Genomic DNA, 285,616 nt, shown 5'->3' on the forward strand with positions numbered 1-285,616 from the left:
TTGTGTATAACGGTTTTGCCGTCCCAGAGACCACAGCCTGGGTGCACGGATGGAGAATGGATGGAAGGGTGTGTCCTTCTTTTCTTCTTTGAAAGGGAGATGAAGTGACTGGGTAGAGGAGGCCGGCCACTGCTCCTGTGGCTACTGACGTCTACCATCTCCTGGAGGGTGGCTGAGGACCGGCCTGCCTCAGGACAGGAGGACCTGGCTGGCTGGAGCCATGGCAAGAGAGTAGCCCTCAGGGAAGGGTGAAGGCCACCCACTTCCTGACTCCAGAAGCACCAAAGGCCGACTGAAGAACAGCATCCGAGCTTCTGGTGACGGGAAAGGCCAGCTGGCCACCAGGCGGAGGCCGGGAAATTGAGACAGGGACACATTTCCCTCCATCTCCTGACTGGCCTGTGACAATGGCCCACCTGTCTCTTTTTATGAGCAAGCAGGGCTCGGATACAGTTGTACAGGTTGTGCACCAACACTCCAGGATGCAATAGGATACTGGTGGTCCACAGCACCCATAGGATGAGTAGCTCTGGTGATAGCAAAGTGACACTGGAATTTGTCTTAATTGAGCTATCAAGCGAATGAAATTAACGCTACTTTGACAAAACCGAGTCACTAGTGGTCCCTGAGCCCATCTCTTGCATTTCTAAGATGAAGCCAATTTGAAGTGGCTCTGTTTGCCTCCGGTAGTTGTTTTAAGAACGGAATAAAAGGCGTCAGGTGCCGATCTAGACAAGACCTCAGTTTCAGCACTTCTGTCGGCTGGTGGTGCCTCCTGTGTTTAAACTCCCCAAGTTTTCCAGATGGGCCCTGTCCCTGCAGTCACAGGGGCCAGCCTCCTTCACACCATGCTATCCACGGGCCCCCGGCCTGCACCCAGGCCCCACTGGGTGCCCAGCACAGTGAGCCGGGGACCCTGTATTCAGCAGACCTGAGCCACGCTCAGCTCCCAGGCTCTGGTCCAGCTGACAAGGGCAGCTCCTCTGCACCTGCCTCCCTGGAGGTCTGACTTCCAGACCAGAAGAGGGGGCTGGCTCCAAGAGCAAACATGAACCACCACCTCCAGGAGGCCCGGGGCGGGCTGCCACTGTGGTTTGCTAAAATGCCCACTAATCCGATCTGGGCTGGGTGGTTTTTTTTGGGTGCTGGGTATTGAGCCCAGGGATGCTTGAACAGCAAGCCACGCCCCCAGCCCTTTCAGTGTTTTATTTAGAGACAGGGTCTGGCTAAGTTGCTCAGGAGCTTGCTAAGTTGCTGAGGCTGGCTTTGAACTCACACTCAGCCTCTCTGGCTGCTGGGATCACGGGTGTGCAACCCCACACCCTTCTCCAATCTGTTGTTTAAAAAGCCCAGAGACATCACCAGGACGCTGCAAAGCTAGCCAGCTGGAACACCCCACTGCACACAGCCATGCCAGCCCTCCCTCTCACTGACCCCCGGGTGCCCAGGAGATAGGTCTCTGAACCCCGACTTTGAGCACCTGCAGAAGCCCTGCCCACTCCACTGCAGAGTGATATTCGCAAGCAGAGGACGAGTACTCCATGACTATTCCATTTCTTCTTTTAAAAAGAGAACAGCACAAAGAGCCGGGGCCAAGGAGAACATGTCCCCCGACGCCAGGCAGGGGGTCTCTGGGAACTGAGGGCAGTGTCCTGGGGTATGACTAAACAATCTGCTGTCCTCATCAACTCTGTTTTTATGGGCTGCCCCCTAAAATCAATAACATTGAAGACCTTTGAGCTATCTTGAGGATGCTGTCAATTAAAATAAATGAGACTTATTTCTAATAATTCCCAGAACCACGTGACCTCTCCTTCCACCCTTCTGGCCTGCTCTGTGAGTCGGCCTTAGGTCAGGGGAGGAGACCGCCACGTTTGGCCCCCAAGTCCACCCGTGTGGAGCAGCTGTGGGGTCCTGCTTGGTGGTAGCTCAGGAAGAGCGGGGACTGCCTGCTCCCGGGGTCTTGCCGCCCTCCCAGGCCAGGGATAGATGCTGATGCAGCCCGTCCCTGTGTCCTTCCAGGTGCCGCTGGCGCTCCAGCTGGTCTCCACCATCAACTTAGAGGAGGCAAGGATCCTGGCACTGGAAACCACATCTCACCACGGACAGTCACCTGGGGACCTTCAGCGCGATCTCAGACACACTTTCCCAGGCCATTTGTAGAGAGGCTCTGGAAACTTGGAGAGAGGGGACCTTCAGGAAGGAACCCAAGAGGTGGCAGTTTCAAGCCACTGTCTCTGGGGGAAACGCAGCGTGATTCTGGGGACACTGAGGCAGGCACAGGACACACATCCGAGGCATCCTGCTGGGCAGTCCCTGAGGAGCCCTTTCCTAGCGCTGCAGAGCCAGTGTGGCCCCTTCAGCACCCTGAAGGAGCCGCGGGCAGGGGACAGGGTCTGGCCAGGGAAGTCGCTGGAGCTCAGGGAAGGGAGCCGCCCACCTCATGTCCACAGGGTGCCTGGGGCTCCGCAGGGATGAGGGCCCAGGGGAGGTGGGTCTGGCCATACTCGGCTCCTTTGAGACTACCAGTGCCATCCGGTCACTTTGCAGAGTGTTTTTGGCAAACTTGGAAAGTTATTTTCACTTGATCATGTCAAAGTGGAGCACCGGAAAGACCACAGCCAGCAAAGGAGCTGGTGGCCCATTTTCTTCAAGTAAATTAAAACCACTTTGGGGTTAAACACCCCGAGAAAGTTCAGGCCTCCTAAGTGTGGGGTCCTGGGTCAAGTTACCCAAGAACACAGTCCAAGAGCGCTGAGGAGGGGACGGGAAGGTTGGCACTGTCCTGATCCCACCAGCCTACTCTCCCACGGCACTGGCAACACACCCACCCTGGGCTGTGCATGTTCTCATCAGTGGGACGGGAAAGGTAACCTCATCATCAGGATCGCCATCACTCAAAGGCCGTGGTGCGGGGGCTCCCAGCAGGACCACACAGCTCGCTCCCAGCCCCCAGCTGCAGGCGCCCCCTCTCCCGAGCACCTGTGCTTGTGTCCTTCCCTCTCCCAGGTCGCCCCAGTGCCCTTCACCCTCCGGAGAGAGGCCCCTTTCTCTTGGTCCATTGTACTGACAACAGGCCAGACGGCCTCCTGACCTGGCAGGTCACCAGAACACACAGACTCGCTCACCCCAAGTCACGCTGGCATCCACACACACACTCACACACACCCCCACACACCCCCACACACACTCACACATGCTCACACACACACCCACACACACTCACACATGCTCACACACACACATGCTCACACACACACACTCACACACACACCCACACACACATGCTCACACACACTCACACTCACACACATGCTCACACATGCTCACACACGTGCTCACATACACTCACACACACACTCATACACACACGCTCACACACACGCTCACACATGCTCACACACATGCTCACATACACTCACACACACATACACACACGCTCACACACACATGCTCACACACGCTCACACACACATGCTCACACACATACATGCTCATACACACATGCTCACACACACATGCTCACATACACTCACACACCCACTCTCACACACACACTCACACACACGCTCACACACATGCTCACATACACTCACACACACACTCTCACAACATGCTCACACACATGCTCACACACACTCACACACACACACACATGCTCACACACACACATGCACACACACTCACACACCTTTCCTGGCTATGCTGGATGGTGGAAGCCAGCTGAAGCTGGTGCCAAGGACATGTCCCACACTTGGGTGGCCTCGTAGGACCTTGGGTCTCCTGAATGCGGGAGTCAGACCTGTGAGGGGGCTGCCAGGGATCTGTCCAAGGTCCTGCTGACAACCCTCAGAGGTGCCTCTCCAGCTCTGTCCTCCTTAGGGGAGGCAATGGACCCCAGGAGGACCCCTGCACCCCAGCCCCGTGGGGGCACGGATCTGAGGGTGAATCCTCCCCTTCATAACTCACACAAACTAAACACACAGAGCAAGGAATCCCTGTCTCCACCGCTATTCAACCCTCCGCAGCCCCGCGGATCTTCTCCACCCCTCTCCTGTCCTCTCTGGACAGGGACACCTTCCAGGAAAGTGGAAACGCGTGCACACATGCACGCACACGCACACACACGCACAGCTCCCTTCTGCTTGCTCTGAGGCAGCTGTGTGAGCCAGGCTGGACAGGACACACTTCAGGAGCCTGACCCCATCCATTCAGCTTCGTGGGGCATTGTAGAAGGACCCGTTGAATGCTGCTTCTCTCTGATGGCTCTGAGATGGGCAGTGTGTGCTGGACACTTCTCACCTTGCAGAGGGGTTGGTATCTCCCAAGACACGCTGGAGCCCAGAGACCCTGTCTGCAGGCCCCTGCTGACCCCTGCAACTCCCCTGTGGCAGCCCTCCCACCACATTGGACCCTCGGGTGAGCCCCCCTTGAGGTGTTTTGGAGCAGAAACGGTTCTTCTTTCGTGTTGGCCAAGGATCCGCGTCTGTCCCGGGGGGTGGGACTTGCATCCTGCACCCCCAACTAGAAACTTGCAGATCTCGGAGGGAGGAGGAGGTGCCCTCCACCTTCCTCGGCCCCCTGCTGGCCTTGCCCAAGAACCATGGCAGCATTTTGTTTGATTCTGATGAACAACAGTGCCGCGATGCCTTCCAACTCGACAAGACACAAAATTTAGGTGCTGAGAGAGATACTTCAATTTCAAGCTTAAAGATTACTTTGGGTCCCTCAGGACTCAGAAGCAATTTAGAGCTGATACCCTGAACAAGAGAAAGGTTAGGAGATTAAGACCAACTGCTGTTTGGATAAATGGTTGGTAATTGCCCATATCCGCAATTATACACTGGCATATAATTTCTTTTCCGCTACCTTTCTCCTCTCCTGCGTCCCGTCAGGGTTGATTCGGAAGGAGCCCACCTTGGTCTTCTTCTGCCGAGCTTTGGTGATGTCATACTCCACCTCGTCCATCAGGGCCCTGCATGCTAAACAAGACACAGACAGCTGTGACCACGGAGTGGCCTCGGAAGGGCAGTGGAAGCCCCCTCTGCTCGGACCCAGCAACGGGGACTGTGCTAGGAATGGGGGGCTTCCCGCCTCACAGCCTCAGACCATCAGACACAGACTTGGAGAGCGTTTTCTTTGTATTCCCTTCTGTGCTCTTTGTGTTTTGAAAACCATGTTTTACTCTTGCATCTGCCACCAGAACTGTGCTCACAGTCCCTACTTTGCGTTCACAGTAGAACCATCTTTACAGAGTGAAGGTGCTTGCACCCCCAGCCTTTTGGACACCCCAAAGCCCTCTGGCTGCATCTGTCAGACTCAATCTCCCTCTGCATCTCTCAGTCCAAAATGCATCCTGTTTCTGTAGACTGACTCTTGCTGGAATTGAAGTCGCAGGGGACCCTCTGAAACTTTTTTATTCTAGGCCGCGTAGCACTTTGTCCTCCTAAAATTCCTTTTCCCCTTCCAGGGCAAAACTGCCCAACTGGAGACCCCCCAGGCGCAGCACTGGGACTGAGTCCTTGCAAGTGAAAAGCAGACCAAGTGCCCCTGCCCTACCTGTGGCCAGGAGCTAGCACAGCACGCCAGCCGAGGGGCGCTGGAGAAACAACCGGTGGGTCAGCGCCCAAAGCAGCAGGGAGCCGTGGTCCTGCACCAACAGCCCGTCTGGCGCTGCATGTCTTATTGGAGCCCTATATTTGGAGTCTCCTTGTTAGAAAGGGTTGGTTACTTTGCATGCCGTTGATCTGACCCTGCATTTGGTGCTCTTCAGATCGTGGCTGCTGGTGGCATGGCCTGTGCTGATTGTGACAAGGCCAACTGTGGCCAGGGAGGCTGGCTGCCCTCCAGGTCCTTCCAGTGGCCCAGCCCTGCATAGTGCCTTGCCGTAGCACTGTGATGGAGGCCCTGGGCTGCCCATCTTGCAGACATGGCTGGGACGGAGGGAGAGGCACACCCAGGTCTGAAGCTCCGAGCTACCCTCTGAGCACCCGGACCCGAAGCTCAGACGCAGGCTGCACAGGCCGGGGCCATCATCCTGAGCCTGCTGCCCTGACAGCCAGGTGCCCCCTGACCAGTGTGAACTGCCATCTCTGGTAAACCCAGGAGCTCCCTGGGTAGGTGCAGCCCTGGGGACTTCTGGGACTCCGTCCTTCTGGCACTTGAGGACTCTCCCAGGTCCTGGTCAGCAGGGGATGGCAGCCCTGCTCGGCCCATGGTCAGAGGCGTTGAAGACTGACTGAGCTGGCCTCTACCCTCTGCTGGCCACAGCAGGCAGAGGTGGAATTCTGCCACCCATGCCCCTCTCATGTTCCCCAGGCCCGAGAGCAAGCACCCCCTTCACAGCTAGGCAAGGCCCTGCCCAGTCCAGACCTCCCTGTAGAGCAGCTGGCCCTTGGCCCCTCCATTCCCCTCCTGAATTGTGGACACTGGCTGGGGCTCACGGGAGCAGGGCACTCTGGGGTACATCAGGTGAAGAACTTCAGGGCAGGTGACTTTCAGGGAGCTGCTGTGCCTTCCTCCAGGTAGTAGAGGTGAGAGTGGTGGGTCAGAAGGACCATGGCCTTGCCCTGAGCTGGCCCTGACTTTGGATTTAGTGTGGGACAGGCCACTTCCCACAGGAGAGGGGGCAAGGCTCTCTAAGCTCCTGGCACACACAGCGGCTTGGTCACTGCTGTCCTTTCCTGCCCCTCTGGATTCTGGTTGGAGACCCTGACTGGGCGAGGTGACAAGCGTGGGACCCCATGCCCTGCCATCTCTCTCTGACTGCGTCTGCGAGCCAGGCCCCTGCTCAGGCCTGACTGCTGCCCTCCAAGCTGCACGTTTGCTTCACGGGGTTTGTTTGAGGGTCCCTGGTGCTGGGAAGCCTGTGGGGCCCTCCCTGGCTGCTGAAGCCCCTGGCTGCTCCCTGGGGAGGTGCAGCCCTGGGGACTTCTGGGCTTGTGTCCCAACACCCTCCCCCCCCCCAGCCCCATTTCAGGGGCAACAGGACTGGTGTGAAGCACAGGCCTCCTGGGGTGATGACTCTGTTACTGAGCACCCCCACATGGGAGATGGGGCAGGACTGGGACACAGGCACCCTCAGAGGAGAGGGGACTGTGTCCCCAGGAGGCAGGAGAGAGGAGGGCAGAGCAGTGAGGAGTGGTTTGCATGGCCCGTGTCCCTCCTGGAAAGGGTCTGTCCCCGTGCCCAGGGGTCCTTCCAGATGTAGGCCCTGGGGTCATGATCACCCTCTCTGGTGCAGTCTACACCCAGAACTGGGCAAGGCAGGACGGGAAACCTGCTGTCTGGGGCCAGTGGGGGCCGCTCTGGCGGGCCACGGTGGGGCCCACAGGACTGTCCCTAGGTCTTCGCCACATCTCCTGACTGACCCTGTGCCCTTCCCCTCCTTTCCACAGGAATTGACCCGTAAGGTCTTCCACAGCGGCCTGGACAGGCCTCGGGAGGGAGCCCAGGGCTTGGCCACTGGCCTGGCGCAGCACAGGACTTCCAAGTCAAGCCATGGTGCCCGCCTTTCTTTGCGTCCAATGCCAGCTGCTGGAATCTCAGCCCCAGGGTGAGGACCACACTCACGATCAGGTGCAGATTCTCAGGGTCAAGGCGACCCCATCATCCCTGAAGGCGCCAACTTCCGGACGGGTGGGTGGGGGCTCCAGCTCTGCCATCCCTGACCTCCCCACGGAGGGGCAGCTCTATAGAAATGATCATTTTAAATTTTCGCCCCAGGTCACAGAACAAGTTAACCGAGAGTCACATCAGCGACCTGGGCTCCAGATTTCTAGTCCGGCATTAATTTAAATGTTAATCTGAAATCTTCACTTAAATCACTGGAGTTTAGAGTTTATTACAGCAGGCGGCGGCTGCAGCCTCAGGGGGGCGTGGGCAGGTCACGCTGCCTGCCAGAGGGCACGCCCCTCCCAGCTGGGCCGTCAGCTCCTCCATCCCCCAGCCTCCTCCTCCCTCCCTCCCGTTCTCCCTTTCTCCCTTTGAGAAGGATTCAGAAATGGGGAAGAGAGGCTGGGAGATGTGGAAGCCGACGCTGATCCCTGAGGGCGCAGGTGCGGGGCAGCAGTGGCCCTGGTTCCCTGCTCTGCAGCAGACATCTCTGCCCGGTGAAAGCACTGGCACAGCAGGAATGGGCAGCGCCACAGACCCGGCCTGCTGGGAGCTGCCCTCCCGCCCAGTGGGACTGCACCCTGCCGGAGGTTGAGGAATCCACAAAAGCTTGGGCACCTGCTGTCTCCAAGGTTCCCAGGAAGGTACGAGAGTCCTGGAGTGGGGTCACAGCCTGAGCCTTCCAGGAGCTGGCGCTCAGGAGAGATGGTCCAGCTCACTCCAGTGCCCAGGCCCATGAGGAAGAGGCATCTAGGGTACCTCAAGGGGACTTAGGTTCCTGCCGCCTCTGGGCATAGGCTCTGGGAAGGGTCTCCTAGGGTTCTCTGGGCCACAAGTGCAGCTGACAGCCAGCACTACATGGAGCTGTATTTTTACAGCTCTGCACCAGGGCACAGGGCTGGCCCCTTCCAATGGCAAAGAGGTCACCCTATCCCAGGACTGCCTCACCCTGCGATAGCCACCACCAGAGCTGTCTTCCCCTCTCCGACCTCTCTGGAAAAGATGCCACTAAGTAGGAAGATAGGGTTCCTTTTCTGGTGCCTCAGAGAGCATGTCTTAGTTCTAAAACTAATCACTTTCTAGAACTTTCTATGTTAGGGACGGGGAGGGGTAGCCCTACAGTGATAGCAGCTAAAGGCTCCACTGTCCAGCATGTGTCTCCTGGTTAGTTGTGCCCAAGTCCTTGGCAGGAACACAGAGGAGGCCCTGGACCCACGGGGAGGCGGGAGGCCAGCCACATGGGCGTCCTGAGGGGTCATCCCGCCTTCCACTTCGTTAGTAGACACTTTTTCTTGTAAGTGGAACGGCTGGTTCCGGAGTCCTTCTTCAGAGTTCTGGTCACTAGACACCCCAGGCGTGGCAGCCTCCAACAGAGCGCAGGGGTAGGTGGGTATCAAGCTGAGGGGCAGGAAGACACGCGTCTGTTCTGAGACCCGAGGGGCTTGGTGGTGGCCATGTGCAGTTGACTGGTCCTCTCAGGAGTTGACCCAGGGAGACCTCCCACAGGAAAGTCTGGGCCCGCAGTGCTGGGCAGGGAGCTGACGCAGCGTCCAGCCTCAGCAGGGGCAGGAAGGGGCTGGTCTTTGGAATGGGATCTGGTCCGCACTGTGCCAGATGGAGCAGCTCTGTCCTTCTCTCCTCCCTCCTCCCTCCCTCTATCATGGCTGACCGTGTCCCCCAAAGACATGTAAGGCCCCGACCCCAAGCTTCTGGGACTATGGCCTTATTTGGAAATAGGGTCTTGGCAGGTATGCTCGGGCCTCAAGTCCAGTGCTGGGTGTTCCTGTGAGAAGACAGGAGCCAGGCCAACAGGGGCACGGGGGGGGGGGGAAGCATGTGGGAGACCCAGGATGCTCTGACCACAGAAGCAGAGAGCCAAGCAGCCCCACTGCAAGCCAGGACCCGAAGCAGACTCCCCACAGGACAGTCCTCTCTGCAGCCCGGAAGGGCCTCCAGGCAGGCCCCGCAGGCCAGGGTAAGACCTGAAGGATGGGTCCACCTGGGCAGGTGAAGAAGAGAGGGAGCTGCAGGTGTAAGAGCACAAGGAAGAGCCAGGGGAACCTGGGTCAAGAGAAGCAGGAGCCCTGCCTGGAGACAGGAGAGGGACCTGTGTACCTGCTGAGGCTGCTGTGGCGGGGCCCCAGGCCAGGCAGGCCGAGTGGGGCCCAGCAGGGTCTCAGTAAGTGCGGTTGACAGGAGCTCATCTCCAGGATGGTCAGACCGCAGTCAGGACAGGAGATGAGGGAGGACGGCAAGTGCGGGGTCCAGCGCCTGGTGGGCTGCTGCTCGGGGCCAGGGACCGGGAGGCAGAAGACTGTGGTTTGATTACAGTGGTGGTGGAGGGGGAGACCAGGAAGGTCGAGCACCCGAGAGCTCTCAGGAGGACGGGGTGCGCAGGGTGGGCCGGACCCCCTGTCCCACGGCTGCTTCTCTGTTAATAAGTCACCTCTCACACCCGGTTCCTGGCATCTGTGGTCAGAGAGACTGGCCTCTCCCCAGTGCGCCACAGCGATTCTGTGCATCCTGCCATCGCGGGTCTGGGACAGGCATGCCTCGTCACCATGGTGACCGTGGGCAGCCCGCTGGATGGCTTTCCCTCTTCTGCCAAACTGACGTGTGGGAGCACCTCAACAGCTTATTCCTGCCTCTGGGCTTGCCCTCTGCAGGCGAGAGTCGGAAGCATGGCAGCCCTTGGTCTAAGACTCGGAGCAACAAGCCGAGCAGGGCAGGTAGGGCAGACGGAAGAAGCTTTCACTTCCTGAATCCGTGTACTCGAGTTTACTCATCTCCTCCTCACTATGGAAGCCGTTTTGATCAGGGATTATGTTATTTGCTTCTGAAGCCTGGATCTGCTTTGTAATGTATTAGTTTCCCAGGGCTGCTGTAACAAGTACCACAGACCAGGCTTAAACCACAGGTTCCTTTCTCACATGGGTGGACATGTGAGGTCGGGGTGTCCCAGAGCTGGCTCCTCCGTGGCCCCTCTCCTTGGCTTGTGGACACCATCTGCTCCTCTGTGTCTGTGTCCCAGTGAGATGACATCAGGCTCTCCTCTGAGACTGCGTTTTACTTCAGTGAAGTTGCCCCATCTCCAAATCAACCTCATGGCTTCAGCCCGTGGATTTGGGGGATGCAGTCCCACCATAACAAGCAAGAGGGGAAAGTGTGTCCCACCTGGGGGGGAGTGTGCAGCTTGGCCTTGGGAGGCCCACCCCTGCTGGCTCTGCATGTCCCCTGTGCCGTTGGGCCTTCCCCGCAGGTTGCAGACGTCACCCAGGGTTCTGGCCTCGGGCCTCATACCCCTCATCTGGAGACTCTAGCGGGTCTTTCCTCACCTGTCAACTTCCACTTGTAGGGAAAGTGCTCCCAAATTCATTTTCTGGGAGTGTCCCTGGGCAGGATTGTCCTATGACCTGGCCCAGCCCTGTCACTGGCACATAGGTTCAACTGAGGCAGGCAAACCTTGGGCTAGGAAGGACCATCCCCTGCAGCAGGCGGCCACGCCTCAGCTGAACAAAGTCAGGGCTGCCCTTACAAGGACATGCCTGGCCGAGACCAGGACCCGTCTTCCCCTGTGAGAGTCAAGCACTGGGCAGCGATTCAGGGAGCAGCAGGTGGGAGGGGGGGCTGCAAAGAGGAGGCTCCGCCAGCTGGTGCAGACAAAACCAGGCCCGGAGGCTCCTGCCGAAGCGGCAGGCCGTGCGTCCCCCCAACACATCTCCACGGCAACCCGTGCGCGGGAGGGACTCCCCATCGAGTTTTAACCCAAATTATATTTTCCAGGTCTAAAATCAGAGCTACTGTGAAAAGAAGAACTGTTTTCACAACTTTAGGATGCTCTGGCTGTGAGTCAAAGAGCGGGGCTGGTGACAGAGAGGGAGACATCTTATAAACACCGTTTTAAAAGGAACAGGTGTACCTGGTACCCAGAACCCAGCAGGAAGGAGAAGCAAGATCAGGATCTGGGGATGGCAGTCTGTTTTCCAGGGGATGTTTTCGCGTCACACAGTTCTGTTTACCTCCAGCCCTGATCGTGTTTAACTTCAGGACAACGGCTGTGCATTGTTAAGGGGAGAGACGGTTCTGAGAAAACCCTGATTACTTGGTCAGAAACATGGAAAAGTGTTGTGAGGGTTCTTTTTTTCTTTCTTTCTTCTTCTTTTTTTTTTTCTGATCCTAACAGGTTAAAAAAAGGGTGTCTGACCAGCCGTAGGGTACCCAGAGTGCAATCTGCCAAGCATCCCGTTTACGTCTCATTCTTTAATGTCTTTTGAATAGATACTTCTCATTTGATGATTTTTTTAAAAGTACTTATTCTTCGGCTCTTGAGGACTGAGCTTCTCTTCTGCGCAGACTGTTTATCAGTGGCTATCTCACGTTGGCTCCCGTCCCTCCGCCCGGGTCAGTTAAACCACCCACCACGTGATTAAAGGCACTCGCAGATCACTAGTGCCACGGAGGCCTGGGAGCTGGGGTTCCACCGGTACAACAGGGGTGCGGCGGATCCGGTGGACCCCACAGACCCTCTAAGCGAGTCCTCGCACCAACACCCTGGGAAGATTGCCCCGCAGCCATTGTTATGCCCATCTCACGGAGGGGAAACTGAGGCTTGGAGCAGGGGGGCTGTCGCTGGCCCCAGACCTGGCTGCAGACCCCAGATCTACACCAGGCGCCCCAGAACCTGCCCGCTCTCCACCCAGGCCCCTTCTGTGCAGGCAGAAAGGTGTCCAGGCTGCCAGTGGGGTCGGCTTCTCGGGGCTCCTCCAAGTCTGTGGGAGAGCATGCTCCTAAAACCAAATCCTGTTACACTGGGTCACGTGGAGACTCAGGCCAGCAGAAGAGCCTGGTCAGCAGCAGTCCTGCAGCGTGCCTCGGCTGGGAAAGCCAGCGGGGACAGCACCAGGCGCCTCGTCCAGCGGATCAGCAACAGTCCCCCGCAGGTGGGACGCCTTCCGACCCGGCCAGAGGTAGCTCACCTCCTCCAGGGACTCCCAGACCTGCCCTGCCCTGAGGAGGAAAATGATGTCCTGGTTCCAAGTCAGTCCAACTGAGATTGTGGCCCCCCTGCCTGAGGGAGGCGCTGGCTAGGACCGCTGGGCCCAGCGTTTGGCGAGGTAACCCCACGCCGTGGTGAGGTGGCCCAGTGTTGCTGGCTCTGGGAGAGCAGCTTGGTTGTCCCTGTGGAGAGAGACCACTGCAAAGGCCATCCCTCCCTGGGGCCTCTAGCAAGGCGACCGTTCTGGTGTGCACACACAGGAGGCGCCCACAAGCACCTGCTGCCTCCGTGGATGAACCCCTCCATTCCCAGTCACCTCCTGACCCGACTTGCTGAGGATGCTCAGGACCCGTAGACCATGCCCACGGAGGCTGAGGCTGGGAAAAACGTGATTCTGATCAAAACTTACAGTGGCAGTCAACACCCCAGGCATTCCAAAGCCTGCCTTTGGAATGGAAAAATTGGTCACTTCAGATCACTCGGAACCGAGGGAGGGACGCAGGGAGGACAGGGCAGCGCAAAAGAGAGGAGCCTGTCAGGCCAGCGCCAATCCTGGCTTCACTAAGCCAGCTCTCCCGCAAGGCTCACTTGGGTCCAGAGCCTCCCCGGACAGCGCCCATCAACAACCACAAACAAAACCAAACAAGGAAGGGGCTAGGCCATCGCCAGGCCTCCGTGGTTAAGATGCCGTTGTTGGGCTTTCGAGTGTGGATCTGAATTCTGGGGAAGCAATGCTGTCCGAGCAGGCCTTGTGCAGGGTTTGCATTTTAAAACGAGACCCACCCCTGTCAGCAGCACCCTTGAGGGCTGCCCGGGATCAGGACTCTCAGCAAAGCATTCCTTGTGAAGTGTGGGGGGGTAGAGCTAGGGGTCCCAGGAAAGGACAGCACCAAGGAAGGGACAACAGGAAGGACTCCATCCTTGTTTGGAGAAGCCCAGGTTCACCTGTCAGGCAGAGAGGCTGAAGGTCTGGCCCAGGAAAGGGATTCCAAACATCATGCAGGGTTGTTTCAGATCCTGGGTGAATAGTGCACCGTGTCACCTTGTTTTATCCAACAGTCGCTCATCCTTAAACCGTCAAAAGAAGTTAGAAGCCGGGCATGGTGGAGCACACCTGTCATGCTAGAGGCTCAGGAGTCTGAGGCAGGAGGATCATGAATTCAAAATCATCCTCAGCAAATTAGCGAGGCCCTAAGCAACTTATCGAGAGCCTAAGACCACAAAGGTCTAGGGATGTGGTTCATTGGTTAAGCACCTCCGGGTTCAATCCCTGGTACCAAAAAAACAAAAAGAGGTTCCAAGCCCTGTGCTATGTAAATCTTCAGTCCTCAGCCCTGGCCTGATGTTGGGCTCAGCCATGTGACTTCAGGGGACACAGTGGCCTTCCTCATCCTTGGGTTCCATGTCCTCAAATTCAGTCAACAGCAGATGGAAGGTACTTGGGGAACCTGCCTGTGTACTGAACATGCACAGCATCCCCCTCACGCTCCTGTTCTCCCAACAGTATAGGACAGCAAATATTTACACAGTGTTCACACGGCTACTCGCATGGTAAGTGATCCAGAGATGACTTATAGTACGCGGGAGGAGGTGGGGGGCTGATGCAAATCCTTCGCCACTCAACAGAGGGACCTGAGCACATGCAGACTTTGGGGCGGAGGTTGGAGTCCTGGATCTGAGCCCCCATGGCACCCAGGGATGCTTCCTAGAGGAAGTGGTGACCCACTGGCTCTGAGCCAGCGCCTCCTCAGAGCCCCAGGTCTCCACTGCTCTCCTGCACCTCTGCTTTTGCCATGAGAAGAACACCCCCACTCTGGCCCACCAGTCAGAGGGGACAAGTCACATGAGGGTCAGCGTAGAGCAGCCCAGATGAGCCAGCTAGACACTGATCCCCAGCCAACTGACAGAATGGGAGGACAGCGCCACTGAGATTTTTGTGCTGCTTGTTATGCAGCATCAGCAGAGGGACACCGTGCTAAGGAAAGAAACGAGTGTGTGAGCAGCGGGGCTGGGGGGTGTCACAGAGGGGACTGGCTGGGGCGCTTACTGCATGGCGGCCCCATGACCTCAGACATGCTACTGGTCCCATTGGGAAACCCTCTTTGGAATCGTGTGACCAAAGCAGCTGAGCATTGGAAACAGGAGGCTGGGGAGAGCTGCCAGATCCTGGTTTGCCTTCATTTTAGCTTTTCAGATCCAGCAGCCTGTGTGACAGGGGGCACCTGTACGTAGACACCAGAATGGACCTCACTCCCTTCAACAGGCAAGGGCGTCCTCACTGACCTCATGGGCCCCGAGGAGGCGGGCCCTACTGCTTACTGAGACGCATGCGTCTGTGGCACCTGCCAATTGACAGGACCTGGTGGGAAGCAGATGGAGCAAGTCCATCAGACCCACCAGGCGCAGAATCCAGGGCTCTGCAGGCCTGGTTGGGAAAATTAAGGGTCCCCAGAAGTAGTGTGCGGCTAGGGCACCTGGGGGGGACACTCCTGGAAGTCCTGCTGTCCACATCCACAGCCAGCTCCTGGGATGCAGGTTTCCATGGAGCTTCCAGACCTGGCAGCGGGAGGAGTGCCCTGTGTTCCCCTTGACATGCTCACTGCTGCCGGGTCGAGAGTTCTCACTGGGTGTTGAACAAGAGCCTTGGGCCCCACAAACCATACAGCCAGTCCGTCACAGGGGTGCTGAGTGACCCACAGCAGACCTCCAGCCAGGACAGGGCCAGAGTTGGTCTACTCAGGCTGCTGCAGCAAAACCCCGAGCTGTGTGGCTTGAAGGCAGTAGACTTCTGGTTCTGGAGGTTGAAAGCCCAAGGCCTGGTATTGGCAGGTTCAGTCTGACAGGCCCACTTCCGGGCTCACAGATAAAGCTTCCTGACATGTCCTCAGATAGTGGGAGGGCTGAGGGCCACATGGGGCCTTTATTGTAAGCACGAATCCTTTTTTTCCTCCAAATATTATTTTTTTAGTTGTCAATGGACCTTTACTTTATTTATATGCAGTGCTGAGACTCGAACCCAGGGCCTCATACATGCTGGGCAGGTTCTCTACCACTGAGCCCCAGCCCCAGCCCAGCATGAATCCCCTCCAGGGCTGGGAGGGGCGGAGAATGGGTGGAGAAGGCCCTACGAGGAGGCTGAGTGGTATAGTGCTCCCTTCACTGGCAGAGAGGGAAGGGCAGGGCCAGGGACGAGGGCTTGGGTCTCAGAAGTGCTGACTGAGGGGAGGCCAGGCAGAGCACCCAGACCTCTGGCCTCTTCAGCTTAGGCTGCACAGCACAGCATCATGGGTGGCTCTTGTCCAGGTCTCCAAAAAGTCACCCTCCTTTAAGGAACACCATCCAAACCAAGCAGATCCTCCCTGCCGCCTAATTCCGAATGAACTTGTTAAAGCTCTTAGTGTAATGAAAACATCAGATCAACTCCTAGCGGGGGCGGTGTCACTGGATCGATAGCCTGTGGAGCCCTCAGGCTGAGGGCTGACGTGCAGGGGCCTGCCAACAGCAGGACCGCAGAAGTGGCCTCCTTGGAGCGACTGCGGAGGGGCAGAGATGGAAACCTGCCCGGGCGGCGGTGTGGAAGGCTGAGAGGGAGAAGCAGGTGGGTCCTCTAAATGTGCGGGTGTCCTCAGTTCCCCAGGACAGGGGTGGGGCTGCCTGGCGGGGGGCGACTGCCTGGCTTCCCGTGGGGTGGAGGCTGCACTTGCAAGGACCCTCACACCATGTGCCCTATTTGCCTTCTCTCCAAATGCGTCCGACAGACCAGAGGAGAGCATGACGGGAAATGGCAGGAACCAGCCCACCGACGTGGGCCGAGGTGAGCACGAGGCCCCCACAGGGCAGGCTCACTGTCCACAGGCAAGGCCTCCTCCAGCAGCAGCCCGACACGCCCACCAGGAAGCAGGGGTTCAGGAACCATCCGGCTGCACCCAGAAGCTGCACCTTTGGGGCTGTCTAAGAAGGGATCTGTTCCCAAGAGGAGGGGACAGCCGGGAGGACAAGCCTGTTGGTTTTCCAGCACACCAGAGCATGCAGGCGAGCGGCCCCACAACCACCCAGTACATGCCCACACAACACCCCACATACATGCACAGACTTGTACATGCTCACACAGGCTCCTGCACATGCCCACGCGCTCTGCGGACAGCACCTGGGATGGCATCAAGTTTGCCATAGGATGAAGACAGAAGCACGGAGAATGTGGAGCCAGAGCTCAGCAGAACAGGCATCTGCGTGAGCCTAGGGACCCCAGTAGTTCTGAGCCCCACAGAGGCTGCCAGATGAGGGGTGAAAGTCCGGAGTCTAAGGCAGAGTGGGGAAAGAGCTGGCTGGGGAGCGGAACAAGCCAGAAGGGCAAAGGTGTCACAAGTGGTGAGCAAACTGACCTGGAAAGGGTGTCGGAACCCTGAGAACTCCACACACCCAGGTAAAACACGATCCTCCTCCAGGCACGTGCTGGCCAGCCGGGAAACACGAGGAAGGAGGCCTCACTGTGCTGGCAAGACTAAACAGCCAGAAGACACTTAGAAACAGCCTGCTCCAAGAGCTGGGCGTGGTGGCACACGCCTGTAATCCCAGAGGCTCAGGAGGCTGAGGCAGGAGGATGGTGGGTTCAAAGCCAGCCTCAGCAAAAGCGAGGCACTAAGCAACTCAGTGATACCCTGTCTCTAAATAAAATACAAAACAGGGCTGGGGATCAGCTCAGTGGCCGAGTGCCCCTGAGTTCAATTCCTGGTTATCTGCTCCCCCCACCAAATAACCCCCACCAGTTCCAGGCAGTGGAGCCACTGTGCTACAGCCCATCTACCTTGTCCAAACCCAAGCAAGGAAAGGTGAGACCCCCTACTGCCAGCTGGGCTCCAGGGCTAGCAATGAGTCAGGCTGTAATGAATGGCACTCTGCTGGGACGTTGACGGTAGGGACTGTGGTATGGGAACTCTCCATTCTCCACTTGATTTTTATATGAGCCTAAAATTGCTCTAAGAATAAAGTCTACATAAAAGAAAAATGTGCAGGACGTATGTCAAGAAAACCTCTAACTTAATGGGAGACAGTGAAAACATTCAGGTAAAGTAATTTGTACTTGGATAGGAAAAATAAGTACTGTGGAAATGTAAATTCTCTGCAAATTAGTCTATATTCATTCAATGAGATCACAATAACAAGGATTTTATGACCTTTGCAAAATAAGTAAAGAGTTACTGGAGGCCTTCGCCCAGTGGTAGAGACCTGCCTAGCATATGCACGGCCCTGGGTTCAATCCCCAGCACCATGCACACAAAGTTAATAGAAAATGTAAGTGTAACATGGGATATTGAAACATAAAGCAGGGCTGGGATGTAGGTCAATGGCAGAGCACTTGCTTAGCATGCATGAGGCCCTGGGCTCTATCCCAATGCCAAACACATGCACACATATCATAAGGCTATGATAAGAAAAATAACATAACAATGAGAAATAACTCTGCAGTTAAAAAGTTAAAAAGCAGTTTAAAAGCAGCAGAGTCCAGCAATAGATCCTAATATATAAGGGGATTAATTATAATATTTTAAATAATAGTAGTGGTAAAAAGCAAACTCTGAGCATAAATTATATGCCAAAGGTCAACTCATTAGCCTCAATTTCTGCTGTAACTCAACACCAAAATTAATGCCAGGTGGAACCAAAATGATTTTAAAAGCAATCTTCAAGTGAGTCAAATCTTTATAAGCATGAGATGAAACAAAAATATCATAAGGAAAAACACTAATAAATTATGTAGATGACAGTATGCTGATTTTATATCTTTTGGGTAAATAGCAAGGGTTGTCATAGTTGGGTCACTAGAGTGCTACATGTATGACAGTGATTATAGCAGTGCAATCTACAACAGCCAAGCTGTGGAACAAGGCCAGCTACGCATCAACAAATGATGGATAGAGACAATGTGGTGCATATACACAATGAGGTCTACTCCATCCCGAAAAAGAATGCAATTATATGGTTTGCTGGTAAATGGATGGAACTGGAGAACACGTTGAGTGAAATAAGCAATTCAGAAAGTCAAGAATTGAATGTTTTCTCTCAGATGTGGAAGCTAGAGGGAAAAAAGAAATAATAAAAGGGGATCTTTGTCAAAATAAGAAGGGAGAGCAGTAAAGTAAAAGCAGGGGAGACTTCATGTTCAAGACTCTAGAAAAACTAGGGTAACAGGAATTTCCCTCAACATCGTAAAAGCTATCTATGCTAAGCCCCAGGCCTACGTCATTCTAAATGGAGAAAAATTGAAGGCATTCCCTCTAGAAACTGGAACAAGACAGGGATGTCCTCTTTCACCACTTGTATTTAGCACAGTTTTTGAAACACTGGCCAGAGCAATTAGACAGATGAAAGAAATTAAAGGTATCCAGATAGGAAAAGAAGAATTCAACTTAGCATTATTTGCTGATGATATGATTCTATACCTAGAAGATCCAAAAAAAAAAAATCCCACCAGAAAACTTCTAGAACTAGTAGATGAATTCAACAAAGTAGCAGGATACAAAAATCAACACCCATAAATCAAAGGCATTCCTGTACATCAGTGACAAATCCTCTGAAAGGGAAACGAGGAAAACTACCCCATTTACAATAGCCTAAAAGAAAAAATACTTTGGAATTAACCTAACAAAAGAGGCGAAAGACCTCTACAACAAAAACTACAGAATGCTAAAGAAAGAAATTGTATAAAACCTTAGAAGATGGAAAGATCTTCCTTGTTCTTGAATAGGCAGAATCAATATTATCAAAATAACTATACTACCAAAAGAATTATATAGATTTAATGAAATTCCAATCAAAATCCCAATGACATTCCTCATAGAAGTAGAAAACTCATTCATGAAATTCATCTGGAAAAATAAGACACCCAGAATAGCTAAAGCAATCCTTAGCAAGAAGGATTGCTAAGAAGAAGGATTGCTAATCCTTAGCAAGAAGAGTGAAGCAGGTGGCATCACAATACCAAGCCTTAAACTACACTACAGAGCAATAATAACAAAAACAGCATGGTATTGGCAGCAAAACAGACTGGTAGACCAATGGTACAGAATAGAGGACACAGACTAACCCACATAATTACCGTTATCTCATACTGAACAAAGGTACCAGAAAATATATATTGGAGAACAAATGGTGCTGGGAAAACTGAAAATCCATATACAATAAAATGAAATTAAACCCCTATCTCCCACCATGCACAAAACTCAACTCAAAGTGTATCAAGGACCTAGGAATTAAACCAGAGACACTGCATCTAATAGAAGAAAAAGTAGGCCCAAATCTCCATCATATCAGATTAGGCCCCTACTTTCTTAATAAGAATCCTATAGTGTAATAATTAAAATCAAGAATTAATAAATGGGATGGATTCAAACTAAAAAGCCTCTTCTTAGCAAAAGAAACAATCAGTGATGTGAATAGAGAGCCTACATCTTGGGAGCAAATTTTTACCCCTCACACATCAGATAGAGCACAATCTCTAGGATATATCAAGAACTCAAAAAGCTAAACACCAAAAAAACAAATAACCCAATCAATAATAGGGCCAAGGTACTGGACAGACACTTCTCAGAAGGTGATATACAAGCAATATGAAATATATGAAAAAATGTTCAACATCTCTAGCAAATCAAAATGACTGTGAGATTTCATCTCACTGCACTCAGAATGGCAGCTAATAAGAATACAAACAACAGTAAGTGTTGGTGAGGATGTGGGGAAAAAGGCACACTCATACATTGCTGGTGGGACTGAAAAATGGTGCAGCCAATATGAAAGCAATATGGAGATTCCTTGGAAAAATTGGGAATGGAACCAGCATTTGACCCAGCTATCTTACTCCTCAGTCTATACTAAAAGGACTTAAAAATAACATACTATAGAGACATAGCCACATCAATGTTTGTAGCAGCATAATTCACAATAGCTAAACCGTGGAATCAACCTAGATGCCCTTCAGTAGGATGAATGGATAAAGAAATCGTGGTATATACGCACAAATGGAATACTGCTCAGCCTTAAAGAATAATAAAATTATGGCATTTTCAGGTAAATGGAGTTGGAGAAGATAATGATAAATTAGCCAATTCCAAAAACCAAATGCTGAATGTTTCCTCTGATATAAGGAGGCTGATTCATAGTTGGGTTGGGAGCGGGAGCAAGGGAGGATTAGACCAACTCTAGAGAGGATAAATGGTGGGAGGGTAAGGGAGGGGGCATGGGGTAGGAATGAAGGTGGAATGAGATGGACATCATTTCCCTAAGTCCATGTATGAAGACACGAGTGGTGTGATATTCTTTGTATACAGCTAGAGATACGAAAAATTGTGCTCTCTATGTACAATATGAACTGTAATGCATTCTACTGTCATATGTGACAAACTAGAATAAAAAATTCTAAAAAAAAAAGCAGGGGAGAAGGGAAGGCAGAGAGGAAGGACTGGGGAACGAAGTTCATCAAATTATGCCATGTGCATGTAAACCTATATCACAGTGCACTCCAATTGGATACACCCAACTAAACACACCAGGTAAAAAGATAAATGGGGCTGGGGCTGTAGCTCAGTGGCAGAGCACTTGCCCAGTATGTATGAGGCACTGGGTTTGAGCCTCAGCGCCAGATAAAAATAAATAAATAAAGGTATTGTGTCCATCTACAGCTAAAAGAATTGAAAATAAATAAAAGGTAAATAGAAGGAAGACCAATAGAGTAGAGGGAAGGGACGAGTGGGAGGGAGGGAGAGGGAAGGGATAGCACAGGGAGCCAAGTGGAGAAACTATGTTACATGCATTTATGAATAGGTCAAAATGAGCCCCACTGTTATGTATGACTACAATGCAATGGATTTTTTTTTTAATTTGTAGAGCAAAATTTGAAAGATAACTGAAAAAGTAAAAGAAAACTTATAATATATATGGAAAAAACTACTTTAAAATTTTCCCAAGACTCCTCTAAATCATTGAGGGAAAAAAATAACAGCCTAATAGAGAAGTGGGCAAAGCCAGGTTGATCTTAGGGAAGAACTAGCACACAGGCCTCCGCAGGGGGATCCTGTCCAACCTTGCTATGACCTAAGAGCGGCAAAGGAGAGCGAGGTGCTAGTTCCACTCAGAGTGCTGACGTTTAAAGTAAAGTAGACAGTAATGTGCAACTAACTGTCTTCCTGAATTTGAGATATGTAAGCTTGTATGAACTTTGAAAGATTCACAAAAACAGTCAAGAAAAAATCTCTAAGACCTAGTTAGTGAAAAGCACAAGTCGAAGACTTCTCTGTAGAGCCCGGCCTGACGGCCCACACCTGTAATCCCAGGGGCTCAGGAGGCTGAGGAAGGAGAGTCACAAGCTTGACTCAGCCACTTAGTGAGGCCCCATCTGAAAATAAAACATAAAAAGTACTGAGGATGTGGCACGCTGGGTTCAATCCCCAGTACCACAAAAAATAAACAACAAAACCCAAAATACCCTGCAAATCACAGCCTACTATTAGGACAATGGCCTCTGCTGAAATAACAGAAAATAATAAACGTTGGTGAGGGCGCGGAGGGGTCAGAATCCTGAACACCGTAGGGAATGCAAAGATCCAGCTCCTGGGAATCAGCTTGGAGTCTGGAGAAGCCACCTGGCCCAGCAGTTCCACGTCAGGGCATGTGCACAAGCTGGGGGCAGGAGCTCAGAGGAACTTCAAGCCCTCGGGCAGCAGGCTGCTGCCTCCCAGGGCCCAGGGACAGGTGGGCATGTGAACAAACGTGGTTTCCGTGCAAGGTCACATGACCCACCCCGGGAAGGGAATCTGACTTTTGTCATGAACCCAGAGGGCGCTGTGCGAAGTGAAATAAACGGATCACAAAGGGACAGACACCGAGTGCTCCCATTCAGGCAAGGCTCTGGAGCAGGCAGATTCAGAGGCAGCAAGTCAAGTGCCGCTGGCAGGGGTGGGGTGGGGTGGGGGCAGGCCCGGGGAGCTGTTCAGGGGCCAGAGCCTCAGTTCACAGGATGGACGGTCCTGGAGGAGGACAGGGGTGACCATGCCCCCTCACATGGCAAGACGCCAGCTTCACGTGTGGGTCAGGAACAGACCTACCCATCACACGCCTGTGCTGTGCCAGGCTCTGCCAAGAGTCAGCCTGCCTTGGGAGGCCGGGCTGGGAGGGGCACGGAGGCGAGGCCTTAGCCTCCACAGCCTTATGTCATTATCCGGGAGGAAAATGTGCCTGGAATCCAAGAGACCAGTGGGAACCAGGCTCTGTGCTCAGCGGAGACGCGTTCTGGGGCAGAGGAGCTGGACAGTGGCAGTCCTACTTCCCATGGCAGCCACCCTCCTGGAGCAGCCACCACCCTTCTGGATGGGTGCAGCTCCTCCCCTCGTCTGCACCTGCTCCCTGGCTCCTTAGTAGCCTGTGGCCTCCTCCTGAAGGCGATGCCCCTTCCCAAGCCTTGGGGGTCCTGAGCTTGTCTTCTCGGCTTCCAGGCAGGGTTTCCCTGAACACTCCTCCTGACCTGGTAATGCCTCCTCCATCCACACCACACACAGGGCCAGGAGGTACGGGGTGCTGCTGCTGCCCAGGACCCCCAGTCTGCAGGGCAGACAGCTGCCTCCTAGCAATCACACAACCCACTCTAACGAGCAGGTTGTGAGGGGAGAGGGCAGCTGCCACTGTGGGCAGTCCTTGAGCGTCGTCCACACCATCCTGAGGTGGGCTGCTGGCTCCCAGAGCCCAGGGCTCCACCCTGTCCCTTCCTGCCAGACCCTGGCAGACTATAAGCTGAAGACAGCCTCAGGCCAATTCACTGCAGAGGGCACTAGCAGCAGGGCCAGGCTTGGGAGGAGGCCTGACCCCAACTGCAGCCTGGCCTCCGGTCCTCCTTCTCACACCCCACAGAGACTTAGGTGAACATCTGGCCCACTCATCCCTTCCGTAAGTGTTCACCTGGGGGCCACCGTTGTTCTGTGTCACAGTGCCCAGAGCATGGCAGTGAGTGTGGCAAGGTTCGTGGTCACCTCGAGCTTCGCATCAAGCCAGGGAAATTACAACTCAGTAGCCATTGCATAAACAAATTAAGGCGACAGTGTGGCGGTTGCTCTAAGGGAACTGGGTTTGAGAGTGAGAGTATCTGGCCGTGTCTCCTGGAGAAGGTCATTGTGGGGGATTTTTACATGAGGAGGCACTGCCAGGCCACAGAGCCTCTGGCTCTCCAAAGAGAAAGACCTGGACGAAGTGGAAGGTGTTCCCGGGGCTCAGAGTTCTGAGGTGAGAGGTCCGGGACTGGGGTATGGCTCTGCAATGTGACAGGTGGCCTCCACCTCCAGGTCCGAGGCGGCTGCTCCAGCCAGGGGAGCAGGAAGCGGAACGGGAGAGTGAGCAGCTCTGGGGGCTGCAGGCGTCATGCTGGACCCCAGACCACATGGTGAGGTAACGGCCGGGGTGAGGAGCTTCAGCCTTAGCAGATGGTCAGATGGGTCTCCATTACCGAAAGGAAATGTGGACTGGCGGCCACCGGGAGCCAAGCAGAAGGCAGAAGCCGAGAAGAGCCTCCCGAGACCACATGAGTTGGGCAGCAGGAAGGTCCAGCCGGCAGCCCTGGCCGATGGAGAGCAGCACGCAGGGTCAGGGCCGAACAGGTCATGTTCTGGGGAGCAGGATCTCCTGCTTCATCTGGACACCTCTTCTCAGGGGAGCCTCCTCGTGGCAGGCATGGGGTGGGTGAGGGCCAATCCCAAAAGGCTACTGGAAAAGGCTCAGCTGACACCCTGGGGCATGGCCCCTGGAAGAGCCCCTGACTGCACACCACAGCTCCTCATCCCACTGGCCCGCTTCTCTTCAGCCCTGGGCCCAAATCCCCTCTCTCTACTTGCTCCCAGGACCTTGGGTTCAGGCAGTGCCCAGGGTTCCCAGCATCCCCCTCCCCCTCCTCAGCCCCTGTGCTCACACTTTGCACCTGTTCCCACTCTGTCCCCTTCTGGCCCCAGAGTTGGGCTGCAAGCCAGCATGGTCAGAAAGCCAGACTCAACCTCCCAGTGCCAGCTGACCTGCCCCAACCCCAAGACCTAATGGCCATCCCCATCCCATGACATGCAGGGCACAAGGCAGACAGGTCCACCAAGACCCAGATTCAACCTCGCCCACTGGCACCTGGAAGCACGCAGATGCTCCTGTCCCAGGGCCCACCCCTTCTCCACCTGCGCCAGGGTCCTCCCACAACGGGGTGACCCCAAGCTCCATCCTTCTTCTTCAGCCCTGTCCTCCCTCCCGATCACCTCATCCTCCCAAGGCTCTTGTACCAGAATAATTCAAGAAGGCCTGTTCTGCCCCAGGTCCTCTCAACAACTGGACCACCTTGAACCCTCCAAGTCCCGGGGCAGCCCAAGCCCAGAAAGCCTGAGGCTCCCCTTCAAATCAACAGTGCGGGAGACCCACCAAGGTCCAGGGGCCACCTTGTGCCTGCCTCTGACCCCACAGCCCACTCGGGCCCAAGCCCACCCCATAACGGCCTAGAGAGGAGAGATGACCCCAGTTTCTGGGAGCCAGGGCAGGCAGAGGCGCGGCTGCAGCCCCACCAGACGCCAGAGGGGCTGCCAACCTCGGGACCCACTGGGCTGGGAGGTTCTGAATGGGAAATGTAAAGGGCTTCTCTGCTGGGTGCCCAGGGGCGGGGACAACGGGGAAGGAGCTTGGGGAGGGGTCGCGCACTCACCTCCGCAGACCACATCTGGCTCCTGAGCGCTGCCCGACAGCACGGGCTCCAGCAGCAGCAGCAGCAGCGGGGGCAGGAACAGCAGGGCCACAGGCAGCGGCGCGAGTCCCATGACCTTCAGGCAGGGAAATGGCTTGCAAAGGTCCCCAAGGCGCCTGGAGACACTCCCGCGTGGCCCGCCCCTGCAGGTGCCGCCCTGAGGCCCCTCCCAGGTGCAGGCTGATACCTCCTCACGCTGCATGGTCCCTGCCCCTGGTCCCCCATCCCTGGGTCTTCAACCACTTCCACGTCTCCACAACTACCTCAGGCTTCCACACCCCAATCCAGGCCTCACCCACCTCCTTCCTAACCTCCACCCTGGGGCCGGTCCCCCCACCCCCGCCCTGCACCCGCCCCCAGTCCTTATCCCATCACCTACCGCTGGACCTAATGCTGGGTGGGGGACTTCCCCGCAGGTGGATCACTGCCCATCTTCACCCCTGCCCCCAGCCCCCCAGATTTTACTTTTGCTACTGTCCCCACACCCAGCCCCATTCACAGCTGGGTCCCCTGGTCCCCATGCCCATTTCTCTGCTCTGAGATACCATCTGCCCTGCTAGTGGCCCTGGTGTCCAGAGCCCCTGACTGGCAGGTAGAGGTGTGAATTCCCAAGTCCCCATGTCCCCAAGACCCCTAGTCCCCAGGCTGCTTTGTGAGGGGTCCTCCTGAGAAGTCTGGCAGTGTTCTCTGCCCAGCCTGCCTCCTGGCACCCTCAGGCCAGAAAGGCCTTTCTCCTCCCAAGACCTGCCCCCTCCCCAAGCAGCCCCTGTCTCCTTCCCTCCCTTGTCCCCTTCCATCAGCCCCCTTCCCTTCCCACCTTGTCCCTCCACTGCCTTAAGAATCAGCAGCCAGCCACCAAACCAGGAGAAACAGCTGACCATCAGGCCCCTCTGCTTAGGGGTCACCACGCCCGCTGCCCTGGGCTCTGGAAACCACTGCTCAGGTGGAAGCCCCTGTGGGTCACCTGCATTGGCCACCAAATACAGCACCTCACTGTGCATTCCCTGTGTCAGAGCTGCTGAAGGGGCAGAGGCGGGTGGAGAGGAGAGGACAAGCATTTGTGCACTGAGGAAAATTCTTTTTAAATCTGAATCATTTCCTCCCGGCTCACCTGATTCTTGTTTTCTGTGAGTGCCTGGAAGACACAAGCTCTGTCTAGCTTGAGTGCCTGGTCCCTTAAGCCATGCTGGCCCAATGAAGGTGACAGTGTGTGGGAGTCCTTTAGAGGGAAATGGGGGGGGGTGAGAGGGAGAGAGAAAAGGACAGGGAAGGAGGGAGGGAGGGGAACTGTCCAGCAGCATCTCGTATCTCCTGTCCCGTCCCAGCTTAGCCATTCTTCCTAGCCTGGTGTCATTTAGGTGCCAACCTGACTCAGGAGCACAGCTGATAAAGCACTGTTTCCGGAAGAGACTGGGATTTGAATCACTAGACAAAAAAAGACCCCCATTCACTGCTGTGGGTGGGCATTGTCCAATCAGCCAGCCATAAGCCCAAACACAGTGGTGAGGCGAGGAAAGGGGAGTCTCTTTCTCTCTCTCTCTCTCTCTCTCTGGATGTCCTGGAGCTGGGACTCACTTCTGCCCTTGGACGTCAGATGCCAGGTCCTCTGACCTTTGAGCACCAGTGGTCCCCAGTTTCTCAGACATTCAGCCTCCGACTGAGAAGGACGCCATCAGCTTCCCTGGTCCTTCAGCTTATGGACAGCTTGATGTGGGACTTCCCGCCTCTGTGATCACATGAGCCAATTCTCCTCGTAACCCCTCTCAGTTCTGTCTCTGTATCTACACCATGGATCGCCCAGTGGTTCTGCTCCCTGGAGAATCCTGACGAATGCACAGGAATAAGAATGCCCTCCCTCTCTCAGGCTTGCTGCTGTGACTGCAGGGCTCCAGTCCCTCGCCCAGAGTCAGCATGCTACCGACACTGCTGAGGATTTTAATGATGGTGTAATGTGTTCAGTCAACGGATGTTGGGAGGTTCGTTTTGGCAGAATAAGAGAGACTTCCCAGAGCTTGCCTGAGGGTCCCTGGGCCTACATTTTACTCAATGGTGAAGGCAAATTGAGGAAACAGTGGTGGTATTTGGAACAACAGCCCACTTGAGAAGAGTTGTTTGAAGCAGGAGGAGGACAGAGGTTGAGGCAGGGCAGGGCCAGAGGTGTTTGGACAGAGGTGGTTCAAGAGCAGAGGTGGCAGCTCTCCGTGGGACCCGCCTGGGCAGCTCTGCAGTTTCTGATGTGCATTTGAGTGGAATTTGTTTTTGTATAGCATTAAATGAAGTGTTGGCTTTCCAAAGAACATGATGTGGGACTAAGTCCAGTAGCAGAAGAGTTATATTGAGAGAAAACAGATGTTTTGATTTACTCCATGTCCTTTCCCCTTTCCAAGTCCTAGGAAGGCAGCCAGGCCTGGGTGCCTCCTCTCCTGAGAGGGTGAGATGCTGCCTGGGAACAGTAGCCTGTGGTGGGGTGTGTTTAGGGGCACCACAGGGAACTGGGGCAGATTTTTTGGTGGGGTTGGAGGCGCTGGGGAAGCTGTGAGCCTTTGGGGATGCAGAGAGGAAGAGCTGAAAGACTGAGTCCCAGGGTTGTGAGGGGTCTGCAGTCTGAGTTTCCATCCCTGGAGGGTTTGGATGCCAGGACTGGCATGAAACGGGCAGCAGGAGGGGGCCGTGAGAGCAATGGTCCCCAAGCATCCTGGGATGGCGCCGTTCATCCCCGGCTCCCTCCATCTTCAGCAAACCTGGATTAAGGCCCTTCTACATACAGGGCTTGCACCTTCTGCTCAAGGCCATCACTGGGACAGCCTGGTCTGTGGCCACCTGAGGAGCCCAACCTGCTGGTGCTGCCCTGCAGGTGTGCACCTGTTTCTGGGAAGGCCACTGGGGAGGAAGGTGGAATTTCCAAGGCAAATACCCTGGTGCCTCTGCTCCTTCCTGCAGCAACAGGTAGTAAGGGCGTGGGGCCTGGACTCACAGGTGGCACCAGGACAGGTCCCACCACTCTGTGTTCTGGGCTTCTGCCCTGGAAACCACAAAGATGGAGAGGCTTTGGGTCTCTCAATGCTAGGTGGCCTTTCCCTCCAGAATCTTGTATCAACATAGCACCTCACATTTAAAGGGTTTCACACAGGTAGCATAGAAAGCTTACCCTCCAGGCAAGAAAGAATGAATAAAAAGAGAAAAAGCCAATAACCTTGCCCTCTGAGTCGAAAGGAGCATCTCATTTACTGGAGATGTATTTTCCTTTTGTTGAGTTGTTTTGTCTCTTTTACTTAGATTGGAAACCCCCTGGGTGGGTTTCCAATGTGACCATGTGACCCTGCAGCCCTGAGCATAACCAATTATAATCACTTGCTTTAAATAAATGCACAAAAGTGTGAGCCCTGTATGTCTAGAGATCCACAAACACCTGGAATGTAGGGACACCAATGTGGGGAAACAGCAGCGCCTCCCTGAGGTCGGGTGTGTTTAGGGGCAGCCCCAGGGAAGCCCTAGGCAGCAGCTCGGATGAGGAAGGAAGGTGAGGCAGCCCCTCCTGAGTGCCCTTCCCCCCTGCCCCCCTCTGTGCTCCACAGTGTACTCCCCCAAGGAAAACTGAGAAGAGGTGCTGTGTTTAGTGGGAGCCTGTCTAGGCCTACACAGGAAGAGCAGGACTGGTGTGGACCAGAGAGGGCGAGAGTGGAGGCTGGGAGCTGCAGGGAGAGGCAGCGCCCAGTGCACCCTGCTGTCTGTGTGAGGGGCTGGACAGGGGCCTGAGCCAGGGACGGGAGGAGCAGAGTCCTGGCAGAAGCAGCTACCTGTGGGACACCAAGTGATTTCAGGGCCTCTAAGCAGGGCTGGTAAGCAGGTCTGGGCAGGAGGTAAGCAGGATGAAGGGCAGCACCCTGAGAGTATCGAAGTCGAAAGCTATTTCCAACCCTGAGTCCCAGAAGGCACCCTGCACCTGTGGAAGACCGTGGTCCAAATGTCTGTGCTTGGGAGGGTGGCCTCATGGGAGGGACTCAGATGGCCAACGCACCTGGCCTGCAGAACAACACCAACCCTGAGTCCCCAGCCTCCAGATCTGCAGCAGCTCACTGGCCACGCCCAACCAAGAACTGGAGGAAGCCAGGTTCAGGCAGATGGCCCATTCCATCCACTCCCAGGACACAGCGAGGGTAAAGTGTCCCATGTGACAGTCCCCGACTGCCTCCCTTTGTGTCACCTCCCAAGCTCCTTGCCTAGCACTTCCTTGATGCATCATGTCTCCAAGCACAAGTTGCCCCTCAGCCCCCAGCCTCCTGCCCAGCAGCTCCTGGTTCCTGGAGACCTGAGTCAAGGCTTTCTGGGGCCACCATCCCACCCATCCATAGAGTCTGAGCCTGCTGTAGGCAGCCCAGGGCACACCTGCTACCTTCTACAGAACCAGGGCCACTCCTGGGGGATGCCTGGGGCTGGGCTTACTTGGTCACAAAGTGTCCAGGCTGGGATGTGGTAGGTGCCCAGCCAGGGGGTGCTGGAGCGTCGTGGTTGGTGCACCTAGAGCAATTCCCAGTGTCTCGGGCCTGGGCTTTTCCTGCTGTGAAGTGAAGGGCGGTTGCCACATGATCGCAGCACCACTTCCAACTCCAGCATTTCCCCAGCCGACCCTGACTGAGCCCTGGGCATGAAAGGTCTTCTTTGGTGTCCTGTTAGCTGCTATCAATTCGCCACCACGACATGATTTGCCATATTCTGCAGGCCCCTACACTGTGCTATTTCTGACCTTGGGAACTGCAATTCTGACAAAACAAATTAACCAGTAAGCAGCTCTAGCTATCATTAAACCTCCCCAGCAGCAGGGCAGTGATCGGATCAGACCTCAATTCCGATCTCGGTTGTAATAGGAGGTTAGAGCCATCTGTGCCTCTTTGCCTGAGGCACTGTGAGGCGTGTTTAACGGTGCTCACACCAGGGAAATAATGTTCCGATGGATCATAAACAATATTGTATTTGCATTTTGCATGTTTTCTCTGTATCTCCTAAAAATAATCGAAGTCGTGTGTATTTGGTTCCTCCTCCCCTAAAGTACATCCTGTGTGCCATCAGGGGTGCTGGTAAGAACAGGGTTCCCGCCTGAGGGCAGTCAGTCACCAGCCCAGCAGGGGACTGTTCTCAAGGCTTCAGTGAAAGCTGAATCAGTAGCCACCTGGCCGCACCCAGGTGGGGACAGGGTGGGGGTTGTGGATCAGCCAGGTCTTTCCCTGCCCCAGGGCCCACTGGCCCGCGCTCTAAGGGGCTCACTTTGCTCTCGGTGGAGTCTGACTTAGAGTATCTGCAGGGTGTGTGAGTGCGTGCGTGCGTGCGTGTGTGCGTGCACAATCACCTGTGTTCAGGTTACAGTTCTTTGGGGGACATCGTGTGCCCTTTGCATGGTACCCCGCTCCTGCCCGTGCTCACTTCCAGAAGCGGTGGCCAGCTTCAGTTTGTTTCCTTTGCTCTTTAGAAGCCTAGTACTATGGCTGGCGCTTGGATATTAGGCCCTCTCCAGACTTCCTGTTTTGCATAAGGACGAAGCCCAGTAACAGCCTCCACCACACTCAGCTGTACACAGGAACTCACAGGGCCCTCCTCATCCATCCAGCGCGGTTCACCCTGTGCTTTGTCCAACTGTGTTTAGCACTTCCCTTGTGATTATGGAGATCTTCTCCTGCTGAGCCTCAGTGTACTGGATCCCTCTCCCTTCTGACATGCACTTTGCATATCCTGAGGTTAATAGTGACTTCTGTTCCACCCACTGAATTCTCTATACCCATCCTGAATTCACACCCAGCTTCCCTGGGGGAGCTCCACACTCCCCCAACAGTAAATTGGCTGGACAGGAACTTCTCCGTAGAGTTTGTGTTGACCTGGATTCTGGTCTCCCCCTCTCCTTAGGGTAAAGCAATCTCCAGGAGAAAAGGCTGCATTGAAGATGTTTCCCAAGATCTTGCAAAATAAAAACACCTCTATTCTGCCCAAACACCTACCTGACAATTTGCCTAGTTTCTTAGTCCATTTGGGCTGCTGTAACAGAATACTGCAGACTTCATAATTTATAATAGAGAGAAATTTATCTGGCCAATGGTTCTGAATGTTGGTCAGAAAAGATCCAAGGGCTGCATCTGTCGAGGGCCCTGGGCTATGACCGTGTGTGGGGAAAGAAGGCTTGCGGATGGGGAGAACGTGAGAAAGTGGAACTCTTTCATCGGTGGACCACAGCGGTCATTCTACTTTCTGACCTGCTTTTTATTTCCTGGAAGTTTTTTGAAGTTTCTTTCTTTCTTCTTCTTCTTTTTAACCCCAGTGTCCTGCAAAGTCATGACAGTGTGCTTTCAAGTGAGTCTTCTCCTTCATAGACCTGTTATCCAAAGAGCCTGTGTGACAGTGTAAACAGAAATCTACCAGCTCTAGGGGCTGAGTTAGAGCTCTGGGTGGGCAGGGCTGGCGCCCACCCATGCTGCATAGCAGGGTTCATGGCAGGCCCTTCTCCTATCTTCAAAGGGAGCAGCAGCTTTGACCTTCTTGGCTTGAAAGAACAGAACTCCAGTCTTCACGTGGCATTATCCCCCATGACGGTGTGTCCACATCTGCCCTTCGTTTGAGGACATCTGTCAGGATTCGGGGCCACCTCAGTGCAGTGTGACCTTACTTCGACTTGACTGCACCTGTAGTGCCCTCTCTCTGATTACAGTCACATCCTGGGGTGCCTGCAAGTGTGGGGAAAGGACCCCAAATGAGCCTGAATGTGGGTGTCTTCTCACCTATGTCCTTGATCCTCCTTTTGGTGAGTCCCATAGTTAGATGTCGGACAGCCTGATGATCTTCTAAGTTTTCTTTTCTTTTAAAATGTGTTTTCTAATTTTTTTTTCTGAGAAAACATTTTTTTCATCTAACCTCTTGGCATTTACGACTTCTGACGCCAGGGCATCCTGGGCATATCGCGGCTCTCGTTCTGTGCATGGGTCTCTTGCCCTGCTGAGGTGCTAGCTTTTCCCCACATCCTGTGCCTCCTTACCCCACTGTGGGCTGTTGTCCTGTGTTTGTCCTGTGTCTGCTTCCATGGACAGGTGTCCTTCAAATGTTAGAGGGACTCGGCCGTCCACTTGCGTTTATCATGAGACAGGAAAAGCAGACGGGAATTTCTAGGGCCTGTGGGGCTTGTGAGACACGGAGGGTGTGGAGGATGGAGGCTAGGGACCCCACAGCAGGGGCTTCTCTCCCAGCATCATCATCTCCCTGGACGGCAGTCCTCCCGTGTGCCCCGAGGGTCTGGACGTGCACAGGGTGGGTTGGGGGCAGGGAGAGGAGACCCTCCTGACTGGGGGGTGGTCATGGGTCCGATTTCCCAGAGGCCTGGTGTCCTGTCCAGCTCCACTGTGGTTCTGCATCCCAGAAGGCAGCCCTCCCTCTGTCTGGGGGGCAGGCACCGGGCAGAGTGGGCCAGGTGGGGTGGGGTGAGACCTGTGCTCTATCTGCTCCAAACACACGTGTGTCAGATCTCTGGATCCCAGCACAGTCCCCCTTCAAACCTTCCCGTGGCATCCCTCCACGTGTGGGCCAGGTGGCCTGTCTCCCTCAGACTCCCCTACTCCCTGTCCACCCGCACTGTCTTTCCGGGCCTCTGGATCTGTGTGTGTTAAATGTCACACTGTGGGAGTGGAATTCTGAGTAGAGTCCACCTGTGCTCCTTCCCAGGTGTCCAGGTATCCTACCCTCTTTCCCAGCTCAAGGCTGACCCCATAACACCACTGGCTTCCTGAGGGGGCATCGAGGCTGCTCTCAGAGGGAAGGGTGCACCAGGAGGAGGCCAGTCAGAAGGATGGTTGAGGGTCCGTCAGGACCTGAGCACTAGCAGCTCCTTTTGTACACACCTGCTCATCCCTCCAGCCACCCCTGAATGCCTGCTGCTGCAAGTCCCGGACCACACTGAGTTCTAACTCACAGGTGAGTCACTCAGATCTTTTAAAACGGAGTGTCTTGCCATCCTCTTCCAGAGTCCACCTGCTAGAGTCTCACCCAGTATGGGAGGCAGAATCGCAGGCAGGTGGGTGGCAGACTGAGACCTCACCCAGGGGTGCATGGGAAGCGCTCTTATCAAGTGGGGGTCACAGTTCCTATTAGCTCCCCACCAGTCACCAGTCCCATGGAGACCAGCCGCCAGCTACCAGCAGATGCCCCCAAATCATAGGACACTCAGAAGTGTTTGGGGGATGCTGGGGCAAGACAAAGGGTCAAAGCCCTAGGGTGCTGCAGACAGAACTGGGGAGGTGGTGAGAGCGTGTGGCAGGCGACTGCTAGGCCTGTGCTCGGGGACAGGGTGGGGGCCACAGTGGGAGTCACAAGGGATGGGCAAATGTGGGCATCTCCACTCCATGTGCTATGCATGAGGTGGGTGCATTTCTACTTCCTGTGTCCTGCCAGAAAAGTGAGGTGGTGCCATTTAGAGCAGTCCTCAGAAGTGCCCGCACAGCCCTCAGCTCTTCCCATGCAAGGACAATTAACTCTCAGCCTCGGTCCGGTCCTCCAACTCCTACTGAGTTTATGATCTCCACACAGCACTTAACGAGTCCCCAGGAGGTCCCAAGTTTGGTGGGTTGGTCTACTTACCGAGAATATTCATCTCCATGAAGAGGAGCCCGCTCCCTTAACTGCAGACTCCCTGCGGCTTGGTCTAGCTCTGTGGGTGCAGAGTGGCTGATGAGCTCTCTGAGCAGCCAGCTTTTGCTTCTCAAGGCCTGGTGGGGGTGGCAGCAGCATCAAGATCCCAGGCCCCGCCTGATGGGGATTTTTCAGACAGGTCCCCAAGGGGTCACGTGTGCATTTCAGTCTGGGAAACACTGCTGCTTCCTGACCCGAGCTTGCCCCACCAGGAGCAAATCTCCTCCCCTCTCTGGAGTTGGGTTTCCCTGGGAGGAGAGGACCCTGGGCCCGATGTTCTCTGAGCTGCTTACTATTGCTAACAGTCCATGTACTTGACAGGGCAAGTACAGCTACAAATGTTTGCTTCCAGGCAGGAATCCACCCAGGTTGTAAACAGACATAGATTTCTGCAAGTTTTTGTTAATATAATTTTAGAAATGGTAACTATCTCAAAGATCATGCATTCTGCACACCTGAATTTACACATGAAAGCAGGGGCCAAGCCAGTCATATAGTTTGTTAAAGGTCAGACAAGTGCTCAGTGGTAAAATCCTGGGCAAACGGCGATGGATGGGCCCAAGATGGACACAGAGCTCTGGCCTGCAGTCCATAGCTGCCAGCTGAAGACACCACCCCTTATCTTCAGTCAAGAGCCCAGGAAGCCAGCACCGCCTCCTCAGGAAACCAGTCCATCAGCCACAGTCACCAGCCCAGGAAACCCACCCTTTCCCTACTCTTACCAGTCCTTGAAACTAACACCAGCCTGGGAACCCAGCCTGCTACCTGTATCACATCAAGTCGGGCCACTGTCTCCAACAGTCAGCTAGATCCAGGCAACCCCCTGGACCTGATTAATAACTGCCAGCTTCCCACTCTGTGTCCCCCATAGCACGCCCCGCCCCAGCCTCCAGGGCTCACCTCCACAGGGCACGCGGGGCTGGCCCACTCCCTGCCTGTCCAGGAGGATCTGCCCAGGGCTGCAATGGTGGCAGCTCCCGTGCTTAGCTGGCCCTGCGTGAGCAGTGTCCACTTGTGTACTACTTGGTCTTCCATCGTGTCCATGCAGTGAGGCAGGGTGTAGGCGCCAGGCCTCCAGGTCCAGACATGCTGTCCAGAAGCAAAGCATGGGTGAAGGTCCCAAGTGAGCCAAGACCACCCATTGCCAGCTAGGACACCTACAGCAGGCGAGGAGGCCTGAGGCTGTGGGGCTCACCCTGCATTCCTGCCGGTTCCTTTGCAGTGTGTGTCCCAAGCTCCAGGCACCTTACGGCTGCACCTTTGAGGGGCCCTCCCTGGCTGTGGAGATCCCACACTCACTCCTGTGCCTGGGGCCCAGCCTTGCTTGTGTGCACAGACCTCACTTCATGATTCTTTTCTGACAGCTCCACTCCCTCCCCAGCCTGCACAGCCTGTGTGCCCGCCGGGTTCCCTAGCAGAGTCTGACATCTATACTGAGAGTTTGTGTCACAGTTGAGTGTCCCCAGGTGTGAGCAGGTGTTCTTGATCTGCAGGTTTAATTGATCAGGGAATCTGTACCTCGTTGGGAAATTTTCTTGTTATGTATTAGTGGTAGTTGGAAACTCAGTTGATGGTATTGGTCACACTTATTTGGAAAGCTGGCACACCTTGTAATGGTAAAGTTTCACTCAAACTTACAATGCATTCCACTGGAAAAAAGGTCTTAAAGAAACAGGAGGGGCTGGGGCTGTGGCTCAGCGGTAGAGTGCTTGTCCATCCTCAGCACCACATAAAAATAAATAAATAAAATAAAGGTATTGTGCCCAACTACTACTAAAAAATAAATGTTTTTTTTAAAGAAACAGGAATATTGATCATCCTAAACCCAAGCTCCCCCTAAAAATAAATAGTTTAGTAAATAAGTTTAGACAAAAACTACCAAGTTCCGATGTCTAACATGATTATTCTGCAGGACACAACCTTTGTGAGTGGAGAGTGCCTGCCACAATTGGCGGGGGGTGGGGATTTGCAGTTCTACTGTTTATGTTGACCAATTACTGCCCTCCCATGAATGATCTTTTCTAGCTTAATCACTCTTCATTACCCCCCTTCCTGGGTACAGCTGGAAACATGCAGGCCTCTCTGCCCAAGATGCAGATTGATGAACACATGTTTGCAAACCACTTTTATTTTTTAGTTGTAGGTGGACGCAATACCTTTATTTTATTTATATGCGGTGCCTCACACATGCTAGGCAAGTGCTCTACCACTGAGTCCCAGCCCCAGCCCCCCACTTTGTAAACTTAAAGAAGAGTATCTCTAGTTGCAGGAAGGCTAGGGCCCCCTGGAGGGACCTGTGCCTAGACCTGAGAATTCAGGCTTTAGATCTTAAAGGCACAGTTTTCTGACTCTGAAATACTTGTGGCTGGAGCCCAGGAGCACTGGGGACATCTGCAGAGCTTTCCTCTGGGAATTTCACAGCTAGAGCTGCTGTTCAGCCCACAGCTACTTTGTGTTTCAACATACTCTGGCCAGATGTGAAGGGTGGTCTGCTGCCTGCAGATGGGAGGAATGCTCGCTAGACTCATTTCTCATAGTTCTGCTCTTCTGTCCAAGCAGACCAATAAGCTACCAGGTGTTCAGGAAAATGACTGCATTTTGTATCTGAGGGAGCTTCAATACACTGCAGCGATGCAAAACTGTTCTAGAATTCCTCAGCCATGTTTTGCATCTAGGAATACATACATGCTCATTGACCCTCAGTGCCTGACTTCTCCTAGCTGTTTGTTCACAGGGCTGAGGACTTGTCTCCAGGAGGTGGGAATGCTCCTCTCCTGCACACAGCAGGCAAGACTCTTGACTTGCCCATCTGTCAGACATAATCCTCAGTTGCAAAGCTAGCCATCTCCTTGGTCTCTCAGGCCCATATATTAGATGTCCTTCACTGCTGTAGAGTCAGGGTGTCCAGGTTGGGGCTTCTCCAGATCCCCGCGGCAGGCCCATAGAACCCGTCCAAAGATGCCCAGAAGCACTGATCAGCCAGCATCTTTGCTGAACATCCTGGGTCTCTGAATGCAGCACAAGTCAGCTGGCTGCCAGAGCCATATAGGAAGGTCTCCTTGTGCATTGAGGACATAAATATGGCAACATGAGGCTGCAAGGTGACTGCCAGGCTTGTGCTAATTCTTTGGCCTCCAAAGCTCATTTCAGTTTTGTTTCATTTTCTTTTTCAACACCCATTTGATGCACTGAGAGCTCCTAATGAGAACAGCAGCCTTAAACTGAATCCACAATTAAGTTGAGAACTTGGGTGTCCAAATGGGCTTGTGTTTCTAAACTGCACATCATCAGCTGGTTTGCAGATGAGCTGTGACTTGCACGGCATTGTTCAAAGTCTTAATGGGTTCACTTTGCTCCCAGGGATCAGCCCTCATGCTCTCCCAGCAGAAAATAATATTGTGAAAAAAATTATTCTGACTGGAAGAAATGAGAAATGGGCATCTGCCAGAGAGTACCGACAGGTACATATCTGAGAGCCGTTTCTCACTTAAAAAGCAAGACGGCGCTGCCAGCCTCCTTGGGCCCTGCTTCCTCCCCACTTAGCCCGTGCAAATCTGCCAGTGAGAATCAGAGAGAACACAGGATGAGTGAGGTTTTGCACCTAGTTTTAAGGTATTCAAGTTGCTGGGTTAGAAAATAGAGATGTTATGAAAAATGTGTCAGCTTGTTTTAATAAATTTAAATTATTGATATCTAAAAGAAAAATGAAGCATATTTTTCTCACACTGAAAAAATTCCCTTGTAATTCTGTTGAGTTCTAATTTAAAATTAGTCATCACATAGATTCAGCTTCTGTAATCCGTTTTTCTGAAACAGAATATGTGGACCCAGGTGGTTTGAACTGCTGCACCTGCTTCTGCATCAGTTTCCCCTTTGAATAAATGGAACAAAGAGAAGGTACGCAGCACTCAGTGCCACCGCTTCCTTAAGGAGTGCGAGGGACCAATGGCTCTCTGAAGGGCTGCAAGAACGCTGCCATCCAAGGACCCTCTCTATGACATCGAGACCACTGGATGTCCCTCAGCATCCTTGTCATCATCAGAGTTGCTGTGATAATTGGAAACAAGGCCAGAGAACCAGGTCGTGGGCCTGGCTTGCCTTCACCTGGTTGCTAGCACAATGGTCAGGCCATCTTTAACCCCTGATTGTAAATGTGAAGCAGCCTTCATCCTCAGACATCCTCCAGGCCCATGTTCCCAAACTGGTCCCTTCTCAGGGAGCCGCTCCCACGCAGTGCCGATGACCGCCAGCAGGTGGCACCACCAAGGCCCCATAATCAGGAGGGAATCCAAGGGGAGCCCATGCTAACAGTGATGTCATCGGGCCACCTGAGAGCAAATTAGCAAATTACCTTCTCTCCTCCTTGTTTTCATCTGAGCACATCTGACAGCCTGTCTTCTATTAACATGTTTGCCTTCTCAGAGACAGTTCTTCTGCGCCACCTCACACTACTTCAGCCCGAGGTATCAATCATGGATTAAGGATAAGATCCTATATAAAAAATAATTATGACTTAATTGTCTCAAAAACTTGGCATGATAATGGACAAATGCAAAGGTCAAAAAAAAAACCACTTTGTCTTTCTTGTTTTTCAAGAAATCAAGAGGCCAACAGCACAAAGATTGATAGAAATACATTTTCCTTGTTTCTTCCACACATACTAAGCAGTAAAGATGTCAAGTTGACAGGGCTACGGGATGCTTTCTATCTAAAGGTGAACATGCCTTAGTATGCCCACTAATAGAGATGCTAACTTATGGGTAAAAGGAATAACCAGAGACATATAAAACAGGTGATTACAAAGGAGAGTGAACGCTGGAAAAAAACATGTAACCTCAATAGCAATCAAATACAAAGGAAAGCCAATACCAAGACATCATGGCTCACCAACCAAATTATCACACACACCACAAGTATTAATAGCAAGTACGGCATGAGAGTACGGCATGAGAGGAGACAAACTGATCCAACCTTTCCAGAGGATATTCAAGCCTGAGGTTCAGGAGCATTAAAAATATTTACAGCCTTGGGCTGATGTGAACCCTCTTGGAATCAAACCTAAAAAAAAAAAATCTGAAATCAAGAGAAACACAGACAAATTGTCCATTCCAGCAGTACGTGTAAAAGAAAGACTTGGGCACATCCTAAATATTGCACCAGAATAGTTAAGCTATAAAATATTCATGTGATTGCATGCATTAAATCAATGAAATAATGTCTCCGTATACATCTGGAGATATTACTTGGAAGTGTATAAACAGACTGTCTCCAAGTAGTAGGACAAAGGTATTTTCAATGCCATTTTTTCTACTTTCTAGTTTCACATAACAAGTGTGCTTATTTAGTAATAAGGAAACCCCAGAGACTTCATTTATGAAATATATTTACTAAGAGTGTGAGGGCAATACTTAAGGTATTAAGTTGATAAAAGGAAGATATGAATTTTACAAACAACTTGAACTCAGACAATATATACAACAAGGATGATGCTTGAAAAATTGAAAGAGGTTATCATTTGGGGCTGGACTATGCGTGTGGTATGAATGTGTCCCCTCCAAAATTCAGATGCTGAGACTGAGTGCCTAAGGTGATAGGATGACCAGGCAGGTCTTTAGGCAATAATGTTCTTCCCCTCCTGGGTGGGATTAAGGTCCCCATAAAAGAGTCTTGGTTTCCTCTGGTCCTTCTGCCCCTGCCTCTGGAGGACATGGCAACAAGGCACCATCTTGGAAGCAGAGAGCAGCCCTCACCAGAGGCCAAGCCTGACGGGCTGTGGCCTTGACCTCCAGCCTCCAGAACGCTGACAGATGAGCTTCTGCTCTCTCTACACTACCTGGTCTACTGTGACTAAAGACAAAGGGTAATTTTATTCTTTTCTCCATTTCAAGCTTCTACAATAAGCCTGAGTCTCTTTCCGTATCAGAAGAGAATAATTTTTAAGTGAAAAAGTGAGCTGTGACTCATAACTAACACAATAATAAAAATCAACTTGAAATGGGATGTAGACGTAAATGTAAAACCTAAAATCACTGTACTTCTAGAAGAAAATCATTGCAACCTCAGGTGAGGTAAGATCACTTAGCACACCAAAACATAACATAAAGGAAAAAATTGATAAATTAGACTTCATCCAAATTAAAATCTTGTGCTCTTCCAAAGATCCTTAAGAATATGAGAAGACAAGTCACCAATTGGGAGAAAATATTCGCAAACACATAAAGACTTGTATCCAATTCTCAAAACTTGATAGTGAGGAAGCAACCCGAGTAAACTGTGGGGGAAAGACTGGAACACGCGGAAGGCAAAGAAGCACATGGAAAGACGCTCAATATCTTCAGCCATCACAAGGGAGATGCAAATTAAAACCACAGTGACGTACCGCTCACGTCTATTTGAATAGCTAACTAAAAACAGAGGTGACAATCCAACGGCTGACCAGGACTTGCAGCAATGTGCCTCCAGACCCAAGTGCTGTTGCAGACGCAGCTCGGAGCAGGCGCCTCGAGGCCAGGCTGGCAGGAGTGACAGGAGGGTGTCAGCATCTACCTCCCACGTGGCCCAGCAGTTTCGCTTCCCGGTGTCTGCCCACGAGAAGTGAGAGCCTATGCCCACCCAGAGCTTACCTGAGGATGGTCACAGCACTTTCTCTCTAGTCACAAAGCTGGAAGAGCTCAGGAGCTGGGTTGGTGGTCCTGATAGAATGCCTCTCAGCAACAGAACAGAGGACGTGGGCACCCTGTGCCACCCGGGTACTGCAGACGCACCGTACTGAGCCAGGAGGCTGCCGTGCGCGACTCCAGGAGAGGCCGAACAGAGGCACACAGCAGACCAGCGGCTCCAAGGGCTGGGCAGGAGTGTGGACCACAGAGGAGACTTGGGACCATGCTGGAACCCAGGGGCAGCTCTGTGTTTGTCGGCACACACACCAACTGCATGCAAAGAACATAGGGTTCCACTCTCAGTGAGAATGTTCTGGAGACAATGGTGTTGCTGGTTGCACAACAAAGTAAACATACTCAAATGACCCCGTGGCGAACTCAGAAATGGTTAAAATGATGTAGTTCGTGTTCAGTGTGCTTTATCATAATAAAATCAAAGTTTTATTGTAGCTGATTATTCACTGAAAACAAAAAATCCCGTTTTATTGAAGTGGCACCCCCTTTCTCCTCAGAAACGCCCTCTTCACCACGGCTGATTTTGGCACTGTCAGCAAGAGTCTCTGTGAAGGAGTCCAGTGTAGATCAACTTCCTATTTTCGTGTCGCCCTGTTTACTTGGCCACTGGCTGAGAAGAGACCAGCACTCCAGGTGCTGGACACCCCCTTACTAGTTTTCACAAACGTATCCAGTAGAGTACTTTGAAGAAATGTGCAAACAAGGCCTCTGGCCTTGAGCTGGGCTTCACAGAGATGTCTACATTTTAAGATAAGTTACAAATGGGCCCATGGTAACAGCTGCAGGGGGAGGAAAGAGAGGGGAGAAGAAGCTCTCCCCCTCTCAGGTGTTGTCCTGGAAGAGTTAACTTGCCCAGAACAGTGAGAGAAAAAGCTGCTTTATGTGAACTTCTGCAGACTGGGAACTTCTGAGCCCCTCCCCTCACAGGCTGGGTATAAAACTCTGAAACTCCCTGAACTCGGGGTTCAGGGGACTGATTGATTACAGCAAAAGCTGTGCCCTCTGAACCTGGCTGCAGCCCAATAAACCTGCTTCCTGCTGTCTTCAGTGCCTTGCCTCGTCTGTCCCTACCACATTATGTGTGTGTAGAGCAGTTCACGTGTGAGGCACCACGTGCCCCTAATCCCAGCGTGCCTGCCTGCCTCCAGGAGGAGGCCCAGGAGACCAAGTGCTGCCCTGTGACTATAGCTGTGCCCAAAGGTAGTGTCCTTCCGCCTTTTCTGCTTTTGCTTTTAAATGGAAGAGACCTTAATTTAGTCACCTGTTGGGGGAAATTCTGCAATTAGGCCAGAAGAAATCAAGTAGGAACCCATCAAGAGGATGTGTTTCTTCTGCTCCCCAGGAGAGAGTCTGGGTGCCCACTGCCTTGCTGTCTGTGCAGGATGCCTCAGCACTCCAGGCCACGGAAAATCGCAGGTGCAACTCCAGGGTCTGAGTCCAGGGTTCTGCCTGGGCTCCCAGAGAGCACCCCCTGCTGCCTGAGTCTTCCTGCTTCCCTGGAGCCAGGGGTCCTTGCTCTGTGCTCCAGAGACCACCTGGTGATACGGATGTCTCCTGGAAACCAGGAGGGTCTATCAAATCCCAGTGACCATCCCTCCAACCGTCCCTGAAGCCTTTCTTCACCCTTTATCTTAGTCTCTAAGCAGGACGCGTGGCCAATGGCGGACGGTGCCACTCGTTCACGGAGGACTTCTCTGTTGTTGGGAGCATTGGTGAGGACTCACATCTGCTTGCTGAGAGAGCTAGCCGGAGCAGCTTGGGAAAGCATGTTGTGACTGAAGGCTCTGAAGACAAAAGGATCCGGGGGTTTCCGAGTGGCCAAATCTGAGACATGATAAATGATGCTAAGATAATGAGTTACAATCCACAGAATAAAACAAGAGGCGGTGCCATACTGACAGAAAGAAAGAACTAAATAAACAAATGGAAGATAATAATGTTTGGGCAAGATGAGAGCCACCCCCCCCCGCCCCCGTCAGTAGCATCACAAGCACTTAATGCAGAATTACGGCCCCAAATGAGCGTCACTTGGCACCACTGCAGCCAGGGGAGAAGGTTTGACTAGGGTGGGATACTCACAAGGTCTCAAAGTATTTCTCCACAAGATACGTGTTACGAGGAGTTTTAGTCAGCTTTTTTTTCCACTGCTATGGCTAAACAACCTGAGCAGTGTAACTGTAGAGAGGAAAAGTTTATTTAGGGTCTCACAGTTTCAGAGGTCTCGATCCATAGCGAGCAGGCTCCATTCTTCGGGGCTCGGGTTGAGACAGGACATCCTGGCGGAAGAGTGTGGCAGAGGGAACCAGTTCACACAATGATCAGATAGCAGAGAGACTCCTCCACTCGCCATATACAAATACATACCCAAAACCACACCCCCGGGAAACACTTCCTCCAGCCACACCCCACTTGCCTCCCATTACCACTCAGTCCCATCATGGATTAATTCACTGAGCAGGTTAAGGCTGTAACCCAATCACTTCTCTGAACTTTCTTGCACTGTCTCACATCGGAGCTTTTTGGGGACACCTCACCAAACCGTAACTCAACGTGCAGTGCAGCCCTTTACTGGGGCCACCGTGTGATACCAGCTGTGGTTGGCAGGAATGGGGCCAGCCGCCCTGTCCCTCCTGATGGTGCTCTGGGGTGCGCGTGTGGTGTTGGGCCAGAAATGCACAACCTGGACCGTGTCACCAGGATCTCCCAGGCATGTTGAGGAACACTGCAAAATCACTGGCTAGTGCTCTTTGAAAGTGACAAGGTCACAGAAATAAAGAGAGAGGGAAGAACTGCTCCAGGTCCAAGGAGAATGGAAACATGACTGCTAAATGCAGCCTGTGACCTGGATCAGATCTTGGACCACAGAGAGCACAGCAGTGGAGGTCAGAAGGAGTTTTTCTCCAGACAGGAGTGTAGCATCGTCAAATCGCCTGATCTTGCTGATGGGACCAGGGCTGGGGAGATATTAATGTTTGGTCAATCTGGGCAAAGAATATATGCAAATCCTTTTGACTATTTTTCAGCTCTTTCATGAGTTCAAAATGATTTCAAGATATCAAGTTTATAACAATGAAAGAGTTGAATGTGCTGTTATATTTTGCTGGAGTAGGCACTTTTTAACTTTTCTTTAAGCTAGCGATTTTGATCAGTGCCTATGAGCACACTGTTGAGGTGGTCATAAGGTGTCTCCTCTTGGTGTGTTTCTTGAGCCTGAGCCACCTCTGTGCTACTGGAATGACCCTTACCTGGTCATTTCACAATAGCAAATAACAATAGAAAGTTTTTGTCCTCCGTGTTAGTCACCCTCTTGTCCCTATGACAAGTGCCTGAGAAAAACAAAGGAAGAAAGAAGCATTCTGCCTCCCAGTGGCAGAGCTTGATTCCATGGTAGACCAGCTCCGTTGCTCTGGGCGGAGGTGAAGGGTGTGGCACAGGAAAGCAGCTCAGCTCACTGCAGGTGGGAAGCAGGGAAAGCGGGGAGGCAGGGTCCAGGGGCAGATGTGGTTCCCACTCCTTCAACGAGGCCCCAGTTCTTCAGCTCCCAATAGCACCTTCAAACCATCACTCTCCTGACTGGTCAGAGAAAGTCCCCTTTCTCCAGCCCGCCTCTCAGCGCGGCTGCACTGGGACGAAGCCCTCTAACGCGAGCTCCAGGGGAAATTCCAGACCCAAAGCATCATAGATTTTAACCCAGAAACCATCAATCCAGGCCTTGTAATAATCACAGATCAAAAGTCCACCACCTTCTATTCTTTAAAAATGACCCGTGTTCTAGGCCTTCTCCATTCCCAAATACCTAGTCCTCCTGCTCAAAAGTGTCCAGTCCACAAGACAGTCTATTGTTCTCCCCTGCCCTGTGGGCTCAGTGCATGCCCATCTTAGAACCACGGTCCGTCACTGCGCTCATCCACGTGTCAAGGGATTCTGTGATTCCACCCACACTGGCTCCTGGCAGGCCGTGGGAGCAGGCGCCAGGAGGCAGTCCTGACCTCTCGGAGGCCGGTGGTCCAGAGGGCTCTCCTGGCCACTTTCAGTTCTGCTTACACTTTAGCACACACATTCCCAGCTCAATCCATGACCTCCTGATCAGAACCTCTGCTTTTGAGGCGGAAAAGTAGAATTTAATTAGCAACATGGACTCAAGAGCACCATGGTTGACAGCCACGTGGTCCCCTGTTGGTCATGACATAAACAACCAAGCAGACACACTCAGGAGGTGTAGGAATGAGAGGCACAGCGGAGGACACAATCTGAGCCACTGCATCCGGCCCCGGTGTGTTTGAAGCTTTTTACTCTCCTCATCCAGGGGACTGACAAAGGAAGGTGCTGGGGCTGCCTTCTAAGGAAGGGGCTGGGCCTCACAGGCCCCCACTGTATGAGGAATGCATACTTGGGGACACTCAAAATGTAGGACAGGCTGAATGATGCTCTTTCACAGCTCTACCCCGCAGGACTCCATTCCTCTGTTAAAGAAATCATTTTTGAGTATTAAAAAAATATATTGGGTCAAAGAGTGAGAGGTACCTTGTCCCTGGTGGCTCACCTGGTGGAGATACTGCTGCCTGTGCTCACCTAGTGTACTAAACTCTCCCAGGACCCGCGGTCTTCGGGGCAGCTCCGGCGGCCGTCGCCTCAGCCCTGCTTTGTGCACAGCCGTGCCTTGCTCTCCCCTCACACCCTGCCCCGCTCTGCCTTCTATTTGTCTGTCTGCATGGGAATCCCGAGTTGCTGGATGGCAGAGAAAAGCACTCTTCTGACTCTGTTTTATACCTGGCCAGGTGCTTGGCATCTAGGTAAGGACATGCAGGTACACTGGCTTTGTGTTTTTGATGGGCAAAATTTTGACCTCAATTTATTTTTATCAATTTTCCCCAGAGAAAAATCTTAATGTCCTATTTTGACTTTGATTCAGAGGAATATTTCATAGGCCTTAAGTTTAGAAAATAAAGTCAACTCAGTCCAAACACTTCTTAGGGACTGACTGAGGGTGTAGCTCATTGGTGGAGTGGTTCCCTAGCATGCACAGCCCTAGGTTCAATTTCCAGTCACACACACACACACACACACACACACACACACACATACACATTCTTAGGCAGTTCTAACTCAACAAAGCATCTCAAATTACCTCTAAGAAACCAGTGTACAGCTGATTTTAAATCAATAGCATGATCACTTGTCTCCATCCTATTTGTTCAAATAAAAAAATTGAATAGAGTGATTTCAGACTAATAAAGCTGTATTAATATTTGTATTAATATTTGTATTAATAAACGTTTACAACTAAAACTGCACAGTGGAAGATAAGATGTTATGACAGGAAGGAATTCGCAGAATCGGGAGGGTTCTGCTTCTACGTGGATATAGAACAGAAGTCTGACTCCTCATGACGTGCAGTAAGTTTTAGAGATGACTATAACGCACGGAGTGGAAAGCACACTGAATCCCTGTGAGTCACAGGTAGCCTTCCTGACGTGCCCTCCGAGGCCTATCTGCCCTGGGTGCCTGCTCTATGCTCTGGCCTCTTGTGAAGTCCCTCACGTGGACACACATTCACTCCTTTTGGAGTCGTTGTTCAGCTCTCTGCTCTCCGGCGATCCCCTTCAGCGTGCAGGGCTCCAGTTCACTACCGTCACCTTGTGAGCTATTATAACTGCTCTCCTCCTTTTCTTCTTCTTTTTCTGCCTGGCAGCTAGACATGGTTTACTTCATGCTTTTATTTGCTTTGGGCTTTGGTTTGTTTTTCTCCTATTAATAACACTGCAAGATCATTCTGGCTCGCATCTCCCTGTCGGGCTGGTGGCTGGCAGTGAAGTGGCTGTGTAAGCCTGCTGCTGGGCTAGTTCATTCAACTTGCCAAGTTACTCTTCAAAGCTTGCTCTAAGGTACACTTCTGTTGCTGAGGACAGACGAAGCTGGATACATGAGGAATTTTCAGGAAGCAGGTTTATTTAAGCTGAGGTGGTCCAGAGGGGCTCTTGCCTAAAAATCTCTGGGTGCGAGGTCTGGAGGAAAGCAGAATAGTATCATTTGCACAGCAATAAGCTTGACGCAGACCTAGGTTTTACAAGAAAGAGAAAGTTACAAATCACATAAAGCTCTGTGCAGAACTCCTGTGAAACCTTGTTGACACTCTTTGTAAAATCTTGCTGACAAGAAGCTTAATTATGGTGGGAGGGGTCACCAAAGAAGCTTAATTGTGGTCAGGTTCTTTTTTGCAGCCACTTCACATCCTCGCCAGCATTTAGTATCTCCCAACTCTTAGATTCTTACCAATTTGACAGATGAGAAATGCTATTGTTTAATTTGCATACATCTTACACAGAGTGAGGTTTAGTAGCTTTTGCCACTGTCATTAGCCACTTGAGGTCCCTCGCCTGTAGTCTGGGGTTCATTACCTTGGCCCACCTATTTCATGGGTAAGAGATGTGCACGTGCACTGGATACTAAGCCTTTATTAGTGGTATGTGCTGCAACTATCTTTTCCTGGTTTGTGGCTTATCTCTTCATATTTTAAATGATGTCTTTAAACACAGAACAGTTTCCAATTTTAATGAGATAAAACTTATCAGTCTCTGCCTTTGTGCTGTTATTTTATATCCCGTTTTATAAAAAAATTCTTCCTCATCCACTGAATTGTTAAGATTCTCCTTCTCCATACTCTTCTCCCCTTTATCCTCTTCCTCCTCCTTCATGTTATGGTATTGGAGATTGAATCCAGGGACCATCTACCACTGAGCCACACCCCAGCCCTTTTTGTTTTCTTTTGAGACAGGGTCTCATTAAGCTGCCTCAGCCTCCTGATTAGCTGGGATTACAGTAGTGTTTCACTGTGCACGGAGACACAATTCTACTTATTAGGCAAATGTTTATCAAAACTTTAGCATTTTTTCCTTCTCAGTTCCAAAGTATGTCAATGAGAGGTTTATTAGTGGCTTTAACAGTTTTTAATTTTGGTGATCTCAGCAAGCGTCATGGTAATTGTCTAAATATTACCACTGACTCTTCTCAGCAGGAAATCATTTTCAGGTGTGGTTTTAGTTCAAAGAAGATAGAGTTGTTCCCTGCTTACTCTAGATTTTGCTTTCTGAGGGTTCAGTAAACCATGGTCGACCTCCAAATGACTGATTTATTAATTTTTTTTGGAGTGCAGGGAATTAAACCCAGAGTCTGCTGGGCAAGCACTCTGCCATTGAGCTACAGCCCCAGCCCCAGCCCCATTGTCTGAAGATATTAAATGTAAAAATCCCAGAAGTAAACAACTCATGTTTTAAATTGCATACCATTCTGAGCAGTGTGATGAAATCTCTTGGGTTGTGAGTCATTTCTGCCCAACATATCCTACCCCTTTATCACTCAGTAGCCCTCTGACTTATCAGATTCACTGCCTCAGCATTGCAGAACCTGTTTTAAGTACTCCTTACTTTACTTAATAACAGCCCCACAGGGCAAATGCAATAAAGTATACTGTTATCAATAGTAATTGTTGTTAATCTTTGTGCCTAATTTATAAATTTAACTTCATCATAGGCATGTACATATAGAAAAACCCCGTATATACAAGGATTTGGTATTATCCACATTTTCAGGCATCCACTGGGGGTCTTGGATGAGGGTTATTACTCCATCCAATATGATGATCCAATTTGATCATTTAAAAAAAAAAAAAAAAAGATGAGCTGGGCATGGTTGTGCATGCATGTAATCCCAGTGGCTCAGGAGGCTGAGGCAGGGGATTGCAAGTTCAAGGCCAGCCTCAGCAATTTGGTGAGACCCTGTCTCAAAAATAAAAAGGGATGGGGACTTGGCTCAGTGGTTAAGTGTCTCTGGGTTCAATCCTTGGTACCATAAATAAATAAATAAATAAATGGAATAAAAAGAGATGACAGCAGATCCTTTAACTGCCTAGTCACAGAGTTCACGACTGAGAACCCCGAAGTTAAACTCTCTGGAGCCACTTCTGCGTTACCCTGACATCCTTCTCCTCCTGCTGTGCCACTGCTGGCTGCCTCCCCTCTAAGGCCTGTTGAATGCTGCTACTGGCATAGGCAGCTTATGCTGCTCTTGCCACGTCCAGCACTTTGTGGAATGCCTTACAAATGGCGGGGAGCCAGGGAACCCCAACAGCTGGCAAATGCCTTTTTGGACAAGTGTGCTCCTGCTTCCTTCAGTTGACAGGTATTTGTCTGCTGCTCAGAAACCCGCAATCCACCTTGTTTTCATTTCCTGCTGGTGAGAGTTGTACACTATATTAACCTTCCCATCCTCTGAGCAGGTCCTCTGGGAAGGGCGTGGGCATGGCCAGTGGCACTTTTGGTAATTTTCTCCCAGCCTCAAGGTCTGTGAGGATGCACCCCAGCTGAGGTGCACAGTGTGTCTGAGGGCTCTCACTGGGGTTAAGGGTCACCCGCTGCAGCCAGGTCCTGAAGAGCTGCCGGTGGGGAGGTGGAGGTGCTGATAAGATTCCTGAATCTTATCACCAGGTGCTTGGCTGCCTGAATCATGACCATTTTTCAACTGTTCTTGAGGCTGGGGATGCAGCACACCAGCAGTTCCTGCTGGCCATAGATTGGGATATGGAGTGGCAGAAAGTACAAGTCCCCCATACAAAGGGTACTTTTCCTTCTCCAGACGGACAAAGTGATGAGTGTCTACCACATAGGATGCTAGTCCTGGCTCAGATCCTTCTAGGTTGTATGGCCTTGGCCAAGTCCTTGATGCTCAGAGACCGAGTTCCTTACACTCTGCAAGGTGTCTTCTAATTCTAAATTTTATTATTCCAGAAGGAATGGGACAAAGGGTTCCTCCCTTTCTTAAAACATTTTCCATGTCATCTCACACCAATCAGAATGGCAGCTATCAATAATACAAACAATAATAAATGCTGGATAAGATGTGGAGAAAAAGGAACACTTATACATTTTTGGTGGGACTATAAATCAGTACAACCACTATGGTAATTAGTATGGAGAGTCCTCAAAACTCTAAGCCTAGAAGCACTCTATGTCCTGGATATACCATTCCTCAGGGTTTACCCTGGAGAAATAAAGTCACCTTACTACATCAATACCTGCCTATCCATGTTTATTACAGCACAATTCATGGTAGTCAAACTATAACCAGACTGCTAGGTGTCCATCAGCAGACGGATGGATGGATAAAGAAAATATGGTATATACATGATGGTTTTATTCAGCTATAAAGAAAAATGAGATTATGTGATTTTTCAGGAAAATGGAAGGAACTAAAGACCTTTATGTTAAGTCAAAAGTCAGAAAGTCAAGGGTCATTTAGTTTCTCTCGTATGTAGAAACTAGAGAGGAGAAAAAGAAAAAGGTGAGAGGTAAATCTCAGGAAAATCAAAGGAGATCAGTAAAGGAAAGGGATGAAAGGGTGGGAAGTGGGGAGGGAGGAAGTGCTGGGAGTGATATTGACCAAACTATATTGTCATACTGTATGCGTGTACAAATATATAACAACAATCCCATCAATATGTGCAGCTATAATGCACCAGTAAACGTGTGTGTGTGTGTGTGTGTGTGTTGGGGGGACCTTTGCCTGAAGTTTTGGAAGCTGCACAAGTGTGGGTGGTCCTGTCTGCATAGCTGAGATGTCCCTATGTACCTTGGGAAACCCTGCCCTCTCTCCTGCATACGTAAGGGAGGGAATGAAGTTCTAGACTTATGAATCGACTGCTGTGAGGTCACTGCACCATAAAAATCACTCAAGAAACATGCAGAGCTGTCATGGAGACATGAGTTTCATGAGATTTGTATTTAGCCAAAATGATTAATTACAGTTTCATTTTTTTCTTGCAGTAATCAACGATGAGATTTCTTGATCCAACCCACAGTCAACATCTGAGGAATTAAAATTATGGTTATTAGCAGTGCCAGCTTTTGAACGTGGCACACTCATTTATTGACTCTGGAATGTTTGACTCCTTTCAGTAAGAACTGTTCTAGTAACTTGATCTTGCAGATTTACCAAGGATCCTGCTACTCTGCTGTCAGCCACACAGAGCAGTTGGCTGGTGCTGGGTTGAGACTCCCTGTGGGGAGGAACAGCATCCCATTCATTTTTGTGTTTCTGCTGCTCAGCCCCAGGCCTGGCACGACTTAGCCCCAGAATGAGAACCAAGGCAGGGAGGGCACACAAGCCAATCCTGTGAGCTGGCACATGGGAGACCAAGTGCTCGAACAAGAATCAGATCACACGAAGAATTCAGACTCAGAGAAGTGAAACCATGCTGGCAAGAAGTGAGGGGAACCTGAACACTCTTTGGAAGTAAATATGTGACCTGGACAAACAGCCAAGGCCTGGTTCAGTTTGGGAAGTTATTTAGCATTGCCACACTCAGAACAATGTTCAACCTGCCTTTATGCCATTCCCAGTTTTACAGGTAATTTCACACAGAGTCCCTGGCTCTCCACAATGTGGGAGGGGAAGCTGCAGTGGGCACCTGGGCCAGTCCTTGTCCTCACGTCCTCCGGGTGGCCATCTCCGCCCCTACTTTCCTTTGGTACGCAGCAGGGGCTGGGGGGATCAGCCAGCACTATCGCGATGCCCGTGAGTACTGTCTCTTATCAACGCTCTACACAGGCACCATCAGAAGCAGATCTTACAGAACACCACCAGCAGTGCCTCGCCCCGGGTTGTCCCGGGCATGGTCCCCCTGGCTTCATCCCCACATTTGAACTTCATCTCCTGTCACAGGGTGGGGGCTCTTTGGTGAGCAGCACTGATGGTGTGCTAGAAATGAGAACCAAAATTGCTGTTTCTCTGTAATCAACTGATGAGCTTTTGTCTTATGGAATTGAAGTTCCAGTGAACAATGAAACTCAAGACCTTGGATTTGCATAATACTGCAGTTGGTTAAATTCAGCAGATGCTTCAGGAGTGTGTCTGACATCTCTGTGTGGACTATTTAAAAAATCTTAAAATACTTAAAATTTATTGAAGGCTAAAATAAATGTGTATATACAATGAAATGCTCTAGCCTAACTGTAGGACACAGTGAGCTTCACGTGTGCCTTTACTGCTGTACCAGGACAGCGTCGCCCTATTCCTTTCAGTGAGCCTGCCTCATCCACCCAGGCAGCCAGCAGTCTGACTTCTGACGCTAGAGAGTAACGTGACCTTTTCAGAATGACACATAAACAGACTTATGCTTCATGGACCCTTTTGTTCGGCTGCTTTTGGTCTCAGCCCAAAATTTATCTGTGTTCTGTTTACCAGTAGTTGATTCTTCTGAATTATTCGTGATATTCCACTGTGCAAATATATTACAGTTTGCTTATTCATATATTATTGACTTTAGCCTGTTGTACTTTCAGGACACCATGAGTGAAGATGTAAACATCTTTTGTGTTTATATGTTTTCATTTCTCTTGGAAAAATTTATCGAAGCGGAATTGCTGAGTTACATGATAAGCATATTTTTACTTGACAAAAATGCCAAAGTTTTCCATAGAGGCTATATTATTTTAAATTCCCACCAACCCAATGCATGAATTACAGTTGCTCCACATGCTCATTAAGTCTGTAGACATGTTAGAATCTAAATTTGACTTTAATTTGCATTATCACAATCATTAATAATGTTTTTTCATGTGCTTATTGGCTGCAGAAATATTCTTTGTACCCAAGAGCCTGAGCTTGGCCCCAAAGCAGCATTGTCTCCTTGGCTGTGGGGACTGCTCCCTGCCCCATACTCCTTTCCTGCCAAAGAGAACCTAGGAGTCCTATGGTCCTCTTGTGATATGGAAAGCAATGTGACAGCTAAAGTTTATCCATTGAGCCACATGAAATTGTCAATAAATGGCTATTCCCCTTTTTTAAAGTATTTGACTTAAGAAAATCGCAGTTTCATGTGGTTCACCCAACACTTTTTTTTTTGCCACTTTTTTTGGAAAATTTTATTAGAGATTTTATTAGAAAATTTTATTAGACCCTGTCTCTAAATAAAATACAAAATAAAAAGTAACTGCCCCCAGATCAGAGGATGAACCACTACTGCGAGAGAACTCCGCCACTTTGCCATGTTTGCTGTCAATCACCATGATATTTGGCAAATGTATAAGAAAGCCGAGGCGTCCTTCTGGACAGTGGAGGAGGTGGATCTTTCCAAGGACAGTCAGCACCGGCAGGCCCTGAAGCCTGAGGAATGATATTTTATATCACATGTTCTAGCTTTCTTTGAAGCACGTGATGGCATAGCAAGTGAAAATCTGGTGCAGCGATTTAGCCAAGAGGTTCAAATTATAGAAGCCGGCTGTTTCTGTGGCTTCCAAGTTGCTATGGAAAACATACATTCTGAAATATATGGTCTCCTTATTGACATTTACATTAAAAATTCCTAAGACAGGGAATTTCTCTCCAGTGCCATTGAAATGATGCCTTGGGTGAAGAAGAAAGCAGACTGTGCCTTGTGTTGGACTGGGGACAAAGAAGCTACCTACAGAAAACGTGTTGTAGTCTTGGCCACTACGGGAGAAATCTTCTTTTCTGGCTCATTTGCATCAATATTTTGGCTCATAAGAACTGATGCCTGGCCTCACATTTTCCAATGAACTTATCAGCAGAGACGAGGGTTTACACTCTGAATTTGCTGCCCGATGTCCGAATACCTGCTACACACACCATCAGAGCAGAGAGTAAAATAAATAATCGTCAATGCTGTCAGGATGGAACAGGAGCTCCTCACTGAGGCCTTGCCCATGAAGCTCATTGGGATGAACTGTACTTGGATGAAGCAGTTCATTGAATTCGTGGCAGACAGGCTCATGCTAGAGTTGGACTTTAAGAAGGTTTTCAGAGTGGAAAATCCATTTGTCTTTATGGGGAATGGTTCATCAGAAGGGAAGACTAATTTCTTTGATAGTAGGCGAGTATCAGAGGATGGGAGTGATGTAGAATACACAGAGAATTCCTTTACCTTGGGTGCTGATTCTAAATGAATAGATGTGCTCTTATTTGGCTGATTTTGATTTTCTCCCTTCTCATTCCCTACCCCCAAAATCCACTAAAATGAAACCAACCAGCTACACATTGTGCATAGCATTCATTAATGACATCCAGTGGCTCCAGAGGCTGAGGCAAGAGGATGGAGAGTTCAAAGCCAGCTTCAGCAATGGCAAGGTGCTAAGCAACTCAGTAAGACCCTCTCTCTAAATAAAATACAAAATAGGGCTGGGGATGTGGCTCAGTGCCTCTGAGTTCAGTCCTTAGTACCAACAACAAAACAACCCCCAACCCTTCAGAAAAACAAAAAAGAACTGTGTAGCTACCTCAGAATCAATCCTATTTATTAATAATGCTAGTGGTGTTATCTAGAAAGAAAAGACATTTGAAACAGGCTCCTTGGATTCTTACAGAGGATCTTGTCCGTGTTGCTCTTGCAAGCAGGCTGCTCCACTTCACCATACCACTAACAATGGCAGTCCTGGCTTCAAAGTGAGGGGACCCTCAAGCAAGCCTGACCAGCAGGATTAAACATCAGGTACAGTCATCAGGCAGCTGAAAGACAGCAGTCTCACTGCTACAATGCAGGCTTTACTTAACTAGCTTGTAGATAAAACTAGCACTTTACACACAAATGAACAGTGTACTGTCAAGGTAAAAGCCTGATACGTTTGGTTTCTACACCAAATACAAAGTGTTGTATTTACCACTAATGGGGGCCAATTCAAAATTCACTAAACAATTAAACTTGTGTTGGCTAAGTATGTAATTTAAAAATTTTGTATTCTTTAATGAATTGAAATATTCTTTAATCGATTTTAAGTCAGTCCTGTGCATACATAGATGGTAGTCTGCTGGTGCCAGTAGAAGACAATTTGTGTGTTTGATTCTGAAACCCCAGGTAGGGTGTCATGGCATCTCATGTTCAGCTGAGGTATAGTGTTTTTCAAGGCAAGGAGCTTCTAACTTAAGTCCTGGGGAATCGAGGTCTGATTTGGGTAACTGCCAGTGACCCAGTGGCATGTGAGGAGCAGTATCATTGTTTCTCAAATTGTACTTTGCTCAATTTCTAGTTGGTATGAAAAGACTTAAAAGGTCTTTGTAGGTGGTATTTAAGATAGCATTATGACTTTTCAGGTCATCCTTAGACAAAGTGACCTGCCTCAGCTCTCCTGTTAATAGTGGTGACACCAGAACTGAAATTGGCTCTCTTAGAAGTTGTGCTTACTCTAACTTTGTAAGTAGATACTGTTTTAAGTAGGTATCAAATTTATAAGTCTCTTAAGTTAGAAATTTTTTTTACTCTGTCCATTTAGGTTTTACTTTTTTGTATTTTGGGGAAAAAATCATACAGTTTTATCTTGAAGTTAATAATTGTAAGACACTTATTCTAACATTTCTCTAAATATGTGTATCACCTGGTGAATTCCTTAACCTGTAGAAAACTAGTGCTGGTATGATCTATTAATATGTGTTCTATTCAAATGTTAATTTCAGGTAGGGGTGGAAACTAATAGCTAACATAGCCAGTTTAGATCCATCCGACTTTGGGAAGATGTTACACAGAAGACGGAGCATGACTTGTCTTGATCTTTGGCCCTGTTTGTTAATTGAGTGGCTTGTATGTTGGCTGTTTGACCATTCATTAGTTTCCTTCCTTCATAATCATCTTTTTCTCAGTGCCTATAATATGGGACTCTTGTATCTTTTAACTTATTGTTGCCTAAAATTAATAAATTCAGGTTATATGGTCATTAAAAAAAGAAGTATTCTTTGAAAGGTGCTGTTCAAATCTTTTGCCCATTTAGAAAGTAGGGTTGTTGTGTTCTTACAATTTAGCTTCATCTCTTCTTGTGACTTACATTCTGGTCAGAATGCTCTGCATGCAAGTCTTTGGACTGATGTCCTCTCCTCTCCTTGATTTACTTTCTCTTTTTTTTTCCTACTGGTGACTTTCTCAGAGCAGTTTTTAATTTTTAGAAAGCCTAACTTTTCAATTTTTCTTTTTTTGAGGGGACTGGGAATTGAATTCAGGGGCACTCAACCACTGAGCCACATTTCCAGCTCTTTTTAATAATTTATTTACAGACAAAGTTTCTAAGCTTAGTGCATCACCATTGCTGAGTTGGCTTTGAACTCAAATCCTCTTGCATCAGCCTCCAGAGATGCTGGGAGTATAGGTGTGTGCCACTGTGCTGGCCTCAATTTTTCTTTTGTACTTTATTTTCTATTCCATTAAAGAAACCTTTGCCAACCCAACTGTTTTTTTTTTAATTCTATAGCATTAGTCTTTATGTGTAGATGAATAATGTGATTAGTTGATTCTTGTGCATGGGTGTGGCAAAGACTGAGGTTCACTTTTATATATGGATGTATGGTTGCTCCAGATCCTTTAGAGATCAGGCTTCCCCTCTCCACTGAGTTACATTTATGTCCTTGAGAATGACACGTATGTGTCCGTCTACTCCTGAAACCTGCCCTTTTCAGCATTAATTTAAATGTTTGCTTGTCTCTACCACAATGTCTTTACTGACATAACAGTCCCCCAATGTTGATTTGAAAATTTGTTTGGTTATTATAGGTCTTTCTTTGCTTTTCTACAGGGTTCAGAATCTGCGTGTTAATTTCTCTAGAAAAGTTTACAAAGTTTAGACTGCATTGTTCATTGGTTGACTGGTAGTTAACTGCAGGAAGTTGGCACCTGAACCCCACTCAGCTTTGTATCAAAAGACTTGGACCAGCTAGGCGCGGTGGCACAAGCCTGTAATACCAGTGACTTGGGAGGCTGAGATAGGAGGATCAAGAGTTCAAAGCCAGCCTTGTGATGGCAAGGAGCTTAGCAACTCAGTGAGACCCTATCTCTAAATAAAATACAAAATAGGGCTGGGGTTGTGGCTCAGTGGTTGAGTGCCCCTGGGTTCAATCCCTAGTACCAAAAAAAGACTTGAACCATCTTTCCATCTCTTTTGGCCAGTCAGTAATATAGTTTTTTTTAAGAATTTTTACAGGCTCTTATACAGTTATATATAACATCAGGATACATTTTGACACAATTATAAAAGCACGGAATATAATTTGCTCTCAGTCCCTAGTACTTCCCTTTCTCTCCCCTTTTCCCTCTTGTTCCATTCCCTCTACTCTGCTAATCTATTTACTTTTAGTTTTTTTAAAGTTTTTTTTTTTTAAAGATGGACACAATATCTTTATTTTGTTTATTTTTATATGGTGCTAAGGATCGAACCCAGTGCCTCCCACATACAAGACAAGCGCTCTACGACTGAGCCATACCCCAGCGCAGGTTTTTCTTTTTAAGTCAGTGTCTTGTGGTTGCACATGACAGCGAGATTCACTGTGGTATGTCCAGATATGGGAAGAGGAAAGCAGGTCAGACTCATTCTACTCCTCTTCCTGGTCCTCATGGTGACTTTCTTTACCCATCCATTCTTTTCCCTTTTTCTAGTCCACTCTTTATTCAAATTTGATGGAATAAAACCCCCTCTAGAATGGAGCCCCCTTTTCTGGTTCTTTTGCCCTGCCTTATTTTGGACTAGCTCCACATATCAGAGAAAAATTCAACCTTTGGCTTTCGGAGTCTGGCTTATTCACTATCACTGAATGATAGTGTCCAGTGTCATCCATGTATCAGCAAACGCCATGATCCATTCTTCTTCATGGCTTTAAGGGAGTAAGGTTTTTCTCATTCGTTTTGTTCTGAGGTATGTGTAAGTCACATTTCCTGTACCTGCTCATTACTGAAGGGCATCCAGGCGGTTCCATTGTAAAAGGTTCCATTTATAAATCTTGCACGTATTGTATCATGTTTGTCTTTAACTATTTTGTTTTTAGATGCTATTCTGCATTACATTTGCAAATGCCTTTTCCAGGCTCCCTGAGAGTTTTCTGTGAAGGTGCACAATCATGCCATATGTGAATACAAACCACTTTACTTCTTCCTTCCGAACCTTTATGTCTTTGTTTCTTCTTCCTGCCTTATGCAGCATGGAAGAGAAGTGGCGATATCCCTACCTCGTTTCCATTTTTAGGTGGACAGAGTCTGTTTCCCATGAAGCATGATATTTACTATTGGTTTTAAATGTTAAGGAAGGTTCCCCCCGCATTTCTGGCTTTATTTATTTTTTTTAAAAAATCATGAATGTTGATGGTTTTTTAAAAATGATTTTTAAAATGTATTTATTTTGCATTACAATTCTTAATACACCATTGTACAATAATTTATCATATCTCTGATTATATATAAGGTATGTTGACACCAAATTCACATCTTCATACATGTATTTTGTATAATGATGAGGGTCTCCTTTCATCATCCATGCTATTCCCCTTCTCCCTCCCTTTCCTCCTACCCCTATTCCCTATCTAGAGGTAATCTTCCTCCCTTGCTCTCCCTCCCTACCCCATTTTGAGTCACCCCCTTATATAAGAGAAAACATTTGGCATTTGTTTTTGGGGATTAGCTAACTTCACTTAGGATAATCTGCTCTAATGCCATCCATTTCCCTGCAAATGCCATGATCTTATTATTTTTTATTGCTGAGTAATATTCCATTGTGTATAAATGCCACATTTTTTTTCCATTCATCTACGTAAGGGCATCTAGATTGGCTCCACAGTTTAGCTATTGTGAATTGTGCTGTATAAATATTGATGTGGCTATGTCCCTGTAGTATGCTGTTTTTAGGTCCTTTGGGTATAGTCCAGGAAGAGGAATAGCTGGGTCAAATGGTGGTTCCATTCCCAGTTTTCCAAGGAATCTCCAAACTGCTTTCCAAATTGGCTGCACCAGTTTGCAGTCCCACCAACAGTGTATGAGTGTGCCTTTTCCCCTGCATCCTTGCCAGCACTTGTTGTTTGTCTTCATCATGGCTGCCACTCTTACTGGAGTGAGACGGTATCTTACAGAAGTTTTAATTTGCTTTTCTCTGATTGCTAGAGATGATGAGCATTTTTTCGTATATTTGTTGATTGATTGTAAATCCTCTTCTGAGAAGTGTCTGTTCAGGTCCTTGGCCCATTTACTGATTGGATTTTTTTTTTGGTGATGAATGTTAAGTTTTGATAGTGTTTTACACCTGTTGAGAGGGTGTAAGGTTTTTCTCATTTAGTTTGTTATGAGGTATTATTTTAATCAATTATTGAATATTAAGCCAAACTTGCATTCCTGGGAAATGCCCTCTTAGTCTTCTGTGGTGTTTATATGCTATAATGTTTGATCTGCTACATTTTATTAAACATCTTGGAATATGCATTAGTGAAGGATGTTGATCTATGCTTTCATTCTATATGAACCTTTTTCTGGTTTTGGCATTAAAGGAATTCTGGTATTAAGGTATTTGGGAAGGATTTTTCTCTCTGCAATTCTGGAAAAGTCTGTGGATTACTACTTCCCTAAATGTCTGACAGGACTGACCACAAAACCCACCTTGTGTGGTACTTGCTCTCCTCCTGACAACGTGCAGTCACCTTCTCTCTCTTCCTTGCATGGTTTTTTTCTCTTGACTGCTTAAAGATTTTCTTTTTATCCTTACCTTATAGGAATTTTAATATAATATACTTTCCTGGCATTTCCTTTGTTTGGAGGTTTTCAAATTTCTTTAAGTTACAGGCCTAGTTCTGATGAGATTGGAAAAAAATCTGGTCATCATCTACTTAGATTTTTTTTCCAGAGTTCCAAAGTTTGCTTGCTACTGTCCTAGAGGTCACAAATGTTCTGTTCCTTTATTCAAACTCTTTGCTTTTATGGGAAAAGTTTCTTTTGCTGTGCCCGCAGGCTCCTTTCTTTCACATTGTCTAATTTTACATTGTGCTTTTAATTTTCATTCTGAAGTAATTCCACACCTGCAGAAGAGCCGCAAGGGAAACACAGGCCGTCTGCCCTCAGCTGAGTCCCTCCTGATGTGCATGTCTGACTGAAGTGTGGCACACTCCCCACACTGAAAAAGTACCAGGGGCTGGTGTAGGACTATAAATTAAAATGAGATTTTACTGGGAATTGTCATATTTCACTAATGTCTTTTGTTCCAAGATCCACTTCATGATATTGTATATTTTTTTTTATGTCTACTTTGTCTCTTCTGATGTGTGGGCATTACTTTGACTTTCATAACTTTGACAATTTTGATGAGTACTGGCCAGGAATTTTGTAGAATGTTCCTCAATTTGGATTCATTTCATGTTTTCTTGTGACTTGACTGAAATAATGGAATGTGAGATATCCAAGGGGAAACGCCCTGCTCACCACACCCCCCGCTGGGGGGCACATGTGTATCAACCTGACTAGTTGGCTAAGATCCAGTCTACCAGGCTTCTCCAATCCAGTGACTAATTTCCTCTTTTTATACCCTACTTATGAGAAATGATATTGAACCTAGACTTTATGCAAGGCAAAGAGAATTAAGCACTCCTGGATGGAGGGTTATCAAATAATTTGTGGACATGAAAAAACCTATATAGGAATTAGTTACTTTGGAAGAGATGCTTTGAAATTATGAAAACATCCTTTATTTCTTTAAAATTTCCTTCACTCATTTCAACATTCACCTGCAGATTTTGCAGTAACTATTATTACTGTGGTATTCTATGACTGTCCATTCCCTCACTCATTTTATACTTTCAATGGAATCCTTTTATGAGGAATAGTTGTCCCTCTTCTCCACTATAATTTATTTGTATTAGAATAAATTCAAGGATTTTTAAAAATCTTTGGATCATACTCCATTTTTGTTACACTTTGGTCACTGGAATGTTTTGGTTTGATTTCTGGGACTTTTTGACATGCCTCTACTTATTTTTTGCACTTTATTTTCTGACACAAGATGTTGCAGGCTCATCTTATGTTTCTTCTGTCCCAACCTAGAACCAGAATTACTCATTTCCCCACAAAGTTCTGGTTCCTCTTATTTAGAAGCCAAGATCTAGGTGCTTAACAATCCTGGGGCCTCTCCTCAGTAGCCAGAGCCATCTAACACATGTATGTTTACGAATCCACTGCTATGGCTGGAATACGGCTCCTGCCCAACCCCTGCCTGAAGTCATGGAGTTTAGTCCTGAAGTCGTATGTTAAGAGAAGAAAATAATCTGGCTATGGTGTGCAGAGCAGGTCTTTGGGAAGTGATTAGGATACTGAATCCAATGGCTTTATAAGAATGGGAAGAGAGACCAGACAGGCATACACACAGGCACTCCACCATAATGTGATGCAGTCCAGAGCCAGCATGATGCTGTGTGGGCCTCCTATCTCCAGAACTATGGGACAGAAATAAAACTCTTTTCTTCATAAAGTGGCTTAACTCAGGATTTCATTAAAGTAACAAAAAGTTAGCACACCTAATGTGTTCATACATGGCCCAACTCCTTTCTATGTATGCCTATATATATACTAAACACAAATCCAAATGCATACTTAATTCTCATACTTAAATTTGGCATTGCAAAGTTCATCTGAGCATTCCCTTTTGAGTTATTTGTAATCATTTCCTTCAACTCTGCTATCTGGCTCTTATTATTTACACTATAATTGCTTTTTAGTTCAACCTTAGTGTACATGTAAGGTGCATTCAGAATTGCTAATCCTTACCCCTGTGAGAAAAAAAAAATCACCAACTAGAGTACAATGCTAATGTGCTGTTCTTTTTGTCCTTAGACTTAATGTATCAATTCCATTTTTTTTTGAAAGACTTTGTTTTCAAAGTCTTTCAGTTCAGCTCCCATCTTCTCCACTCCCTACAGTGTGGCCATGTCATATGTCTGTGATATTTCCATTCCTGTGTCAGTCTCTGCACTCCTCACTACCTCAACACTTGGCAACCACTGACCTGTTTTCCATCTCTATGGCTTTGCCTTTCCCAAAACCCAAATGCAGTCCCACTATATGTAGCCTTTTCTGAGTCTGCAGCAAAATGCATTTAAAATTCATTTGTGTTGCTGTGTGAATCAATAGCCATTCATTATTATTCCTGGGTTGTATTCCATTTTATGAACGTGTCATGGTTTGTTTATTCAGTCACCCTCTGAAGGACATGCATTGTTTTGAGCAATAAATTCAGCTGCTGCAAACATTCATACAGGTTTTTGTGTGGACACAAGCCTTCCGTTCACTGGGGCAGAAACCTATTAGTGGCACTGCTGGACTGCAAGGTAAATGCATTTTAACTTTGTAAGACACTTGCCTCCCGTGTATACATTTGCTGTATACATTTGCGTGCTCATTAGCAACATATAGGAGTTTTGGTAACTCTGTATCCTAGTTAGCACTCTGTCAGATTTTAAAACTCTAGCCATCCCAAGGGTTATGCAGTGGTATGTCACTGTGGTTTTATTTTGCTTCTCCTCCATTCATATTATTTGCCATATGTTTATCTTCCTGGTGAAGTTTCTGCTTAGATATTTCCCCAATTTTAAATGTTAGACTGCTTGTTTTTTTCTATTGTGGAGATGTCAGAGTTCTTTATATATTATATATTCTAGGTACAGGTCCTTTATCAGATATGTTGCAAAGATTTGCACCAAGTCTGAGACCTCTTTCTTTCTCTTAATAGTGTTCTTCATAGAGTAAAAGGTCTCAATTTTGTTGTCAATTGTTGAGAGCAGTGTTAAAAGTCATTACAATTATGGATTTTTCTATTTCTTTGTAAAGTTCTATCAGCTTGTCTCAAGTGTTTCTGTTAGTCGCACACTTATTTATGGTTTTTATGCTGTCTTAGAGAATTGACCCCTTTATTATGTAATATCCCTGCTTGTTCCTTATATCACTTATGTTTTTATAAAAGCACACAATACATTTTCATTACTTTTGCTCATTTGTCTTTTAGGACAATTAAAATATGAAAAAGTGTGTTTTACCTTCATTTAACCAATTTTATCCATGTTCCTTATCAACCGTGGTCCTTACTCGTGTAGAGCCAGGTATAACTGTGGTATTTCTCATGGCTGAAGAATTCTGAATATTCTCTGTGGAGTGTGTCTGCTGGCAATGGCTCCCCCTCCCGTTGTTTACCTCCTTTATATTTTGTCAGGTCTCAAATTTCTGAGCTGGCACATTTTTCCTTCAGTACACAGATGTCATTCCACTATCTTCTTGCTCCCATGGCTCCTGATAAGAAATCTGCTGTATTCCCATGTCTTGTTCCCCTGAAGGTGAGGTTACTTTCTCAGCAGTTGTGATATGTCTAGGTATGGGGCTTTTGTTCATTTGCTTGTTTGGATATGTATCATTGTCTGAGCTTCCTGGATGTACATTTTGGGGTCAGGATGAATTTTGGGAAAACTAGTTCTTCAGATATTTCTGCTCCTTTCTCTCCTCCCTCAACTATCATGTTAGACATTTGAAATTGCCCTACTATTCACAGATGATCTCTTGGTTTCTGCACTCCTTTTTGTCTCTGTTTGGATAACTTCTATCTTCAAAGGCTCATGTGCCAGAAAGTTTGTCTCTAGTTTGGTGGCTAATGTTTAGGTGGTGGAACCTTTAGGAGGTGGGACCTGGTGAAAGGTGTTTAGGACATGCCTCTACTCTCATGAATGGACTGATGCTCTCTCTCAAGAGTGGGTCAGGTCTCCTCTGACAATTAGTTTCTGAGATAGCAAATTGTCATAAAGCAAGATCATCCCATGCCTTGGATACGTCTGCATAAGGAAGTATCCTTTTCCATTCCTCTGTCATACTGGGATTTTCCAGAGGACTCAGTCAGATGCTGGTATCAGGCTGCTTGGATTTTCCAAATACCAGAATCATGATCCAAATACTTCTGGTCGTAGGCATTTTGTTATAGCATCACAAAATGGACTAAAGCCATTGTGGTGACCACTTTTTTAGGATTGAAGATGAGCACACCTTTCTGTCTACCAGGGATTTGTATTTTAATCAGGAATTTGTCTTGGTGTGATATTTGTTGTTCCCAGTACTACCCTCTGTGCAGAAAAAGCTCCAAATTCTGCTACTGATACTCCATACCTAGAATGTAGGTTGGTGGTTAGGGATTTTCCTCTGTCTGCCTTTTCCCTGGACTTGGGTCTTCGCTTGGCACTGCACTCCCAGGAGAATCTGCTCTTGTAGCTCTCCCAGTTGTGTCTCATTGTTACTTCCACTTGATGTCTGTTAGCCTGGCAAGATGAGATGGAGTGGGGGATTCCCTTTGATGTTCTGGTTATCTCTCCTTTTTAGTTAGGCAGAGGCTTCCAAGTTCCAAGGGTTGGATCTCCCAGCATTCCTATTTGACCTTCTGTCCCCTTCCGAGTGGCAATAGTTCCCCACGTTGCCCTAAGGGTTTGGTTTTTGTTGCTTTCCTCCTGGAGATTTGGAGATTCAGGACATTTTCATAGGGAAGATGCGGGAGATGTGTATGGATGGAATTCCTCAAGTGGTTACTGTCCTCTCTCAATATCAGTGAGGGACTTTCCAAGGAGTTCCCTCATGTTTTCTGTTAAGCACCTGGTACAGCGCCTGGAGAAGCTTGTAAGAATTGGCAACTGTCTCTACAGTCACCCCTAAGGGGCTTCATGACACTATCCCATATGTGGCATTTAAAAAGTCCTTTAAATTTTCAGCCAGATTTCATTTCCAGTTTGTATGGCATCATCTGTGCCTTTCCCAGGTAAGTGACTACTCCCAACAAAACTTTATTTTTTTAATCTTTATTTTGTTTATTTATTTTTATGTGGTGCTGAGAATTGAACCCAGGGTCTCACATATGCAAGGCAAGTGCTCTAACGCTGAGCCACAACCTTTAAAACATTTTTTTAGTTGAAGTTGGATGCTAAGGTCTTGGCTTGGCACAGAATCATGAGCCACCACACACTTGTAGATTCAAACAGCAATTCTTTATTCCCGAACTCACACCGCCTCCACACAGGTTCAGGGGCAATCTAAAATCTCTCTGCCCAATTTACCTACTCCAAAGCCCATTTGAATCTCACTAGAACTCAACGGGAACAAGCAGCAGGAACACCCTAATCCCAGCAGCAATAATCTTCAACCTCCAACTTCCCTAAAACCCCTATTGTCTTAAACCGGGAACACCTTAAACTCAAGGAGTGGGAAACTTCCTCAAACCTGATTAGCTCTAAACCCGGATCGGCCCTGGTCTTTGAGCAAGGTTACCTTACTAAAGCATACATGCAATGTCCCATTGAATGTCCTCTAAGCTGCATGGGGTACGCTGGCAAGGAGATTTTGATGCGTCATTCCTTCTTGGCAATGGCCCTCAGCAGTTGGACACAACACCTTTATTTTATTCCAACAAAACTTTAAATCTTTACAGGTGCATCTCCTCCTAGGTTTTCAGGGGTTTCGTAACCCCGATTCTCTAGGATCAAGAAAACTGTAGCTTTTCCTGGTAGTGTCAGAGTGATGCTCTTTCTACCTCTTTATATGAGACAGAACTGGAAATTTCTAATGTGTTTTTATTTCTATCCACTGAATATTTTATTTCAAATATTGTATTTTTCAGCTCTAGAAATTCCACTTCATAACTTATATTCATTTCCACATTGGGTCTCTGTTTTCTTTTAATTTCTTGAACATATTTATAGTATCTGCTTGAAATTCATTTAATTCCATCATCTCTGTCATGTTGTTTTTATTGACTATATTTTTTCTCCTGGTATTGGTCATATACTTCTTCACTGTTTTGCAAAATTTGATTTGTAAAATTTACTTTTTTGAGTTAATTTAGTTCTTTTCCCTTATAGAGTACTGGACTTTGTTCTAGTAGGCAATTACAGCACTTGCTGATTAGCGTGACCCTTCCAGGATTTTCTTAAGGGTGTTAGAGGTCCTAGAATAGTCTTTACTGTGAGGCTAGTTTATTCCTACCAATGATGTATGGCCCTTCTTGGATTTCTACCAACTATCAGTGTTCAACCAGGATCTTTCACTATGTCCCCCTAGGCCTGTAAGGCAATCATGTGCCTTACAGATTCCTCAGTTTCACTTTTTCCATCTTCATTACAATTCAAAGTGATTCCATGCACATTTCTGGAGTTCCTTCTCCTTAGAAGTCCATCATCTTGCGACACTTGACACATGCCCCACCTGTCCCCTCAAGTCACTAAGCCCACTGTGTTTTACTTGAGTTTCATCTCCTGACAGGCAGAAGGATGGATGAGTATCTCAATGTTTTTCTTTCCAGGATCACAGTCCTGTGCTGCCTGGGGTCTAGGTCTGAACAAAGTGTTTTCAACTTCATCATTTTTGAGTTGTTTGTTAAGTGAGGGCTAGGCATGAAAGTTTCTCTCTAGTTGTATTTAATATCTTCTTTTTAGCTTTACCACGCGTCTAGATGTAGATTTAGTTATTTATTTTTTTGCTTAATGTTTATTATGCTTCCTGTATTTTTGAACTTATGTCTCTCACTAGTTCTTAAAAGTCCTCAGAATCATCTTTTCAAATATTGTCTCTTCTCCATTCTTTCAATTCTACCCAGAATTCAAATTTTAAGTGTTGTCTTATTTCATTTAGAGTGCTTTGATAAATATGTCCATATGGCTTATAAGAAACAGAAATTTATTTCTGACAGCTTTGGAGATAAGAAGTCTGAGATCAAGGTGCTAGTAGGTTCCATGTCTGCTGAGAACCACTTTTTCATAGGGGTATCTTTTGAAAGTAGCCTGACATGGTAGAGGGCTGGGGATCTCCCTAGGGCCTCTTTTGTGAGGGTGCTAATCCCATCTATGAGGGCCCAACCCACATGAACTAACCACCTTCTAAAGGCCCCATTTTCCAAATAGCATCACATTGGAGATTAAGTTTCAAATATGAATTTGTGGGGGCACATCCAATCTATAGCTTGTTTGACATTTTTCATCCCATATCTCCAATTTATAAATCTGGACACTCACATTCATTTTCTTTTTGCTATGCTCTAAGTAATTTTTTCCCATTTGTCCCCAATTCCCTCAACTGTGTCTTATCTATTTAACTTTTCCTTTGGATTTTTATATTTTTGAACAATGTCCTATTTCTTTTTTCTTTAGGAATTTCTAGTTGTGAAACAATTAGCTTATAGAAAAGTTTAACACTGAGTAAAATTAAAGCTTTTTTTCCCTCAAACCATCTGAAAATGACTGTCTGGATGCCTCTCAGCACTTCAGTGTGTTATTTCCTGCAAAATTTTCCTACTCATAATAGTCACATTCCTCCCATCTAATTTTCAGACACTACCCAGTTTCACAAATTGTCTCTCAAATCCTTGGAGAGTCCAGTGCAGACATGTGTTTCTCTCGGTTGTCATTACTCTTCTTCAGTCTGGAACTTGGCCTCATGATTATCACGGAAGTAATACTGTTCTTTCCTTATTGCATACTGCTGGGTGGCACACAATTTTGATTTATCCCATTACTGAATATTCACTTTGATCAAATAAGGTGGAGTTATGTAGTTTTTTACACTAGAAATCAATCATTCTCTTTCAGTATGTAATTAATAAGTCCACCTCTGCCCTGGGAGAAGAAATCAATTTTCCTAAGAATTTCAACTTATTCTTTATTCTTTCATTCATTTATATTGATTCCTGGTTTCCTATTCCATCAGTGTGTTTTAATCTATTATTATCTTTATTTAATGTGATGCCCGTTTATCTCTGATATAGCCAGTGGAAGTCCACAAAGTTTCACTTTTGTCCTTCTGACATGTCTTGATCACTTCTTGAGAGCCTTCTTTATTTTTGTAAGTAACAAGACATTCCAGGCTCATTTTGTTGGTCCCATGCCTTTGTCTTGAAACACAAAAGTAAGGGTTCCTGTTAGAAAATGGTATTTAGAAGCCAAGATTAGGTGCAACTTGGGTGCTCACTGCTCTTGAGTCATTACTCTCCAGGCCCTCTTAGTGGAGAGATTCAGGAAACACACATACACACACACACACACACACACACACAAACATTTCACCACCACTCACACCGGGAGGACTCCCCAAGACAAATAACGTGCCAGATGAGGGGAGAGAGCCTCCTTGGCTTACAAGCTCCTGATCCATGGGGAGCAGTATTTTTCATGGTGGTTCCTAGAGTCCATCTTGTAGATCCCACAGTCAGTTAAGAGCAAACTCACTTCAGAGAACCTAAAAGTCTAACTTCCTTCCAGATGCTGAAGCTTTGTTCACTGTTCTCTAGTGGAAGCCACGTACCAGTCAGTGGTTACTTTTACCATAAGCAAAACGGTTTATACCACCGTTGATCTTTCACCTTCATCAGGTGTCTAGGGCAAGTTAGAAAGTTAACTCAAAGTAAAATTTGTTCCGAGACAAGGGGAGTTGTTAAACCTTCATTTACAATAATTGGTAAAGCTCTTCAGACACTAGTGGGCATTTGATTTAAAAAGCCTAGAGTTCTGTCCTGGAGAAGCTCAGTTTCAGGAGGTCTACCATGGTACAAACCACGAGAGGGCTTCATCAGGGTGATTTCGTTTTTGAGGCCTCCTTCTTAAGATCACTCCTGAATTCATTCTGAAAAATAGCTTCTGAGTTCCATCCTCGACAGCTCAAAACACAGAATTCAAGCCGCTTGAATGGAAACGGGTTCCGCGCCTCCTTGGGGAGGCCGCGTCGTTCGACGAGGGGGCTTGCAAGGCTGATTCACTTCATTTTGGGGGAGGGCAGAGGTTTCATGAGATTGAATTAAAAGGATGTTCTTAAAAAACACTGTTTTTATTTGTAATCCAACACGTATTCACCCAGAAATGTTTATTTCCCCCAACATTTTGATAAAAAATCTCAACCACACAAAGCGGGACGAGTCCACGCAGACGTCCTCTCGCCGGCTCGCTCCCCCGCGCGGTCAGCCCGGCCCTGGGGGGCTCCACGCCCCTCCCGCGCCCCGGGGAGGTGGCTGCCCCCGCACCCTGCTCGGCGCGACGCTCACCGGGGACCTCCGCCCGGCCGTCCGCTTCCCCTCCCCGTCCAACACCCACCGCGGCCTCCGCCGGTTCCCTTCCCTAGCCTTCAGCTTCTCCATGGCCCAGAAGCGCCCCGCAGCTAGGCGTCCACCCTCCTCACTCCTACCGTCGGCGCCCACAGTCGAGTGGATGACGGGGTCCGCGGCCCAGCGCCCAGCGGGATGCGGGGACGCGACTGCGCGTGCGCGACCCCGACGTTCCCGCCCGCGCCAACCCACGCCCACTTTCGACGGCAGGCCGGCGTAAAGCGTTGCCGGTCCGGCTGCTGCAAAGCGCTTTACGACAGCAACGGGGTCCGCTGACGGCCAGCGGCCGCCCGCGCCCGAACTTCAAGCTCTGGCGTTCGCGGCCCTGCGGAGGCCGCTGCCGCGCGCCTGCCCTCCTCGCGCACCGCCGAGCACTGGGGCGATCCCGGGCTCCTGCGGCCTTGGGCGCCCGCCCGCGCGCCTTCCTCCCGGCCGGCCCGCCCTTCCTCCCGGCATGCACCGCGGCGCGGCCATGTTGCCGTAGTGTTGTTTTCCTCTTGCGGAGGCGACGGGCCGCTGCGCACCGCGACGCGCCGGCCTCCCGTGCTGCGCTCGCCCCGCGCGGGCCCGCGGCCGCTCCCCTGCCGCCCCGGCCCGCAGCAGCCCCGTTGGCCGGCCCGGGGCGCGGCCGGAGCGGGCCCTCGAGGGCCATGGCGGCCGCTCTGGGCGCGGGCGGCGGAGCCGGCGCCGCAGGTACGTGGGCCGGGCGCAGCCTTTGTGTGGCCCGGCTGTCCGGGGCCGCCGTCGCGCCGAGGGGACGCCGGGGCGAGGGCCAGGCCCGCGCGGACCCGCAGGCCCAACGAGGTCGGGGCCGCGCGCGGCGGCGTTCCTGGGGTGGGAAGGTGCGGGGCGGGCGCAGCCCCGGTTCCGCTCGGGCCCCGAGTCGCGAGTCCGCCCGGGCTGTGCGGGCCGCGCTGGCCCCGGGGTCCGCCGGCCGCGCTCTGGCCCTGCGTGCGCACTGGGGCCGGGGGCTGACCGAGGGGCAGGCCGAGCCGCGCCTGCGGGCGCACAGCTCAGGGCTGTCACCGTGCTCTTCAGACAGGGCCTTTCTGCGGACAGCGCTGGGGCTTTCGGGTTAACCTTCTCTAATGTATGCAGTTTGCTTGTCTCTGCATCTTTGAGGTTGAATTTATGTGTTTAATGTTATTGTTGGTGTCACCTGGGAACTTCTGGATCCAAGCCCCTTTTGTTATAAAGGCTTAAAGTGTCATGTGCACTTTTCACTGGTGTCAGTGGGGTTTCCCAGAGGCGGTAGGACCCGGGAAGGCGTGGAGCGGACAACTAATACATTTTAACTATCAGTGGCTGTAACTGCCATAAACAAAAGCTTTGGGGGTTCTCAACTGTGAGGCTCTCAAGTTTGAGAACTGCCATTTTAGAGGGGTAGTTTTGTGGTTTTCTCTTCCATTTTGTCACAGGTGCCATGTTTTTCTTTGCTGTTAAGACTCACGCCATACTCCTTACCAGTATTTGAGTTCTGTGACACTTGGTCCCTTCTGCCTCACCTACAGGCTTGTCATCTCCCCACCCCCTGAAGTCTGTAGCAGGAGCTGCTGCCTCTGCAGGCACCTCTCCTGGGCTCACTCTTGCAGGGGCTGACTTCTAATCCAGTGGGCTTCTGGCTCCCTCCTGGAAGCCATTGTCTGCAGTGTGACCATCTCCTTCCTAGGTACCTTTTTCCTCTTCATTCACTAGCACCTTTGTTTTCTTCTGAGATTTAATCAGTTGATCACTTTCTTTAGTGATTGTTCTTAGTCTTCTTACTTCAGGAGTCTATAAGACTCCTTGAGGACGGGTCGTCCATTCTACTCTACATTCCAAGTTCCTGGCACACTGCATATGTTCAGCAGATATTTAACAAATAAGATATTAAAAAATAAAATGTTTTCTTTGTGAAACAAACAAAAATAATCTAGAACTATACCCTAACTTTTGTTAGTTTTTTTTAAATCTTGTATTACTAAATCTTGTTTAATTAGAAATACTTGCATTGTCTATTAGTAGTGCCTCAGTTACACGTTACTTAGCACATTGGTTTTGTATTTCACAGTAATATGATTGATGTTGTGACTTGATAAACATGAAAGAAAGAAGTTTCATCATGGACAATACTGGTGCATACTATGTGCCATGCACTCTTTTCTTTTTTATTGTGTTAAAATGCTGGTTATGACTGAAATTAATTTCACAGTCACTAAATGTTCAAGATTGTCAGTTTGAAAGTCACTGACTTCTTGTATAGTAAGTGATCAATGTTACTGAATAAAATGATCTTAATTACTCAGAGTACAGCCAGAAACTAATGGAATCTGGCTAGGCAAAATAGATGTCACAACGTGAAGATATGTAGGAATGTTTGCTTAGGCTCTTACTGGAAAGCAGGTCACTCTTGACTAGATGCAATTCTCAGTTGTTGTTGCAGCCAAATAATGAGGGTAAGGATGGGGTTGCTGGCCTTGCTAATAAAGAAAATAGTATTGGAGACTGAAAACAAAAGCCATGGCATTTGGGGGGCATTTACTTATGAGCAAATAGTTAATAAGTTTCTAGGTTTTCTAGTGCTTCATTTTATTGTATATAAATAAAATAACAAGAAATGAGCATGTAAATCTTAACTCCCCTCCCAATGTTTTTTTAATGATTTATGGTTCATAAGTAAACTACTTTAGGAGTGAGTGCATTATTTTACTTAAAATTCTACAACAGCATTTTTGAGTTTTATATAATCTACTTTTTATAGATTAGACAAAAATGGAAATCAATGTTTGTAATTTTGTTTCCTAGATAAATCTTATAAAGGAAAGCTTTTATTAGAATTTTGCAGGCATACACATTAGTAGAAAGAATAATGAAACTGTATATCCACCACACAGTTTTAACATTTATCAACATATAGTAGATGTTCCTTAACTTACTATAGATTATGTCCTGATTAACTCGTTCTACAGTGAAGATGCCTTGTTGAAAATGCATTTAATACAACTAAAAAACCAAACATTGCAGCTTAGCCTAATTTATCTTAAATGTGCTCAGAACACTTAATTAATCTTTAACTGGGCAGAGAGAGAGAAAATATGAATAAACTGTATTTCTAGCCTGGGAAAAGACCAGAGTTTAAAATATGGTTTCAACACAGTGCACATTTGGGAAGTCAAAAATTGTAAGTTGAACCATCATGAATTAGTCCCATCTGTATTGATCTTTCCATTCCTGTACTTTCCTGTATTTTAAACAAATCCTAGGCTTGCAAAATTTTAGAGCAAGAATAAACAACAGAGCAGTGTAGATGCTAATACAGTTGTCTTAACTTGGTCCAGAGGAAGCCAGTCAAGGAAAGTTCTGTGATCTCCAGGTAAAAAGGTGGGGAAGAAAGCAGCACAGGGCAAAAGGTTTTTCCTTGAAATTGTTAACATGAAATGAATTTTAGTGCTGCATCAGAGAAAATTTACTGGGTAGAAAGTGTGAAGCATGTTAATCTCTAATGGTGCTGATGAAGGAGATAGGTCCATAGTTACTGGTGTGTATATGTATGTACGTGTGTGTGTATGTGTGTGTACGTGTGTACACTAACTCCCTTCACACTGAATTCAACTTAGCTTAAACCAGAGGAACTTGGGGAGTGGAGAAAAGAATAATAGCCTTACTTTCATTTTAGCCATTACTCCTTTTAGCATTTCTTGTGGGACAGGTCTATTAGTGACAGACTTCTTCAGGTTTTATTTATCTGTAAGTAGAATTTTGGAAGGATAGTTGTCAAATATAGAATTCTTGGTTGTCCTTTTTATACTTTTAGTATTTTAAATATTTCATCTCACTACCTTCTGGTCTCCGTGCTTTCTGATGAGATGCTGACTTTTATCTTATTGAAGAACCAATAATTGCTTTTCTCTTTATGCTTTCAATCCTCTTTGGTTTTGGTCATACATTTGATTTTAATGTATGTAAGTGTCTCTTTAAATTTATCCTGCTTGGAGTTGATTGAGATTCTTTGATGTGTAGACTCATATCTTCCATTACATTTGGCCATTATTTTGGCCACTGTTTCTTTGAGTCTTCATTCTACTACTTTGTCTTCTCCTTTTGGCACTCCTGTAATGCATATGTTGGTACTGTTGGGGGTAGCACCCTTCCTTAGGCTCTTTATTTTTTCACTTTTTCTTTCAGCTCCTCAGACTGTATTAGTTCAGTACTTAACATACCTCAATTTTGGGATTGACACTTGGACACTTTGTGTAATGTGATAATTTAAAAAATTTTTAGAATATCCTCTATCCTCTGATTTTGTCATTGTTGTTGTGGATTTCATTTGTCTGGTTTTAAAATAACTTTTCCAAACTAATTTTGTGGAGACTGTGTTCCTTATTCTGTGTGGTCACTGAAGTCCCTCCTTTTGTTATCTCAGTGCTTACTAATAGCAAGTGATCTGACAGATTTCCTTAAGTCCCCGAATCTACAAATATTAAAAAAAAAAAAAAAAAGAAAAGAAAGAAAGAAAAAGCATCCTCCCTCCAAGCGTGTGGATTGACTGTAGCTGAGGTGCTTCTTCATTGCTCATCTAGGCCATCTGTAACTACGTTAACCTTCACCTTCTGCCTACCCAGAGCCAAATAGCAGCCGGATGGACAAATCATGGGTCCTCTCAGGAGTTGTCCAACCCTAAGCATGTGTATGGTGTTCTAAATTCCACATAGTGTATGGGAGCCCTTCAAAGCCCACAGTCCCTAGTGTTTTTTTCCTCCCTACCCTCTTTTTCCCCAGGCTTTTTGGTTAATATGTTGCTTGCCGTGTCCACAATCCTTTGCCCCAGATGACTTTAGGTAATGTCTTAAAATGCTTTTTTTTCTTTTAATATATAGGTTAGCTCCACTTTTAAAAAAATTTTCCTTTGTAGTTGTAGATGGATGCAGTGCCTTCATTTTATTTATTTTTCTTTATGTGGTTCTGAGGATGGAACCCAGGGCCTTACATGTGCTAGGCAAGCGCTCTACCACTGAGTAACAACCCCAACCCCCTTTGAATGTTTTTGACAAACACTTTGGAGGCAGGGAGCTGCTTTAGCCTAAGAGAGTTCAGAGGGTTCAAATCAAAGGCTGGCCTCTTAGTGGACTCCTCAGGGAACTGACAGACAAGTCCCAGATCAGTCACAATTTTGGGAGACAGGTCCTTCCTGCCCTGTTACCATTGCAAAACTGCCCAGAAAGTCTGCCTGTACTCCCTGCTGCTGCCTCTGACCTGGGGGTGGGGATGCTAGGCAGGTGAGGAGACATGCCACAGCCATCCCTTCCTGCAGCTTTGTAGCCACTTCCCTCGCTGACCCCCACGGGCTCTTGCAAATTTCCTATGAGATCCCAAAGTTCCCAAACAGTTGATTCTGAAATTTTTGCCAGTTTATAATGTTGCTTCAGTGAAGGAATGGATTTGGAACAGATTCTCTTTTACCATCTTGGGTCATGTCACATTCTCATAAGAAATTTATAATGAACGTACAGTTTTTCAGAAGTGAAAATATCCACTCTATATTACAGTTTGGAAGGACTGTCCCAACAGTGTGTGTGTAGTTGTACGCATACAGGTACAGTGTGGCCTTTAATACTAGGACGAGAATCATGTTTTATTCTGCCATTCCACTTGTTCACTTGAGAGTGGGTCCTGGGGATCTTCCTATGTTGGGGTTGAGGGATATGTGGACCCACTTGTTGTTGAACCATTTTCTTGTGAGCATTTCAGTTTATTCTACTTTTTCATGGTGGTAGATAGTTCCATAGGAGACATCTGTAGACATATCTTGGGTGTGTCTGTGCAAATATTTGTGGACGATAGATTCTCGGGAATTGAGTTTTGATAGCTGCTTTTGTGTTCTCAAAAAAGTTACCACATTATCCTCCCATCAGCAGTGAAAATACTTCTTTTTCCTTTCCTTTTCTTAGAATCTTTATTTTGCTCATTTACATGGAAACATAGTCTAAATGTTATAATTTATAATTTCCTATCTTCTAGTATAATTATGCATCTTTTTATATTATTTTTCCTTTTCTTTTTCCTGTGAATTGCTGGTACATGCACTTGGTCTGCTTTTTAAACACTGGGCAGTAAGTGTCTTCCTCATTTAAAAAAAATTGTTATATATTATGTTAGGGTTATTAACTTTTTTTGTTCTTGCACTGTGACCTTGTTTTAAACTTTACTGTGTGGATATTTTAAGATTTGTACCTTATAAAATGTATCCGTTGCTTTTATCACTTTTTTTGATAGTCTTCCTATGCCAAGAATTTCTCTATGCTTTTAACATTTTATGCTCCAGTGCTTTTTTGTTTAGTTTTTTTTTAAATTTAATGTATATTTTTTAGTTGTTAATGGACCTTCATTTTATTTATTTTATTTTATAAATGGTGCTGAGAATCAAACCCAGTGCCACACACATGCTAGGCAAGTGCTGTACTAATGAGCCACAACTCCAGCCCTATTTTTAGCTTTTAATCTACATGGAGTTTTATTTTTGGGGTCGTGCTAATTTAGGCCTTCTAACATGATTTATTGTATTCTTTTCTGCTTTCTTAACAATAGATTCCATATATAGTTCTTTAGAAATATTGCTTCCCCCCCCCCGCCGTGTATGTGTGTGTGTGTGTGTGTGTGTGTGTGTGTGTGTGTGTGTGTATCAGAATGCTTTTTCAGAAGTTTTTTTGATTAGCCTGACCTGGCACAGGTCTTTAAAAGGATCTTGAGAAACACCAATCAGAATTTTCTATAAAGGATTGTACTAGAAAAATTTTGGGATTGTATTGTATCTATTAGTGTAATTTGGGAAAAATGGATATTTTTAGTCTGGAATCTTCCATCTAGCAACAAGAATGTATTGTTCAGTCTCTTTTTTTGTCATTTAGTCATTCACTAGATATTCACTGAGGACTTATTGGGGCCAGGCACTGACCTAAGGCATAGGATGGATGCGTTCCTAAACAAGCCAGGCAAGATCCCTGCCCTTGAGATGCAAATTAGTATAAATCGCCTTGTGTAGTTTTTCACACTTCTTCTTTTTTAAAATTTCTAATATTTTGTGGTATAATCATTGTATATGATATGGTTTTTATAATCCTGTTACATAAATTTGTAGAAAAGTTTTCTTCTTACTTTTTGGTAATTGAATCATATATAACTATCTTGTTGGCATCTTGCTTGTTTTTGTGGAATACTGGGGATTGAACCTAGGGAGCTCTAATATTGAGCCAATCTCCAGCTCTTTTTATTTAATTTTTTGAGATAGGGTCTCAGTATGTTGTCCAGGTTGGCCTTGAACTTGTGATCCTCCTGCCTAAGCCTTCAGAATCTCTGGGATTACAGTTGTGTGCGACTGCACCTGACTGGCATCTTGTTTTATGTTTGGTATTTTAAAATTTCTGCAAGCTCTTGGTTCTAATATTTATATCTCATTTCCTTTTCTGTACTTAACCTGGAATGATTCATTGACAAACCCTCCACTGTCATGTTGAACGTAATGGGTTATTACAGACATCCTGTTCTTAGTGTTTATTTTCTGAGTGTAGTAAACGTTCTTTACAGGTTTTATCATTGTATGTGGCTTTTGCTGTAGGCTTATGGTGGTTCTTGTTTTTTAGCTAAGAGTTCTTTTTTTGCATTGCCATTTTAATCAAATGCTTTCTTTGCTTCTATTGAGGTGATAATGTATTCTCCCTTCTTTATCCCTTAATGTAATGTGTTGATAGATTTCTAATGTTGAACCAGCCATTCTTGGGCTCAAAATCTTGATCTGTATGTTTTGTTCTTTTTTAACATATTGTTGCATTTTGTTTTAGGATTTGTCTGTGATTGCAAGAGAGATTGGCTTATAGTTTTCTTCCTTTGCATTCCTGAGCATATCTTGTGCTCTCTGATCTGGGTACCTTTCTTCTTTGCACTTGTAAGTGTGCATGTGTTGTTCTGGTTTGTGTATGTTTCTTCCTTTACAGTTGTGGGCATACCTGTGCCCTCCTTGTTTGTATGTGTTGCTTTCCTGGAGTGGATTATGAAGTTTCCTGGGACAGTGTGATTTTTTTTTTTTCCTTAATGTTGAAAGAACTTGTGTCTGCAAAATCATTTTGGGTCTGGTTCTTTTTAAAGTTTTTAAAATGTCTTTATCATTGTTCGTCTGTTTAGCTTTTTTAAAATCCCAAGGTTAATTTTGAGAATTTAAACTTTCCCAGAAAAATTTTTTTAATACTTTTGAATTAATACAGTTAATGCTATGTTTTCCTAAGAGTGGTGTTTTTTTTGTTGTTGTTGTTTTTGATGTGTGTGTGTGTGTGTGTGTGTGTGTGTTGCTGGGGATTGAACCCAGGGCCTTGTGCTTGAAAGGCCAGCAATTTACTGACTTAGTTATATCCCCAGCCTGAAGGTAAATTTTTTGAGACTCATGTTGGAACAGATTTTTAGCTTTCTACACTTGGGTGGGCTCAGAATTCTAGATTTGAATTCATTTTTCTTACATTTTCAGTGGTGTTGCTGCATTGTTTTTAGATTTCCTGTTCTATTTTTGAGAAGACTGGAGATATTCTGATTCCTCATAGTGTTCATGTGACCTTTTTCTCTTCCTGGGAAGTTTTACAACAATTCCTTTTTCTTGAAATTTCTTCTCTTAAACGTCACCAATTTAGCAGTGATATTTAAATGACAGATCTGGCTATATCAGTATACAAGGTTCTACTTTTAAAAAAGATGGTCTAGGTTCTTGGAAAAAGAAAGAGTGTCAGTTCCTCTGGAGTCTAGGAACATCCCATTGGCTGAGCCACTGTTTTCCTCTGATTTCCCAGGGTGATAGGAGCTTCTGTGACCTCCACAGTGGGAGGCGGAGTCTTGTCTTACATCTGGAAGATAACAATGAGTACATACTAAAGCAATATGATGCAGGAGTTTTCTGAAAAATTTGGTTGCTCAGAAGTTAATTGTTATACTGGAGGGCTAATACATTCAGTTTGAAAGTTACTGAATGTTACTTGACTTTCTGGTTATTGTTTAAATGACAGATCTGGCTATCCTTATCTATAGAATAAGGCATTTTGACTATTAGCTATTCAGAATAGAAGCTTATTATACATGAGTTCTCTTTTGGACAGAGTAGGGAATACAGAGGTTCACCACCTTTTTCTGGAGAGGCCACATAGTAAGTATTTTAAGCTTGCAGGGTACATGGTGTTTGCTATTTAACTTTGCCTTTGTAGCTTGAAAATGGCCATGGACAATATGTGATTGAAGTGCCTTGGTTGTATTCCATTAAGTATTTATTTGTGTAAATGGGCAGTGACTAAATTTGGACAAAAGTATGAGGCAGGCCATATTTAACTCATGAACTGAAGGTTGCCAATCCTTAGACAATTGAGACAATTGCTAGAAGCCTGTTGCAGGCTAACTTGCTGTAACATTTCTAATCCAAGTCTGAGTTTCTGGAAAAGAGGGTGAAATAATGAGAATTATAAGTAAAGGTTTTGTTCACTATAGATAAAAAATGCTGCATGTAAAAAGATTGTATAGGTGCAGCAGATGTTTTAGTCTTGCTGATGAGGAAAACCGACTCCTCTGTTAAAGCAGAATGTTCAGTACAAGCTTTATACTTAGAGATTCTTCAGACTAGAAGGCATTGACCACTTTTGTTTGGCTGAGTTAATCCTTCCTTGACTTCAGGAATGTGTTCTTTTCAAATTCTGGACTAATGCAGAGCATGTTTTCTTCCCTTGGTTCTGCTTTGCATGGCTGGTATAAACTGCGGTGAAGGATATAAACTGAAACTTTAATGAGGATTTGTCTATGCTGTCTCTAAAGAACATAAGGGAAATGACTGGCAAGAATATAAGAATAAAATCTGTCTTACAAGATTCTTGTCTTAGTTTGCTTCTTGGGACTTTGAGACATTATTTCACTGAGTATAATGTCTTCAAGGTCTGAGTGTAGCAGTGTCAGAATTTCCCGTGTGTGTGTGTGTGTGTGTGTGTGTGTGTGTGTGTGTGTGTATGTATGTGTATGTCAGGGATTGAACCTAGGGCTGTGTAACCACTGAGCCACATCCCAGCCCTCTTTATTTTTTATTTTGAGACAGGGTCTTATAAGTTGCTGAGGGCCTCATTAAGTTGCTGAGGCTGGCTTTGAACTTGGAATCCTCCTGTCTTAGCTTCTGGAGCCCTGGGATTACAGGCATCCGCCGCTGCACCCAGCAGAATTTCCTTCCTTTTTGTAGGTTAAGCAATATTCCATTGTATATAGATAGCACTTTTTATTTATCTCTTTTTCTGTTGCTAGACCCTTGAGTTGCTTCCACCTTTGGCCCTTGAAAGTATTCTGCTACTGATATAGAAAGATCTAGCTGAGTGGAACAGAACTCTTTGAGGAACATTAGTGGGATAAAAAGTAAATATTGGGTCTTTGTTCCTAATTCCTGTCATAGATCTCCCAAACCCTTGGAATTTACTTTCTCTTCAGTACTGAAGATTGGACTGGAGGGGAGCCCTAGGTGGCTTCAGGATGAGGGCTAGTTGTCAGAATAACCAGCCTTGTGTTTAAAGGGTTAGAATTTCTACTGTCCCAGCAGGGAAGAGGACTGGAGGACATCATTGTCAGTGGTTTCACAGTCATGCTTTTGTGATAAGACCCCCATGAAACCTCTAAACCAGGGTACTTGTGAGTTGGTGGACACATTCACATTCTGAGATGTTGCTGTACCTTACTCATTCATCTTTTCTTTTTGGGGGGCTGAGGGGCGGTAGTATTAGGCACTGAACCAGGGACGCTTCACCACTGAGCCATATTACCAATCTTTTACTTTTTATTTTAAGACAGGGTCTCACTAAGTTGGTGAGGCTGGCCTTGAACTTGCAATTCTCCTGCTTCAGTAAAATATCAGTTGTCCTCTCTAGTGGCTGGAATGGTAGGCTTGTACCTCTGTGCCTGGCTTCATCTTTTTTAATATCAACAGCAGTTTGGCTTGCTGACTGTATTGGATTAAACGATCGTTCTGCAACACCAACAATTCCCTTAAGTTCTGACACTCCAGGGTTAGGGCAGGTCCCACAGGTTAATGGCTCAGCTCTATCAGACTGCTCCACTAAAGATTCCAATCACTGATGAGGTACCGAGGCTACGCGTGCTTTTCTTGGTGAACTCGGGTTACTTAATTCACTGGAATACACAAAAGCCAGGAAAATGCTGTGTAGTACTTCACAAAGATTGTCTCTTAATCTGGCTTGTTTTCGTTTTCTTAATGGTGTCTTTGGAGAATAGAATTCAAAATTTTGATATCTAGCTTATCATTTTGTTCTTTCATTGATTTTTGTTTCACTGTCACATATATCTTTGCTTATCCCAGGAACTTATCTTCTTTACAAAGTGTGAATTTAGCTTCCTGATTTTTTTTGTTGTTGTATAGAGGGTTCTCCAGTTACTCCTGACCTTTTGCTGTAAAGGCTATCCTTCCCACCTTAGTAAAATATCAGTTGTCCATATATGTGTGGAAGTATTTGTGGAAGGCTATTCTGTTTCATTGATCGATTTGACTATATACACATGAATACTACAGATTTTATTATTATAGCTTTGAATTTCTTAAACAGCAGATAATGTTAGCTTTCCAACATGTCCTTTATTCACAGTTGTGTTAAGTATTCTAGGTGCTTTGCTTTTCTATATGAGTTTTAGAATCATGTTTCTGTTTCTACAAAAAAAGCTGCTGAGATTTTGATTAAGATTGCATTGAACCTGTAGGTCAATTAGGGGTGAAGTAACATTTCAACAGTGTTCAACCCTGGGTCTGCACACATCCCAGATTATTGTTTACTGGTCCCAAAGAAAGAACTTGGAGGAATCAACAGAGAGGGTTTGTACATTTTATTACTCAGGTGCTCCTGGGGAGTGGCAGGCCAGGACAACATTGGAAGTTACGCTGGACCTACCCCAGGGGGAATGCATTGGAGAGGTTGCATGTCCATTGTGCTGCTGGAGCTGGGCTGATGTTTCATGAATACTTCCTTCATAATGAGGGTAAGGATGGGTTGTTCACTTGTCAACGTGTTGTTGCATCAGCTCTTTTTGTTTTCAGACCAACTTTGGAGTGTCAAGTCAGCCTGCAGTGCTGGATAAAGCCCTGTACTCATTATGTAAATTGTACGTGTAATTTATTGTTGGAGTCTAGTTGATAATTTTTCTTTTTTTGGTGGTAGGTGCTAAATTTAAAAGAAGTTTTGCATGTATGTTCATGAGGGATAGTAGTCTAGTTTTGGAAGCATTTTTTCTAGTTTGTTTAATTTGTGTCTGCTCTTTTATTTACTTCTTTCTGTTGGTTTTTGGTTTATTTTGTTCTGCGTTTTGTGTGCCTCAAAGGGTGAAGTAGGGTGTGTAGTTGAGATGTTCTTTGTTGATAGAGGTGATTCAATCTTGAATTACCCTCTGAGTACTACTTTCTCTGCATCTCATATGTTCTCGTGGGTTGTGATTTTGTGTTTGTTCATCTCATTTTCGTTTCCCCAGTAATTTCTTAGATCTGTTGGTTGTGTATATAGTTTAATTTCCATGTGTTAGTGAATTTTCCAGTTTTCCTTTCTATTTATATTGTAGTCAGAGAAGGTATTTTGTGTGATTCTGATCTTTTTTAAACTTCATTGAGAATGCTTTTAGGTCCTCACATATATCCAGCCAGTGATCCATGTGCATTGGAGAAGGTATGTTCTGTGTTGTTTTCAGGTGTTCTGTAGGGAGTGTTAGATCTATGGACTTAAGTATTGCTCAGTTGTCTTCTTGCTTACTGGTTTTCTGTCTAGGTCTTCTATGAGTGTAGAATTCTGTTAGTGAAGAATTATTTCTCTCTTCGTTTTTATCAATGTTTGCTGCATATATTGTGGTGCATGTGTGTTTATAATTTTTGTATCTCTTGGTGAGTCGATGTTTTTGTCAGCACATAATATCTTTTGTTTAATGAGCACTTTTGAATTTAAGATCTATTCCATGTGTTAGTAGTAAAACCACCTTAGCTCTCTTGTTGTTTGCATTGAATATCTTTTTCCATTCTTTATGTTGCAACCTGTTAGTGTTTTGGGGTCTAAAGTGGGTCTCTAGTTGTTATGGTTTGGATGTGAGGTATCCCCCAGAAACTTACGTGTGAGACAGTGCAAGAGGTTCAGAGGAGAAATGATTGGGTTGTGAGAGTCTTAACCCAATCAGTGAATTCATCCCCTGATAAGGATTAACTGAATGGTAACTGAAGTGGTGGGTGTGGCTGGAGGAGGTGGGCATGTTGGTGTGGCTTTGGGGTATACATTTGTATCTGGCAAGTGGAGATCTCTCTGCTTCCTGATCTCATGTGAGCTGGTTCCCTCTGCCATGATGTCCTGCCTCACCTCAAGCCCTGAGCAATAGAGCCTGTCGTCTATAGATTGAGACCTTTGAAACTGTGAGCCCCTAAATAAACCTTTCCTCTTCACAGTTGTTCTGCTTGGGTCCTTTAATTACAATGGGGGGAAAAAAAACCCTGGTTCACAGTGTGTAGTTAGGTCATTGTTGTTGTTGTTTTATTTATTCTGTTAGTCTGTGACAATGCAGAGATAGTAGGGTAGAAATTATGAGGAATTGTCCCTCCAGTGAAATAAATATGAGCTAACAGGAACTGTAACAGGAACTGTTGGAAGTGCCTGTTTGTAATCTAGAGTTGGGCTGAACAGTTGCTGCATCCAAGGGGCACCTGGAGAATGGTAAATGAGGCTGGTAAATGCCTGTGAGTTTTGATGTTTCTTGGGGTGGCTACTCTCCCCCAACATCCACACCTGTGGCCTGCAGCCAGGGGGACAGCAGCCCACAGTCCTGGTATACCTGCTGGTCCCGGGGTGGATAGTAGGAATCTTACCCTTCAAGAATTGGCACTGTGTTCTTTGGGTCATATTTTGGTCCCTGTTGGACTGGCACAGAGGCCCTTGTACTTCAGCCTTCCTCCACTGAAGCACTTTGCCCTGTAGCACTGGTCAGTTTTCCTTTTCTTATTGGATTGAAGCATTTAAGAAAATCTGTCAGATCACTGGGCGATTAGGGAGGTAACAGAACAGAGACTGCAGTGGCAATATTCAAGAAGGAATATAATAGTTTTTGCAAAAATGCTTAGGGAAGTCACTAAAGAAGGGACAACAGTCTTCATTAAGTAATAGAAGCAGTACCTAGAAAGGGGAGGATCTATTTTCCAGAATTATTACACTGCAATAAAATATCCAACTTTAAATTAAAATTTACTTATAGAGAAGCTGAGAAAGTAAAGTATGGCCTCTTCCAGTGTGGGGAGTGGGGGTGGGAGTGGGTAGAAGCCACCCACAAGCCAGCCCAGACATTGAACTTGAAGGCAGGCTTTGAAAAATCTGTTTTAAACATGCTCAGATTGCTTTCTGGATGGCATGTATGAAGAAATAGGGAATATTACAAAAAGGACATAAATAGAACTTATGGTACCAACCACTACAATAGCTGAAGTGAGTTTCCTGCAGGGGTTCAGCAACAGGTTTGAGCAAGCAGAAGAAAGAATGGGCGAACACAGAGGTCCACTGAGATTATCCATTTGGTAGTCAAGAAAGAAAAAATGAAGAGAGTTTGAAGAGCCACCATCAAATGTATTTAAATACGTGGGAGGCCCAGAAGGCCAAAGGGCAAGTGGCAGCAGAATGAGGAAATAATGGCTAAAAATTTCCCCTATTCAGTGAAAGTTATGAAACTACACATTTACATACACCACAAAGGGATTAGCTTAAAACAGGATGAATTTATTTATAGTTCAAGAAGCCAGAGAATATTAACAGGCTCTAGAGGGAATCCTTTGTTTCTTCCAGCTTTTGGTGACTCCTGGCATTGCTTGACTTGTAGGGGCATTACTGTCCTTGGCCTTACATGGCCTTTACCCTTGTGTGCCTATCTCTAATCTTCTCTTTACAAATACGTTAGTCATTGGATTCAGTGTCCTCCTCAGGGTCCTGTCTTAACCTGAGTACATCTGTAGACACCTCATTTCTAAATAGGATGGGTTACATTCACAGGGTGGGGTAAGACTTCTGTATCTTTGGGGGGCATACAGTTCAACAAGTTACAGTGGACTTGTTAGCAACAGATGCCTTCTGTTTTTGTTTTTCTGTGATTGCTATTATTTCATGTTTTGAAAGGTATTGTAGCTGGACCTAAGAGTCTTTCTGTGAGCTATTGGATGGATTATTCCACTGCCCCTGGCCACTGTGGTTCCATAGTTCCAAGGAGAAGTAATTGCTGTGAATTGCAGTCCCCTGTAAGTGGTAGGTCTTTGTTGTCTTTCTGCCTTCAAGACTTTCCTCTCCTGATACTCCTTTTGTGAATATATTGGGATATCTACTGATGGCCTACCCTTCTCTGGAGCTGTGTTCAGTTGTCTTCATTTTTTTTCCCTCTCTCTTTGTTCTGCTTGTTTGAGTCTGCTTGTGTTGCTCTAGTGAATTCTATTATCTGTCAGCTAGGGAATTGTTTTGCTTTTTGTTAGGAATTTCTGTGTCCTTACCATGTTCTTAATATTTGACGTGGGTTTCTACTTGCCTTTAGTGTGATTTCAGTTTTGTTCTTTGAACATGTTTGTAATGGCTACTTACATGTCTTTTTCTATTAAATCTGACATCTGACCCTGACAGGCAGATTCTGTAGCCTGCTTTTTTTTTTGCTGACGGATTATGGGTTATACTTTTTTGTTTCTTTGATGGGTTGTAATTTTCACTTGGAAACTGGACATTTTAGATAATATTTTGGAGCAGCTCTGGGTGCTATTCTCCCTGCTGTTCCACTTGGGGGTGTTGACTGTTACCTGCTTGTTTCCTGTGGAGATGAGATGACTGACTGGATTAAGCTAGACATCTGCTCCACCCCTCTGCAGCGTGAAGTTTCTGCTGTGCCCTCAGCTGCCCAAGCCTTTGGTATAGCATCCTCATCCTTTTTTTTCCTTGACCACATTGTCAATAAAGCCCTGGCGCATAAATTTAGAGAGTCTGTTGAGGCTCCTTTGAATGGATAGATGTCCTCCCATTTCCTTCCTAGCAAAACCCTCATTGGTTTTGAGAGCACCTTTGGCTTGAAGTCAGATTCTTTGGGAGAGTTAGAACTCTATTCTAAACCACCCCTCTCACCTTGCAAACTCTCTGAGCCTCAGCTCTTGGGCTGTGATGGGTAGTGGTGTGCTGGTCTCTTTGAGTGGCACGTCACTGTAGAGGCCGAGTACCTGGAGTTGGGGGAAGCATTCTCAGGGGTCCTTGGCTTGACTCTGGTGTGGAGCATCCATTACATGAGCAAGGTCAGGTGCAATCTGGGCCCAGTAGTGTCTGTCCCACAAGTGGGACCTGGGGAGAAGAAGGAAGTCTTTATCACACTCACCTGGAACTCAGCAGCAGGTAGGTGGGGTCTGGATGAGTAGTGCTAGATAGGGAGCCCTGGTTCTTGGAATTGAGTCAGCCTTGCTGGCCCAGGGGAGGAGGGGTTGGGTCCTGGTCCAAAGACCATTGAATTCTTATGGCTGTTGTAATCTGATTTGAGTAAATTTCTGGAATAAGAATATTTTTATTTCTAGAGACTTTAAGTGGCCTTAAAAAAAAAAAAACTTTGGAGAGGGGCTTGTGGAGCTCCTCACATAGTCATGCTGGAGGTTGAACTCTTGGAATTGCTGGTTGTCATCTGTGTCTTTCATTCTTGGATGCTTTTTAAAGTCTGTGTTCTGTTTGGTAGTATTGGGTAAGAGTTGATAGATTACTTTGTAGGAACCTTAGTTGTTAATTTTTAGCCAAAGCTGGAAAAATGCCAAGATGTTATGGGCATTTGCATCACACGGCTGCCTTACGCCACTCTGCTTCTCTGTAAACCTCCTTGATTGTGTGTGTCTAGGATAAAAACCGTTCCTAGTAATAAAAATAACTACATCAGGTGCCTCTAATTTGTCAGTCCCTGCATTTTAAAATATGTTGTCAAACTTAATCTTCCAGCAAATTCATGGGATTGATGATAGCTCCATTTTATAGAAAAAGAAACTGAGTTGCATGCAGGGCTTTATTACTCTTAATTGCTTTTTCTGCACCATCCATGTCAGTGGTTACTTGTCATATATACAATGACCACGCAGTTGAAATATAGCTTGTCTACATTGAAATGCAAGATGTGTAGTATGTGCAAAATATGGAAAAATGTAAAATATCCTATTTTCTGTATCGATTACATGATATAATATTTTAGATACTATGATATGTAATAGAGATTAAATAAAATATACTGTTAAATTTTTACCTGTTTCTATTTACCTTTTTGAGGCTAGCACTGGGGACTAAACATAGGAATGCTTTCCCTTTGGCCTATCTTCCCAGCAACCCCATCTTTTTTTAAATTTTGAAATGGGGTCTTATCTAGTTGCTGCAGCTGGCCTCCAACTTGTGATCCTCTTGCCTCAGCCTCTCTAGTAGCTGGGATTACAGGCATGTACCACTGCATCAGACTCTTGATATTTCAAAATGTGTCAGCTTAAAAAAATTGTATATGTGACTTGCATTAATTTTCTCTGTTTAGCTCTTTTTCTGTATTATCTCAACATTTCTTAGAGTCTTTGCTTTCCATGATTAATTTAGAAAAATGTGAATGTTACAAAAAGTAATATGCAGCAATAAATATAAACTCAGAGCCCATTTTTTTTTTTAATAAAGGAAACATTAAAGTTTTGGGGTATTTTGTCTACTTTTAGAAAACCCTGTTAGTTGTTTTTCATTCCTAGTGATGTTTTTATTTTGGGGTGGAGGTGGTGCTGGGGATTGAACCCAAAGCCTTTTGCATGCTTGGCAAGCACTCTACCAACTGAATTACAAATTTACCACCCCCCCCAATAGTTTAATAAATTAGGTAGCTTTGTGTTCTTAAGATTTAAAATATTAAAATGCCTAATGCATTTATGAACGTTGTATGTGGAACTTCTTCATATCGAAAGTTATTATAGTGGCTGGTTATTTGTGCTGTGTCTATCTTGACTTACTAAACCTGATTTGGATGGACTCTTCCTCACAGATGATGATTTTGACCAGTTTGATAAGCCTGGTGCAGAGCGGTCCTGGAGAAGAAGAGCAGCTGATGAGGACTGGGACAGGTAGGCGCACACCTGTGCTTCACTGGGGAGTTTCTACAGACTTTATCCTCCTGTACTGGTCTATGTAGAGATTTTACTGAAAATAGGGATACTGGCTCCTTCATGCCCTGGTTCTCCAAGACAAGATCACCTGAGGGCTCCTGTTCTAGGCCTGTACTATATGCAGGGTTATGCAAAATGTGAGCTTTCCTTCTCTACCTGTATTTTTTTGAAAGTATTTTTTAGTTGCCAGTGGGCCTTTATTTTATTCATTTATTTATATGTGATGCTGAGACTAGAACCCAGTGCCTCATACATGCTAGGCAAGCGCTGTATCACTGAGCCACACCCCCAATCCCTCTTCCTGTGTTTTAACACAGCAATGGTATTGACGTTGTGGATGCTCATGACCTTAATTGGACTGGTTGTGTGCCAGAGTTTCTTTTGTACACACTAGCCAATGTTTTGCCAAGCTTGAAAAATTTTGCCCTTCTAAAATATGTTGATTTTCATTTTAATTTACTTTCCCTGATTACCAGTAAGATGAGACTATCTTAGGAATGCACATGTGCACATACAGTATAAAAGAGTCACAGTAATGCCCATGTCAATCTGTGTGGATGGTCACTTCTGGCGATGAGTTCCAGTAGAGGTTCCAGTTGTGCTGGAGGGAGTACACAGTGGGGCCTAATAGTGGTAGAGGTATTGAGAATGACGATTCTTTACAACTTTCTCACCGTCTTAAATGCTGGAGGTGAGAAACTGTAAAATTTACCTTGGAGTTACAATCAGAAGGTTTATCAGTAAATAGAACTGAATAAAGAACAAAAATGTATTGCAATGAAAAGAATACCTGATTCCTGCTTGGAAAGAGCAGTGCTCCAGAAATTTTACAGAATAATCTGTGCAAACTTTGTTATGCTTATAGTCTACAAGGTTGATTGTTTTCATCATCTCAGTGTGTTAGGCAGGATTTTTCAGAGAAACAATAGAATATATAGAAAGAGATTTATAATGAAGGATTGGATCATGCAATCTTGGGCCCAGGAAAGCAGTGGTATAGTTTAGTCCTATCCGGAAGACCTGAGAACCAGGAGCCTGAAGGCGAGAGTACCAAGGGAGTCAGTGGTGTCTTAGTCCCAGCCCAAAGGTTGGAGAACCAGAAACCTGAAGAGGATGGGTATTTCAGCTCAAGGATATGAATTAGCTGGAAAGTAGCTCTTTCACTGTAGTCTACTGATTGAAATGCTAATCTTTTCTGAAAACATCCTTATAGACATTCATGAATATGTTTTGCCAGCTCTCTGGGCAGCCCTTAGACCAGTCAAGTTGGCTATTTTTAGCCTTAATGCTGTTTGTAAAAAAAAAAAAAAAAAGGAAGCTTAGAATAAATCTTTTCTCAAGGTATTGAAGCTGGTTTTGCTTAAAAATATGATGAAACAATAAAATACAAAGTGGGTTTTTTAGTAAAGTTAACTCATTTTGATTTCCTCTGTTATCTTTGTTCATTATATCCTATATGCATCTATAAAAGTAAATCTGTATATTTTAATTAGATATATAATTTGCCTGAAATTGATTAAATTCATTAATTTTTAACTTAGAATTTCAAGCATCAGTGAAAACAGAATAGTGCAGTGAACCACAACTCAGCTTCCCAGGTTGCCAGTTTGTATTGTCTGCATACTGCAGCCCCTCAGTCATAGACACTACTTTATCTGAAAAGATTTTGGAACTTATCTCAGTAAAAAGTAGATTTATAAATGTAGCCATAAGAGTTGTCTAAAAATGAAACTTTTGGGGGGGGGCAGGACCAGGGATTGAACCCAGGGGCACTCAACACTGAGCCACATCCCCAGCCCATTTTCTTTTATTTTATATTTTGAGACAGGGTCTTGCTAAGTTGCTTGGGACCTCGCTAAGTTGCTGAGGCTGGCTTTGAACTTGCAATTTCCTGTCTCAGTCTCCCAAGCCACTGGGATTACAGGGTTGCACCACCATTCCTGGCCTACGAAACGTCTTATTACTGTCTCGTTAGTGTTAATATTTTCCTGATTTTCTCATATTTTGATATGTATATATATATTTGCACAAGTTAAATATATATGTATGCATATTCTATACTCACAGTGTGGATATATGTCTATAATTTTTCATAATTTGAACCGAGTCTAAATAAACTCCAAATTTTGTAATTGATCAGTCTGTTTTTGTTCACAGTTTTGAAGGTTACAGTTGATAATGAACTGTATCAAGTGGTCCTGTTGTTGCTTTGGGCCCTGCCTTTGAGAAGGCAGCATGTCACGGTGGGAGCACATGGTTTTGCACAAACCGCTCATATTCTGAGGCAGAAAAACAGCAAAAGAGACGGTATCCCATAGTCCACAATGAAGGCACATCCTCAGTGATCTAGGGGCCTCACCTAGCACCACCCTGGGGATTAAGCCTTTAACAAGTGGACCTCAGGGACACTTACCTAATGCATAGCACACTCCCATCTTTAGTTACTGCAGTTTTTTGGGAGAAACAAAGTCAGATTTTCTGCCTTTGCTTATTGTACCCCATCTGGTGTTTTAGGGTGTTCCTTTACTCCTTGTATTTCATGTGAATTTAGAATTAGGTCTTGAGATTAGTGTGTTTGGGCTGCAATTTGGGGAGAGGTAGGGGCATGGACATCTTTAATAGTATTTTCCTGAAATATCCTAAATGGATATTGTTGGTTTCTTGATCATTGATGATTTGTCATCCTTTGGGTTTAGGCTGCTGTCTGCTGTGTTACTGTCTCATCAGTCATGAGAACAAGTCCTGTGTTCCCTTTTTTATATACTCCACTCATTTATAAGTGATACAGGTTTATGTCAAGTATCTCTTTTGAAAGATGTTTATGTCTAAAGAGTATACATAGTCGTTATGCGTTTGAAAATAAGATACCAATTTTTATCAGTAAGTCAAAATACTTTTTAGTTCTTTATTTGTATAATTAAAATTGCTGTTATTGCCATCTTAAGTAATGTACCATGGGAATGGAATTACCTCCATTTTCAGTTGGTTAAAGTTATGGTGGAGAGAAACACTTGTCTTCAAAGAGGTGCTTGTGTGTTTTTGGTTATCTAGAATCAAATTCTCAAAGGAGTTGTAAATATTGTTGACACTATGTTTTTCCCTGCCCCTGGAAGATAATTGTAACACTGAAGTTAGAAAAATAATCTTACAGATGATTAGTGGTTAAATTATTGGAGGAGCTGTGTTTCTGAAAGCTATCTTGTACTGGTCCATTTTTCAAGGGCTAGTGAGTTCTTGTCTTGCATCAATCTATTTCTGCTGTGTAGCCCTTGGGTATTATTTAATGTCTTATCCTTGTTTTCATCTATAAGATGTGAATATTAGACTTACTGCAAGGTAACTTAAAATAACTAAAGATATTCTCAGTGCACAAAATTGAATTTTTGTTTTTTAAAGTTCTAAAAGGTGTTATATGGACACATGCATTTCTGTTTTAACTTTACATAATCATTCCCAGAGATCCTAGTGTTCTGTGAAACAGCCCACCACTACTTTTTGAGCAAGTAGTGCTGATACTAATCAAAACCTATAGACTTTTATAGCTAGAATCTTTATAAAAAGAGAACATTGGTGCACTTGGTCTCCATAGATATTTGCACTTTGAATCACCATTAGTCTAATTGTGCCTTTTCCTTCTGTGTGTGAGTCATTAAAGACATTTGCTTCTCAGAGATTGGTTTCTCCAAAATTAAAACCCAGTGGTAACCATTCTCACCAATCAAAATTATTTTTCACATTCAGTGAAGAAACTTCTCCAGTTTTTTGCTTTACTAAGGTTTCTACTTTATTTGTAAGAAAGCCTGCTCCTGATTATTTCACAATAGAAATATACAGAGAAACATTACAGGTGACCATTGTTTTTTTTCCACTGCACAAATATGATTCCCTTGTTACTGTTACTTAATTTTATAACTCACCATTGTTTTTAAAGTTGTAAATTTTTTGTTTCAGTTTTTGCCAGAGAGTATCATGGTTTCTTATGATCTTGTGATATATGAAATATATCTTAAATGATATATTTCATCATATAAGTTTGTAGAGGGAGGAGAAAGCTTAGATATTATTTCTTACAGTTTCTTTTACTAATTATTCAACTGTGCAAAGAGATTAAGATCTCTATTGAGGTGCAAAACTAAGAGGAAAGTTTAGTGGGTTGCATCCTGTGTCAAAGCCTCTCCTTACCTACAAGAATATTCAGTATAGCCAACTTCTCATGAGAGTACCCGAGCCCTAGAGCCCTTGCTAAGTGGTCAGCATACTTTCCAGTCTAGGAGGAATAATGCTTTGATGTTTCTGCATTCTCCCAGTGAACTTGAAGATGACTTACTTGGAGAAGATTTGCTGTCTGGCAAAAAGGTAAGAAATATCTGAAAGAAAACACTAGTCTTTTAATGGTACTAAATTAAAGGAATGCATCACTTGTGCATAGGATGTCTGGAGTACATAAAAATTGTATAAATACAATTATTATTGTTGTTTTGGTGCTGAGGCTAGAACTAAGGGCTTTTCTCATGCTAAGCATGTATTCACTGTATCTCTGAGTTACACCTTCAGTCTTGAATTAATTTTTAAATGCACAGAATTGACTTTAGTAAGTTCTTTAATCAAAAATCAAGCAGTAATCCCTCTGAAGTAAATGTTTTGGTTTCTTCTATGTTCAAAGTACCTGGCAGGTATTGGGTTTAGGACAGTGGTGGCATAAATCTTACCCTTACCTTACAGGAATATAACATTCTCAGGTTAATATTTTGCATAATGTTTCTGGAATTCACTTTGGGATTATTTGCAGATAAGCTTAAAGGTAAATATGTTCAGATATAATAGACATCCACATAAACAAAATTCAAAGTTCTCATGTAATTTTTTATAATACTTTTTGATTAAGTAAAAATTTTGAAGTAATTATCTTTAAAATTTTATATCTCTATATAATATACTCTACTGATCTATTTCAAACATAAAACATTCATGAAAAATGTGTAGCAAGAGATAAAAGTAAAAATTTTAAATTTTGTTAGTATTTAAAAATACTTGCTATTCTATTTTGATAAACCATCAAGATAGTTTTAAATGCTTAGTTTTTAAAAGTTTTAAATTGTTGATGGGTTCTTATCTCAAAGGTTGTTACTCAAGTTTGTTACACTTTTAGGTAAAGATTCATCAGTAATAGTAGTTTAAGCCAGCATTTCAAGGTGTATTGTTGACTGACACTTTTTGTCCATGTTATCACTGATTGAGTTGCCCTTTTGATCTCGTGTATAATATTGTAAAGATCTTGTACTAGAAGTGCCTGCTTTGCCATTTTCTTGTAACTTACTGTGTTGTATTATTTGCATTTTCTCTAATATATGAATTTGACACAAGATTTTTTTTTCCAATTCTGTTTTTCTGTGTTCTGTTTCTTACTTACCCACATTTCAGAACATAAAGCCTTGAGGAATATTTCAGACCTTATCTAAAGCATAGCAACTTAAAACAAAATAAAGGCTTTTTTTATGGAGAATCTCAAACATACAGAACAACAGAGACAAGTATAATTTGTTCTGATGTGTCTTTCAGCCAGCTTCAGTAGTTTTCGGTTAAAGGTAGTTTTTTTTCCTGTCTTTACCCCCATACAATGCCTACCTTCTGAATTATTTTGAAGTAAATCTCAGGTATTAAGATGATAGTTTAAGGTCTGAATCTTGGTGTGCTTTGGGGAGTCTTTTATTTGGAAGTGCCCACCGAGGGGAGCTCCTGGTCTAAGGACACACATACTTGAAGCTTTTGCCAAGGTGCTTTCTGTCCCTAGCAGTAGTGGATGAACATTTCTCTCACTTGGTGCATGAAAAGTCTTTGTTGATGTGATAGATGACAAATGATTTTTGTTGGTTTAAATGGTGTTTATTTGATTTCGAGTGAGTCTTCATTAACAAGTTTGCTGCTATAGTCTGTGGCTGGTGCCCACTGGGCAGGTGCATTGACCCCCTTTGCTTTCCCTACAGTAGCTCTGAGAACTTCATAGAGGTATAACTGTGTCTTGAGAGACTCATAGAGTCCTCATGGCCAGAAGCACAGAGTGTGCTACGTATGTCTCACTGTCAGAGAAGTTTTACATGCGTAGTGCAAGGTCAGGATGAAGAAGGCTGGGGTGACCACATTAGAATTTTAAAAACTTGAGTGAGATTGAGATGGAAGTGGGATGCTAGTTTATATTTCTTCTTTAGCTTCTCTGTGTTACTTGGCCTCAACTAGTGCATGGACAACGTACACCAAGGTGATCTCTATCATAGGTGCCAATGTTGGAGAATGTTGGGGAACCATTTTCTCTTTGTTTTTGAACTTCCACTGCTCAGGTCTTTGTTCTTGGGAGCCTGAGAGAGAACCATTCTTTTGCTTTCCTGCTTGCTTCTTTCCCCATAGAGGAACAACCTGTCTGGAAAGACTAGGAGGAAGAATTTCATTAGCATCCTTGGCCACTTTTTCTTCCTCTTGAGATCTGTTTGTCCTACTTTCCTATAGTTCATCCTGAGCTGAGCATAGCCTTCCCAAGCTGCTCTCCCCTTTGCCTGAGAAAATAGTCTGCTCTATCTTATGGGGATTCATTGACAGCCACCTTTGGCCTGTGGTAGTCAGTCTAGCTCTGAGAATTCCAGATTTTCCAGTGAAGTGGATATTCTCTTCTTGTTCCTGTGTCTGTTACTCAGTAGGTTGAGAATTGAGAGAGAAAGGCCAAATCCTTAGGCAAAGAGATTGTGGTCAGGGCCTATCACATATATTCCTTTTATCTGTTTGTTGAATTATTGGTTCATTTTGCCAAATGCCTTATAGTTTAAGGACTGGGAGTATAGCTCAGTGGTTGACCTTTTGCCTGTAATGCACAAAGCCTAGGTTGATCCTCAGCCAAAAAAAAAAAAAAAATTAGAAATTCAAGGCATTAGCCTCTTGAATGAAATTTGGCTTTTATTGAATTGCTAATTTTTGAAGATTTCATGAGTTTTTATTTACTGACTTGGACTGTTGACTTGTGTTTGCCAGGACAGGCCTGGCTTGCACCTGCTAATGGCAGCCCCTTTTACTGTCAGACTGGCCCAGCTAACAGAAACTTCATTGTGAGTCTTAAGCAGTGCGTTTTGTTGTCATAGAGATCCATCCGTTCTCCCTTCTGCAGATAAACTGATTGTGTGGCCCATGTTATTTTTATCTTAATGTAATATCAATGATAGATGGGGTTTCTTGGAACTAGAATTAATAGGATTTGTTATTTTTGGTTATCAGAAATTCTGTAATAAAGAATATATTATCAAATTTGAGAGACCTATTTTTATATGGTATAAAAAAAGAAGAAAATATTGTTTCATCTTCAGGTAGAAGATCAAGTCAGTTATTCTACTTTGCCTTTTTAAATATAAATGTATCTGTATGTTTGTTTGTCTTTTGGAGGAAGAGGAGTAATTTATGTATGCCTTTTGTACATATGAATAATTTTAAAAAGTAAGAAAAATGAAGTGCCCACCCCCCCAAGTCAGATGTTGGAACACATTAGCCCAAAGAAGCTCAGAATTCCTGCTGGAGTTGCTGCTGGGCCTCTGCTTGACGATAGGTGCAGCACATGCTGTCAAACCCTGAAGGCTGGAGCTAGTAACATTTGTTTTCATACATGGTCTGTATTGGGAAAGCCAAAGTTTCTCCCCCTTTTCAGTTTATAGAGATCCAGTTATCTTAAAAATTGCTTATTTCTGAAGTTGCCCTTTTTATATTGCTTAAAGAGTTTATAGATTTTGGAAACTGTTAAATTTTTTCATATCCCCTTAATTTTCTTTTTTATTTTTTTTGGTACTGAGACACTTTATCACTGAGCTACATCCCAATCCTTTTAGTTTAATTTTTATTTTGAGATAGAGTCTCACTGAGTTGTGTAGGGCCTTTCTGAATTGCTGAGGCTGGCCTTGAACTTGTGATCTTCCTCCCTCAAACTCCTGAGCCCCTGAGATTATAGGCATGTACCACCACATCCTGCTATATATTAGTTACATCTTAAGGTTACCATTCTTTTTTGTGTATGATAAAGAAAAATTCTTTAGAATGCCCCACCTAGGCACCTCTTACCTTTGTTCTTTTGTGTTAAAATGAAAGTAAATTTGATATTACATTTGCTGCTTCTATACTTACTTGTCTGTGGTATCTAATACTTAGCCAGTATGCCAGATATGGGATCTCTGGATTGTCCATAGTAATATCAAATCGAGAGAACCTTTTAGATGGCAATGTTTTAATACATAAAGTCATAAGTAATCCAGTTGAAATAATCCATTCAATGTGATTTTGCTCTTTTGTAACAAGTCTCTTTATGGAAGTGACACACATTAATTAGATTTCTTATTTTAATTAGAATCAGTCGGATTTGTCAGATGAAGAGCTAAATGATGATCTTTTACAGAGTGATAATGAAGATGAAGAAAATTTCAGGTATTCAGTATTAACTCATTAAAATTTCTTTATTTAACTAAATTGATAGGAACTGTTTGTGATTTATAGTTCTAATAAAGTATAATTGAGCAATGTGGTATTGTATCCAACATATGATTACATTCTGAATGGGATATTAGTGTCTTCTGATGTAGAAACAAGCATACGCCAGGTTCTTTAAAGGGATCAGCTGCGTGAATCCAGGTCAGGACCTGCATCTGGTGGCCAGTGAGGTCTGCTCATGTCGCCATAGATGCCAGTACAGATTTATGCTGCTTCTCAGAAAGCGCTTCATGGGAGGAGGACAGTGGCACAGCTAGTGCAGGGGCTGGGATTTGGTATGGCTGTCTGGGTTTCATCTGAGGCAGTTTGTATTAATAAATACCTGTTTTCTGAATTACCATTTTGGAGAGAGATACTTACTTCCACCTACCTCTGGTAAGTGGAAACAATTTTCAATTAAATGAGGAAACATTGGGGAAATATAAATACATGTCTTGGTTATAAATATAATGAACAAAATATGTGTCATGTAGATTTGTAACAGTTTTCTAACCTAAAGTGATAGATGGGTAAAAATACAGCTTTTAATTATTCTACCAGGTAGCTAATTTTCTGATTCTGTTCTTTGACATCATTTTTATATTTTGATCTTTTGAGTTAGGCTGGCCTTGAAATACATCTTTTGAATCTTTTAGAGTAGTTTAAAGGCTATGTGATATATTCAGTGTTTTGTTAGGACTGGACACTTAACAGGTGTGAACATAGTTTTATTTGAATAATCTTGCATTTGGAACATTATCGTCATCTTATTTGGCATTTAGCTATTATGGTTTAATAAATGCAATATGTTTTTTGCCTTTTCAAAGCCCTTTTTTTTTACTCAGAAATTGCTAATTTAAAACAATTTTGAGATATTTATGACTGGCCTAAATTTTATGTGAACATTGAAATGTATCTTCTTGCGGGTTTTTTTTGGACATCTTCAAGGATGTCTTTACCACTCAACTACATCTCCAGTCTTTTTATTTTTTGAGACAGGGTCTCGCTATGTTGCTGAGGGTCTTGCTAAGTTGTCAAACTTGTGATCCTCCTGCCTCAGCTTTCTTAGTTGCTGGGATTACAGCAACTAAGAAAGCTGAGGCACTGTGCTTGGCTTACCCTGCAGATTTTTAATCTTAAAGAGTTTTTTAATTGGAATTTATATCATAGGCTTTAAAAAGAAACCATTTTGTTCTTAAAATTCCAACTATTGTTTTTTGCTTATAGAATAGTACTCTTATTTTTAGTTTACACTCAGCAAACAGATCGTTTTCATTTCAGTGAATGGAAAACGTTGGTTCAGTCTTGGATTTACCGGTCACATCTGCTTCTTCATCTGTTGAGTGGGTTCTTCTGGTCCCAAACACTCCAGCTGCTAAGTGGAGGCCCAGTCTGCATCATGAGTCCTGTTGTGGCTCAGGGTGGCTCCTGGAGCTGTGTTTTCACTTGCTGGGAAAGTGCTTTGGTCAGGGACAGGAATAACTTTTCATCAGCTGTAGTTTAAACAACTCATGTATGTATGTCGTGGTTTAATTTTGAGCTCCACTCTCATGGGGTGTCTTCCTTTGTATTTTTCCAGTTCTCAGGGTGTCACGATTAATCTGAATACCACATCTGGCATGGTTACATCATTTGAACTATCGGACAACACGAATGACCAATCTGGAGAACAAGAGTCTGAGTATGAACAAGGAGAGGATGAGATAGCTTACCACAAATCCGACGGACCAGAATTGTACACTCAGGAGTACCCCGAGGAAGGACAGTACGATGAAGGCCATGACACGGAGTTGACAGAAGACCAGATAGAGTATGGGGAGGAGCCAGAGGAGGAGCAGCTGTACAGTGACGAAGTGTTGGACATTGAAATCAATGAACCTTTAGATGAGTTTACAGTGAGTCTTTCCTCCTTTGTATGGCCAAAGATAACATGGCTTCCTGCTCATGGGTTTCTAGACTGATTTGAAATCTGTTTACCTCCCTTGGGAGGGAGGGAAATTAGACCTTATTATCACTGTCTGCCAGTTTCTTTATCTGAGCTATGACAAAGTTTGTGTTGACAGCTTGTTTGGCCAGAGGTAATGCTCTTTTGTCATTCTGGAAGGCTGCAAAGAATGGTGACCTTGAGGCTTGCACCCTGAGGAAGGGAGCAGCTTTGTGTGGTGGAGATGCACTGTCAATTGATGGAAGTACTTAATGCAGAGCTTTCATCCAGGCTTTAGCCAAGATCTGATAAAGTCCTTCTAAGGTGAAAAGATTATTGACCTGCTAAAGACATCTTCAAGGTGCTAATATTCCTGTGATTGATGTCCTGTTCATTCATCCTTTTTGTAACTGAGAACTGTCTAAACCTGAATAAAGAGATTGGAGGTTAGTTTAAGAAATGTCACACATAATTTGTTATCTGTGATCAGGAAGCAAAGATTGTGCTGATTTTTTTATTTCAAAAGATGGTTTTGGTAGTTGGCATTTTTTTTTTTGTTTTTTTTTTTAAGTTGAACCATAAGGAAAGAAAAAGGCACTAATGTAAGATTGTTCACCTGACAAAATGATTTGTCATCAAAAAAGGTTTTTTTTGGTGTATGTGTTTGTTTTTTTAAATGAGCACTTAATGACAGTTGCAGGAGGGGCATGATCTCCTGGGGTATGTGGAGCCTTAGGGCTCCCAGAGCTCCAGGGTCCTTCCTATTGAGGTGGAGTGGGAACCGGGCTAGCCCTACCTCAGTATCCAGAGCCCTTCTGAGGCAGGAGTGGCTCTCTCAGCTCCTTATGTCTTCACTCAGAGTGTGCTTCCATTTGGTGAGAACATTTAATAATTGCTGGATGTTAGACATTTATATGTGCATGAGTGGTTTTGAAAAGAATTAATTATGTAGAACCTTGGAATATTTAGTTTTAGTCTCTGTTGTGGTTGCTGAAGGTGTCTCAGTAGATTTGATTCTTTGTGAATGCTTGTTCCTCAGGAGCTAGTCATGAAAAGATCTTTGTGGTTTAGTAAGGAGTCTGGTAAAGGCATCTTGGGGACTTTTTTGATAGCCCTGTGTTTTGGTAATAAATTGGTACCAGGTGGACAGGTGCCTTCTAGTGTGTTCACATACTTTCTTAAAGTGAGACTGTAATTTGAAATGCTTTTTAAAAATTAGTCTTTCAAAAATTGACTAGTTATTTCCTAGTGACAGTATTAGTTCCACTGGTTATCAGTAACAAAGCATTGGCTCATTGTCTCTGGGGGTCTCTTTCCCCTACAAATTCGGTAGTGCAGCCTGTCTTCACTTAGTTCAGCCCTGGGACACAGATAGTGCTCTACCATGGAAAATGTGGAATCTGGTCCTGCCTGTGATGGTGGGATTTAGAAGGACAGATCAGTGTGGAAAGTGCTCTGTAGAGCCCATGAGTGCTGCTGCATGGGAGTGTGTCTCACTTGGCCTTCTTGTGGAGTGGTGTAAGAATTTCCTGTTCTGTGTTCCACAATCTAAAGCCTCATCGGTGATAAAGATTATTTTAGTCATACAGAATGTTGAATTACAGGTCATTGAATAGAATAGATTGGGGGATTTAAAAGTACTCATAGAACTATATCATATTAAAATGAATTAATTATTTTCAGAATTAAATAAAACCTTAAAGTAAAAATTTACTTGGAAATTCTAAATGTGTCCTAGTGTTTTCACAGAATTGTTTATACACTTTAAAGGTGAGGGAAAGTGGTAGGATATTATTTCACGAGCAGTGTCATCCCACCTTAATGCACCTGGTATGGCAGCTATGGCCACCTTGTATTTTTCATAGTTGTCACAGTAGTGTGTCTGAAGTGGCCCATTGGGTGGAAAGAGAGGTGCCGGATTGACATGGGATGCTTGGCTTGGCTCGGTTCGGGGCCTCTCTCGCTTTCTTCTAGGCTGTCAGGGGTGTGCAGATGATTTATTTACTCATTATTAGACTAAGGAGTCATGAGTAGATTGTGTCTCCATACCTCAGTGGTAAGCAATTTATTAACTGATTTGTTTAACTGGTTCCCTGTCCTTAGAATTCGACAGCCTGCATGATGAATCCCCAAGAGCTATTTCTGTACATCATTTGGAATGCTTTTTGTGCATGACTGGGTGTGGAATCAGAAGACCACAGCTTTAGGGTCAGGAGGGACACTATCAGACCTGTGCAGAGGGGATGTCCAGAGACACTGAAGGAGTGGGAGGCACAACTTTGGCATTCTTTCTTACAACACTCCAGAGAACAAAATTCTTAAAAGTCTGTGGATTTTGCAGGTGCTATTTTTGAGAGTAAATTGTAATTTCATTTTAAAATTTGTAATAGTGAGGACTCTATATTGGTTAGTAGTGGACAAAATATTAGAAAATTATTGGTGACATAATTTAATTGAAGTCTTCAGAGCCTGTAATATTAACAGAGATTGGGATTTTATAAAACACTGTTCTGTATAAATGGTTGCAGATTGACAGTTTATGTAAAGGATAGCAGATTTGTTTCCCAGTGAGATTCTAGTGGAGTAGACTAAACCCCATTATATATTTGCTGATAATCTGACTAGCGTCACATGCCTTACTTGGATCTGATGGTTTTGCTGCCAGTGATTCAAGGGTGGTAGTAGTTGTTCTCTTAATGGAGAGCTTGCAGTCTCTCCAGCGGAGCAGAAGGCAGTTGTGGGAAGTGAGGTGAGCACTTGGAGACAGCGGTGTTCTTTGGGGGTGTAGACAAGATTGTCACACTATGTGGTGAGTTGTTAGGGTCTGTAGTTGCTTGTTTTTCCGTGGTTGCCTGCTTGTCACTACTGCGGTGCTCATTTTTAACAAGTGTGCAGCAACACTGGGAAGATACCACACTGAGTAGATAGAACCTGATCAGCTTCTATCGGGAGTAGTCCTGCTTTCTGTGGTAGTGTTTTTGTCTCCAAAAATAATGTCCTTACATTCCATACAAACCTGGAGTTGTCCTCCCTACTTAAGGGAGGGGCCTGGTGAAGAACCTGATAGACCCGGATTCTAAAGGGCATCTATGTGGAGTTGGATCACCCATACTGTAGTTCTCTCCCACTGTGAAAGTGGTGAGGGCTGGGCGTGATTTCAGCCCCCTGCCAGGCTTCCTGGGGAGAGAGCGCATGCATGTGCACATGTTCTGAAGTTTTCTTTCCCTTAGGTTGATGGTGAAGAGATACTTCACAGGGTACCTGAATATGGAAGCCACACACAGGCCACCAACTTTGGTGATGGGGTTTACTCTATGGGCCCTGTTCAAATTTAACATGGAGAGGAATGCTTTGCGCTTTGTGCTCAGGCAGGGACTGCTGTAGCAAAATCTGCCAAAATAACTGACATGGGTCATAGAGATGAAAAGTGCTTAAACAAACAAAAACACCCAAAAGCTGTGTGAGAAAAACTTGTTTTCTCTTCAATGGCCGTCAGGATGAAGAACACTTGCAGGCTTATGGTGGGCAACAAGGGCTGCAAGAGCAGGAAGACTGTGTTGCTGAAGATGAATTAGATGAGATTACTGATTCCCAGGTTGCTCCTGAGACCCAAGAGGTATTTGTTCAACTTTTAAAAAGAGTCAAAAAGTTTGCTGGTGTTCCTCCCCTCCCCCCACCCCAGATTTAAAATGAGCATCTTTCAGCATTAGTGAAAAGTTGAGACATCTCTTCTCTGAACTTAGTAAAAACCCAGGCTTTCTAGACTCAGGGGAGTAAGTACTGCTGTGCTGTGGTTTCTGAGTACTATCTACCCTTCAAGTGTTCTTGTTTGTTTATTTATTAGGTACTGGGGATTGAACCGAGGGCCACTTAACCACTGAGATACATCCCCAATCCTTTTTATTTTGTTTTGAGACAGGGTTTTACTAAATTGCTAAGGCTGGCCTCAGCCTCCTGAGTTGGTGGGATTATAGGCTATGTGTCTCCTGTGTCTGGCTTGTTAAAGTGTTTTAAATGTTTTTTGGGCTTATCTCTCAAAACATGGAATGTATATGTTAGTGCTTTGAAAGCAGTGCTATATAATTAGTTTATTTGAACCATTCAAAAAATACTGCAAGATTCCCTATCCTTAGTTGCTGATTTGGGTTGAAGAAACAAGAACTAAGAGGCTTGATCCTTGTCCTCAAGGGACTTGCAGTCTAACATAGGGAGTCAAAAGATGTGTGCCAATCTCTGTAACGTAAAAGCAGAAAAAGTGACACCTTCCAGGAGGGGCTCAGACATGGTGCAATGTGAGCAACTTAACTAGGGCACCTGAGGGGTGATGGCTGGGCTCCAAGACAGTGTAGAAGAGGTGATCCTTTGAAGTAGGCATGGGAGATGGTATTTCCTGGACTGTGAGAGCTGGGGAGGGCTGTGGGTGACTCTGCCATTCTTGCTCTAGAACTGGCAAGTGTGTAGGCCACAGAATCATTCCTTAGCCCAGGACCTATTGATTTTCTTAAAATTTTTCTTTATTACTGATTTTTTTCCTCAATTTTTCTTAATGCCCCCTTTCCCTCAAGAGACATGAAAATATTTGTTTATTAATTTAGGCCATTTGTTTACCTAGGATGTTAGACCAAGGTTTTTGATACTCAGTTCATAAAACATTCTGTTCGCCCATTCTTTTTCTAAGGTGTATGATGCTATGATAGAGTCTGAATGCATGTTGGGTACAATAGGAGCAATTACTGGGCATGCCCTTTCTCCCACCCACAAGCTAAATTTGAGTTTTCTTCTTGTGCTTTGTCTGTCTCACTATTTGAAATAATTTTAAAATTAGAGAAAAGATACAAGTAGAACAAGTGGGCTGAGGATGTTGCTCAGTGGTAGAGGGCTTCCCTATTGTGCGTGAGGCCCTGGGTTCCATTCCCAGCACTCAAACAAGAAAAATAAAAGTGCAGTACAAGGGACTCTTTACCCAGATTTAGCAGCTGTGGAATAGGTTCTTTAGGGAACCAAGACAGAATTAGAGGAGATGTTACAGACCCAGGGAAATCAAGATGATGGGGGAGTGGAATTCCCACTGAATTCTGTTGTACTCACCCTGGTGTGATGCTCATGTAATTTAGTCAGAAGACATCTGAGAAAGAAATCTACTCAGGATGTAGGAGTTAATATTCAGTAGACAGTATGATTAATACATTCAGATGAGTGCCATTCAAAGAAGGATGGATAATGTGAGAAAGTAATTGGAAGAAGGAGTAGTGTGTGAGCTCTAAGTATATGAAAATATATTCAGTAACCTAAAAAGCAAACTTGAGCATTTGAAAACCTGTTTTATTTAATAATGGCAAAAGTGAATGTTATTGGTCAGTTCTCCTTCAGTTGGGGGAGCATATTGGAAACATTCTCAGGAGACAATTTTCCATGGGTGCTTCAGGTTTCTGCACATTTTGAGAGCAAATTACTGCCCGCCTTTTGTTGCACAGCCTCTTCGGGGGTGTTTATGTAGGTGGTGGCCTTGAAGACATGCTGCCTTCCTCTGGAGCAGACTTGCTTCCAGACTGCTGTGACAAGTCCAGTTTCCTGTGCCCCACAGCTGAAGGATGTGGAACACAGTAACCCCAGGGAGAAAGGAGGACAACCCATCCTGCGGGAGAGGGAAAACAATGAGCTCTGGCCTTTCACCCTCCGTTTCCCAGCAACAACGGGCTCTGAACTTTCACAATTTCCCATTCTACACCTATTTCCCTGACTGCCCAGCCGATACATTCTGCTATTATTAAGTATCTAATGATTAAATCACACTAAACATTCTGCTATGATTAACTCTCACCAAACCCTATAAAAATCAGACCCTCTTGTAACCAGTTGCCATTTTTCTCCTGAAAATGTGTCATTTATTTCTCCTGAAAATGTGCTGTTTATTTAATAAAGCATGCTTTGCTGGTCCATTGAAGTCTGTCCCTGTTTTGGTCCTTTTTGGTTTCAGCAGCCCCTCCCAGAGTTACAACCCCTCTGGCAGTGAGTCACTTGCCTTCTTCATGTGGCCCCGTGGGAACAGGGCTTCAGGAAGCTGGTCCAAAGTGATGCTGCTGGTGTTGTAAGTAGTAAAATTGTCCCAGTCTCTGACCAGGAGCCTGGTCTTCTCAGCTTTCAGGAAACAGTGGCAGGCTAACTTTCATCTTGCAAGAAGAACGAGATCAGACCCTTCATTGTCTTTAAAGGTGCCTGCAGCCTTAAAGCACTTGTGCCTTGGCTCAGCAGTTTCACTTCAGTGAATTTATCCAAAGGAATTAATTTAGGTGGGATAAAAAATACATGTACCAGGTATTCGAAGCACTGAAAATAAATGGAACAAATGTAAACTTTTGTAAAGGGTTAAATAAATTCTGATAATCTTGCAGTAGAATATGGTATAACACCTGATGCCTTAGCTCTTAAATGAAAGATGCTCATGATAAAGAAAGAAAGAGCAAGGTAATATGGTTCCTTTCCTTCAGCTTTACAATATATAGCCAAGTGTATGTGTCTTCTGAATGAAGATGAAAACAACAATAGTGATTACCTCTAGATGATGGGATTACTCTAGAACTTTCCAATTAAAAAAATAATATAGCTGTGTACAACATAATATATAAGTCAACAATATTATTATCTTTTTTCTGAAATGTGAAGAAACGGAATGCAACCTTAATCTGAAAGGCAGAGAACTAGAGACTGCATATGTTGAACTCCTATGATTTCTTATTGTATGGAACTTCCTGCAGGTTGCTTTCTGGAGATATTTTTAGGAGGAAAAGTAAAATCTCATGTTTTGGCTGGTTGTGGTGGTGTATGCCTACAATACAAACATTGTATATAGATAATAAATCCTCTGTAGAATATTTATGCTTATCTTTGTACTGTTTTCCAGAGAGGGTTGATGATTTTCTATGTATTCTGGATATCCAATCTACTGGTAGTTACATGCTTTATGAATATTTACTTTGAACCTGTGGATTGTGTTTTCGTTTTCTTAAATGTACCTTTTCATGAACAGAAAATTTTCATTTAAGTAGAGATTAAGTAATTTGTGAGCTAAGAAGTCTTTGTCTACCTCAAGGTTACAGTTACCTTTCTTCTAGAAGCTTCCTAGTGTTGGCTAGCTGCAGTTGAGACTGTCTCAGCTGGTTGGTGTGTGGAAGGAGATCGTCTACATTTCAGTCTCTTTCTGGAAATCTCTCTTCCTGTTGATTCATTTTTGTGTCCTTATGCCAGTACTACAGTTTTATCATGGAGTCAGGTAGTGTGAATCCATCAATTTTGTTTTTCCTTTTCAAGAGTATTTCCATGTAAATTCTGGGAGGTATTTGCCAATATCTACTAAAAATCTGGTTGGAGATGGTATGGTATCTTTAAATCAAATTGGGAAAAATAGCATCTTAATGATCATGTTTCCTTTTAGAAAGACTGCAGTTCTTTCTGTACAGTCTGAACCTTTTCTGTACATTCTAGTGCTGAGCTGCAACCCCAGCCCTATTTCTGTGGTCTTAATTGAGCTCTAGTACAGGTTCTGACCACAGCAGAAGCATGAGAATGGACATTCTGGCCTTGCTATTTACTTAGGGGAGATATTCAGGATTTCATCATTAAGTATATCAGCGGGAAGTATTACATCCGATTGAAAAAGTTCTTTTTTTTTTTTTTTTTAAAGAGAGAGTGAGAGAGGAGGGAGAGAGGAGAGAGAGAGAGAATTTTTAATATTTATTTTTTAGTTCTCGGCGGACACAACATCTTTGTTGGTATGTGGTGCTGGGGATCGAACCCGGGCCGCACGCATGCCAGGCGAGCGTGCTACCGCTTGAGCCACATCCCCAGCCCTGAAAAAGTTCTTTTCTGTATCTAGGTTGTTGAAATTTAAAAAAAATTGAAATCGATGTATTTTCAGTGCTTTTTCTGTATCTATTGACATAGTGGTGGTCTGCATCCCTTAACTTTGTATGAATTAAATTAACTTTTAAAAAAACTAATCCAAACAATTTCATTTCACCAGTTTTTCTACAAATATCTTCTTTCTGTTCTGGAATTCAGTCCAGAGCACCGCATTGTTGTGGGTCTCCCATGTGTCCTCTATTCTGGAAGTTGCTTAGTTTTCCTGTTGTTTTGTGACCATGACACTCTTAAGTGCAGGCCAGGTATCTTGTGGAACTCCTGCCAGTCTGGACTTTTCTCCTGGTAGACTGAAGTTGAGCTTGTAGAGAGTACTCCAGAGCTGAAGGGCCCTCTTAGCCTTCCCTACTCAGGTAAGGAAGTGTCTTGTGTTTCTTGTCTTCTTGAGAACGAGGCTACCTTTCCAGAGGGGGATGGAAAGACTTGCACTGTACCTCCTAGAACATCTGCATGTATTTGAAATTCTTCAGTAGCTAAGATTTGTTAAATTGACAAATTTAACAAATTCAACCTTGAATTTTTAAATAAACCCCACTTGGTGGTGGTATTTTGCTAGATTTATGTGGTTTTATTTTTTGAAGAATTTTTACATCTGCATAAATGAAGGCTATTGATCAGTAATATTTTTTCTTTATTTTTATACCATTTGGTTTCCTAACCATCTCAACTATTAAATTTTCACTGTTGGTAGAATCAGAGACTTTGATTTGTGTCTGGTAATATCATACTGGATCACTCAGTTATTCTATAAATAAGCATTAAAATCTTGGGTCATTTTTGTAAGCTGTGTTTTTCTATAGAGGTAAGTACTTTTATGATGATTTTCATATGATCTTTTATTAAGAATTAAAAAGTGAAGTCAAATGTAGTGTTATAAACTACATTACTACTATAAACTACTATATAAGTAGTTATAAACTACTATAAATATAAAATTTACATTTTAATTTGTAGATCAAATCAAATTAGATCAGGTATCCTTAGTATCTGTACTCATCACACAGGAGTAATTGATGGCACAAATAAGCAGGAGGCCTAGGGCTTAGTGACAGTTTTTGCAGTGTGTGATTCAGTCTTGTCTGGGCCCAGCGATTAGACCAGAACCTTAGTTCTAGGACATCTCCATCACTCTAGAAATTGTCCTGGGTTAGCCTTGTGTAGTAATGGCTACCTGCCACTCCTGACCACTGGACAGTGGTATCATTTTGTCTCTTGGAGGATGTCAAATAAATGAAATTCTTGCAGTGTGTGACTTTCTGCCATTCTTTTGTAGTTCCATCCCCGTTGTGTCAGGTTTGCTCCTTTTTTTTTTTTTTTTAACTTTTTTAGTTTTTATTGGTGTTGTAGTTATACATCATATCAGGATTTATTATGCTGTATTCCTACATGTACATAACATAGCTCAGTCTCTTTCTCCAGTACTTCCTCTCTTCTCTTTCTTCCCCCATCCACTTGTTCTACTCTACTGATCTCCCTTCATTATTTTATCATTTTAATTAACATTAACATTATAGTATAAGCAGGTTGTGATATATTTGTATGTGAACATAGCATACTTTGGTTGATTTGTGCCCTAGTATTTCCCCAGAATTTACTCCTTTGTATTGCTCAGTTGCATTCCAGAGTTTGATGTTCATCATTCATTCACTAAAGGACGAATTTCCATTTTGGTGGTCCTGCACAAAGCTGCAGACGTTTTCCAGGAGGTTTTTATTTAACATAAGTTAATCTCTCTAGGATGACTGTCTAGGGATGGGGCTTCTGGGTGATAAACTGTATCTTCCCCCTCCCTTGGTTGGCTGTAATTTGCTTCAAGGAAACAAATTTTATCTTGTCTCAAATTTCTTAGTTGGAGATTGAATGCAGAATAAACTATGTAAATTTCAATACTGTTGTGTTTTACATTGGACTTGTTTGAGCTGTGGGTACAGTTTATAGTTAAATTTTAAAATGACTGCCTTGTTGGTAATCTGTAGACCCCAATGTTGATTTCTCCAGGGAGCTTTTGAGAGACTCAGACTCACAGGCCCCACGCTGGGCCTGCCTGGGTAGGGTCTGCCTTAGAGCCACTTCCTGTGATTGGTACTTCCTGTGAGAAGCACTGCCAGGAGCATTGGAGGTGTCGCAGAAGCTTTTTGCAGGGTGGGGCCACACAGGCCTTGCCAGCCATCTGCAGCTGCCACTCACTGATTTCAGAGACTGATAAAGCTAAAGGATTCAGACCAACAAGAGTATGAGGTCCTGGTCCTTTTGAGTCCCCCAGTATACCAAGCATTGGAATACTGCAAGTAGATTGCAGCTGCTGGGCTACTTGCAGTTATCCTTTTATTTTAAGGCATTCGAGTTCTTGAATATGTGTTTGCACTGCAGGGTGTGTCAGCAAGCTATGTGAATTGATCTTTTTATACAGACAAGGTTTAGGAAAAGAGGAATGCAAAACTCTCATGTCATGGGTTTGTTTTAATTTTTCTTGGTGTCATGGGTTTGTTTTACTTTTTCTTGTACATTTTCTATTAAAGTAGTTTGTTCCTGTTAAGAGTGAAGAATGTTTTAAACTATGAGCCATGAGAGTGAAGAAGCAAATTCTGTTTTCCTTATGTTGAAAGAGTTGCTCTAGTGAGCCACATGCTCTAGATCTCTCCAGTTTTCACTGCCCAGGAGAGCAGTGGTTCCTGTTGCTGGAATTCACGTGATACTCAGCAGGAAGACTTGTCTCTGGAGAGGCTACTTTAGCTTGGGGTGAGGTTAGAGAGAATTTTGGAGGAAATACTGGAAATCACAAAACCACGATAAAACCTGATTTTAGTGTGAAGTGACTGAAGAAAAAACCAGTTTTGCTCTCCACTGGCCAAAGCTGTTGCTAGTGCAAGTTGCCTTCAGCCAGCCAGACAGTAGTGGGGAGAAGCCAGAGTAGTACAGGAGGGTTCTGTAGGTACCTTTGGACCACTTTTCTGGTAGTAGAGATCAGCATAGGTGAGTCAGGAAGTGGGGGTTGTGGAGCCCCAGAGCTGGGAGTGTGAGGTGGGCTATATGCTAATAAACTAACACACTCCAGTGTAACTGGTCTGGAATTTCTAAGTTTTAGCTATTTGATATTATTATTATTTAGTGCCAGTTGTGTTAACTTGCTATGATCAGATGTGAAAGTGGCAACCGTGATAGGGTGTTGTATATTAACTGCAAGTGTGAGTTGAGCTTTTTACAATGTTAAGACAGCTTTTAACACTTGAGGTGACTTTTTCTTGGAGCCAGCTTATAAATATGAACAGCCTAAGATATTTTTAGCATGTTTTCATGTTAAATTTAAATGAATTTGAACTCTTTCTCTGTCCCCCCACTCTTCTGTGTCTGCCATGTAGGGAAGTATGGAAACTTTGGAGCTCCAGAAAGACGTTAAAGAAGAATCAGATGAAGAGGAAGATGATGATGAAGAATCTGGACGATTACGTTTCAAAACGGAAAGGAAAGAAGGAACAATTATTAGACTCTCTGATGTAACTAGAGAGAGAAGGAACATTCCAGAAACTTTGGGTAACTCCCCCCCCACCCACATTTCTTCCTTTTCATTTCAGATTCTTCTGTAGTTTTATTATGATTAATTACACAAGAAAAGAAGGTTGGCTGTGGTTGATTGTGGTACTATCCAGAGGGTGGACAGTCTTGAGCTCCATGCTGTGAAAGGCCATCCGTCCTGGAGTGACAGTGTGAATAGAATATTTAAGACTGTCTATTTTAAATGGCCCTCCTTTGGGAGTTTGTTGGCCTAGAGCTGCTCTTCTACAGATCATGCTCTTCCTGGCTGCCCTTGGGGTGGCAGCATAGGGATGCTAGACAGGGCCACACTGTCCTTCCAGAGACCTCCAGGGTTCCCTGGGCTAACTGTGGACTCATATTGGTTTTATTTTGTATTTTCAACACTCTCCTGGCCATTGTTTTATTTATTTATTTTCTTCTGAGGAAAAGATGGCTTGTCTATAGAAGTGATTCATTGAATGTCATTTTGAGCAAACTGCTGGTCTATAAATCTACTGTTGCTGGTTAACAGTAGTGACTCCACCCCTCTTTTTACAGTCTATTGTGATGACCTTTCCCACCAAGCAGTTGTTCTCAAGTTTATGTGAGTATCAGAACCAGCCTGAAGGGGGTTTGGGACATAACTCAGTGGTAGATGCAGTTGCTTACAGTGTTCTTGAGAGCATTGTTCAGCCATAGGATTTTGGTACCCACTCCTTGCCGTTATGATTCATTAATTCAGGATGGCATCCAGGAAAAGTGCAATTCCAGTGTGTTCCCAAATGCTGCTTTTTGGAGCCCGCATGCTAAGAACCACTAGGTCTGTGCTCCACCTTTTAGGAGGAAATTTTAGGAGGCAGGACTGTACCTGCCCTTTGGTCTTGTTGGAGGTGAAAATCAAGATTGAACCTTTATAACTACCTCTATTACTTTTTTTAAACCATTGTTTTTAGGTTGAAATTGGGCATGTATCTTAAAGGGGCAGATACATCTTCTCCAGGCAGACGCTAAGCTCTCTAGTCGCACAAGCCAACGGTAGCAAGCCATTCTTCTCTCTCATTACTGTAGAAAGTAGGATTTGTGTAGACAGTGTGCTATAGTGTCAGAGGTGTCTCTCTGCCCTCTGATTTCCTCTTTCTGTACCTTTTGGCCCAAGATTTCTCTAGAATTTTCTAAGTTATGGTGTAAAGTTGCAGGTTGGTCTGAACTTGGTTTCTTGGAGACATCCTAACATTTCTTAGAAACTTATGGTATTTCTAGCAAATTGGATCTGAAGTTGGCATTGGGTAAAAGAAGACAAAGCAAAGTTCTTAAAATAGAAGGTTAGGAGAAACAACTTCAGCAGGAAGAATTGATAGCATTGCAGAACAAACTCACTGGAGTGAATACATCGTGGTCTTGGGTGGTGATGAGAAGAACAAGGGCAAAGTCTCCACCTAGCTAAGCACTGAGCTCCCTGGGCAGTAGCATGGTGCTTTCCAGAACTAGGGAGGGTGCTGAAGTCAGGAGGAGGTGGCAGGTCATAACTTTTCTGCCTCTTTGTCTCGGGCCTCATTATCTGGGCTATGACTTTCATTACATACGTTTAAAAGTCCCAAGTATGAAAGCAGAACAACTGAGCCCCCATGGGTCCTTATGAAGTCTGAGAATATTAAATTACTGTTGGGTGACATTGCAAATGGGGAGACCTTTACCTTCTGTAACCAGCTTGACTGTATGGCCACTTTGGATTTCGTGGGTCACCTGTGCCACCCTCTCATGGCCCATGCTGCCTCACTACTTATACCCACTTCCCTGTGCCTTTCACCTCCACCCTAGCACAAATAATGACCTTGTTCTGAAGTGCCCAGCTGGCCTGTGTTTCTAAGTTTTCATTCTTCCTGCATCTTTCTCTTTTTTTTTTTGACCGGGGGAGGGGAGTGGTACCGGGGATTAAACCCAGGAGCACTCGACCACTGAGCCACATCCCCAGCCTTATTTTGAATTCAATTTATAGACAGGGTCTCACTGAGTTGCTTCTTATCTTGCTTTTGCTGAGGCTGGTTTTGAACTCCTGATTCTCCTGCCTGGGCCTGGGATTACAGGCATGCACAAACGCGCCTGACTCAACTTTCTTTTCAGGACCTTCTTTCCAGAGTCATTTATACTTTATTTTATTCAAAGAACTTACATCAAATCTTATTTTTCTTTTCAAGGCATCTGACAGGTTTATAATGATATTATCTTGAGACAAGAGTCTGAAAGGATTGATTTGTTGTGGACAAGTTACTCCCTTGGGATATGGGGGGACAGAGTCTGGGGTCCTTAGAGGCAGACTGGCTATAAACATAAACAATTTGATTATTTACCATTCCTTTCAACATTCAAAAAGGACAAAATTGCATTTGTGTAGGACATGGTTATTTGGCTAAATAATAGGACACAAAAAAGGTACTGCTCAACAGCACCTTTCTCTGTTCCAAATTTATGAGTCCTAACTTTAGAGAGCTCAGTATTTAGAAATAAGTTAGCCAGTAACTGCAAAGTTAGTATTATTATCAGTACCAAAAAAAAAAAAAAAAATTCCTGAGCACCTCTCCTAAACAGCTAAGTTTTCAGATGTGAAAAGACTCACTGAGACAGACAGAGGATACCAGGGTGTATGGTACACTAGAAATTTGCATGAATTGTTACCCCTCAGTTAGTATGTTTTCAATGATAGAAATATCAGTCTGAGGATTGGAATAGTTATTCTGTTGTATATTATTCCTACTTTTGGTGATGAGATTAAAATATTTGGCACTAGAGAATATATGTTGTCTCCTATGACATGCATTTTTTGAACCAGTAGTATTTTTTAATGTTTTCATAAGAAATACAAACTTTATTTTTTTTTAAATTTCAAGTAATGCTTGGAGTCCCCCATTTGACCATAAAAGTTTGCATGTGAAATAATCAGTTCTCTTCCAAATCTAGAAGAGAGTTTTGGTACTTTGTATTTTGTTCAAATTCAGATAACAGGGTGTTATCCTTAACTATGGGCAATACTAATTCAGATATATGACAATCTTGACTATTAAGAAATCTAAAGCACAATCATTGACTTGTATTTTGATTTCAGATTGGATTAGAAGTACAATTTTGGATTTTTTTTTTTTTTTTAAGTTAAGATTGTAGTTGGTTAGCTTTTTTCTCACTCAGGATTGTGGAAAGTAAACCTTATAGGAAAAGATTTGCATGCTTGTTTTCTCACTTTTCCTAAATTTGGTGTGAGACTGCATCCTCAGAAGATTCATTAAGTCATCACATGCAAAAGATGCTGTAGGGTATAAATGGTGATTCTCTTGAGGATGGTGGTTCAGCAGGGTTGCCAGAACATGTGTATGTAAGCAAAACTTAACTTTGAATGAAAGTGTCAGTACTATTCTATATTAATGAGGTGTCATTGACTAGTTTCCTTCAGGCGAGACCCAGAAACTCAGACCTGTGGGTTCCTTTACCATAGGAAGTAGACTTCAGATGGTTTTTGAAAGCAGTGCAAACCGAAGATAAGCGAGGCACCACGTTTATTTTAGTAGACTGGAAGCACATGTCCAGATTTTGTATTTTGCTAAGTGTCATTGGCACATGTAATATGTTAAATTGTTTTTTATTGCTTTATCTTGAAAAACCTGCTTGTTACACCTATAAGTTAATTTCATTTAAGGCAAAGGATCTGTGGGAAAAACATTTTTATATAGTGATAAATAGTTCAAGATTGTTAGTGCCGGCAGTCATGTACTATTCTTTTTATACTGTTTTCTGTATTTGCACAGTTTTAAAAATTCCTTGATTCATTTATCTTGTTTAAAAAAAATAACAAAAACAAAACTCTGTCTTGCTATTTTATTTTACCAAATTGTATATTCCATAAGCATTTATTCACTTTACAACTATTGTACAATTACTTGTATGAAAACATGTTCTTAACATTTTAGAAATGGACAAAACAGTATAAAACTTGGTTATATCACTCTGTATCTCTTTACTTTAGTGTCTGGACACAGTGCAGAAAACACTTAACGGGAAATTAACATTTCAGTTGAAGTTACAAATGTAATTTCCATCCTGTCATATTTGGGTGACCTTTTGTGACAGCTTGTCTCAATTGGAGGAAAGCATTTTTACTTGCTGATTAAAGATGTCATTTGAAACCATTTTATTACTGAGGATAGTGAAATTGATCTTGACACTCAGAACCACTAGAAAAATAATTGCTGATTCACCACATAAAATGTGTGTGTGAGCCAATCATGTAGTCAAGATTAGAATAAAAGTCTGCGCTAGTTAAAAGGAGATTAAATTTTCTTTCAAAAGGGGTTTAGATTCAGTTGAAGGGGAGTAGAATACCAAGGAACAAGTTTCAGAATGAAATGTGACTCAGAGATTTTGGAAGAATTTAGAGATGAGTCCAAGAGGTGAACTTCAGGGATAGTTGATATTTATCCTTCACTGGGAAAGAATGTCTAAGAAGTCTTCTAGTAGTATTCAGTGACCTATTCAGAAAACACATTTACTAGTGAAGATCTGTTATCACACCTTAGATGTCATTTAAAATAGAGGGATCCTATTAGATAAATTGGGGTTTTCCCCTTAAGACCTTGGAATATTGTGCCACTGGAAGTTCCCTGGGAACCCACCCTTGTCTTCTGCGCCCCAATGGGTGTGTGGTGTGCGCGTGCGTGCACGCACGCAGAGTTCGGCACCTTCTTGTTGCTCTCCAGCATTTGTGTTGGTGAGCTTTCCCCTATGTGATTTGCTCTCACAAGTAGTCCTTGTCATACTGCGTGGACATAAGGAGTCCTCACAGAATGTTTGCTTTTATTTTTTAAAGGAGTATTTGAAATGAAGTAGTATTAAATAAGTTTTTCATTTTTTAGGGAAATTACTTTGAATAATTTGACTTAAGTGTGCATTCATTAATAGCTTTGTTTTAAAGTCAAATTGATTAGGATTTTTTTTTTTTTGAGTCTCTGAGCTGTTGTATATGAATGATATTGTCTTACTGGCCTCAGGGAGAAAGTCATGCTGGTGTAGGACTGGGGTGATAGCTCCTGACCATGTAGAAGGAGCATGATTGCAGAGTGCCCACTTTTTAGCTTCACTGCACACATTGTGGGGGTCTCAACTGAAAAGACTTTCTCCTTTTAGGTGAACTTGTATATTATTGAAAGAGAAAGTCTTCGTCGCACAGATCTCACCAGTGGGTGTGGGTCTTGCCCATAGAGCCATGCTCACTCCTGCTGTTGCAGGAGTTGAGACAGCATGTGTTCCAGTTCCATTGTCACGCGTGACCCTCCTGTTTTCTTCCCATGAATTCAGTGTGGGCTGTTTGAAGTTATCTAACACATGTATCTTTTCAAATAGAGCTTTCAGCCGAAGCCAAAGCTGCATTGCTTGAATTTGAAGAAAGAGAGCGGCAGCACAAGCAGGGCCGCTACGGCTCCCGGCGGGGAGGAAGGAGAGGCGGCTCTCTGATGTGCCGTGGAATGGGCGACCAGAGGAGAGAGGGCAGCGAGCGGGGCAGAATGAAGGACCACAGGCCCGCTCTGCTTCCTGCACAGCCTCCTGTTGTGGTAATCCTGTGCTTTTACTCCTGCAGCCTGACAGCTTTAGGACAGTGGGAGTGTGTTTCTGTGGTGGTGTGTTATAGGCTCACCTCTTCCTGGTCTGAAATTAAGATCAGCAATAGGACTCCTGCTTGATGTTTCTGCTTGACAGTTGAATTCAATTTCATAGTTTTCAAAATTCAGTTCTCCAGTATCTGGCAATACCAAAATCCAGTGCCATAGCCACTTCCAAAGGAAGATTTGACAACCTGACGTCCAGTGGCCAGGCTGCCCAGAGCCCTGCTCTTCTGGCGAGTTGCTCTCCAGACCCTGGTGTTATTGAATATAGAGTTAAGGCAGGAGTTGATTGCATTAATATCATTTTTCCTTTACACTGTTTACGTTTTTTTTCCCCCTTAAATACCAATTTCTCTTAGAATAACAACCATATCCTATTCATAAAATTTATTCATAATTTAAGAATGTATCACTTAATTTCATTTAAGCTGAATTTTATTTTATGTTCTCCTGGTGTGTATTGGAAGCTGAGATAGGAGGTGTCGTGATTTCTGCATGATGGCCTTCTCCTGGCCTTCTCCTTTGGAAGGCAGTGTTTGGAAAGAATGTGTCAAGAAATGTACTTAATGAAAGACTGTGGGCAGTGTCTCCCACATGTCCCTCTTATGCTTTTATTGCCCTTTTTCCTCATTCATTTGTGAAATAATAGCAGAAAGGGTGGGGTTTTTTTGCCTTAGCAGGAGGTTCTAGTTTTGTGTCCTGGCAGGGAAGAGAGAAGCCTGTGGGCTGAGGGCATTCCCTGGGCTGGTGGTGTTGGCACCTGCTGTTGCACACACAGGTGCTAGGTCTCAAGCACCTCTCCTAGCACCCAGTCTGATCTTTAATTTCTTTTTCCTTCCCTGAGCCTTGCACCATTTCAAGCCAATGCCATATGTGGCACTGCCATTTTAGTTATTGTTTCCTGTTGCACATGAGACCAGGTTTTGTATAATTGTGTCTCTGTGATCCTGGGAAAGTCACAGAATTGCCTATCTTCTTATTCACTAAAAGGAGGAGCAGAAAGAAGACATGAGCTGCCTACCTTCCCAGAGAAGTTACTGCTCTGAAAGAATGTGTGTGCATGATTTAATGACTGTCCCAGAAATTTAGGGTGACCTGTATCCTGATGGTGAGGTTGCATTGTGGGATTCTGATGGGACTGATTCAGGCTGTCCAGCCAACCAAATAGCTGCCTGACCGGTTTGGCCAGTGCTGCAGCTTCCTCTTTGCTGTCCATGGTGCTTGGCTGTTGCCAGTTAACTACAAAGGTCAGGGTAGTCTGCACTGAACTTACCTACCCAGGCCATCCTCTCCTGTTCTCTTCCCACCTAGTCTGTGCTGGGGCTTGACTGTTTACCCCATGTATTAGAAACAGAACTTTTGGTTTGTGTCTTCTCACCTTCCCTTGGTCAGTGCTTTGTTCCTGGCTTTCATTATTTTCACTGCTTGGGTTGATGGCTGATTGTGGGTATCTATATTGAGACTTGGGCATCACTGTTGCTAACTTTCACTTGAGCTGCTCTTTCTTAGGTATATGAGATTTTGTGATTATTCTGTCCCCTCCTCCACTGTGATGTTATGATATGTGTTTGTTTTGGTGAGAATCTGTAAAATGCACTCTCTAACAGTTATGAAATAACTGTCCCTCTAACCGTGTCATCTCTCACGTCTCACTCTTTCTCCCTCTTACCCGCCTTGCCCTCTCTGCGGGACTTTCTTCTCCATTGACCTTTTCCTAGTTCTGATTTTTTTCATTTCCACTTGTCCCTGCGCCTTTCTACATGGACATTTCACAGGCCCTAAACTTCACTTGTTTAAAAGCACACAGGATTTTCCCTAAAAACTCCATTATGCTCTCAAATTATGACCGTGTTTGGTAGTCATTTTCATTTCCTTTGAAATGCACCTTGGGTATGCCTGTGTCGGTGAACGTGCTCTCTGTGGGATTATGGTAGTGAATAAGGTAAGCAAGGGCCCCACTCGTGTGCATGTGTGCGCGTGACAGAGGTGATGAGTGAGAGAAGCAGTGTCCTGGATCCTGGGAGCTGGAGAAAGGCAATTTAAGCTGTTCTGGAATCTTTGAAAAGCTCCCCCATGAGGAGCTTTTATAACTAAACCATGATTTAGTTATAAAATCCTACTCCCTGTTCCTCTGAAGTGTCTCCTTAATCTTCATCAGACCTTGGCCATTTCTCTCATTTGCTTCTCGCCATTGTCTATTTATGGGCCTGTTTTTCCCTCTTAGCCTAGTTTATCCCACATGCTTCCGTGAGGGGTTCTTTTCCTATCAGAGACATCACGAGGGATTTCTTGTCATGCATGTTGTATATGGTGTAATAACAGATCTTTCAGTTGGAGTTCAGGAGCCTTCCAAGATCTGGTATCATCCCAGGGAAAATTGCTTGTTAAATTAGGTAGCTGCATAAGTAGTGTTCTATTGCTAGTTAGCTGTGGGGCCAGTTTGATTGGTGGCTAAAAGAAAAACTTAGAGAATCAGATTGTCTGGATTCTGATTCCAACTGTTCGCTTCTGAGCTCCTGGTATTGTAAAGAGGTTGATAGGAGGACTCACCTGGGATTGTCAGCTACTTCCCGTGCTGACTGCAGTGGGCATTTCAAATGCTCAGGGGAACAGGACACCAAAGTAACCATTGAACCGAACAGCCAGGGATCTTCAACTACCTTGGATTGTAGTTTTCCTGTCCTCACCCTCCTTCTTTCTCCTTTTCCATGCTGTGCCATACTGCTGTCCTTCCTGTCTTTCCTCCTTGGACTTCTGTAAGGTGGTTCTGTTACTCACCTGCATGGCACTTTATTCTCTTCCTTCACATCCTGGTGCACTTGCCAGCTTCTCAAAGAAGTGTCTCCCCCACCTCTACCGGAGTGGCTGTCTTTGGCTCTGGCACTTTCTTGTGCCTTCTTTCTGGAGCAGGGTTACCCTGGATGCTCCTGCCCGTCTCCAGACTCCTGCAGGAGGAGGAGCAGGTTGACTGCACAGGGCTGAGTAGGGCTTCTGTCCTGTTCCTCATCAGTCAGTTTTGCTCATTGTATGTTACATTGTTTGTTGAGCTGAATTTTTAAAAAATTTTTATTTCAAAGTTCATGCTGGCTGTTTGGGGGCCACCATTTCCCCAAGCTCCTTGCCTTAGACAGATGACTGAGACATCAGCCCTCTTCTGAGTAGGGGACCAGCTTATTTATCCCCTGCTCTTGATATAGGTCGTTATTATGAACCTATGTCTTAAATGTTAGAAGTTAGCCAGTGTAAACTTGTAACATATCAGCATTCCTTTACTTAAATGTTGATTTTTGTGCACTTTCTTTTCTGTGGTTTTTAGACTCATTCTCCGAGACTGATCCCACCTCCACAACCTCAGCCTCCACCTCCACCTCCACCTCCTCAGCAGCAGCCAATCAGAAGTCTGTTTCAGCAGCAGCAGCTACAGCCTCTGCTTCCCCTACAACACCCACATCACCCCTCCCCGCCGCAGGGAGTGCACATGCCCCCCCAGATAGAGGCCCCAAGGATGATGCTGACGCCCCCTCCTGTGACGCCACAGCAACCCAAGAACATCCACATCAACCCCCACTTCAAGGGGACAGTGGTGACCCCTGTTCAAGGTGTGTGCTTTCTTCATTGCTGTTGGTGATATTGTCGGTCACTGTACAACTAAAGGGACTCACTAGCCACCTCACTGGAGCCATCACTATGGCAGAGCAGTTTCATTATCAAGGTGGTGGTGTCTGTGGCTCCTTCCCCCTTTACTTAGACACATTGGCTTAATGGCCAAGTTCATTTCTTCACAATGTAAATCTCTGTGTTATGACTGAGCAGAAAGTACCATCCCCTGTTCTACAAGACATTGGAAGGGCAGGGAGTGTGTGCCCTGTGGAGGAGCACAGTGCCCGTGTCTCAGCAGCTGCGGGATGAAGGGTCGGGTGAGCGCATGCCTATGTGAAAAGACGGGCTCTCATTAAAGTAGTTCTTTACATATTATATCATCTATAGTTGTTTCTCTAAGTTTAATTTGTCGGAATTATTTTACTTACAGAAGCATCTGATATTGTGTGATTTCCTATTATATTCAGCGGAAAGCTGGCAGTTGGTTAAGATGCACATTTTTTCTTTATAATATGTGGGTTAGTATTAGAACTACAGAGTGGCGAAGATGTAAGGAAACCCAGGAGTGCAGGTGGTGAAAAAGGACAGCCTGTCAGAGTTTATGGCCTGGTCCTGGAGTGCAGAGTGCAGGTGTAGCACCTGGAAGCTCTCCTGTGAGTCAGAGCGGACGTGTAAGGTCTGCGCTGAACTCCTAGACGTTTCACCACAAATTCCAGAGCTTGTGCCACATGTTCCTTGTCTTTACTGTACCTTTGATCTTCAAGTTACACTGACTGGGGGAAAGGTAAAACATGTCTTTTTGGGTACAGGTGGGGACACTAGAAGTAGTGTTTCATTCAGCAGAGGGCCGCTGAATTTAAGCAGAAGTCCACAGTGCTGAGCATCAATATGTGTGTATACACAGACACAAACACACCAAACTAGCATTCTCAGAGCTTTATGCAGGCAAAAATACTTTAAAAATCTTTTAAAATATTCTTTCTTGATGATACCTATCTTCTCTTTGAGGATGAAGAGTGCCCCATTATATTATTATTTAACCAATTTTGATGGAAATTTAATTTGTTTGCCCAATTTTCACAATTATACTTACTATATGAATTAAAAACTTAGTAAGTGCATTAAATGCATGGGATAATAGATTTGCCTAGACTGAAATATTGCAAGTTTTGAGTTCTCTTCTCACAGTGGGGACTGCAAGGCTCCAGTGAGGATGGTTTATAGACCCTGAACCTTCTGACTAGGCTTCCCTCCATGTTGGGCCAAGAGCCTGCCCTGTTTCTCTCACACCTCTTCTCAGTTGCTCTCTTTTTTCTTCTCTCTCATTTTTTCTCTTTAATAAAAGAAAAATGCTGATGCTTTGTAAAAATTACCAGTTCATCAGAGACTTCTGTGTAAGATTTTGTTGCTTATAATCAGATTTCTTCCTGGAGATTTCATCTTTACTTCTTCTCGTTCCTCCAGTTAAAGAAGCTTGGTATTTTTACCACATCATTTTATTGAAATTATTTTTGAGAACTGACATTCAAATTCAAGGTTTACAAAAGTGTACTGTGGTAGACTTGTGGTAGAGCTGGGTGATTTATATTTAGTACTTAATTTAAAATTGTCCTTGTATTGGCTAACAGATTTGTTATTCCTTCTTCTCCTGCAGTCAGAGGCATTCTAGTTTTTTCTTTGTTTATTCTGATCCTTTATACAGTACTATATAATCCATGTATATCAACTGTATAGAATTGGGGATCTGCATCCTCTTTTACATAAAGTCTTACAGATTGATCTGCTCTCCTTTTTCATTTCCCTTTGATTGGGTTAGACTTTCAAGATAAGAAAGAACTTCTGCCATTTTTATGTTTTCTAAAATCAATTCCTGTGGGTCACATTTTTGCATTTGGTCAAGCAATAACACACTCTATACACATTATCAGTTTAAATTCAACCTGTGCAAGAATGATAATGTGCAGAATTTCTTGAGTAATCATGGTAAATAAAAAATAGTTTATCCTAGCCCTTTATTTAAAAGTAACTTTGATCAGTTCTTAAGGTGTCTTGTTTCTGTATTTCTTTATTTGCCAGAAACAACTTCAATTAGAAGTATGCTGTATCCGGCTTTATCTGATGTGTGTTAGTTTACTAGGGTCACCCTAACATGTACCACATCCTGGGAGCTTAAACCAGTACAAAGTTACTTCCTCTCATTCTGTAGACCGGATGTTCCAGGCGAAGGTGTGGGCAGGCTGGTTCCCCAGAGGCCTCCCTGGGCCTGTGGGTGGCTATCTTTTCCCTATGTCCACACATGCCTCTCCTTAGGCGTGTACATGTTTGTCGCTAAATTTCCCCTTCCTACAAGGGCAGTGGTCAGGTTGGATTAAAGCCCACCTTAAATATCTCATTTTGCCTAAGACTTGACTTCAGATGCATCACCTTAGAAGTACTGGACTTCAGCATATGAAGTTAGGGTAGAGTAGAGGGGACTCAGTTTATTTCATAGTGCCTGATCATCTAAGGGCTTCTGGGAGAGGCCTGCAGCACTTTGAGATGAAACACAGTGTGATTTGTTTGTGAAGTAGTGAGCCTTTCAAAACTAAGATCAGTATAGTGCATGAGATACTTTAAAGAGCTTAGCACATCTCATGTAGCCTCAAGGTCTGAAACTAAATCTCACTCCTTTCCTACCATGAGATGTCTTCCTTAAAAGTGATTTGAATCCTTGTCTTTCTGGCAGATTGACTGTTCTGTCTTTAAAAAAAAAAAAAAAATAGAAGTCTTGGCAGAATAGATTATTTGATGTTTTTTTGTGAGAGTGTGACCATTTTCTCCAGTTTCCAGGGTATTCTGTTTCCCTCTTCCTGTCTGCCTTATTTTCTCCCTCCCTTCATCTCTTCCCTGATTCTAGTGGATCCAGATTTAAATGCATATGTGATTGTGGTAGGAAATAGACTGGAATTGATACCCTGGATTACCTGGGTAGGGATGTGGAAAACAAACTAGGTTTTGTATTTTAGAGGAACACTCTCTTCTTTTATTGAAAAATATTTTAGTTCCAAATAGTAATTCACTATTCCCATTTAAGCTTTGGCTTGTGTTATTGTGAGCTATTGTTTCTCCCTTCTCCTTTTACGGAGTTGTGAAAAGTACCAAGTTCTTACTTTACACGTAAACCTAATGGATTATAACATGTGCAGTACACATAGCATATACTATGTATATTCATCTGCATAGGATGTCTTCCTTTTCCAGTGGTCCTGGATGCCAGAGCCATGGTTGTAATGGGATTTGTTTCCTTGCAGTGCCCTTGCTGCCAGTACCGAGCCAGCCGAGGCCTGCTGTGGGACCCCAGCGATTCCCAGTGAGTAGCAGCTGCTCCTTGTGCTCTGATGGGGAAGAGCACACATTCACTAAAGATATTAATACCACATATGCAAGGATTGGTAAATATTGACAGGAATCTCTGTAGTGGAAAATGTTTGTTGAAAGCTTAAGGTCAGTGTTTTTTTTTTTTTTTTTTTTTTTAATGGAGTTAATTTTGTTTAACTGTAAAATTGTTGAATTGGGATCATCAGTGGGATTCCTTTTGCCTTAAAGAATATGAATTCTGGTTTGTTGTTGCTCTATGTTAAGTGGGAAGGAAAGGTCCTTGGCTTTATGTGTTGTGGGCACAAGGTGTGTATGGGGTAAGTGTGCCCAATTCTAGGGAATAAAAATGAGATTTCCTTGTTTTTCAGAAGCAATGCCAAAGTCTTGAGCTCTTCATCTTATATTTTTAACTAAATATTTGCACTTTAAAATATGTTTAAAACAAAGCGTATTCATATTCTTTCTTGCATGTACAGAGGTGCGCGCATACTTTTTCTGTACTTTCCATGATTCTGTCTGTAAGTAGAAAAAAGTCTATTAATTGGTCATATTAATTTAAATATATACAATTTACTTCATTTGAATTTTTGTTTTGATTTGTAGGTCATTCCTGATTTTATTAATCCAGCAAATACATGTCTTTTTAAAAACTGTGGGAGAAAAAAATGAACCAGATGATACAATTTTTAAGTCTTTTGTATGTAAACCGGAGTTTTATTTAGGCTAAGCAGTTTGATTTTCAGGAAATGTCAATATAATGGCCTGTTTGGCTTTGATGCATTTATATATGTCATTTACCAAACAAGTTTAAATGAAGAACCTGCATATTTAATCAGGTGATTATTTAAATTTAACTTAGTACTAGATTTAAGGTTCCGTGTATTTGTTAGAAGTTGTCTTGATTTGTAGTCGTTGTGTATGAATTCTGTGATTTCTGAAGCTGCTTCTTACTGTTCTCATTCCTATAGTTAGCTGTTTTTTTTTCTTTAGAATACTTATCAAACTCTAAAAATTTGTTCTTTTCAAAAATTAAATTTGAGTATGGATCATTTAAAGCAGTTGTTTAAATAGCTACTTTTTTTTTTTTTTTTTTTTATCTTTTGATACCAGGGATTGAATCCAGTGGTGCGTGACCACTGAGCCACCTCCCCAGGCCTGTTCTGTATTTTATTTAGAGACAGAGTCTCACTGAGTTGTTTAGGGCCTCACTGTGCTGAGGCCGGCTTTGAACTTGCAATCCTCCTGCCTCAGCCTCCCAAGCTGATGGTATTATAGGTGTATGCCACTGTGCCCACAGTAGCTAAGTTTTATTAATGACATTACCCAAGGATAATGTGTGATTTTAGTCCTTAGTTATACTTCTTCAGATGAAGTAGTTTATCTGCTAGTTACCATAAAGCACCAACATTTTTAAGCATTATTTACCTTTTTTTTAGAATTGTGAACCTCTGCATTCAGATGATTATTATAAGACTTGTTTTCATCTTTTATTTGCACCATAGGGATAAAATGTGATGTGAAAAAGCAATTGTAGTTTTAAGAAATAGACATTGAAGCAGTATTTGTAATTGATATTTTCATAAAAGTTTGTTCAATATAAAATTAGAAGTTATTTGTAATTTTAATTGACTTTTATTTTTCAGTTGGTAAAAATAACTATATCTGATACTTTAAGGAAAAAAACTTATAATACTACGAGATTGTTACAGGAGAATAATAAAATTTTTGTAATTAATTGAACTTATTTTTAGGTTAAGAGTACTCTGAAGATGGTAAATATTGTTGAATTGCCTGTGATTGCAGAAGTTCCTGCAAGGTGTTGAGTTTTTGTTTTTGAGGTGGAGAGTGTGTGGTGTTAGGACATTCATGGGCTAGAAATTAGCTGTGTACATAATTTGAGGAAATGTTCAGTGTTCACCACTCTTTGGTTCGGGTTGCACCTGTCTTTTAAGCCCTGTCTGCTAGATCTTAATGCTAAAGTTTCTGGAACTTGTGCTGTGGAAAATGCAGTGCTTGACTTCTATAATCATTCTCCTTTGGAGAAAACGACCAAATGTGGAGCCTGTTCAAAAAATACAGTAGAGGTACAGTGTTTTATAAAAGTCCCCATCAAAGCACTGTTTGAGATGGAGACCAAACTCTATAGTATGCTTCTTGTCATTTTACTTCAGCCAGATCTTTGTTGGGTAACCTTCCCCCCCACCTTTAAATTTAGTTGCTGTGAATGTAGATTTGATTTTTGTAAACATTTAACAAGGTTCTACTTTATGCCAAGTGCTCTGCATGGTGCTATTCCCTAAACTATAAAATAAGCCAAACATAATTAAACAGAGCCTAACATATTTTAAACTAATCTTCATTTGAGTAAAGTTATTGAAATAGTGAAGACAGTCCTGTGGCTTAACAAAGCCCACTGGGGAGACTTCCTGCTGGCCACACACTCTGTAGGCTCTGTCCTGGTCCTTCTCTGTAGTATGTCTGTAGTAGAGAGAGGTTCAGGCAGTACTCACTACACGGAGTTTTGCTATATAAAATGACTGTAGGAACACATACATAAATAGATAAAACATTCAAGTTGGGAAGCCTAACATGAAAGTCATCATAGAGTCTGTTTGACTCTGTTAATTTCCTTGCATAGCTTCTTTTTTTCCCCCTACATAAAATTGGATTTGAATTCAGAAGTCTTTGTGCCAGTCTTTAACTAATTAATTTATCTATCTATTTTTTACGTGCATGACAATAGTGGAATGCATTACACTCATTATTACCCATTTACAGCACAATTTTTCATAACTCTGTATATAAAGTATGTTCACACCAAATTATTTCATTATACATGTACTCTTTTTTTGCATTACAATTCTTAATATGCATATATACTTTGATTTTTCATATTTTATGCCAGTTTTAATGAAGTTGGCGGTTAAGCAAGAGAAGGTTCATTGTGATGTTGTCTTCCCAGCTTAGCTCCTTCAAACTAACTTGCTGCTCTGAGGACAGCTGCTGTGCTGCAAAATTTCGCACAGACCACAAATAGGATTCTTCCTATTGTTAGAAGTGTGAATTTACTCCTGTTTCTGAGATTGTCTGTAGATCAACTTCTGAACAGAGTCCCAGTCTTTCTCTACTCAGCGGTGCAGGCTTTGCAAAGTGCCTTTAGCCCAGAAGGTGTGAACAGAGAGTTGTTGGGTAAATGTGCACAGGCATTTAATATTGAGTTATCTTGCTATTTATTAGAAGCTCCACATAGAAATTATATATTATAATCTATATTTCTTACTTCTTTTGTTGTTTTCGAGGACACATAGTGAATTTGCACAGTAGAGCTACATCCTGCATACTGACCTCAACAAGAATCCAGCTTTCTATCCCTGTGAATAAAGAGAGAAAGAGCAGAGACCATAGGCAGAAGTAGCACTAGATTTCTTTTCTTGGGTATAGGGATGGAAGCACAGGGTCTCTATACCACTGACCCACATCCTCAGCTTTTTTTATTTTGAGGTAGGATCTCAGTGAGGTGCCCATTATGGCCTTGATTTTTTTTTTTTATTCTCCTGTCTCAGCCTCCAGAGGGGATTGCAGGCATGGCCACTGTGCCCAGCCATAGATTTCAAAATCTTAAAGGGTTTTAGAGGGAGAATCTGGTACTTGTGCTAAGATGTTCCTTCTTTTCCCCAGCAGTGGTAGACTTTACTTGCTTGAAAGTCAATCATGTGAAAATATTAGATATACTTGGTTTATAACTAATATGTCTACACATTTTCTTAAGTGACATTGCCTCCAGATCTACCCCAAACCCCACACTAAGATGGAACTCAGGCCCTGCGCATGCTAGGCAAGCCTTTTGCCACTGAGCTATACCTCCAGCCCATGCCTCCAGTTTTTTAATTAACAATGATAGAGAACTGTAGGTAACCTAATATCAAACACTTTTTCATGCAATTACTTAACATGTTAAAATAATATTATTTTTATTATATTTTTTAAATTCAAATCTTTGGCCAAAATAAGTATTCTAGGCTATGCTTGATGTAGTGAAATAAAGTTTTATTTCTTGTTATGAATGTTATTGAATTGAATAAATGATTTCTAAAACAAAGTTTTTTGAATTCAAAGTGACATGTCATAAGAAAAGGACCCTTATTTTTTATCATTTTGTAAGACATTGCTTTAGCTCTTGGCACATGGGGGAATGCTGAGAAGCACTTCGTAATTTAGGCTTCCTGCTACATTTGTGTACTTAGTTTTAGTTACAGATTCAGCCATTAGTGTTGAACTCTGAACTCTTTCTTACCTTTTATTTCCAGTGGCCATTTTTTTTTCAAATCAGCTAAAATCTCTTTTGCAAATATAAATTATATTTCAATTGATAACCCCATCAGTTTTGATTCTCATCTGATTCATTCCAGAATTTTAATCTTCCTGATATAAAATTATTGGTAGTGGCAGCACAGGGTTCACAGGCCCTCCTTTTTGGTTCCTTGCCATGGCTAGTCTTTCTGTCTGGCTTCCACCACCCACCAGGCTACTCTTTGTGTTCATGTCAGAACCTCTGAATGTAATTTCACATACCATTTGTTTTTGTTTTATAGGGAAGAAGGAATGGGGTAGCTAGTCTACCTTAATCACAGTCAGGTTGTTTTTCATTCTGAATGCTTTTTGTTTTACACATTAGAACTCTAATTTATTTTGTTTCTCAAGGGCTGTCCCTGATATTTTGTCATTGATATGAAGTATAAGTCCTTTTCTTATTTGTGTGTTTGTCCTCAAAGAGATGTTGTTTTTAAAGTTTGCTCACTTAAAGTGACTAAATGTCAATTGTTGGAATATTTTAAAGTGTTGCTTTGAGATTTTGCCAGTCTAGTTTTTTTTTTCTTTCTTTCTTTTTCTTTCTATTTCAGTGCAATTTTTTTTTTTTTTTTTTTGTGGACAAATCACAAGTTATCCACATTTTAAAGGTCCTTATCTCTAGGGTATTTTAAAACCAAATCAGTTCTTTGATTGGATAAATGATATTTTTGTTAGCCAGTTAAATACCGAGTCGTTTGGCATTAAATAATTTATTAGTGCTCTTAGTTAAAACTAAAAATGAAAATTGTGTTTAAAAGACTACTGTGCTTTTAAAATTGAATTAGTCTTCTTAGTCATTACATTATTACTCAGATGGACCCAGCAGATGAGGTTGGCCTATGCCTTTGCTGTGTTGATGCAGCATCGACGGGAGTTGGGCTGCACTGTGGTGTGTGGTATCAGGTGGTGGTGACTGACGCTCGCTGGATGTGCCTTAAACGCCATTTCATGCAAATCATGTCTGATGAGACTGCTGCATCAAATCAGATTTTTTTTCTGTTGATAGGCCTTGCAGATGAGCATCCAGACTTTGTTCTATCCAGGAAAGAAAGTCTTTCTTTGAATTCTTGCTGTTTTTACAACATGCCTGCAGTGCCTTGTAATTATTAGCACTTAAGATAGGGGAGGAATGATGGGCATTTTTTCTTATCAAATCTATTGAGTAGTAGCAGAATGTGGTGGGAGATCCTTCCAGCTGTCAAATGTTGTCAGGCTTGCAAAGAAAGAATGCAGTTTAAAATGCAGGTGACATAATACCCAACATCCTCCACTTGCTTGTGGGTTTCTGATTAATCATGATTACCATACATTATCATACCATCAAATTTAATCATATCAATGAATTCCCATCTGCAGCAGTAACAGGAACAGCTAAACACTGTGGTAACAGCTATTAAAGAAGGTGGTTGATCAAATTCAGTAACCCTTTACTTTGACTTGCTGCTGTCAGCTCACATTGTATGGGTTGGGTGGAGATAGGACTGACTAAAGGCCACACTGGAGGCCAGAGAAGACCCATCCAAGTCTTACAGAACTGTTTTCTTGTGGAAAAACTGTTGGAATCATTGAGCTACTCTGTAAAAAGGTATGTGTTAAATTATTTTGTTTACTTTTCAGTAAGTGAAACTATTAAGTTGACAGCAACATCTCCATAAATCCTCTTTGGACATACAGTGCCATGTAGATGGCCATCTGCAATTTAAGAATTCCGTCTGTGAATGTGGGACAGTAACACAGAGTTTTGAAATCCTTCTTCCTGTGCCAAGGAGATCTCTATGGTCAATTTTTCATATTATATCCTACAGAACACACCCCTTTTTAAATTTTGTTTTAACATTTGTTTTCCTGGGAGTTTTTGAAGACCCATAAACCTGATTAGATGTATTATTTAGATTAAACTTTGAAACAGGTCCTTGAAAGTATCAAAAGGCATTTCTTCCAGAAGATCAGAATTTTTTTCACTTAGCAGTCCTTTTAGTGATCTGATCTGGTCTGTGAGTTCCAACCGTTGCTTACAGTTTTGTGATTGCCACAGTGAGGATAGAAGACAGACCCATCACCCCAAGAGTTCATGCTGGTCTTGCACAGACCCTAACAACCCTTGAATCTTCTGTTCCTGCAGTTCTGTGGTAGGAGTGGAGTCTTACAGTATGTTTTTCTCTGCCTGGCTTCTCTTTGGAGCATAAGCACCTGAGACCCTTTTTTTTTTTTTTTTTTTTTTTTTGCATTCCTTCAATAATTGACATTTGCGTGTTGCTATTCTAGTATATGGGTGTCCATTTACTAGAACATTGTGAGGGACATTGTCAGTGCCTAGGAGTGGGACTGAGAGTCTTGTGTTCACAGAGGGGAATCTTAAACTCTGCTTTAAGTTGGTCTGCTGATAGTACTGCTTTGCTTTGTAAATGGATTCCTTGTTTTCACTATACAGAAGCAGGTTTCCTGAAGATCCACGATACATGTAAAGATGATGGAGTGACCACTGTGTTTCAGATGTTGTGCAGGACTTGTGTTCAGCAGCCTTATGAAGCAGAGTGGTTGTTATTTTACCCATTTCACAGATTGAGAAGCTGAGTCATAGGAAAACTGATTGCTTCGGTTCATATAATTCCAGGGGATAGAGTTGGAACCAAGGCTCTCTTTTATGCTGTACCCTCTGCCTGAAGTACTAAAATGAACTTCAGTAAACTAAGGGAAAAAGTCAAGAAACTGGATCAGACTGACTAACACTTATGCCATGTGGGAGATCTGCTAAGTGGGCCTGTTGTGAGGAGCATGTTGGGACATTGTAGGAATGTAGGGCTTCGCATTTTGTGAAGGAATGTGAGTGATCTTTAGTAGCTTTGGCAGAAGTGATATTTTGTACTACAGAAAAGCTTCTTGACTTGTAGTGGTGCTGTGGTCTCCTGTTTCAACCAGTAACATTGTCTTCATGTATTTAAATCATGAGGTCCCCATCCACCCACTCCCCGCCCGCCACATGAAATCTGATACTTGGCATTGGATATGTCCTTCTTCAAAACATTAAGTGTGTGTCTCTAAAGATGAAATTATCTTCCAGGAAAATGAATGTAGGTATTTAAACCAGGCACAACCCAAAAGAAAAAAAAAATTATGGAGAATGCTGAGATAAGAGGATTAACATATTGTGATAGAGGGTTGTAATTTTAATTATGTGAGGGGTCACTAGTGGTCTTTATTCTTCACATTTAACCCATTTAATCAGAATTAACTGAGAGGTCTTCTTAAGTGTCAATTGATTTCTTACGTAGTTCTTTGCATTTTAAATGAGATTAATAAATGAAAACATAGAGGAAGGTTGTAATTTATTGAGATTCATGAAGTTTCAATGACATTGTAAAGGTATTTAATTAGTCGTATTAAAATATACAGACTGACCCTTTTAGGGAAGCTGATAAGTCACATCAGCTGTTAGAGCCTTTATATTCTTGGCTTTGTATGATTAACTTTGTGCCGAGCAATTTATGCAAAGTTTCCTCTTTATTTTTGTAACTGAAGTTATCAGTTCTTCCTGAATAGGATTAATATAGATAGCATCATGTAATTAACAAGAGATGCAAAAAAGGGAAGTATGGTCTGCGTAAGAATTATATGGGGGAGAGTGATAATTCCTTACCTTGGCGTTTTAAAGGGATATAAAGAAAAGTGAATTATTTGAAAGGATTGAAGTATTTTATTTCAAAAGGTAGGATGGCATTAGTATTAAAAATTCTGTTAAATGAAGTAGTTACAACTAATAGTCTTAAAATAGTTTTGCATTTGCTAGAAGAAATTTGTATGATTTATTGTTCTTTACCACCTGTGGCATGTGAGATATTGCTAAAGGAGGGAGGGATCCCGTCAGGAGATGCTCTTTGTGGTGGACATTGGCTTCAGAAACTGGGTTCTGTGGCATTACTTGAAGACTCACTGTATGAGCAGAGCACTGAAAAGAGTCTGAAAGTACAAGGTCTTGTCCTGAGCTGTCATTCATTGATGGTAGACCTTGGACTGGTCACTTTTAACTCTAAACCCTTCAAGGTGTCAGAGCTGCATCACCAGCTGCTGCAAAGGCTGTCCCGGCTGATGGGTGCTGCTTCTCTGAGGACTGCTCCACAGTGGGGAGAGAAGCTGTTCCCGTGGCTCACTGGCCCCAGCTCATGACTGTTAGGACTGTGGTCCTGGGAGATGGTTGGAAGAGAGCAGTTGTTTATCATGACACTTTAAAGGTTGGAAATGGTTTTTCGTGTGATTTTGGATAGGTGCTAGTTTTCCTGTTTTAAGCTAAAACTTCATAAAAACATATTTTTCATTTAAATTCCTCTGATTTTAAAAGTGTGTAACAGTGTGTCCTTCACTCATAACAGGGACTCCTTTAACAGAGACTGGCTTCTGTCAGGCTGGGTGCCGCCTTTCTAGCAGCTCTGTGCGTTTCCCATTTCCCAACAGAAATTGTTTTGGTGAATCGTATTTGTTTCTGTTGTATTTATCTGTTTGAAGCCTCACTTTTGCCCCCTTCCTGGAAAGAAATCTAGTCGAGCATACATGCACAAAATTTAAGAGAACAGTCTGTTTCACAGAAGAGAGTTTTTACTCAGGGCCACAGTTGTTTGTTTGTATTGGAGGCAGTGCAATCAGCAAACCTCTCCACAATCCAGAGGTCACTCTGTGTCACACCAAGAAACAACATTTAATCATATTTTTTAAATAACACAGAACCTTTGATTGCTGATTTGTTGTCATCCAGAAAGTTCTGAAGATTATTTTAAAACATGTTTAGAAGTGTTTGTGCAGATGAGGATCTCTTATCTGAGATGGTTAGAATCAGAGTGTTTTAGATTTCAGTTTTTCAGATTTTGGAATATTTATTGTGGACTTTGCTCATTGAGCATCCCCAGTGCAAAAATTTGAAATCTGAAATTGTTCTGAAATCTGTAAGTTGAGTGTTGATGGCTCAAAGAGTTTTTAAAATCAAAACGTTTCTGAATTTTGAATTAAGGATGTTCAGAATAATGTTGAAATGCAAAAGTAAAGACGGAGTACTCCTGCTGTATTTCATACATAGAACATTTAAGTTCCTGTGAAGGGCAGTATTGGTTTTGGTAGACAGGAGCACATGCATACCATTGATTTCACATTAAAAGTGAAAATATTTTTAAATGGAAGGTAAGAATTTGTCCATGAAAGAAAGTAGCCAGATCCATTGAAACTTTTCATGCATATTTAATATGTAACTGCTTGATAAACTCATGTTGTTAGGAACACTTTTTCTAGCATCTTATCTAAGTGGAAATATTAAAGAATGTTGAACTAAAGCATTATTAGCAGTGAAGTCTAAAATTAACATTTAATGATAAAATGCATGCATGTATTACTGGTAAAAAAACGTTTTAGTGTGTGTTGTATGATATGTATTTCTACTTTCTAGCGTCCCATTCCTCTTAAGATTTGCTATTAGGTAGTACCTTAGAGTGAGACGTTATGCCCCAGTTTATACTTTGGCACAGTGAAGGTTTCCTCCATGTCACCTAAAGTAGTAAAAAAAAGCTGCAAGAATTTGAGCTTTGGACCTTTCTCTTCCCCTTCTTTTAAGCACAGTGTCACTTGCCTATAATCCTAGTGACTTGGGAGGCTGAGGCAGGAGGATCTCAAGTTCGAGATTAGCCTCAGCAGGTTAGTGAGGCCCTAAACAACTTAGTGAGGCTCTGTCTCAAAAAATAAAGAGATGGGGATGTGGCTAGTGGATAAGCACCCCTGGGTTCAATCCCCAGTACCAAATATAAATAAATAAGTTTCTAGTATTTGTGGTTTCATTAAGATGTTATAATTTTGTTCTAACGCCGACTTCTTAGTTAGCTGGCAGTCATCTGGGAGTGTACAGTTGTTGCTGCATGTTCTTGCAGTGCCTCAGGTTGAGTAGGGTCAGGCAGGCTTTTAAGGGGGTGGGAGGGGTGTGGCATCTGAAAGAGTTATGTCCTCTGTTAACACACCTAGGACGTGGGGAACCATTAATTGTGTCAGTAGTAAGTGGCAGACAAGGCATTTGATTTTTAAATTCATGAGAAGGAAGCATGGTTTCTAAAAGTTGAGAAATATTAAGTACTTTAGCTTTGTCTCTTTCTGTGGTAGCATGTAGTTATTGAAAATGTTAATCTGTAAGAACCTGTTTGAGGGGCTGGGGATGTGGCTCAAGCGGTAGCGCGCTCGCCTAGCATGCGTGCGGCCTGGGTTCGATCCTCAGCAGCACCACATACCAACAAAGATGTTGTGTCCGCCGAGAACTAAGAAAAAATAAATAAATGTTAAAATTCTCTCTCTCTCTCTGTCCCCCCCTCTCACTCTCTCTTTAAAAAAAAAAAAAAAAGAACCTGTTTGAATTTTTTATCCAAAGGAATCCGATTGCATAATACTTTCTGTTGTTATAATTTGACTTCTTAACATGCATGTTTTTCTGTTATATTAGAGACTGTGGACTTTTGTTATGGTACAAATTGAATTTCTTTTCTTTTTTTGAAGTAAAGCAGCTTCATAACTGTCGCTTATGGTTGTGTTAAATAGATAGCAGAAAATAGCATCTTTGAGAAGATAAATGTCATGAATGTCCAAAGTAGACATTTAGTCTTTTGGATTAATGGGAAAGAAGGTCAATAATTGCATGAATTTTAGTAAGCTGAAAAATAATATTCTGTAGTGCTATAATAATTTTAAAATCCTGAATTAATTTTTTGATGCCTTTTTTTTTTTGTACTGGGGATTAAACCCAGGGGTGCTTTAGCACTGAACCACACATTCCCAGCCCTTTTTGTTTTTTTTTTTTATAATTTGAGACGGGGTTTTGCTATGTTGTGGGGATTGTGCTTGAACTTGCAATCCTCCTGCCTCAGCCTCCCAAGTATCTGGGATTACAGGCATGGCCATTGCACCCAGTTTTTATTGTTGACTATTGCGTTATGGTAGAATCACTTACTTTGTAATATGTCATTTATATGTGTGTGTGTGTGTGTGTATTGATATTTCTGTATGCCTACATACACACACACATATACACACACAGAAGCAGGCTGACCCCTGGAGATAAATTAGTTGACAGTTCCAAAGGAAAGCTTGGAACTGTATACATTTCCGAAGATTACAGGATGTTTTTCTGTCTTTCACTTTTTCCTCATTGTTTTCTTTAGGGCCCTCCGGAATTCCCACAGCACACACCTGGACCTGTTCCCAACAGTTTCAGCCAGCCCCCACGACTTCCTCTCCAGGACCAGTGGAGAGCTCCACCCCCACCCCAGGAGCGAGACCCTTTCTTCTTGGGAGGTACAAAGGAGTGCTGTCTGGCACTGGGACATGATGGAGGCATCATTGATGATGCAATTGAACAGTCACTGTTAAAACCAACCTTTACCCCTAGTGGGCAGTTGTTAGAGCCACAGGCCTTTAAGCTGTGGCAGCTGTGCCTGCCATTTCAGATGTTACAATCAGATAGTATTGGGTATCTGAAATGTGAAAATCTCACTCAAAGAAGGAAAGCGTTCATTTTGACCCACAAAGCAATCCAGAAGTAAGAGGCAAAAGGTAGCCAGGTGCCGTGGTACCCGCCTTTAACCCCAGTGGCTTAGGAGGCTGAAGGTGGAGGCTTGCGAGTTCAAAGTCAGCCTCAGCAAACGTGAGGTACTGAACAACTCAGTGAGACCCTGTCTCTAAATAAAATACAAAATAGGGCCAGGGATGTGGATCAGTGGTTGAGTGCCCCTGAGTTCAATCCCTAGTATCCCACCACCACCCCCGCAAAAAAAAAAGAGGCAAGATCTAGAATTCTTTCTAAATGTTCATACTCCATCACTATTTGTCATTTTTGTCCCAGGGTAAGAAAGTTCATAAAACTGGTCTTCTGAGAAGTGCATGATCCGTTTGACCTGAAGGTGGTGTTGTACTCCTATTCAGTTTCAGGTGAACCACGGTTCCCCAGTCATCTTTTCTTGGAGCAGCGAAGTCCCCCTCCACCACCGCCTCCACCCACACTTCTGAACAGCAGCCATCCTGTTCCTGCTCAAAGTCCCTTACCATTCACTCAGCCTGGACCAGCGTTTAATCAGCAAGGACAGCAGCCAGTGTTCCCGAGAGAGAGGCCCGTAAGACCAGCCCTGCAGCCCCCAGGTCCAGTGGGGATCCTGCACTTTAGCCAGCCAGGGTCAGCAGCCACCCGGCCTTTCATTCCTCCTAGACAGCCCTTCCTGCCTGGCCCAGGACAGCCGTTCCTGCCCACGCACGCCCAGCCAAACCTTCAGGTATGCACGTGGGCCAACCTTGGGGGAACCAGTCTATGCTGCAGGGGAGGAGTACTTTTTCAGATTTTCACTGTAATCTTTAAAGAGTAAGGTTATTAGTGTTAAATGTACCATTTACTAAACTCTCTTGATGATACTGTTATCTCCTGAAATACTAGGAGAAATGGAAAAATGTGTCATTTGGGGGGAGTCGGAAATGTCACTGTTAGGAGTGTTTTTTTTTTTTTTTTTTTTTTAATATTGTTTATTTATTTTTATGTGGTGCTGAGGATCGAACCCGGGTCTCATGCTAGGCGAGCACTCTACCGCTGAGCCACATCCCCAGCCCTACTGTTAGGAGTCTTTATTTTTTTATTTTATTTTTTTTAATGACTTTTTTTTTTAAGAGAGAGAGAATTTTTAATATTTTTTAGTTTTCGGCAGACACAACATCTTTGTTTGTATGTGTTGCTGAGGATTGAACCCGGGCCGCACGCATGCCAGGCGAGCGCACTACCGCTTGAGCCACATCCCCAGCCCCTGTTAGGAGTTTTTAAAAGATGTTCTTCAATAAAATTAGGACATGTTTTGATAATACAGTTGGTCACCTTTATAAGATGTCTTGAAAGATTTATCAGTGTAATTAAAGTGCTTTGTAAAATTATGTTCCCATACTAGATAGTGGGAAAAACCCCTTGGGAAGAAAACAGTGTTGGTGTTGACTCAGTGTTTGGCAATCTCGTATGCCCTCTGCTGGTAGGTGTTTCCTGGGCTGGTGGAAGTATTTGTGGCATCTTTATTATCCTGTGATTTCTTCTTGGATTTTGTGTTTATCATTAAAACATACAGTGATGGTCCAAGAGGAAAGTGATTGTTATCTAAGGTGTTAACGGAGGTTGAGGTGGTTTTTAAATTTTTATTTTAATGAAAAAATATAATTAATTCTTCTCTATTGCAGAAATATTAGAATATAGATAAGTTTGAGTGAGGAAATTAAACAATTCTGTTTCTCAGAAATGGCTGCCATGAACATTTCCTTTTTTTTTTTCTGGTACTGAGTGTTGAACCCAAAGGGTGCTCTGCCTCTGAGCTACACCCCAGTCCTTTTTATATTTTATTTTGAGATAGGGTTTCTCTAAGTTGCACGGGCTGGCCTTGAACTTGCGATCTTTGCCTCAGCCTTGTGAGTTGCTGGGATTACAGGTGTGGGCCCCTTGCACCTGGCGTCATGAACATTTTCATGTGTACATATACATATTTTTTTTTCCAGTTTTTTTGAAGCAGTGTGTCCTCATCCCTGTGCTTTCCTCCCAGCTCCCATTGCACTTCAGTGAATCGTCTTTCACTACTGCACGTGACCTTGGTGCACAAAGCTGCCTTTTACACTGATGCTGATTTTGCCCGCTTCTGTTGGTTTCAGAACTTTAGTATCATATTGGAGGTTCTGTGTTTGCTTACATCCTTAGTTACTTCCTTCACATAAATTCTTGGAATTCTTCGTAGAAAGGATTTAGGGCAAAAGTACATTTAGCTGTTATGATAGTAGCTGTTGATCATTATTGCACTTAGAAGATAGCATTACCTTCCCAACAAAGCCAAAGTGAAGCCTTGGCACCATGTTAAGTTTGTTTCTCAAGATGGGATTTTTAAGAGGACAGTTGAATTGGGTGTAGCTTGTTTATCTGTTTGTGAATTGCTGTTTCTCCCTTGTTTTGAACTGGAAGGGGCCATTGCATCCTCCATTGCCGCCTCCTCATCAGCCCCAGCCCCAGCAGCAGCAGCCGCCCCAGCAACAGCCCCAGCACCATCAGCACCAGCCCCAGCATCATCAGCACCAGCCCCAGCACCAGCCCCCGCTCCAGCCCCAGCTCCAGCCTCCGCACCAGCCGCCTCCCCAGCACCAGCCGCCTCCCCAGCACCAGCCACAGCACCAGCCGCAGCAGCACCAGCATCACCACCACCTTCCTGCCCCTCCGCCTCCTCTGATGCCCATGTCTCAGCCTCAGTTCAGGCCCCATGTACAGACTGCTCAGCCCCAACCCAGCAGCAGCCGGATGCAGTGCCCCCCACGCCAGGGGCTGCGGCACGTGAGTATCCAATGGCGTCTTCACTGAGGCCTCCTAGGGTATTTTTTGACTTTGAGAACTCAAGAGGCATAGTTGTTGAGTTAGGTTATTTTCCAGTTCTGATTTAAATTAACAAGTATGTCATACATTTTTCTGAAGTGAACACTTAGGAAATTGTTTTCTTAAATACAGAAATTAATGACTTATACACCTTTTATATACCCTTTTATACACCCTTTTATACACCTTAAAGAGTGTGTTAACTGATTTTGTCCCATCGTCCCAGATGTGGGACACTTATGAAAACACAAATTGAGCAATAGATGCACCACTTACGGTAACTTTGAAATAATTGTTTTTAGGCATCTATTTTTTTTTTTTGAGATAAATAATAGACAAATGATTGAAAAATATTTTTAAATTTATTTTGAGAATGGCATGAACTTTATTGCAAAAGTCACTTCTAAGTAAAATCATGTGTATGTAACTGGTAAGTAATAGAAGAAATGTTCTCACTAAAATATTTTTTAGAACTAGGTTGTCATTTTTCTAAGAAGGCACTGCATTTCAGATTATCAGTGGTGGAAAAGAGCTGTCCTATAAATAGGACACTGGGACAAAGCCTGTTGCATCCTGCATACCCATGTGAGTGCTCTGCCTGAACGGCAGCATCTAAACCAGCCACGTCTTGGGAAACCGACAAGACACTGTCAAAAAATTATAATGTAACCCTTCATTTGACCAAAAGTAATTGTTGAAGAGATCATGGAAGTCACTTCTTTGTATTTTATGTAATGTTTGCTCAGTGTCCTATTTATAGGGTGGCTTAATTATCTATAAAGGATGTCTGATCTATTGTCCTGGTGTCTTATTTCTAGGACTCTCTGCAGTTCTGTTCTTAGTGGTGATGAAGGACCTCTATGGTTATGGTTTTCAACCTATTTTAATATACCTGTATCATTGAAATATTTGCAGATTTGAAAACTTGGAACTTAGTAGATTTTAATATTGGCTTCAGCATCTTCTGTATCTAGGTATTTCTGTGGTAATAGATGTTAATTAAAAGGTATATAACCTTAGAAAATACTTTTGGGTGTTGGTCATTTTACCTTGATCAGTGACTTAATTTTGATGCATAGATTGCCTCTTTGGGCTGTAAACAGATAAGTAAATGAATTCAGGAAAAATGTTGTGACTATCCTGCCACCAGGGACTTCTCAGGTTCCTGGGAATACAGTGGTGAACAGAAGAGACAGATCTCTGCCTTCAGGGAATTTATATTCATTTGTGGGAAATTCCCACACATTTCTTTGTCAAGGACTTTGACTAAATACTTGATTCCTTCCCTGTTCCACATTACATTTTGGTGACTTAGTAGAAATGGTTTCCTTAAGGATTACTTGAGGCAGACAAAGTGCTTGAAAGAGTTGTGTTGAAAATATTGGCCCTCCATACTGAAGCTGCAAGCCACATCACTTGGTGTGGTTTCTACACTAAGCAGGAGGCTGTTAGTCTGTGGGCACGTAGGCTGCCTTGAACAGTGTGAGCCCTTGGCAGCAGAGGCTGAGCTGCCTTCGTGCAAGGGGGAAGATAACTGGCCAGAAGAGATGCCTGTTACTGATGAGGATGCCCTGTCATGTTTGCACTGAGTCATGTGTGCCTTTTTGTATCCTTCAGCCACATTTCTAGTTGTAATCAGAGTCTGTTTCTTCTTGCGATAGAATGCAGCATCTCAGAATGTAACCAAGCGGCCCATGCAGCAGATGCAGCCCACTGCTCCCAGAAACAGTAATTTGCGTGAGTTACCCATCGCGCCATCACACGTAATAGAAATGAGTAGCAGTCGCTGCTCCTCCACGCCTGCAGCTCAGGTGAAGCCGATCAGCACGTCCCCACCCGCAAGGGCTGTGGTGGCTTCCAGGAACTCACAGGCGAAAACAGAAGCAAAAGTCAAGCCAGTGAGCCCTGTGGCTCAAACTAAGGAAGAAGCAAAACCAGAAACAGAGGTGGGACATTTTCCTTATTAAAAAATACTTGGTCAGGGCTGGGGTTGTGGCTCAGAAGTAGAATGCTCACCCGGCATTCGTGAGGCACTGGGTTCAATCCTCATTACCACATAAAAATGAAATAAAGGTATTGTATCCACCTACAACTAAAAAATAAATATTAAAAAAAAATATATTTGGTCAAAGAGGAAGCTGTGTAATCAGCTCATTCACTCATCCAGAGTGTTAGTCACAAAATCTTCTCAGCTTCTTGTCCTCTGCCTGCTGGATCCTTCTTTGAAGCCTACTAGCATGTTCAGAGAAGATACACTTTTATTCTCCCTGGCTTACAATATTAGACTTCTTGTATTTGTACATTTGTCATTGATTATATAGAGTCAACTTATACTAGGGCTCACCAGTGTTTTCTGTAAATATTTTAGGCTGTATAGTACACACAGTCATAATTACTCAACTCTGCCATTTCAGCACAAAGGCAGTTTACAAATAGTTCTCCAAAGAGTGGATGTGCCTGTGTTCCAGAAAAACATTCCTTGGAAAACCAGGTCAGGACCAGGTTTGGGCTGCGGGCCCAGCACAGCCTGCTGCCCCTTGAGGTGCACTGTTAGGTTTGGGTGGCTTTTTTCAGTTTCACCTTCCATCCTAGATAGGACTGCTTGTACTATTGATCTTTAAGATTCGGAGGAGTGTGGTTTATTTAGAATACAGTTACACGTGTAGTTGATAATTTTAAAACAGGTATAGGAGGTTGTAAGTATAAATAATAAATGCAGGTCAGTATTTTACATGACTTGTAATTTGAGGTCCTCACTTCCCATATGCCTCAACTTTCTTCCCTGTTAAATGAGGATAAAACAAGCCAGAGTGTGCACCTGGGACCTGGTAAGAGACAAAAACATGGAAGTTTTATCAGTATTAATCACATTTATGAAGAATGTAATGAAGTAGCATGGTGGATTGATTACCTCTACTATAGTAATGATAGCATAATCTGTTTTCCTTAGGTAAAAATTTAGGTAAGTTATGATTTCTTAAAATTTTATAAAAACCAACTGGCACTGGTTTTATCTTTTAATTAGTTAATTTTTTTTCTATCAAATTTTCTTCCAATAATTCCTCTAGCAGTTGTAACGTTGCCAAACCAGAATTGTAAGTGAAAAGTCAAAATATTGAGTTACTGTTTAATAAGCTCTAATTAGATCTAGGGTGACTCTTGGTGTTATAATTAATATATAAAAATTATTGTAGATTAGCAAGCAGGATTGGAGTGGTTTATAAAGAATCCTTTCCCAAAATTTTGATAGTGCCTTTAATTTACATAGCTGGTTTCTGGCTGGTATTTGTGCACTGATTTGGTTCTGAAAAATAAAACCACACACATGCTTCTTTTCTTGTACAGTGACAGTGTCTGCATGACATGAGAAAGGGACCTTCTTGACACACGGCTACCAGCCCCCTGCTGTGTGCTCCTTTTGTGCACATTGGGTGAGGTAGAGGGCTCAAGAGTTCGGTAGTTACATTTTTTTTTTTTAAATATTGTTGTAGGTGGACACAATACCTTTATTTTTATTTATTTATATGTTGTAGGTGGACACAATACCTTTATTTTTATTTATTTATATGTAGTGCTGAGGATCGAACCCAGGGCCTCACACATGACAGACGAGCACTCTACCACTGAGCCACAACTCCAGCCCTCTGTGGTTGCTTTTAAACACGTCATTTGTGGAAGTGACTTGGAACTTACAGGTCACCATGGTATAAGCTGAATGTCCTAATTTGTTATTTTAATATTCTGTGTACCTCACCAGGACTATACATTCTATTTTTACTTTTTAGAAGAAATATTATCTTTGCTTAGCCAAATGTGGTGTATTATTTTACACTCCCAGTTAATGATGATACAATGAAGGATGATTGTCGATGGAAGTCTTTCTCAAGTCCTGCTGTCTGTATTCCTGAACACGGCCTGTAACTCTTGATTGTGTGGGGATATACGCTAATGAGTAGTGATTTCTTTGTGTTCCGAATGGTACATTGGGGTCCTGTCAGTGTATCCATAGCTCCCTCCTTGCTTGCTGCCTGCACCCTCTGCTCTTCACCTGGCTTTCTGGCTTCCCCTGGTGTTACTTCTTGCTCTGCCTGCCTACCTGGTGGCAGACCCTTACTGACCCTCTTTTCCTGTTTAAAATCTGTCCTAGGCTTACTTTGAGATGAGAAAACCCAGCTGTCAAAATTGCCTTTGAGGGAACATGCCCTCCATGAGGCTCTAAGGCACTAGCCAACTCCTCTGCATTCTTGTTTTTACTTTCCTGATCCTTCAGGTTTATTCAGGGTAGATGAGCTTGATAATAGGGGGATCCCAGATAGATTGAACACTAGGATTCTTTTTATAAAGGATCTGTGGGAATGGGTAGTTTTTATAGAATACCATTAGGTTTGTAAAATGCTTAACTTTTTGTAGGCTTTCCTCATTGGATGCCATTTATGAAAGTTACTGGACTTTTTCAAACGATTTTTTTTGATAGGCTTTCGGAATGGTTTCAGGTTGGCATATTCAAGGGATTCCTTATATACCATTAATATTCCAATACTGCAATTGACGACATTTTGATTCTGAGGAGGGTGCATGAGTTCAAGGTCAGAGAGATTGACTTGTGCTGTTCATTATAACCAATTATTCTGTGACAAATGAGTTTGAGATCAGGCTGAAAATTCTGTACGAAAAATCAATAGTTCTAATCAGGCCCTTTCAGGTCATTTACACCCCACCTTTTGTTGGTTTGTCAAGGAAGAGCCAGATAAAAGCCGGGTGATGGCAGGGCCTCGCTCCTGTTGCCATTCCCATTTAAAACATATTTTGATATCTTAAATGAATAGTTTAATTGGTTTCAAACTTGTAAATGAGTGGAAATTCACATTATTTCAGTTTTTAATATTCTGATAAGATTTTCCAAATTAGCTTTAGCTGTGTAATTTCCCCCACCCTCCCCAGAGGAGGGAATTATACTTAGTCTTTAAGCAGATTTTGAATGCCTTCTTTCAGACACTAAATTGAAAGATTTTCGGAAAATGCATCTTCTTAGTTGAAATAGATGGGATGGTTGCCTTCCTTTATACAGAAGAGTAAACTCTGGGTATTTCCATTTTAGTTTCCTGATGAAGATGAAGAAACAAGGTTATATCGCTTAAAGATAGAGGAGCAGAAACGCCTAAGGGAAGAAATTCTGAAACAAAAGGAGTTACGTCGGCAGCAGCAGGCTGGTGCCAGGAAGAAGGAGTTGCTGGAAAGACTTGCACAGCAGCAGCAGCAACAGCAGCAGCTCTATGCCCCGCAAGCCCCTGTGGAGCAAGAGGAGCAGGCGGCTGCACCCTCTCCCACTAATGGTAACCCGCTGCTACCTTTTCCAGGTGCACAGGGCAGGCAGAATGTGAAAAACAGACTTGTTAAAAACCAGGATGTCACCATTTCAAATACTCAGCCTAAAACATCAAACTTTGTACCATCTGGTGCTAACATGCAGTATCAAGGACAGCAGATGAAACCACTGAAACACGTGAGGCCCACCAAAACAATACCTCAGAGTCAGATACAGCCTCTGCACAAGGTGGTCCAGGTCAAACCTGTGGAGGTGGAGGAGCCCACACCCCCTCCACAGGCAGCTCGCCCAGCGTCCCTCCAGGGCCGGCCTCAGGACATGAAGCCTGGTGTGAAGAGGACTGTCATGCACCGGACCAACAGTGGAGGTGGTGGAGATGGGCCACACGTCAGCTCCAAGGTCAGGGTGATTAAGTTGTCAGGAGGGGTAAGTTGACAGAGTTTTACAGGTTCTTTTGAATCTGTTTCTTCTATAAGGTCCTTATTTTCAGAGATAAAAATTGCCACTGTTGGAATCATATAGACCAGCCTTTACCACTGGAAGTTGGCTTAAGAATTGTTTAAATTCTGCTTTTATCTGGGACCCATTTGAATTGTTTAAATTATCTCTTGAGTCAATTTAATGAAGACCAGGGTGGCATCCCACAATTACACATTTCTTAGGTTTAGCTTCTTTTTGTAGATAATTTGTGATAACAAATTGTTATAAATTTGTGATAACAAATTGAACAAACTTGATGCATCAAGTTTGTTGTGAAATAAAATTTCCTTTACACAAAGCAAATGCTTGGCTGTGTGTAGCTTGAGCTTCAGTGAGCAGCTGTGGGTGGAGAGGGCAACCAGCATGTGTACTTGTCCACTTTTAAGCAGCATTGGACAGACATTCATACCTGTTTTTCTAATTTCAAGACACATTTTCCCCTATCCCTGTTTTTTAGGCAGGGTCTTGCCAAATTGCTGAGACTGGCCTCAAATTTGTGATCCTCCTGCACCGCCAGGCTCTGGGATTACAGGCTTGTACCACTGTGCCTGGCTTTCTCCATACTTCTTTTTTAAAGTAGTTATAGTTCTAAATTAATCATGTATGTTCTTACCATGTGCTTTCAAAAGTAGAGCATGCCCTTGCTTTATTTAATTGTTTATTTATTTATTTGCAGTACTAGGGGTCACAAACAGTGCCTTGTGGGTGCTAGGCAAGCACTCTACCACTCAAGCTACATCCCCTGCTCTTTTACTTTTGAACAGTGTCCATTTCAAATCATTTTCAGTAAGGCACAGGAATTGCAGTTTTACTGCAGTTTGGATAATTTCAGCTCTTTGAAGTAATGAGCTACTGACGATAGATTCCCGTTATAGAAGGTTCCCCAGGAAAGAGGTGATGAATAGAGTTTCTGCTTTTTTATTCTGCCACATGATCTTCATGTAGTAGGAAACTTGCACCTGTGGCTTTAATTACGGCGAATTAAGCAAATTCCATGTAGAAGTTGTACTCTACAGTGCTGATACACATTGAGGAAAAAATGGGAAGGCTGTAAACAAGCTTTTAGAGTGAACCCACTGGTAATCACTGTATTAAAAGTGCAAAATATGCACATTGGGAGGGAAAATCATCTCTAACTGATGCACGGGGAGAAGGTGCTGCCTAGGAATGTGAAGGAACGCACAGCTTGGCATTACACTTGGGAGTGGCCTGGGCTCCGGAACACATCACTTCACTAGTTGACCAGTTAATTAATTTCAGTGCTTTTATTTCTAGGTTTGTCAAATAAAAATACGGCTTTTACCCATGTGTTATAAGAAAAATTTTATAGACTAATATGTTAGAAGTTTCGGATGTAGAATATGCAATAAGGCAACCAGATTTTGCTTTATTTGAGTCTGTTTTTTCTCACCTCTATTCATCGGGATTCAAAATGTTGATAATCAGAAGATGTTACATCATATTATTTTACTATATGAAGTTGTCTCTAGATGTGAACCCAAACGCCTGCTGGTTTCCGCAGAGGCTGTGGCCTTTCACGTGTGAGCCTTGTTTATGAGACTGCTGTGTTGATCAGAGTCTCGTCATTCTTGGATTGCAGACCTGAGTGGAGGCATGGCTGCTGCTGGGAACAGGCCTTCCCACACCGGCCAGTGCCCTGTCACGGCAGCAGGTGGAAAGGGCTGCATGCACCCTCTGTCTCAGTGGATGGCAGTGGAGGAGGGTCAGTTTTATACCTTCAGCAGCTTTTAAACAGGCTTTTAAATACTACCTTTCACGAAATTTTATCTACTGAAATTTTTGCTTTTTCTGCAGTGTTAAAATTTTTTTTATATCAGATCTTTTTCCAAAATCATGCTACCTAATTTTTTTAATACTTATTTTTTAGTTTTAGGGGGACATGATATCTTTATTTTATTTTTATGTGATGCTGAGGATCAAACTCAGTGCCTCATGCATGCTCAACCCCAGCCCCCATGCTACTTAATTTTATGTAAGTGGAGAAAACAAAAGAATTTTCCACAAAAATAGCTATCTGCCAAACCAGTACTTGGGAATAACTGTTCATTTGCCTCTCCAGTTTGTAAATGGCTAGTTAAACACAGACATGTTCGAGTCTCAGGATTAGTTCCAACAGCTCCTCCAGTATAGTACGTTGGCAACTTTTGGCTGATCAGATGTGTCTCTTGCTTGTATCTCTCTGAACTAGGATGAATAGCATTTCCCTAGTGATGCTGGTATTAGGTTGGTTTTTTCCTTTTGGAAGTTGGTGGGAACCATTCTTAAGAGAACGTATTCATAATTGTGGTTAGTTGCTAATTGTGTGTTTTTTCAGGCTGTGAAAAAAGGAAACAGATGAGTGCTGTCAGGTTTGACTTATGTATGCCCTGCTAGCTAATGGCAGCTTTTCTTGTTGATTGTGTACCCCTCGTGTTTGGTTATGAGCCCTTAACTTCTTTTCCTTATGCTGTGGATCTTGTGTATAAGGTTTCCTAGAGAGGTACCCCAGAGTCAGTTTTATTTACTCTTTTTCCCTAGCCTGAAGGGTTTCCTTCACCTTTTTCTGACCTAAACCTTTATCACTAATGAATTTAACAAAATGTCTCTCCCTGGTTATCAGTCTCCTGCTCGTAGTCCTCCTTGAGCTCAGTTAGGAGATTATGTGACTGATGCCATCCAGAGCTTGTCCCCTGTGGGTGACCACAGTCTGAGTATATCACGGGATTGCTCATGTGTGTTTGTGAAAGCAGAATTTTTTGCCATTCTTCCTACATTGCTCAGTTGGAAATATCTTACAACTTAATTAGGCTTCTCATAGTCCTTATGCCTGTGAGGCAATTGTGAATCAAAACAGAGTTCTCTTTTATTTCCCTATCTAATTTTCAGAATCAAACCATTTATCTTTGGGTTTATTAAACTGAGCTTTTGAAAGCTTCTGAGTCTTAAGAAAGTGAGCTTGTATTCCTGCCCTTTGTTAGGTATGTCGTCTTTAAGGTGATTTTGATTCACCCTGTCATAACATGATTTCTAATCTTTTATATGGGTCCTCTTTGTTCAGCTTTCTGCATTCTGGACGTAGGGAACATCTTCAGAGGAGTTTCCTAAAAATGACTTCTTGGTGTTTCTGCATGGTCATGATGATGTCTGCAGGTGCTACATGCTATTCAGAGGCTTGCCCTGGCATCATACTTGGTGTTGGCCTTTCTGAGATCTATTTTCATAGGGTACCAAGCTTGGAACACTCCTCCTTGAAGACCATGAATTGACCCCTGAGCCTAGATATGTGATACATAAAAGCAACATGACTTTGGGTGCAGAAAGACTCATGTTAGGATGGTTGTCTTTCTTTGCTTCCTTTGAGACCCTGAACAGTTCTTTTTTTTCTCTGAACTTCATTTCTGACTCCAATGGGATTGATAAAGTTGCTGTGAGGAGTTGATACATGAAAGCTTCCTGCAGGTAGAGGCACTTACAAATTGTTTTCTTTTTAGAATACTTGTAGAAATCGGGGGTTTCAAGCTGGATGGGAGCAGTGGCTGCTTTCTATCTAATGTTGAGCACGTACTCTCAACATCTGTGAGGTAGAGGCTCATTCCTGTTTCATAGGTGAGAAAGCTGGGTCTGAGGGAGGTCACATCACCAGCTCAGGGCCATATAGCTCAGTGGCAGGGCTAAGCCTCTAGCTTCAGTTTCACTGTGGCTCTCCAGCCCTGGCTTTATTCCAAAGAGTTCCCTATTCTACCTGCTGATTCTTTTATAGTGTCACTCATTTCTGTCTGAGGATGGTGTTTTGTTTTTGGTAAATGTGAAGCCATAGGGCTTAGAAGATTGTTGATGGAGGCTTCTGGAACCAGGCGGGTAATTAGGTTCCATTTTGCTTGCCCATGCCCTCCAATTGGTAGTGACTGACTGGAGCAGGATGTGCAGAAAGAAGGACCTGATGATTAGTGAGCCACCCCGACTATGGGTGCTGCTGGCTAGGGCTTCCTCCTGCATGCTGCTGGTTCAACCATCCCAAGGAAGGAGGTGATGAGCATATGAATCACAGCAGGTCAAGTATCCCATTTAAAACTTGGAGTAGAAATTATTGCAGGATTTAGAAAGTAAAAGAGACCTTTTGCTATGAAACTAATCCTGCACTGTTTATATGATTTTTTTTTGTTGTTGTTCTTCCCATTTTACTTTCTGGATTTGATAGGTGAGATTACAAAAGGAACAAATTGATGCTGCTTATGTCAGATGTCAGCAAATACTGCTTATAAAATTTAATGTGCCCCCCCTCAACATTATTTATATAACTATTTAAAGAATTGTATTTGGAATGGCTATCTTTTTACTGCTTAGCATTATAGAATAGTCTCTATTTGCTCATTTCATTACCACAAAATCAGAGCCACCGCATTGATGTATATTTGCAGGTATTCCTTGCTTCCTAATCTTGCACCAAACAGAGTTTAGTGATACACAGTTTTTTTTGTTGTTGTTGTTATTGTTGTTTTTAGTTGTAGTTGGACACAATACTTTTATTTTATTTATTTATTTTTATGTGATGCTGAGGATCAAACCTGGCACCTTACATTTGCTAGGTGAGTGCTCTGCCACTGAGCCACAACTGCAACCCATAAAATATGATTTTTAAAGTAATACTGGCACAGTTTTTTTAAAAAAATGCTTTACATAATGGTTGCACCCTACTGTTTTGCAGAAAATTTGGTATAAAATCTATGCTGATTATGTGGTAGAATATGAACTTCAGAAATTGAAAGAGAAGCCTTGTTAAATCATTATTCTAGTCATAACCGATACATAATCGAAAACTCCGTTCAAGTAGTAATAGAGCAAATATAAAAAGAATCACCTGTTTACTTCATGTGAGCTTACTATGGCGGCCTTTACCCACCCTTGGAGAGTAGACCCAGGGAGGAATCAGAACAATCACTAGTCCTGGGAAAGAAGGTCTGCTGCAAGGGCCTTCAGCTTCTGGGAAGTAGCTGGTCTCTGCTGTGTCTGCATCTTGACCATCTTCTGGAGGCTTGCCCTTGCTGCTGCCCTGGCTGCTGCCCTGGCTGCTGCGGCCTGATGAGCCCCAGCTGCTCACCAGAAGCTGGGGTCAGGTCTCCTTCCAGGGTTGCTACAGAGAGCTTAGGCTGTAGCTGGGTGAAATGAGTGGCAACTCAGTGTCACTATGCTTAATTTTCAGTTTCGGGGTGGGGAGGGAGGGGGTTATTCTGAGTAGCTGTAGGTAGTGTTCATTAAGAAAATAAGAGCAAGTACTTATCAGCTGCTTTATTCTGATCAAAGCAATGGAAATTTTAGGAGTTTGGCTGCAAATTAAGCAAACAGTCCTTTGTTCTGTGGGCCACACAGAGAAGTGGGAGAAGCAGACAATGCCCCAGCAGGAAATCCAGCTGTCCAGTTGTGATTCTCTTACATTTTATTTTTTAAAGGCTGTCAAATGCTCATACAGAAGGTCCCACTTTATCTGTGGGAGCTAGCTTTAGAGGACTGGCCTGGACTTGTAGGTCTCTTCCCCTACCTCCTTCTCAGGAGGTATCCTGCTCACCTGGTCTCTCTGGCTGGCTGTGTTGATGTTGGCGCAGCTTTACTTGAGAGAGGTTGTAAGGGTGGTGCAAGGAGCTCCCGTGCCATTGCCTGCTTGCATTTTCTTTCGTCCTCACCTCTTTTGTCCTCTTACACACACACACACACACACACACACACACACACACACACACACACACACTCACTCTCTCTCTCTCTCTCTCTCTCTCTCTCTCTCTCTCTCTCTCATTTTTCTCACAATTGTTTGCCAGTAGATTAGAGGCATAGTGTGTTACCTCAGATCAGAGACATTTTCTTATAAAACCATAGTTGTATATTGCAAAAATCGGAATGCTTCTTGTTGAGGAACCATACCATTATCGAAGCCACCGTCTGGATCCTGCCTAGGGTTCAGTCCGGGGCCATGTGCTGCATTTGTTGTTTCCTTCAATCTGGAACAGTTTCCTGACCCTTCATTTCTATTTTTTTTTGTTTTTTGTTTTTTGCCCTTGACATTTTAAATGGCAGAAGCCAGCTAGTTTGTGCAGCATCCTTAGTTTGGGTTTGTCTTGTGCTTCCTCCTGATCAGTTTCAGGTTGTGCACTTTTGGTAGGATGGCCACAGAGGGCTGTCATCCTCAGTGCCTCCTCCAGTCCTGAGGTCTCTCAGGAGTGGGAAGTTTGAATGGGACCATCCCAGAGATGGTGTTTGCCAAGTGTCCCCCACTATGTTTAGCACTGAATGTGCAGTCACTGGTCAGTCATGTGTGGGAAGATACTGTTGGCTGTACCCCTTCTGGTCAGAGAACCATGCCAGCAGTCACTGATGCTTTGCTGCTGCTGGTGCCTGTGTGTGTCAGCTCCGTGAGTCCTGTGGCCATGACTCACTCAGGCCCTTGTTTTCATCCACTGCGTCAGTATAGGCTTCTGAAATCTTAGGTTACTCAGTCAGCTACCATTCTCACTATTTACTTTGATGCTAGAGAAGTCCCAGATCAGCCAGTGAGAGTCCCTTTCACTGATTTCTATATCCTTGAATTATTCCATACCACTCTTTGACCTTGTGCTTCCTTCCTGTTCAGGAGAGTTCCAGTGCCACTTGTCTTTCTGCCTCGCTCTGGGATTAGTCCTGTCTCCAGGCAGCTCCAGTTCCTCAGAGTGGAACACTCAAGCCAGGGGTGCAGTGTTAGTTTTCCATCACTGTGACAAGAGACCTGAGGTCGTTAACTTGCAAGGAGGGAAGGTTTCTTGCTCACAGTTTCAGAGGTTTCAGTCCATGGTGGCTTGGCCTGTTGACTTTGGGCTCTGTTGACATAGTATGCTGTGGTGGGAGCACCTGGCAGAGGAGGCCTGTTCACTTCATGGCATCCAGGAAGCAAAGAGTAGTGTCCAGTGTCCCAGTGTCCCCTTCAGGGCCACAACCATGGTGACCTAACTTCCTCCCAGCAGGCCCCACCTCCTAAAGGTCCCACTGCCTCCCATGGCACCACAGTTGGGGACCAACCAAGCACTTGGTCTTGGGGGCCATTTAAGATGCAAACATAATAGGTTTCATATGGTTTCTGTTAGTGCTTCTAGGCCTTTCATGTGGGCTCTTCCTTCTTCAGTGAGTTACAGAGAGAGCAAAAGGAATCCTAAAGGGACTGCTTAAATAGGTCAGATTTGTTGTGTGTTACGTTTCTTGAAATAGGTCATTAACTGGGAAAAGCAAAGTACTTTTTCGCCACATTAGGTTCATTTTTTAAACCATTGTAGTTATTGGATAGTTCTAGCAGAAACAAACACTACTCTTTAAATATTTTAAACAAGGCCCTCATCCTCTGTGGGCCAGGGGCAGGCGAACGCATTGATTTTGGCAGCAACCAGAGTACAGGATGACTGATAGAAGGGTCTTCGAGGGGCATCTTCTTTGTGGCAGAGGTGGAGATAGGCTGGACACCTTCCATACACTGAGCCTGTGCCCCAGGTGTCGCGGTAGTATCAGCAGGGCTTCTCAACAGCCAGGAGTGCGGGCCTTGTGCCTTCCTCAGAACCCCAGGGGTCAGGGCTTAGTTGGGTGCCAGTATTGATGAGGTGTATATGTGTCCTGCGGGGTGCCTTCGTGCTGCTAGAGCTACCTACAAAATAGGAACTTCTCATCAGTGAGCTTACAAGAAAACAAGCACTCAGCGGGCTCTGGGGATGGGACCACAGGCAAAGGCAGGAGTGATGCGGCATCACTGACGACACAGCAGCAGCAGAAGGAGGGAGAGGAAGGCATCTGCAGAGGTCCCATGGCAGCTGCTACCTGAAGGAAGGCAGTTCATTTGGAGTGCAGACAGCAGTGCGTCTGGAGAGGGCTTCTTCAGACTGTTTTGAGTCTTGATTCCTAGAGCATTGAGAGCCATTGAAAAGTTCTTGCGGAGGGATGATGGGTCAGTGTCCTTGCCTTGCTTTGGCCTAACTGCTAACTGGTATAGAATCATTTGTTTTATCCCTTTAAAACCATCTGTCACCTTTTGGGAACTACTGCTTTAAGGGCAGTCGCAGTTCCTCAGCCCTTCATGCTGGGGTAGGTTGCTTTTCCCCTCCCTCCTGCTCTGTGGATGTGGTGTTCTGTGCCTCTGGCCCCGAGGGGTGCTGCTGTCACTGAGGTACAGCCCTGGTGGGCCTGCTGCACTCCCCTGGCTCCTGGGTGCTGCTTCTCACTTAGGAGGCTTTGGCTTTGTATTCCATGTTTGTCTCCAGAATTCAGGACCGTCACACAGATACATATATTTAAGAAGCTTAAATATTAAGCTGAAGATATCACCACGTAGTTCAGTTTGTTCTGTCGAAGCAGCAGAAGCGAGGGCAGTGTTTCCCTCATGCTTCTGAGGATGAGAGTAAGAGTCATTTCTGCAGATGTTTAGGTGATGCCAGGAAGTGAGCAGTACTTGGAACCCCCCCCCAAAAAAAAAACAAAAAACCACGAATTCTTCTTGCTGATTCCTCTAGTCATCTTTTCATGCAGAAGTTCGTTATCCCCTCCCCAGACTCCTTTATCTGATTTGTAGAATGGGATTGTATTATACGGCCTATTTGCTGCCTTTCAGATTTTGTTAAATGGTAGATGTGCCATGTGGACTGGTTTTTGTGAGACCTTGGGAGTATCACCCAGGAGAATCCATACCCAGCTTCCACAGCCAGGCTTGAACACTGCTGGCCAGCCTGCTTCTGGCAGAAGCTAATTTTGTAGGGTGATCTGGTGGTACCTGGTGCAGGGTCTCTTAGTGGGCCAGGTGGAAGTGACTTGGAGCATGTTCCCACGCCTGCAGGTTTAAAGGACAGGACCACAGACAGAGTGCTGGAAAACAAGATGAGAAGGGACGCTGCCATTGACAGAGGTGGTGGAGGTGGAGGCAGGTGGCACAGTCACTCAGGATAGCCTCCTAGGGGCAGTGGCACCTCTGTTAGTCTCTGGTGGGGAGAGCTGAGGTCTGGAACCTCACCCTAAGTGAGGTCCATAGTTGGAAGAGCCAGACTTTGAGGCCTAGCTGCCTAAGAAACCACAGTGTGCAGAGCCCCACCACCTCTGGCAGTTCTTTCTTCTTCTACCTGGTGGTTTGTGCTATTCAGGTTGGAGGATCCAGGTATCAGATCCCCTCATAAATTCAGGGCTTTGGTTTATGTATTTTTCAAAAAGCCAGCTACTTTTGCTCTTTAAAGATTTTCTCATGCGTAACAAATTTCAGAAGGGTAGGTTGTTATGAGAGCAAGCACTTGAATAACTGTGCCATGTTCTTAGAATACTGTAGAGTCTAATACTAATAAGAAAATACTTTTAAGAAGTCCAGAAGTTATGGATTCTGTCTGCCCTGATGTCTTTAAACTCATGAATTCGATGTGTATTCAGCCTGTATAGGCCCTGTTACCAGGAGGAGACAGAGGTAGTGTCTTGATTTCAGTTGTGTCTGTGCTTGGTGTCCTGGCCACTAGGTGAGGATAGTCTATTGCAGAGAGGAAGCAAACACTGCAGATGTGAAGTGCTCCCACCCTCTCTCACATTGCAGCAGTTTGATTAGGAAATTGACCCCGAACCTGGAAGAGAATGTTTATTTCTCTACCTTTTCTCCTTTAATCCAGCAGTCTTGTGTTTGTATTTAGAAACTTGATCTAGCTTGCATATCATTTACCATGCAGGTTCTGAATGAGCGTCACAGAGATCATAGGGATAGGCCCTGCATTGTTGAAGTTAATAGAAACCTGTACGGGAGGGCTACAGCTGTGAGATCCTCAGCATTGTGGGTGACAGCGAGTGCAGCCTTATCGGGAGCAGGATTCGTGCGGGGCTGCCCTGGGACGCCACACCACTGTCCTTCTCTGTGTCCTGACAATGTTATCTGTCCTCTCAGCACGGAGTATCAAGTGTCTGTCAGGAGTACGGAAATTAATTTAATGTCACCTGAAGACATGCAATTAATCTTTTAGAGGTTTTCATAAACCTTTACAGAAAGAGTTGCCAGTTTGGCGGATTTGGATTTTGGGGTTTAGAAGAAGATAAGGAAAATTAATTTTTCATCAGGGTTAATACAAGCTAGCAGGGCCACAAAGGCTGAGAAAAATGGTTGGGGAATTTGTCAAGTGTTGTCACTCCAGAATAATGCTGCTTAACGTCTGATAGGTATAATCAAGGGTTGAGATTTCTATGGAGAGGGATTAATCAATTTGCTCGCTACTGAATGCAAGTCAGTGATATCACTTCTTCATGGGGTTTAGGAATGAAAATAAGATTTGATCTGTCAAATTGCAAGAAGCCCTGACAGTATCAATAGGCATTTTTATCAATACAGTTAAATCATTTGTTATAAATAAATATGTCCTGCTAATGTTGGTGGCTACAAACTTCATTTTTTGTAAGATTAAGCTGATAAAAAGTATTCCCTAAGCTTACTTAATTCAGATAGTTCTTCTTAGATATTTTAAAAAGCACTGCTCTGAAGAGACATGTTTATTGTATTCATTAAAAAAAAAAATGTGGAAAGAGAAACAATCAAATGTTTCTGGTTTGGGCTTAGGTGGGCCCAAGCCCTTTTCCCCTTTTCTGCTTTGGAGGAAGAAGAAGATAGCTAAAGGTGTATCCATACTCTGCCACACAAGGAGTTGAAAACTCCTTGGATAAATTTACCTCTTAGAACTGGAGCATAATCTGCCCCCTCACAACTGCTGATCCGCTTACTTTCAGATACAGATTGTTGCATAGATGGTTAATTGGAGTCATCAGTTTGTTAACGTTGGCTTAACTAAGTACTAATAAGTGTAGGACCACTTTCAAGACTGCCACTGTGTGCATAGGTTATAGGAGATTTATCAGTAAATAGGTAGCTTCACTTTGGCTTGGTTCTCACTCAAGTTCCGTCTGTCTCTGGAAGTATGGGTCTGTAAAATAGGTCTGGACACAGCCTCGTAACATATAGATGGATTGACCATTTTCTGGTGTTAGCCCAGAAATTCAGGGTTTTATTTCCCACTGTAATTAGCTTTTCATTGTGCTACATTGAAAGAGAATACTTAGACTCTTAATTGGACTTTTATTTTTTCAATTTTTCTTATAAATTGAAATAGCTTCGCCTTGAATGCTTAACCGCCATCTTTAATAACATTCAAAGCACAGCATTATAGGACTTTAAATGAAGTATTTTAATTGGATGATGGCTCATTCCTTGATCCAGTTCTTCTGGAGATAGTTGTAGAATGGGTTTGGTGTAAGTACCTCTCTTGGAGGTGGTGTGGAGTCACATCTTGGTGCTTCTTCCACGTGCAAGGGGAGAATGCCACTGCTCAGCTTCAGGGAGGCCTGGTGGACAGCAGCGTGGGGGGAGCCTGGGTGTGTCTCCACCCTCAGCCTGCAGCTCATGTAGAATGGCACCCTCTCTGTTGCAGATCTGAGGAGCGCCCGGGAACTTGGCAGACACAAGAGCTTGTCTTGAACCTGGGAGTCTCCGCTCCACTCCCTCTCCACACAGTATTACAGTGTGCTTGGAAAGCCAGGCTGAGGCCTTGGGCGCGTTGTGAGTGCCTGGTTTCCAAGTTGTGTCTTCCAGAGCTATGTACTTGTCTCTAGTTCTGTATATGAGAAATTTTCCAAGCTGAAAGTTTTCAATCTAAGGATGTGACCACATATCCTAAGAGCCATTGACCTGCCCATTTTCGTTAGGGGCAAGAAGTGACTCCAACACCAGCATATGTTAGGTGATCGTAATACACGTAATGGAGTCGCAGAACCTTGGCAGGACCACTCTGTTCAGTCCACTACAGCTGGACATGAGCAGATGGCCGTGGGTCTGTCATACCTGTGGCATGTTGCACTAGCTTAGCCCACCTTTGTTCCTGGGGTAAGTCTTGCTTGGTCATGGGGTGTGATGCTTGTCCTGAGCTGCTGGATTGAATTGTAGTGCTGTGCTGAGGGTTTTCCCATGTGTGTTTACAAGGGATGTGCTTGGTGGTGGTCATGGCTCTGGCACTTTGGTTGGGTACCAGGCTCAGAATGAAGGGAATGCACATCTTTCTCTTCTGTTTTCTCAGGGAATTGGGGTGAGCTCGGTGGTCTTTCCTCCTTAAATATTTGCTAGAATCCACCTGTGATGCTATTTGGGCCCGAATCTTTCCTATGAAGAACATCATTAATTCAGCACTGTGACTTCTCAGAGGTCTTTGGGGGGCCTTTGTGTGGGAGTGGCTTGGTGCCTCCAAGTTTTGTGGAATTCACCTCTCTCTGCTGAGCTGACTGTGGAGTTGATTCAGAGTTGTTTGTAATGTATTTTAACTTCTGCAGGGTCCATCCTGGTGGTCCCGCCTTGCTTATGGTTTTTGGTCATTTGTCCTCTGTCCTTTTTTCTTGTCAGCGAAGAGTATCAGTTTTGGCAACCTGACAACAACTTGTGAGACCTGAGAGAGAAAGGACTTTATTTTTCTGTTCACTGTGTCATTCTTTTATGCAGTGATTTTTATCATTCTTTTCCACTTAGTTTTTTGTTTTTTCCTTTGTCTTTATAGTCTCTGGGGTCCAGCTTCTTGTGAGAGCTCAGATTATAGATTTTCGATTTTTCTTTCCCCTTTCCTGTTTTGGTGCAGCTGCTTTGGTTACATCCACTAAATTTTGCCATGTTGTTTTCTTATTAATTCACTCTTATTTCTTGATCCGGCTTCCCAGAGGTTGGCTCTGTGCATGCTGTCAGTTTTAACAAGAATGCTCTGGAAAATGAAAAATGCTATTCACATATAAAGTACTTTTAAAGTTCAGCAATTTGTCATTTAATTTAATCAGAACACATTTTAATCACAGTAATGAAAGGGACCTTAATGTCTTAAATTGAAAAGTCTTGCTAAACCCTAACTACTGTCCAGTGAGCGGTCTCCACACTGGCTCTCTGAGGGCAAGTTTGGCTGGGTTTCAGGTTTGTCCAGAAGGCCTTGCTGTGGGCCCTGGTTGCAGGCTCCCTGCCCTGGGGGCGCCTAGTGGATGGAGTGGATGGACACTGAACCATGTACTGCCTTGTTGGTTTCAGCAGGGAGGAGAAAGTGATGGATTTTTTCACCCAGAGGGCCAGCCCCAGCGGCTTCCTCAGCCTCCAGAAGTGAGACAACAGCCTGCCCGCAAGGTGACGCTGACCAAGGGCGGCCCTCAGCAGCCCCAGCACCCGCCCATGGGGCCCCACCTGCACCCAGCTGTTCCTCCAGGGATCAAAAGCATCCAGGGCATCCACCCGGCCAAGAAGGTACTGCCTGCTCCCCTTTCTGGGAGGGCCCTTCTCCCTAGATGTGGTTAAGGGAAGACAAGAGTGGATGGTTTCTCTGATGTGCGAGTGTCCGACACCCAGCAGTCCTCAGATCATTAGCAAGTGGGTCATCGCCTCCTTAGCCCCGTCTTAGAAAAAACGGCACGTTTCACCAAAGCCCTTTCCTCGCCTGACATATTGATGGCACAACTCCAGTAAATTGCCTGCAACCGAGAACTTGGCTGTCGCCCACACCTCTGAAGGACATGCTGAGCAGCGCCTGCATTGTGCTGTGCAGAAAGAGTGGGGCATGTGCATCTGCACACGGCATCAGCTGTGCATGAGCACCCCTAACCACCAGAGAGCCTCAATATAGAACCAGGGTCTGGTGTTTAGGTTACACGACCACCATTCACTTCACAGGGCCAAAGTGACCCGAGGAAGTGACAGGGCTACATGGCGTTCTCCTGTCCAGCCAAGCTCAGTCTGTCCTATGGGAAGCTTAGATGTCCAACAGAGCCCCTTGTTGCTTGGGGAGGCCATCCTGTCACAGCACATGCATGATACTGATGATGTGTCATCCCTCAGCTTCTGAGAGATGCAACCCTCTAGCTTCTGAGTTTGGCTGACCAGAGTCCCTCTTGGAGCAGCAGCCAACCTCACCTGTGTTCATGGTGGGCTGCCTGCTGTGGGTCTCTTGTAGAAGGCCAGGGTCTGCTAGGGCACAGTGTTCAGGGTTGTTGTTGTTTTGTATGTGCTCTCTTATGCCTCCTTATGAGATAGGAGCAGAAAGAATCATTCCACTCCTACAGAAGACAAATGCACAGACAGATTAAGTGATAAGCTGTGTAATCTTTGAAGGTCATTCAGTCCACATTTTCCTTTCATATGCTGCCCTGCAGGCCTGTACCCTACCCTACACCCCACCCTCTCCTACCTCTCCTCTCCTCTCCTCTCCTCTCAGTGAGGACGTGGTGTCTCTGGCCTTGCTTGGGCGTTGTGTGGGTTGATGGCAGCTGGTGGCTGGTGTTCGGTGAGCACATCCCACAGGTTGATGTACTCACAGGCTGCTGGTTTTTGTGCAGCTCTGGTGTGTTTCCCAGTGTGCTTCCAGAACAGTTCCCTGCTCTTCTCCAGAGTTCACTTCCCAGGACTGCCTGCCACCTTCTGCACAGGGCTGGGACACCTGCTTTCCTTCCTTGATGGACACATTTGTGTCCTTGGGTACAGTTCTGATCTCCACCTGGCTTTCTCTCTTATCCTGTGCTAAGAGGCCATTTTGTCCCTCTGTACCCAAACTCTAGACAGAATTAGGGCGGGACTTTTGGGAAGCCTGGTGCTGTTCATTCTGCTCTGCTTCTGTATCCACAACTGTCATGAGCTGGAGGTTGGGCACAGTCTCTACACTTTTCTAACTAGGAGAAAATGCTGAAAATGTCAGCCATCTCCTCTCTTTAAAGGCTCCTTGAACAGTGGTTTTGGGTCCTGGGTGGCTTTAAAAAATCGTGATTGCAGAACCTGCCTTTTGAGTGTGGGGATGGCACATGTACAGATCTTGACCAGGTGGTTCAGGTCTCTGATGCCGGATGTGTCTTGTGACTGTCTGGTGGGTTTAAGCCAGTCACAGCAAGAAACATGGAAGCCATGGAAGTGCAGCTCTGGAGTGGTGGGGTAGTTGTTAGCTGCCCGATTCTGACTGCAGGGGCTGCACCTCAGAACAGCACAGAAGTGCTCAGAGACCTAGACTCACAGAAAACCCTAGAGAGTCCTGCAGCACGCCCAGTGACTCACCCTTTTACCTCTCAGTAGCTATGGAAATGCATACACTAAAAGTCAGAATGCCTTTTCTTTGTTGTTGCCAGGCAATCATGCACGGACGAGGCCGAGGTGTGGCAGGTCCCCTGGGCCGGGGACGCCTGATGCCAAACAAGCAGAACCTGCGGGTGGTGGAGTGTAAGCCACAACCCTGTGTGGTGTCCGTGGAGGGGCTATCCTCATCTACCACCGATGTCCAGCTGAAGAGCCTTTTGATGTCCGTGGGGCCCATTCAGGTGGGTTGCCTGCGGGTAGTGTTGGTGCCAGAGCCTGTCGTCTCCTAGACAAAACCCCGTCTGGATGCAACAGGGTGCCCACTGTATGGGTTGCCTTGTGTTAAAAATTGTACTTGAGAAGAAAGGTAAATGGCTGCTGATTGCAGAACTTGAGCTTCTTGGCTCATAGCTAAGAATCTGAATATTGAATGCTTGAATATTCAGATTCTTAGCTATAAGTTTTAAGAAATGAATATGGCAGCTGGAAACAGACTATCCGTGGAAACCCTTGTGCCGAAGTCCACGCCCATCTGAGTTTGTGCCGTCAAGTCACTTGCTTTATTGGTAGTGATTGTTTAAATTAGTAGCCTTTTTAATTTCCTGAAACAGTCTCACACGTTAACAGCTGTGAAGTTCAGTTTTACAAACATGACAGCAGCTTGGGCTGTATTTTCATCTCTTAATTTTAAAACTGTCTATGTCTAATGTTTAAAAAAAATCTTTGCTGAGCAGACTACAAATTAAAAGGCTGAATATGAAATGAAGAGAATTCCACGTCTATTGTTTTCCTAGGAAACCCCTATTTTCTGCAGCGTCTGAACCCTACAGGGGGCCAAGTGAAAAGACCACCTGGCCTTCAGTCCTGTTCCTGGCCTCTGTTGCTTATAGGGCCAGTTGCTGCCTTCCCCTGCATATTCTGCACCCCACGCAGACTAAGAGACGACTAGTGGAAGTTTTAGGACACTTAGTAAATGTTAGATTTCTGTGTAGTGCAAAGTGTTTTATGTTACATAGTCTCTTTCTCCTGGGTGAATTTGGAAACATTCTCAAACTGGGGCTGGTACAGGTAATTAATTTATGATGTTTCAGATCTCCATCTGCTGTTGAGAGTCCTAAACGCCAGGAATAGATAAAAGCCTTCCAAAACTGGGCCTGTTATTGAGGCAGTTACAGCGAGCGCCCTTTGTTGTGGGACTCCTGGAGAGGTAGTTAGGCTTCGTGTTTATTTGTGTTACTGTAAAGTTACTCTTGCATGCCACTCTAGAGAGCAGGTTTCCTAGTGGCACAGTCAGGAATGCCTTGTCAGACATCAGAGGCATAAAGCTTGTGTTCAGAGCTGGGCAGTTTCTACACAGTTGATCATTATATGAATTTAGATGTATTAAAATGTGGTTGGGGGCTGGAGATATAGTTCAGTTGGTAGAGTGCTTTCCCTGTATGCACAAGGCCCTGGGTTCCATCCCCAGCACCACATATACACACACACAAAAGTGGTTTTTGTTGTGTTTTGTTTGCCCAAGGGTACTATACCCCTAAGCTATATCTCCAGCCCTTTTTGTTATTTTGAGACACGGTGTTGCTAAGTTGCAATCCTCTTGCCTCAATCTCCTGAGTTGCAGGGATTATAGGGGTACACCACTGTGCCTAAAAAGTGCTTATCCTAATCTGAGATTCAAAACAAGTGATCCAGCTGCCAAGATCCACGTCTGAAGAGCAGGTACAGTTTGCTTCTTATGGCATTGAGTGAGGTTCAAAAGCCATGCTGTGAAAATGAGCAGGGAGCCATGAACCATCTAGCCTCTATCTTACCTGTCTTACAAATCGAATTTTTAATTTTATACTTTGGGATTGTAGCTCAGAATGGCCTTTGTTCCTCTGCTTGCCACTTTTTTTTTAAAACCAGTTCTATAAAGATTAGAAGTCATTGGGTCAAGTATAATGGGCACCCCTTAGAATTCCAGCAAAACCAGTGCTGTGGTTGATTGATGGCCTGTTCTAATTAGAGAGGAACATCTGAAAACAAGGTGAAAGTTTCCTGGGCTCCCACACCCTTGCCACACTGCCATCTAATGTGTGTTACCCCGAAAACCCTGAGGACCCCTGGTCAGCCCTTGGGCAGGACCTTTCCTCCCACCGTGAAAGCTGAGTGTCCTGTTCCTCCCAATCTTAGGCCAGGAGAGTGGTTTTGAGAGGGAGTTTATAGATTTTTAAGTATGACTCTTACAAAGTTCTATTTCTTAATTTACAAAACTGATAAACATCTGCCAGCCCTTGATGGTCCTCTGAGTATAGGTGTAAAGAGACCTCATCACCTTGGCGATGATTTAAATGCACTTTCTGAAAGGAAGTTGCTGACTCAGCTTCAGCACGGCCTTCCTGGTTTGAGGCAGAAACACATCTTCCTCTGTGTGCTTTCCATAGATATTTTTGTAATCCCAAAGGTTCCAGAATGAAGCGTCTGTCTCTGTGCTTTGAGACGTGGCTCCACCTGGTGTTCACTTGCTTAATGACGAGCAGTGGTGTTGCCCGGGAAGGACCGTCCCTCTTTGGGCTGTTGGTCATAGTGAATTCTGGTGGCTGCACCTTAACTGTGCTTTATAAACCTGGGGGCCTGAGAACTTTCCTCAGCGTGGCAGTGATGTGGCAGCCACTGCTACTCTTGGAGTGGTATTTTACTCCCTTGGCTGTGTTTATGAGCCTCTGAGGAGCAAGGAAGAATGGCAGAAGTGTTGACATGACATGACAGCCAAAAGATGGGAGTGGGTAAGGATCAGTGTGCATCAGAAGCTTGAAAAGCATGTGGTAGTAGTCACTGACCGCAGTGCTGAATCAGGGTTCTACCTGAGAGCGGAGGAGTGGAGGGAATGCCTTGCTCCGGGGGAGAGGAGGGGCGTGTTTATGTTCATTAACCCTTAGGACCACGAAGTGAGTTCCTTTTAACTAATGAGGTCCTTTGTTGAAACACATTTATTTCTCTGTTTGTTGGGTTTTGCCTAAAATCATGTTACACAAAAAAGTGAATTTTTTACTATATGATCAATGAAACTCTATGGTATGAAAACCAGAAAGTAGCTTCCTCAATAAAGCAGAAGTTGGTGTTGACTCAGTGCGTGCGTTTCACTCTTCTCTGCTGTGCTTCTCAGCAGAGTCAGCAGGACGAGGTGCTACACGTGAGCCACTGTGTGGTGAAGGCTCTTCTGTTCCCCACATGTCACCTACCCCTTTCTTTAGCAGTCTGTGGCAGCCCCTCAGAATGCAGCCAGATAGGTCAGCAAGAGTGTGGGCTCTGTAGTGAGGCTTGGATGTAGATCTCATCATTGCCGCTTCTGGTGTGCAGCTTTGGGGTACGCTACTTCACCTTGTGGGCCACGTTTGCTCAGTCTTTAAAATGGAGATGGCTTCCCGGCTCACACTTCGTGGGGGTGGAGTGAGAATGCAGGAGTGCCAGCATGCATGTGGCCCTCACGGAGCGTGGGTGCTGCTGGCCTGTGACCCAGCTTCATACATGGGAACCTGGGTCTGCTCCGTGACAAACTAGAGGGGATTGCCAACTGTAGGCTGTAGAGTTTCCCCACTAAGCAGCAGTTTCCTTTGGTGTGTGGGTGCTATTCTTAGGATTGATGAGGGCCCTCACTGAATCACCCGACAGGAAGGGAAGGGGAAGTGCCTCTGTCCGTGGATACTTGCTCCCGGTCTCGGCAGTGTTCAGTAACTGGAGGGCTGAACACCAGACATGGAGGGTGGAAGCATTGCTTGCAGGAGTAGATTATCTGGAGAGGTCACAGCATTGGTAGGGAGCGAACGAGGCCAGTCCACCTATGTGCATGATGCGAGTGTCCACTGGACTCCAGTTTTGTATTGCAGCTCCCATTGTGCAGGGGTCTGGTTTTACATTATTATCATGTGATGTTTAATGTTTGTTTTCTTCTTCTAGAGTTTACAGATGCTTCCCCAGCAGCGGAAAGCCATAGCGAAGTTCAAGGAGCCAGCCCACGCGCTAGCATTTCAGCAGAAGTTCCACAGGTAGCCTTGAGTTCTGCTGGGAGAGGGGTTGCGGGGAGGGTGCCTCTTCCTGTGGTGTGCAGTGTGGGGTGCCTGTGGCTATAGCATGGCCAGAGATGCAGGCTGAGAACAGATAGCACATCGCCTCCTAAGACCGTGTGTCCTTTTGTCTTGCAGAGGGTGCCCCTCGTTGGTTCTTAGATCTTTTCTGGAAACCTGTATTTTCATAGAGGTTTTTCTTAATTGGGAGCCACTGCTGCTCTTCACTTTTCCACCTGGGTGAGTTGACTGTGAAGTGTAGGCTTGCTGCTGACTGTCTCTTTACGTTCCTACAGGCACATGATAGATTTGTCCCACATCAATGTGGCCCTGATTGTGGAGTGACTGCTCCTGGGAGAGCCTGCCCTCAACGCTGCACACACACTGGAGTTTCTTCAGGGAGGCTGCCAGCCAGCGCAGGAGTCTCAGGGCCTAGATCTCTCCGGTGTGCAGTCTGCTAACTGTTGTCCGGAGCGCCAACCAGCCCCAGGATGATTCCTGAAGAGCTGAACTGAGGGGACATGGCGAGTGGAGTTTGGTGTTAGATAGCTTCAAATTCTGTTGTCCACAAGAACTCCGGTTCTCGTTTTCTTTTGTTTCCAAGTGCTTTCGATGCATGTAGACCTGGTTCTTCGTGATCCTACTGTGTGATCGGTCACAGTGACTTAGATTCAGGAAAGAACTTTACCGTACGTCACAGATCCTAAGTATTCTTCACAGCAGAGAACATTTGATAATGGTTGCACCTATCTTCAGTGCAGGCTAGACAGGCACGCTCTCAGCCACGCCCTCTGGCAGGCGGCACCTTGGGCCCTCAGGCCCTGGTGAGAGTAGGTTAAAATGTGGGTGCCTATTGATGGGCACGTGCACATCGTGGGGAGCAGGGTGTGAGCGGGAGGTTGGGATTAGTGCTAATGGGAGTGACAATTCTGCTTCTTGTAAATATCTCGAAAGTGCCAGCTGCACATTCCTGGTTCCTAGGTGAGCTCCATGCCTGTTCACACTTTCCCAGACGAGGTGCAGTACTGGCCAGGTACCAGGTGCCCCATGGCCCAGCAGGGGGCAGGTCCTGTGACCCTCAAACCACCCTCTGGCCCAGCTTTGGCCTGCGAGATTGAGGCACTGTGGAGGGGTGGTAAGGCTCATGTGGGTATTCCTCCTTCTGAATGCAGCCCCGGGTCGCACATCCATCTCCCTGGCTAGGTGACATGCGCTATCATTGCTTTGATTGCTTTTTGTTTTGTAGCTTCTTTGAGCAGGGGTGCTGTAGTCCTTCAGGGACCCAAGAGTTTCCTCTGCTTGCTGTTCTCCATGGTGCGTGGCGTGAGGGACAGCTGTCTCACAGTCCGCGCCCCTTGAGATGAAGTGTGTCTATTGTTTCCTAGTTTTCTGATAGGCTCCTAGGTGAGACTTGCTCTCCAAAGCAGCCTCTAGAAGAGTCCCTGCTGGGCACACTGAGAAGTGCCTTACCGGGCTTCTGCCCTACTGGCTTCTGCCCATGAGAGTGTCACTGTTTGGTACATGGTCCAAACTTTGCGTACAGGTGACACCAGTGCACACTCAGACTTTTAAGCTGTGTTTTATACCTGTGATTTCATGTCACACTTATTGGTGGAGTTGAGGGAAATAGAAGCCCATTGTCACTTACTGCCTCTGCTTAACCCAGAGAGGACGAGCCTGAGCCTTGACGCTCTTTGGAGCTGCCTTGTAGGAGCTAAGGGGAAGGGACGCGGAACTTGCAGCAGCTGGTTTATACAGTTGAAGTTTTAAGTTACATTTTCAAATGAAGTTTCCAGTTAAGAACTGGAGAAGTTATTCCAGACCCTGTGAGTCTTTCCTTAGCATTAATTCTAAGATGACATCTTGTGCCTAGGAGGAACCCTGGGAAGTGCGGGTGGTTGTTTGGGTTCCAGGAAACTGCGTCACTCGGGTCATCCTAGAGAACCTCTCATCTGTGGTGCCAACTCTGTCCAGAAGTCCAGTGGCTTGGTGGGTGGACTGTCACCAGCCCCGCCATGCCCACAGCAGGGTCTGCACACCAGTTCCTTTGAGTATTGTCAGCTGGTTGGCACGCTGTCACTGCCATTTAGTGTTCAGTTAGACAGGGATGTTTGTATACGTAGGAATGCAGTTTATCTGGCCCAGTCCACAGAGAACTGTGTTGGAGTGATGCGTTTGGTAGCCTGTAAGCTCCAATTAAGAGAGATCCAGAGTATTCAGGACCCGTTGGGCCCTTGGAAACCTTATTTTATCACCAAGGACTTAGGATGCAATAATATGAGTTTAACAGATTTTTATCACTTTCTCAAATAGTCTTGAGTTCTGTGCTTTTAAAACCCCATCTGCATGTTCTGCAAAGCAGGCATGGGAACATTGAAGTTAGAGTTAACAGAACAAGTCCGATTTGGGCACCACCGTCGCAGACAGGCCTCAGGACCACCCCACAGTCTGCTTGTGGCCTTGTCTGAGTGTGATACGGGTACCCGGGAGCACGTGTGTGTCCATAACTGTCGGCACACATGAGCAGGCTTTCTCTTCCTGCAGTGTCCTAAGAGACTATCAGTCAGCCAGGACTGCACAAAGCCCCCATTAGAACAGCCAGGCACAGGCCAGCCATTCCACGCACGCTGTTGAGAGTGGACTCTCAGTATCAGGCAGGCCAGTGCTGCAGGCTAGTTTTCTTGAAGGAAACCACAGAAGAGGAAAGAAGCAGAATTAGAGTACTGTCGTTCCATTTTCGGTGCACTTCTGGCAGCAAAGTCAAACCATGCACCTGAACCCTTGTGGAAGATCTGCTGCAACCATTATCTTTGTTCTTTCTTTATCATGCATTTAAAATGAGATGCAAAAGCATTAGCATACTATGTAAATATGGACCTTTTAAAATTAAAACATTGTTGGAAATGCTTTCCACTCAGCAACATCTTAGCTATTTGTTAGTTCTTTTGTGTTGTCTTATCAGAGTTTAATGGAGACACTTCATTTTGTGATGTGTTTGTGTGTACATTCGATTTTTATAAAGATGGTAGTAAGTCAATACATTTATCCTCATCTGTGTATTATTTGTTCACAAGCTCAAGAAGCTGAAGGGCAGTAAATACCAGTCTATCTCAGGAGGTGAACCCATAGGCGGTGGAGTGGAGCCAAACCACTTCTTTCCTTTTGCTTTGTTTATTTTGTGCTGTAATGTAAGTTCACTTAGCTGCTTCCGGAATTTAACCTTGCATTGCCCTTGGCCTGGCCACATTTGTTAAATTCTTATACTGGTATTCTTGAGGATGAATCTCTTCTTTCCAAAAGCCATTTTGAGGAGTCCCTGCCCTGGACAGTCAGCTTCCCATGCAGGTCTGCGCCACGCCCGATGGAAGAGTGGAGGGGTGGGGTGGGAAGCGATTTCCCCAGCACCCGCTTTAACTTGGGTAGGTCCCAGTGTGATGTGCAAAGGTCCCGCACCAGCAGTTGTTCCAGCAGCCGCACCAGCAGTTGGAGCTTGCTTCGCAGCATTCCTGAGTTGTGGTGAGCCTAGGTTCTGCACCCAGGGGCCTCTTTTCCAAACAGCATTCTGCCTGACCTTGCAGACAGAAGGCTTTGCTGCTTTAGTAGGCGGGCAGAGGAGTTAGGAGGGTCGGGGAGGAAGGAAGGGATAGGGTGGGAGGGCGGGTAGAGCCTGTAGAGGGGAGGAGCCGCCCTCAGTGTGGACCGCAGGGCCCCTCAGCCTCTGGCCAAGGCTGGCTCTTCCTTAGGACTGGCGATACAGACTAGGAGAAGGCCTTCTCTATGGACTGGTTTTAAGAAGCTGTCACTTTTTTTCTTTTACCTTTTGTTTTGTGTGTCGTTGTTTTGCTTCCTGTTTCCTTGTGGTGTGTCAGGAAGGTAAGCTCCATGTGTTCCAAGACCACTGGACTGATTGTGATCGAGGATAGGGTCTAGTCCAGGGAGATCTGCGTAGTGGCTGAATGTTGTTCTGGATTGTCCTTGGGTTCTTGGTGGCCTTCCTTTGTCCTCGTTGGAGAAAATGCCCCATGGTCAACAAGCACGTCACAGTGCCACATCTGCGAACCCAGCTGGGCAGCTCTGGCCTTGCTGCTTTGGTGTAAAACCTTCTAGGGAATCAGTTTTTATTTTCCTTCCTTTTGTAGAGCCCAGTGTTGGCTTCACATTCTCCTTTTTAGATCAAATTTGGCCCCTTCATTAAGCTGCAGCTCGCCTCCCTGCTTTTATTTGGAGTGGGAGGGAGAGGGTGAAAGAGAATGCAGACGCTTCTGCAGGCCCTCTGAGAAATGGTATGTGAGGTATTGCACAGGGAGTCAGCAGTGGGGGTGCAGGACAGAGGGACCAAGACCCCTTCTCCATGAGGAAGTGAGCCATGAGAAGCTTCTCTCAGTGATGGGAAAGCTTTGGATCCTTCACTGTAGTTAATGAGCTTATCAATTGATGTTTTCATCTATTTTAAAGTTTGTGAATGAAGTATTACTTTGACATTTTTAATATGAATTCTCCAAAGGCAATTAGCCTTGATTTAATATTAAATCCTAAGGATTTTATGTAAGGTTTTTTGCAACCTGTTTATTTTTTATCATTTAAAATACCTAACTTCTTAGGTACATGAGCCATGGTTTTGAGTACTAGAACCAGAGCAAACCCATGATTCATATTGGATCCCAGGTATAGCTCCTCCCGGTGGTGTGCGGCCGGGAGGGGTCGTCAGTTTGCACACTGCGACCTGCCTTTCCCAGAGACTGTTCGCACGGCTCTCCCCAGCACGCTCTGGAGGGAGTCTTACAGGCGAAATGGCAGGTAGCACAGGCACTTGAAGTGAGAACTTTCTGGAGCACCCATCCCTTTCCTTTCCCTTCTAACCAACCAAAACATAAGGAGATCTTTGTGTTAGTGTTTTGCTTGTTGTCATTTCACTGATTTTAAAAGGTTTGTAGAAAAATGCAGTCCTTGAAAGAAGCTCCGTCCCAAAGGATGGGTGCACAGGCAGGCTCTGTGGTTGATGCGTTCTGTGTGTGACAATTCAGTGTGCTCCAGAAAACAGGCCTCAACCTTCTTTACGTAATTTTATCCTAAACTATCTTTTGTTTTAAGGGCACACATGGTAGAAGCCGGTTTTTAAAGCACTGTTTAAAGATTTTGCCTCTGCAATGTTTCCTTGGAATACGTAACAAGTGCACCTGGCATACGTGGACGCTGTCCGCCTAAGAGCGAGTAACCTCTTGTTTTTATAACTCAGCTTTGCTCTTCACAGGCATGGGATCCAGAGCGCTCTTCCTCAAGAGGATTTTAACTTTAGGCTTTAATTCCACTGTTTTCATTTTCAGGTGCAGCAATGGCAAAGCACAGTCTGATTTCTTTCCTCTCTTGAGCTGGCCCTCTGCCTGTCGGCCATGTCTGTTCTATGCTGCTCTCTGATGGGTGGCCTCCTGCCTGGGCCCAGGCCCCTCCTCGTGTGTCTGTTCCTCGTTCCTGGCTGAGCCCATCCCCATCTCATGCCAATCACTCCCTTCCCATCTGAGATCTGTCACTGCTTCTACCTTCCCGTCTCCCAGTGGCCACGCTCTCCTTCCTTCACCACCCCCCTCCACCTCCACTGGCTTCCACACTCTTGCCCAGGCCACATACCTGCTCCTCTCTCCAGCGCAAACACTCAGGATTCCACTCTGGCTGGCAGGAGGGGCCTGTTTCAATGTGATTTTTCTCTAAACCTTTGCTTTGACAGGTCTCTTCTTGTGATTTATTCCTCCAGGTCTTTGATTGGAGAGAATAACATTCGATTCTGTTATTTTGCAGTTTGGCTCTCTGTAGGTGTGTGTGGCGACCACAGATGCAGCACCACAGCGTGCATTGGCCATGTCACTAACCACCCCTTTGTCTCACCCTCTACCTTGCAGGCCCCTGGCATGGGTCAGTGTTAGTGGTAGCGCGCCTCACGTTCACGTGGAAGCGATGGGCCGTGTGGCCGTTGTTACTGCCCCTGTGACTGTGGCCCTCCTGACGTAATGTGTGCGCCTCCTGCTGTGTCGGTGCAGCTCACAGGTGGAGTGTGGAGCTGTGTGTTGGGAGCGCAGTGACCGTTGAGACGCCAGGAGATGGCTGGCTTGCTTGCCGGGTTCGATTCATTCCGTGTTTCCTAATGCACTTCGTCCACTTCCGTGGGAGATGATGGGGCTGTTTTTCCCCATTTTCACTTTGCGTTAACCACTGTGGGAACTTTTTCAGGAGTATGTGTGAAGAATAGTAGTGATTTAGGTGAAAAGAAAATGTATTGTTGTACCCTGTATGTGGGTTCATGCTGGGAGATGTTGGACTGTATTGTAATCTGAAAGGCCTGTCAATAAAACCTGCGTTTCCACTCTGGCTCTGCTGCCTCCTCATTGTCTCGGTCGTACCCTTGTGCACTGCTGATCCCCATGAGAGGACCAGGCTGGTGCCCCCAACCCCCCCATCTCCCCCCTCCCCCAGTGCACCCTGAGGCTTTGAGGCAGGCACTTGGGGAACAGGGAACTCAAGGTGACCACTCATCTTGTCAGCACTGCACGCACTGCCCGACTGTCAGATGACTGGCCAGCCTCAAGTGTGTTCCATTTGTTGGGGAGACAGTTAGAGCCTCTTTACGCTTTTCAAAGCATTCGCAAATGATTTTTACAATTCTTTCAAAAGAAATTCATGTTCCGGGGCTGGGGCTGGGGCTCAGTGTTAGAGAGCTCACCTCACATGTGGAAGGCACTGGGTTCTATCCTCAGCACCACATAAAAATAAAATACAGGTATTATGTCTATCTACAACTAAAAACATTTTAAAAAGAACTTCATGTTCTAACACTAGAATGAAAAAGACTGAAAATAGAGGCACCCAGTCACCTATAGCGTCTTGTGGCGTCTGCTGATCCTGCTCCAGCCACTCTCTAAAAGTAGTATTCAGTGTAGCCGTCCTGGGAAGATGAAGGAACCAGTATGCTGCGTTCGGGGACACTGCCGTGAGCTGCTGTTTTCAATAGAGGGTGCGGGGAGTGTAGGTAGTCCGGCAGACCTGGACACTGATGGTTATGTCAGAAAGTCAGATGGGGCTTTGTTAGTGATAAGAAAGTCACTGCTGCCTGGTACCAGGAGGTGGATTGGGCTCTTGTCACAAGGTATTTGTTTTTCTTGGAATCCAAGATGAATACCCAAGAAAATGACTTAAGGCCAAGATAGACGGGCAAGATGGCATTAGTTGCTTCAAGTTTAGGGTAGTGGCTAGAGACCTGCAGGAGCTACTCTAATGGTCTGGAACAGGATATTGCAAAAGCTGACAGTGGACAGTTTGTTGATTATGATGTCCCTGCAAACCCTGGAAGATGGCTTACTCTTAATCTTGGTCCTTCCACATTGGAGTGGGAGAATGAATGGCTCTCCCAAGGCTGAAGGTCATTATCTCTGCAAAGTGATGGCTACATGCCAAGTGTTTACTCCGCCTTTAATTGCCTATTGCACATGTGCAGGCCCAAATGAAGAGTCAGGGCTTTTGTCAATAGAACAGTTCCTGGAGAGGGAGACTTACCTCAGTTGCAAATGGGGTCTTTGGCTTAGTGACACAAAAGAATTTTAGCATGTGCCAGTCAGGTTTATTTAGGAAATTGGGTATACATTCAAGAGGGGGATGCAGGCCATCTCAAGAAAGAACCACCTCTAGGTTCCCCTCCCTGCTGGCAATGCCACCCTGGAGACCAGCATTTTAATACATGGGTACACATTCAAGGGAGAAGGCAGACCATCTCTATTTCCTTGGTCTGGGGTGTTAACATTATAGAGGGGTAGCAGTTAAGGCTACAGGTGGAGTCAGGGCACCTGACAAAAGGTACACCGTCTCACTCGTTGGCCCTGCACTTGCCCAAATCATGTTAATTTTTGTGGGCAGGGACATGGGACAAGGATATGGCCTGGGTGGTTTGTGAATGCTGGTTTTTCATTTCAAAAGTTCACAGATGTTTCCTACATTCTAGCAGTTCACGGGTACTTATCTTCTTTCTCTATATCTCCAAATTCCTATCTCACTCTCCGCAAAAGTGGCCTCTGAACCTCCAGTTCACTGGACTCAGTTGCCAGTGGAGTCTTGCGTTAGCTTTCTGTTACTACAGGTACCTGAGAAAATCTCTGCGCACAGAGAAGGCTTCTTTTGACTCACAAGCTTTGGAGGTTTAGTCCATAACTGATCGTCCCTGGTTTCTTTGACCTGTGGTGCTGCCGCAGTCCGGCTGCAGCAAAATAGCCAGGGGGGTGACGAATAACTTGTGTATGTTGAAACAACAGGAGTGGGAGCCATTTATTGTAGGACAACAGAGCTATTTATACATTCCACACAGCTTATCTAATTAACATAAACTAGATACATCAGTCAACCAATAAGGAATCTCCACACTTAATGGCTCGCTTTTGTTACTTCTCAAACCACTCCCTCTGGCATTTTGCCAGGCACCATCCAGACTTGTTTATGAACTCTAACATTCCCCTGGCAAAATACCAGGTGTTATTTTGACTTGTTTACAGACCTTAACATGGTGAGGCAGCTCATCATGGGGGAAGTGTGCATTGGAGTGAAAGTGCTCATCTCTTGGCCAGGAAGCAGAAAAGTGAGTAGGGGACTGGGGTTCCACAATTCCCCTGGAGGGCACACCCCCCAGTGACCTCAGGACCTCCCACTAGGCCTTTTTAAATCAGCTTTTTGCATGTTGTGACCAAAACAACTGACCAGAACAACACAGAGGAGGAGGTTTACTTGAGGATCATGGTTTCCGAGGCTCAGTTCATAGATGGCTGATTCCGTTGCTCTGGGCCAAGATGGGGGAAGACTCAGGGGTGGAAAACTGCTCAGTTAATGACAGGCTCAAAAAGAGAGAAAAGGGCCACGGGGCAGAGGCACCCTTCCAGGTGACTGCCCAGGGACCCACCTCCTAGCCACTCTCCACTACTTATAGTGACCACCCAGTCCATTCAAGTTCACATGGGACCAAATGGATGGGCTGGTCAGGGCGCGGCTCTCACAGTCTAGTCATCTCACCTCTGAGTATTCCTGCATCAACACAGCAGCTTCGGGGACACCTCATATCCACACCACAGCAAGGCCCCACCTCTAGGTTCCCCTCCCTGCTGGCAGTGCCACCCTGGAGACCAGCGTTTTAATACATCCACTGTTTGGGTACACTCAAGGTCCAGAATAAAGCAAAACACACAGACATGAACAGGTTCAAATGCCCCTGAACTGTGCATTACGTACTGAGCTCATTTTGCCATACAATGTAGTGTGAACACTCACTCACAAGTTAAATATGCCCCAGTATCATCTCACACAGCTGAATAGTAGATGGCCCAACGTGTGGATTCACCATCCTTCAACCAATTCCTTAGTGAAAGGTGTTGAGGCTGCTACCCAAATTTGCCCTTTTATAAATACCACCGTAGAAAGTAAGCTAGTAGCTAGGTCACATGGAAATTCTTAATTACTTCCTTGGTATAAATCCTAATTGAGCGGAACTCCTATCAGTGAATGTAAAAAGTTCCATGGCTTCAATAACTTTCAAATTGTGAAGGAAAGATAAATTGATTTCCATTCCTATTTAATTCCCTCGATCCATTTCTTAATTCCATGCTGACACTAAATATTTTCATGTTAAAAAAAACACAAAAAACTTGCTCCTTTTTCCTGCCACTCCTATAGAACAGTGTTGTGAGCAAGCTCTGCCATGACAAGACAGACATGGCTGTGTCTTCTCAGAATGCCAGCACTTACTGAATTGTGAATAAAGAGTTCACAAGCTTTATACTTCATTGGTCACAATTCACCAAGTATTCATGGGTCACCTGATAGTCATAAGCCAAGCAATGACAGTGTCTTTTATCATAATTACTAATATCTATAACTAATATTTATACACTTACATATATATACACATACATATGTATGTATTTTATACATACCTATATACATATATATATATATATATATATATATATATATATATATATGATCTCCTTTCTGAAATTGATTTTCAGTTTCCACCTGGGCCACATCAAGCATGGAAATGAGGAGAGCTGAAGCCCAGGGACAGAGAGCTGGGGATTTGTCACCTCTCAATCTTGTTAAGCATTTACCAGATGGCCCACTGATATGCTGTGGCAGTGTTGCTGAAGCCAGTTATGGAGTACTTCTCCTTTTATGGGTCTCAGGTGAAGGACTTACTTCACTGGTGGTCTACTGTCTTTGATAAGCTCATGGGCCTGGTTTTTCTGATGCCTCCATGTGCCTCTGATTTAATGTACGTTAAATTATTTTATCAGTTTGTACCTTATGATTGTGCTGAGATGATGGTGGTGGTATACTTGTACAAATAAGGTTTACAGTCATTCATCCTTGGCACTAGAACTCAAAATGGAGTTATGCTTATGGCAAACTATTAGTTTATAAAATGAAGTCACCCAGGACAGGCGCAGCCTGAGAGCTGCTGTTCTACACAACATGGAGTCACTCAGGGCAGGTACAGCCTGAGGACTGCTATTCTGCACACCATGAAGTCACTCAGAGCAAATGGAGCCTGAGAGCTGCTGTTCTACATACCATGGAGTCACTAGGGCAGGTGCAGCCTGAGGACTGCTGTTCTACACACCATGGAGTCACTCAGGGCAGGCACAGCCTGAGGACTGCTGTTCTGTACACCATGGAGTCACTAGGGTAGGCACAGCCTGAGGACTGCTGTTCAACGCACCATGGAGTCACTCAGGGCAGGCACAGCCTGAGGACTGCTGTCCTACACACCATGGAGTCACTAGGGCAGGCGCAGCCTGAGGACTGCTGTCCTACACAGCATGGAGTCACTAGGGCAGACACAGCCTGAGGACTGCTGTTCTGTACACCATGGAATCACTCAGGGCAGGTGCAGCCTGAGAGCTGCTCTTCGTCACTAGGGCAGGCGCAGCCTGAGGATTGCTGTTCTACACACCATAGAGTCACTAGGGCAGACACTGCCTGAGGAATGCTGTTCTGCACTCCATGGAGTCACTAGGGCAGGCGCAGCCTGAGGATTGCTGTTCTGCACACCATGGAGTCACTAGGGCAGGCGCAGCCTGAGGACTGCTGTTCTGTACACCATGGAGTCACTAGGGCAGGTGCAGCCTGAGGACTGCTGTTCTACACTCCATGGAGTCACTAGGGCAGGCGCAGCCTGAGGACTGCTGTTCTACACACCATGGAGTCACTAGGGCAGGCACAGCCTGAGGACTGCTGTTCTACACACCATGGAGTCACTAGGGCAGGCGCAGCCTGAGGACTGCTGTCCTACACACCATGGAGTCACTAGGGCAGGCGCAGCCTGAGGACTGCTGTTCCGCACTCCATGGAGTCACTAGGGCAGGCGCAGCCTGAGGACTGCTGTTCCGCACTCCATGGAGTCACTAGGGCAGGCGCAGCCTGAGGACTGCTGTTCCGCACTCCATGGAGTCACTAGGGCAGGCGCAGCCTGAGGACTGCTGTTCCACACACCATGGAGTCACTAGGGCAGGCGCAGCCTGAGGACTCCTGTTCTGCACACCATGGAGTCACTAGGGCAGGCGCAGCCTGAGGACTGCTGTTCTACACACCATGGAGTCACTTGGAACAGGACTCAGCCTGCTCCACAGAGACTACAGAGCTGAAACTGAATGCAGGGACCAGCAGGTAGGATTTGAACTAGAGAAGAGGGGACACTACACACTATAGTGTGGGAAAAGATGGGCAGAGGTTGGACTTGCAGTGGTGAAAGGAGAGTCTGGGGGATGGCCGGGCTCAGGATCTGGATCTTCTTCCCCAGGTGGAAACAAACCCACAGAACCTGAGCGACAAGGCTGGATGCTACTTCCTGCTCCTTTCCTTAGCTATGCAATCACAAAAGCCGTTTACTTCTTCACTTACTTTATTGACAGTTTCCTCATCTGTGAGGCGAGGAGACCCTTGCCAGCCCTGTAGATCAGCAGCCAGTCAGCCTTGCTCCTGCTCCTTAGGGGTGGGGACTGCAGGCCACGGGAAGCCCACTTCAGTCACCTAGCTTTGTGTGCGATGCCAAGAACTCAGGAAGGGAAGCCTTCCTGAGTGTGTGAAGGTTCTCTGTGGCAGTGTGATCAGGACACTCACAGCAGCAGTTCTTGGTAGTTAACTGTTGACCAGTTAACCAGAGGACCAAGCCACAAGTGTGCTGTGGCTCCACGCCTGGGTCCCCAACCCTCCCTGAGCATAAAGGGAGTCATCTGCTGACCTGTTACTTGGTGCCTGAAGGAGCTGATGTTCGGGGCCACCTGGCCACCTGCTCCCACTGTCCACTCCTTCCTTGGCCAACCACAGCAGGAGTCTTCCAGGAGCAGCGCACTGGTCAGGAGGATTCAAAGTCCAGTAGGTCTTCTATGCCTTGGGCCTCCTGCCTGGCCGTCTGCACGTGCCCAGCAGTAGATACACGCACACGTGCACACTCTCACACCAGGCTATCAGCTCACCCCTCAAGCTCTCAACCAAGAGGCCAGTGAGTCTGCCTCTCTCTGTGGTGTGGGGGGGAAGTGGCCGGAGTGCAGCCCCCCTCGGGGGGTCTCCAGGCCCTGCCTGGCCCTCCATGGGGGTAGAGGTCACAGGCCATGGCAGGTTCAGGGAAGCCAGGTGGGGCAGGCTGCCCATGGGCTGCATGCTCTGGGGCTGCTTGGGGAGACAGTTGCTGGCCATTGGGTACAGCTTAGTGGGAGGTGGTGGTGTGTCCTCCTGGGGTGGGGGTTGGTGCCAGGAGAGCCTGGATCACCTGACGTGGAAGAAGCCACCGGCTGCTCAAGACAACAGAAGCCCCGGCCTCGCTGTCTGGCATACTTGCAGACAGGACTCATCTTCCTGACCTATGAAGGGTCTCTTTCGAACTCAACACCCCTTCTTTGAGGACTGGCTCCCAAGTGCTGCCTGTAAATAGCTCGGCACAGCTGGGGAGGGAGTTGTGGAGGCTCCGGTGTGCAGGGACAGCTCAGGCACCTGCCAGGGCCTGGGGGCCCAGAGCCACTACCCACCCTGCTCCGGGGCAGCGCCCTAAACTACAGGAGAGGTGAAATGGGGCCAGCCTGTTGGAAACTGGCATACTATTGCCCAGATCAAGGATGTAGCCAGGAATTCCCATCCATTATCAGGGCTCGCAAGGAGGGCACCTGGGTGTCTCAGCCTCGGGGTACAGGGGTGGGGTCTCAGAAGAGGGCTTGTGGGTAGGACCCCGAGCAGAGTGGTGTGCGAGGCCAGGGTCCAGGCTGTGCATTCCTGTGTCTGGAAGTGCGCCCTCGGAGCAAACCCATATATGCGGGACCCAGAGCAGACTTCTGGGTGCTGGCTGGCTCCTCTCAGTGTGCGTCACAGAGGCTGCCTCCATGTGCAGCAGGGTGTGGCAGTCCCTGCCAGGCCCTCAAGCCCACTGCTTCAGCAGCAGGACCTTGCTTCATGTCTGAGGCCGCATCTCAGCAGTCTGACGACATTTCCAACTCTGTTCTTATGTCTGTGGTGGTGACCTGTGAGCAGCGGTCTTTGCCACAAGTGGAATTGTTTGGGGGCACCATGAACTGCACCCAGATAAGACTGTGAACTCCGTCCTGTGTTCTGACTGCTCCACTGGCCATCTCCCCGTCGCTGTCCACCTTGGCCTCCCTGTGCCCTGAGACACAACTGTGTTGAAGTTAGGCCAGTAGCAGCCCAACAGTGGCCTCAGAGTGTCCCAGGGAAAGGAAGAGCTGCACGCCTCTCACTTTGAATCAGAAGCTAGAATGATGGCACTGTGGAGGCGGCCAGCAGCCAGGCCTCCAGGCCGATAGCCACGCTGTGAGTGTGGAAGAAGTCCAGGGGAAGGACATGGCACGCGCTGCCCCGTGAAGGAGCAAGTGATAAGAGAGCGCAGCAGCTGCTGGTGCCGAGTCTCACGGGCCTGGACAGGAGGGAAGCCAGCCACAGCCCATCCTCAAGCTGGAGCCTCATCAAGGGCAGGGTCCTGGGCCAGCTGAGGCTCAGTGGCAGGGCATGTGCCCAGCGTGTCCCTGGCGTTCACAGCAGAGAGAAGTCAGTGCCAGGCCACAAAGCCAGGCGGGTGTCTCTCCTGTCAGGTGCCTGCACAGTGGTGACTTCAGATTGAAGCCAGTGCTGGTCCACCACTGTGACGATCCTGGCCTTGGGGACTTGTCGTGCCTGCTCTGCCCGAGTTCTGAATGGACCACAGAGCCCGGATGGTGCACAGCTGTACCCTAGGGGCCCTGACTGCTGGGCTGCTGCTCAGAAAAGGTCTCTTCCTGAGCCTCGTTGCTGCTGGACAGCCTGCCTGGTCACCTGGAGGCTGGATGGAGATGGGCAGCGAGGTCCATGTGGGCTCTATGCCTGTGAGCATCCACTCTAAAGCCAGGGATGAAGCTGTCATTTCAACTTTAATTTGAGAAATCCATTCTGCTCGGCTGTGGCTGCCAGAGACAGACCCCAGCAGAGTAAGCTGACAAGGGCAAGAACCTCTGCGATTGAGGGCAGAGGTGAGATCCTCAGCAGGAGTTTGGAAGGCAATGATCCCAACCCTTACGATGACTTTGGGATTCGGGCCTTGAGTGGAGGAAGCAACTGCAGGTGTGGAGGAGTGGCGTCAGAGCTGGAGCCCAAAGAGAAGTCACTGTCCTCTCCTGATCCAACCTGAGCCAACCAGGAGTTGCTTCTTGTGGAAGAGCAAAGGAAGCGGCTTCTGGAGATGGAGCCATCCTGGAGCAGAAATGGCAGCCAAGGCTTCAGAACTCTACCCAGGCTCAGCTGACAGCTGGGGCAGCGCTCAAGATCCAAATGCTGTCCAGCACCATTGCACTTCACAGAGAAATCTCTATGACAGGCAGACTGGAAGGATGTGCAGGCTTCCCTACTGTCTTAAGAGACTTCTGCTACCACCACAGCCTCCAGTAGCCGGGGCCCAGAAGCCAGCAGCCAGCAACTTGGAGGTGAGTCCCTGGCCAGTGGCATGGCACTTGCTGAAGGCTCCAGACTGTTGGCATCGTTCAACACTAAAGAGCTTTCAGACTAGTGTGTGCACTGGTTTTAGACTCGGTGCCTTCACCCTCCCACAGGCTGCCGCAGAGTGTAGACGCACCGTGGACCAAAAGACCCGTGAGGCTCACTTTGGTGGCACCTTTGCCCTGATACAGAGGCCTGGAGCAACTTGGGAAGTCTCCGCAAGGTGTGCCTGTGTTTGAAAGTGCCTGGAGGGCTGGCACGTGGCCGATCCCGGGCTGCTGAGCCTCACCAGGGCTGCGCATCCCTGCTTCTTCCCCGGGAGTGCTTCACAGGCTTTCATGTCCCAGGTTTGCAGTCATTGCCTAATGGCTGAAGAACTTTCTCTTTCCTGGTCAAATCCTCCTCTGGGCTGCATTCCTCCATGGCTACTGGAGGCCCAGGTGCGCCCCAACCAGCCCTCTGCCCTACTCTCCAGTCAGCCCCAGCGTGTGCCCTCCTTCCCTGCCTTCCTCCTCCAGCCTCAGCCTCACTTCTCAGGGCCTCCCTGATGCAGAAGAGAAGATTTAGTGCCTGGAGGGCAGGAAGGAGGGGGCTATGCCCTGGCGAGGGGAGCCCACCGTGAGGCTGGCCAGTGCGCAGGTGCAGGGTGGGCTCTGGGGGAGCACAGCAGAGGTTTCCTGGGCAGTGACTCCTCCTGCCCAGAGGGAGCTCCCGAGGAAGCACCTTAGGGCTCCCTCCCTCCGTTCCTTGTAGACATCCGCCTGGATGCGGAGCAGGGACACACCTGTTCCCACAGTCTGCTGGCAGGTCCTGAAATTAATCCATCACCTGCCTGGGGTGAGTGGGAAGGTTGGAACTGACGGCAGCTGGAGGGCAACTTTGGCAAAGGCGCCTCTCACGGTGGCTGCAGCGGTCAGAGCAAACTCCCCGAGGAGGCCTTCCTTCCCACAGCGGGTCCCCTCCAGTGTGGAGCCCAGGGGCTGCCCTGCCTGGTCTGGGACCACAGGGGCGGAGGGGCAGCCGTCCTGCATCCAGCTGCCTTGGTTCCTGAGCAGTCTTCCTGACTGGCCTCTTTTCTGTTCCATCTGTCTGTGTCCTTAGGGCCCAACCCAGGGCTCAGTCCCAGGCCACCCATGGACAGCTGATTTTTGACATTAGTTGGGTAGGGCAGTCATCCTTGGGATTGGTTCATTAAGAATCAGAAGCCCAGGCAGAGTGGAAGGTGGTCCCCTGCTCCCTCGGCAGACTTCCTCCTTCTCTCCTGGAGCCCAGGGAAGCTGAGTGAGGGTGGGGAATGGGGAGGACTGTCTGCAATATTTCCGAGCTTGTAGAAAGTCCAGCTCACCACCTGTGTGAGGGAGGGGCTCAGAGATGCTGAGGGGCTCCCCCAAAGTCAGGGTTGGTCCACCGAGGAGACAGGCAAGACTCCTAGACCTCTCCTCCCAGACCCCGGGCCCTCTGGCAGGAAGCTGAGCCTGACTCAGTCGCAGCCAGCCCGAGACTCTGGACTCAGCAGGGCAGCTCCCTGGGATGCCCTTCGTGGACAGAGCCATCAAGCTCCAGGTCCCAGACCGAGGGTGGCAAGAAAGATGAGGATGGGCCTGGCCCCAGGAGCCTTGAGCACTGTTAGCCCAGAGCGCCTCCCTCCACATCTGTCGGCTTCGGTGTTGCAGACACAGTCATCTTCTCTTGTTTTTTGAGCACTGCAATCAAGAGGAAAAATGTACCCCTTTTGGCCATCAACCCAGACCTTGTCCACTGGGGATGCTGTGGTGGGTGAATGGGGTCCCTGAGGAGGAAAGGGAAGTAGCACAGGGCTCTTGTCTGTCCAACTTCTGGTTGGCCGGTCCCTGGCACTCCTTTATGTCGAAGTTTGGTTGTCCTATGCCCTCTTGGTAAAGAGGCTTTGGCACTCTCTCTGATCAGTGCCCTGGACCTTCAAGGCTGAGGCCACAGTCACCTGGATTGACCACTAGAGGGCGCCCGGCCTCCATGCAGGAAAGAACTTGGTGCGCGGGTCCTTTCCACCTGTGATCCTGAGACCAGAGGAGACCTCTGGAGAGGAGGTGGGTACTACAGAGATTCAGGGCCCCTCGCCCCCGCTTCGAGTGTCTGGGAAGAGAGTTGAAAGGGAGGACCCATGCTCCTGGTGCCCACCCATCTGCTGCCAGCCTTTGCTTGAGTACAGAGGGGCAGGCCCACAGGCCCCAGAGACGGCAGAAAGCCCTAGATCCACGAAGAGCTCCTGGGGAGACGCGGAGTTGGCCAGAAGCCTGGGGAGCTGCCTTGGGTGGCCTGATCATGGCATTCCAGACACAGCCTCCAGCCCCATCAGCTTTTCCTGGATGTGGGCTGCAGGAGTATGCTGGAATGGTCAGATGCAGCCTGCTTCTGTCCAGGTGGACTCCTGGGGTGGGCACTGCTTCTCTGTCAGTGACTTGTCTCCATAGCCCTGGAAGGGAGCTGCCCCAGGGAAGGCCCCAAGTGGACAACTTTTGGTCCAGGACCAAGGTACTGCTGGGAAGCCGCCCAGCAGGGAAAGGGACGGTACCTCCCCTCTCTTTCACACAAGGACATTACAGTGCACAGGGGCTGAACATGAGCAGGGCCTCCTGTGCCCCACTGGCGGCTCAGATGATTGTTCCAAGCAGGCAGCTCACCAACTCCAATGGCCCCCACGGCCCCCACGGTCCTGTGGAGCTAGAGATGAGCTGTCTGGGGGCAGCTTTCAGTGGGATGGGAGACTGGGCCACAGAGTGGAGAGACCCAGGGTCTGGGCTTGTGGATCCTCTTGGAAGGCTGGTTACTTGTGCCCTTAGACAGCAAGATCTGCAAGAGGATGTTGGAGCTGTATTCAGATCTGTAGGAGGGTGAGGTTTGGTGTCCAGGTCAGGGTGTGGTTGGTGTCCGGGTCAGGGTGTCAGGACTCCACCAGAAATCAGGTTCTGTTTGGGGGACAGGTTTTTGTTTGATATCTGGTGTCCTATCTTGTGTAATGTGTTTCCAGTGTGTGGACGTCTCCATTCTCTTATTTAAAACAGTTTCCCCTCTGGAAACAGCTGCTACAGCCAAGAGGAGCCTCCAGCTTCTGAGAGGCCATGGAAATGAGCCCTCCCTCCGAGTGTCGTGCCCTCGAGAGAGGCCCCTATGCTTGGATATGCAGGAAAATATGAATTGCTAATATATTTCCCCCTTAATTTGACAAAATCAAGCTTAACCAAAAAACAGAAGAAAGTCTTCCCTACACCCAGACTTCCTATTTGCTCACTTTGGGTGGTTTTCGTGGGGGTGGGGTGGGGAGGGTGAACCCTGAGGGGCTGCCTCTGATCTCATCCCTGAGGGTCTGTCCCTGGTCCTTTCAGGCATGGACTGCAGACATTTGACTGGCATTGGATTTCCTGTCACACCACCAGGTAGGACGGTGGCACAGTCTGCTGGGGCTCCGTGCCTTCCTGAGGGCCTCTCTGGCTCTTAGCAGACTGAGTGTTTTTGCCTTCTGGTGGATTCTGTGATGGTGGACAGGCCACTGCTTCCCAGCCCCTGTGCCCTAGCCCTGAAGCACGCTTGGTTTTAATCCAAGAGCCTGGGGGCGGGGGTGGGTTGGGTTGGAAACATGTGCCACGAGCCAGACAAGGAACATCGGGGGCTTTGCAGGCCACGTGGTCTCTGTTGCCACCGCTCAGCAGAAAGTGGACAAGTGAGGGTGTGTACTTAGACTGAAGGACACTGAAATTGGAGTTTCATATAGTTTTCACATATCAGGAAATATCATTCTTTAGATTCTTTGTTCCAAATGGCTAAAAATAAATAAATAAATCGATCTCAGTTCATGGGCTGTGTGAAAATAAGCTGGACCAGATTTGTCCTGGGGACCAGTGTTTGTCCACTGCTCTGTTGCATATAGATCCAGCACAGTACCTGGGGAAAAGCCAGGTCCAGGCAGTGTTTTGTAATTTGCTCCTAAGGAGTCGCCTGTGGGTCACTTTGCTGGGCTCTGTGGAGAGCCAGCACCTGCAACACCAGCATGGCCCCCTGGGAAGAACTCCTCTGCTGTTTTGCCAATCTTGCAACCACCCAGCCATCTTGGCATGACTGCCCAATGGTCCTCACATGGTGTGATGTGGACAGAAGCAGGATCTGGTCAGGGAGGACGGCTGGTCAACCCCCGCAGACCGTCTGTCATGTGCCCTGCTGAACATGAACGGTTCCCACGGCTCGTCCAGCCGGGCCTCTCATGAGTGCTTTTCTTTCCCATTTTCAGCACGGCCTCATGGAGGGAAATGAGAGACGTGGATGACCGTGTGGAGTAAGAATCCTGCCACATAACAAACATTGCAGAAAGTCTCTGTAACTTCTTTAATCATTCCAACAACAGAGCACAAAGATACCAGTTTCAAGTACATTCTGATGCACATTTTCGACAGGAATAGATATGTATTTAGTCACGAGGGGCTGGCAGCAACCACCATGCGTACACTTTGCACAAATTCTCAGCACCATCAACCTGGAAGAAGAGATGTGGGTGCCCACCTGGATGGGAGTGGGCTGTACCTTCTCCATGGCCTGTGTTTTGTTGCTTCCTGTCCTTCCCTGTCTCATTATAACACTGTGTTAAAAGATGAACAGAGGGGACCAAGGGAGTGAAGAGTGGGGACTCTGCCATCTGGCCCTTCCAGAAGGGGCCCTGCCCAGAGCTGGGCATTCCATCAGGGTGAAGCTCAGCTCCAAGGCACCCTGGTTGCCAGAACTCCTCAGGCACCACGGGTGCCCTTGACCACCTCCAGCTTTGTCAGTGCCAGACACCTCTCTCTGACCTATCCAGCTGCACTGCTGATTGGTTAGGTCCCTCACTCAGCCGGAGGAGTCGGCCTGCCCATTGTTTACCTTTGACCAACTTAGACTTGAGCTGCCAAAAGAACAGAAATTGCCAACTCCACCAGGGATTACGAACGCCTGCTTTGAAACTGCTCACCACCTGGAAGACCAAAGAAAAGTCTTTTTTGGAGGAACCTGAGGCCAGCTCCTGCCTGGAGGGCTGACTCCGTGAAAGCACACAGAGGACAGCCCCTCCCAGTGCCATCCAGTGAGCAGAGTCCTGGACACCTCTGAGGCCAGACCCTTAGCTCAGAAGCCCTTCAGGGGCCGGTCTTTCTTACTGCAGAAGCTCCCCCAGGCCTCCAGCCAGGTGAACCAGGGGAGCATGGACCCTGATGCCTAAACTGGAACTCCCCCCCAGATAGGCTTCACCTGCCAAGAGACTGCAAGTGCAGCCTTCCTGGACACTCTGCTCAGAGTGTAAAGCACGACAGTCACCTTTAATAAACCAAGGAGCTACAAGTAACCTGCTGCCTGGTCTCAGGGACACAAGCCCATGCTGATAACCACTCTGCAGAGACTGGGAAATACCAGTGTGGCTCAGAGCCCGGGCAGCTGTGCCCCTGGAGCGATGGATGCACTGGGATCAGGGAGGATGCACACTCTGGATTGCTATGAGGATTCCAAGGATGGGAGGTTGGGAAGACGGATACCTGGCCTCTTCCCTTGGGATCCTCTCTGGAAAGGTCACTGTGAGGCTTCAAAAAGCAACTTCGAACCTTATCCTGAGGATCAGAGACAGCAAGGTCAGGGAAAGGCATGAAATTGCCCTACAATCACATGAGAAGAAGGGCCCAGGGGCTCTCCCAGGGCCACCTCTGGGCCTGGGGGTTGAGATTTGCTAGTTAAGACAGGGACATCCCCTACCTGCAGGCATGCAGAGAGAACTCTGCACAATAAATACAAACAGAGCTGAGGTTTCTCCTGCACGGGACCGACTAGGGGGCTTGCTTGAATACTCTGGTCACCTATGCAGGCCAGGCTAATTCACAGTATAAGCAAGACTTCTAAAGGATATGGGGAGCCCTAGGTTTCCCAAACCAAGAAGCCAAGTAAGAAAAGAAAAAGGGCTGCATCAGTAATTCTTAGTTATTATACACTAGCCGGGCTGAGCGTGGCACGTTTTATTTCTATAAAACTATTACAAAATATTCAAAAATACATTTTAGTAAATTTACAGCAGTTATTTCTCAATTTATTAATGCAAAAACATCCTTTTTTTTTCTCTGTACAAACTACAGGCTCCATCCTTGTGGGCTCATCACTATGTGCACTTTTAAAAAATATTTTCTAATAAATTCTTTGAAGTTAAAAATAACAGTTCTTCCAGTTTGTCAAAAAAAAGTGTATGTGTGTGAGTGTGTGTGTGTGTGTGTGTGTGTATGTATGTGTGTGTGTGACGGGGGGGGGGGGGGAAGGGAAAGAGAGAAGGAGAAAGAGACAGAGAGACAGTCTTGGTTTTTCAAGAATGTGGCCAAAATGATGATTACAATGCAATATTAAACCATGAAGACAGTACAGGTGATGGCTGTTACATTGGAAACTAGTTAAATTAAAATAATATATTTCATATTTTTACACTATTTCAAAAAATGAAATGTCATTAAGTATTGATCTCTCAAAAATCTAATTTACAATTCTGTGTATAAAAATATAATTTGTGGACCCCCATGAAGCATGTTTTAGTTTACACTTGCCGAAAAGCAGGAGCCTAGCAGAGGAGGGACGGAGAGCACAGAATTCTGCCTTCTGACACTCAGGCCCAGGGGCACGTAGAAAAATAGACTCTGAGCAGGTTGCTTGGCCTCACAAAATAATCTCTCCCCCCCCCCCGTGAGTACAGTTCACATGATAATAATAAATTATCCAAGACACAAACTAGTTAAGGCTCTTGAAGGTCCGGTTCATATTATTTAAAACATCTATTCATACCAAACAAATAAATAGCCAGGAGAGGAGAAAAATAACCAAAATAAAACAATAACCAAAAAATTCAAAAAATATATATATAAACTAAACACAACAACAAAGCTCCCCGTGGTCTCTGTTTCCTTATAGTCTACTTTGGACTGTCCTACTTTATTATTATTATTAATTATTATTATAATTAAAAGTCTCATTCCGTGCGCGTTTCCCGTGTGTCGTTTGCTTTATCTCGCTGTCGCTTCCCGCGCCCCGCCCCCGCCCCTCCCGTCCGCCTGGACTTCAGCTGGACTTGACCGCCATGCCCAGCGGGTGCAGGGCCTCGCTGTCCAACAGCCAGGTGCCAATTTGGTAGAGCAGCTGGGAGTACCAGTGGATGCCCGTGGTGGCCGCCGCCCCTGGCGCCTCAGCCGCCCCTGGCGCGGGCTGGGGGGCCCGGCCTCCGCCCCCGCCGTCACCTTCGCCGCCGTGGTCCGTGTGCGCGGGCGCCAGCGCTGCCAGCAGCGCGTGCGCCAGGCGGAAGGGCGCGAAGGCCCGGTGCGCCCAGCTGTGCTCCTCGATGACGGCGTAGCACGAGGCCAGCACCCGGTTGATGAGGATAGTGCCCTGCGCCGTGAGCGGCGCGTAAGCGCCCGTGGCCTCCTCGCGCAGCGTCACGCTGTGCACCGCGGCCTGCAGGAGCCGGCGGTCCCCGTCGCGCTCGGTCACCACGTACACACGCTGGCCTGGACGCACGCGGCTGGCGAAGAGCGCCCGGCGCCCCGGTGGCAGCCCCGTGCCCCACGGCGCCTCGGGGTCCCCGGCGGAGTCGTTGTGCGGCGCGACGAAGAGCAGGTGCGCGGCGGTGAGCAGCAGTCTCTCGCGCGGCTCCCGCGTCTCTATCACGTAGAAAACCTTTTTGGCGCCGTCGTCGCGGTCCAGGAAGGTGAGGAAGTCGCTGTAGAGCAGCCTGCCCTGGTCGTCAGCAGCCAGCACGCGGTCCCCGGGACGCAAGTCCTTCACCAGCTTGGTGCCACCCTGCTCCAGGTGCACCGTGGCTGAGCCAGGGAAGCAGCCGCCGGATTTAGCCGCCACCGAGTTCTCTGCGGGCGGGGATAAAGGAGAGAAGAGGGCACAGGGGGTTGAGTACCACGTGGGACGGGAGGTGTGCGCCACGCGTGAGCCTGGGCCGGGGTTCGAGTCCAGATTGTCCAGCGCGGACCTCGCCCCTCCGCCAGCCCCGCCGCCTCGGTGGCAGGATTCAGATGCAGGCGCATTCCTGAAGGACTCCACGTCGGGGCCGGCTACCCTCCCCGCCTTCCGCCTTCCTCCCGCCCCACCGCTCACACCCACCCTCGCTGCGAACTCAGGATATTTGTTCGCCACGTGGATGCCACGGGAAGCCTTGAGCTCTCGCGGGTATCAGGGCGCACCCTCCGCGCCTCCCGTCCCCGAGTCTCCCAGTGTGCTCAGCACCCAAGCTGCGCTGGAACCCCACCCCGGATGGATGTTCCCCACCTCCCCCGCCCAGCAGGGCCCTCTTGTTAGCCTGTGGGGGGGGGAGTGGTGTGTGAAAAATAGCTGTAGTAGTTGTAGCAACTGGCCAAACATTCCAGAGAATTGCCCGAGGTGTGAAAATCCGAGGCTTGTGTGGATTTTCTAATTAAAATCCAATAAAGGGCCCAGCTTTGTCATTGTGATTCTGGAATAAATAGAAGACACTCTTGGAAAAGGGGACACTTCCATTTCTCCTCCTCCCCTTTCTCAGCTCACTCTCCAGCTTGTAGGCTGCCCCCTCCCTATTTGCTCAGGTGCAACCCCCACCCCCGGCCCCCCGTGTGCAATTCACACACGGGCTCTCCAGAAGCCCGGGCCTCACAGGCACTATTTGCACAGCCAGGCCTCTCTGGGAAGCACTCGAGATGTGTATTTGAATTTTAAATGGCCAGGCCTGCTTGGAGCGCTGGAAGCGCCGGGTTTCAAGGCCCCTCGACTACCCGCTTCCTCGGCCCTCCATCGCTTTCTGAGGCTCACTATCCCGAGGACAATAATTGAGGTTGGGGCGGAGCACGGGCGAGGGGGGGGGGTGGCAGGGACGAGAGGCAGGGAGGTATGGATCTTCTTTGCATTCCAATCTCCGGGATCATGCTTTTTGCAAATAGAGATTGCGAGAAAGAATCTTCCTGCTGGAATTACAGAAGGTTTTTAATCTTCTCATCGGTTTCTCTGTCATGAAGTGCGGGGCTGGCCGTTGGAGGCCCTCTGTAGCCCCCCGGAATGCGACCCCGGGCGCTGGCGAGCCCAAGTCGTCGAGTCGCACGACCCTGCTTGACACGCACTGCGCCGTGCCCAGGCTAGCGTGCGCAGAATGCCAATGAGCGGCTCGGCGCCCAGGGTTCTGCTCTCCCGGCGAGACCCTCGGGGCGGGATTACCGCTGCTCATTTGGGAAGAGACCTCTAGGGACTTCCGCCAGGGGGACCTCACGAACAGTGCTGGCGTAAAGGAGACCTCGCGCTTCTAAGCGCAGGAGCAAGGTCCCGGAAAGGGCGCGCCGGGGGCTGAGGGCCTCCAGCCACCACCGTTTCCCATCCGGAGCATAGAAAGAATCCCCAGCAAAAGTCTCCTCGCTTTGAGCCCGTGCAGGGGTAGGGGCGTCACCAGGAGCTGTACACGACTTTCCTACCTGAGCTCTCACACCTTCACCTTCGGTTGTTGCAAGAAGCAGTGGGCTTTAACACTGTTTTCCTACTAACGTGCCCTTAAAATGCAGTTTAGAAGAAAACGGGGAAAACTGGAGGGGGGCACGGAAGACAATTCCTTCGAAATTCACTGTGAATTGTCTTGCTAAATGTGTCTACTTGTCCGAGAGATGGCAAGATCTGCACATACGGCCCCAAGTCGGGTAGTGCGCGTGTGTGGGTAATGCCTCGCTGCCGTGGCTGTTCCTCCCGGCAACAGCATGTGGCGTTGCAGGCCCAGGGAAGTCAGCCTCAGCCTGCGGCCAGGCGCTCCAGCTGCAGACTGGGAGGGGATGGCCTTTCCCGTTCCTGCCCTACGCAGGGCACCCCAGCTGGGCTCCTAATAAGAACGGATGCTTCCTTCGGCTCCAGATGTTGGAAGTGGTAACTACTGGGTTTATTGCCTCCCACCAGGCCTCTCCCCAAAGGCTTAGCGAGTGAGTTAGGTTAGTTAAGAATCCACAGGCGCTCAGCAGGGAGGAGCCAGCAGCCCATTTATGCCCTGGACAGACCCTCCTGCACTTAGTGGGAGTGGTGGTAGGTTTTTAAGCCCCAAATGAGAGAGGAAAGACCTGGCTAACTGCAGAGTCGCCATGGAAATTTCAGTACTCCCCGCCAGCCTTCACTCTTTCTTCTCGTTTCCACCACCTGCAGTGGGGACTCCAAAAAGTGGGGTCTGGAGACTTGAAAGCCACAGGTCTTCTGAATCTGGGCTAGAGAGCCAGTGGACATCCGCCTTCAGGGTTGGCAGGGAGGGGACTCACAGGGTGCTCCTTCCTCCCTGGCCCTTACTTCCCTTTTACTTTTCCCCTCAAATTAGAGGTGAGGATGTTAGTGTCCTCAGTTGTTAGTGTCCACAGAGTGTCAAAGACCACTTCATAGGTCAAGAAAATAGTGGCTTCTTGCACCAACAGATAGCCTTACAGAGAGACCTGGAGCAAGGGTACCGTATTGTGTGGGGTCAAGGGATATGGAGAAAGGCTGGGCATGAGGGGTCTTACCTGCTTTCACGGAGCAGTGGATATGGGCCTTGGACTCATAGTACACCCAGTCAAAGCCGGCCTCCACAGCCAGGCGGGCCAGCATGCCATATTTGCTCCGGTCACGGTCAGATGTGGTGATGTCCACAGCACGACCCTCATAGTGCAGTGACTCCTCCGAGTGGTGGCCATCCTCGTCCCAGCCCTCAGTTACCCGCAGCTTCACTCCTGGCCACTGGTTCATCACAGAGATGGCTAAGGCATTCAGCTTGTCCTTACACCTCTGTAGAGAGAAGGGGTGCCCAACCAACAGACCTGTTAGCTCCGCCGCCCCACCACCCATGCCAACATCCATCAGCCAGCCCTGACCAGGCTTAGGGTAAGGATATGTGGAGAGAAGTGGGGAGACAGAACTAGTGTGGGCATTGGGTGGGGAGAAGGGAACAGCATTTGCAGGAGGAGCCAGTTCTCTTGGAGACAAGCTGAGGAACTCCTTCCAATCCTGAAACTGCAAATCAACTAGCATGGTCTGAGAAATAAGCAGAGTTTCTCTGGAAGAGGTAAACTGTGTTTCAGACACAAGCTCCAGAACCCTCTAGGGGCACCATTGGCCAATGCCACCCCCACCCCCACTGCTCTCCACTTCTTAGACCTGTCTGTGCTCCCCCCATTCTGCACACCTGGGCCAGGGTCTACCATTCTCTCTGGGGTAAATCCCTGCTGAGGAGGCCACAGAGGCCAGTGCAGAAAACAGAGCCTCTTCTGTGCACTACTTAAGGACAGGGACACCAGCGCCATCTCCCTCTGGACCTTCCCTCCTACCCTATGCCTATCCAAGGCGAGAAGGAAGCCAAAGTTGAGGGAGTGATAGCCACTCAGGGTGGGAGGCAGCCCAAGTGCTCCGAGGCAGGAGGCAGGTGAGCTCTAATGTCCAGCATGGGTAGGGCCGCAGGACAAACATTCTCTGTCTGGGCGGCCACATTCCTCCCCTGTGGAACTCCTCTGGGCCAGGCTGCTCTGGGTCTGATTGTGTTCTTGTTTTCTTTAACCTGTTCCCTTCCTCCTTTCTTGTTTTCTTGGCTTTGGTGCAGAATGGTGTCCAGCAAGTTTGAAGAGCAAACTTAAAGGGTGGGGAGGGCGGGCAGGAGAACAGATGGGGGATGGGACCCAGAAAGGCCTGAGGCCTCTGGAGCCCTGCCGGCCCCTCTGCTTCCTCTGCTCCCCTCCACCCATGTGCAGGGCAGAGTGGAACTTGGGATTGTGGGGGCTCCATCCATAATCTTGGGCCATATTCAGAAAATAAAAATTGAGTCAAGTGTGTGTGTGTGTGTGGGGGGGGGGGTACTCATTCACTACCTGGGCCTTTATACTGCTGTGGGTTGGATTCGGGATTTGAAAAGGGGGAACTGGAGATACAATGATGATGGTTCACCCCAAGAGAAGCAGACCAGGAGAAGCAATTGCAAGGTGACTTCTGTGGAGGGTAGGGCTGATATCCACCCACCCCAAGGCGGGGAGGGATGCTCTGCTTGGAAGCAGGTTACTGGGATGGAAAGGGCCCTAGTAACAGCCAGGGGAACTCTTACAAAGGGCGGAGACTCTTGCAAGGACTCTGCCTGCGCTTTCAGGGGACTGACAAATTGCGCAACAGGAAAAGTCCTGTGTATCTGGCAGCAATAAAAACCAGTAATATGGTCGCAGAGTTAAACATACAACAAATGCCGAGAGGACGGGGGGGGGGGGGGTGCTGGGGCGGCCCTGGTAACAGGTCAGCGCTTGCAGGGTTCTGGGCCTGCCGACAGCTTTCTTAAGAAGTAAAAGAAGAAAAAAAGAAGAAAGAAAGAAAAAAAAGTCAGAAGGGCAGAGTTTGAGTGAGGTCATCTTGAGGATTGAACGCGTTTTACATGAAAATCAATCAGTAAACCAGGGTCCGTTTAGAGCCGGGATCTGAAGCCCGGTGCGCGCAGGCGCACACCGCGGTACGCACACGCACACTGCCACCCCCATTCCAGCCCCCACCCCACTACAGCTCCTTTCTCTAGGGAGGGGGGAGCAGATGAGGCTTTAAACAGCTTCCCACCCAGCAGCCTGGGAGAGGGAGGGCAGCACGGACCCAGCATCCTGAGCTGCGCCACTTGGGCAGGCATGGAGGACCCCAGGCAAGGAGCCCGGCGCGGAGCCAGGCCCGGGCGACCAGGACAGGCCGAGGCCAGGGTTGCCAGAGTTGGCACCCCAGGCACCCCGCCCTCCCGGGCACTAGGCCCTGTGCGGCCTCAGCTGGCGGCTGCAGGACGCTCCCCCGCCCGGGCTGGGAGGGATTGTCTCCGGCAAAGCCGGGAAGCTCAGGCCGGTTATTAATTCATTGGGTCGTGTGCCGCGAATCAAGTGCGACTCTGTGCAGCCACCGTGAAGCCCAGCAGGGCCGCCGGGGCGGGCTTTGTGTCGGCAGAGGCCAAGTTGCTCCCCACGCCTGAGCTCCTGCCCGGCGCGCCCAGAAGCTCGGGGCTGGGACCGCCGCTGCCGGCAGCCGGTAGGCTTCCCCCAGTGCAGGGGAAAGAGACCCCAGACCCTAGACGCGCCTCTCCCCCTCCTCCCCCACTGAGAAAAACAGACCCCTGTGTTCAGAACAGAAGAAAACATCCCCAAGCCCCACACCGGAGCTCCTTTCCCCATCGGCTCAAAGCACACAGGAGGTCTATTCAACGTGGCGTCTCAGGTGGCCCCCACCTCAGCCCGCAGAGCCGGCAGATCCGGCCCCGGCCGCCTCCCTCCCCAGCTCTGTGGCCGCCGGCACCCTCGCCTGGCACCCGAGGCCTGCGCCAGGAGAGTGTGTCTGTCTGCGCTTCCCCTCTCTCGGTTAATATTAACCAGGAGCTCATGCGTTCCAGAACTGCTCCGAAAGTTCCACTGGGGACGATCTTGCCATGGTTGAGGGACTTGGGCGGCAGTCACATTAGAGAGACAGACAGGGAGGGAGGCAAGACAGAGGACGAGGGCCATTGCGCACCTGGGCCCCAATCAGGTGGTTATTTAGAATGGGGGCCAGCGGGTGAGCAGGTTCCCCAGGAGCACACACCTCCTCTGGGCCGGGGAAGGGTCCCTAGCTGGGCCCCTTCACCCACCTCCAGACTCTCACCACCCAGCCCTCCCCCTCCCGCCGGCTTAACTCTCAGAATCCGTGGAAGAAAGCCCAGTGGAGGGACGAACCTAGTGGCACCTCGAGACTGCCGCAGCTCCAGCCACCCGCGGGTTTAGGAGACTCTTTGCGGGATGGTGATGTGATCGTGGCCTGGCTCTCCCCCACCCCGGCCACCCCACTTTGGCTGTCCCCCCCACCACCGCCTTTTGTGTTGGGAAAAGGAATAGCCACTGCCCAAGGAAAAAAAAAGTATTTGTTTTCGTTTCGTTCGTCTGAGGGAAGTTGACAGAAGGTCAGAAGTTCAAATGCTGCCAGTGCGCGCAGCGGCGAGAGTGGCGGGGCGTGGGGCCGGCGGACCCCGGTCCGGGCAGGGCGGACAGGGTGGGGGAGGGCCCTGGCTGGGGGCTCTAGTTGGGGCGCGGTGGCCGGAGGGGCCGAGAAGGCGGCGGGCCGGCCTCGGTTGGCGGCCCTGGGCTGGCCGCGGAGCCTGCGCTGCGCCCGGGCCCTGGAACTCGCCGGCCGCGCGCTCCGCCCTCCGCACCCCCGCCCCCGCCGCGGGGTAATTACGGCGGTGGGAGCCGGGCTCTCGGCTCCGGCCGGGCCTGCGCTGGGCGTGTGGAGCGGCCGGGACCGGCTGCCTGCGCCCAGCCCCGCGCGCGCGGAAACCGTAGCCTCGAGATCGATCACCCCGGAGTAAGTGGAGCTGAAATGCGTCTGCTCCGGTGCGCGGCTCCGCGCGTTCGCCGCTCTGCAGCAGTCGACGAGGCCCAGGCCCCTGGGCAGGGGCGCGGGCCAAGGACCCTCTCTCTGGCGTCCGCCTCGGGCTGACCAGGATGAACGCGACTCGCTCAGCCGGGGGACCTAAGGTCCCGGCCCCTGAGGCTTTCTTTTCCATTGCCTCCTTCGTTTCGGATTCTGAGGACCTGGAGGCCGCCCGTCCTCCTCGGGGAGTGAGGGTGACGGGCTAGCAGGAGAATTCCCTCAGCTGGCGGCACGCACCCGGCACCCCGGGCCCGTGCAGCTAACCGTGGCTCGCGCTGCTCTTGGGCACAGGCGCGCGCGTACACACTCGAGGTCCAGATTTAAAGTGGTCGGCAGCAGATGAGGGAGTGAGGGAGTCTCCTCACTTCGTCCCCGCTCCTACCGTTTGCCGGCTCTAAACCGAGACCCGGCTGCGGTCTTCTTTCCACCTCCTCACCTGGGAGCCCGTGGCTAACAGCGCGGCTCTGAGGAAGCTCCTCTTTCCCTCCCGCCTGCACCTCCCCCTGCATTTGCGCCCCACCAGCGCCGCTCCGTCAGCCACTGTGCGCACCTAGCCCTAAAGGTAGGACTTGAATATTTTAATAGGGCAATAAAAAGGATGTTGACCTATATTTGCAAGAAAACCCATTTCTAGCTTCAGTCATACGTGCATGGAGTTTCAGAAAGTCTAGAATTGGCTGGGAGATTGGCAGCCCAGAAGTCTCCAAGGAGGTGGGAATGGAGAGAGGAATTCATGTTTTGCTTTGCCTCTCCTCCCACCCGCTACCCCTCACTAATATTAATTCCCTCTTAATTCTTATGCCAGCAGGTTGAAAACTCAAGTGATGAAATGCCAATAAGTTTTCAGTACCCCCCCCAGGTACCCCAGCTCCGGAATGAAGAGCATCCTGACAGAAATATCAATACATCTGGTGGGCACAAGTGGGGAGGACAGAGTGGCAGTGCGATGCAGCGGAGGCTAGCAGGGAGCTTCTGCAGCCCCTGGCTTTTGTCAGATAGCCCCTGGCTTTTCCAGTTAGGATTCTCTGGCACTGGTGGTGGGGATAAAGGGTGAGGACAGTCTTGAAAAAAGAAAACCACAGAGAAGGAAAACGTGTAAGCTCTGGGCTCTAATACGCAAGGCTACCTTTGTACAGTGACCTGGAGGTCACTTATGAGTATGGGCGCGTTCCCCCAGCTTTCCTCCATTTCCACCCTGGACTTGGAAAGGGCAGATGCCCCTCTAAAGTCAAGGTCTCCCAAGTTACAAGCCGGAGTAGAGGAAGGAGAGGGGAGGCTGTCCCAGCAAGACTAATCAAATCAGGGCCCAAATGGACCACATCCCCTTCGGTTCTCACCCCACCCACACCCTAAACTTCTTTGATGGACTCTAAGCTTCCATTCTCCTCTAGGAAGAGGAGTCCTGCTAGGTGGGCAGGTGGGTGGGGAAGGAGAGGGCCAAACAGTCTCCCGTCTATCCGCCCAAAGAGCAAACAGAAAGTGTGGACTGTTTGGTCGCAGGCAGCCCCCTCAAGGAACACGCTCCACGCCCCGCGCAGGGTTTCTACCTGAGTCATCAGCCTGTCTGCTCCCGTGTTTTCTTCATCCTTAAATATGATGTCGGGGTTGTAATTGGGGGTGAGTTCCTTAAATCGCTCAGAGTTTCTGGAGATCTTCCCTTCATATCTGCCGCTGGCCCCCAGGGTCTTCTCGGCCACATTGGGAATAAACTGCTTGTAGGCTAAAGGGGTCAGCTTTTTGGGGTGGCGCCTCTTGCCAAATCCCCTGCCGGGTCCGCACGCCAGCCCCGAGCACACCAGCAGCGAGGAGACCAGGACCACGAGCAGACATCTCGCCAGCAGCAGCATCTCGTCCATGGAACCTGGTGACTTCCGAGCTGTCCCCGCGGGTCTGTGCGCGAGCAAGTGCGCGCGGGTGTGTGCGTGTGCGCTCTCCCTTGCGCTCTCCCTGTCTCGCTGGGCTCGCTCGCTCGCTCGCTCGCTCGCGCGCTGCCTGGCTCTTTCTCTTTCTATATAACCTTGCCCGCCGCTGCTGCGGGGGACTCGCCGCCGATCCCCACCCAGACAGGGGCTGCAATGGCAGGCTGCTGGTCGCTGATAACGGAACACATCGGAGTTGGGTCTCGGTCTCGAGGCAGCAATCAAAAGACAAAAAGAGTCTGATTTTAAATGGTAGCAAGCCTGGGGAGCTTGTGAGACAGGCTGCCTTTCGCACTATATTATAGCTGGCAGGGGCGCATCTGATTGGCCAAAGCCGCAGAAGCTTGTCTTCTGATGTTAACCCTGAAGAAGACTACATTTTTTTTTCTGTTGCTGCTGTTGCTTTATTTTTACCTGAAGGCTTCCAGTTAAAAAAAAAAAAATAGGGAGTGTGGAGGGAGGTCTTTACTAAGAAGAGGTGGGCGGCAGGGAAAAGGCAGGTTTCCTAGGATAAGATAGATTACTGCCTGCTTTGTGCACATCTCTGTGCTTCCCCCTTTACTTTCTCTGGAATGGTAGGTGCTTCAGTTAAAACCAACATAAGTTTTTAAAGGACAGTCTAGACCCCCCCCCCACGCCCCAAGCTTCAGTCATCAACAAACAGTCTCTCAAATGTTTGAGAGGGAAACCTGCCCCAGCTCTGCTGTTTCCCCCAGAGACTTGATTTTACAGGCTAGGTGCCCCTAGGAGGAGAGGACCCTGCACCTTCTTCTGAAAATTTACCATCCTTGGACAAGGGTAATTATGTGAGGCCAAGACTTTAGGCATTGCTGTTTGAAATGCTTTATGTGCCTTAGAAAAACTTGAAAATACTGCTTCTTCTTTGTGTTCCCATGAACGCCTGACATGGTTCAACCTCTGCAAAGAAGATGAGACTCAGGAGCAGGTCCAGAGTGAGCCAAGGGGCCAGCAGGGCAAACCACCTGGTGGGCACAGAGCAGGGAGCTGGCTGGGCTAGTGCATGTGTGGTGGGAGGAGGCCATTGTGCCTGGGGCAGCAAGGAGTGGGCAAGGCTGTGCACACACACACACACACACACACCACACACACACATCGCCGTGATCGATCTGAGCAAAGTGCAGGGCCAGGGATGAGCTGGACGTGGAATTCAGGCTCCTTGCCACAGTGAGTGGAGATCCGTAAGCCAGTCCTCAAGGACAGAGGCCAGCCAGGTGCTGGGGCTACAGACTAAGGGGTGGGTGGGGACCCTGGGGAACAGGGTTCTGGTCAAAGAGCATCATAGAAAAGTGCGTAGAGTTTAGCAATCCTTGAATCTCCAATCCCTTTCACTTCTTTTAGGAAAAGAAAAAAAAATTAAAAGTCCTAGTTTTAAAAGTCTGAAATTTATTCTTTTTATGGAACGTGGCTTCCCCTCTTGTTCCTCCCCCACCCCTCACACAGTAAATCCTCCAGACCAGGGCAAGTGGCATACTGACCCTGAGGAAGAATGTCTCCACGGCTGCCCTGCAGGGATAAGTGCTCCCCTAGGACCCCCTCCATCCCAGGCAGAGCCGAGGCCAGTAAGAAGCTGGGCTGTCAAGCAGGGGCACCTTCCAGCACTTTCTTGGCAGGCAGGCTGTTTTTTGGTGGGGAGAGAAGAGGTGCATCTTAGGAGAGACTCGCGGTCAGTTGCTCTCCTGCTCTCCCACCTAACCTGTCTCTTTTCTCTGTTCTACAGTTTGTGAAGAATCAAAATCTTCCAGAGAAGGCCGACCCAGAGGCTGGGCAGCACAGCAGCCTGCAAGCTTATCCAGGCCGGCTGAGCAGGGAACTGGGGTCTCCACCCAGCAGACAGCAGAGCTGTCCTGCTGAGGGGGTGTGCCTCTGCTGCAAGAAAAGACCCACCACCCTCTGGGGAGGAAGGGAGGGCCTGTTTGATGTGCTCTCCTGCACAGTAGATGCACGTTGTGCCCCAGGAGTGCTTTGGGACTAACAGGTGACCTGAGCTGCCTGGTGTCTACCCGCTTCAGTTCCTTTCCTTCCCTGTTCTTTTCCACCCTCCCTTACAAACTCAGGCATGCGCAGAAAGCCCACAGGACCCACGGCCACCCAGTAGCCCCTGAGCACAGACCGGCAGGGGGTGTGCTGGGAGCATCGATGCTGTGCAGACAGTTCACCTCCTCGACATGCAGGGTGGGCAAGGCGTGTTATGGGGGCAAATCCTGAACTGCTCAGAGCTCTGCATGGGCACCTCAGGAGTGGTCAGCTCCCTCTTGGCAGAGGGTTGGGACTGGATGAGGTTTGGCATTGTGCTGGGCTATTGGGGAGGTTTTGTCAGACACCTACTGCAAGGGACCAAGGACGCTTCTTCTCTTGCCTCCATCTCCCACCAGCCCTGGGCACTTGGAGAATCTGGTGGGGATTGGCCTTGGGGGAACTGGATGGACCTGTAAGGATAAAGTAATGATGCACCTTAAAACTTGCTACTGACATCTGACTGCAGAGTGCCTTCTCCCTGTCTCGGGTGGGAAAACCTGGAGGAAAGCAACGACACTTTGTACCTCTTATCTGAGAAACAAGGGCGCGGGGCGAGCCACCTGAGAAGCTGCAGCCTCTGTCCCTACGCGCCGGCCCTCCATCCCGCCCACTCCCCACTTCCCAGACACCACACACGGCTGCTTTCCACCTCCAGACACCAGATGGCTCCCTCTCTTTGCCTTTACCCCTCCAGACAATTTGGGCCCCTCCCTGTGCCAGTCAGAGGTTCCAAACCCTGGCTTCTGCGAGACAGGAGCAGACATTCCCAGCGCCCTCAGGACCCATTTCCAATTTGTCTAGGCGATTCCCTTCTTTCTGGGGATCATTTTTAGCCCCCCTCCCTCCCTCCATGCTCTCAACCACTCCTGCCTCGCTGCAGCCCTCCACCCAGCCTCGGCGCTGAGCACAGGTGCGGGTCTGCCTTCTGCCCCAGCCCCCCAGGAGGCGCCGTCCTGGGCCCCTCCCCTCCCTTCCGGCCCCTGCCGCTAGGTGGCCTCCTCACTCTGCCTTCGGCTCCTGCGTGGCTGGTTTGGGAAATCCCCGCACCCGCAGCTTGGCAGGACCAGGAAGCCGGGCTGGCCTTGTAGGTCCAGCCTCACCCCACTTGCCCTCCCCCCAGTTCAGAGTGGGGATCTGCAGCTCTGACCATGCCTCGCCCACCTCTGCCTGCGGGGCTCCCCCAGGCTCCCCAGTTTCACTCGACCGGCTCCAAGCTCACATTTCCTCTTCCCTGTGTCCCTCCCCTTTGATTTCTCTTCCTTATGATAGTTCTGCACAATCTCTTTCCATCCAGCTATTCAGTTTCATTTTCTTTCTGGATTTTTCCAGTTTTGGCAAATTGAATTTCTGCTGCTCTATCTCTTTTTGTGATTTTTAGCCACAGTCTCCTCTAAACTCTAGAGGGAAAACTGGCCCTTCGTGCTGTTCCAAGGGGGCTGTTTCTTGCCCACCCCTGGGTCTGAGGGATGTGAGCTCTGTGTGCTACTTGGTCAAGGAACCCAGGTGGCCTGTGGCCATGCCGGCAGCTGATCTGAGGTAGCAGCTCTGTTCCTGTGAAAATGCCAGGAAGTGGGGACCTGGCATAGCACAGCCTTCTCGGGTTTCCTGCATCCATGTCTGTCATCCTGCAGCGGAGAGCAGATGAGCTTTGAGGCCATCATGCACAGGGCCTCTGGTGGCTGTGGCCTATGAGAAGCTGTCTCTGCTGCTGAGTGATAGCAGCTGGACCTCACCAAGCTGACTCTTGGCAGCACAGTGCAGAGGGTACTGGAGATCTTCCACCCCCGCAGCTCCACCACTGTGGGGAGAACCTGGGTCCCTCCTGGTTTTGATCACTCTTGGAAGTGAGTTGCCAGTGACCATTCATGCCTAGCCCAGTGCTCCTGCTGTCAGTCCTGCTGGCCCAGTGGGTGGAGTCCCAGCAGCTCAAGAGCTGCAGATAGGAGGCTGAGCTTGCTCCTGGAGTGGGCTTATCGGGTCACTTTCCTCCCGGTGCCCAGAGAACCCCTGGCTCGGCAGTGGCCACAGCCTTTCCCCAGGACTCCTGCCGGGGCCAGGTTGGCTTCACAGAGGCTGAGCAGGCACGGCATACGGGCTTCACAGAGGAGGGGTGGAAATGCTGCTCCTGCTAAGGGCGAGGACAGTGGTGGCACTCTATCAAGTAGACCCTCCAGGGCAGGGAGTGTGCTTCCATGTGAATATGCAGCCTGAGAGATGCTGCTTTGTGGCCTTGGCTGACGCAGTCTCAGACCAGCCTGCCTCCACTAAGTCACAATGCCCTGGTGTTTCGACGCCTCAGGCAGGTGGACCCCCAAGTCCCAGAGCGCTTTCCTCCCCTCCAGCTACCTTTGCAAGCTGGAGAGAGGCACACAGTGTGGGCAGGTAGCCTTTTGACCAGGGAAAGGGACAGAGCTGGATCCAAGACTCAGTTCTTCTGGTCCTGGTCTGTGTGCTGTGCCTTGGAACTCGACCATGAGCCTATCATCCCTGCAATCTTTGAGCTACTTAAAATGCAGATGCCCCTGGGAAAGTTAATACATTAAACCTGTACCCAGTAGAATCACCTGGGGAGCTTTGAAAAAGCCGGCAAGCTGCCGGGGCCTCACTCCCAACAGTCTAATCAGAATCGCTGCTTTGCTGACTTCCTTGATGGGAATCCCCAAGCCTGGGGCATGGGGTCAGGTGGGTTGGGGCAAACTGTTGGGCTTCGGGTCTCCAGCTGGAGTCCCACCTTGGGATGCTCCCGTGTCCTACCTGGATGCCATGTGTCCTGGGACCCCCCTTCTCCCCCAGCTGTCCCCGGAGTGGAGCTGCACTTGGGCCTCACCCAGCAGAGCAGAAGGCTGGGAGTGCGTGCAGGATTCCGGTTCTTTCTGGAGAGCAGGTGTGAGTAGGGTGAGGGATGAGTGTGTACATGAGAGAGGGGGGCTGCTGTGGAAGCCCCCTCAGCCCTCAGCTCTGGGAGTCCACGATCCTGATCTCAGAAGAACCTGGTGCCCACGCCATGGTCCCCCTTCAGAGGGGATCTGAGGATGGTTTCCCTGCCTGCCCCATTGATGGGGGCTCAGTGGACCCCACAGGGCCCTCATGACTCACTGTGTGTCCACCACACATAGCCCGTCCACACTGGGGGCCCACCTCCAGGTCAGGAGCAGCCAGGCAGCATGGAGGCCACAGGGCAGAAGCTTAGGAGTCTTGGAGCATTGCTTCTTCTCTTTCCTGATAAGCACCGATGGAGCACTCTTCCCTCGTATCGTGCAAAATTAGGAGTCAGACCTATCAAAGCTGCGTGGCTGGTGCAGAGACCTGTGGGGAGGGCAAAGGCACAGAGCTCTGGATAGGCAGGTGAGGGAGGGCTGGGGGCCACGAGGTGGGAGTGGTGAGAAAGGGAAACGGAGGGGGCTGAACTCACTGGGGCTTTACCGAGATCAGGAAAGCTGCCAGGGATCCAACAGGCTTTCTCCGTGGAGCTTGATGTTCCCGTTGCCCCAAAGCTTGGAGAGCATTTGACAGAAAGCCACCAACTGCCTGAGACTTGCTCCTTCTCTGAGGCTGGGCTCTGCACAGAGAGGGCATGTGTGGTCCTTTCTGCAGGTTGGGGAGGAGTTCCCGATGCCGGGCACAGCCACTGTCCAGGGGAGCCTGCGCGGGCTTTTGATGTGCTGGTGAGCCTGCGGGAGCCCTGTAGCGCAGGCCTGGAGCTGGGGCCTGGGGGGGCTGGAGGGGCCGAGGCTGTGCTCGCAGGCTTCATGGCTCCTCCCCAGCTTTTTCCCGTGTGGTTGCCTCCTGGGTCTGGCCTGTGAAGTCACATCTCACCCACAGCTTTGGTAATGACGTGAGTGTTCAGTGTGGAGCACGTCTGACTTTTGAATAAACTGGGATGAAACGCAGCTACTCAACACAAGCAAGCCCATGAATGGAGGCACCACCACACCCAGGAAACGAGGCACGGAGGGGCTGCAGATCCCACGTGACCACAGAGTGCACTCGCACTGGGCTCCTTGGATCTCCATCTCTGCTCAGCACTCCCTTGTGTCTGGGTGGGCAGACCTGTGGTACCCTGTGCTCCAGGAACGTAGAGGAGGAGGCCGATAACCTGTAAGGAGACCACGGATACTCAGAGCTCAGCAGGAAGTGGCCCACAGGTCCTGCGGAGGGAGAAAAGGGTGCCCACAAGTGCTTTCCTCGAAAGGATCTGTCCCATGGCTTCTTGAACAGTGCTCCAAGCTCAGGCCTGGACAACAGGGCTTGGCATCAGTTAGGAGTGTCCTAGTTTACACATGACTTTCTTCCCCTTTAGGGGCAGGGACTTCATGAGGTTCATTAGAGAGGGCTCTCCGTGGCCCCTTCCCACTTACAGATGAGGAAGCTGAGGCGCCACACTGAGCCCTCGCTGTGCCCTGGGGGGCCCCTGGGACAGAACACACCCAAAGCGCTGGCTGGTGAGCAGCGGTACCCACACGGTGAGGAGGTGTCATCCAGCCACAGTGGTCCTCGGAGCCTCCAGCCTCTGCTGGGCACCTACAGAGGACAGAACAGAAAAGCTGGGGAAGTTCTGCCCCAGAGGGGTGTGCTAGTCAGGCAAAGCAGGTGACCTTGCCCAGGACTGCCTGACTCTGAGTGGCCAGTGAGGCCTGGGCCTGACCATGGGCTCCAAGCTCTGTGCTCCACAGCCCCAAGTGTGGATGAGATGCCTGCAAAGGCAGCAATTCCAGGAGGTCCCCAGTGGCACCAGCAGTGGACACCACCCAGGCTCAAGATGAGGCGTGCTCAAGTTCCTGGGTTGTGGGATCCCATGGCTTGTGATTCTCAGGTCACAGTAGGAGGACAGCTACGGGAAGTTCCCCTGCTGGCCTGTCAGGCAGACCGCTCGGTCTGAGGCCTCAGGCACTCCAGGGTAAGCCTGATGGGGCACCGTGGCAAAAGGCAGGGTGCCAGCCAGCCTCCGCCCCTGCCACAGGCCTGCTGTGAAGTTGCTCGGTGTTCTTGGCTCCAGGACAGTGGGCCTCGATGGTGTTTCCTGGGGGCATGGCCAGGTGTCCCGGGCCACATCCCACCAAGATGGAGAACAGAGGAGCCAGGGCACTAGTGGCCACTGTGGTTGCTGCTAGTTGCTGAAATCTGACATTTTCCAAGTAGATTGCAGAGTCTGCGGGGTGTGCTGTCCCAACAGTCAGCTGCCCAGAGCCGAGTCCAGCTGGGCTCTTCCTTCCCCTGCTGCCCTCCTCGAAGCCTTTCCCATCTGTCCAGCAGGCAGGACCCCCATGCTCTCTATCCCTTTGGCCTGGAGGTGTGTGGGGTGGTTGACTCTGGTGTCTGCCGTTTCCTGGGGTGCCCACTGGGAGGCCAAAGTGATGCCATGGGCTTGGCTCAGAGTTTTGGAGGCTGTATTTTGTTTGTTTGAAGGACAAAATCCATGCCAGAGGCTGAGACAGAGCTTGACCCCGAGTCTCAGCTGTTACCAGGAACACGGAGTGTCTGCCCAGGGCTGCCTTCCTGCAGTGACCTCCAGGGCTCACAGCAGCCCCTAGGAGGGGCACGAGGCCCCCCCGCCCCACCCTGGCATACCTTACAGAGAGGTGAGCCCAGATTGCTGAGCTCCTTCCCAAAGGAGGCCCCAGCAGCGCTGGGCTCAGACCTGGGGTCTCACCTCTCCGAGGCCTTGTTGGGTGTTAGTTGAGAGGCAGCCCCGAGTTCTGGGATCTTTATTCATAAGCTAGTGATTCAGTTAGGGAGGGAGCATTTCAGATCCACTCTTGTCCCTTGGATGGGGACCGTCCTTCATTCCTGCTTCAAGGACATTCTGCCTCAACAGCCTGTGGACTCGGCCCATGACCGCGTCCACGGTGCTCTTGTCTGCACTTGTGCCCGCTGGCCCCATGGTGGCTCTGGGCCCTCTCAGAGCGTGTTGTCAACTGCCGTCATGGCCTGGGGCCCCAGGGCTTCTCCACATCACCCCCTGGGCAGATGCAGCCGGCCTCGGGGTCACCGTCTATCTCCGCCTTTTACCCCGGGGTCTCACTGGCATTTTGGTGTTGGTGCTCCTGCTTTTGGCTCAGCGCGTCTACCCATCTCCAGAAGAGCCCTCGGGGTGTTGGTATCGTTTCTCTTTGTTGGTCCCACAGCTCCCAACTCAGAAGATGCTCAGTAAGTATTTGCCAATCTGCTTTAGTTTCTGATTAGTTAGCCAGCTCAACTAGTTGCACGTTGTGAAGTGCCTTCGATCCCTGCTCTTTACAAAGTAATACGACAAAACACGGCAACTGGAATCTCAGATTCGTCGGCACAGACACACTTAGGCCAAAGGCAACGGGATGTAAAACCGTCCAACTGCTGACTCCAAACAGGGAGGCCCAGCCGCTTGGGTCACTCCTTCAGTTTGATGGAAGGGAACAGTCAATCAAATCCAACTAATTTAAATCATCTTGCTTCCTGTTGAGGCCTATTCCCAGGCCTCTTTGGAACAGCGAATCGGATAAGCCACATCACGGTCGCATCACAGCCCCAGTGCGTCTGTCCTGTGATGTCAACTTGTCCTTGTGAAGAGGCCGTATTTGAGAAGGTCACCTCCTACTTCTGTTTTATTTGGAAGGCAAACTCCCCGTGGCACCCAGGGATTCTCCTTGACCATCTAAGATGGTCTGAGACAGACACATCTCTGACACCAAGGTCCTCGGGGTACCACCATGGGGTGCCCTGGGTCATGTGGCCTTGTCTCCGCACGGACAGGAAGCTTGGCTGCCAAGCCTTTAGTGGCTTTGCCTGGAGTCCCCAAGCCCAGTCCTGCCGGTGGTCTCCTGTTCTTCCCGCTGCTTTCCTTCCCTGCAGGAGCTGAGCATCTCACGTGCAGTTCCCTGGATTCAACTCGGGGTGCTGCTTTGAGCTCACCCCCAGTGTGCTTCATGTCCCTAGAGAAGGAGATTCCTGTCCTGGAACCTGGTGTTCCCCAGGCTCGTCCTTGGAGCGGGGAGACCTTGCTGTGGGAGACGGCTGGAGGAGGTTGGGTGGGGGAGGGCAGGGTGCCAGGAGAGACCCGAAGGTATGAGACAAGTCAGACCCAACACTTCTCCTCTGGCCTTTTCAGTGTGAGGATGGCTTACCCCAAAGTACACAAACCAACAGACTGAATCCCAACTCTGTTTGAGCAGGGCCCAGACAAAGCCTGCCCTCGGGAGCCCTCCTCCTGGCTCCTCCCGCCATGGTAACGGCCTCATTCAGTGGGCCATGGTAGCAGGCCAAGTATGTGCAGGGTTGTCCTGGAGTCTCTTGTTTCCTTCCATCGGCAGACGGTGTTTGAATGTCCTGAACATGTTCTCTTTCTTACCCTGACGTATTTATACCCTCGATTTGTTTTGTTCTGTCTTGCTGGGTGGAGGAGGGATGTGGGTGGGAGGTGACGGAGGGGCTGGGAGACCCTTTGTATTACATTGGTCAAGAATGCCAGTCTACGGGTCTCAGAATTCTACCACCAGAGGCTCTCTCCGTGACGCACACGTCAGTGGACTTGGAAGCAGTTTTAAAATTGCATGCCAACGTGAGCACGCGGCATTTTGATCCAGCTGTTCCTGAAGAAGTAGGCATAACGGCTTCAGATACCTTAGGCAACAGTTCCGTAAAGGAGGCAGTAAAACGTGTAATTAGGCAAATCAAATAAGGCACGGCAATGACTTTCAAATATTTAGTCACATGTCATTTCCCATTCATTTACCGGGTACTTGAAGGAGTTCTGTGTTTTATAATCCCTTTTAAATAAAAGCCATGGCTTTTATTTATGGTTTGCTTTTGAGTATCACTTCTTACCTACATCTCAGGGTGATATGACAAGGACGGCATAATTTCATCTGTGGAGGGGAACAACAAGTACAGGATGGCTCAAGGACAGAAAAGCCCCATCGACTTCAAGTTTATAGAACTGCGGCCAGAAGGATCCTTGGAGCTTAATGGTCTCTGTTCCCATTTACGTTAGTCCCTTTAACAATTACAGCAGTTTTGCCCAAATCTGCTGCAGTGTGACAACTAATCCATCGGTCACCTTTCTTTGTAGAAATAATCAATTCTAATCAGTAATTGCTTTTGGGCAATGGTTCAACTCTGCTGTCATCCTTGGGCTCGGGCATCCTGGCATCTCCGGAGTGGTTCTGAGGGCAGCGATACATTTCACTCTCGGTCCTCGAGGCCAGACAGTGCTTCTTCTTATGCTTCGCCACCAGGGAAAAGCACTGAGCATGGTTCCATGATGCACTCTCTGTCCCCACCATGCAGAAGGGAAATACGTGCGGGATTCTGTGTCTTCTGGATGTCCAGTCTCGGAGCCCTCGGACGAATTTCTTAGTTTTCACAGGACGGTTGGTGCAGGAAGACGGATCCTGGTGTTATTGAAGTGATTTTGGGGGTGATTTATTTTTTTTTGATGTGGCACAAGAGGAAGGTCTGCGGGAGCCAAGCAGGCGTGAGGTCAGGGGTGAGCCATTGCTCCCAGCGGAGAGCCACCCTGACGGGTCTCTCTGGAGGCGAGTGACGGACGTGTGGGAGGGAAGCAAGCAGGCAAACAGGTGCAGACACAGGACCCCTGAAGCAGGACCCCAGCCCTGCCTCCAGGCCCTGCCTCAGCTCTGTGCCTTCTCTGGCCCTGGTAGGTCCTCTGGAGGGTTTGGGCTTCCCCATGTGCAACCCCAGGGCTTTCTGTCATCTAATTTGGAGTACAACTTCTCAAATTAGAGACTCCACCATCTACCAGCCTTCCTCACTCCATCAGAGTTCTCAGAGGCTTAATGAAGATGGAGGGTATTGCCCCTGACTGTGGCCCAAGGCTCTGGTGAGGCGAGCTCTGGGGGCATGATGGAGTCCCTGCCGTGGGAGCCGTGGACAGCTGGTCCGAATTGGGCCACCACACGCTGCCCAAGGGACGTTTAAAGCTATGATGACTTTTCTTATTTTCTCTCTCTTAAAGTAGAGGAGGAAAAAAAAATCCCTTTTTTTTGTTAATAGGAAAAGACATGACATTTTCTCCTGGTACAAAGGTTTCTAAGATATTTTTTATGAAGGAATAAAAATCCTATTAAAATATTTATAAACCTAAACCACCCTGAAGCCACATGCACATTAGGCCTTTCAGCCTTCTGTCCTGAAAGCCAGATAAATCATCGCTCAGAGAGTGAAGGTGAAACTCAGAACAGGACGGAGGGCTGTGGCGGAGTGGCCGGGCACGGCTGGGAGGCCGCCTCGTCCCAGGAAACCCTGGTGATCCTGACTCACCAAAAGGAAGAAGAAGGGTGCCGAGTGCTGTCTTGGGAGAATGTCAGGGCAGCACGGAATCCAGGGGAACCCAGCGGCGATGGTGGCCCATGGGGATTCTGGAGGGAGTGGGCTGGTCCAGCGCAAGCCCTTGTCTGGCTGGGGCTGAAGAGGGGCAGAGGCAGAGCAGGGTGCAGCCTCCTGCTGAGCGGCATCCATGAGCTCACTGCTCCATGATCACTCCTCTCATAGGTTCAGCCCGTGGCCCAGGGTCCAGCCTGGAGTCGAGGGGATGGGCACTGGGTCCTCCAGGTACGGGGACACGCTCCCTGGCATAACTGTGTTTCTTACGCAGGCCCCACTGAGCCCCCACACTGCTGAGACCAGGCCAGGTACACGCTCTGGTCTGGACACAAGACCTGTCCTGGGAGAATGAGCCAGGGCACCAGTGGCTAGCCAAGAGACTGTCCAGGACAAAGGGCTACGGGGCACCTGGAGAAGAGAGAGCCTCCCTGCTTCTTCCACCCTCGGGTGGCAGGAGGTCCTCAGCCAGGCACCGCCCACCACACAGCTGGTGTGAGCTGGGGCCAGGCTCCTCTGGAGTCTCTGGACCCCCCAGGGGAGGACTTCCTGTTTCTGTTTTGTTCTGACCCAGAGCCGGTGGCTGTTCTCCCTGTGTCCCTTCCAGTGTCTTCACACCAGGCCTCTGGGCTCAGTGTCAGGCCGGACCTCCACCCTCCAGGGGCAAAGGCCAGGCTCCCAGAGCCGTGGCGATGCACTGAGCTCAGGGCCAGGTGTCCGCCTTCAGGACGAGATGCCAGGTTCTTTCTTGTCCTTGTGTCACCCGAAGCTTCCTCCTGCCTTCCCTTCCAGACGTGCGCGGGACTTCAGAAACGACCTGCTCCATCGTCTCCCTCTTCTGCAGCTGGCGTGCGGCTCACTCTGCACCGTCCACCCTACAACAAGGTCTCTGGTGCTCTGCTCTCCGGATGTCTCCTTTGATGGTGAAGATGGCTCTCGGTGGCTTCTGGCTCACTTCTTGGCTCACTGGGTCCTTGGCATCACTAGCAAGCCCCCGAAAGGCTCCAGACTCTGCTCGGCCACTGTGGCACAGTGTCGGGCTCTGTGGCCCTCAGCCTGGGCAAAGTGCTCATCCACAGATGGGCAGGACTTTCCAGAGACACCTGGTAAGCTGAGAAGGAGGAGAGGATGCTGCAGAGGCTCTGCCGCTTTGCTGAGCTCAGTCACCAAGGGCTACTTAGGTCACCATGAAGAAGGTCAGCGGTACAGCCACGTGGAAGGGTATGTGGAGGCCCCTCAGGAGACAGAAGGAGAGGCACCCTGTGGCCCAGCAGCCCCACCTCTGCTGTAGATCCAAAGGAAAGGAACCCCTGTGTCCAAGACGCCTGCGCCACTGCCCACCGCACACCAGGAGGCAGCCCAGAGGCCCCCAGATGAATGGATGAGGAAACCGCGACACACGCACCTCAGAACAGAAGCAGGTCCTGCTGTTTCCAGTGACACAGACGAAGCCGGAGGACGCTGTGCCCAGAGAGACTGACCAGGCACAGAAAGACAAGCACTGCCCTTTCTCGCTTAGATGTGGAAACTGAAGACAAGTTGGGTTCACAGTGCCGGGGGTTCCCAGGGCTGCGGGGGAGTGGTAAAAAGGTGGCCGGAGACGCACAGCAGGGGCCTGGTCAGTAAAGACCCACCGCGCACTTGGATGCTGCTGACAGTTGATGTGGAGTGCTCTCCAGACAAACCAAGCCCCAGGGAACTGGGTGGGTGGCACACATGTCGGCTTGTTTGTGATAAGGTGCCATCGGATGCGTTGCCACTCGCTGCTGCACACTCTGGATACGCACGACTTCTCCTCCATCGCACCTCTGTAAAGCTGCGCAGGGGAGAGCGCCACCTCCCGCCGGGGACCAGGCTGTCTCCTAGGCCTGAGCATCTTTCCCGCCTTGGGCACACGGTAGGCGGGTGCCACAGTCAGACCCCAGGGCTGCCCGGAGGCTGTCCCCTCAGGGGAGAAGGACACACACTTCCCCCTTTCTGTCCTGGCCTCTAACAGCGCAGGTGCCCAGGAGGCTGGAGGTGGCTTCCTTCCCAGAAGGGCTGAGAGCTGCCCCTAGCCAGTCCAGGGCTTGCCCTTCCAGGACGACCTGAGGCGTGCCATGGGGGGACGGTGCTTTAGTGGGTTCCTGAGCAGCAGTGCCAGGTGTCCCCTCTGGGGATTCGGCAGTGGGCAGGCAGGATGACTCCGTCTGGGACTGTCCGGAGTGTGTGGCTGCTTCCCTAGAATAACTGCTCGTGTCCTGTAACCCAGGGTGGCTGGCTCCCACACGCGGCTGAGTGTGGGTGTCCACTGATGGTGGGTCGGGGCTCCTCCTGGTGAGGCCCTGCTGGCTCCCTCCTGGTGGACCTCTAGCTGGAATTCTGGTCAGCGGAGGACCCCAGAGGCAGCTTGGGTTGAGTGGCAGGTGGCAGAGGGAACAGGAGGGAGGCACCGCCTGGGACACAGAGCCAGGAGCCCAAGGCCAGCACGGGGGACCTGCCAGATGCAGTCTCACTTCTCTCCTGCCCTCAGGCGCAGCACAGCAGAGCGAAGGGCTGCGTGCAGCAGGTCTTGGGTGTGCGGCTCTGAGTCACTGCCCACAACACCCAGATGATATACTGTCCACCCAAGCGAAGGGGGTCCTGGGGACTGATGACCCTGTTCCTGCCGGAGGCCACGGGGGCTCCTGTGCTCAAGCACCCTTCATCTGGTTACCCCGTGGCAACCCTCCTGCCCTGTGCCAGCCCCACCCCAGCCTTCCATGAGGATTCCTGCCTCGGTGCTCCCTGCTCTTGGATGGCCAGCCCAGGCAGTCTGGCCAGGGCCTAGGTGACCAATCACTTTGGTAGCTCAGCTGCTCAGGACTGCTCCTGACTGGGCTGTGGCCAGCTTGGAGAGTCTTTGGATCAGCAGTGCCCCTGTCCTGTGTGCACTTGCTTTAGGGACAGACCATCTTCCAGACTGGTGGAGGAAGGCCAAAAGATGTCACAGGTGAGGGGACTGAGGTGGCATTCAGCGCCACTAGGTGCTCACCTTCTGCTGCTTGTTAAGTCACCTGGAAAGTTCTAGAGAATCGACTCTGACAACTTTACTCCCAGAAATGGTTTGCTGTGTCTGGGTGGGACCAGGAGTCCTCTTTCTGGTACTTCTGATGGGTCACCAGGGTTGGGACTTGGACAGCAGCTTCAGTGAGTGCAGGTGGCAAGGGAGGGAAGGGTCCCACAGTGGAGGGCAGGGGTGGTCTCCTGGGACCCTCGTGCTCTGCTCCCTCCTGCTCTGGCCTCCTCAGGGGATGTCGTTAAGGCTGTGCGGTGACTTTATTGTCGTCATTACTGTTTCTGAGGTAGTGGGCACTGAGTTCAAGGGTGCTCTACCATGGAGCTACATCTCCAGCCACCTCCCCTTTTATTTTTTTTTGGACACAGGGTCTTGATAAGCTGTCCAGACTGGCTTTGAACCTGCATTCCTACTCTCCCAGCCTCTTGAGGCTCTGTGGAGTTCCTTTTAAAAATGCTTAATGCAGAACTCAGAGTCCCCAAGGAACTTTCTCAGTGAGACCTGCAAATGGCCTTTTGTTTACTTCTGTGTATCTTAGCAGCAGCTCAAAGCGTTGGGTTGGCTCAAGTTTTGGACACATGTGACATCCTTGCTAACTGATGACTTCTTTTCAGAACAGCTGCTGGCATTTCAGCATGCCATGGCTCTGGGGACCCTCTGTGGGCACAGCAGCATCTGTCTGTCCTGCTGCCCCTGACTTGTGGCTTACCTGTTTGGGCTGGGAACCCGAGACCGTATCTCCAGGGCAGAATTCCCCAGCGATGCCCTGGGGACATGACAGGCTGGGGCTGGGTGGTGGTGGCTCCCCATGCAGCCTAGGACCTGGGACGTGCGGCAGCGTTCCTGAGGGTTGAAGCTGGAGGCTCATGGACACCTATGTCGCCAGATGGCCTCCCAGTGTTCCCTCCACTGTCCGGGAAGCCCACACTTCTGCCCTGTCCTTGGCGGTGCAGATGGGGTGCTCGGGCAGTGGAGTCCCTGCCTGGGTGAGGTGGAGGCAGCGGGGATCCCAGAGCAGGAGGATCTGCAGGCATCCCGCGAGCCTCCACAGGGTTCTCTCAGGACAGTCTGGTTTTCAGAAAAGATGACTGTGAGGGTGGAGTGCTCGGGGGCAGCCAAGACCCACCAGCAGGGCACGAGTCAGGGAGGCCTGTGGGTCTGCCTGGTTCCTGGCTCGCCCCGCGCCCTCGAGCCCCGTGCAGGAGCTGGGCGCAGATTCCTGACTCCACAGGCTCCTTTTTAAAGAAAAGTTTTATGGAGATATGATTCCCTGAAATCACATTTGCTCATTTACGAGGTGGACTTCAGTGGCTGTCAGTGGTCACAGATGGGCAACCATCACCAGGACTTTGGAGCATTCTCCTGACCTCAGAAGAGATGGCGGCCTGCTTGTGGCCCTGCCCTGCCTTCCCCTCGCAGCGCCCTGGGCACCTCTGACCCGTCCTGGGCGGGCCACGGGAGGAGTGGGAGGATACCGGCTTCCCCGAAGCCTCCTTCCGAGTGCCGGTCAGAGGCGCTCCCTGGGGTGGCCTCGTGGCCAGGTGGGGGTGTCCTTCCACTCTGGGCCCTGGGTGGCCTGCTGCCATGGCTTTTCCTGCTCGGGTCGGGTGTGGGTGTGCACGCTTGCTGGGACTGGTCCTCGGGGGTTCTGGAATGGGCCAGTGGTGCCGGTGGGTGAGGGAAGGCGGGGAGGACTTGTGGGGGCCACGGCAGGAGGCCCGGGCCCCTGTTCTTCCTCTCTGGAGGCTCGCGTTCCAGGGAGAATGGTCGGCTCCGAGCCCTGCCCCCAGGCAGACCCGTGTGAGTCCTTCCTATAACTCTTACAATTTCTAAAGGTAATCAAAGTTCTGTAGGAATGACGTGTGCAGAAGTCAAACAGGAAGCCACGCCTGCGTAAACTTTTCTGTGATTCTCATGACTTCTCCACTTCATACCTACAGAAGTGTGGGCAAACCCCACTGTGAGTGAGGGTGGACTTCTGAGCCGTGGACAGTGAGTGGCCTGCTCCACATCATCCTTTATTGATATCCAGGGGTCACTTCCCAGGATGCCCCCAAACTGGTGAGGGCAGCCAACCTAGGCCACCATGGTCTGAATGCCTGCCTGTGCGCCCTACGCCTGGACAGGGGTCTTGGGGACGTGCTTCAGATGGAAGTCTTTAGTCTTCCCCTGCCTTCTGCCCAGGTCTGGGCTCTCTCGCTATCACTTCCAAGACTCTGAGTCAGCCAAGGCACCTGATTATCCTGAACAGCACACCCCTGAGGCTCGGCTCTCGTTGATAGTGTGTGTAAACAAGGTGTGGGCTAGATTCTGTCATCAGGTGTCACCTGGGGCTGGGGCGCCACCATTTGCCTTGGGCAGCAGGCAGAGCCTGGGGAGACCGGGTTACGGGGACCCTCCAGAGCAGAACTCACCCCCACATGACTGGATGGGGGTGCAATGGGCCTGCATGTCCCTGGCAGGGCAGGGAGGTCCCTGTTGGGGCCCAGGTCCTGTCCTCGGGTCAGCCTCCCTGTGTCTCTGCTTGGCTTCAGCTTCTTCCTCCAAAAAGAGTTTCTGGACTGATTTTCTAGCTGGCGACTGGCACAGAGCCTGGCTGTAGAGGAGGGGACCCTGCGGGCATCTAGAGGGCTTGCAGAGGGGCAGACCCTGGCTGCCATGTGCTTCTGCATGTGGGAGGCAGCTACCTGTCCCCTGGGTGCTCTCCTGTGGGTACACAAAAGGTATTTAATAAGTGCTTATAAAATGCTTGAAGAATTTTCAGTGATGTTCCCAAAACCTCACCAGTGAAGACCTGGGCATGCTAGAGATACCGGGGCACCACAAGAAAACAGACACACTCTCAAAAGTGACTTGACAAGGTGAACTTGACTTCTGAAGGGTGTACTACAAACAAAACCCGGCCAGCAAGCACACTGGCAGGAATCTGCCCAGGTCTTCATCCCTAATGCAGCGTGACCCCTTCTATGATGGGAGAGTTCGGGCTTCCCATTCTGTGTGAATGACTAATTTAGAACCGGGGAGGCAAGGCCACGGTTCCTGTTGGATCGCTTCCTGCTCCACAGGCTTTATGACTGGAAGACTGAGGACAAGGGGAGACGTGAGGGGCTCCCGGGGCCACATGGTTTTGCAACTTAAAAAGAGTTCCACCTGCCTTCACTGTGAACTCTGGGATTTAGATGACCGCGAACGCAGTTTTGTTACATATTATGAGGCTCAGACCACAGGTGCTCTTACAGGCGAAGGCAGTGAGTCGTCACCAGCCGGACGGCCAAGACACGGGCGGTGTCTACCAGGGAGACGGGAGAACACATTCTCTCCTTATCAGGGATTAACCCAGTGATTGGGTTAAGGCTCTCATAACCAATCGTTTCTCCTCTGAACCTTCCTGCACTGTCTCACACGTGAGCTTTCGGGGGATACCTGGCATCCAAACCGTCACACCGACAATACCCCTTTTAGCCACAAGAAACCCAATGGCCCGGCCAGGTTTGTGCTGCTGTCCGGGTGTCTCGTTACCTGTAGAATGGCTTTGGTTTGCCTTTTGTGAGGGTCACAGAACAGGACTTCCCAAACGTGCCCACGAGGGTGGTCCTGCCCCGACACGCCTTGCCTTTCTAATAGTGCTGGGCTGCAGAGTTCTGTTTGGTCTCCCCAGAACAGACCCCTGGACTGGGGAGACGGTCCCTGGCTCCGTGTTCTCAGTGGTGAGGAGGGAGACGTGTCTTCACTGCGGTCAGCCGGCTCCCCTGGGCCACGCCTGGTGGTGGGGTGAGGTATGAGCGCGGAGAGTGACGAAGAGGACCTCACAGAACTGAGGCCACTCGCAACCGCTCGGCTTGTCCTGGGGACCGGCCTGCTGTGAGGACAGTGACGTCCTGGGGCACACTGGACCTGGTGCCTGCTCTGCCGCCCTTTGCCAGGCAGGCACAACGGGTCTGATTCCCAGGCTGCGGCCGGGGCCTCAGAGGCCGAGGTGACACAGCAAATTGAGGTTCCGAGTGTCTTAAACCCAACTGTAGCTCTGAGAGCTGGGCTGAGGGAGCCTAGAGGTAAAAATAAGGTGACTTTGGCTGTTTGATGGATTCTTCGTTATAAAGGTTTGACGTTTAACGAACTGAATTTAAAAATATAAGTTGTGGGCATAATTCCCTCCATGTTCAGCTTGTGACCCATGAACTTTCCTGGAACTTCTGGTCTCCCTTGCCAAGGGCGGGAGACCATGGAAATACGTGAACATGTTTTCCAAAAGAAGCTTGTTCCAGTGACTTATTTTTTGTGGCATGAGTGCTTCTCGCTGTGATTGGGGACCTATGAACTCATAAGTTGAACTTTCAATGAGCAAACTGTCCTGATTCCTGGGATTTCTCTAGTCCATACCTTTGTCATGGTGGTCTCAGGAAACTGCTGTGTCTATGGAAAAAGGCCTCAAACCAGCTCTTTTGTAAAAATGTCACAGAATCCCGATGTCACCAAGATGCCGAGTGGCTCTCCTCTTCTTTGTGTGGTGAAGGATCTGGGGTCTGGTGCAGGTGCTGACGTGTTGGTCACTACGGTTCCAGCACCAAACCAGCGCCAGCACAGAGTTACAGTAAGGGCCCGGGAAGTTCCCGTGTGCCCAGGACTTCTCCAAGGTCAACAATTCATGGCTCACCATCTCTAGGTGATGGCTATCTGAGCAAAACTATGCAAACACTCAACAAGTCGTTAATTTTGCCTTGGCATTTCCACAACCGCCCGAGCGTGGGGAGGGCTCCCCTTTCCTGATGGCACAGAGGTGGGCTTTGGGTCCCCTCACCCTGCCAGTCTCGAGGGCGGAGTGGCTCAGGTGCGTTGGCAGTGCCAGCTTTGCTCTGCAGGTATGCTCCGCCGCCACGGCAGGTAGGTGCTCTGACTGTGTCCGTCATGCTGTCAAAGAGGAAATCTTATCTTTCTCATGACTAAATACATAGGGCTGGGATTTCCACTTGGCAAACGGGGCTGTTTACCTGCAGCTGCTCTCCCTGAACTCGGGCAAAGTTCGTCTGCAGCTGTTTGCAGACAGGAGGAAGCTGCGAGTCTCCAGAAGGCCTGGTGCAGGGCTTCCACATGGCCACTGTGGCGAGGTGGTCCAAGGCCCGCGGGTGGGAGACCAGGACGGCTCTTTCCTCTGGGCGTCATTCCTGCCTTGCTGTCTGTCCTGGTAGCATCCAGGATGTGTTTCCCTAGTGAAACCAAAAGACCTTATTGGAATTGTGACAGCCATCCACTGGGTGTCCCAGACCCCAAGGACGTCATGTGCAGGTGCGCTCCAGCCGATTCAGGCAGGTCCTACTGCAGTCAGGGCTCCACAGAACGTGTCTAGGTGGAGGTGCATTTGCTCTTCCTGATCCCTGGCCACGAGGGAGCTTTGAGAGTCTGCTTTCTGCTGCTGTGACAAAATACCTGGGACCCTCAGCTTGAGAGGACAGGTTTACTTTGGCTCAGTTTCAGAGTTTTAGTCCATGATCACTTGGCCACGTTGCTCTGGGTCTGTGGCAGCACAGCAGGTTATAGCACAAGCAGGTGACAGAGGTGTCCAAGAAACAGAGAAAGGCCGGACCCCAACGTTCCTCAAGGGCACCCCCACAGTGACCACACTTTCTCCCACCAGTCCCAACTCCTGAAGGTTTCACCTCCCATGGTGCCACCTGTGGGACCACGCCTTCGTCATGTGGCCTCTGGAGGACATGTGGGATCCAGACCACAGCAGGACCTCTGAAGAGCAGGTCCCCGGCCTGCGTGTGACCATTCACTCAACTCGTCTTCAAAACAAAGTGTGAAGGGCACACCTGAGCATGCACGTGTGTGTGTGTGTGTGTGTGTGTGTGTGTGTGTGAACGCTGGACTCCCCTTCACCAGCCTTTGTCCTGGCCAGCACCCCGGGAAGCCATCCCTTGCTGCACTCAGACCCTGCGTGCCCACCCACTGCTGAGATCTGCCATTAACAACCCTGGTTTCAAAAGAGGAAATTCAACCTCGCAGGACACCTTCTGGTCACTTCTGAGGACACCCGAGCACATGCTTCAGGCAAGCGGAGGTGCTGCTGGACATGTGTCCAGCTCGTGGGCAGCAGGCACCCGGCCATGTACATGGGAGTCCAGGTCTGTGCTTGTCCTCAGCCCTGGAGCTGTGTCTGTTCTGATGGGTCCCTGCCACTCTCTGGTGTGGACAGTTGGACCTCAGGAGTGGGCATCAGTGCATCAGTGTCCTGGTCACCAGAGGCCTTGGCCTCTCTCGGACTGCTCCTCGGTTGAGTTTTCTGGCTTTGTGACCAGTTATCCTTGGATCTGGCCAGCCTACCTCTGGATTAAGTGACTTTGGATTTTTGCCTGCCTGGCCTGGCCTTGGTTTGGATGCCTCTCTGCCCTGCTCCGCCCTGCTAGGCTAGAGTCCCTGCGCCCTTGCCCCGCCCCCATTGTACCAAACCCTGGAGGGAGCAGAAGTCTTGGGGGCAGAAGCGCACGGGCCTGCGCAGTGTTCTCAGGACCCTGGACGCGGCCAGCTCAGCAGGGCGGGTTTGTCGCTGGGCAGCACTTGGCTTTCCTTTAGGACGGGAGTTGGACTGCACTGGTTTCAGTGCGGTCCCAGCTGTGTCTGGAATCTGCTGATGAAGGGACTGAGGAGGAGGGGCATCTCCACCGAGGCCGGCCCTGGAGGGTGCAGGCCGCCTTCAGAAGGGACACTCCCGTGTGGTATCTTTACCGCCCCTCTCCCAGGCTCTTCAGTTTTGAGGAAAATAGTTTCTCCTTGAACGTGGAGGAGTGACTCCCAGCCACAGCCCACGGGGTTCCGAGTGTCCAGGACACCATGCCGCGACTAGCTGTGATCACGGATGGCCAGAGATAGCTTCTCAGCACCGTCTCTACCTCGTTCCTGTGATATCAAACCATCTGCAAGGCCTTTCCTTCTCCTCATCTTCATGCACACAAACATCTGTGAACAAAGTCCTTTCTGCACTGGGCAATGTGGCCTCTCAGGTCCACCGCAGAGCTATTCCTATCAGCAGTATTGGCGGATGGAGCGTCTGCTCGGCTTTTGGGGGCAGGTGGATTTATAAGCGTGGTGATCACCGCACCATGATCCCCACTTGCTCTCTACTTCAGGGTTCAGACAGAGTGTTCCCCGTGTGGCCCTGCCCAGCAGCGACAGGGGTCAAGGAGGGTCTCAGGGTGGCTGGGAAGGGAATCTGCATTGAAATGGAGGGGGGCAGGAAGGAGAAGACACCAGAGGAGGGGTGTAAGAGGGACATCAGGCACCCTGGGCCAGGGCTCCCTGGGTGACAGGCCAAGCAAACGTCCAGACTGACCAGGGAGGACCCAGCATGCCAGGTCAGACGGCCAGCTCCTGTTATGGAGGCGTGGCTTGGAAACACCTGGGAGGTGAAGGTGACCACGAGAGGTTCCAAATTTCCCAGCCATCCCGAGGAGCCTGGGGAGCACCCTGCCCTCCAGCCTCGGGTCTGAGGGCCGCATGGACGGCTGGCACAGCAGGCGCAGACGGGGCCTCGGGGTCCCCAGAGCGGGTGACCTCACATACATGGTTCTCCCTTGTGTTTACCTACACGTGGGTCATGAATCCACATGACCTCCCCAGTCTCAAGGTCAGGCCGAGCCAGCCTCCCCACAAGGCACGTGACGCGGGCTCCGTCTGCATCAGGAACGTGTGTTGACGGAAAGCCTGTGAGTCCTGGGGACTCAAGGGGCCGTGGTCTGAGGCACAGGCCTCTGTCCTGCCTGCGAGGCCCGGGAGGGGATGAGGGAGGACAGTGGCTCTGACGTAAGCCGCACATGCAGTGGGTTTCCCAGGAGGAGGGGTGACAGCACCCCCGCAGGGGCAGGGTGTGCGGGAGGCTGTGTAGCCACCTGTGTGGTGCCGGCCAGTCTGCAGGGAGGGTTTGGCTCCAGCAGGACATTGGTGACGAGCCACCCTGACACCGACCATGCCGTCGCCTGCCCAGTTGTGGGTCATGCTCTGTAACCCAGAACACCTGGGAGAGGTGGCTGAGACGTGGGCCAGCCCTGCAGAGCTGCACGCCAGGAGGACTGCCGCCTGGTCCCTGCAGGTTTGGCCCGAGGCCCTGGGCAGGCTACCTGGGCTCTGCCCCTTCTTACCCTCCTGTCCTTACCCCTGACCAGCTGTCTCTCCCGAGGGCAGCTCAGCCAGAAGAAGGAAGTTCCGCCCAGCGCTGACCCTGGCTGCTGTGTGTGGGCCGGGGGAGAAGCCCTTCTGCAGCCTGCCCCACCTCCTGGCCACCTTTTCCTTCTTGCTACTTCCTGGAGCAGCGCGGGCAGGCCTGGCCTTTGCGCTCTGCGAGGGCCGCATGCACTGTCAATGATTAACCTGAGGCTCTGGGTGCTCCCCCGCTCCCTCACCTGCTCTTGAACCTGAGCCAAAGGGCTCTGGGGAAGTGCAGAGGCCTGGAAGCAGCAGGTTAAGTCTGTCCCTTGACTGTGATTCTGAACCTCTGGAGGAGGTCACCTGCCTCCTCCTGAGGCGCCCCGTTCCACAGTTGGCATCTTCTCATGGGCACAGGCTCAGGAGCTACCAGGAGGCCAAGCCAGCCTTCAGAACTGTTCCCACAGGATCCTGCACTGGGCACGGAGGGGGTCTGGCCTTTTCTCCTTCCTCCCTGGACATGGTCACTTCCCTGTTCCAGCAGCTGCTCTGCCCCTGTGACATCTCTCTCACCTCCTCCCGGCTCTGCTGTCCCCTCCTCTCTGCGCTCTCTGCTCACCCCCAGGAGGACATGCCTGGGCTCGTGTGGGCCTACCCAGCCCTGGACAGAACCGTCCTGCTGGTCTGTGGGCTGCCTGTACAGGGAGATCTCTGTGCTGCTGGAACCAGGCCCTCCCCTTGGCGGGCGGTTTCTGTGCCAGGGGCAGGTGCTGAGCTCCCTGTCTTGGCGGAAGGCCCCTCTTGGGTCAGGAGGACTTGTGCTCGGGTCTCTCCAGGTCCTCCCGAGCCTTTGGTGGTCACAGAGGCTTCCTGGGTGTCCTCCTCCCCCATCTAGTGACCTGGGTAGATTCAGACTGTGAGAGTCAGCAGCTGGGTCAGGGAGCGGCCCGCGTGTGACCTGCACGTGTCGTTTGTTTCCGTGACACCCTCACTCGTTCATCACTGTCCTGTAAGCAGATGGGGACTCGGGGGTGGCTCTGGCCTGCCCATGGTCTCTCTCTCACCGGGATGGGGGCGGTCTGACTCACGGGTGCCACGGCACCAGGAAGGCCTCTGTCCCCACATGTAGGAGTGGAAGCTCCTCCCTGACGTGGGGCTGGTCCTACCTGCTCTGCCTGCCCCTCCCTGCCCACATGCCATCTGTCCCAGGGGTGCATTCCTGTCCCTGGACTTCAGCTCCCAGGGCAGCCACTGGCCCATGCACCTGGCCTCCTGAGTGTCTAGCTCCCAGTCCACCTGAAGCGGGCTCAGAGAACTCCCATCTGGCGACGGGGTGGGGGGGGGACAGAGTCACAGGACACAGCCTGACCTTCAGGGAAGGGTTGGCTTCCTCACGTGCACACAGGTGGGTGGGCGCGGTGGGATGTGAAGACGCCCATTCACTGTCCCCCAACACGGCACGCTGCAGAGCTCCAGCCTGGCCCACCTGACCTGCACGGCTGACCCTGGGCTGCAGCTCCCAGCCCATGTGGGGCCCTGAGAGAATATCACACATGTCACCAGCCTGGGAAGGACCAAAAGGCCAAATTCCAAGTACAGTTTCTACTGAACATGTATTGCTTTTGCACCATGGTGAAGTCACATGGTGTGTGTGTGTGTGTGTGTGAGAGAGAGAGAGAGAGAGAGAGAGAGAGAGAGAGAGAGAGGATATGCACATGGGTGCTGTGGGCATTCAGGGGGTGTGACACTTAGTAGGAGCAATTGATGAACACACCAGTGACGTACCACAAGGACACACGGCCACCCAGAACCTTGTCCTTGCTGGAGTGGGCCGGGGTGCGGGTCAGAGTGCGGTGCAACCTCTGGAGGTCAGGAAGAAAGGCGGACCGTCTCTGCTCCTCCCTCCCCCTGTTTCTCTGGCTGTGGTTTGAATCTGATGTGCCCCCCAAAGCCCCACGTGTTCCAGGCTTGGTTCCAGCTCATGGTGTGGTTGGGAGGTGGTGGGGCCTGGTGAGAACCGTCAGGCCATGGCGGGTGTGCCCCTGAGGGGGTGATGGGACCCAGCTCCACCATGTGCTCCTGACACGATGGGTGGCTGGCCATGAGCCCAGGGCCATGAGTGAAACCTCCCAAACTGTGAAGCCAAAAACCTTTCCTCTTTATAAGTTGGTTACCTCAAGTATTTGTTGTAGTGACGGAAAGCTGACTAACAAACAGGCTTTCTTCTTTTTCACTTTATTGAGGTGTGGTTCATAATAAAATGTGTAAGTCAGTGGTTTTTGGTGTATGAAATACTTTCATTTGTAAAAATTGTGGCAAAATACAAATTTCATAAAATTCACCCTTTTAAACCATTTTGAGTGTACGATTCTGTGGCATTAATCCCATTCACAGTGTTGTGCAATTGTCACCACTGTTTATTTATTTCCAGACGTCTCCAACATCCCAAGCAGCAGCTCAGTCCCCGTGAGCCCTAGGTCTCCTTTCCGCCCCCAGCCCTGAAGCCTTGATCCTCCATGTCAGCACCCGGGGTCCTGTGGTACTTGTCCCTTTGTGCCTGGCTTATTCCTCAGAGCACAGTGTCCTCAAAGTCCTGGACTTCTCTCCACGCTCTCAGTCCCCACCCCTGCAAGCCCTTGCCTGGGTGACAGTGTTTGTGTCCTTGCTGTCCCGGGAGGGGACCAGCTGCTCGGCCCAGTTGCCCTTCCTCTTGCCACCCCCCATCATCAGGTCTCTGAACGCCCAGCAGTGACAGCAGCCGCGTACGGCACGGAGTCCAAGGACAGCCTCAGAGGAGCAGGTACTGAAGGCTCTGCCTGACCACCCTGTTCCCCAGTTGGCAGCACTTGGACCAGGAAGGCTCCTTGTGGAGGGTTGGCCCTGCAGGGAAATACTGGGCAGCACCCACTGGCCTCACCGTCACCTCAGGAACCTGGGGAGCTGCCCAGAGTCCACTGCACTGTACCTACAGAGAGCGACCCCACCGCCTGGAGCCTGTTAGCTGCAGCACCCACTGAACCTCTCCTCCTCAGGGCTGCGCTCCCTCAGGCTGAGCCACAGCCGTCCAGGGCCACCCCCAGGGTCTTCCTGCTGCTGCAACCCACACCCCGGGCCCAGCTGCTGCAGGCCCAGCTGCTCCAGGGACTGGATCACCTTTATGCTGTGCTCTGCTCCTGGGGCCCTAGTCCCTGCTGTTCCCTGCCATCCCTGGAGCCTTGATGGCATGACCCTGTGCTGTCCCTGGGAAATGAATGGCTGCTGCTCCCACCCAGGGCCTGCACCATGTCAGTGTCACACAACCCCAGGGGCCTAAGTTGCTGCTGGGTGGCTGTCACTCTTGGCACAACTGTGCTTCAGGCTCCCTGGGACACAGGTTTCCACAATAGCCCCCTGCACTGGGCTCTGAGCCACGGGAGTGCTCCTTTGTTCTTAGAGAGGAGCTGGTGATGCACCCAACGCTGTGGGCCAAGCCGTTGGGCTACATCCCAGCTCAGTGGGAAATCTGCACACACTCATGTGCTAGAAGTTGCACTCACTCCACAGGATCCAGGTGCCACAGTAGTTCTGCAAGACCTCGGCTTGGAGCTGCTCTCAGCCCCTGCACCCCAGAGCACGGCATGGCCCTGGACACCTGCAGGCCACGCAAGACTCAGAGCCAAGAGTGATTCCCCTTGGGTGGGACTTCCCCCTGCAAGACAAAGGAGGGCAGGAGGACCCCAGCAGCTTCTTCCACTAAAGACTCCAGTGCTCTTTGCTGCCACCACCACCTTGGAGCACTGCAGCCTTAGCCACCAAGGATGTCCCCTTCTTCGCCAGCACTGACCTCAATTGGTGGAGGAGAAACCACTGCACCACCTCAAACCCGAGCTGCCACACCCCACCCACTGGCACCTTGTATCCATCTGGAGGTAAGAGTCTTTCCTCCCTGAAGCCAATCTATGAAGTCTGGAAGAGGTGACTGCCCATTCGAATGCTCAGACATCAATGCAAGGCCACAGGAACATGGGAAATCAAGGAAACGTGACATTACGGGGAACACAGTAATTCCCTATTAACTGACCACAAAGAAACGGAGATGTATGAATTGCCCGAGTGTATGAATGTATGAAGCTCAGCAATGTACAGGAGAACACAGGAGGTGATTCAGTGAAATCGGGACAATATAAAAATTCAACAAAGAGAAATCATAAACAAATTCATGGAGTTAATGAGTAGAATGAATGAAACATAAAATGAAATAGAGAGCTTCAACAAAAGTCTCGGTAAAGCAGGAGGGAGAATCTGTGAACTTCCGGTGAGTCTTTTGACATTATTCAGTCAGAAGAGAAACAAATGAGAGTGAAGAATGTCTGTGGAGCACACGGGACACCTAAGCAAACCCATGCCCAACAGGGGTCTCAGGAGAGGGAGAGAAAGGGACAGAGGTGCATGTGGCTGGACACTCCCAGACCCTGGGGAGGGATGGGAACACCCTTATCCACGAAGGTCCCAGTTTCACAGATAAGTCTCAAAGGGATCCACTGGAACTCGGCGATCACACGCAGTGAAGGCCAGAGGAGACCCCCGGGGAGCAGCAGAGCAAGCCACACGTCACACACAGGGGACACTCCTCAGACCATCAGCCGACTTCTCTGCAGAACCCTGCTCTCCAGGAGAAAAATTGGGTGACCTATTCAAAGTGTTCAAAGGAAAAACAAAACAGAACAAAACCCCCCAAACCTGCCAACCAAGACCGCAGAGCTGTCCTTCAGAAAGCAGGGGAAGAAGGGAACTTTTCCCCAGACAAAGGCTGGGAGAGTCCATGATCATAGACCTACCTGGCCAGAGGGGACTGTTCAGTGGGAACAAAATATATAGGAGTCCATCACAAACAATGTGATGTTTACCATGGAGCCAAGTTCAGGGGCTCCACTACTACACAGTATGCTTTTACTGTGTAAGACAAAAGTTAAAGGTTAAAGGCAGACATTAAAACATAACCGTAGCTTCAATATTTACTTAATGGATACTTCACATAAAATATTATACCGTGAAGATTTTGACCTCAAAAAAATGTTGGGGGCAAACAGAAGGGTAGTTTTTTCTATGTTTTTGATAATAAGCTTTCATTAATTCAAAATAGACTGGAATAGTCATAAAATGTTCTCAGTAGGCCTCACAAGAGTAGACACTCAAAAAAAAAATAAGGTTGAAGGAATCAACCTATCTCCGCAAACTATCAAGTCACAGAGGTGGAAAGTATGAGAAGAACAAAGGAAAAAAGAACCACAAAATGTCCAGAAAACAATTTGAAAATGGCAGCAGTAAGTCCCTATTTATCAATAATTACTTTCAGCAAAATGCATTAAAAATGTTTTTTTTCCTCAAAAGATAGAGAGTAACTGAATGGATAAAAAGCAAGATCTAATTACATCCTGCCTACAAAGACTCACTTTATTTTTTTTTTAGATTTCTAATTATGGACACACATTAATTATATAAATTATTGGGTTTTACTGTGATGAAAAAAACTCACTTTAGTGTTAAGAACCCACGTAGGCTGGAAAAGAAGGAATTAAAAAGATATGTCATGTAAACAGTAATCAAAGAGAGACTGAGGAGCATTACATCAACATAAAGGAGTAAATTCATCAAGAAGACATGACAATAGTGAACATTTATATATCCAAATTTGGAGTACCTAAATATATAAAGTCTGTATCAAGAAAACTAGAAGGAGAAATAAACAGCAATAGAATAATAAAAGGAGGCTTGATCACTACATTTTTAACAATGGATAAATCAAAAAGATGGAAGATCAATCAGGAAACAGCTGGTTTGAGTGACCCTGCAGACCAAGTGGACCCGTGAACATGCACAGAGGGTTTCTGTCCCATGGCACCAGAGCACATGTTCTTCGAAAGTGCACATCAAAGATTCACCACTAGAGATCACATGTCAGGACGTAAAGTTGCTTCTTGAAAAATTAAGGATGATCAAAATCATATCCACTGTTTTTTTCTGCTCATATTGGTATGAAATTTATATTAGAAAACTGGAGAAAAACTGGAAAGATCACAGATATCTGGAAATTACACCACACTCCTAAGTGACCAATGGGTCAGAGAAGAATCAAAAGGCAAATAAAAATGTCTGAGAAAATTAAAATGGAAATGCAACAAACTGAAACTTAAGGGGTGTAGCAAGAGCAGTTCTAGGGGGGAACTTATAGGGATGAATGTCCACATGAAGATGGGAGAGATGCCCACATGAGGACCCATGGGAGAGATGCCCATGTGAGGACCAGTGGGAGAGATGCCCACGTGAAGACCAATGGGAGAGATGCCCGTGTGAGGACCGATGGGAGAGATGCCCACGTGAGGACCAGTGGGAGAGATGCCCACGTGAAGACCGATGGGAGAGATGCCCACATGAGGACCTATGGGAGAGATGCCCATGTGAAGACCAGTGGGAGAGATGCCCACGTGAAGACCAATGGAGAGATGTCCACGTGAAGACCAGTGGAGAGATGTCCACGTGAGGACCAATGGGAGAGATGCCCGTGTGAGGACCAATGGGAGAGATGCCCACGTGAAGACCAGTGGGAGAGATGCCCACGTGAGGACCAATGGGAGAGATGCCCACATGAAGACCAGTGGGAGAGATGCCCACGTGAAGACCAGTGGGAGAGATGCCCACGTGAGGACCAGTGGAGAGATGCCCACGTGAGGACCAATGGGAGAGATGCCTACGTGAGGACCAATGGGAGAGATGCCCACGTGAAGACCAATGGAGAGATGCCCATGTGAAGACCAGTGGGAGAGATGCCCACGTGAAGACCAGTGGGAGAGATGCCCACGTGAGGACCAGTGGGAGAGATGCCCACGTGAGGACCAGTGGGAGAGATGCCCACGTGAAGACCAATGGGAGAGATGCCCACATGAGGACCAATGGGAGAGATGTCCACGTGAGGACCAATGGGAGAGATGCCCACGTGAAGACCAATGGGAGAGATGCCCACGTGAGGACCAATGGAGAGATGTCCACGTGAGGACCGATGGGAGAGATGCCCACGTGAAGACCAATGGGAGAGATGTCCACATGAGGACCAATGGGAGAGATGCCCATGTGAAGACCAATGGGAGAGATGCCCATGTGAAGACCAGTGGGAGAGATGCCCACATGAAGACCAATGGAGAGATGCCCACGTGAAGACCAGTGGGAGAGATGCCCATGTGAGGACCAGTGGGAGAGATGCCCACATGAGGACCAGTGGGAGAGATGCCCACGTGAAGACCAGTGGGAGAGATGCCCACGTGAGGACCAGTGGGAGAGATGCCCACATGAGGACCAATGGGAGAGATGCCCACATGAGGACCAATGGGAGAGATGCCCACGTGAAGACCAGTGGGAGAGATGCCCACGTGAGGACCAATGGGAGAGATGCCTACGTGAGGACCAGTGGGAGAGATGCCCACGTGAGGACCAATGGGAGAGATGCCCACATGAAGACCAGTGGGAGAGATGCCCACGTGAAGACCAGTGGGAGAGATGCCCACGTGAGGACCAGTGGAGAGATGCCCACGTGAGGACCAATGGGAGAGATGCCTACGTGAGGACCAATGGAAGAGATGCCCACGTGAAGACCAATGGAGAGATGCCCACGTGAAGACCAGTGGGAGAGATGCCCACGTGAGGACCAGTGGGAGAGATGCCCACGTGAGGACCAGTGGGAGAGATGCCCACGTGAAGACCAATGGGAGAGATGCCCACATGAGGACCAATGGGAGAGATGCCCACGTGAAGACCAGTGCGAGAGATGCCCACGTGAGGACCAGTGGGAGAGATGCCCACGTGAGGACCAGTGGGAGAGATGCCCACGTGAAGACCAATGGGAGAGATGTCCACATGAGGACCAATGGGAGAGATGCCCACGTGAGGACCAATGGGAGAGATGCCCACATGAGGACCAATGGAGAGATGCCCACGTGAAGACCAGTGGGAGAGATGCCCACGTGAGGACCAATGGGAGAGATGCCCACGTGAGGACCAATGGAGAGATGTCCACGTGAGGACCGATGGGAGAGATGCCCACGTGAGGACCAATGAAAGAGATGCCCACATGAGGACCGATGGGAGAGATGCCCACGTGAAGACCAATGGGAGAGATGCCCATGTGAAGACCAATGGGAGAGATGCCCATGTGAAGACCAGTGGGAGAGATGCCCACATGAAGACCAATGGAGAGATGTCCACGTGAGGACCAGTGGGAGAGATGCCCACATGAGGACCAATGGAGAGATGCCCACGTGAAGACCAGTGGGAGAGATGTCCATGTGAGGACCGATGGGAGAGATGCCCACATGAGGACCAATGGAGAGATGCCCACGTGAAGACCAGTGGGAGAGATGCCCATGTGAGGACCAGTGGGAGAGATGCCCACATGAGGACCAGTGGGAGAGATGCCCACGTGAAGACCAGTGGGAGAGATGCCCACGTGAGGACCAATGGGAGAGATGCCCACATGAGGACCAATGGGAGAGATGCCCACGTGAGGACCAATGGGAGAGATGCCCACATGAGGACCAATGGAGAGATGCCCACGTGAGGACCAGTGGGAGAGATGTCCACGTGAAGACCAATGGAGAGATGCCCACGTGAGGACCAATGGAGAGATGTCCACGTGAGGACCGATGGGAGAGATGCCCACGTGAGGACCAATGGGAGAGATGCCCACATGAGGACCGATGGGAGAGATGCCCACGTGAGGACCAGTGGGAGAGATGCCCACGTGAGGACCGATGGGAGAGATGCCCACATGAGGACCAATGGAGAGATGCCCACGTGAAGACCAGTGGGAGAGATGCCCATGTGAGGACCAGTGGGAGAGATGCCCACATGAGGACCAGTGGGAGAGATGCCCACGTGAGGACCAATGGGAGAGATGCCCACGTGAGGACCAGTGGGAGAGATGCCCACGTGAAGACCAATGGAGAGATGCCCACGTGAAGACCAGTGGGAGAGATGCCCATGTGAGGACCAATGGGAGAGATGCCCACATGAGGACCAATGGGAGAGATGCCCACATGAGGACCAGTGGGAGAGATGCCCACGTGAAGACCAGTGGGAGAGATGCCCACGTGAGGACCAATGGGAGAGATGCCCACATGAAGACCAATGGGAGAGATGCCCACATGAGGACCAGTGGGAGAGATGCCCACGTGAAGACCAGTGGGAGAGATGCCCACGTGAGGACCAGTGGGAGAGATGCCCACGTGAGGACCAGTGGGAGAGATGTCCACGTGAGGACCAGTGGGAGAGATGCCCACATGAGGACCAGTGGGAGAGATGCCCACGTGAAGACCAATGGGAGAGATGTCCACGTGAGGACCAGTGGGAGAGATGCCCACGTGAAGACCAGTGGGAGAGATGCCCACATGAGGACCAGTGGGAGAGATGCCCACGTGAAGACCAGTGGGAGAGATGCCCATGTGAGGGCCGATGGGACAAGATCTCAGACAAACAACGTCACTGGACGTCAAGTGGAACCCTAACAAGAAGAACTCCCCAGAGTTAGCAGAAGGAAGAAATCAACAAAGACAAGAGCAAAGTCAAATGAAATAGAGGTCAGAGAAAAAATAGAAATGACAGATACAATTGAGGTTTTTTTTAAAGATAAATTTTGATAAAATTTCAGCTAAACTAAGAGGAAAAAGAGAAGGCTCAAATTCATAAATGACAGAGGAGACGTTACAATTTACATCATAAAATGAAAGGTATCACAAAAGACTGTTATGAAAATTCAGATAAATTAGAAGAAATGGGCCAATTTCTAGACAATACAACTTAAAAAGACTACGTCAGGAAGAAATAGAAAATCTGAACAGATCAAGCACAAGCGAGGAGACTGAGTCAGGGCCGTGGGTTTCTGTTGCTGTGACAGAAGACCTGATGCAGTCAGCTTGGAGGAAGATTTACTGGGCTCACAGCTTCAGCCCCTGGTAGCTGGGCACCATTACTGTTGTCCTGGGGTGAGGCTGAACATGGTGGTGGGGAGGATACGGCAGAGCAGAGACACTCTCCTCAACCTTGGGAAGCAACGGTAGAGAGCCAGGAAGGACTCAAGGGACCAGATGTGCCCTTTCAAGGCACACCATAAAGCCTGCCCTCATGCACGTCCAGTGACCTAGTTTCTCAAACGAGGCCCACCTTCTACACTTTCCATGACCTCTAAGTATTTCATTCAATTATGAATCCGTCAGTGGATCAATGGATTGAGGAGATCAGAAATCCCATGATCCAATCACTTGCCAAAAGACCCACCTCTGAACACTGCTGAATTGGGGACCAAGCCCTCAACACATGAATTTTGGGGCACACTCCCGATCTAAACTATGACATTCCACCTGCAGTTCCCAAAGGCTCATGCATATCTCACAATGCAAATCACACTGCAAGTGTCTGTGGTCTTCACCATTCCAGGATCAAAGGAAGGTGCGAGTTCAAAATCTCCTCTGGCAATTCTTAGTTGTGAGCACCTGTAACAATAGAAAAGTAAGTTATATACTTCCAACCTCTGATGGTGGAATAGGCATAGTGTGGACGTTTGCATTCCAAAAGGGAGGAACAGGAGATTCCAAGGAAAGACTGGGCCAAAGCGAGACCAAGCCTTAGCAGAACAACATGAAACCCTGTAGCTTTGTGTCCGGCCTCTGGGACACATGTAAGCAGGAGGTGAGCTCCTAAAGTTTCGGGCAACACTGCCGGGACTGCCTTGCCAGCCTCAGGCGACATGGTCACCCTCTTGGGCTGGCTCTGTTCCTAGCCTGCGGCTTTCCTGGGCAGATGTTCCATGCTCCAGATATCTCCAGTTTCCTGGGTCTCCACAGCAGCTTTGGCTCTGTAACAACCTACCTGAGAAAATCAACTTAAAGGAGGAAGGTCTATTTTGGCTCATGGTTTTAGAAGTTTCAGTCTGTGGTTGCTTGGCTCCGTGGGCCTGAGGAGAGGCAGAGCATCATGGTGCAGAGCACGTGACAGGGCGGAGGCAAACTTCACGGAGGTCCAGAAAGGAGTGGTTAGGATGGATGCTGGGGGAGAAAGAGAGAGACAAAGGGGAGTGGAGGGAGAGAGAGAATGAGAGTGTGTGTTAGGGCTGGGGCAAACATACTCCTAAGGCATGCCCCCAGTAATTCACCTTTCCAACTAGACTCCACTCGTCACGTTTCCAACATCTTCATAGAGTGCACCCCTGGGGATCCAGTCTTCAACTGAGAGACCCTGGAGGGCCGTCCTGGTTCAAAGGGTAAGAATCAGTAATCAGAAGTCTGCCATCAAAGAAAGTCCCAGGAGCAGATGATTTCACAGGAGACGTGACCGAACCATTTACAGAAGAATCGACACCAGCATTCTCAAACTTGAAGTAGAATTAACACCAATCCTTCTCAAACTCTTCCCAAAACTCGAGGAGGACACTTTTAAACTTATTTTATAAGCCAGGATTACCCTGATACAAAAGCCAAAGACACTACACGAAAGAAAACTGCAGGCCAACATCATAGAAAACTCCTCAATCAAACAGGAACCAACGGAATTCAACAGTAGCTTAAACGAATCCTCTACTACAGTCAAGGGGGATTTATCCCTGGGACTCAAGGGGAGTTCTACACACACAAATGAATAAGTGGGATACACCACAGTAACAGAACACAGGGTAAAAATCATAGGGTAACCTAAATAGAAGCAGAAAAGGCAGTTGACAAAATTTAACATCTTTTCTTAATAAAAACTCCCCAAAAGTTAGGTTTAAAAGAATAGATCTCAAGCATATATGATAAGCACACAGCTAACATCATACTTACTGGTGAAATTTGAAAACTTTACCTCTAAAACGAGAAAGAAGACAAGATACCCATCATCATTTCTATTCAACCTAGCATTGGAAGTCCAATCCAGAGCAATTCAGTGAGACAAAGTAATAAAAGGCATATGAATTGGAAAGGAAAAAGTAAAATTGTCTCTGCTTGCACAAGACATGATCATATATTTAGAAAACCCTAAAGAATACACCAAAAACATGATAAATGAATTAAACTAATAAATAAATTCATTGAAGTTGCAGGATGCAAAATCAACGTACGAAATTCAGTTGCATTTCTATTTACTAGCAAGAAACAATCTGGAAAAGAAATTGTGAAAACAATCCTATTTATAATAGCACTAAAAAGAATAAAATAATTAGGGATGAATTTGACCAGGAAGGTGAAAATTTGTGTACCCAAACCTTAAAATATTGATAAAGGAAATTAAAAAGACAAAAATATTAAATATTCCAATCCATAAAGACATTACCAAAAGCCATTACGAATCAAAGTGATCTACAGATTCAATGTAATCCTCAAAATATATGTGAAAATTTGTATAGAAATAAAAAATTAATCTCAAAATCCATACAGATCTACAAAAAACCTTGAACAACCAAAGCAATCTTGAGTAAGAAAAGCAAAGCCAGAGCCATCGTGTTTCCTGATTTCAAACTGTTACAAAGCTATAGTAATAAGAACAGTATGGCATGGCATAAGAACAGATATCGGCACAGCACTTGTTCTGTGAGACAGAACTGAGACTCAGAAATAAACCCACACATGTGTGGTCAACTGATCTTTGATGAGGGAGCCAAGAATGCACAACAGGGAAAGAACAGTCTTTTCGATAAATGGTGATGTGAAAACTGGGCAGTCATATGCAAAAGAATGAAATCAGATCCTTGCCTCACACCACACACAGACCAACTCAAAATGGATAAAAACCTCAAACACAAAACCATAAAAATCAATACCATAAAAATTCTAGAAGAAAACAGAGGGAAAAATCTCCTTGACCCTGGTCTTGGAAGTGACTTTATGAATATGACTCCAAAAGCACAAATCAGAAAAACAAAAATCAACAAGGGGGATTATCTGCTCAGAAGGAGAACTCATAAAACTCAGTAGCAGAAAAACAACCCAACTAAAATATGGGCAAAGACCTGAGTAGACATTTTTCTAGAGAAGACATACTAATAACCAGCAGCTGTATGAACAAGTGCTCAACCTCACAGAAATACAGTACAAAACCACATGAGATAACACCTTGCACCTCTTAGAACAGCTACCATCAAAACGTCAAATGACAACATGGGGCAGTAAGAACTTGTAGGAAAGGGAGCCCTTGTATGTTGTTTGAGGCCTTGAATTGGGATACCATTAGCGAGACCATATGGAAAACTTCCTCAAAAACTAAGGAAAAACTACAGTATGATCCAGCAATCCCGCTTCTGAATATATAACAAAGGAATCGACATTGGTGAGCTGAAGTGATCTCGCTGCAGCATCATTCATGAGCCAACACAGGGACACAGCCAAAGTGCCCGTGGGAGGGTGGATGAGGAGAATGTGGCATACAGGGTGCACAATGGCACATCATTCTGCCATAAAGAAGGAAATCCTGTCATTTATGACAAAATAATTGAACCTGGACACACTAAATGAAATAAACAGGATGCAGAAAGACAGATATTGCACGATTTCACTTAACGTGGAATCGTAAAGATGTGGGACTCATAGAAGCAGAGAGCAGATGGAGGTTGCTAGGGCTTGGGGGTTGTGAAATGAGGGGACTTTGGTCAGAGTAAAATCTAGTCATAAGATGAATAAGTTATGGAGACTTGATGGACAACATGGTTAAATATATTCCTGCATATTTTAGTTTTTAGCACTATTGTAATGGGATTATTCTCTGAATTTCTTTTTTGGATAGTTTCTTAGAAATATTACTGATTTGGGTATGTTGCTTTTGTATCCTGCAAGTTTACTGAATTAATTTATTCATTTTAATAGCTTTTGGTGGATCTAGGGTTTCCTAGATACTGAAAGAGATGATTTCACTTCTTTTTTTTACCATTTTGGATGTCTTTTTTATTAATTTTCTCTTGTCCAATTACTCTGGCTAGGGCTTCTAGTACCATGTTGACTAGAAGTGATGATGATGAGCATCCTTGTCCTGTTCCTGGTTGTAGATTATTGAGGACAGTGTTCAGTCTGGTCTGGAATGTTCCATTTAGAGGAGGAGAGTGCGTGACGCTTGCTGGGCAGACTTCTTCTTGCATGGCGTCAGTATGATGTTCACCCCTGAGTATGATGTTGACTGCGGGCTCGTCACAGGTGTGTATGTGTCTCCACACACACGCACACAAAGTAGTAACCAGGTGAAGGCATGTGTATATCCAAACAGCACACTGTGCACCTTAAATGTAGAGCTTTTTTGTCACTTATGTCTCAGTAAAGCTGGACAAATAAAAACATCCCTAAATTAGTGCTTTACGTGAATTCAAATGGTGGGATCTCTTAAACTCACACGGTAACCACATTTGCTCCTAAGAATGGCACCACTGAACTCTCTCGGGGAAGGACATCCTTTTCCATTGAGGCTGGGTCCTCACGACCCTGCCACACTCCCTTGCTCAAGTGTCTCTGTGACCCATGTGGCCATTGTGCATCTCCAGAGGTGGCTGACGGTGGCCCTGGTCTTTGTGTCCCGTGGACAAGCTCAGCACGGCAGGAACTGAAGTTGTGTGGGCCTACACCCACCGCTAGACTGGGCTGAGCCACCAGGACCTCACAGAGCCCGGACTGAGGGATCAAGAGGAAGGGACGGTTCTTCTTGGGAGCCACCAGTTCCCAGGGTAAGACCCACTTTCCCCGAGAGGAGGGTAAAACCTGCCTTTGGTGGTCTTGGACTCTTCTCACAGAAGCACACGGCTTTGCTGAGCGAGCCTGGGAGATCTGTCTGACCTCCGAGGAGTCCGAACCTGGACTCGTGCATGGCGTCAGGAGCCTCACGGCTCGGCCAAGCCTCCCTTCCCAGGTCTCCAGGACAGGCCCGCGCAGCGGCCTGGCACCACGTCCCTGGCCTCCCACCCTGTGCTCCTGAGGGTGGCCTGGAGTCCTGTTCATCCTCTGCCATCCCTGCTCTCGGCTCTCTCTGCCCGTCACGGGCGGCCAGGCAGGGGCCCCCACCTGGGCTTCTCTACCCTGGCCGACCCCTCGCCCAACCTCAAGGTCCTCCTCATAACCTCGCGCTCCCAGAAAGAGCCCCGGCCGTGTGCTTCAGGGCCACTCTGGGACTGGAACTGCAACTGCAGGAACCATTTTTGCGGTTGTAGATTATCGAGGACAGTGTTCAGTCTGGTCTGGAATGTTCCATTTAGAGGAGGAGAGTGCGTGACGCTTGCTGGGCGGACTTCCGGTCCCGATCCACACCCTGCCAGGGTCGTGATCTTGATGCAGAGTAAGAGGAGGAGATGGGCTGCAGGAAGCCACGTGACTTCCACAGCTCACGCCACTTCATGCCCAAGATGTCCCCAAGCTGCCCACAACCCACAGCAGGGTCTGGCACTTCTGCCCCCTGGGACCCGTGGGGACTGCCTTGGCTGCTGCCTGATTGTGGCTGGAGGAGGCCCTGTAGCCTCCTTGGGCCTCCACCCCATCTGCCAAGTGAGGCTAGAGGATCCTCTTCTTGCTAGAAAGCTTGAAACTGGCCTTGCTTAGATTTGGGCAAGTAATCTGCCATGTGGGCGTGAAAGTGATTTGGTTTTGAGAGCTTAGACCTCGTGATCTGACGCCCCGGGTGCTCTCCATGAGCCTGTCCTCCCGATGAGGACCCCACGGATACAACCTGCTCCTCACAGTGGAGTCTGAGGTCCAGCAGGAGCCCGGGAGCTTTTCAGGAATGCAGACGCTCAGCACCAGCTGGCCCCGTCATCAGATGCACGGTGACCCCTGGTGTGTCGTGGACAGCAGCATGAGGGAGGTCACAGAGGAGGTCACAGGGCAGAACTTTTCCGTCTTTGCTGCTCCGTGGCTTCTGCTGGTTGCAGCTGCCTGTGGATGAGAACAGGCACTGCCAGCTTCAGTCTTCACGAGGGAGAAGCCACCAGAGCCCTCCCTTGGCCGTGCCCCTTGGCAGATAGCGTAGAATGAGTTGGGAGGGCAAGCGGGGTGGGGATGGAAGGGGGTGAGATGCCCCCAACTCCTGCGCAACTGCTCCTGTGCCTGAGTGTGTGTATGTGCACACGTGAGCACATGTATGTGTGAGTATGTGAGTGTGAGTATGTGTGGCGTGCAAGTCTGCATGAGTGTGTGCTCATGAGTGTACTCATGTGGGTGTCTGAGCCTGTGTGAGTGGATACACATGCCTGTGTGTGCGAGTATGTGAATGTGTTAGAGTGCATGCCTGTTTGAGTGTGCAAGAGTATGTGCATGCATGTGTGTGTGTAAGCATGTTGGGTGTACGCGGTGTGTGCATGAGAACATTTGTGTGGGTGTGTGCACTGGTGAGAGAATCTACATCCGTGTCTGGATCTGCAGCCACACCCAGGTCCTTATCCGTGTCCTCAGTGTGTTAGGCAGCTTTCTCACTGCTCCACTCAAAGGTCTCACCGGGACAATCATGGGGAGGAAGAGTTCACTCGGGGGCTCACGGTTTCAGATATCTTAGTCCACAGAAGGGCAGCGCCATTGCTCCAGGCTTGAGGTGAGGCGGAACTTCATGGCAGAAGAGTGTGGCAGAGGGAAGCCGCTCACAGGGCCATCAGGAAGCAGAGAGAGAGAAAGTCTGCACTTGCCAGGTACAAACCTATGCCCCCAGGCCACTCCCCGAACCACTCCCTCCGGCCACCTTCCCGCCACAGGTACCACTCAGCGCGTCAGGGCTTAGTGCACTGACTGGGCTGCGAGACCACAACCCAATCTCACCTCCTCTGACCCTTCTTGAATTGCCTCACACGGGAGCTTCTGGGGGACTCCTCACATCCCCACCCCAACACCCTCCTCGTCACGTCCACCTCAGCGTCTCTCCCTAAGCTATAGCCATATGACCTGTCGTCATGCCCGGTCCACGTGGGTCTGTCCACCAGCTCTCCTGCACCTGTGTCCATGTCCATCCCCATGGCTGTGTCCAGGCCATCAAGGTCCATGTCCTATCGCCGTATCCATGTCCAGCTGGCATCTGCATCTGTGTCTGTTCCCATTCTCCATCCACCTCTCCTCTTCCAACGGCTCCCCAGGAGCACACAGCAGCAGGGTCCCCTGCATCCCTGACCCACCCCCCTGAAACTTTGCCTCCTTTGCAGCCCCTTGGGATGACATCTCGGCGCTTTCTCTGCATGTGGGTCCCTTCTGTCCTGCTCCGTCGGCTTGGGGAGCTAGTCCTGGGGACTGGGTCCTGGGTTGCCATGGCTACCGGGTGTCTCTAGCAGAGTGACGGGAGCTGAGGGACTCTGAGCCCCTGAAGGCTCTCTCAGGCTTTCGGGAGTCTCCTCGCAGCAAGTCCTGGGAAAGCTTTGAAGGTCCTTTTGTAACCAGGCACTGCCGTGCCAGGTCCGCATGGTCAACGCTGGCAGGGGCAGCAGAGGTGCGTGGCCATGGGAGGCCCTGCGTGCCCTGGGAGGTTGCTGTCTTCAGGGAGACCTGGACAGAGGAGCACCTTGGAGTTAGGGCTTCCCTGGTCCAGCGGAGTGGGAAGAACCCTGAAGGACGAGAGCCTGAGGAATGACCTCATCCCCCAAAGCTCAGATCTGCAATCATCGTTTTCCCTCTTTCCTGCAGAACAGTCCCTGCTGCTGGGAGAGCACTTGGCAGGCAGCCACGCGAGGCTTGCCAAGCAGTTTCATCATCGAGAGCACTTCTCAGCACCCACTGCGCGGTCGCCAGGGAGCAGCCCCCAGCAAGCGCCTCCCCAGGGTGACCCTGGTGGACACTGGGTGCCTCTGGAGGCGCCTTGTCCAGCTCCGGCACTGAGAGAGGCAACAGTATCAGAGATGAGGGCAGCTGGGGCTGCTCTCCAAATGCCCTGGAGAAGGAGCCACGAGCTGGCTCTTGTCCAGCATAGAAAGGACTCTCAGGGAGATCACCACCAGGCTGGCCTCTGCAGATGGGCTGAGATCACAGTCATGCCCACTGAGCAGATCTGTCCCAGCACAGAACGTGGGCTGCAGTGGGGAGGGATGGGAACAGGAGAGGCCTGAGCTGCAGAGGCTGATCTGCCGGTCAGGAGGAGCAAGGCTCCTGCAAACCCAGCCGGCGGATCCCCCAGGAGCTGGGTGGCTAACGGTGGTTGCATGTGGCCGCTGGCGGGAATTACAGTCAAATTCCAATCTCGTCAGTGTGGCTCTCCAGCAGGCCGCCCTCTGAGCAGCCCCTCCACCTGCTGTTAATATGAGATGAACATGAGTGGTCCTTCTGCCAGTCCTGGACACGGCCTGAGGCCGACGCAAGGCTCCTGGTGAAGTGTCACCGCATCCTTCCCAGGCCTGCCTGTGTCGGAACCGACCATCACTGTGGCAGCAACGTCATCACTGATGGTCTTCCCAAGGTACCTGGTGCATTGACCTTTCCATCCCAGGTGGGGGCTGCGTGGCAAGATCTCCTCCTTCCTCTGCTCCAAAACAGGCATGGGGTCTCAGGGCTCAGCTCGTCCACCCGGGCTCAGGGGTTCCTAAGGGACAGGTGGTCATCAATTCACCCACCTATTTATTAACCATTGAATAGTTAAGACATTGAACTAATCAATAAGCGGGCATTATTCTCACACTCTTCCAGCCATATGCATCATCTGCATCGAGAGGAAAAAGAAAACCCACCGAGACTGTAAAGAGGCATGGGAACCTCGGGCCACGCTTCATCTTGTGAGAAGGATCTGGCAGGGTCTCGTCTGGCCAGCTCTCACGAGGCAGAGAGCCCGCTGCCCGCAGTCGCGCAGTGTCAGCACAGCGGCCTCACTCCTGATACTTTACAGATGAGATGCTGTTCCTAAGCAACGCCCACATGGGCTTTGTGGACAGCCCAGGACAAACCCTCACTCGTGGTCCACGTCCACCGACGATCTTGTCATCACTTCTCATCAGTCTAACGATGATTCACAGGTCACCTATTGCTGGACCACGAACTCAGCTCAGCATGAGGATGCAACCCAGTGGGTGCTGTCGGCCCTTCTGGAGGCCACCGAGGCCTGGAAGTCCTCCAGCAGGTGGCTTGGCCACGCTGCAGACTGTGCCGCCAGCCTTCTTCCTCCCCTGAGGACTGATCCCGTCTTACCTGGAGGGGGCGCCTTCAGGAGCTGCCCCTCAGGAATTTTGGAGGGGGCTCCCGTGAGCTGGGTAACAGGGAGGCTGCAGGTCACGGCTTCCACCTGCCACAGGACTCTTGTCCTTGCACCTAGAAGATGCAGAAGGGAACACACAGGGGTGCGCCAGGCTCTGTGCTGTGCATGCTCAGACGCAGTTTCTCCATCTGTGAAGTGGGGTCTCCGCCTGCAGTGCAGGGAGGCTCCCTCGCAGGGGACCACACAGCAAGGCTTCTGGTCAGGGCTGGCCTGGCAGACGGTGCCTGGGCCCCAGACTGTCGTATCCATGCACAGTGGCCGCAGGCTGACTGCCCCCAGCCCCTGGGGTCTCACAGCCTGCCTGAGACTCTGGCGGGGCCTTGCCTAGCTGTCCGCCGCGGAGTCTCCTGACCTCATGTTCACCTACTTTTAATGCTGCTTCACCATCGGATTTTTACAGGCTTCACTTGGCACCCGGGCCTTGTAGGCTTCGGAAGGCCCGCAGGTCAACAACCTGAGTGTATCGGGTCCCTCCGGCCTTCATGGGACCTGCCAGGGTCCTGGCTCCTGGGGCTTAGAGAGCTGTGTGGCCATGCGTGGCCTTGCTGGGATTCTGCAGGCCGCACGGTCTGCTCTGGTCTCTCCACTGCTGCGCTCTTGGCCTCCAGAGCCCCCTCCAAAGCCCCAGGAACTCCATGTGCAGGCCATCTTGGGGTCCTTGGAGTTGATAAAGGCACAGCAGGCTCTGAGCACCCTCAACCTCAAGGACTCGCCCCCGACTCTTTTTTGAAACAAGTCCATTTCCTTTCCGAGGTCAGCTGTGGTGCTACTCATTCCTGACCTGTCCCCCTGGGAGGTTTGGGCGGGGCCTCCATCTCCTCTCACATCCACGCTGGACAAGCCAGCCCAGGACTCCACCGGGCCCTGCTCCCCAGCACGGCTCTTGGCTCCGGCGTTAGGCGGCGAGTTCTTTGACGAAGGGTCTGATGACGCTGTGCCCCCTCCGGGCTCCTGGGGAAACAGACCGGCTGACGGCCGACCAGCTCCAGGTCGCCCCTGGGCTTGGGTGGAACCTTCCTCCCGAGGCCACCTCTGGCTTGGCTCCTGCTGGCCCAAGTGCAGAACCAGCCGGAGTCCTGGCTGGACGCAGCCCAGGCCCTTGTAGGCTCCTCGGAGTCCTCCGTGGGGCCTCCCACCAGCAGCCCTCCACCCCCACGGGGCCTGTCCTGGGGCCCTGACCACTCTCCTGACAAACCCTGGCCTGGACCTGTCCATCAGAACCGGTTTTTTGGGCCATTTGGCTCCTACCTGGACCCTTTGAAAAACGTCATTCTCTTCAAGAAGTGTCAACTCGGTCCCCAAGGAGCACGCCACGCCCTGTCTCAGTTCAGGTCCCACCAGGGCAGGGCCCGAGACCAGGATCTGGGGAGTGTGTTCCTTGGGAAGAAAGAGGCCCCGGCGTGGTCCTCGGGTCCTTGTGGTCACGGGGGTCCACTCTGAGCAGCGGAGGGGAAGGTGGGCATCTGCCCACGCTGCTTCCCCTTCAGGCAGAGGTGCCGTGGCTGGGGGCCCCCTCCTGTCCAGAGGGCCCTGCTTCAGGCAGAAGGGGACAGACGCAGGCACAGGAGGGGCACAGGCTGGCGAGAGGCGCCATCCATGAGTCCCTGCAGGACAGGCGATCTCTGAGCTGAGGGTCCGCGGTGCAGGTCACCAAGGCCCGCGTCCCATCTCCATGTGAAGCGCGTCTCATACATCAGTTTAGGAGTGAGCAGAGCTGGCCTCCGGAGCTCACCAGCGGAGGTCTGTGTCTCCCCTCCAGCCTCCCGTTCTGTTGAGAGCAGGGTAAGGAAGGAGAGTAGAAGGAATGAGCCCCTCCCAGCCCAGGGAGCGGGTCCTGACACCACCCAAGACGTCTTCCAGGCGGGTCTCGCGCCCAGAGCTTGCCTGCCTGGAAGGGCTGGTGGAGGGGAGATTCAGCCTCCGGTGGAGGTTCGTGGCAAGAAAACCATTTCCCTAGAGAAAAAGAGAACATTCATTTATGTTTCAAAACAAAACATCCTGGAGTCCACTTCAAGTATATATTTTACTTAAAAATAAGAAGAGATATTATGAAACCAGGAAAAAGGATATTCAGAAATAAGAACAAAAAGATTGTACAATAAATCAAAGGAGTTGAGAAGTAAATTGGAGAGATTTTCAGAAAACAGAACAAAACAAGAAAATATGAGAAAAATGACAAAATACATATAGGATCAATTAAAAAAGTAAACAAAATAAAACAAATAAACAGCAAAATGAAACAAAAAACAACTAAAAGTATTTCTTGGGGCTAGGGTTATGACTCAGCGGTAGAATGCTCACCTAGCACGTGCAAGGCCCTGGGTTCCATCCTTAGCACCACATATAAATAAGTAAAATAAAGTTATAAAGAAAAAAAGAATTTAAAAAAAGGCTTGCTGTATTAAAAAAAGTATTTCTTGAGAGGAAAGGAGAGAGAAAATTAAGTCAATAATATACGAACATTTAAAGATGCAAAGAGAGATACAATTTTTTAAGTAACTGTACTTAGTGAGTTTCCAGCATGATAAACGAAATAAGACCTACATATCTTGGTGAAATTTCAGAGTACTAAGTATAAAGAGAAACACCTAGGAATACAGAAGAAGGAAAACTCAGGCCATCTACAAAGGGATGAAAATCAGACTAGCATCACTGTTTTCATAAGCAACATCAGGTCAAATACAATACAGGTGTAAAAACAAAGTAAACAGAGTTCATCTCCTATGGACCTTTTCTGAGAATGTTACTCGAGGATGTGTTCCAGAAGGTCAATGAAGGTTAGTAGGGGAAACATAGAAGCACAAGCAACGAGTCCAGTAAGGATACATTCTCGGTTGATGTTGTGATACACTGTTGGAAAGAAACAGAATCCAATTAGAATGAGATGTAAATAAAAACCTACAGCATGACATAGATTGAAAAAGAAGAAAGCAGTGTTACAGGGACAAAGAAATGCTCCTTCTCTAAGGTAGAAAGAAAGGCCTGTTGGTAGGAATAACTACAAGTAAGATAATCTGCCTCAGTGTGGCTTAAGCCATGAGTGTATTTATTGTTTGCTTAACAGAAACTCCAGAGATGATTTCTTGTGAGCTGACCAAGAAGCTAAAGATATTCTGACAGGCCAGTGCCTCTGTTCTGCTCCCCACAGCAGAAGACATTCCACTTTCCCGCCTGTCATCTCAGGGGTGAAGCACCTGACAGTCCCAGTCTCATTGTCTACACTGCATTCAGAGGCCAGAAGGAGGAACAAGGAGGGTGGGTGAGGGTGGTCTTTCCTTTTGACACAAAGGAAACACTTTTCCAGAACTTTCCAGTAGACCTTTGCCTTCGTCTTTCTTTCCACAGGTGGTTCTCATGCCCACCGCCCTGCATAACAGGTGGGAAAGTGCGTGTTGGGCAGAAGGAACCAGAATGGTCGAGATGGTCTCCACCAGTCTCTCAACCTGCGGAACTTGAGAGACGTAGATGTCGGGGCCCCACCTGGGATTCAGGCACAGTGGGCTTGGGGCACCTGGGCATCTGTGGTTCTCAGGAGCTCCCCAGGGCGGTTAGAGGCCCAGGTGTGAGGCCCACTGCTGGAGCTAGTCGTGGTGCGTCTTCTGAGGTGGGACTCGCTGGTGCCCGGACACAAATCATCGTTCTTAGCCAGAGCGTCCCACTGGGCGGGACTGAAAGGGCACGGAACTGCCTAAGAAAGCCATGTGCAGAAAAGGCCCAGCACAGGAGGGGAACCCACTCAGCCCTGAGGCTGAGGGGCAGCTCCGACCCTGGACCTGGAGAGGGCAGGATTCTGCCACCCTGCCTGGTCCCGAGTGGAGTCATAAGGACATAGATGCACTCACTATTTAAAACATCCACTTTTCTTTCAGAATTGTTTTATTCAGTGTTTCATTGCTTAGAACCAAATGCCTGTCAAGAACAACTTAGAGATGGAAACCCTTGGGCTCCTGGCTTTGCAGGTCCATCCCTGGGTGGTCACCTGCATAGCTCTGGGCCCCGGTGAGGTAGAGCATCATGGGGGAAGGTGTGGTGGAGGATGCCTGCCCAGCTCACGACAGCCAGGGAGCAGAGAGCACTTGAGTGCAAGGCACCAGGAACAATGTCATCCCCAAGGCCATACCCCTATGCCCCGCCTCCTACAGCCATGCCCCGCCTCCTACAGCCATGCCCCGCCTCCTACAGCCATGCCCCGCCTCCTCCAACCATGCCCCGCCTCCTCCAACCATGCCCCGCCTCCTCCAGCCATGCCCCGCCTCCTCCAGCCATGCCCCGCCTCCTCCAGCCATGCCCCGCCTCCTCCAGCCATGCCCCGCCTCCTACAGCCATGCTCCGCCTCCTACAGCCATGCCCCGCCTCCTCCAGCCATGCCCCGCCTCCTACAGCCGTGCCCCGCCTCCTACAGCCGTGCCCCGCCTCCTACAGCCGTGCCCCGCCTCCTACAGCCGTGCCCCGCCTCCTACAGCCGTGCCCCGCCTCCTACAGCCGTGCCCCGCCTCCTACAGCCGTGCCCCGCCTCCTACAGCCGTGCCCCGCCTCCTACAGCCATGCCCCGCCATCTCCGCCCACTTATCCATTGCCACTGTGAATCCCCCAAATAGATCAACCCACTGGGTAGGTCAAGGGTCTCATCACCAGCTGTCTCTTCCTGCATCTTCTCACACACGAGCTTTCGGGAGATGCCTCACATCCCAGGGATCAACCTGGGAATAAAGCCCGAGATGACCGTGGCTCCAAGACAGAGGCCAATGCCCTTCTCCCAGCAGTAAAGTGAAGTGCTGGTAGATGAAAATGGGCTGGGGACAGGCAGCAGAGGGGCGGGGACGGAAGGGAACTCGCTGCCTCCCTGATCTGCAAGCGGACAGCCCAGGTGCTTTCGACGTTGGTGGAGGAAACAGGAACATCCTCTAAGTGTGCAAATGGTGCTGAGCAGAACAGCACAGCCCAAGTCTGCTGTCTGGAGAAGGAGAGGCTGTGTGAGGTGACAGTGCACGGGAGCCCGCGGTCCACAGACCCTTCTGAGGCCGAGCACTGTGATCACAGAGCTGTGTCCGCCAGGACAGAGGAGGTCCTGCTGCGCAACACACAACCTGCAGTGTCCCCGTGACACAGTGGAACGCAATGACACTCATCTGCAGGTTGGGGACCCTGGGCCTGGGTGGTCCTGGCTCTGAGGGCCATGGAATCAGCTCAGCCTGAATTCAGGATGTGTGCTGCAGAGGAAATCGGCCCACCCTCACCCTAGACGCATTTTACAGAGTAGGTCCTGGTCCCGTCCACGCCCCAGTCCCTCCCTTGCTGGTGCACTCCATGTTTGGTCAGCACCTCTGGGTGCAGGATGCACTCCTTGGGCAGCCAGAAGACATGGGGGGTATGCTTCCTGCTCTGACAGTGCCCCCACTGCCTGCCATGGCAGGTCCCGGGCTGTCCGTCCTGACCTAGAGGGCGATTCAGTTTGGTGTGAGACTCTTCTCTGTTTTCCCAGGACGGCTCTGGTGCTGGGAGTGGCTAGGGCAAGAAGACTCAGGGTCCCGGCTTTGCTGGGCGGGAGCCTCCTCACCTCTCTCGCTTTCCTGAGGAGCTCGGTGTGGGTGAGGTGGGTGGGCCACAGCCCCAGGCTCGGCCCCGGGCACCGCATCCCCCGCGTGTGCATGCTGCCAGGAGTTGATCACGCTCGTTGGAGAACAGACCTGCGTGGCTCTGCCCCGGCCTCCCGGGCTGACTCTGGTTTTGGGGGGATGGTCTGGCACGGTGCACCCTGAGGGCTGTGGTCTTTTCTGGACTGTCTGGGCTCAGGGTCAGGGCTGGCCAGCAGCTCTGGCAAGGATTTTCTGCAGGCCACCCTGGGCCAGGCCCTTCCTCGGGGCTCAGGGGTAGGATGGTGGGGTGGGGCCATCAACTGTCCCCTATTAGGATGTCCCTCAGTTCCTCTCCTTTCCTTGAAATGTTAAATATTTTAGAAAGTGACACTATGGTGGCCTGGTCTCTGGGGGCAGTGGCCTGCCCCTCAGTTAGACACAGCGGCGTCTCTGAGTCTGCTCCTCAGCAGGCATGGGAAGCCCTCTGCAGGCCCCGTCCCGACCCTTCCCGCTCCCCAGGGCAGCGCAGGTGCCCCTCTGTCCCCGGCACCCCACAGGGCCTCCCTTGGTCCCTGGGGTGGGCTTGGGCTCATGGCCTGGAGGATCACCTCTCACTGTCCCTCTCTGGTCCTCGGCACAGGCCTTGACCGTCTCCCAGAGCTCCAGCTCTGTCCTGGCTGTCCAGCCTCGGAGGGGCAGGTGGACCCAGGGCGCCCCAACAGGGAGGAGGACCCAGGGCGCCCCAGCCTCCGTTGCAGGGAGCGGGATGCTGACTCCAGGCTGAGCACCCAGGTCTGCCCAGCCATCCTTGGGGTGGCATTGTGGGAGTTGCACCACTGACAGGGTTTGGAACCCCAACTTCCCTGGTGTGGTGTGTTTCCTGGGCGGGAGAGGCTGCCCACTGCCACCTCTGCTTGCTGTAGGAGCCCGTGTGCTCCCCTGCTCTGCCTTCCCCTCCCCAGAGCCACGTGCACCCCAGGCCGGGCACCCCTGTCACTGGGTCTTCAGGATTTCTAGAAGGCCAGCCCAGGTTTCACGTTGCTGACTTGTAGCCCCGGGTGGGAATGGAGCCTGCTTCGGCCCAGATCCGTTCCGGGGCCCACGGGAGCGGGAGGTTTTGGAGAGCCAGGCCGGAGGCACTCTGCTCTCACCCAGGACTTACATATGTTTTATTTACAGCTTCACATTTCCTTAGTTCAGAGGATAATGTTATTTTTGTCCTGAAAAACTCAGCTCTCCTATTAATAACAAATGCAGACCCGTGGCCATATCCTGCCTCAGTGCCGCGCACAGGTCGATGGCAGGATGTGGCTTGGGCTGTGTGTGTGTTTTCCCCCCTGGTAACACGTTCTGTTTAGGGTGCTGACTGCTGTCCAGTGAGGATCTGTCCGCAGTGTCTGAAAAACACCTCGTGTCTTCTCTCCTCTTGTTTCCTCCAGACAAACACGACTCACAGGGATTTTAGTCCCATTTTCATAGGTGAAATCTGGACGTTGAAAAGATGTCGAGGTCATGGGCCCCCACAGTGTCACTGCAGAGATGAGAAGGACCGAGGCCCAGAGAGCGCCAGGTGCTCAGCTCCTCTGTCAGAGCCGAGTGCAGGCCCCTCTTTCCGTCACTCTTCCTGGGGACGCAGGCGTGCTGGGGTTTGCTGCTGTCCTCCTGTGGGACGTGTCTGCGGCCCTCTCCATCGGCCAGCCTGCCGCGGCGCTGGCTGGTCCTGGAGAGGGTCCGTCTGCGTGGATTTCCAGTGCCTGGTCGCTACAGGCCGACAGCAGCCCAGTTGTCTGGCGAGGGCTCAGCTGCCCTGTCTGTTCCTAGTATTGGCGCCTTCTGTGTGCACAGGGTGGAACCCGTCCCCTCCACTGTGGAACCGAGGAGGGAACATACCACCACACTTGAAGAATCTAATCAGACCCTTTAGAAAATAGCAGCTCCCCCAACGATGTCCCCCGAACCTGCCTTTGTTCAACTCCAATAGGAAACGGCGCTGGAGCAGTCTGAGAGTCAGCATCAGCCCCGGCTGCTCCCGAGCAGAGCAGTATTGATCTTGCTCGGCTCCTATTGATTTGATGCATCTCTGTGGTGGAATCCTGTTTTCTTCCCTCTCACAGCCTTTCTTCTTTTGTCTGCCACGAAGCAGCCAAGGCCTTTCAGCCTCTGAGCTGGTCAACATAACTTTGTTTCTGCTGGCATTGTGTTTGAGAAATGATTAAGCTGAGCAGGGCAGGACGCTGGCGGATGGCATTGTGTGGAGTGCCTGACGTCACTCGAGAGCACCCCGAGAGCTCCCTCCTCTCCAGCTGCAGGGGAGCATGCACGGGGGCCCGAGGCCTGGAACCCCACTCTCTTCCTCCCTAGATCATAGACGTTCGTGGCAGTGGCTTATTGTGTCAGAGGTGGGCAGAAGGAAAGGAGCAACACAAAGCCATGTCCAGAGGTGAGGGCTGACTTGGATTTGATGGGGAGGAGGCTGTGGTCTTGAAAGGCAGTCCCAAGAGGACACAGAGATGTGCTCGGCTCTGAGGCAGGCCCTTGGTTCCTAGGAGGACTTAGGAGCTGTGCTGGCACCTCAGCCACAGATGGCGGCAAGCAGGCAGCGGATGGTGGCAGACCTGGGGGACAGCTGCTGGTGGCTCAGAGGCCGCATCTTCTGATGGCAACAACCATCCACAAGTTCCGGCCCTGACCCTGAGTCTTTGCTTTCTGTCCGTGTAGGCAGAGAAAATGCAGATGAGACACTGAAACACCCATGTGCTGGGGTAGAAGGTGAGGGGATTTGCGCTTTTTTCCAGAATTTGAGATAACTGCTTTAAGGTTTTTAAGCAGAGCCTCTTGAAAAGGAAGAAATAGGGAAGGAGGGGGGAGTATGGGGGTGGCCTGCTGGCACCAGAGGGGCTTTAGCGAGTGCCATCAAGGACTGGCTTGGGCACCAATAATCCCAATGAGCCAGTCGGTTGCCCCAGGCTGGCAGGGCCATCCTGCAGCTGGCGTGCAGACAGTGCCCCTCTGACCATCTCTGTCTTGGTTTGTAGGTCCCTCTGTCTCCATCCATTGGGGCGGGGTCTGGCTTAAATGCTGCATTCACCTTGGCCAGTAGTTCTAGCCTGGACCCTAAGCTCCTTGGAAACTAAGAATGACTCAACAAAGCAAGTCACATTAATGAGGGAACCCAAGTGGCACTTGCTATTTTACTTGCATCAACGGGAACCTCATAGCAGCTCCATGGCCGTGGTTAGAGCAGCATTCAGAAAACCTAGTGTTAGATCAATCCATTACCAAACGGGAAAAGTGAAAATAGATATGCTAGGTGCACGACAAGTTTAAAAGGGACAGCAACAAGCACAATCACAAAGCCACGGAAGCAGGGAAAATAAAATGGTATGTGCAGAAATGAATGTGTAGAAAACCATCATGAATCCATAAATTGGTTTGAAAAAAAAATGAAGACATCCTAACAGTCAAGGAGAAAACACAAATGCATACTTAGAAATGGAAAAGGAGATGAGCATAGGTATGAAGTTCTGACAGTATAAATATGAATATGACTCTAATAGGTTTTCAGGAATTTGATTAGTCTTGGGGAAATAAAGATAGTCAAAAATATATTGTATACATGTATTGCAATTATGCACTGTGCTCCACAAATATGAACAATTACTATATGTCAATTAAAATTTAATCAATAAGCTGTTTAAAGCATAGACAGATGTCATTGGAATACATTTAAACATTGTCAAAGAATAATCTCCAAAATAAGGGGACACAGACATTTTAGGGGCAAGTTCTTTTAAACTCTCAGGAAACAGATAATGTTCATATTATATGAACATCCAAACACAAAGTGAAAATTCTCCCACATTCATTCATTTTACAGTTCATATAATTCTTTAATGAATCTTGACCAAAATAGTATGAAAAATTACAGGCCCATCTCACTTATGCATATGGGGGTGTTAAATTATAAATAGAATACTACCTAATCAAAATCCATCAGAATATGAAATGAGTATTACACATTGATTTTGTGAAGGATTTATGTCAGAAATAAGATGCTGGCTTAATATAGGATACTGTTCACATAATTTATCACATTAGTAGACATAAGTACAGGAAAAAATGTTCATTTTGATAAATTTCTGAGAGAATCCATTCATGATAAAATGTTTTAGGTTAGGAATAAAGGATTCTCCCTTGACTTGGTAAATATTCTTTCTTAAACTGAAATCTAACATAAGATACAAAGCTCGAACAGTCAGAAGATCCTTATTAAACTCAAGAATGAGATACAAGAGTCCATTTCCCCACTTAACACTGATGTGCAAAGTTTGAGACAATGTAATAAGACAAGAAAAGTATCAAAAAGAATATATAGCAAAAAGGTAACATAAAAATTATTGTGATTTGTAGATGTTTTGGCTGTCCATCTGAAAACATTCAAGAGAATAAATTGAAAATTTTACTGGAAGCATTTATAAAGCTTTGTACCAAATAGGCTTGTCATAGCATAAAAATATTAACCAACAGGTGTTATATACATTGACAATCACTATCTTGAAAACATAAAGGGAAAAAGATCATATTCATTATAGATTATAAAATATCTTGGAATAAATCTAAGGAATGTGCAGAACTGGTATAACAACCAAAAGTTTTCCACTTACCTAAATAGAAAGTTGTGCCAAATTCCCAAATGGAAAGAGTGAATATTATAAGGCTAAAATTTTTCCACAATTAATTTAAAAACAGTGTATTTTCAACCAAAATCATGTCCAGATATTTTCTGGAATTCAACCAAAAGATTCTAAATTTGAGAAATAACAAATGGTAGAAAGAGAGAAAATTTTCAAAAAAGAAAATTTATAGATGCTGCATTCACTCTACCAGATTAAAGTTATAAAGAAATATTGAATCATGCAGAAGAATATAATAGAAAAGGAAGCTGTAAAACAGATCCCATACTTTATAATAATTCAGTATTTGATAGAAGGTACATTTAAAATCAGCAGAGAAATAATGGGTTATTCAGTGAATAGAGTTGGGACACTAGATTACTATTTGGAAAGGAAGATTTAAGAGTTCCACTCCCCGTGGAACACCAAAATCAACTCCATTTTGATTAAATATTTCCATATGAAAAAAATTTTAAAAAACCAGAGTGTGAAAACAGAGTGATACTCTCCTGACCTTGGGATGGAGAGGACATTGTGAAATGGCAAAGAGGACCTATCAGGCAAAATCGATGCACTTGCCTCTATTAAAATCAAATACTTGCAAATTAAAGTAGTATTTTAAGTTAAAATGAAAATTAAATGGACTGAAAAAATTTGCATATAATAGATAAAAAGTTAAAATCCTTGAATATAAAAATTCTCCTGAAAATCAGTAAGAAAATGTTGAACATCCAAGAAGAAAAATGAGCAGTGTCAGTAGACATTTACCAGCAGTAAGACCAACAAAAATAAGTAGAACGTTCACCCCCCACCCCAGAATCAAATGATTCACAGTAAAATTAAAGATACTTCTCAATGATCAAATTAGCAGAGATAAGACAATTGGGATAATGTCCAGCCTGGCTGGCAAATGTGGAGTGATATTCCCTTGTACAGAGCTGTGAGTAAACTGGGGCAGTTTCTGGAAGTAAAGATTAAAGATTCTTAATGCTGAAGACATTGGACCAGCAATAAACTTGTCCTAGGAATTTATCTTAAAGAAACAATAAAAAGCTACACACAAGGACTTTTACTTCAATGTTGTAAACAATACCAAGACATCGGCGATAGCACAGCTACATAGGAGACTGCCCAGTGCTATGGTTTGGATGTGGGGTGTCCCCCCAAAGCCCATGTGTGAGACAACTCAGGAAGGTTCAGAGGAGAAATGATCTGGTGGTGAGAGTCTTAACCCAATCAGTGAATTAATGTCTTGATGGGATTGACTGAAGGAGGGTGGGGTGTGGCTGGAGGAGGTGGGCATTGGAGGCGTGGCTTTGGGGTATATATTTGTAACTGGCAGGTGGAGTCTCTCTCTGCTTCTGGATCATCCTGGGAACCACTTCCCTCTGCCACACTCTTCCACCATGACACACTACCACACCTCGAGCCCCAAGGGATGGAGCCAGCTGTCTATGGACTGAGACCTCTGAAACTCTGAGCCTCCAAACAAAGTTTTCCTCCTTCGCAATTGTTCTGTTCAGATCTTTAGTCACAGCAGTGAAAAAGCCGACTAAAACATCCAGTGAAGTGCACCCTACCCATGCAGTGGACTCCATGGCCACAATTCTAAAGAATATCTGATGGTTGGAAAATTTGCGTAATGTGATGATAAGGGACAAATTTTTTTTTGTAAGAAATTTTATAAATCCAATGTTGTAAAATAAATGTTTTACATACAATAAGTACACAGAATAGTCATTGTTGAGCCCTGGGTGGTGGAGTCTGGTGGTTAGGAGGCCCCGTCCTGCATCTCCCAGGTTCTGCACAATGAGCTTGTGTTGCTTTCTGAAGCGGGGGTGGGGGGTGGGGGGAAGGAGTGTTGAAAGGCTGAAAGAAGGACTCTGCGGACCAACAGGGAGAAAGTGAATTGTGTAATAGGACGTTGGTCCCTTGAAATGAGTGTCCCTTAGGTCTATGTAATGGACGCCCTGGCAGGAGAAGCCATTTTGGTGTTGTTCTCAATGCCATGGTTGTGAGTTCTTGGAGGGGGGGACCCGCCCTGGGACTTGGCACCTGTGGCCCTGGATGGAGGCAGATGGTGTGGGCAGAGGTTGAATACTTGATAGACAGGGCTCTTCTGCACGGGAGTGGAGGCTCCCTTCCTGACATGACCTGTCCCTAGGTCTGGGCTCCAGGGAGCCCGTTCCTCCAGAGAGTAAAGGCTTCTTTGGGGAACATTTCCACAATCTCTGTGTTGGTCAGGCAGTGCCCTTGTGTGGCATTTAGCACTGAAATGGTGCAGGAGAGACCTGCAGGGTCTTGGAGTGGGAGTCGCCTGGGGATCATTTTTCTGGTGCAGGTGTTTGCTCTGCAAACCCTGGGCTCCCCCACACTCCAAGGAGACGGATCAGCGCTGTGCTGCCCTGCTCAGCATCCTGGAGTCCTGCATCAGCCTGAATGCCTGGGGCGGGGGTCCCCCTCGGCAGTGTTCCTCTTCATCCTAAACACCTGGCCAGGGGCTCCCACCTCCTGGCTGCAGCTCCACTTGCTGGAGTCTTGCGCCTCTCCTCTCTCCCTCCTGTAGCGTGTATTTGAAGACCGCCTGTCAGTTTGAAAGGACGTCTTTTGCAGCACAAGGATTAATGATAATTTAGCAAATTTCTTGAGAGACACACATTGGAATTATCTTATTTAGAAAAAGTTTCTGAATGGTTTCTGAATGGTAGATGAGAGCACAGAGATTTAGAGAGACTGACTGGCTGTCTAAAGTCATAGTAATGAATGACAGATTTGGGAATGGACTACAAGGCCACAGCTCTGACCACTGCCTCGGTGGGTCACTTAGTGTGAGCAGCTGCATTTCTTCCTGGCGTTCTCTCTGGGGCCTATTCTAGCCTGCTGAGGTTTGGCTTTCAAGGGGTTCAGGTCTGCACCTCGTATCTGGTGTTCTCTTGTTTTGTTTTAGCAGCTCTAGGACTTGAACCCAGAGGTACTTCACCACTGAGCTAGGTCCTCAGGCCTTTTTCTATTTTTTACTTTGAGGCAGGTCTCACTGAGTGCTGTGTCTGCCCTGGGACCTGCCATCCTACGTCTCTCAAGGTGAGGATCTTGGGTTTAGATAAATCCCATCTTAAAAGGACTTGCTGTAGAAAGCTGATCTGGTGCTCTGAGTACCAGCCACGCCACGTCTTAGCTTGTATCAGCCTTCACGTATGTGTGGGCTTCCCTCTCCCCCGTGGTAGGATTTTGGGGAGTGAGGCTCCAGGGATGCAGGCCAGCGGCTGCAGAGCCTCTGCTCTGTGAACTGGGGGCAATTCAAGGCTCACTCCCATCCCAGGCCCTCTCTTCTCCTGCAGGGAGGAGCTGAATCTCCAGATAACCTGAGGGTCTGCTCTGTAAACAACCCCCCACGTGGCCGGGTTGGGTAGGTCCGCATCACTGTGACCTAAATACCTGACTTGGAAAAGTGTGTTTGGGGCTCACGGTTCCAAAGGTCTGGTCCACAGAGAGTGGCCCCCTGGCTTTGGACCCAAGGTGAGCAGGACATCAAGGCAGAAGGGCGTGGCTGAGGAAAGCTGCTCAGGTCATGGTATCCAGGAAGCAGAGAGAATGAGGGAAAGGGTCCAGGGACAGATAGAGTCACCTCCTCCAGCCATGCCCCACCTGCCTACAGTTACCACCTGGTAATCCATTCAAATCATTAATCCATCAAATGGATTCATCCAGACCATTCAAACGAGTGTGGACTGATTAGGTTACAGCCCTCCCCTTCCAGCATCTCACCTCTGACATCCCACGATAACACGGGAGCTTTGGGGACTCCTCACTCCAAACCATGACAATGGGCTTCATTAAATGACATTTCTCAGCCTCCCGTGATAGTAGGATGGAGAAAGGGTGTGAGTTTTGTGCTATGGCGATCTGGACTGGGTGCTCCCTCCTGGACTGACGGTCCCCCGAGGACTCTCAAGGGCTTCCCTTTGGTCACCCTGAGGATTTCCGTGGCTCCATCAATTTGCTTACCATTCTGTTGGCACTTTCTGTCCTCTGCAGGCTCACCACAGACACCAGATGGATCTGAGGGATAGTCCCCGACCACTCAGGGAGAGCTTGAGTTACGCCTGATTCCTGTGTGTGCTCCCGCTCACGCCTCCTGCAGTGGTGGCCTGCGGCAGCATTGCTAGGCACCGAGGTGGGCTCCACAGGACTGGCCCGCCACTCCACAGCGATGCCGCGTGCCCACTGGGATAATTTCTTCAGTGACCTGGACGTCATGATTGCAATTTAAGCACTCAGGGAAATGATGGTGTCCCTTAGCCTCCCTCTGCCTTGCTGGCCCTTGGAAGCTCCGTTAGTCACTTTCAGAGCAGAGCAGTTCCAAGCCCCACGATCTGTGATTTCCAGAACTTTTTCCCTTCTCCACCCGCCCCACTTCCACTTCTCATGCTCCCAGCCAAGAGCATAGAACCAGTGGTGTCGTGCAGAGCACAGGTGACGTCGGCCAGGCCTGAAGCAGGCCAGCTGCGCAGGGGAGGCAGGGGAGGTTTCGCTGGATGTCCCCTCCAGCTCCAAAGGTGTATCTGTCCTTCATCCAGTGGGGACAGGGATGGGCGCCAGATGGGAGACGTCCCTGTCGTATGCTGCCTGATGTGCTCTCAGGGGACTGCAGGAGAGCGGGTCTCCAGGGGACCCTCAGCCTCAGTGGAGCTTGGGCACCCTGAACCCGAGCCACAGCTCTTCCTGCAGGTGCAGCCCCCGCCGAGGTCCCGCCACGCCCACTGGACGGTGGCACCCCTCGGCTCGCACTCCCCATGTTTCCTCAATGCCAGAGCCAGGAGGACTGATGAGGAGAAACCCTTCTGCTGTTGGACACGCCCCGACTCAGGACGCTGCTCACAGTGCTGCAGCTCGTCCACAGCCACAGGCAGCCCCAGCTCTCCTTCCACCCTGCTCCCATCTGTACCCGGGATTTCCCACACCGGCTTTGGAAGAAGACATCTCCCTTCACTTCTGAGAAAGAGTTACGGGAATTACAAATTCATGTGAAATCAGGTCCAAGAACATTTTAAGAATCAGCTGGGTCATTACCCGTTCCCCCCGGAGTCCTGGAGGAAGGGAGAGTCCCACTTCTGTGTCGGCGAGAGGGGCCGTGGGGCTGGATCTGAAGGCTCAGTGGCCACGGTCCTCCCAACACCGCAGCTGCTGTCCTCTGAGTGGTCGCCCTTTCTGGTTTGGTTTAAGGGATGAGAACCTGGGGCTGTTGACAAGCTGGCACTGTGACTGCTTTGCTCCAGGTGATGGGACGAGAGGACAGAGCCGGGAGCTCAGCCGGGCTTCAGCAGGGGTCTCCTGGAGAAGAGGGGGGAAGGGTCCAGGCTCCGGCTCCCCAGGGTCCCGTGGCCTTCTGCAGTGTGAGGGGTGCACAGGCAGGCCACGGACCTCACCAGGCCTAGTGTCCTCTTCTGAGGGCAGAGTGTGGCTCCTGTGTTTACCACTGTCCAGCCACACAGCCTGGGACAAGCGTATTAACCTTCAAAGACTTCCTTTTTCTGAGCAAAATGAAGGTTCTCAGCAGGGACGGCTCACCTGGTGTCGGGAAGATAAGTAGCAGGAGACGTACAGAGGGTGCAGCCTCCCTCTCAGCCCGCAGCGCCTGGTCAGCTCCCCCTCAGTCCTTCTCAGTCAGGAGTCCAAGGCCAGGCCTCTGGAGCCCCAGAGACAGCCAGTGAGACAGAAAGCTTCCTGCCCGCCAAGCCTCCGGGGGGGCCAGAGGCCTAATGGGACAGCACAGTGACCTGGGGGTGCTGTCACTGGGCACTGTCCTGTGGGCAGGGTGGCCCCCGGCTGGGGCCATCTAGGCAGAGTCCAGGTAGGCCTGCGTGGGGGACTGGCTGTTCCCAGGTGAATCAGAATCTGCACGAGAAGGAGGGAGAGGCTCCAGACCTGGCTGTCCTGGACACTGTGCCAGTGTGGGAGGAGCTTCCTCGGGGCTCTGGGGGAGTGGGTGGCCTCCCCTTCGCCTGCAGAGGCCCAGGTCCCACGCACCAGGCTGGGTTCTTCTGTTTCCCATGAACACTTTCCACTGGGAAACACACACAGAGAAACGGGTAAACATTCACACACAGGCAATGACGAATTGCAACAATAGAGAGGACGGGAGCCTGCAGACCCCGGACGCCCTGCCTGCCGGAGGGGACCCTGGTGTTGACATCCACTGTGCTTCCCACGTGTTGGCACATGGTGTTCTCATGTGTTCCCTTTCTTGCCTGGAACACTCTGGTCATCTAAATACCCCCACATTTCTTCGCTTGTGTGACATTAGATGACGTGCGAGCTGTGTCCAGCAGTTATGGGTGGTGCTGGCCCACGTGTACAGGTCCAGTTTCCCCCCGACATTTCTTCGCTTGTGTGACATTAGATGACATGTGAGCTGTGTCCAGCAGTTATGGGTGGTGCTGGCCCACGTGTGCAGGTCCAGTTTCCCCCCGACATTTCTTCGCTTGTGTGGCATTAGATGACATGTGAGCTGTGTCCAGCAGTTATGGGTGGTGCTGGCCCACGTGTACAGGTCCAGTTTCCCCTGCTGGGTGGCAGGTGTGCATCCCACTTAGGATGAGCTCTGCTCAGAGGTGCCTGGGTGGGTCACCCTCTGCGATGGTCTGCACTATTGCCCGGGAAATAGGGGCCGCTCCCGCTGGGCCCACACGCGGCCACGTGACGTGAGCCAGTGAGCTGGGCGTGCAAGCCACTGGCCTCGTTTTTGGGCAGAGACTTCGAGGACTGGCATGTGCCCTGCTCTTCTTGCTGGGTGAAGGACAAGGCCCTGGATCCCTGCAGCCCCCACCTGAGCCTGCCGGCCTCTGCGGCTACCACCTGGCCTGGCAGCCCTCCCCTCCTCCTGGTCTTGGTAAGGGTGGCCCCTGGTGCTCTTTCCTATTGGCTGCTGCCTTTCTGTGTCTGCAGGCCTAGCAGCCCATCTGTCCTCTAGGCACTCCTCTGGGACTGTACATTACCGCGTGCCCCACAGTGGAGTCAAAGAGTGGCGCGTGGAAGAGGGAGGGTGAAGGAGACGTCTCCTGAAGTGCAGGCAGCCCCTGTGGGAGCGGCCCTGGGAGAGAGAGCCCCCTGGGTGGGTTGAGGGTTCCTCCTTTTCCATGTCTGCTGGAATCTTGTCCAGCTGGAAAAGGGTCAGGAGAGCAGGCTGAACTGCGGCTTGTTGGAGGCCAGCAGTTCTGAAGGCGCCGGGAAGGGGAGAGGGGAGCCCGTGGGTTTGGACTTCAGATTTGTCCAGGGAGACTGCCCCTGGGCACCCCCGCTCCTTCTCTGCTGTCTAGCTCCCTGCCCTGTCCCCCCAGGAGACGGGTCATCTCCAGATGTCCATCTCCAGACTGGGCATCTCCAGATCTGGTGGGGACTGGGTGGCCAAGCCACAAGGAACAAGGGGATATGTCAACCTGCCACTGCAGGGTGACCCCGGCTCAGGGCTCTGAGGTTCTCTGATGGTAGCAGGTGGACACTGCCTGGTGTGCACCTTCACCCTATCTCATGTTAGTGGCCCTTGGAGGTACTGAGGGCCACTCTTGAGGAGATACAGATGGGACTTCTGTCTCTCTCAAGGGGTGGGGTCCTTGGGTCCTTGGGGCACATCCATCTGGGGTGAGTGGCACCGTGGGAGAGTGCAGGCTACTCCTGAGGCCCGCCCGGGGCGGGGGCCCGAGTGAGCAGCATGCTCTGAAAAGCAGAAGCAGCCAGGCTCACAGGGCCAGCACAAGCCAGAGGCCAGACTGGCCACTCTCGGGTCCCAGGGAGCTAGCCACAAGCAGGTGGAACTCTACCTGGACCTCTCGGGGCACACGACGCACTGGCAGGGTCACGGCTCTTGAGGACAGCACGTGCTCTGTGCTGGGTGTGTCTGCGGGGGGCAGGAACATCAGTGGCAGTGGTTTGGGAGAGCCACCGCAGGATGGAGCCTTCATCCTTCACCCAGAGCTCAGGCGGGAGGATGTCCTAGGACAGGTGCCCCGTTCTGGATTCTGTTGGGCAGCGACGGAGGGCAGGCAGGCCTGGAGATGCCCTGTGGTGTGGGCGGCCAAGCCCAAGGCCTGACTGGAGGCAGCTAGAAGGGATACACAGCCCGAGGACCCTCCTGGGGTCTTGGCAGATGGTAAGGAGTGCACTCTGCATCCTCAGGCACTTCCCACCTGCTCCAGCAGGTACTCACAGGGCCATTCTTGTCCTGTGTGCTGCCTGTGTCTCCCCTCTGGGTTTGGCCACCATGGAGTCGGCCTCCTGGAAGACCCCTGTCCCCAGCCTACACTCCAGGGGTTTCAGTCCCAGCTCTGCCCTCTGCTCCTGGCTGCTCTACAGAACTGCTTTGTTTGCATCGGGCAGCTCACTTCCCACCATTGTGGACAAATAACAAAGAGCTCCATCGGCTTGAGTCACTGCTGACGAGCGGGCAGCCCTGCCCCTGCCCTTGTAGACACTCTGAGCTCACCCAGCCCCCGGCCTCGTCCAAGGACGCTGGCTACTGATGATTAGAGTTTTGTTTGCCTTCTGAATTCTTTTTCCTTTTCCCCTCCTCCCCCTTCCCGTCTTCTCCCTCCTCCGCCTCTTTCTTCTTCCTTTAGGGTTGGGAAGGAGAGGTGATTATGGAGATAGGGAAGGACTCTAGTTATATGCGATCCTCTGAAATCATGTCCCTGGATCCTGCAGTGGAGAGAGAGTGGGACCTGTCAGGGCACACTGGGAGGTAGAGATGGATGTCAGGGGAAGCTGGACCTGCTGCCCCCACCCGGGTCCTTGTGCCTCCCCTCGGGCCGGGTCCTATGCAGAGGCATGAGAGGCATGGGTGGCATGCCAGTGGGTTAGGGTGGAGCCAGGTGGCAGTGAGGGCTTTTGGTTCTGGGGAGGAGGTTAGATCTAATGACCTCTGACTTTCCTTCCCTTCCTCATAGAATCCTTGGGTGTGAGTCACTTTTCCTTGTTTCATGGTGAAGATTTTCTGGGGAGAAGTAATATTTAATCCCTAGCTTCTCATCCACCTGTCCATCCACCCATCCATCCACTCATCCACCCACCCACCCATCTACCAATTCATCAATCCATCCATCCACCCATCCAACCATCCATCTACCCATCCACCCACCCACCCATCTATCTACTCATCCATCCACCACCCACTCACCATTCTACCCACTCACCTATCCATCCATCCATCTATTCATCCATCAATCCATCCATCCATCAATCCATGGATCCATCCATCTAATCATCCATCTACTCATCTACCCACCCACCCATCTATTCACTCATCTATCCACCCATCTATCCACTCATCCATCTATCCACTCACCCATCTATCCATCCATCCATCCATTTATCCATCTATCCATTCATCCACCCACCCACCCATCTATTCTCTCATCCATCCATCCATCCATCCATCCACCCACCCACTTACCCATTTATTCACTCATCCATCCATCCATCCATCTATCCATCCATGTATCCATCCATCCATCCATCCATCTATTCACTCATCCATCCATCCATCCATCCATCTATTCACTCCTCCATCCATCCATCCATCTATTCACTCATCCATCAGACCCTCCATGTGTTTATCCATCCAGTATTTATGGAGCAGCATAATTTAGGTGACTGTGCTGGGCCCAGGGATATGGCATGAGCAAACCACTCTGCCGTCAGAGAGCTCAAGACCTGTAGGGAATGGACCCCAAGGAAACACCAGGAAATGCACAAACATGGAACAGGCCCTGGAGGACAGAGCTTGGATCTATGAGCAAAACCACAGGGGACATCCCAGATGGAAGGCTCAGGCTTGGACATGAACCTACTTTGGCCCTCACTGATTTTGTTTTCTTAATTCAAGTTTTAAGATGGAGGAGTGATTTATTTACCATAGTATTGTGATTTTCAAGTGTGCAAGTCATGGTTTTTAGTATCCTCGCAGAGGTGTGTAGACATCAGCATCACTAATTCCCATCTTCATCTTCACAAAGAAACCCCATACCCACTAGTGCTCACGCCTCCTTCCTCCCTCCCCTGCCGCCAGGGCAGCCGCTAGTCCAGCTCCTGTCTATGGCTTCCCTGTTCTCAACCCTTCATGTGTTCAGGTGGGATCAAATTAAAGATGGTGAAAGTTGTAAACACATTTGACGCACCTGCCACGGAACGTCACAGCCAGGAACTCAGCGTGTGCTACGGCGTCCGTGTTCCCCTCAAGATCCAGGGGCTGACTGGGAGCTGCCCTCACTCCTGCTGCTCAGCATTGAGAGATTGTGAGCCCAAAAAGAGCAAAACTCAAAATTGGAAGCAGTTTCCACCGAATGCACATGGCTTTTGTACCACTGTGAGGTTGAAGGGCCTTAGGGGAAGTATTGTAGGTCAGAGGACATAGGTGAACTTGGACTTCTGTTTCCCACCTCTGGCAATTGTTTCTTATCACTGTCTGTCACCTCGTAACACATCTTGTCTGTTTGGGGCCCACACAAGGCAGTCAAGTGACTTTCCCTCATTGAGGTCTGGGGTGCAGTTGACGGTGGTGGGGGCTCTATCTGTCCCTCTAAGGTGTCATTGCTGGAGGTGCTAGGGGGCAGTGCCAGATGAGGGCTTGATCTGGAGGAGGGCCACCAACAGAGGTGACGAGGTCACGGTGCCTCACTGGTGCAGGACCTCCACCAATACTGTGCCCGTGGCCTTGGAACTGGATGGCTGCATCTCCCCTCTCCAGGGGTGGCTAAGTCTCTTTTCCAAGTAGAGAGACCAACAATTGGCTGGACTTCCTGGTCATGGCATGAAAGTCCTGCCTCCTGGGACCGTCCTCGGCCTGGGCACACCGGCCCTGTTGGCTGAGCATTTCCTGGGAGCTCCTTTTGGTGCCCAGTGTTTTTTATGAATGGTGACCTCATTTTCCACTCTCCCATGGTCCCCAGGAGAAGCAGGCTTGGCCATCTCCATTCACAGGAGAAGACCTGGAGCTCAGAACTCAGGGGACGCTCACTGTGCTCCTGCAGGGGGAGGGTCATGGGCCGCGCTGGCCCCGAATCCCCCTGCACCCTGGCTGCTGCCACCCAGTGCTCATGGGCAAGCTGGCTCCCAGGATGGGGGTGTCTCAGGCTCACTCTACCCTGGCCAGTCAGCCCCTGCTTGCGTGAGAAATGCAGTTCTTTCTGCTTGCACATACCTGCACCTTGCCCCTCCTTCCTTGGTGATAAGAAGGAAATAAATCTTCTCCCTATAAAGTTCCCACAGACAGTGCCCTCGCTGCTGGTTTGTTTTGGGGGCTGAGAGACATTTCCTCAGCATTTAAACAGCCCTTCCCCTCAGTAAAGGGGCCTTCCAGGGCCTGTGGGTGAGACACCCGGGAAACTGGGCAGGTCAGGGAGTTCTGCTGAGCCTGGGCCTCTTCTCGGCTTCTCAACAGTGACTGCGAGGCCGGGAGGCCTCCCGCCAGGAGTCTACACAGACTTTGCTCACTCCTGCTGGTGTTTGGTGGGCAAAGCCGCTCTTTGCCCTGGGAGCTGTGCTAACAGAGGAGCCTGTGTTATCAGGGGCTCTGCCTTCTACCTACCTCAGGAGAGGCCGAGGAGGGGGAGGTTGACCTCCTGCAGACCCCAAGACAAAGCCAAGAGGAGGGGGAAGGCCTTGGAGTGTAGGCAAACAGGGGGACTCACCCAGAGTGCAGACAGAGGAATGCATGGGGCTGGGATGCAGGGCTGGCCATGGGGACGCCCTGCAGAGGAGGGTACCAAGATGGAGCTATGCCACAGGTTGCCAAGCCAGCTTACCCTGCAAGAACTCCCTAGAGCTGTGGCACCAGACCAGCATCCATATGATGCATCCAGATGGTTCCTCCAAGTGTGGGCCACTTGCTATGGGCTTTTCCTCACACTGGCTTTATTGGGAAATGCAAAGGTAGGCTTGCAAGTGGAATTCTGAAAAAACCATCTGCAGCCAGAGGAATTTCACAGGCTGCCTAAGTCTTTCCCCAGCCTAGAACTTTCTCCTGGGAAGGTAAGACGCAGCTGTATTTAGACATAGTCCTGGAGAGATATGGTCAGGCAAGGGGTAAGGTAGAGATGGTGGAGATAGAGGTGGTGGAGGTAGTCAATACAGTAGTAGTGGTGGCAGAGGTGGCAGTGGTGGTGGAGGTGGAGAACATGGAGGTGGTGGTGATGGTGGAAGTGGTAGTGGTGATGGAGGTGGTAGTGGTGGTGGAGGTGATGTGAATGCGGATGGTGGTGGAAGTGGTGGAGGAAGAGATGGAGGTGGTAGAGGTGGTGATGGTGGTGAAGGTGATGGTAGAGGTAGAGATGGTAGTTGTGGAGGTGGTGGTGATGGTAAAGGTGGTATGAAAGTGGATGATGGTGGTGGTGGAGATGGTGGTGATGTAGAAGTGCAGGTGGTGATGGCGATGGTTGTAGTGATGGAGGTGGTCATGGTGATGGAGGTGGTCATGGTGATGGAGGTGGTCATGGTGATGGTGGTAGTGGTGGTAGAGGTGGTGGTGATGGTAAAGGTGGTGTGAGAGTGGATGATGGTGGTGGTGGAGGTGGTGGTGATGTAGAAGTGCAGGTGGTGATGGCAATGGTTGTAGTGATGGAGGTGGTCATGGTGATGGAGGTGGTCATGGTGATGGAGGTGGTCATGGTGATAGAGGTGGTCATGGCGATGGTAGTAGTGGTGGTAGAGGTGGTGGTGATGGTAAAGGTGGTGTGAGAGTGGATGATGGTGGTGGTGGAGATGGTGGTGATGTAGAAGTGCAGGTGGTGATGGCGATGGTTGTAGTGATGGAGGTGGTCATGGCGATGGTAGTAGTGGTGGTAGAGGTGGTGGTGATGGTAAAGGTGGTGTGAGAGTGGATGATGGTGGTGGTAGAGATGGTGATGGTGGTGAAGGTGATGGTAGAGGTAGAGATGGTAGTTGTGGAGGTGGTGGTGATGGTAAAGGTGGTATGAAAGTGGATGATGGTGGTGGTGGAGGTGGTGGTGATGTAGAAGTGCAGGTGGTGATGGCGATGGTTGTAGTGATGGAGGTGGTCATGGTGATGGAGGTGGTCATGGTGATGGAGGTGGTCATGGTGATGGTGGTAGTGGTGGTAGAGGTGGTGGTGATGGTAAAGGTGGTGTGAGAGTGGATGATGGTGGTGGTGGAGGTGGTCATCATGGTGGTGGGGTAGTGGTCATGGTGGTAGACATGGTGGAGGTGGTGGTGATGGTAGTGATGGTGTTGGTGAGGGAGGCTGGTGAAGATGGTGGCAGAGGTGGTGATGGTAGGGGTAGTGGAGGTGGTGGGCCTTCTCTATTGTTTCTATTTTAATTTTATCGTCATACATATCATGTGTTACACCATGATGATGTGACACATGACTACAATGTATGATGATCAAATCAGGGTAATTAGAAGGTCCATCAGCAGAAACATTGGTCCCTTCTTTGTGGTGAGAAAATCCTCTCTTGTGCCTGCTTTGAGGTACTGGCATCTTGTTGGTAACTGCAGAAACCCTGCTGTTGGGGGAAGGCCTTGGAGTGTGGACCAACATGGGGACTTGCCCAGAGTGCAGACCGAGGAATGCCTGGGGCTGGAGGAGGTAGCCGGTGCAGTCGCGTGCCAGAACTCACTCCCACTAGCTGTGCCGTAGAGCCCAGTGACAGACCTCCTCTGCAGCCTTCACCCTCTCCTCGTCTGGGAGACACCATTCTACTCTCAACTTCTAGGAGACGGACGTTTCTAGCTTCCGTTTATAGTAGTGTACCTGCAGCCCTTGTTCCCTGTGCCTGGCTCTCATCATTAACCAATGTCCTCTGGGTGCGTTCATGCGGTGGCCCACGGCAGGATCTCCTCCTTCCTGGGGCTGAGGGGCGTCCCCGGCTCTCTTCACCTCCCGGGGACAGGAGGTTGACTCCGTGAACAGCGCTGCGAGGAACACGGAGAGCAGGGATGTCCTCGGCGGCTGACTTCCTTGCCTTGGGTGCGAGTCCTCGTGAGGGAGGGCCGCCGCCCGGTTCCTGTGGTAGGGTCCTGGTCGCGCTCCTGGCAGCTTGCCGTCGCTCATCCTTTGGTGGCCCCCGCTGGTTGTCCACTGTGGTGGGCTTCGCAGTTCCCTGATGGCCTTCTCTTGATGGTCCAGTGCTGCCAGAGAGTGGAGAGGGGACCGTCACCAATCAAAGTCTTCTTTCTAACCCTGAGAGGAATTTTCCAATTTGTCAGTTTGGTGAGAGAATTCGAAGAGCTGTGAGAGATCTCTCAGTGTGGCTTCCCTGGCCCCCGGCTTTGGAGACGAACAGCTGCAGTCACTCTGAGGCCCCGAGTCCCTGGAAACCTCACAGGTGGCGTGCCTGAGTCAGGTCTCCAGGTTGCAGACTGAGTCAGCCTCTGCTGCTTTTCCTGTCCCTGCCCAGACAGCCCCACCCCCTACAGCCAGGCTGCCCCCCAGGCAGGCAAGACTCAGACTACTTGTAACAAAACGCAGAGGTGCCCTTTTACAGGGAGGACTTGTCTTGTTTTGTAAGGAGAAGGGTCGTGTTTACCCAACTCCCCAGGTGAGATGGTGCGTGCTGACTGCTGTGCGGCAGCTGGGCTACGGCAGGGCTCATGATTGCTTTGGTTCCACCTGCCAGGTCTTCTGTTCCCATTGGGTGTTAGGAAGACAGGTGCTTGGGGGCCGTTCCTGCCCACCATGTCTAGGTTGTAGAAGAGGAACCTCGTGAGGCCTCCGAGATGGAAGGTCACTGGGAGGACTCATGCCTTTGAAGAACGAGGAGTCCTTCCGTATCCTGATGTGAGTGTGCCTAGGTTCAGCTGTGACAGACGGGGGGGTCCACAGCATGCACCCGGGGCTAAGGAAGACGTGGAGCCTGCTGGGACTGGTGTCTCGTTCCAGGACGGTTTTGCCCCGACACCCAGCTGATCTTCACTGGTACGTTTCAAAGGATTTAGGGCCGGCAGAGCCTGACCCCTGCCCGATCTGGGCCTTGAACGCAGGAGAGGCCCCCACCTGTTGGCAGGTCACCTGTATCCACCATGAGGCTCATCGGCATTTATTGAGCACCTGCTCTGCCCTTGGGATCCTGGGAGGCATGGGTTCAAATTTCTTTCCCTCTCAGTGAGTAAATTAGCTTTGCCTATGAACAGACTGGCCTTTATCACACCTCGGCTACCTGGATGAGCAGAAGTCCTGGGCCCAGGTGACCGAAACTCCATGTAAACTAGTTTAAACCCAAAGGCAAGTTTCTGGCTTCTGGTAACTGTCAGCCTGGGACTGATTTGGCATTGCTGGATCTGGGCCTGCAACTCAAAGGCTCTGCCCTCGCCTAACAGATCGAATACGCAGCCAGGTCCAGGCCACCCAGGTGGCGTTTAGAGCTTACAGCTCCAGGGGGCAGAAAGCCTCTTCCTTTACCCTGGACACACTGCACAGGAATCAGGAGGTGCCCGGCAGGGTCAGCCCCCATCCTAGGGCTGGGGAGGCAAGACCCTGGTGGCAGCCCCCTTGAAGTGGCTCAAGGTCCCCAGCAGCTCCTAGAGGAGAAACTGTGAGGCCAACCAGCCACTGGTGGCCTCCACGGAGGGAGGGAGGGAGGGAGGGAGGGGTGGAGCTGAGACGCAGGACTCTGGTTTCCAGAGGCCAGAGTGGTCACCGCTGAACCCTGGTGGCCATGGAGCACTGCAGAATGCCTAGGGTGCATCTGTGCTGGCTGAGGCTCATGGGCGACTGGGGAGGCAGAGGAGAGAAGCAAGAGCAACAGGGGCCCAGGACGCTGGCTGGTCTCCCCTGGAGCCCTGGGCTCTGTCCTGGCCTGGTCCCCCAGTGGGAGCGCCACACTCTCAGCTCCTAACCCTGCATCTGCCCCTCAGGTGCCACCAACTGTGGATCAAAAGCATTAAAAGCCCTGCACCAGTACTGCACTTGTTTCCTGTCCCTGCTCCCTAAAGGACAGTGTGCAGCAATCTTCACAGAGCTCCCCTGCCTCTCCAGTGCGCTGCAGGACGCGGTAAGCCTCATGTGGACACCAGCCACTTTGGAGAAGGCTGGAGCAGCTGCATATTTGGACATCTGGACATCTGGTCCTGGAGCCCGTCCCCTGGGCTCCCTGGGGATGGCTGTCCTGACAAGCAGGGCAGGCAGGGGGAGGCTGGAACAGGCCTCAGGTGTTCTGCAGTGCCTTTCGCTCTGGGTGGGACCTGGTGAGGTGAACTGGCTGGTCAGCGCTCACACTGCCCTCCTCCACCCACCAACCCGGATGACACCGTGGCACACAAAGACTTCAGTTTCTTGGTTCTTAAGAGAATTTTGGTTTGGTCACCTACAGTTTCTCAGAGTGTCACCAAGTGTCAATGGCACACCCTTACTTCCTCCTTGAGCCACTGCAGAGCCCCTTGTCAGCCTGGAGAGCAGCCTGGTCTCCTGTCCACACCGTGCTTGCTCAGCAAGAAGAACTGGTGGAACGGCCACCACTCTCCTGCACAAGGGCAGGTTCAATCCCACGTGGGGTCGGGGGAACCAACCTCACCCAGGCACTGCCGGGGTGGCCAGGAGTGCTACATCCCAGGTGGAGAGCTAGGTGTCTGGAGGCCTGGAACCTGGAGCTGTGCTGGCGCCTGAAGGCCTGGTCCCCCTAAGGACACTGCTGCAGTGGCCAGTCTTGTTCAAGGCCGACCCCACCTTAACCATCTGCCCCCATGCTTTCCTGGCACCTCTTCCTTCTGACTCTCCTTCCTCTCAACCCCAGGGAACCTGTCTTTCTGCTGCTGCTAGGGGAGCGGTGGGCGGGGATGCAGGTGGACAAGAAGGCCCTGAGGCTGCCGGCCCTGAAGTGCACCCCGTGCCCAGCTCCACAGTGAGGGGAGGAACTCGCACTGTGATCCTCTGTGCACCTCCCACACCGTCTCCCAACCAAGATTGAGGCTAAAACTAACACAGTGACCACGAGAATCAGAGAAGACCCAGAATCCCCTCTAGTTTACATCCGGGGTGAAGCGGAGGGGAGACTGTCTCACAGACCATGCAAAAGGCTCCTAAAGATTTGCAAGAGGTGGACCATGGATTCCACTGCAGACTTTAACAGCTCACTGAAAGAGAGAAATACCACAGAGAACGAAACTTGAAATGCTTATAAGAGATTTCCCAGGACGGGGCACACTGTTTCTGGGCCCTGGGGGCTCAGTTGTCTTCTGCAGTGGGCACTGGTCTCCCTGGTCCTCGGCCACCCTGGCGCTGAGGGTGGAGGCAGAGCACCAGGGGAGGGCAGGAGGACCTCAGGATCGGGGCTCTGAGGGATAGGAACTCCTGGGGCGGCTCCCGGGTGGGACAGACTGTTTGTGCTCTTGTTACTGAGCTCATGCCCCTGAGCTGCTGTGTCCTGAGAGGAAGCCGGCTTCATGTTGGGGAATGGGCCTTGGCACTGTGGAGCCGGCCTCATGATTCACCGATTCTGTATTTGCAAATTCACCTCCTTGCTAAACTATCTTTGTAGCTCCAAATCAGTACTTAGGGCACCTCTGAGGTCATTTCTGGACACATGGAATGGTGGCAGATAGAGCCACCATCGTGGGTGATCCCAACCAAGGTGCAACAGGTAACACCCTGCCTTCTGGCACCTGCGTCCGGCTGGGACGCTGTGCACTGTGCGCGTTCTACACGGTTTGCTCTTCATGTGGTGACTTTGCTGTTGAGAGTGGCCTGGGCAGTGCTGAGAGGCCACAGCGTCTCTGCACACTAGGGAGCCTCCCTCGGCGCTCAGCTGCCTCCTCGGGGAACAGTTCTGCTGGCCACGAGCTCCGACAGTGAGTGGACAACACGTGTTCCATGGTGGCTTTGAGCAGAACTGTTCATGGAGCGAGCTGTGTACTGGCTGGTCATGTGGGGACGAGAGGCTGCAGGGAGGAGCTGTCTCTCGGGGGCAACGGGGAGCATCTACGGATACAGTGTCTGTCAGTTCTTCTTGCAAGAAGCCGCAGCTGTTTCCCGCCCAACTGTGAGGTGCTGGTGGCTGGTGGACCCCTGGAAGTGAGGTCTGCTGCTGTGCTGGGGTGCTTGCTCCTTTCCGGCCCAACTGGAGTGGTGGCCTTTCAGACAAGTACCTCTTTATTGTGGCATTTCTGTCTCCTGATGGCATGACTGGATGTGGCCTTTGCTCAGTGCGCAATGCTGGCGAATGGCAGTGATGCTGACTTTTGCACCAGAGGCGGTCGCCTCCGTGGGGGGACGCCCTGCTTGCCTAGGCAATCTCAAATGGCAAGTTTTGACCTTCCGGGCTGGACAACAAGAGGATTTTCATTTCCCGGAGACCTACTGTCACTTGTGCTTGCCTTGGCTGAGTCATATTGCCGGTGACCTTCAGGCGGGGACCGCTTGGAAGGTCCGGGTGCGGAAGCCCACTTTCACCCCAGACAATGGGAGCCCCAAGGGCCAGCTTTTCTCAATGCTCGGCTTTGCTGTCCGTCCCGATGCAAACCTGTGGGAGTCTGGCTGCAGTGCTCCGGGCCAAGCAGGCCCCGCGCGGCCTAGGAGGGCCGCTGTGATGAGCTGGCACAGGACGCAGAAGGCTCCCTCCCAGGGCAGCGCGCAGGCCAGGCCCGGCGGCCGCTCCCCAGCTGACCCTGCAGGACTGCGGCCCAGCCTCCCCCCCCAGAAGTGTCAGGAGGGTGATGATATGGCCACCAGGAAGGGGGGTGGCCGGGTCCGCTCCCTCCACTGGCCCTGCTGGCTGTGCCCCCGGGAGTGCGGCGGTTCCCGGCAGCCCTGGTGAATGGCGTCTGTCTGGCTGTCCCTGGTGCAGCTCCTAGAGCGCTGTTTGTGGCAGGGGAGTGAGGAAAGTCACACTTCTGTGCCACAGGACAGCTCTGTGGGGCTGTGGGGACGTCCTCCGTAGGCAGACAGTGGCAGGTGCTGGCACTGCAGACTGGAGGCATTGTGTCCCCCCGGAGGGAACACGGCCCCCGGGGCACAGCAGGGCTGCCAGGGTGCCCATGAGGGCTCTTCCCCCAGACAGGAGCAGCGTTCCTCTGCCTCCATGTCACCTGGGGCCGCGTTTCCCAGTGGCCTCCCCAGCGCCCAGGGAGTGGCGGTCCTGGGTGGTCACCCACGAGCCCCTGAGGTGACCCTGAAGTGGCTCTTGAATACTTGGATTGACTTCTGGCTCGGCCATGACTTGGGGACTGCCATTTCATGTCTCTGAACCTCAGTTTTCCTGTTGTTCGAGGGGCTGTGGTGCCAGCCCCCTGGGGCCGTGGGCTTCTTGGGGACACGTGGAGCCCGTGCCTCTGGAGTGCCAGCCCCTCCTCCTCGAGGGTCTGTGCTTGGTTAAGACCCAGGGCTCCCTGAGCAGTGTCCGAGGCCCCCCGAGCACTCACAGAGCCCGTGTGGCCTGTGGGCAGCCCCAGGAGGAGGGCGAGGAGCCACGGCGGTGAAGGCTGGCAGAGGGCGCGGGTGGCGCTGGTTCCCCTGCTCCTGGTGACGTGGTGAGGGAGCCAGCCCAGTCTCCCTGCTTCCTGAGAAGGACGTGGGGACATGGGGCCTTCCTGCCACATGGAGAAGGACATGGGGACATGGGCTTTCCTGCCACGTGGCTCCTCGTTGGCAGGGTTGGGTGCAAAGCTGCTGTCCCGGGCCTCTCTCAGGCTCCTGCTGCGAGTTCTGCTGGGGCAGGCTCTGGGCAGGGCAGGAGGAAGGGGACCTCTGGGAGGAGGGCAGGAGCCTCGTCCACACCTGGGCCAAGCAGCACAGGACTGACCTGGTGACCGTGGAGGCCAGGGAAAGGGCCAGATGGGACCCACACTGGGCCTGGCCAGCATGTGGCTGTGGCCTCTTCAGAGCAGCTGGAGGCTGGGACTGGCCCAGAAGGAGGGCGGGCCCTTGGGTCTTGGCTTGGCAGTTGGGCTGGTCAGAGCCCTCGGTCCACACAGAACTGCAGGAGACAGACTCTGAGTGGTGAGTGGTCTCTGGTTGCTGCTGCCTCCTTCGGGAAATGGTCATGAGCATCTCGTATTCCAGACATGGCCAGGTGAGGGGGTCCAGGCTGCCACGGACAGGGGCCTCAAGGAGCTCCCTCTAGCAAAGGAGAGGAAGGTCAGCAGACAGGGCGCCAGTTGGCTGCAGAGACGGTGCCTCTCACCCCACCTATGGCCTCCTGTGCCACCACCTGGCAGGATGAGACCAAGAGGTTCCTGGGCAGGAAACATGGCAAACAGAAACCAACCCAAGGCTGGGGTCAAGACTCCAAGTCACAGAGGGACACCAGGGCACCTCAGGGTCCAGGAGGGAGTCAAGGTCACCCCAGGGACAGAGCCCAAGGGGGAGTCAAGGTCACCTCAGGGACAGAGCCCAAGGGGGAGTCAAGGTCACCCCAGGGACAGAGCCCAAGGGGGAGTCAAGGTCACCCCAGGGACAGAGCCCAAGGGGGAGTCAAGGTCACTCCCTTGAGTCCTAGAGGAACCTGAGGGCACCTCAGGGACAGAGCCCTGGCCTGAAACTTGGGACCCCCCTTCTCATGCAGGGTTTTGGGGTCTCAGGCGTGTGCCCTGCCCCAGCCAATTTTGTCCCTGTTACCCCCATTTGACGGAGAAGGAAACTAAGCCTATCAAGAACCTGGAGGGCAGGATTCAGGAGCCAAGGCCTCTGACAGGCCTCTCAAAAACTGTCCCCAGCCCTGGAGGAGGAGCGGTGCAGATGCCAGGACAGATTCTTATCAGGCACAGGTCTTGGTGTTCGTGGGTCCTGGAACAACCAGGGCGTGGCCGTAGGAGGACCAGAAGACCCGTCTGTGCCATGCCAGCTCATGAGCAGATCTTTCCTAGTGTGTGCATTTGTTTCTTTTTGCTGCTCCAAGTGACTTCAAATTTGCCGGCCTGGGGGCTCCCAGAGGGGGCCAGGCTCTCTGTCTGGTTAAGTCCAAGGACAAAATAAGAAATTTTCCAGAGTCAGGAAGGCTCGGGGGGTCGTGCAAGGACTCCAGCTAGAGCCTGGAATTTGGAGACTGCATCCAGAGCCCCAAACCCAGGTTGCCACCCAGGTTGCAGATTCATGGTTTCCAGGGTGCACTGAAGTAGGTGTGCGGTGTCTGGTCCAGGGCTGGGGAAGCTGAGGCCCAAGGGGACAGTAGCCACCGTGTAATGGCAGTGATCAAAGACGAAGCTGGGCTGGGAGCTGGAGCCTTCTGCCCTCTGCCACGTCACCTTGGTGACTTTCCAGTCCAGGTCCTGAACACCATGTGGGCTGTGCCGTGGTTGGGGGCGACTCTGGCTCCTTCCCTCCCACCCACCTCTGGCCTCCTGTGTCTCCACCTGGCAGGTCCCCATGTGCATGCACCTCGACAGCAAAGGCCACTTGTGCAGGTGGGTGTGGCGCCCCGTGCCCTGTGTGGACAGGCGGCAGATTCCCCGGCCTCCTGCCCACCCCAGGATTTGGTCAGTTATAAAAATATCCGGAATTGGCGGAGAGCGGATTCAGGAACCGAAACCTCTTCTCGTCCTGCTCTTGCAGTATTGGATTGTACAATTATAGCTCTTCAGAAGTTTCCTAATGTGCCACAAGACGTCAAGCCGCGGCCTCAAGATTAATATTTTCTTTAATGACCAGCTCTGACTTTGACCTTGGAGCGTGTGCTGCGTTCTGAGAGCCCGTTTCTCTCCCAAAGCTTGGCTTCTGGGTTTTGAAAATTAACTCTTTATCCCCACCAGACAGTTCACCAAGGATTCACTTCATCTTTTTACCTTGTGCCTCAGGGGGGAGATGGGGTGGGGATAGGGAGTCGGGGGCGGCGTGGGGAGCAAACGGTGAGGGAAGGGGTGTCCCGCAGGAGTGTGGCCACCCTTCCAGGGGCGCTCCATCTGCCTGCCTGGGCTGGAGTTTGGGGCCCAGCTCCCATGTGGAGGCGGAGCCGAGGACCAGAGGAGAGGGGAGGGGACTCCGACAGGGCAGGACGCTGCCTGGAGGCTCCCTGATCCACAGAGGGCTTGAAGCCTGTGCTGTGTGACCTTGGGCATACTGCTCACCTCCCCTGAGCCCGAGTTCCCCCAGCTGTCCCAGCAGAAGCACACCCCTGCTCTCTGTTTTCAGGGCTCTTGAAAGCAGGGCTTAAAACTGCGTCTGGGAGCACATCTTGGGAGGAAAAGCACCGTGCGCTAGCGCTAGGAGGACAGACAGGAGCCGCGGGCCACTAGGGTCCCACAGCCCTCATAGGCGGGGCGCGTTGGTAGTCACCCGGTGTCCATCTCAGCTGAATGATAACATGGGTCCAGCTCTTCCCTCAGGGTGATGGGAAGGCCATGCCTAACAGCGTGAGCCCGCTCAGGCAGGGAGGCCGGGCCGCAGAGGAGCTCAGGAAGAGCTCTTGGTGCACACTGTAGACACCGCAAGGGGCCGGGCAGGGCAGGAGGACCCGTCCTCAGACCAGAAACCCCATCCAAGGTCGTCAGCTCTCGAGACTGGGTTTCTATGCCATCTGCCAAATAAGTGACGGACCCATAGAGGTGACCCGGGGCCCGTGTGGAGGCCCCTGCTCACCTCTTTCCTCCCCTTCCAGCTGGACGCGGTGCTTCTGGAACAGCCTTGCTGCCTGCCCCCTCCCTTCTCCCTGGGCCTTCTGCTCTGCCCACCAGGCGCTCCCCTCCACGGAGGCAGGGCTAGGGGCCCAATTCCTCCACACCTGTCCTTCTGCTCTGGTCAGGTGCTCAAGAGGGACGTGCAGAGAAAGGTGGCCACTGGGGCTGAGCGTCCGGGCTGGCAACTCTGACAGCGGAGGGCCAGGCGGGACAGCAGGGGCCTCTGTGCCCAAATGTTCCCTCTTTCTTATGTGGAGTCACCAGGGCAGGGCATGGGGGTGTTCCCCGGTAACCCAGAGACCCAGGAGACTGAGGCGGGGGATTCCCAAGCTGAAGGTCAGACGGGGCAACTTAGTGAGACCTGCCTCAAAGTCAAATAAAGGAGCTGGGGTGTAGCCCAGTGCAAGGGCTTGCTTAGCATGTGCAAGGCCCTGGTTTCTATCCCCACGACAGACAGACAGACAGACAGACACACACACACACACACACACACACACAGTCACTGTGCTAAGATCATTAAGAGGGTGGGCCAGCATTAGAAGGAACAGAGTCCCTCCCTCCTTCCCTCCTTCCTCCTCCCTCCACCCTCCTCCCTCCTTCCTCCTTCCTCCTTCCCTCCTTCCCTCCTTCCTCCCTCCCTCCTTCCTCCCTCTCTCTCCTCCCTCTCTCCTTCCTCCCTCTCTCCTCCCTCCCTCCCTCCTTCCTCCCTCCCTCCTTCCCTCCTTCCTCCTCCCTCCTCCTTCCCTCCTTCCCTCCTTCCTCCCTCCCTCCTTCCTCCCTCTCTCTCCTCCCTCTCTCCTTCCTCCTCTCTCCTCCCTCCCTCCCTCCTTCCTCCCTCCCTCCTTCCTCCTTCCCTCCTCCTCCCCCTCCTCCCTCCTTCCTCCTTCCTCCTTCCCTCCTTCCCTCCTTCCTCCCTCCCTCCTTCCTCCCTCTCTCCTTCCTCCCTCTCTCCTTCCTCCCCTCTCTCCCTCCCTCCCTCCCTCCTTCCCTCCCTCTCTCCTTCCTCCTTCCCTCCTCCCTCCTTCCCTCCCTTCCTCCTCCCTCCTTCCCTCCTCCTTCCTCCTCCTCCCTCCTTCCCTCCTTCCTCCCTCCTTCCTTCCTCCTCCCTCCTTCCTCCCTCCTTCCTTCCTCCTCCCTCCTTCCTCCCTCCCTCTCTCATTCCCCCTCTCCTTCCTCCTTCCTTCCTTCCTCCTTCTCCCTTCCTCCTTCCCTCCTTCCTCCTTCCCTCCTTCCTCCTTCCCTCCTCCCTCCTTCCCTCCTCCCTCCTTCCCTCCTCCCTCCCTCCCTCCTTCCTCCCTCCTTCCTCCCTCCCTCCCTCCTTCCTCCCTCCCTCCCTCCTTCCTTCCCTCCCTTCCTCCTTCCTCCCTCTCCTCCTTCCTCCCTCCCCCCTCCCTCCCTCCCTCCCTCCTCCCTCCCTCCCTCCTTCCTCCCTCCCTCCCTCCTTCCTCCCTCCCTCCTTCCTCCTTCCCTCCTTCCTTCCTCCCTCCCTCCTTCCTCCCTCTCTCCTTCCTCCTTCCCTCCTTCCTCCCTCCCTCCTTCCTCCCTCCTCCTTCCTCCCTCCCTCCTTCCTCCTCTCCTCCTTCCTCCCTCCCTCCCTCCCTCCTTCCTTCCCCCTCCCTCCCTCCCTCCTTCCTTCCTCCTCCCCTCCCTCCTCCCTCCTTCCTCCCTCCCTCCTCCTTCCTTCCTCCCTCCCTCCCTCCTCCCTCCTTCCTCCCTCCCTCCCCCCCCTCCCTCCTCCCTCCTTCCTCCCTCCCTCCCTCCTTTCCTCCTCCCTCCCTCCTCCCTTTCCTCCTTCCTCCCTCCCTCCTTCCCTCCTTCCCTCCTTCCTCCCTCCCTCCTTCTCTCCTTCCTCCCTCCCTCCTTCCTCCCTCCCTCCTTCCTCCCTCCCTCCTTCCTCCCTCCTTCCCTCCTCTCTCCTTCCCTCCTCTCCCTCCCTCCCTCTCCTTCCTCCTTCCCTCCTTCCCTTCCTCCCTCTCCTCCTTTCCTCCTTCCTCCTTCCTCCTTCCCTCCTTCCTCCCTCTCTCCTTCCTCCCTCCCCTCCTTCCTTCCCTCCCTCCTCCCCCTCCCTCCCTCCCTCCTTCCCTTCCTCCCTCCCTCCCTCCCCCTTCCTTCCTCCCTCCCCCTCCCTCCTCCTCCCTCTCCTCCTTCCTTCCTCCCTCCCTCCCTCCTCCCTCCTTCCTCCCTCCCTCCCTCCTCCCTCCTTCCTCCCTCCCTCCCTCCTTTCCTCCTTCCTCCCTCCCTCCTTCCTCCCTCCCTCCCTCCTTCCTTCCTCCCTCCCTCCCTCCTCCCTCCTTCCTCCCTCCCTCCCTCCTTTCCTCCTTCCTCCCTCCCTCCTTCCTCCCTCCTTCCCTCCTTCCTCCCTCCCTCCTTCTCTCCTTCCTCCCTCCCTCCTTCCTCCCTCCCTCCTTCCTCCCTCCTTCCTTCTTCCCTCCTTCCCTCCTCCCTCCCTCCCTCCCTCCTCTCTCCTTCCCTCCTCCCTCCCTCCCTCCCTCCCTCCCTCTCTGCCTTCCCTCCTTTCCTTCTCTCTTGTCCTTGCTGTGGACCAAGTGCCCTCGGCTCCCCAAACACCCAGGTTGAAATACTAACACTCAAGGGGGTGGGTGAGGAGGTGGAGCCTTGGGGAGGTGACTGGGTCACAGGAGTGGAGCCTCATCAATGGGGTCAGTGCCCTTACAGAAGGGACCCAGAGAGACCCCCCCCCCGTTGTCACCATGTGAGGACACCGTGAACGTGCTCTCTAGGAGCCAGAAAGCAGCTGCTCCTAGATACAGAACCTTCCAGCACCCTGACCTCAGGGGTCCAGCTTCCAGAAGTCTGAGAAGTTGGTGGCTGTCCCAAGGGGTCTGTTGTGGCCACAGTCTGGCTGGGCACGAATGACCGAGCCGCCACAAAGCCTTGTAGGTTCAAACAGCAACTACTTCATTTCAACTCTCACCGGCACTGCACGTGCGCCTTTCTGCCAACGCCACCCACGCTGCCCTTCCAGCAAACCCCCCCACACCGGGAATCCCTTCTCTGGCACTTCCCCAACCAATGGGAACTCTCCGGGAATCCCTGCGAGAACTCCAAAGTAGCTGGTGCCGAGGCAGCAAGAGCCGCCCCATGGCCCGACAGTAAAGGTCAGATACACAATACAGTCAATCCAGCATCACAGCAGTTACATCTAGCTTAACCCAAATCATCATCTCGATGGTTCGATGGTGTCACCTCTCAAACATTCCCTCTGGCAGATGCCAGGCGTCATTCTGACCCGCCGTGGCTCTCAACAGGTTGTGACGGCCTCCGTGGGGGGACTGGAACAACTTCAGGAGGCTGAAGGTGGAAGAGGCTGTGTTCTGACCTCATGGAGGCCTCTGTCCACGCAGATGTCCGTGCCCGGGGAGGACTGTGGACGGGACTCAGGCTCCTCTCCCGTGGAAGGTCAGTGGTTGATTTCTCAGCCCTCTGGCACCTGAGATGCTGTAGTGGTGAGGGGTGTGGCGGGCATGGGCTTGCAAGGGGCCACAGAGGCCCTTGTGGGGCGAGGGCCTGCCAGCAGGGCCATGGTGTCATACCGAGCAGGAGAGTGCATCTCGGGGAGGGCAGGGGAGCACGGAGCTGGCCTTGGAGGGTGGTTGGAAACAGAATGGAGGGGACGGTGGCACCAGGGAGGTGGTGGGCAGCGTGGAGTCCTGCAGGGAGGTGGCTCTGGGGCGGCTCGGCATCTCCAGTTGTGCTCTGCGTCTCCTCATGCCTGAGCTCAGGGTGTGCCCACGGGCAGCCGGGCCTCTCTGCTACCTGCGCGAGGCTTCTGCCTTTGAGAACCTCTCAAGCCCCCATCCTGCCCCGTGCCTTCCCGCTTAGGACACACAAAGTGCAGCCGCCCCACTATCCTCGGACCCCCTCTCGGTGGGTTTGTCCACTTGCTGGAATACGCTTGCAACCTGGGGTCCACGCGGCCACATCCGTGGTCACAGCACTCGGGACCTTTGAGGTCCCTGGTGCTCACGTTCACAGCACTGCCCCTAAAGTGCTGCCCAGGTTCCTCAGTGCCGGAAGGCTGTGGTGCACCCCAGGTGAGGACGTGGGGGTCACGCCAGCTCCAGGCTGGGAGCTTGGTGCTAGCGACTCCCCAATATGCATTCTGCAAGGTGTCTTCAAAGGGAACCACACGGAACAGGCTGGGGCTGGACGGCTGATGGAAACACAGTGACCAGGCGGCAGGCACCCAGCCTTGGCTCGCGGTTCACAGCAGCCCGCGGTGACAAGGAGAATGGGCGGCACCTGGTTTGGATGGAGTCTTTGTTGCTTTCCACATTCTGCAATTATAGTTACATGGTTGCTTCTTTTAATCTTCGGAAATTCTTGAGTTTGGGGACCCTGGATAGGAGCAGCAGAGACCCCAGAGAAAGCAGAGGAGAGTTGTCCACAGTCCTGCCAGGAGGTCAGAGGGAGAGGACAGGCTGGGTTGGGAGTTACCCCCGGGACTGATGGGAGGCCCTGAGGCAGAGAGGAAGGGACCGTGGTGCAGCCCCACCTCCAGGCTTCAGGTGCGCGTGGCCAGGAGCGGGTTCCCCTGGGCAAGCCTCTGCGTTTACCTGCCTTGGATCTTCATGCCTACGATGGGGACAACACCTTCCTTCAGGGTTGCTCCTGACTGCAGAATGCCGGATGTGCCCAAGGAAGGCTGGCCTGCCGCGGGGCGGTAAGGGGGAAGGAGAGAGCTGGCTGGGGGCGCCCGAGAGCCGCCCTGGGTGACGGGAAGCAGGGCCCTGGCTGCCGCTTGCCTGGACACTGTCACTGCCGTCCAGTCAGTTGGTGTCTTCTCAGCAGCTCTCTGGTTGACCCTTTACCTCTGGACGTCCCTGCCGGCACAGCTGTGTCATTTTCTAGCGGGAATCTACTCATGCAACTGGCATCCAGCTGGGAGCTGGGACAGGAGGGAGAGTCCCTGAGGGAAGTGGCCGAAAGGAGCCTAGTTCCAGGGCCACACATGTGTCTGCAGGGACCAGGCCTCTGAGACGTCTACGTCTGCAGGGGGCTGGGTTGGTGCGTCCTGGGAGGCAGGAAGGACTCTCAAAGAGGAAACTGCTTTCCTGACCATCAACAGATGCCCTCCCTGTTCTTCCTGACCGCCACTCGGAACAGGAAAGACTTGGCTTCCGCGATTGCTTCCCTGGGCGCGCGTCCCACGTACTGCCCTGGTGGGCATCACCCCTGCCAGGGCAGATCTACTCTGCCAATAGGGAGCCCAAGGCTGACGGGAGACCCTGCCCCACTGGACGGTCCAGGCAGGAAGGGTGCTGGTAAGGGACCTCAGGACAGGGCTGGGCTCATCCCTCCACCTTGGAAATCTCACCAGTGTCCTGAGCTTCTGTCAACCCCATCCACTGGACCCTCCATTGGAAGAGAGTGGTAGTGGACACTCCATGTGGGAGGCACCAGCTGGTTGCCCGAATGTCCATGGTGGTTGAGGCACCACGACTCTCCAAGCTGCCCAAATACCTAGGTCCCCAGGGCAGATGTCCCAGGGTTTGGTGGGCGGTGTGAGTTAGCCCTACCCACGGTTTCAACAGAGAGCTGCCTCTGCTTCCGGAATCTTCCCTAAGTGGATTCAGCAGGCTGCGCCTTGGAAATGGGCCACTTCTGACCCCTGAGGTGAGGCCAGCACCCCATCCTCAGACACAGCCCAGGGGCTTCCTCACCTCATGCCTTATCTTCTGCCCTCGCAGGCGGGAGACTCCGGGAAAGCACAGTCCAGATGGCACCCTCCGCAGGTCAGTTAGTTAATTACTGCTCTGATGGGCCTGGTGACTGGCATTCTGGCACACCCACAAACACTGCGGGTCCAGTTGTCACAGTGAGATGCTGTGCAAGCCATGGGCCCTAGCTGGACTGCTGGGCCAACTCCTGAGTGTGAAAGCCACTGCCCTGCACCTGAGCCCCAGGGGAGATGAGTGTCCCCACACTCCAGGTCCTGCCCTGCACACAGCTGGTCAGCACCAAGGCTCCCCTGCACCTGCAGGTGGGCAGAGCCTTGCAGTTCCCCCAGGGCTTCGGAGCCCTGAGACGTTCACTTTCTGCTCCTGGTTGGTCCTCGTGTGAAGCAGCTCTGCCCAGCAAGAGCCTGGAGTGGAGGAAGCTGCAGTCAGCCAGGCCTGCCAGCTGCCCGGCCTCCTTCCTGGTGAACGGCTTGCAGTCACGCCTGGGATCTGCCACAGCCTAAGCTGTGCCCTGCCAGTTTGGGACATTGACATCCTCGCCCCGGGGGCCTCTGAACGTGACTGTACTCATGCAGTACAGAAAGTTTGGGCCCCGGATGGACAGCATGTGGGACACTGCCCAGGACGTAGCCAGGGATGCACTGGCTGGGCTGCGGAGGAGCGTGCTGTGGCGTACCCACAGCAATGAAGTCACCTAGGGTGCACAAGTGACTCTGACTCTCTTTGGAAACAGGGTCTTCATAGATGTGACTAAGTCACACGAGCCTGTTAGAGTGGGCCTTCTAAAAACTAACCAGGGTCCTTAGACCAGAGACCAGGACACAGGAAACGGAGACGGAGGGCAGCCTCAGGGGACCGTCCCTCCCACACCTCCCTCTCAACGTCCAGCCTCAGACATAGGAGCTCTGAGCTTCTGCTGGGAAAGCGGTCCTTTCTTCAGTCTTGTGATGGAAGTCCCTGCAGAGGGACACAGGGCCCCACAGGACCTCACTGCTCCTCCCCCTGCCACCCGCTCCTGGGCCTGTCCACCTGGCCTTCTCCAGAATCACCACACCATCTTTGACCCACCCATTGTTGATTTCTCCCGGAGCTGGCTCCTCTAGGTGGGGACTTTGTCCCCTGTGGTGCCTGGTGCAGAGGGCTGGGCTGCTGGGCACTCTGCCTGTGTTTGTCCAGGAAGAGTGAAGTGAGAATGTGGCCCCTTGGGAGCCTGTGGCCTGGGCCAAGCCTTCCTGCCCTCACCCATCTCTCCTGGAGCAGGGTGCCCCCGAGCCTCGTGATGGTGGCTTAGATGGACGGCATGACTCAGTGCACCACTTCCCCAAGAGACCTGGAGGACATTGCTGCCGCTGCTTGGTGGCCATGGTGGAGACAGAGCTGGGGACTCCAAATGTCATCTGTGCCCTGGTGGAAGGGAGAGGGTGGTCGGAGGCCCACCTTTGTGAGGCTCGCCTGGAGCCAGGCAGGAAGTCTGGCCCTGCCACCTACTCGATTCCTCAGGGTCCCTGGGTGGCCCTGAGCAGTTTTCCATTTAGGACCTGAGTGGTCACTGCCAGGTCCCTGTCATCGCTCCAGCAACCCGGGGCCAGGCTGGAAGGGAGCATCCCCCACTTGGAACCTCAAGGGGCCCATCGTTTTCCAAGAGGCGGGTGCCCAATGGAGGGTCCCACCTGAGGGTCCACAGCAGCTGATGCTGTCCAGCTCTCAGCCGCGAGGCACCCACTCCTCTGTGGGACTTGGTTTCAGCAGGGCCTGTCCTCACTGTCCTGGGCACCTTGGCTCCAGGCACTGAGGGACCGCTGCCCTTGGCCTCTCTCTTCTCCATGTCCTTCCCCTCCGTTTCCCTCCTCCTCCAGACCTTGGAGACTCAGCTTGGACAGGCCATTTCTGGCCTCTCTGGTGCTCTGTCTTTACCACCCTCCGCTCAGACAGGGCTCACCCTATAAATGTCACTGTGTCACCTATCCCCGTGCTGAGCAGCTGAAGCCCAGGCCACATGGCCACAGGGCTGAGAAGGCCTGTTATCTGCCCTCTCCTGCCACCCTGATGGCCAGGTCCCAGGGTGGCCAGCGACTGCTCACAGGCTTTTCTTTCATGTGCTTGGAGACAGCAGGGCAGACAGGACAGTGCTGCACCAGAGGGTGGCCGTTGGCTCCAGGTGGTGGCTCCAGGGACGAGGCCAGGCCGCTGTGCGGGCCGGGGGGAGCTCTGTCCCTGGCTCTTCTCTCCTGTGGACGCACCCTGCTTTCCCAAATTGGGAGCAGCCTCCAGCTGCAGGAGGGGCCTGCAGACCGTCCTGGGAGGGCTCAGAGACACCTTCCTGGGTGCTGGGGACAAAGGGATGGCACGGACAGGAGCCGCTGTGGCCCCTGCATGCAGGGCCATGGCTGTGACGAGGCTGAGAGCAGGTGGAGACCTCGGCAGGCCCCTGGCCCACTGCTGCACCCTGATGGCCTGCGTGTTTGTCACCAGGGGAGTCTTTCCAGGGCCTACTGTTGACTGGGGCCTGCCAGGGCAGTGGCGTTGGACATGGAGGTCCGGGGGGACTCAGTGACCCTGGCCATGTGCACCTTGGGATCCTGGGAGGTGTCAGCAGAAGTCAAGGCAAATGACACCTGTGTTCACCTTCTTTTGGTTCCTGTGACAGCTGGTCTCAGATGCTTCAGTCTCGGTCCACATGACGAGGGCCTGGGGATGGCCATTCGTAGGTAAGGCAGGGACTCGGCCTTCAGTTTACACCTGAGGAAATCGAGGCCTCACCTGCCCACAACCCAGCTGGGGTCTGCAGAGGGCTAGGGTTGGACTCCAGACACCAGACGCCTCACCTGTCCATCTGACCGTGGGTAACAGGTGTGGGGGCCCCGGCCACATCTGGAGGTCCTGGGGAGAGCCCAGAGGCCGCTCTGAGTCCATGCGCCACCTGGGCCGTGACTCAGGGCCACCGCTGCTGCCCCGGGGTCCCCTGGGGATCTATTTGCACGTGCTCGGTGTTTGTCGGCCTTGACCTTGTCTGCGGGCCAGGCACAGACTAGTGGTGGAGGAAGCAGAGGACACCATGACAGTCTTGTCCTTCAACGGGAGCCTTTGCTGGGTCTGAAATCTGGGACCAAAGGACTTTGGAGGAGTGAGACCAAGGCTGTCAGGCTTCCGGGACTCGAGGTGGGCCTCCCGCAGCAGGGACTCACCTGCGGGTCCCCAGCCCTGTCTCTGAAGCAGCCAAACCAGTTTCCTGACTCGAGTTGCCGTCCCTGTTCTGCTGGTCGGGGTGCCTCCTCCCAGGGCCCCCAAGCCCTTTCCTGGCACACAACATCCCTGGACCCATCCCGGTCATCACATCCGAGGCCTGCTGGTCTAAGACACCTGTGGGTGCGCTCTCTGTCCACGCGGGCCCCAGTGTGGGTGCTGAGCAGTGGGCACCCAGTGCTGGCCTGGCAAAGCCGCCTCTGCTTTCCTGGCCCCGCCTCCCGAGGCTGGGCCCCGCAGGCTGGCACCTAATTGTGCCCCACCCTGTGTGGTCGTTATCTCTCACACTGGTGGGACCTGGGAGGAAGGCCCGTTGGGCGTGGTGGAGGTCGGGACAGCCTGACACAAACTTGCTCTCTTTAAGGATCGACATGACTTCATACCTCGCCACGCACATGCTGGGGAGCACTGGGAAAGAGCAAGGCCAGAAATCTTTACTTTTTAATGGGACGTGATTAAACTTTAATGACAAGTGACCTCACGAAGTGGCTGCTGTGCAAAGCTGTTTGCTCTTCTATCTCGGCTTGTGTGGACCTTCTGGGCGTCAGAAAATGGCATAATTGAGTATAGATTGCCTCAGACACGGCCTCATGCGTTCCACCTGCCCTGCCGCTCATGTGTGCCTGTCTTCAGGACACCTCAGTCGCTTTACAAATACTGTCTCATTAATCCTTCGCAACAGACCCAGGAATATCCTGCTGCACCGGATTAAAAACCACAACCTAGAGGGATCCGGTGACAAGTTGAACATGGCGTACTTCACTCTGCCCCAGAGGCTGGCATCCCCGTCTGGAAAGGGTGTCTCCTAATTACCTGAGAAACGCTGTCAGAGCCGTTTCCCAAGTTCACCTGGAAAAGAGCAGAAATGAAATTGTCCGCCACAGAGCAACACGCTCCCCAACCCGCGGCTCTGGGGGGCTGTGCTGTGCGTTGAGTTCTGCAAGAAGACGGTGGACGTCACTTCCCAAGAGAAACAGTTTTTTCTGTCCCTCGATCACGTGACGAGAGTCGTTGGTTAGACGACTGACCAACATGCGGGCAGCTTGTGTTGGGAGAGTTCGTGTGTGGGGTTCCTGGCCACAGGAGGTGGGATCTGCCCAGGACCCAAGCATCCATTTCTGAGCTTCCCTTAGAGATGAGCTCAGTTGGAAGGGCCTGGACACCATGTCTCCAGGGTTTCATTAGCTTTGTCCCTTAAACAACGCTGCAGGGCACCTGCTGTCATCCTCATTTTACAGACTGGACCTCACAGGCCGGGAATACCAGGGAATTTACCCAAGGCCCCAGGAGATAGAGCTCTGGGATAACCAGGGTCCAGACAGGCCCTGTGGACTCCAAATCCAGGGCTGGTTCTAGATTGCCCAGAAAACATTGACATGGAATCTAGTTTCCTTCTGAAAGAAGGAGACACTTTCTTTGCAGGCGGTTAGAAGAGGAATGAGGCAGAATCAAGGTTTCCTCATGGTGCCCCCCAGCTCCGGGTAAGCCGTGAGGGACGGTCTTCACTCTGTATCTTCCTGGGTCTCTCTCCATCTCAGGACGGTTCTTGTGGAAGGTTCAGGTCATGGGAGTTCTGACCAGGACGTTCCCAAAACCATTGCCCTCTCTGAGCATTCCCATCCCCCATAAACACAGCAAATAGGGTGGGGTGGACGGAAAGCCCCGGTAGAGCCAGGCCGCCCCGCCACCTCCAGCCTCGGTACAGACTGAGCCTGGCGACAGCTCAGAGTAACTCACAGCACTGGGGACGAGTGCAGTCCAAAGGCTGGTTTCTCCTCCAGACAGCCTCGTTTCTCTTTCTCAGTTTCGTCCCCAGCTGAGGGTGGAACCTGAGCTGCCAGCTCACCTCCGGGAGGCTGAGGGAGACTGGGTGGTGGGAGGCAGGCACCTTGGTGGAGGAGCGTGCTTCTGCGTAATTATCGCTAGTTTGCCACCTCAGCATGATGGCAGGGAGACAGCCACCATCGGGTGTTTGTTTAGTGGGTAATTCATGGCGGGGGCTCTTGAAGAAACAAATTACCTAACTAATTGGTGGAAATTTGACTGTGGATTTAAACAATTAGAAGAGTTGCTTTTGCTAACCTTTATGAAGCAGTCACCGACCTGCAGCGAAACTTCCACTCCAACCTGCCGGAAGGAGGCAGGAGGTGGGCGGTGCAGGGAGGAGGACCTGGATTGGGGTCTGTCCTCCTTGTCTGAGGCCAGTGGCCAGGGACAATGCTGTGCAGTGCTGCAGGTCCCAGAAGGACCACGTGGCGTTGGGTGAGGAGGCCCAGGCTGCAGGCCAGCACCGAGTGAGAGCCGCCGCCGGGCCTCTGCTGGTCGAGGCTGTGGATTCCTGGTGACCCTAATGCTGGCTTTCAGGAGTGGACATGGAGTCCTGGAACATTCAAAACTCGTGAGCACACAAACACAACCAGGGACCCAGGCTGGCTGCTCTCTGTCTCCTATTTATTCATTGTCCGGAACATTAAAAAGACCCACCATCTAGCAGCAGCCTCGTTTTATAAGTGACAGAACATCCCAGCACTAAAAGGCAGACTTCTGAATGAAGTTTAAATTTGGCAAATCTGGGTCTACGGAAATCTGGCCTCTCTTGTCTTTATTGTTCTTGTTTCAACCGTGAAATCTTCTCTTGAGCCCAAGACGGGTCTTGGGGAACGTCCGGCTTGGGCCATCCCTTGGCCCCTCAGCAGCTCCTGGAAAGGCTCTGTGTCTCTGGGTCAGTCATGGACAGCCCTGGCCAGCAGTGGCACATGGACACGTGGGCAGGGCGTCACAGACCTCTGGAACCCGAGGGGCACAGGTCCTCAGACACCACGGGGGACACGTGCTGTTTCCCGGGGTGCACCCTCCGCCCCGGTGGCCTTCTGCAGTGGGTACGTGGATGCCTTCTCCTCCCTGGACACGGACACGCTGGCAGTGGAGGGAGCAGATTCACCCTGGGGCAGCCTTGATCCAGTCCCTCCCGAGGCACAGCTGCCGGTCCCCCTCTGTGACACCCCTCTTCTGTGTTCACCCCAGGAAGAGCGGATTTCAGACACTTGTAAAAAAGCCCCCCCCCCCGAGTGCAATGGGTCCCCATCGGTGCCCGGTTCCTGTGTGGTGCTCTCCCTCCCGGGCACCTCATGAGACTGTGCTGCCCCGGCCGCGGCATGTGAAAGTCGCTGGTGTCGCTTTGGGGCCAGAGCATGGACTCACCCGTTCAGCACGGGACGGACTTCTCTCTCCAGCTCTGCCAGGCCCAACCACCTTCCAGATGTGGCCTGGCAGAGCTGGAGAGAGCACTGGTGGCCTAGACCCTGGCTGATTCCTGACCTTCTGAACACCTGACCTGTCATGGGCAGACAGTGCCTGAGGCAGTGGACGCTCCCTATTGGTGAGAAGCTGGGCTTGTTTGTTACCGCAGCCTGACCTGGCTCCTCCTGTCTGCATAGCCGTCCACTGCAGTGCCAAACTTCCTGACTGTCTGAGCAGGCTTATTTTTAATCCTTATTATTTTGTTATATTATATATTTTTCAACAGGCAAGTGAACGCTGTACAGTGTTTTAATATATGCACACCCTGGAGCGGGCACACTCAGCTAATTGGCTTATCTGTCACCTCACATCCTTCTAGTTTGACAGGGACATGTAGAATCCATCCTCCTTGTGATTTCCAAGCACACAGCACGTTATCACCAGGACCATCCCTGAGCTGGGCCGTGGGTCCCCAGTGGGAGTCTCCTGCCCAGCTGGTGGAACTTTGCCAGCACCACCGCTCCCCAGCACAACACCCACCGCTCCCCAGCACAACACCCACCGCTCCCCAGCACAACACCCACCGCTCCCCAGCACCCGCCGCTCCCCAGCACCCACCGCTCCCCAGCACCGCTGCTCCCCAGCACCCGCCGCGCCCCAGCACCCACCGCTCCCCAGCACCCACTGCTCCCCAGCACCGCTGCTCCCCAGCAAACACCCACCGCTCCCCAGCACAACACCCACCGCTCCCCAGCACAACACCCACCGCTCCCCAGCACCCGCCGCTCCCCAGCACCCACCGCTCCCCAGCACCCACCGTTCCCCAGCACCGCTGCTCCCCAGCACCCGCCGCGCCCCAGCACCCACCGCTCCCCAGCACCCACCGCTCCCCAGCACCGCTGCTCCCCAGCAAACACCCACCGCTCCCCAGCACCTGTCGCTTTTAGTTCTCAAGTAAAATTCCGAGTGAGTTCACAACACCTGGCCTCAGACCTCAGGTTCCTGGAGTAAAGTGGAGATCACATTAGCACCTGGCTGGCAGGAGGTGGCCAGTGGGCGGCCTGGCCCTGGAGGTGTGACCCCTGTCGTGTCCAGACAGCATGCTCTGGCCTGCAGCTCCTCCGGTGCCTATGCCCCTTCCTCCCCGGCTCCCTCCTGGGTCTTCGGACTGGTCTCCCTGGGCTCCTCTGGTCCCTCTCCTGTGATATGCTGTTTCCAACAGCAGCTGGAGGAACCTTTTGAAATGCAGGCCCAGTCTTGTTACCCCCATGGCCGAGCCCTCCACAGGCCTTACTGGGCACCCCGGTCGGAGTCAAGCTCATCGCCTGTCTCAGAGCACTGGATGATCTGGCCTCCACCTGTCCATCAACCCTGGGCTTGTTTGCTTTGCTCCTGCCCATTGATCTGCCTTCCATTCCATGGGCCAGCCATATCCAAAGCCTGCCCCAGGGCCTTTGCATGCTCTCTCACTTTGCCTTTCCTGGACAGTCCTCACTCAAGCGGCACCACCTGGTTCAGTTTCCTCTTGGTGCCTCTGTTACCTGGGCATCTTACATGAAGTGGCTTCTGCTTCCCTTAGACCTGGAGAAGAACTTGGCCTGGTAGATATCCACTCTGTAAAGCCCCAGTGGGTGAGGAAATGAGGGCAGCGCAAGGCTGCCTCCGGTGTGCCCCGAGAGCTGGGTGTTCTGTGCACTCGCTGCTCCAGCCTGGTGACCTCAGGGGACCCGTCGCCCTCCCACCCGAGGCCAATGGTCTTGTCCCCTGCTTCTTGGTTCTGAGGCTTGGAGGTCGGCCTGGTGGGGAACCTTGGCCGTGCCGGGTGGATGATGAGCCAAGGGGCAGAGGGAGACACGCTCTGTGCCCTTGAGAAGCTCTGTGTGTTGGAGTGCAGGTGGCCGCTATGGCCTGAGGAGCAAAGGAGACGCAAGGCCCTGCTGCCCCTGCTGGGTGGCTGGCCCAGCAAGACTCACACGTTCTTTTCTGCAGAATGATGTGAGAACTGCAGGTGCCTCCATGGTCTTTGTCTTTTGTGAGGCACTGGGGGCCCCACGGCAGGCAGCAGGGAACCCTGGGCAGGCGGCGGCTGATGCTCTGTGCTGGATGAGGAGGAAGGGGGTCTGCACTGGGCTGTGCAGCCTCGAGTCCTGCCCCCATCGTGGGGCAGTGTGGGCCTGCTGGGACAGGCTTCATTTATTAATAAGTGTCTCTCCCTAACTCCACTAGTCCTGACGCTCACTCAGCAAGATCAGAATACTCAGAGCAAGGGAGAACACGGAGCACTTGCAGTTGTGCCTGCATCAGACACCGGCACGAACGCTGGGTTTGATCTCTCCAAGACTTCCACTCGGCCACCGACTTGGATCACACCTGACCTTCTGTGTACAACTGTCTCTTTTCCTCTAGCCACAGGTCATCATCAGGAGCGTCTCTTTCTACCACCAGGTACCCGTGTCACGGACCTTGATACACTCCCTTGTCTTTGTAGAACGTCCTGCAGGGACTGGAACCTGCCTCCTACTGTTGCAGAATTAAATGGCTCCTGCTTCTTCGTGGCTAGGAAAGCACCTCTAGGGCCGATATCTGGCAAGGTCTTTGCCCACAGCCATGGTTAGTGCCCTAGGTTCTGGCTCTGAGTGTGGGGAGGCCCGTGTACTGTGCCGGTGGGTGTCAGGTGTGGTGGCCACCAGCCAGGAGCAGGCCATGTCCACTCTGCAGGCTGAAGGTGTTGAGGTCTTCATTCATGGAATGTCCTCACCACGGGCAGCCAGTTTCCTTCAGGCTCTGTCCATCTGTGACATTCCTATTGTCTCCATCACTGATCCGATGGCTGTAGTCAGAAAAAACCAAACTCCCCAACAAGACGCTCAGCTACATTTGAATTTCAGATACACAACAAACTGACTAGTGTAGGCACATCCTAAATATTGAAAGGCCACACTTGTGACAAAATGGGGCTTATTGCTCTGAGATTACGGTAGCCTGAATTTCGTCTGGCAGAATTTCATGTAGGGAAGATTCACTTTGAAACAAAGATGCAGAACTGCCTTTAAGTAACTGAGCAGACTGTCCACCAGGCCCTGCTGCTCTCTTTGGTGACATCCTGGCCACCTGCAAGTTGAGCACACGCCTCCTGCCAGGCCCCGTCCCTGCACTGCCCGTGAGGGTGGGCTCCATCCCACCTTCAGAGAGCACTGTCACCGGGTCCTGCATGGAGGGCAGCTGTGGTCCTGCATGGAGCCATGACAGGCCGTATCATGCCTCATCGGTGTGGCCAGTGACTCCTGGGCTTGACTCTCTGGATGCCAACTTGGTGGCCTCGTCCTCTCTGTCCGTGGATCACCCTGTCAGCTTTCCATGACTGAAAAAAAATACCTAAGAAAGACGACTCCTGGTTTCCCAGTGTTCAGTCCATCTTGACGGCTCCACGGCAGAAACATGACAGAAGGCAGGGCAGGGGGACTCAGCTCAACCACAGCAGCCAGGGACCAGAGACAGAGGAGGAGGAAGGGGCGGGGACAAGGTAGAGTCGGCCTGGACACACCACCAGTAGGCAGATCCTACCTCCTACATGCCCAGCAATTCCCACAGTGCCAGCAGGGGGTTACTCCAGCAATAAGGGGGTCTGAGCCCTCAGGGTGCACTTAGTGTCCAGGACAAGGAGCACTAGGCACCAGGATTGAACACATGTGCCCTCGAGAATGCTAGATCCACGCGGATCCCAAGGGATCCTGCTCACTTCACAGTGTAATAAGCATGTAGACACTCTCCCAGAGACCCCAAAGGCAAGAGTCCAAACCCTCCTCTGAGTCTCAAGGCAATGCTCAGCTGTGAACCCCCAAATCGGAAAAGGAATGATGACGTACTTCCAATGTAAACTGGTGGGACAGTCACAGGTGAATATTCACATTCTAAAAGGGAAGAATAGGAGAAAACAGGAAGGGTCAGTCCAAAGCAGGGTCAGAACGCAGAGGGGGAAACACTGAGTGCTGTAGCTGCGCCTCCCACTTCCCACAAATGAGGGGTGACTGGTGAGCTGCACAGGACTAGAGCAGCCCTGTCCCTGGTCCTGTGACATGAGGGGAGATGTGAGCCCCACAGGACTAGAGCAGCCCTGTCCCTGGTCCTGTGACATGAGTGGAGATGTGAGCCCCACAGGACTAGAGCAGCCCTGTCCCTGGTCCTGTGACATGAGGGGAGATGTGAGCCCCACAGGACTAGAGCAGCCCTGTCCCTGGTCCTGTGACATGAGGGGAGATGTGAGCCCCACAGGACTAGAGCAGCCCTGTCCCTGGTCCTGTGACATGAGGGGAGATGTGAGCTGCACAGGACTAGAGCAGCCCTGTCCCTGGTCCTGTGACATGAGGGGAGATGTGGGCTGCACAGGACTAGAGCAGCCCTGTCCCTGGTACTGTGACATGAGGGGAGATGTGAGCCCCACAGGACTAGAGCAGCCCTGTCCCTGCTCCTGTGACATGAGGGGACATGTGAGCCCCACAGGACTAGAGCAGCCCTGTCCCTGGTCCTGTGACATGAGGGGAGATGTGAGCCCCACAGGACTAGAGCAGCCCTGTCCCTGCTCCTGTGACATGAGTGGAGATGTGAGCTGCACAGGACTAGAGCAGCCCTGTCCCTGCTCCTGTGACACCAGGGGAGATGTGGGCTGCAGAGGACTAGAGCAGCCCTGTCCCTGGTCCTGTGACATGAGGGGAGATGTGAGCCCCACAGGACTAGAGCAGCCCTGTCCCTGCTCCTGTGACATGAGGGGACATGTGAGCCCCACAGGACTAGAGCAGCCCTGTCCCTGGTCCTGTGACATGAGGGGAGATGTGAGCCCCACAGGACTAGAGCAGCCCTGTCCCTGCTCCTGTGACATGAGGGGACATGTGAGCTGCACAGGACTAGAGCAGCCCTGTCCCTGGTCCTGTGACATGAGGGGGGGATGTGACCTGCACAGGACTAGAGCAGCCCTGTCCCTGGTCCTGTGACATGAGGGGAGATGTGAGCCCCACAGGACTAGAGCAGCCCTGTCCCTGGTCCTGTGACATGAGTGGAGACGTGAGCCCCACAGGACTAGAGCAGCCCTGTCCCTGGTCCTGTGACATGAGGGGAGATGTGAGCCCCACAGGACTAGAGCAGCCCTGTCCCTGGTCCTGTGACATGAGTGGAGACGTGAGCCCCACAGGACTAGAGCATCCCTGTCCCTGCTCCTGTGACATGAGGGGAGATGTGAGCCCCACAGGACTAGAGCAGCCCTGTCCCTGGTGCTGTGACATGAGGGGAGATGTGAGCTGCACAGGACTAGAGCAGCCCTGTCCCTGGTCCTGTGACATGAGGGGAGATGTGAGCCCCACAGGACTAGAGCAGCCCTGTCCCTGGTCCTGTGACATGAGGGGAGATGTGAGCCCCACAGGACTAGAGCAGCCCTGTCCCTGGTCCTGTGACATGAGTGGAGACGTGAGCCCCACAGGACTAGAGCATCCCTGTCCCTGCTCCTGTGACATGAGGGGAGATGTGAGCCCCACAGGACTAGAGCAGCCCTGTCCCTGGTGCTGTGACATGAGGGGAGATGTGAGCTGCACAGGACTAGAGCAGCCCTGTCCCTGGTCCTGTGACATAGGGGAGATGTGAGCCCCACAGGACTAGAGCAGCCTTGTCCCTGGTCCTGTGACATGAGGGGAGATGTGAGCCCCACAGGACTAGAGCAGCCCTGTCCCTGGTCCTGTGACATAGGGGAGATGTGAGCCCCACAGGACTAGAGCAGCCTTGTCCCTGGTCCTGTGACATGAGTGGAGATGTGAGCCCCACAGGACTAGAGCAGCCCTGTCCCTGCTCCTGTGACATGAGGGGAGACGTGAGCTGCACAGGACTAGAGCAGCCCTGTCCCTGGTCCTGTGACATAGGGGAGATGTGAGCCCCACAGGACTAGAGCAGCCCTGTCCCTGGTCCTGTGACATAGGGGAGATGTGAGCCCCACAGGACTAGAGCAGCCCTGTCCCTGGTCCTGTGACATGAGGGGAGACGTGAGCTGCACAGGACTAGAGCAGCCCCACTCCATGACCTTGCAAGGTGTAACCCTCTTGGCGTCTTGTTTTGGCAGCTCTCTGTCTGCAGTTTCATACCACTGACCTTCCATGTTCTTGGTCTCTTCATCCACCCGGTTGTCCCTGTGCCATGACTGCACTCTGACATTTTTTGGTCACTCTCTCAGGAGATGGCACAGAATCTTGCCTCCTAGCACTTCCTTTGCGCCCTCAGTGGAGGCCTCCCTGGTCCTGTAGCTGCAGCCTTCCTAGGTCCTTCCAGAACTGTCCCAGAGTTCCACCCACGACCTCCTAAGGCCTCTCTAGTGTGCATTTCTAGACCTTTCCGCCTCCGCACAACTAGTTTCAAGGTCAGGCACAGTCACTGCAGCAACCCCACTTCTGGTACTTGTTTTGTGTAGGTGACAGCTGTCTGTCAGTGGGACAAAGCACCTGGGAAAGACGCTACTTAGGAGTAAGGATTATTTTGGCCTATGCTTCAGTTCATGGTGGCTGGTTCCAAGGCAGAGGGCATGGTGGGGGGAAGCTGCTCACCTATGGCAGCCCTGCAGAGGGTGGGGATGATGGAAGGGGCTAGGGAGAAGGTATTCCCTCCTAGGACCTGAGGGAGAGAGAGAAATAGATACCTCTTCCCACCAGTCCTAGTGTCTACAGCTCCCACCCCTTCCCAGTGAAGCCATCACGTTATTAAT

General features: G+C 49.2%; 2 protein-coding genes, 2 long non-coding RNA genes and 1 pseudogene across 10 annotated transcripts; 3 read left to right on the forward strand and 2 right to left on the reverse strand.

The window, feature by feature from the left end:
- Positions 1–51,253: 51,253 nt before the first annotated feature.
- LOC101977743 (ribonucleoside-diphosphate reductase subunit M2 pseudogene) lies at positions 51,254–53,649 on the forward strand (annotated as a pseudogene).
- Positions 53,650–68,776: 15,127 nt separating this feature from the next.
- Positions 68,777–167,241, forward strand: Rbm33 (RNA binding motif protein 33). 5 transcript variants are annotated; one of them, XM_078040906.1, is made up of 19 exons: positions 68,777–69,279; positions 86,644–86,722; positions 91,072–91,120; positions 95,136–95,212; positions 96,834–97,149; positions 100,675–100,794; positions 108,455–108,626; positions 113,994–114,202; positions 117,570–117,852; positions 121,144–121,202; positions 132,739–132,871; positions 133,499–133,842; positions 135,546–135,908; positions 137,609–137,893; positions 141,046–141,699; positions 154,820–155,029; positions 156,892–157,080; positions 160,775–160,863; positions 161,178–167,241. In XM_078040906.1, the coding sequence occupies exons 1-19, from the start codon at positions 69,237–69,239 to the stop codon at positions 161,224–161,226; spliced, it is 3,723 nt and encodes a 1,240-aa protein (XP_077897032.1). In that variant the 5' UTR covers positions 68,777–69,236; the 3' UTR covers positions 161,227–167,241. The 5 variants fall into 5 exon arrangements, with proteins under 5 accessions (XP_077897032.1, XP_040147147.2, XP_021582962.3 ...); XM_040291213.2 differs by lacking the exon at positions 68,777–69,279 and adding an exon at positions 80,562–80,607; XM_021727287.3 differs by lacking the exon at positions 68,777–69,279 and adding an exon at positions 84,779–84,995.
- A 14,618-nt stretch (positions 167,242–181,859) lies between these two features.
- Positions 181,860–192,449, reverse strand: Shh (sonic hedgehog signaling molecule). 3 transcript variants are annotated; one of them, XM_078040908.1, is made up of 3 exons: positions 191,820–192,449; positions 186,393–186,654; positions 181,860–183,755 (listed from the first exon to the last, which is right to left on the reverse strand). In XM_078040908.1, the coding sequence occupies exons 1-3, from the start codon at positions 192,126–192,128 to the stop codon at positions 182,956–182,958; spliced, it is 1,371 nt and encodes a 456-aa protein (XP_077897034.1). In that variant the 5' UTR covers positions 192,129–192,449; the 3' UTR covers positions 181,860–182,955. The 3 variants fall into 3 exon arrangements, with proteins under 3 accessions (XP_077897034.1, XP_077897035.1, XP_077897036.1); XM_078040909.1 differs by lacking the exon at positions 191,820–192,449 and adding an exon at positions 190,655–190,729; XM_078040910.1 differs by lacking the exon at positions 191,820–192,449 and adding an exon at positions 189,579–189,665.
- LOC144375512 (uncharacterized) lies at positions 188,254–194,688 on the forward strand. The gene is made up of 2 exons (XR_013435541.1): positions 188,254–188,901; positions 193,930–194,688. It is a non-coding gene; the product is annotated as an uncharacterized LOC144375512 (long non-coding RNA).
- A 54,488-nt stretch (positions 194,689–249,176) lies between these two features.
- On the reverse strand, positions 249,177–250,201 carry LOC144375513 (uncharacterized). Its single transcript, XR_013435542.1, has 2 exons — positions 249,713–250,201; positions 249,177–249,475 (listed from the first exon to the last, which is right to left on the reverse strand). It is a non-coding gene; the product is annotated as an uncharacterized LOC144375513 (long non-coding RNA).
- Between the last annotated feature and the right edge of the window lie 35,415 nt (positions 250,202–285,616).

The sequence above is a fragment of the Ictidomys tridecemlineatus genome, chromosome 2 (genome assembly GCF_052094955.1).
Source record: "Ictidomys tridecemlineatus isolate mIctTri1 chromosome 2, mIctTri1.hap1, whole genome shotgun sequence".
NCBI classification, from domain to species: Eukaryota; Metazoa; Chordata; class Mammalia; order Rodentia; family Sciuridae; genus Ictidomys; species Ictidomys tridecemlineatus.

Coding starts and splice junctions, on each gene's coding strand:
- Shh (XM_078040908.1), bottom strand. CDS start 192,128: ATGGACGAGATGCTGCTGCTGGCGAGATGTCTGCTCGTGGTCCTGGTC. Junction 186,655..191,819: donor CAGACAGGCTGATGACTCAG/GTAGAAACCCTG, acceptor TTCTCTCTACAG/AGGTGTAAGGACAAGCTGAA. Junction 183,756..186,392: donor CCACTGCTCCGTGAAAGCAG/GTAAGACCCCTC, acceptor CCCCGCCCGCAG/AGAACTCGGTGGCGGCTAAA.
- Rbm33 (XM_021727287.3), top strand. CDS start 84,890: ATGAGCAAGGTCAGGTGCAATCTGGGCCCAGTAGTGTCTGTCCCACAA. Junction 117,853..121,143: donor AGTGGTGACCCCTGTTCAAG/GTGTGTGCTTTC, acceptor GTTTCCTTGCAG/TGCCCTTGCTGCCAGTACCG. Junction 160,864..161,177: donor TTTCAGCAGAAGTTCCACAG/GTAGCCTTGAGT, acceptor ACGTTCCTACAG/GCACATGATAGATTTGTCCC.